This window comes from Tympanuchus pallidicinctus, unplaced genomic scaffold (assembly GCF_026119805.1).
Source record: "Tympanuchus pallidicinctus isolate F22 unplaced genomic scaffold, pur_lepc_1.0 scaffold3, whole genome shotgun sequence".
In the NCBI taxonomy this organism is placed as follows: Eukaryota; Metazoa; Chordata; class Aves; order Galliformes; family Phasianidae; genus Tympanuchus; species Tympanuchus pallidicinctus.
Window position 1 is genome coordinate 77,505,627 of NW_026294747.1, and position 213,313 is coordinate 77,718,939.

At 34.6% G+C, this 213,313-nt stretch overlaps 1 protein-coding gene across 3 annotated transcripts; it reads right to left on the reverse strand.

Annotated features, from left to right (window-relative positions):
• Window positions 1–220: 220 nt before the first annotated feature.
• MALRD1 (MAM and LDL receptor class A domain containing 1) lies at window positions 221–208,244 on the reverse strand. 3 transcript variants are annotated; one of them, XM_052693982.1, is made up of 40 exons: window positions 207,923–208,244; window positions 205,335–205,472; window positions 201,732–201,826; window positions 201,493–201,651; window positions 198,925–199,018; window positions 194,757–194,900; window positions 191,086–191,243; window positions 186,002–186,094; window positions 184,444–184,651; window positions 181,393–181,539; window positions 177,454–177,563; window positions 172,760–172,930; window positions 170,768–170,888; window positions 163,559–163,711; window positions 163,303–163,408; window positions 162,102–162,469; window positions 160,067–160,479; window positions 152,180–152,267; window positions 149,815–150,012; window positions 147,426–147,597; window positions 132,603–132,759; window positions 129,116–129,226; window positions 128,307–128,520; window positions 124,709–124,956; window positions 122,672–122,969; window positions 108,134–108,379; window positions 106,189–106,346; window positions 83,153–83,333; window positions 73,036–73,164; window positions 67,899–68,060; window positions 65,235–65,392; window positions 59,172–59,373; window positions 47,232–47,507; window positions 42,380–42,505; window positions 40,096–40,162; window positions 13,610–13,689; window positions 13,426–13,516; window positions 4,694–4,769; window positions 2,997–3,053; window positions 221–2,688 (listed from the first exon to the last, which is right to left on the reverse strand). In XM_052693982.1, the coding sequence occupies exons 1-40, from the start codon at window positions 208,083–208,085 to the stop codon at window positions 2,572–2,574; spliced, it is 6,453 nt and encodes a 2,150-aa protein (XP_052549942.1). In that variant the 5' UTR covers window positions 208,086–208,244; the 3' UTR covers window positions 221–2,571. The 3 variants fall into 3 exon arrangements, with proteins under 3 accessions (XP_052549942.1, XP_052549943.1, XP_052549944.1); XM_052693983.1 differs by having other exon boundaries at window positions 222–2,688; window positions 149,815–149,991; XM_052693984.1 differs by lacking the exons at window positions 221–2,688; window positions 2,997–3,053; window positions 4,694–4,769; window positions 13,426–13,516; window positions 13,610–13,689 and adding an exon at window positions 36,278–36,411.
• Between the last annotated feature and the right edge of the window lie 5,069 nt (window positions 208,245–213,313).

The window sequence follows — 213,313 nt, forward strand, 5'->3', positions numbered from 1 at the left end:
CAGCTGCTGATGAGGAACATAATATTCTTTGCATTATTTCATAAGCTCTTTATCATATACTTCTATATACAACATTAAAATACGAGTACAATTAGTAATATATATATTTTGTTTCATAAAGTATAATGTGACAAATTCTGGCAGTACTGATTTTTTCTTTGTTATTAATTTATTTTTATTTTTATTTTTATTTTATTTTTATTTTTTACAGAAAGGCATAAAAGGACACAATGCTTGGAGATTTAAGGACAATGGTATAAGCAGCATTTCAGTGTTTAATGAAAGCACTGTCTGTCTATTGCAGAATAAATGGAAATTTGACTGCATGGGCTTGATCTTGTAGGAATGTTCAATGCCTGTTTATGATGCTGAAAACAATCATTTCACACAGATTTAATCAAAATACCAGAGAGTTCAGGAGCTGGAGGCACCTGGCACTTTGCTGTATTATGTATTTTCTCTGTAGAGCAACTTAACAAGTATAGTGAGCAAGTTCCATATTTCTGTCTTATTAATCATGTTGCAAAAGGAAAACAGCATGAGTGATCATCTTACTGTGGTTCCTTATTAAAAAACTCCATGAGTACCTTTTGGTCTTTAGTCTACCTTTTACTTCCAACTAAATTCGGCATTAAGGCAGGTGTGTGACTGGAAGGTGTGATGCTCTGAGACTGTCTCCATTAAAATCAGTAGAGGGGCAGAAAATAGGAGTCCAAGCAGTGTGCTGCCAGCTGGCCAACCAAAAAAATGTGCAGCAGCTGATGAGCACTCATGCTGCTCTGAGCCAGGCATAGTGGCTAATGCTTGCTTTTTTGGCTGTTAGGACACTTAAGGGGAACAAGCTCAAGACATAGTTTTAAGGTAGGCTATAGAGCTTGGGGAAGAAGTGAGAAGTTTATAGAAGAGAGAGGAAAGTGAAATGTGGTTTTACAATGCAGCACAAAGTCGTCATTGATCACTTATCAGTAATAGGACCTGAGGGAATCACATGGACTTCCATCAGGGGATGGTCAGGTTGAGTGTTAGGAAAAGGTTCTTCATAAGTGGGTGGTTAGATCCTGGAAAGGCTCCGCAGGGGAGAGGTCATAGCACAAAGCCGCTGATGTTCAAGAAGCATTTGAATAATGCTCTCAGACATAGGGTCTGAATTTTGTATGGTCCTTTTGTGGAGCCAGGGGCTGGACTAGGTGACCCTTGTGAGTCCCTTCCAACTTGGGATATTCTGTGATTCTAAGCATATTGTCAGAATGGTGTGAAGAGGATGATGGAGAGATGTCAATAAGACTCATGCTTTGTTACTTCTGCTACCCAGGAAACATCATGTCATGTAGGTAAGAAAACCAAAATTGAAAAGTATTTCTGTGGTCCCAGGTATGGAGCTCTGAGGTTTCACTGTATTATTATGAAAAGGTGAAAGACGAACTAGACAACAACAACACACCCAAAACTAAGAAGTCCCATGCATGATGGAATGAAGCCAGCCTTCTGCGTGCTCTTCTGTGGGGAGACTGAAAAGTCTAATAAATATCAAGCATTTCAATATTACCTGAACTATCAGAGATAATGTCTGTATCCAAAAAGCTTATTTTTTGAAATCTGAAGTAGTTTTGCATCTTTTAAACTTTCCACTAGGTTTAAAATTAAGTCGACTATTAAAATATAGTCAGGTAGGCACTGCAGAAACATTTAAGCCATCAAACTGAAAATGACCAGTAGATAATTCAAGTGGGCATTATGGAAGATGACATATATTCAAGTTATTTAAAGTGTAAGCTATATCTTATACTGCAGAGGATGATATTCAAATTCAGGAGATGAACTAGAATTCCCTTCATGTAGTCTTGTGAGGACGTAAGTTGCAGCTATGTGGGAGGTCAGTTTACTTGGCAGAAATAAGCTACCTGAATATGCTAGTTGCTATCTTCTGTCAACCACTAAGCTACGTACATCAGTAGCATTGTGGTAACCACTGGAGATCTGACCAGAGGGAATTTGGTCAGATGTGGCTTTCAAGATTAATAATAAATCTACTTTTAAAAAATAAGGGTATATACCATTGTATCACATTGCTGAATTACATACTGAGCAGATACTCAAATTTGTGACCATTTTGATTTATCTCAATATGTTTCTAATTACACAAAGACTTTTCTTTTGCTTCCAAGTGCCCCTTGGAACACTAAAACAGCTATTTAAAATCCATTTCTTATGTAAAATTGCAGAAATATTTAAGTCATCATTTCCCAAATAATAGATGTAAAATTATGATTATTAGACTTCAGGAGTCTGGATTTGATTAAACATTTTATTAACATAGTGGCATTTGAATTTTCCAGATGTAAAATGAATTCATAGTTGTAATTACTAATCAATGAAAAATTTGGCTTTCTATATTTTTATATATGTGCTTATTGATTCAATTTTTAATATAATATTACTTTCTGAACATAATTATTCTAATAAAAGATTTATTCTATGGAGTTTTATTCATATTGCAAATGCTGCAGGATCATAGCATACTTTCAGATTTTAAAACAAAACTTCAGATAAAGTCATACATCGTACACAATATTAATCCCGTTTTCTGTCTGTTTTCAAGGAACTGCATAATTTCTTCATGTTTCCTGATGGCTCACCGTAGAGAGGATTTGAAAAAGAGGTAGCATTCTCACCTTCCTTAAATGGATACTATAAATAAAAAAGAACAAAATTTAAAAAACAAATAATTAATTAGTTAGAATGCATCTGTCTTACTGGAATTTTTTTGAATTATTGTATGATATAACAAATAGCTACAGTAAACAGCATTAATGAAATTACTATTATGAGGATCTTGGCAGCCAATCTAGCCCTATTATCTTCCTAAGACACTAGCACCTTCCAGAACTGCTAGTATTTTTAACAGCACTGTAAGTGACTGTTTTCTCTTTCCCCTGCTACAGCGTTTTATTTAAAAGGCCACACACACCCTACTTTAGAAATGTATTACTACATACCTCATGCCATGGAGAAACACTGACTTGAACAGCAGGTGAAGCAGTGTATCCAGGAAACTGTAAAGAGACACAACAGCTTCAGAATAATTTTTTTTTTGAGCTGCAAATGATATTCAGAAAATATCCTTCAATGTGGCTGTCAGACTAACACACTCTGTGAATGCTGATAGACAAGTGTAAGACAATGCGAGGCTTGCATAGTTTCAGTGTTCAGAAAAGTTTAGAAAGATCTGTTCTTTCTTTATGAAACTGAGATGCCCGCAAGTGCACCACTTATGTGTACTCAGCTGGAGATAAGAGATGTTGTTCAGTTTTTATAGTATGTTTTGATTTGTGATATACCATTCAGATTTAAGGTTCATCAGACACAAACAAAACTCACAACTTTTGTTTTTCATTTTAGAGGAAGAATTAATAAACACATAACTTCACAATCTTAAAGAGAAGAGAGGAAAATTTGGTACAACACTGTGCTTCAATCGCAGTGCCTGTAGCTGCCCTCACTGAAAATCTCTCCCCTGGCACTGTGCTTCTGTTTTTCAACTTGCTATTAAAACAAGACTGTCAGGAGTATATTTTAAATGCAATACAAATATCCTGATAAATTGTATGTTATTGAGATGGGAATGTTTCCTACTTGGAGCTCTCATAAACTCAAGCCTGTAAATGAATTATTTGGTCTAATGTCTCTAAAATCACCTGTAAGGAATCTTTAAGAGATTGTACACGACGTGTCACAATCTTGTTTAAAACTGTGGCAAAATATTATATTACTGACTGTGGAAGGGACAAGGAAATTCCATCTTTCTTTTTCTATCCTAGCTTAATTGTTTCAGTTCTGATAAGGGTAATATCAAAATGAGGATAGAAAGGATGTTTTAAATTTCATTTGGCTCCCTCTAAATTCAAGGTGATTCAAATTTATTATTTCCAGTGATAAATAACACAGAAAGCTGCATTTAAAGTCAAGTACATTTCTCTTGTGAAATTTAAAATATAAATTATAGCTACCACTCTGTTGTTATAGCTAAATCTTGACTTGAATTCTTTTACTATGTTATGTTCACATTTAGATATACACTTTATTCACAGACGTCTTCTTTACCCTAGGAGTCTCTCAATTATGATCAACAAATAGCATTAGGGAAAAACGTGACCAAGGAGCAGACAATGTATCGACTTATTAGATTACTTTCAAAATGAATCTTACAGTGATGGAAATAATAATGCACATTTTCTTTAACTGAAAGCGTGAAGACAACTTGAGCACCTCTGTGTGTGATGCTTTATTGCTGTTGTTTTTTATTTTTTTCCCTGAAGTAAAAGGAGACAAATCCCAATAATAATTCTCTTTGATATATCTGGCTAAACACTTCATCTAAAATTATTTAGGGATTTTTTAATTTTTTTATTTTTTATTTTTATTTTTATTTTTTTTTTCTCTCTCAGATTCAGCAGCCCACAGACAGTACTAGTTATAAACCAGTATTAGTTATAAACATCAAGATGTTCTCAGAATTGGGCTAATTTCAAATCTGCTATACACTGGAACTGATCTGATGCAGCAGTTTTTAAGTCTTTAATTTTATTAAATAAGAATCACTGGTGGGTTATGCTATTTGTCTTAGTGGGAAAGCTATTTGAGGGCTACAAACTTGCACAGTTTTGAATACATAGAACCAGCCATTGCTGCTTACCTTTGCTTTTCCAGATGAACTAAGATCTTCATACAATGGATTGGCAAATGAAGTATTTATGGTTTCCTCTACTTTCCTTGAAAAGTCAAACAAAAAACAATAAAACTCTCCAAAACCACACAGGTTCTCAAAGAATCAGATAATTTCAGGATGAAAAAGACTTTCTAAAAAGTGAGAAAAAATTAAATGGCTAAATATATTCTCAATTCAACTCTACTAGAATGAATGAAAACAAATATTTCTTCCATATAAGTGTGATATTAAAAAAATTATTTTTCATTTGTTTCTGTTAAAAAATATATGTGCTTGGATATGCATAGAGCTATTAAGTATTCATAAAATGCAGGCATTGTGCTATACATTAGATTAAACAAGATATTAGCTAAAAAGTTGCATTGCTTTAATGTGCCCGGACTTTTAAAATTAATGCAGGGAAAGCATTTTAGGCTATTTATATAATCAGAAATAGCTTTACTATTGTAAGTATTCTTCATACTTTTTTGCTGGAAAATCAAGAATATTTAAAAAATCCCTGAAGACACCAGATTGTAAAAGTTTCGTGAATGGATGTAATGCCTTAAGCAATTTAAAATGGACAAATAGGAGAAATTGTGGGTCTTCTGTTCATTACCTCACCTCGAAAGTTAAACATATGCTTTCCCAACAGAGGCCTTCACACATTTCACTTTTTTTTCTACCTGTATCTGAAGGTTTTTTTTTATGTATAGATGACTTCTGAAAAGATGCATTTAGCTTTTTTTTTTTTTTTTTTTTTTCTCTCCCCACTGGTGCTTTTAAGAATAAAAATTTCTCCCCCATTGAACTTCATCAATTTGTGCAAGGCATATACATTACATACATGTCTTCATGCATACAAAAAACAGTGTTTGTACAATATACTAAAATAAAAAGTTCTCTGAATACGAATACTCAATTACAAATCCAGACATGGATTTTCTTCTATTAAAAAAGTAGTGCTATTCCAAAGCTTCTCCTACAGGTGCTTTAAGTGCTCTTTCCTTATTAACTTCTATCCAGCCTCTGTGTAACAGCACTGAAGGAACAAGAGAAACCACCATGGAGAAGCCATGAAGACACAGATGATGGAGTGGTTAGGAAGGGAAGTTGATTCTCAGTGAGAGCCAGGGGCAAAATACACTGCATGATTTCTTTAGCGAAGAACTAAAATCAGAATAGATCCTCAGGAAAACTATGCAGGTAGTCTACAGAAATATATCCCCTTATGAGTTAAATCTGTGCAAGAAAGGTTGTAAACTAAAACAGATATGTATCCTTAAAATCTTTCACAAGACTGTCAGAAAGCAATTCCTTCCAGTGTCAACATCATAATTCCTTTTGATTTCCTGTCACGGCAATGTGGAGAGCTGAATACTTGAACCTGTTGGTTTGTTCATGTGCCCTCTATCATACAGTTAATTATTCTTGGCATTTTGATGCTGTTAGTTTGGTGAAGCTATAATATACTAGGTTATTTATACGCATCTGAGTGCATATTTGCATACTAATTCTCCCAAATAAAGTCCATAAAACTTACAGAGAATTGACTTTTTTACTCTAAAATTACCCTTTAGTTCACAAAATCTGAGACTAGAAGAAAACTCAAACAAGAAGTTTTCAAGAAACTTGGCTGTGCTTGTAAATTTGTGCCTGAAGATTTGCATGCCTTTATTTTGGTACTTCATTCAGACAACACAAACCATATGTACGGGCTAAGATCATGATATGGAAGTAAGGTCCTGCTTGAGTTAATGAAGGCACTTACAAAGGGCAAATTACACAGTTTACAAAGGGAACAACTCGATGTGCCAATAGGAGATGATAAGGATAGGGATGGTTCTGATTTGTTTTTGTTCCCCAAAGAAGTTAAGACATTTTTACATATTTGAGCAAGAGCATTCCAAGTTCCTAGCTGTATCCTGAAGGTAGAAAGGAAACTGAACACAGATCTCTAGCTCCCTCTGCAAGTCCACTAACCAGCAGGCTGCCATGCAAAACTGAAGGCATAAAAATGCGTTGGCTGTGTTCTTCAACATCTCTCTGTATTTTGTGCTGAAATTGGTCCAGCTTATGTGTGTAAGGTTTTCTTAAGCATAGTAATTCAGACTTCCTCAGGTTATCCAGCATATTTCAGATGTCTTTACAGTTTAGGCCTGAATCATGAAAGAGTTTATGCAGCCAGGCATTTAATAGGAATTTAAGGGCAAAATAAAGGCACCAGTTGTTTTTATGCAATATAAATTGATTTTATGATGCGAAGAATAGGCTTTACAAACTGATCTCTTGCTTTCAAGGAACTTAACGACAAAGTAGTGCTTTGGATTTCATATTAACTTGCATAACATAAGTCACATATATATTACCACTGTACAAGAAGGGCAAGGGTAACCCACGGCTCACAAAAATTATGGTTCAGAATAACTAATAAATTTGAAATGTAGAAAAAGTAGAAAACCATAAGTGCCAAGTCCAGGAGAATGTACCAAGCAGGGAATAAGAATAATTAGAGTTAAAAAAGCCAAGCATATGATATTTCAGAAAAGGAGAACAGCAACAAGAAAAATGATTCAAACATGGGTAAAGCATAGAATCATAGAATCATAGAATCACCAAGGTTGGAAAAGACCTAAAAGATCATCCAGTCCAACCGTTCACCTATTCCCAGCAGTTCAGAGACAACTGTGTTTTCTAACATAACCATATATACCACAATAGGAAAGTAATAATCATCGTGGGATGTAGACCAGGTCACATGGATAATGGTTTTGTTAAACACATCTGCATCTCCTAGTAAAAAAACTGCTGCCTTCTCTTAGGTTTTTCCATGTAACTTCTGCCATATGGGAGAAGGTTATCTACTCCACAAAATGTCTGCCTGTGTAGAAAGGGACTGCTCAGTAACATCATGTTTTCTAGCGGAGAAGTATAGAATATGGATTTCATTGGTTTGGAGATAAAACTGAGAATTCTCCACTTTTTAATATACTTCTCAATTAAAAATTAAATATTTCTGTTGTCAGTGCACAACTTTGTAGGAAATACAGTACAGAATGTTTATCATCAGGTTCACATAAGAATAAATTCCTAATGGACCAAAGAGTCAATTAAAATTAAGATGATCATTAAAATAACTCCTTAAAATAATTCTTTATAGAGGTTTCAAAGCTTCTGCTCTAAATACTAACTGCAACTCAAGATCTCAGTTTCCAAATCATCCTTGAAATCTTTTAAGCTAAACTTATGTTTGCAAAAATACAATATATTTTGTGTATCCCACAGAAGAAATGGAGGACAGGATGCAAGGAAGGCAGCCACTTTAAAAGTTCAATTTAGAATCACTTTAAAAGTTGCTTTGATGCTTGATTAGCTTGTTAATATGCTGCCTGGGCTTTCTAGGTCCACACTTTATATACTGAGTCATTTAGGAAAGTTTATATATGTACAAATATATTTGGTCAGTTCTTTGCATCTTGATACTGAAGCCTCCAGAACAAGAGATTTCCTCTGTTCTTTCAACATGTCACTTGCAGTTTCTTTGCTTGCTTTTCTAAGTGTGCTAGCCATGAGATATACATATCCAAAAACCTCTTAGTAATAGTAGAAATAGATGAATATTTCTTATAATAGCAATAGTTTCAATGCTTCAGAAAAAAAATATTCTACAGAAGAAGGAATGGATTAGGATAGCAAATTAGACTAATAAAACAGCTCCCAAAGAACAAATATGGTTGCTGCTTCACAACTTTTTTTCTTTTTCTCCAAAACTATATCATTTTCTCTCCTTCTACAAGAAGAGTATATTTTTCTCCTCTAGTTCACAAGCCAAAAAGAGCTGAAAGAATGTAATTATATTGTCATTTTGTTAATCACTTTGGGATATAGAAACAGAAGCACAGCCACCTCAGGCAGTTCTTCAAATGCTCTTGGAGAACCTTCTCTGGAATAAACTATTCATTTATCCACACCAAACTTTCAGAAGGATGTGGTCTAATTGGAGAGGGTCTTGGGGACAGCAACTAGGAATGATCGTTTTTGTAAGTAACCTTTAACCACCACCATAAAGAGAGGCTGAAAACTCTGAACTTATTTAGCTTACAGAAAGCTAAACACTGTAGGGAGGTACAAAAAAGTTCAAGTGTATATAACAAGTTTTTTGCAGGGAGGAGGGGAATGTTTATCTATGTATCTCCATGATGACTAGGACAAGAACTAATGACCTTAAATTGCAGAAAAACATCTTGAGAGTTAGGAAAAGACCCGTCTTTCTTCTTGCAGTACCAAAATTGTCCTAAGAGACAATCAAATCCATGTTACCTGAGTTCCTTAAGTGCAAATGTAGAAGAGTCATATTTGAATCTTTCCTGTGGCAGGATGAAGAATTACATTTATTGGCCCTGGTTTCCCATGACTTCCTATCATTCTAAAATATTTTGTCTGAGTTCTTCAGTTTTTCAGTCTCTTGTCTACACAGAAAGATATATTATTTATATGCTTTTCAAATTTTGCATTTTGTAATCATTTTAACTGATAGGACTGATAACCACTTTGGTGCATTAGCATTGCAGCTGATGGCATAGACCAAGATTGGGAAAAAAATAAGATGAAAGGATCTAGAGACATCAACTGCATTGGAGGCAATAGCTATGTTTCTACATAGCTTAGCTAGATGGAAAGTATTTAATTTTCACTTTTTGTCTTTTGTTCTTGAAAACAAAATGAAGCATGAGAGGGCAGATGTATTAAATGGAAGTCAAAATGCAGTTTTGCTTCTATTCAGTCAATAGGGACAGATGCACTGGAGAAGTGAAGCAACTGGCAGCCTTCTCTTCTGAACCAGAACATGTCATCTCTGGAACATGAACAAGAATATGAGAAACATACATGCTTCCTCCAATTTGAGAATTCTCTACAAAAATTTCACATATATCCACCTGGGAGCAGGGAAGTTGCTTGCCTATCTGAATGCCATAGATTTTACTTCATTCTACTAATGAAGTCAACTGCTGCCAAGTTCTGTGGCAGGCTGCTTTTGTCCATTAGTAAATAAATACAATGACTTCCAGTAACTCCCACTTAGACTCTGATGAGTTTCAAGCTTGAAAATCAGAGATGAAATTATTGTTAAGGAAGGAGGGGTGAACAAAGTGAGAGAAGAGCATGTTGACTGGATTGGAGTGAAAGCTTATACCACTATCAGTCTTTCCAGAGAAGAAAAAGAGGGACGATATGAAACTCCCAGGTGCTCACTGCTTAATTACAACAACTTCCAAGAGCAACATTTTGTGTTTAAGGACTCACCAGTGTACTCCTATTGCCTCCTAGCTGGCTTGTTACTGAGAATGTTATTTCTGTGGAATCTGAAAATTTAGATTTTGTGCACATTCTTGTGCTATTCCATTTGAGGCAAAGGTGGATCTGCATTAAATTTAAAAATGCTCTGAGAGCTAACAAATTCTGTTAGTGTGCTTCTTTGAGGAGCAGCTACAAATTGTTTTTTTGTTTTGCATTTGTTGTTTTATAGCAGGACAGAAAAAAGGAGATCCTTAGAAAAATTATTAAAAATAGTTAAACAGCAAAACATTTTTTTCAGAAGGCAGTAAGTTTGGGCTTAAGTGTGCAAAATCTTCCTTGTGAAAGAGAGCAGACACTTTAAAGTATGGAGTTCCTCTAATGCCTAGTGCCCTTAAGAAAACAACAAAACCCTGAAAGTCTAAAAGAAGATACAAACCTCTGAAATGAAAATGGAAAGTATCATGTGCACAATTATTGCTTTTAGTTCATCAAATTCCATTACAAAAAGAAAAAAAAAAAAAAAAAAGTAATCAGGAGAGTTAAATCTCATGCCTCTATGTGGTGCTGTCACATTGTACATTTTACAGACTTATGCAAACACTTGTCACTTCTTTTTCTCAAGCTTTATCTCACATATCCAAAATACAGTATTATAACATTGTTTAACTTTGGACTAGTCATTGCTGATTACTCATTAAGTAGTTAAGAAATAAATTGCATCAATTTACTGCTATGCTTCCAGCCAAGATTTTTATAAACCAACCCGTGCTGGTTACCAAGTATGTAAAGACAAAGAGAAAAACTTGAATTTCTGTTGTCAAAGTTTCAGATTTCAATGTTTTCACAAGTTCAAAATTTCAATGAAACTGACACTCAGTAGTTAGATTATTCCTTGACGATGCCTGCAAAATGCATGCAAACTAACATGTTAAGTCAACTATGATTTAAAACAATGTAAATACAAATGTATATTCTGTGCCATGGGTTAAGAAATTTGATAGCATTAGTCAATTCCTAATAGAAAAACCTCAGAGCCACAAAAATCTCCAGCATTATCCTTCTGGTAGCTCCAGTGAAAACAAATCAAAACCAGAATGAATAAACTATCTAAAGTAACTATCCAATCTGTTACGAGATATGGTTTAGTAGCTTAGTGGGCAGTAATGGTGACAGGAGGATTGTTGGACTAGATGATCTTGTAGACCCTTTCCAACCCTGTGATTCTATGATTCTATTATTCTCCTCCTGTGTTGTTGTTTTTTTTTGTTTTTTTTTCCACAGCTCTGACTCTCTTAATTTCAGAGGTGTCATACTAAGAAGATTCTCATTCAGCCCTATTTTTCTTCATAACTAACAGGATGCTTAAGTGTTTGGCATATTGCAACATGATAACTGTTCATGGATCAATATAAAAAAAAATCTCTAATTTATTTTAGCATATATACCTACAAGAAAGGAAAAAATATTCTTCAAATACAGATATGACAGGGGAAGAGAAGTGGAAGGCAGTGCAGCAGCCCTTAAGCAAATATTTGTGAAAGAAAAAGGAAGTGTTTAGAACGCAAGAGAAAGTAGCTTAAGAAAAACAATTTCATTTAAACACCGTCAAACATATTTTATTTGAAAAATATTAATTGAAATTACAAACAAATTTACACAGCTCTTGAGATACAACTTATCTTGCACTTCTGAGGTGCCTTTCTATGTATTACTTCACCAAGTTGCATAAATGGAAATGAATTAAGCTTAAAGCTTCTGTGAAGTAAGATAAAGCAATGCTATTATTCCCACTTTACAGAAGGTGAAGCAGACATAAAGAAAGTAGGTGATGCTATGCACTCAATTAAGAGTAGCACAACCACTAAATGTTCTTGCTTCAATGTTTTGCTTCTGTGTCCATAGACAACCCTATCTGCCAGGGGTGGTAAGCAGAGTTAGGAAAGGTGTCAGCAGCAATAATATCAGGGCAGATTGCGCAGTTCAGTAGATAGTTTTGGAGATAGCAATATCCCCAAAGTATGAAAGGTCTATAGCAAAACAGAGGTTGAAAGGAAAAGAGACATCTCTGAATATGAGTTTTAGAGAAGAAAATGAATAGTGAAGGAAATCGAACAACATGAGAGTGAAGAAGGGAGTTCACTATTGGAATTCCTGAAAGGGAGGAAGTGATACTTGTTGCTGGTGGAGAAGGATTGAGCAGAATAAGCAAAGAGATAGGCAGAGATGAAAATATAGATGCTATAGGAAAATAAAAAAACAGCAAAAAAATCTTAGGCAGAAGAGAACAAGTAGAAATTATCAGAGCAATAAGATAAGAGATCTGCGAAATAATGCATGTCAACCTGGGATAGGTCTTATAAAAATGAAATCAAATAATTGGATAAAGAAAGACCTTTAGTACTACTAGCAATGTTAACCAAAGCACTTGAAATATATTTTTAAATAGAATAGCACCAATTCTTCTGATTTCTTTCAATCAGTGAAGATGATCTATATATAGGAGGGTGCTAGAAGACAATGTCCTTTCTGTTTGCACAGTACTGATAGCAAGTTGGAAGAAAGACACATTTGGGGAAAAAAAGCCACCATCCAGAGCACTCATTCGTCACATGCAAGACCAGTACTTAGACCACAAGCTGAGAGTCTGTACTGGAGTGATCCTAGTGGAAGCCACTATAGAATCAGACAATGGGTGTGAGACGAAGAGGCAGAGTGAAGAGGTGAAAGGAATAGACATGGTGTCAAAATAAACACTGATTAAGAGGACTAATACAAAATCAAACAGGAAGCCAGATTATCAGTGTGTCCAGGTACCAAAGAAGAGGAGACAAACAGCATGATTTGTGGAAATCTTCATGTGATGCTGCAGTTTTACAGCTTGATTTTTTTTTTTCTGATGTATTAAAGATTTTTTTAATGAAAAACACTGATCTTTCAAAGTGGAAAAAGAGCCTGGTCTTATGCCACCCAGGTATCACAGGTAAGAATAAGTTCTCAGATGTGTGTAAATATTGAAATAATTTAAGGCAAAAATGTTCTCAAGGGAAACGTGTCCTTGGTAGCTTCAGAAAAAGCTGTCAACCTGCCTTTAATAAACTAATTTGGCCTCAGAGATAAAGAAACCACAGATACATCATGTTTTTCACATTTAACCATCTTGAACAAAAACAGAGATACTGCTATTAAGCTGGATGAACTTTAGTACTACTATAAAGTTAATCATATGAAGTTGAATCAGAATGTTCTGAAAGTCACGCCATCACTCATTTTTAGTGGACTTGGGTCCACTAAGATTAGAACTAGAATGTTGAAAAGCTAGACTGAAGGGGGATTTAAACGTTGAAACCAAGGAGACTGGGCAGTAAGCCATTGCTTTGTGCCACACTTGTGCCTGCCTTATACAGAATAAAAGTTTCACTTACATTTTGTGCTCTTTCTTCTTTGACAGGAAACATAAGGCACCAACTGCAATTTCAATCAGCAAAAAACTGATCCCCAACCCAATCCAAATATCTGCAAAATCAGAGCAGTCAGACTGTTATAAGAAAAAAGAAAATACTGAAAGGATGAATAGAAAGATATTTCTTTTTTCCAGACCCAACCCACCATTTTGAAGATTTGAAATGGGAGATTGAAGAGGCTTAGCACTTATTTGACAACGGTTTCCTTTCCATTCTTTTCCACATCTGTGAATAAAAAAAAATAAATCTGAAAAGATGAGAAGCAAAGATCATAAACTGTGGCAAGCACACAAGTATTTTTGCCTCTGATCAAGGCTCAACTAGGAATTTAGGTTAGAAATACATAAAATAAATAACCCCCCCTTCTAATAAAACAAAACAGAACAAAACAAAAACAAGAAAAACAACTGCAGAAACCTATAAAAATTCAAAGATTAGATTTGGCTTCCTATTCAAAGATGAGATTTGGCTTCCTTGTCCATCTTAGCATAGTATTGTTATCTTCATGGCAAAAGATAGGTGGCTCACTTCCCTGCTCATTTACCTTTTATCACTCTATCCCCCACATGCATTCTAAATAAATTTCTGAGCTGGGTATCCGGTATGCTGGTATAGACAAAGATACACAATTAGGAATGAGATAGAAATCACTTCTCATCTACCTTTTTTTTATTGTTTATCAATTTCATTACAAAAATGATACCCTTTAAAAAATATTTATTCAAAACCAAGGTACTTCATTCTAAATTTGCAGTTCACTCCAAGAACAATCTTGACTTGAAGGAACCAAAATTCAAATAATCTAATAGAAACTTTACAGTTATTGTTTAATAGTTGATCACAGTGCCCATATGTGTAACATTTGTTGATTTGTTTGTTTAAACTTCTGGTTACTAGCTTTTGTTGCAGTCTTCACTATCAGAGAGAAGAGATCTTGGAGACCAGATCTTGGTTGCCTATGGGAAAATTTGTGATCATTTGGAGTGCTCACACCATCCATCTGGGTACTCCAGGGAGTCACAAGTGGCAGTAGACACTTATACAGCCCAAATCAAATAGTGTAAAAGGAAATTTACTCTGTAAAGATAGAAGTACTTCACACACTAGATGACAACTAAATGCAAGGCTCCTCATTTGATAAGCTGAACTCCACTGTGAGTGTCTCACTGGAATGACTTCTACCAGCTTTTAAATTACCTGAGTAACTAGTGTTATTTTTTTTAAAAAAAGAGCATCAGAAGGTAGTGATGGCAGCAATCCCATTCCAGTCCTACTACTGTTGCATGAATAAAAATTAATTTCAATTCTTATAACTTTTTACGCATTCACAAACAATTAATTCTGGAGAATCTTACATTAAACTGCTTTCTTAATGTTTTTGTAGTCATCAACTTTTGTGATGCAACTTCTACTTTGTAATTGTGAGTTCATCTCATGCTCTCCCGTATAATACAAAATCTTACATACACAGAATTTAATCTTTCCATTAAAGTTGTTTTATCTGAATACGTGACAGAATGCCAAGCTATTTGTAACAGGATAGCACAAGGTGCTGCCTATGTGTCATATGCCAGCAGTGAGTTAAATTAGGCACTCTGGAGAGAGGGGAGTATTTCACTTTCCTGCATATGTTCAGATAAGTGTAGAGAGAGGCCAATTAGGATGATAGAAGCAGTAAGCATCTGTTTGCAGTCTCAGTAATATTTCAGAGTAATCAGAGTTTGTCAGAAAACAAATCTGTATCCTAATCTCATGAATGACTGGAGGAAGATTACTTCACCAACGACCAAAAGAAACTGATGTGGGATTTGTTGCAACTCAGGGGGGCCTTGAAAAATGGTGGGTGGAGAACATGCTATGTGGAAAGAACCAGCACTACTTGGACAGAGCGAGCAAAGAGATTGATTTAATCCACCTCATGCCACAGACTTGAATTTTCTCTGGTTAAGAAGTTACTTTTTTCAAGGTTAATATATGGTATACTAATGAAACTAAGCTTAGAGACTGGAGTAGTATCTTCTGACGTGCTCATTTTAAAGAAAAAATGGCACAATTTCAGCTGACAGCTCATGATGAGCTGCAGACCCATTGTATTCAGTGACTGAAAATACCCAGTTCCCTTAGTCTTCCTTTTTCTTCAGAATATTACAAAAATCATGTAATCCATAAGCTGTTCTTTTACGTGGACTGATGATTTTATACAAATGTGAAATTGCTCTTGGGCTCATAACAAGCCCTGTGGATCCATGTAGAAACACTGCAATCTGATGGTAATCACCCATCGAAATCATTTTCTGATTGCTCTCAATTATATAATTTCTTTTCTCCCCATTTGCCAGATTTTTTGTTGAGCTAGATATGCTTTTAACCCAAATTGCTCTTTCTTGACTGTCACTGCAGAACTTATTGACTGTAAAAGGAAGAAAGAGAAAACAGATTTGCAGCTGTGCATAAACACTACTCAGACATGGTAAAAGAAGTGCCATCTGCTGCTCCACAACCAGTGGGGCATGACACACCTCAGAGCTGCTTATTTCTTACAAAGCAGGTGGGTGTACCGGTTAGAGAATGGGAAAATCCTACCACCTAGTAATAACTACTTTCATATGTTGTAATGTTTACATTTAATGATGAAATACCTCCATGCATTCATGCTATCTGCATTTGAATTATGGATGAATATTATGTACATTTAGTCTGTTAGGAAATGAGTTCATCTTCCTATATATTCAACTACCAACTAACTTAGATTGGTCACATATTCTCCCAATCTTTGAATCCTATCTGAACGGTTTTATGTTTCATGACACACACTAATTAGGAAACTGATGTCAGATATCAGTGGGTAATTTTGGTCACTGAAATGGTTTTTCACTATGATATACCAGATCATTACTGCAAACGTTCCCTAATAATATCTCTATTACTTATCAAAAAGGGGGGCAAAAAAAATGATTAATGTGAGGGAAAGATAAGATTTTCAAAAAACTTGGTGATTTAGACAAGTTCAAAACCAAATAAGGGGGGAAAACTACTGAAGGACATGAAGTATGAGAAGTTTTTATAGAAGGAATTAGGAGGCTAGGAAAAAAAGATGACAGTAGTAAAGACAACACAGCTAATCCTCAAAGACAAGGATAGAAAAGGAATGCTAAAGATCAAAAAAAATCTGAAAAGTGAAGATATTGCTTGGTTAAGATCTCCTACTTGTATATTACTGTATACAGATAGTTTTATTTGCTTATTTTTATCTCTGGAATAGAAACTCAGCCATTACTCCTAACAGCGAGGTAAAATATAAAGTTATCAGAAAAACCCTGATTCTAATTTGGAGAACCATGCAAGTCTTTCTAAAATTTGGCCCTTCCTTGCCTACTAAATGCCATTTTCTCAAAAAAAAAAAAAAAAAAAAAAAAAAAAAAAGAGTTACAGCTTGCTGAGAAGCATTTAACTTCCAGTAAAGCTACAAAAAAACAAAATGCAAAAATTGATTGCTCATTAACAAGTTGATATAAGTACTACCTCTGGCTTCTTCTGAAGCCAAGTGTTTCCATGCACTGAATAGAAGATAAATTTGTCTTAAATATCCAAAACAAGATTGTTTTCTAGATGTTTTACGATATTTTTATCATTTTATAGTATCTTACACTGTACAAAATCTACTTTACTGCTGTAATATCTGTGGTGGAGCTAATGAGGGGAGAAAATAGAACAAGATATTTAATGGTATTAGAATCTGCCAATAACTCAGATTAGAGAAGACAACTATTCTGTAGTCTGAATTTAAAACAAAATTTAAATAATTCTAAATAAACTACTCCAATTATTCTGCTGCAGAGAGTCAAAATGAATAAATACTATGAGTGTTGCCTTATATGGGATAATAGATTTAGGTAAGAAATCCAGACGACTACTTTACATGTCATCAAATAATACATATATCATTTTATCATTTGTCTATCACCTCTGTTATGCAATGGTTAGATAACAATAGCATTTGCTGGCTGAGCTGAATCTGAGACAGGGAGAACAGAAGAGAGAAAATATTTGATGAACTTCTCTACAACGTTGGCTTCTGACTGTCAAAAGACAGTGCAGGGCGATGTTAATCTTCATTTCACACAGCCACTGAACTCTCAAAACCACTGCAGGCAATAATACTAGTGCTAATATTAGCAGTAATACTTTTTTTTTTTTTTTTTTTTAAATATTGTAGTGATGAAAATGCAGCATCGGTGAAGCTCAAACTTGTACATAAAGATGGAAGAGCCCTTTCTTTAGCCAAGCTCACACACTCTGAGGCCTTAGAGAGTTCCACAAGGGTGACATGAATTTAAGAATACATTCTCAAAACAAAACCCAGAAGTAAGAAAAAAAAATAAAACAGCCATGAAAAAAAAAGATGAGAAATGTAAATTTCAAAATGAACATGATATTAGTTCATAGTATTTTTGAGGGAATAGAAGAGATTCTTTTAGCTGTTTTTACTTAGGGCAGAGGATACTTTTTTGTGCTTTTGTGGTCAGATTAGTACAGTCTCAACACCCAGATTTAGGCCTCTGGCTGGTACTGTAAAACAGTGAATAACAGAAATAATACTATACAGTTATATGTGAAGTCTAACTTCAACTTTGTACTGTTCAGTCCTTGGCATATGCAATCCTGAAGTGAACTTTAATTACTCTAACAGCTCCAGGTAGGTCAAAGCAGCCTGTGGCTCAAATCCAAGAGATGGCTCACTTGAAGTCTAGTTAATGAAGGAGAACATTTAATTACCTACCCACTACTGTGCATGGACTGTATTTACAGCGCTTTACATTCAGTTGGGAGGCAAATAAGTTTCTTCCTCAAAGTAACTATTATCTTCCTTTCTGGTGGGAGCAGCTAGGGATACATGGGTGTTGATGGTGGTGGAAGGACCTTACAGAGCATAGATCAACCATGTCTTCTGGGCAACGTGCTAAATCTTCATTAGCAGGTTAATGCCAGTTTTGAAGTAGTTCCTTAATAATCCTTTTCTGGTATTTTACTTTTAAGACAGACAATTCAGAAAAGGCTTTGAATTTATCTCTTGAGCCATGAACCTTAAATTCCACATTATTTATGTAAAATTAATTTCACTGGACTAATTAGATCTTGACTAATTAGCAGCAGCACATTTTACATGGGTCTTAAGCTCATATGAAGCACTGACATAGCCATTGCAATCCGTTCAGACAGGAAGTTCCCTTGTAGTTGAAGCAGGAGGAGCAAAAGAGACAGACGAAATAGCACTTGAATCCTTTCACCCCAGTGCACATCCTAATCTATCCTGCCTGACAAAACGTCTTCTCTTATTAGTGAGTTCCTACAGGAAAGTCACCCTGCACGGAGAATGGTAAACTTACAAATTTTCTTCTAGGAATTCCAACCCATTATTTCTTAATACGCATATTGGGAATACAGATGGGTGAACATTGCTTGTGTTGCTGAGCTTTGTGCCTCAGGTTACAGACCATTTCACTCAAAAACAACAGATAAAAACAAACAAGTTTTTTGTTCTTTTTGATGTTCATTCAAGGCAGGTTTAATTTACAATAACATGTCTGGTTGATACACTGCTGCATTTCAGAAAATCAAACTTTATGCTGTATTAATGATAGCATATGCAAGCCTCCAAATAAATACAGATGTTTTCTTGATTGCTCATTTTCGTCTTATGCTTTGCTTGTGCAATTATTTCCTTTAGTCTGTAATAGATAAAAGCTCTATCATTCTAGCCAATCAGTATTACATATGGCTCTTGGATAGGAATTGATTTCATGACCGCCTAGAGCAAGTATGAACATAGCTCCTTGTTAACTTGGAAAGAAAGAATTCCAAAAGCTGCATTTTCAAAGAAGATTTTATGTGTATGAAAAATTAAATTGTGAAAACTTTTTTTCTTTTGTTGTTGTAGTTTGCTTTTTTTCCCCAACAGTAGTAATTATTAACATTTCATAATGACTAAGGTTGTTCAGTAAATTCAGAATGATTAACATCCTCTCATCTAATCACTTAATGCCTTAAATTAAGGCAGTAAAATATGGATTAATACAGCCATATTGCTCTCTACAATAAAAATAAGTAGTATGATTCCTTATTTTAGGAGTTTTCTCCAGATATTGTGCTTACTCACAAATCCGTCACAAAATGCATCTTCTGAGTGAGCCCAGATTTGCCACTGTTAATGTCTATAGCACACTACGTAGGAATCATTACACATATGAGTGCTGTCATTATTTAGGATCTATGTCATACCTGTTGGAGTGCAATCTGCTCCAGGAAAGGGAGCAGAACATAACGGAAAAAAAAAAAGAAAAAACCCTTAGTTCTTTGCAGAAAATAGACTTGCCCTCTGTTCTATTGGTGTAAAAGAACCTTTTCATTTCTCTGCCTTTTCAGTCCACATTTTGCAATATAATATTCACTAGATGTTTGTAAGTATGATGAAAACAGCAACTCATCAGTCCATTATAAAATAAATGGAAATAAAAAACCAATCATATTATCTCATTAATCTTTAATGCTGAACATAATATTTCAATACTGAATGTTTTGAGAATGGCCTCAGAAGATATCATATTTATGATGAATGTAACCTTTTGCCTGCTGTCTATAGCTGGAATTGTTCCCTCTGTGGTTGAATTCACAGGGGGTGTGGGAAAAGCAGAAATTTCTGCTTTTCAGAAAAAAACATCTGAAGAGGATGTAACTTTGAATGTCAAGAAGTTCAGATCAAGCATTCAAATACCACAGCTAGCAAGGAGTCCACAGAATCACAGAACCACAGAATGGCCAGGGTTGGAAGGGACCTCAAGGATCTTGAATCTTCAAACCCCCTGCCACATTCAGGGCCACCAACCTCCCCATTTAATACTAGACCAGAGTCCAAAGAATAACAAACTCAGGAATGAAAAAATATGTCTCTGTACAAACTTTGCTACTTCTTAAGTGGTGGAGATGGCAGAGGAAGTAAACATTAAGATGACTATGAGTTATCAACACTATGTAACCTTGGGGCGAGGAGTACATCAGTACATCAGGAGGCAGACCTAAGCAGTACAAGCTGTAGTGTGTAGGTAAAGGCACATTAACCCACAGGGAGGGAACTGGACATTCTCTGAAATACTGTGTGCAGTTCTGCTCACTTCTCTTCAAAAAGATGAATGCCAAGAACAGAGCAGAAAAACAGAAAGTCTTGCAAGAGAATTCTGAAAGATTTTAGCTTGTTTAGTCTACTGAAAGAATAGCCAAAAGACATACAGCTTTTCTCTAGAAACAATTAGGATGGACAAACAACAGAGCAATTGAGGGGCTATTCAGGTTATTGAAGGATACTTGCACACACACAGATGTTTATAAGCTGGCTATGAAAAAAATATATGGATAAATTATATCAACACAAAGAAGAAAGGCCTTATCCATCTCAGAAGAGCCATCCATTAAACTGATTTCCTCTGTACTTGGTGCCATGTACCCACAAGATCATCAGGTGCTGAAAACTCACAATAATACAGAATGGCAGAGAGGAACATGCGAGCCAAGAATTTTTCGTAATTAGTCATAAAATGAAGCTAATTGAACTTATTAACTGCACTATATTATGTAGCTGCACGTGGTCACAAGGGCCTGGATTTGCTGACCTATATATACAGTTCTATCATGAAAATTGTTAAATTCATAGTTGATAAATACAGAAGAATTTACATAGAGCAAAATAATGTGAGGTATAAACAGATTCTAAATAAAATATAAGTAGTCTGAGAAAAAAACTGGGAATTACTGTAGGTTATTCAGTGAAAGTAAGCGTTCAATTTGTAGTATAAAGCATACACTGTGCATAAAGAGTAAGATAGGAGTTATTAGAGATAATAGTAATTAAAATCATGTGACAGAGACTGAAAAGATCAATTTTAATTTATACAGAAGATGAGTGGGAGCAGATATACTAGTGTAAACAAAATGATATATGGTAGATGGAGGAAAAATTGCATGTTGCTGTCTATCTTTTAGAACATTCAATCAAAGTGAAAGGAAATAAATCTTAAACTAATAATAAGGAAGCTATTTGCCACATAGTGCTTAGCTGACCTGGCAGAGTCCTTGACACATAAGTCTTAGAAGCCAAGAACATAATGATATGTACTAGAGACAACTTCTTAAAACAGAGAACGAAAACCTTTAGAGATTACGAAACTTTAAGTTCTTACTGATAGTAATTTAGAAGGAAATTATTATACTGGCATCATCATTTTCTACATGCATCTTCTTGCTTTCTCACTCCTAGGGTGTGCTGTCAGCTACTCCCAGGTCTGCAGTGTGATACACTGCAGTTGCACATTGCTCTTACAGCCACAATGAGAGGCTTTAATTACAGCCTATGTTGAATTAGAAAAGGTACCTGTTAGAAGGAAGGACTTGGCAGCTGTATCTAATTACTTTTTATACAGATATACAATGAAACTATTGTGAGCAATTTTAAACGTTTCCAGAGGGATCTAATTTTTCTAACATTAGTCTCCTGAAAAAGGAGGAATCCAGATACAGTCTAGATAAGAAAAACTTTGTAATGAAGAGACATTTAGCTACAAAATTGTCAAGACAAGTAGCTGAGATTAGATAGGTGCATTTGGCTGTTACATAGCTGGGCAAGAACAGGACCTTCACACTTGCTGTTAAATGCTTAAATAAAAAACAAACAAACAAGGTCTGAAATAAAATACGAGCACGAGGGTGAGCTTTGTGTCACAGACAATTACCTCCTGCTACGTCCAAGCAAACAAATTATCAAAGATGGAAGGATAAATACTTCCTCTAGCTTCAGTCATTTTAAATAAAGGTGACTGGAATAATTTGGAGAAAATATTTCTTCACCAAAATTTCTAGTCACATCAAAAACCTGATGTATCGCAGAGTTCGAATTTAATTTTTAAAGAAATTCTTCCAGTGTCTGAAACCTGCAGGATTTCTTATTAGTTTCCTTTTTTGATTTCTACCTAAAAACTTCGGAACAAGCCCTTATTTTGCAATTATTCAACTAATAACTAGATTGATTTAAAATACAAATCACTTTATGGTGGTCTTGTAAAAGAAACAATTTTTCAGAATATTTTATCTTATCATATGGAAATACAGCCCTATCTACTATTTCCTGTTTCATTTCCTTCTGCAGCTTTACTCTTCAATAAAACAGTCCTCAGAATTCATTGAGGAGTGGTATGTGGCACACGCACTTAATGGTACAGATTCATTCAGCTACAACAAAGAAATATGTACTCACAGCAGATGGCAAGACCTTAAATTCACTATTTCAAACATTTATACTCACTTTAATGCTACCTTTTCCAACTTAATGAGATGCTAGCTTTATGGTCACAGATTTTCTAAACAACACTGAAGCCCAGTAAGAAAAGAAATAAAGTATTGAAGAAAGTATTTGGTGCTAGATTCAAAAGAGAAATCATTGTCCACTTAGCTAGACATTAAAAAAAAAAAAAAAAAAAAAAAAACACCAAAATTCTTCAAATTTCTTCAACAAATTCACTAACACCAACTAACCCCCCCCGCCAAAAAAAAAAAAAAAAACAAACAAAAAAAAACCAACCAAACCAATAACTTTTTTTAAAAAATAGATGATTGCTTTTAAGTGATTTTTCAATTGCACTTTATCTAGGACAAGAGCAATATTTCAAGCCAGATCTACTTTAAGGACAAACCATCAGAAAGCAATTTATTGAATTTCGATGCTGACAGGAGATATTGACACAACAGGAAAGAAATATCTTGAACAAATTCTGTAGGTACATTGAGCATGTGAGATCAGAGTTCTAACAATGACAGTCTTAAATGAGTGTCAGTCCACTGCATTTAAATCTGCAGCTGCATTTGAAAAAAAAAAAAAAAAAGGCTAACAGAATATTGCTTATAAAAACAAAACAAAACCAAAAACCCCCCAAAAACTTGTCATTTTTAGAAAGGATGAAAAAAAAAAAAAAGCCGTAGTCATTTTCTGAACTAGAATTGAAAGATAAGATACTAAGAATGCAGAGCTGGCACCTTTCTGAACAAGGAAACTTTAGTATAGGTACGCCAAATGGTATGCCTAACACAGAGACATTTCATCAATAGAAAGGCATTTATTACCATTTACAGTATGAAATGAATCTACTCAAGAAGTCTTTGTCAGTACCGAGGTATCTGAAATGTTGCAGCAATGTAAAAAAGCTCAATGAATAGCCTTAGCTTAAATTAGTTTACAGCAAAACAGAAGTCCTTTATACAGTCAGGCTGTCCTTGACTTCAACTCTTGCTTCACAGTTCTTTTTCCTTCCCCTTCTTTTATTTAGAGGTGGGAGGGGATGGGAGGAGGGGGAAGGAGGGGAGGGGGGGGGGGCAAAGGGGGAGGGGAGGTTTCCAATTTTACTCACTTTTTCTTTGTTGGTCCTCTTGCATTTTTCTGTTTCTCTTCTATTCTTTTGTTTTATCCCTTTTCCTACTCCTAAAACATACACTAGGATGTTAGATTTCCTCTTGAAGTACTCTCAAAAGAGGGAAAGAGGATGAGAGAGAAAAAAGGGAAAGGACAGAGAGACAAAGAAACAGAAATGTCAGAACTGAATCCCACCACTCTTTACATACTTTTCTATCAAACATAATCTACAGTTTCTAGAGGATTAAATAAATACGAAGAAATGACTTAACAGGAAGCTCAATTTATCTCTATTTGCAGCAGGTTGCAAAATTCATTTGCTTTCAGAAATAGCACTGATTTCATATTTAGGTAAAAGCAGAAAAACTGTAAAAGAAATAATGCAATAAAATATGACAAATATAATGAATTTTTAAATTGACCTGCTAGTATCACAGTGAAAAACTTTTTGCTTAAATGCTCCATTGATGGATATCACAAGAAAACATTATAAAAATCTGAATATATTTAGGTAGCTTTTTTCTTCACATACCTTTCTTTTCCTGCTTTGTTTTCACTACTTTTTTTTTTTTTTTTTTTTTTTTTTGTAACTTCTTATTCTCTTCTATTGAACTCTGACAACAATAAGTAGAGACTACTTTTTTTACCAACACTATATCTACAGAGGTCTTTCTGAAAGTAATACATCCCATTTACTTCCACGGAAATGACAGCCAATACAAAGAGCACAATAACACTACTGGATATAGAAAATTGTCAGCTACAAAACACTATTTTTCAACAAAGTCACCACCATTAGGTGTGCATTTTTACCAGCTATGAACAAGAATCTGTATGTAATACTTGTAAAAATCTGCACCAACAGAAGTGATCCACTGCTGCCACTGCTGAAATGCACCACCCACTGTGCTCACATCCACTGTTTGGCCTCCATAAATGTTCTGCAAGCCTCGATTAATGTCAACATATGCAATTATTTTCTGAATGGAGGAATTCAATTCCACACCTTTGCTCCATCCGCGTTCCCATGTCTGACTCCATTCTGCCATGCTGCCCTTCTGCTGCCATCTGTCACATGGCAACAACAGGTAATTGGGTTTTTGTGGGAGGGTTCCAACTCTACTAACTGCTATACCACCAAAACACACTTCTCATTTTGTTGGCCAAAGTAATAAAATAGGAAACATTGATTTTGGAGAGGCCCAAGTAGTTATGAAAGAAATACTAGGTATTTATTATAAAGTCAATTCACATATCTTTTTTACTGTTGTTTACTTTTTACACAGCTTTCATATACATGAATTTCCAATTTCTTTGTTAAATCATTATTTAAATAAAAAGGGCAAGCAGTGAATTTTTTTTGTCATTATTAAGCCACATAGCGCAGTTAACAATAAGAAGAAGATAATTTTGGATCCTTTCGATCTCCCCCCATTATCATCTTTCCTGTACTGGTGTGTTCTTTTTATCAGCTGAAATGGTCTGTTTTAACCAGTCTGCCAACTCAGGCTATTGCTCCTAGAAGGTGGATTGTAGTATATTAGAGATTATAAATCATTTTGTCATTCTCAGACAGTCATAAATTTAACTGCTTACATAGGAGACATCAGTACACAGTAACATCTAAAGCTGCTTCTCATCGTTGTATAAGTATAGTGCACAAGTACAGACAAAGATTGTGTCAAACCTACAGCTACATTCTTTAAAAAAATTATTTTGAATTTTAAATGCATAGTGATAAGAGACCTAATTCAAAAAGCCACAGAAGTTCTGTTTTGCTTACCCTCTGCCTAATATAGATAGTGGTTTACACTCTGATTTGAATAATTCCTCAAAAAAGGCTTAAATTCAGTAATAAGTTCAATGTGCAAATGTGATCCAAGCAAAAAAAATAATGGTGGGACTCATAATAAAAATGAATTCCCCAGAAGCATGCAGAATTCACTCTCTAGCTTCATTCTAACAAGTTAAAATTATGAAATCTTCAGAGAAATGACCTTTAAACAATTTATGAGAACCTAAGACACTTTAGATGCAATAAAAATAATTTCCTCATAACCTTTCTCCCACCACCACATTCCCTTTGTGTTGTTATGGTTACAGAGTCAAGACTTCAGAATTTAGCAGAGGCTAGAATTAAGGATTCCCGTGCTTTTTCAATTCAAACCCTCGTGCATACACGTTCAGATACAGTATCTAATTGGAAGATCACAGACTCCTCCAGATCTTCCTTTGAAATAAAAAACTTTAAGTCTGGTATTCAGTGCTTGCAATGAGATTATCATCACGGCATATAGCAGAGGCAATTTACCATGCCTAACAGAAGGAAAAAATATTGACGTTACGAGTAGCTGAATCTTCTCTATTGTTATCAGTGCTCAAATCTTCAAACTGAACTGAATACTAGTCTGTCTGTTGACATTAAGAGAAATTTGAACTCCTGGCACATTCTTGAAACTTTCAGTGAGGAAAATAGATAGTTCAAAATCTGACTCATTTATTTGAATTCAATAAAGGACTGAATGGGTTATTTCAACTCATGTATTTGGCACTCTGATAAAACAAAAGTCTTCCAGTGGTCTTTAGTAGATATTATTTTTAATAGTATATGTTGAGCAGCAGTTAATCATAGAACTTCTAACAACATTCTGCTTATTCATTCCATAAACTCTTGTTTACAGCTAAGAAATACGCTATAGAGATGAAGGATGGAGTTAGTGCTGCTGTGCAATGAATCATTGTGCCTATACAACAGAGAGCATCCTTTATACTCCTTTAACATGTATCACTAGGCAGAATGAAAACCTAGTTAACCTGCACTGCTGGTAAACAGCCTGAACAGATGGAGGTAGAATCCAAAAATTTGAGAAGTCAACAAATTCTTTCTGTGTTCTGTTTTTCTACAGATTGTCTTACGTCAGATGTTGAGAAAATGTGGAAGTGAGCCATGACAAACATTCCATATTAATAAGGGATTTACATTTTGTGAAGGCATGGCGTCAGTGCAGTAAGGCTCAGGATGAAATCTTTTAAATAAGCTCAACAACTGAGTTCATTAATCCACTTTTTTTTTTTTTCTCTGACTGCAAGGATATTGCAATTTTTAAAATCTATTTGAAATAAAAAGTGCAAATTATTCTCTATAGTTCTAGCAGATTACTTTTTTTTCCTACTCTGTATCAAACATGATCTTAATATCAATAACTGAAAATTTAAAAAATGATATCTTAATTTCACAAAAATATCAGTTAGAAAGTGTCTCATTAATGCACAATTACTTTTTTTGACATTTATTGTAAATTAATTCATATTATATTATATCCAAAGATTATATGTTTGAAAATGTATCCTTAAATATGACCTGAGTAAGTCACCTTAGATATTGTGTGTAAAAGGAGACTGGATTTATTTGAACATGACAGTTCTCCATCCTTTAAAAGAGATTAAACATTAGATTTTTTTTTTTTTTTTTTTTGTAGATTTTCTTACTAGAAAGATTTTCTGATAGCAGTTTTTCTGAATGTTATGTCATTCTTCTTTTTCATTATCTACTTGATGATCCGTTTTACACAGCAGACCTGACCACTTTTTACATCCTTTCTCTTCATACTCCTGACTTTAGAGATCAGAAGTCTATGGTATCTCTTTTCACCCTCTAGGTTTCTTAGCCATATTGAGGTCTCAAGTAAAACTTCAGAACTAATGGTGATGAAGTTACATCAAGAAAGATCTAGACTACTAAATCCCAGAAGATGTGGTGTGAACACTAACCAAGTATATCTACAAAACTGTGAATATAGAGATAGGCTAACACAAGGTTGGCATGTTGACAATTCGTTTGATTTTATCGCAGGGTCTGTGATACTCGACTTTCATACTGAGTACTTGAGAATCTTAGCCTGTTTCTTTCCAAATGTAAATATGCAGATAGATTCTTTTTATTTTTATCTTAAATTCCTTAAATCAGCCTGATTAAGTTTAGTTGAGACATCTGAAGGAGTCAATAAGTTGTTCTTTTCCTGGGAAAGACTGGATAGGGAATAACTGCACAAAGCTGCCATCCTGCAGTTCGTGCAGAAACTACTACAACAGTAGAATAGAAACCTGAAATAGAGAGATGAGGCCTCAGAGCTGACGAATTACTTCTCTGGGACCAGAGGAGAAGAAATAGAGCTTCTGATCATACATAAAGAGTCAAGGTTAACTGCAACAGAGATAAAAGGTCACATATGTGAGGACAAATTGGTAAGGGGACAGAAGGAATTAAAACCTTTTTATCTCTACCCTGTAAACACTAGCTACACTGCATTCTCCCTATTTAAATATGAGGGCTGCTTTACAAGTAATGCCTCCTAATTCATTGTGTTGTCCCTTGACATCAGAGGTGGATATTCGTGGTATGGCAGTAGAGATGGAACCCATCAATATTCTGTTACATGTTGTTGCTGTGTGACAGGTGGCAGCATCCATTACATTGTATATAGCGCTGATTATGAGAACATTTGATAAAGAGACAGATCTAATAACACCTGATTTCCTATGAGTTTGTACCAATTCAGACAATAATATCACTTTCCTCACCACATCTTCATGCTTTCCTTCATCTTCACCCTATTTCTTCTCTACAGCTCCCTTATAAAAGCTTGTAGCGCTGGACAAGTTAGTGTGTTGCCCCAAAGTAAATGAGTGTTATTTTCGCAAAAACTGTGGGGATATTACATTTTTGACATCTCTGCTTTCTCCATCAAGATTGGTCAAAACTGGCTTACAGATTCATTTGGGTGCAAATAATTGTGCACAAAGAGAATAGCAGGGTGGTCATATTAACCTTGTTTTCTTAGGGTATCAGGATGAAAAAATTTTAAAGAAAGGATTTCTCTATTCTGTCTGTAGTGTCCAATGTCCCTTAAGACTTGCATGTCCCAGTAACAGTCTTAATAGACATTAAATAGACATTATTTTTTACACAAGTCATTGTGTCCGACAAGAATAAAGGATGGTTCACAGGTTATGTATTATAAGCCACAGACAGCAGCCTTGTGCTATAGCTGAATCTTCTCATAGGCAGAATTTTCTGCTATGTGCAAACATAGTTTTAACTCAGGAAGCTATCAGTGTACATGGTGGCACGGTGAGCCAGTTCCCAGGGCTTTGGTGATTACCCTTCTTCCTCCCTTCTCCTTTCCTTCCTTCCCTCCCATCATCTCACTCTTACTGTGAATTAGTAATGTTAAAAATCTTGTAGTCAGACTCATCCCAGAAGTGGATAGGAAAAACAATGCCTTTGTTGTTTTTTCTTTTTTTTTTTTTTTTTTTTTTTAAACTTATCTCTTACATGGTAAGAAAGCAAAGTATCATCAGTATTTACACCTCTCTGCTCATTGTCAATAATGCGCTACTTTCAATTTAATTTTCAGTTCATCAGACTGTACCTCCACCTTTATCATCTACGCTTTATTTCAGTTATTAACAAAATATATTCCTCTTTTACTTAAAGGTCTTACAAATGTTTTTAGATCACTAGGAGTTCTGCCAGTTTAGAAACACTCCTACATATCCCCACAAGACAGATTTCACTCCTACACTTCCTGACCCTGAATCTTCTTCCAAATTCCTCATCCTACCTTAGCTTAAGTGAGAAAGATGGGTATGGAGGACTAAGCTCTCAACTCAAGCCAATCTGATGAAAAGTTAAGTTAACTGACTTGTAGGACAGTTAATTATTTCCATTTGAATTCAAAAGTTATTTGGAATAGGTCAGAGCAGATTTTGACCCAGACTTACATGTGATTAGTCTCTCTACACCTTTTATTTAACTCTAAAATATCTTGACTGTATAGAAAGCTAAAAATTGAACTCTAACTTTGATTAAAATCTAAACAGATTAGCTATTTTTTTCTTGATGGTTTATAATAAATAAGAATTTTAAGGGAAGAATATTATTTTGGAATTCTATGCAGCAATTTTCAATGTTTGATTCATAAATATATTTGTAATACTTTATGGACATACAAGTTTTCTCCTTTAAACTGCTAAAGCTCTGCCAGACTTCCATTACAAGGAATTAAATTCAGGATCTTTTGCACAAATATCCAGGAGAGAAAGGAATGCTGATAATCCACTTTTATGTTCAAAGACTTTAAAGGTCAGCAGTTAGATGGGGATATAATCGCAAACAGTGGAGCAGATAGGATTTCTGAAGTTGGAAGAGTTACAGTGCTATCAACTCATAACAAACTACAGGTTATAGTATTTCCTAAGCTTCTCTACTTGATTTGGTTTGAAATTTCAATGAAAAATCATCTTTCCCATTATTTTGGACAGGCAGTAAATATCACAAAACTAGTTTGCACAGTAGTTCTACAAGGCATTTTACCAAGTGAGAATACAAAGCAAAGTTACAAAAAAACAATAACAACAAAAAATCCAAATTATCAAGCTGTTCTAAATACAAATGAAAAGTAATGCTTGCATCACCAGTTTCACAGAAGAGATACTTGACATATTACTTGAGAATAAAAAAAATTGGACCTGAGGAAACCTCAATATCAATATATAAAGACAGCAATAAAGAATAAAACCAAGTCAGTTTTGTTTAGAGTCTTGAAGAACATTAATTTTTAAAATTGGGAGACACTTTCAGAAGGATTATAAAAATTATTCATTGAATATTCTAAAATGAGAAATGTTGATTAAACACATAAAGCGAAAATGAAGGAGTGGGCTTTGTCATAGACTTCAAATCAAGAAGAAAAACCCACAAATCTGTAGTCAAATATTATCTTTAAGTAGCTTGAACAGTTCAATACTGTGATGCAATAGTTTTGCTGTTCAGAACACCAGCACCTAAAAGTTTAAATCTGAATCTTAAATAAGAACCGTTTAGCAATAAATTCAACATTAAAGAAAAAATGATGCCCAGAATTTCTTTAAAGCAATATCTACAAGTATTGTTAAATAATTTATAAACAGGTTTGAAAGACCTTTTGGTAAGACAAGTACAAAATCCTTCCTAACTTACAGAATTTTGGTATAAGTTTGGCTTTTTTATTTGTTTGTTTGTTTTTTAGTTTTGTCTTTCTCTCCACTTCAAGATGGGAACAAGAATATTTTACATCAGCTGAAGAATGTATCCAATTATTACTGTGGAGTTTCCTGTAACTATAATCCTCTCTTAGGTTCCAGAATGAAGCTAGACATATAAAGCCTCTGCAATCTATGTCCTAACAAGTGTAGAAACAAAATTTGTCATAGATATATAAAAATTGTATAATTCACAGAGTGATGCCTGAAGGATCTACTTAATTTAGTAAACTAAGGCTGTGTTTTATTTGGTTTTGACTTCACCATTGAAATGTTGCCATTATCTCGGATTGTTCAGACTTTTATCAAGAGGTTAACATGAGATCAACAGTGTTCATATAAAAAGTGTTTGTATGTATAAACCTTTAAATGACTTTATTAATCTTTGAGGTCAATTATTTGTTTTTCCTGAGAGCTTACTCTTCTTTTGTACTACTGTTCCAACACATTTATTATTTTTTTTTCCTTTCTCGAGAAATAAACCTTGAGATCTTACTTTCCATGAGAATTCAATAAAAACAGCCTTCCTGTTGCTCTGGTCACCCACCCAGCAAAAAGGAAGTTAAACTGTTTGCTGACATTTCTCTTATGGTTTGGGTTTGAGCTTTTGCCCTTGAGCCTGCTGCCAGAATTTTGACTTGCACAGACAATACTTTGTGGGTGGTGACTTCATTGGTAACTGAGAGCTAAGAGCTGGAGAAATATCCTGTGTGTCATATCTGTGGTGATTAGGAAAGCATTACTGGATCCACACTATTAAAGTTACAACAGATGTGCTTATTTTGTGGTAACCATTCAGTGGAAGAAAGCTTTTCTCCGGCCCCTAAACCCCAGCTTAGTTAATCAAAAGGAAGTTAAGCGAATGCAGCATTTTTCTCATGACTCTTCATAAACACAGGGTTTCAAAATGAACGTGGATGGAAATGCCAATAATTCCTCCATCCTATGTTATCTGCATATAATTGTGGTTTGCCTGAACTTGATGAAAGCTCAGGATAATTGTCTGGAAATATCGGAATTGTTTAGAGAGCTAACATATCTTTATCAGTTCTGTCTTAGCCATGGATTTCTTGAGAAAATACAATGGAATGTTGATACACACACTGCTAGCAAGTATGTAAGGTCCATGTGCTATCCTACATCCAGTTGTGGAACTTCTATTAATATCACTGATATTTCTCTACACGGTATTTAAGTCCCAGTCTTAAAAAAGCAGAAATGGACACATTAATCAACATTTACATACAGCAAGTGAGAAGCAATTAAAGATGCAGTGATGCTGGTTGCTATCTAGCCTAAAGATATCTAATTTAATCATGTATATGTTCTGTGATTCTATAAGCATGAAAAAAACCTTTACTGAATATTCTTAACTCTAGTACTTCATTGCTTAGATCTAGCAGAGTTTATTCATATGCTGTGTATCTGACATGGCCTCTTTCCAACACTAGTCTTCCAGAAGCTTCAGTAATATTAAAACATAAATAGCAAAAATGTGCAATTTATTCATTCCATTTTCAACTCTTAATATTGTAATAAAAAAAAAATATAAATGCTCTGCAAGAACTTGTATCACAGTCCTATATTTTAAAACGTTTTTTTTTTTTTTTTTTTTTTTTCATGAAAGTGATTATCTCAGGATATTCTGAAGTATCAAACAGCCTGTGGGACCTTAATGCTTGTTTCTGCATTTAAAAAATACTATTGTAGGTTCTATGTTTGTTACTGTATCTGGCCCCTTTTTCATCAAGGCAAACAAAACTCCACAGAGTCTCTTTCTTGAAGAGCTTGAAACAAACAGGACAAAAAAAGCTGAAAGAACACTTATAATCACACTATTGATGAAAAAGGAAGTCGAAGAGAGAAAATGAATGAATTACAATAGCGCGTAAGTAGTTTTGTGTCAAAAGCCTCTGAAGCAAGTAAGATAAGGACTTTAAAATTGTGTGCTTTGGAGGAGCTCATAGCAGGAGTGCTGCACACTCTGGACTTCGAATTCCTCATTTCCAGACCTGTACTTTAATATCAAGACTACTTTTTGTAATTTCATAGTGAAAGGATGTGCTCAAGCATTTTGTCTGTGGCCTTAGATTTTTTGTGTACATTTTTTTAAAAAGGTCCAGACACCCTTCATTCCAGATTTCATGAATCTGTGCCCAAAACTGTTCTTCAACTGCCCTAAAAATAACAATAGAGAAAAAAAAAACGTTTCCATGTGGGTTCCTTGTTGCAGAAGAGTCAAAGTAGTCATAAGGAATGCATATACTGGCACAACTCTGAATACTTAGCTCCAATAATATTTGTAACCACAAAAAAAAAAAAGCCTTTTACAATTTCTCTGTGTGTCACCAGAATGTAAGCCACAGATGAAAGAATTTTCTGGCAACTGCTGTATTCTGGTAACATTAGAAGGGAGGCAGTTTTGGTACACTGGGTGGAAATACTTTTAAATAAAGGCACAGCTTATTTACATGATGAAAAATTAATTCTTGAATGTTCAAAAATTATAACTCTCATGTGAACGTATTCCCTTCATTGTATAATATAAATATATTTCTGGTGTGCTTGCAGAGTGATAATCCAAACATGTCCTGAGGTCAGGGAAATTTGAGTGGAATTTCCTTAAAATTAAAACAAACAAGAATTCCAAAACTCCAAAACTCAAAAAAGTACTATCTGTGAATGAAAATAAATATTCTTTCTTTCTAAATATTGCATAGATTTTCAATAGAATAAATGGGATATTTTATTTCAAAATTACTTTGTAAGACATTTTTGGCTAGACAGATTTTTGCAGAATGTTTTGTTGAAATTTCAGTTTTTGTGAAAACACTTTAAAGTATTAGTTATTATAGTGAAGAAAAAAAAGATTCTCTCTTGAGAATCTGTGCGAGAGTATTCTCATTTTCATTACATGTTCAGAGGGAAGGCTGAAAGGAGTAAAAGGCAACAATCCTCCAGGTAAGTATAATTCCCATGTATAAGCAAAATCAAAGCAACTTATAATTTACAGAATAAGGGTTATATCTGCCTACCTAAGAAACATTATTACATTGTTAATATCCTACACAGTGAATGCAAATTGTTTTTCTCCCAACTCCAATTTGAAAGTAAAGTTGCAAACAAGAGTATTTAGCGCATGACATTATCAAAGACTTCTTCTTCTAGAGGCCCGATGAACTATAAATTACTTTCTTGAGCCAACATAAGGAAGCAGAGCTTTCCTTCTGATTACTATCTCAAAAGTCATCAGCTGAGCTTTGCATGTTGCAGACTGGCCTGCCTTTACAAAGGATTTTATGATTCTCTGCTGCAATTTTTATTTTTAATTATTTGTTGTACATTCTTCACAGTTAGAAGACAAAATATTCAAATAAAGATTATCTAGAACATTTACCATATTATTTGCTCTAGCTTTTGCGTGCCAATACTAGCTGTGAAGACTTTATGCTACCGGAACAGAATAGATTATTAAAAAATAAAAGGCAAGAGATTGAAGATGAAAAAGTTGTAAAAGAAGCTCATATGTGGGAGGCAAGATTGTCATACCAAGCTTTGATTCTCTGGGTTTATAGGTAAATCATCTATCTAACTCCTTCCTGTGCTAGTCCTTCTATCATGTAGATTTGTAATGAAGCTATTTTGAAAGACATATCTCCTTTCTGTAAGTGTAAAAGATTATGCCAAGTTGTGATCTAAACATTTACTAGAGTGCAGAGATCCTTTAACATGTAGAAAATTTGCTATTTTTGTGCTCAGAACAGGCTCTGCTGTCCATATTACTGGATTAGCATCTAGTGTTTAAAGTGTGTTTAAATCATATTTGTTAAATGAGAAACAATAGATGGAGTTGGAAAAAATATGAAGGCTTTGAAAACAGGATAGTAATTTACATTTGATGCAAAAGGGGGAACAATGAGTTGCAAAAGGAAAGAAATGATCAGAGCAACAGTCAGAAAAATCCTGCTTGCAGCTGCTTTGAGGAACATCAGGTTGACAACTCTGCAACATCCAGGCAAGGAGGGACACTGCTGAGGCATGTGATAAAGACAGCTTGTGCAAGAATGTTTGTTAAGTATGACATATTTGTAAGAACACATTCTAAAATGATAAATAGTCAAGGAATCTGTGAGGTTCAGACACAACTTGCCTGCAGTTCAGAGACTGTAAAGTAGCTTGCTTGGTTAAATTAAAGAGGTTTTCTTGAGGACTTTTTCAAGACTACAACCTTAGTAACATTGATCTGGTACTGTGTATAGACTGTGTATAAAATGGTGACTCAGATCTTCATAATCTTTATTTTTTTATATAATACAAATATAATAGTCAATGTGCCGCCTCAAAATATATTATGCCAAACAACCTTACTTCCAATTCTGGAAAAAAAGTGATGGGAAAACAATTTCAGTGCATTTCTATGACTATGTCAACACAACATTTTTCATATACTAAAATATTAAACAAGTTTTAGGAGATAGGATTCTTATTCCATATTCCTAATACCATATTGATAAGGTATTAATTTACAAAATGGATTAAAAAAAAAAAAAGAAAAACACTAAATAGAAACTTTTTTTTTCCACCTTCGTAAAACTTTTTAAGAATGGATGCTTAAAAAACTTCCACTGGCACTTTATTTTTCTTATAGACTACAATAAAAATAGAAACAGCCACTTCAATTGAGCTGGTAATATGAGTATCATAAATTTGAAAATGCAACCACCAGAGTAGAAATAATCATTTAAAAATTAGAATTTGCTCCGTACAAAACAAACAGTAGCATATTCAACTCTAGGTAGCAAAGCTTAAACAACATTTCATTCAACTACTACTCATGAAAAGTTGCATCAGTGTAACTCAGACAAGCCAAACCTGCACGCTACATGCTCCATTTAGATGTTAGTAGTCATCTTTTTGTTAGCTTCATTTTAAAACATGAGTCAATTTTTAAAACTATTTGAACAGCAATTAAAAAATATTGCACAGCTTTCCTCAACAAGCTCAATGGAGTAGCAGAAAATAAAATAGTTAAGAAGGAAGACTGATGAAAGGATTAAAATACAAAATGGAAATGTTCTAAATGAAAGTAAAATAACTCACATAAAAGCAAAAATACTTTTTAACATATTAAGTTAATGACCCAGAGTTTAAATTTATTTCGTGTTAGAATTTAGGCAATCTTTAATCTTATCTAGCAATTAAACTAAAGAAGCCATCATTACCTATGGTTGGCTCCAGTGTTTTCCAACAGACACTTCACAAGGATTAGTTTATGTGCAATGCATGGGTTGATACACAGTTGATACCTGAAATCCACCCAAGGAATTTTTACAGCTTCCAAGCTACTCCATCACAGAAAAATGGAGAAACCAATTTGGGCTATTTCAGGGACAACCTGTCTGACTTCCATGTGCCTGCACAGAAGACAGTTAAGGCATAGCTTGCTTGAGAGTGGCTTGGTAGATATTCCATGACTTTCCACACATTTGGCATATGATTTGTGTTATCTGTTATTTAATCAGTAGATGCAAATCACACATATTCCAACAATAAAAGAGTATGTGTTCTGGACAATTCATTTTCCGTCCACAAAGAGATACTATATTTAAATCCAAATCACATCCACCATTTAAAAACAATCAAAAAGTCAACCTGCCACAATGTACTGAATACTAAAGCCTATCTGGATGACTGAAGTTTATTTCTGGATTTTTTTTCCCATTTATTCTCTGCTGAGATCAATACTACAGTTATCCCATTAACCATATTAACATTGCACTCTTGAAAAAATATTTCAAAATTCACCTGCATCTTACAAATCAAAACATATGTTTGAAAGAAGAATATTTCTGTACATTGAAAACAAGACTTGTGGACTAGAAGTAAGTGAAATTATTTTGGCTTTGATAAATACATACTCCTTCCCTGCAGGATATAAATGTCTGTGTGGGAATAGCACATAGTTACTCATTCCCTCTTAGAGATGCAGCCTAGTAGCTGATTAGGGCAGCAGCGAACATGAAAAGATCCTTCCAAGCAATGAGAAAAATCCTCTATGTTGGTATGTACTTAAAATTAAAATGCATGGAGCTTTCCAGATTAGTCAACACTGCAAAAGCTGGCAAGAGAAGTTCAAAAGTTCTTAATTTAGTAGAATTTGCTGCTTTTAGGCAATCTCTTAGCCACCTAGCAACAGCACAAAGAGTGTAATTCTTGGAGACTTAAATTCACCCTGTTTGAATTAGAGGGAAAATTGCAAACCTGAAAGATAGCTTGAGGGCATTGTAAGATCAGGGAGTTTTGCGTGTTAGATTGGGTAAGAAGCATACCACGATGCAGCTGGCACAGAATAGATGGTATCTGCTTTTCCTACCCAATTTATGGAATAATAGATTATCAAATACAGTTCTCCACCATCCCCATCATTCCTGCCATCCTCAGCACAGACCTATAAGCACCTACCACAGTACTGTGGGAAAGTTCAAAACTCTTGTCAACATTTTCCAGAAGTCCCTACATCACGTACAACTTTAATGAAACCTTGTGCATTGCATCAGGTATACCCAACCTGTAGACTCAAGGTACCTCATAGAGAGATCCCTGGTGGTGAGCTGATCCTTGAAATGAAGTTTAGATAGGTAATCTTAGTGTATGAGAATACTGAGTTTCAGATCACATAATGTCTCCTATTCTGTATTTAAATTTAGTAGGACTGAGTGTGAAAGGTAAGAAAGAATATCCTTCCTATCCTAAAGAGAATTTCCATCCTCTGGTACAAATAGTATTTGACTGGAAAAGGCACTGAATTGTGCCTTTTGAAGTGTGACATCACTTAAAGTTGCATACACCATGCAGCATTTGTTCTTAATAATATATTTTGCATAACAGAAGTTAATACATTTAAGACAAAATCAGATTCTGAAAAAAAGTCTCAACTACAGAAAAGCTATGCTTTTTATTGTAATTATTTGTTGTAAAATGCTGTAATTATGCTACTGAGAATAAAGTAATTTACTTGCCCTTTAAAAATAACCAGTTGTGATTACTATAAAGGGTTCATTTAAAGAATGAGAAATAAAAACTAGGGGACAACATTGCCTCTAGCTTTTCTAAGAAGATTAAGCAATATCTGATTCAATTATAAGCTGGTAAAATCATTTTTTCCCCTAAATTTTAAAAGGGAAAGGCAACACTTTCACTTTTATCACACAAGCAAACAAAATAATTAATTTTCTGTATTTCAGGTCATTTATAAATACAACTACAAAGCTAACTGCAAATCTATGTATAATGACTCCTTGAAATTCTAGTTTCCACAGCTAAGTTAGCCAAATGGTATATATTCAGTGCAATTTAAAAACTGTTAATAAAGATGTATTTTTAAGTTATATCTAGATTGTCTAATTACAGGGCAAGGAATGCAATTACATTTTCTGCGTAAAGATTAAAGCCTTCTTACAATTCAGGCATTAACAAAACTATTATTTCACTTTTGTATTAGTGTAACTACTCTAAATTTGGCGTATTACACAGAAAGTGTTTCTATAAAAAGAAAGGAATGGCAAGCAATATAATGAGTTTACTGTATGTCAGTTCTAGTATATTTTATACATGAATACAACTCATTAATTTTGTTCAGATGGTATGAGTTAAAATTATGCAGTCAGGTAAGAAACATCTTTATTCTGTTCTCCAATCACGTACCCCAAAAGCAGAGTTTTCAGAAAACTTTCCACCATTGCAATATGCAGTATTTTTCAAGCATTCTTGAATAAAGATTATCTATTCCTTCAACACAAGCACGTACAGCTCTTGGCACTACATGCGCTCATCACTTAAATCATTGCCATTTCTGTGCCTTCAGTCCAATTACCCATATATTGGATCAGGGTTTAATATTGTGTTCCCTATTTACTATCTACTATTTCAACTATTTTTTTATTTCTCTGGACAAAGAACCATCTGTTAATTTGGTTTATTTTCATTTACAAGACTTAACATAAATTCAATTTTTATAATTCTCTTCTATCCCCAGAATTTTGAGTACTCCCCTAGTGCCTTGTTCCTAAAAGCAATTTTCTCATTGATCAATAATTTAATCTTTTTAACTCTATAGCCATTCTCAATCCCTTTATTTTTTGCTGCCTACCCTTTGCATTTTACCTGCAGTCTCCTTCATGTTTTTATCCCCCATTCTCTCTATTTCCCAGGAAATTTTGAAAGAGCCACCTTGATGAAACTCCAAGCTTAAGGCAGAGGTCATTCTCTATTCAATACTGTCAGAGATTCTTTGGGAAATCTGCATGCAACAACATTTTCTGAGAGCTAAGTGGAAAGTATTCATATATGAATGTCCCTGCCTGAATCGTGTATGAAAGTGCCTGTATTTGCTGCAGCTGTTATTTATAACATTTCTTCATCCAATAATGGATATATATCTCTTGAAAGACTGAAATTTTGCTTATTAATGAGTTACCTAGAGACTAAGAGACAAACTTGTCATGTTCTGACTAAGATAGATACCCTCACTTAGATACAGTCACTTCTTTAGTAATTTGGCAAATTCTTTGGCAAGATTCACTGAAGTACATGAAGGACAAAACTGTGATAAAGAACACTGTTTACTTTGCACTTTAAAAGTACCCTGTAATTTCCCACTGGGGAAAGAGTGTTTTCCTGTGAAAATGAAAACTGTCAGATATCTTGAGACACTTTCTAAAGATTCTTATATTCCACAGCAGGATTGTATTCATTTTTTTTAGCAAGTATAAATCTTTGTCAATGATATGCAAATATATGCAAAAAAAAACCTTTATACAAGAATACATCACAAATTCGGGCAAGATGAGAATATGTTCTCCTCATGTGAGGCATGCAATCTTTACAGAAGCATGTTAAGTGCTGTTAAATGTTGATGTGAAACATGAGACAAAATGTAAGGTATCAGGCAAACAGGCTGTGTCATATATAGATGAAAGTAACAGAAAATTCTCTCTAGTAAATATTATTCTTTTCAATGTTGTATTACTCAGCAAATGTAAGAAATAGTATAGACAAAGACTTGTCTTTCAACAGTTCCATTCCCCAATGAAACTTACAGACATAAAGGAACATCATTTTTGATGATGCAGGTTCCTCCATTTTTGCAGTATTCTTCAGGACAAACTACAAACAAAAAAGTAGAAATTATAATTCAAAATCCACCCTCTCCATACCTTCAAAATTATTATATTTGTCACTGTCTGATTTTCAGAATGGCAGAATATTCACATTTAACATTTTGGGTGCTAAGTATTTCTGAAAACTTTTCCTTTAATCTTGACAATAAAAGTATAAAATACAAATACACTGAAATCAATGGAATCTCTAGCACTTCAAGAGAAATTGAACAGGCTTCTAATTAGTCTCGGATTGAGAGTTACATTTGATTCCAGAAAGGAAACTTCTGTCAATTACTGGATATTTTAACAAAACTATTAATATAGAGAGAGACAAGAACTTTGAACTTATATTTTCATAGTATTTATGTCTACTTTATTATTGGCATTATGATTATTTTCTTGTTAGCTTAAATGCAGTGGTGACAAAAGAACAAATGCTTTATCATGTATCAACTTTCTAATTCATGATGCCTAGAATTGTAACACATAGAATCACAGACTCATAGAATTTACTGGATGTGGATTTAACTTTCTTCATAGCCACCCTTATGGTGCCATGCTTCGAAGTTGTGATCAAATCCACTTTGATAACATACTGAAATTTTAAATGATGCTGAACAATGTTTACACAACATCAAGGTTTCTGTTTCATCCTCTGCCCCTCCAGGTGAGGAGCATGGGAGCAGGCAAGAAGCTAGGAAGGAAAGCAATTAAGATCTAACTGACCTGTATTAACCAGAGAGATGTTCCATACCCTGTAAATGTCATGTTCAGTAATAAAACTGGGGGGCTGTTTTCAGGGGTTGCTGTTTCTCAGGAATTGGATGAGCATCAGTCAGCTGATGGTTGATGATTCCTTTTGCAACTCTTGCTTTTATTTCACTTGCAGCCTGGTCTAGTATTAGGAATGGAGGTTGGTGGCTCTGCTGGTGGCAGGGGGACTGGAACTTGATGATCCTTTAGGTCCCTTCCAATTCAAGTCATTCTATGATTCTATGATATATTTAGCTGTCCATTTATTTATTTACTGTTGTTAATTTTTTTCTTAACCCATGAACTTCCTCAGTTTTGTCTGCCCTATTCTTTTCCCAGTCCTGTGGTGGGAGATGAGTGGGCAGCTGTGTGAAGCTGAGCTGCCTACTGAGATTAACTAACAACACTGGTTTTGCAAAGAGTAAAGTGTTTAAATACAGGGATACATCAGTCATACATTGTTTCATTGCTTTTGACACGCCTTCTCATGGATTTCCAATTTAAGAAATTTAATTTTACTTAAGATTAGTTTTACTCCACCAGTGTGAGAAAAACTAAAAATCAGAAATGAATCTCTTATATTTTAAGTAATAACTAGTAAGATGCAAATACCTTTTCTTATTTGATGCATGACTGTCAAGTTTTATTTTCACTTGTTATTCTCACATACTATAACAATGTGTAATCGTAACTCAGCTGTGAATATTCTTCTATGTTTTCATATGATATTTATGCTTTAAAAAAAACAAAGATAATAAAGTAAACTAGGTGTAGTTCTTTAACTTTTGGAGTATGCCACATAAAATCATTTGCGGACATAAAGAAATATAGTGCTATTCAATGTAGACACTTGCAGTTTTAAGAAGAGTGGAAAGACAATCGCTTAAAGGATCTGCTCTCTGAAAAAAATAGTGGAGGATTTACATAGAAATAAATTATTTCTAGTTTGGGTTCTATATTTTTCTACATTGCTATAATTTCTCAATATATAAGTTTTAATAGAAAATATTCTTCATTGAAGATGTATTCTCAATCAAATTTATCAGGTATATATTTTATCCGCATTGTGAAATTGTTAATTTTTAATGTTAGCAAAGACAAAATGAACACAGTATTTCCAAACAAGTTTTGTTCCAGAAACTCAGAACTGCTGATCTTTCTATTCAAATGGCTAAAATCAAGTGTCCCAGAAGCATATTACAGAGGAATAAAATAAAAACAAAAAAACAACAAATATAATTTCATACCTACGTGAAAGTCCCTTGTGTACATGTTAACTAAGCACGTTATTTTCCATCTTTTCCCTCCCTATTTTTCTGAGTGACAAATTTTAATAATGCAAATTCACACCCAATATAATCTGATTAACAGAGTGAATTCAGTCTAGTATGTGGGCTGACTCTAGTTTCATTAATAAACCACTGTATTTTAGTGTTGCAAAATGTCACTTTAATAGAAAACCAAGTACCGGAACAGCTGGACTCATCAAGGCTGAAGTCAGTGCAGTCTGCAATGCCATTACAACGCTGGGAGACTGTTATGCATTGATTTGTTGACATACATAGCAAAGAACCATGGAAACACTCTGTAGGGGCTGAAAGGAAAAGTAACATGACAATTATTGTCAGCTGTATTTCCTTTTATCACTATTTAAAAAAAAAAAAAAATACACCAAACAACAACAACAACAACAACAAAACTAGCAGAAAACTTTATTTGTATTTTAGTTTATAAACTTGGATCCACGTGACCTTTACAAGCTTTCGTCTTCAAAGTCACAAAACTTTGCTATTTAGTGGACAAATAGGTAAACAAACACATTACACAGATGTTACAGAAGCTAGATTTTCCCATGTTATATTTCTGAAGTAATCATGGGCATATTTGCTTAAACCATTATCAGAATAAGTTGAAAAAGCAATGAAAACCCGTAAGAAACTACCACACAACACATTCAAATCCCAGGCATAACCTAGGAAAAAAAAAAAAAATTAAACAAAAAATAAGTTGACATAGTATAGCTTCCTTTTATTGTGAGGAACCAAATACTAACAGACATTTAGTGAAGAAAAAGTAGAGGAAAGCTGTACTGAAATACCTGAACTTTCACACCTTTTTAATTCCTGGGCATTTCATTGTCTTTTCTAAGTTTGTCCAGAAGAATTATGAGGGAAGAATCTTGATGGAATCACGTAAGCCATAAGGTTCTGAGTACAGGATTATTACTGCATCACTCATATACATGAAATATGCAGTGGTCCTACATCCTCCTATAGAAGAAAGCATCATTTTATCTAACACAGTGCTCTCTTACACTGCTTTCAACTATTATATTTAAAGGTTTTTGTTTAGCTAGTATGAGCTGAACTCTCTCAATCTTAATGCAATCAGAGGAAATTCTGATTCCATTGAAGTTAGATGTATTCATAATAAACTGGAGTAGAACCAGAGAAAGAATCTAGAAAAATTTAAAATATCCCAGTGCCACATCTATATTTCATACTTCTTTCCTGCTCATGGGTTCAAGAGCCAATGCACACAGCAGTGAACATCCCAGGTACGATAGCCAAGCTGCTAAAAGCTATATCAGTCCCACTCCTAGATAAAATGTAAATCTCCAGCTTATGTATATCACAAAAATATGCGCACTTAAAATGGTGCAGCTCAATTTTATACAGCAGCGATTGGGTCAAATCCTTCCAGCTCTTGCCATTTTTGACACTCATAAATAACTATGAAATTGCTCATGTAAGTAAAGGTTTGTGGGATCAAACATTCTAGTTACATGCACTAACATATGTTAAATTCTGAAGAAAAATCTGGAGAAGAACGTTACTTTTCTTCAAAATTTAATTAATCTTTTTGAGACATTTTAAGTTCTGACTGATTTTAAACGATCACAGTACTCTTCTATGACTGGAGAAGTCACTACAGAGAAGAGCAAGATAAAAGCAAGAACAACAACAATCTCTTCTTGCCGCATTGGACCAAATTGAAGCTCTCACTTGCACAACAGCAAATACTTCATTCTTAATAAATAGAATTCATACTTTGTCACTCAGTCATAGACATACTTCCTCCTGTTATGCAAAGAATCTAGATTCTGTTCTATAACAATGCCTTTGCTCTATATGCTCTCATTCCCTTTACCACTCAGTCCGGCCAAATAGGTCTTGGCAAGTATGAAAAATAACAGATTACAGCATCACTCCACTCCTGTGGTGCTTCTCATGACCCACACTTGTAGCATAACCTACCATCTATCTCAGGATTTTGTAAGCTAGCCAGAAAATAACTGACAGTCCCATGCCCTCTTGTTGCACTTTCATAACCAAATAACAATCTCATACTTATTTTGTGTGTAACAGATCCATATCCTGGACGTTTGCAATTTGGGGCATGATGTTCCAATGGTAATTGGACTAGTTTGGTAAGTGCTCATTTGTACTCAGATATCCAGCCCATAAAAATAATTGTTTGTTCAGATGAGAACTTCAAGAGAAACAAAGTTGTAAATTTGATATAAAACATATTTTTAAACTTAGTAACTCTTCATATGTTCTTTAGACCTTGTACGCCTGTACTCAAGAGACATCTCAAATGTGGATATAAAGTACTGTTTATGGTTTGTCAAATATACTACAACTAAAACAGATTCAGTTCCTGAATTTTAACTCACAGTGAGGGTTGTGATAAGAAAGTATGCATCTTATTTTTGACATTTTGTTATTATTTCCCCTAGTTCTGGACTCGCTGCTGGACTTAGGCTTGAAGACAAGATAGAAAAATGTTAATTATTTTTAGTTCATTTATAACTTTTGTGGTTTTGAAGTGTTCCTTTACTCTGAGCAAATTTATTGCACTGAGATTTTTATGTACTGACGGAGGGAACCTTCATAGCAATTAATTTGACTGTTAAATACTTTGCACAGATCTGGCATCTAATATTGCTTACTGTTAAGATAGTTGAAAATAACCTCAAGCTTCCCACACCAGTTAGTCTTTAACTTTGTAAGGGGTCTTCAAGTGTCTTTGGGATAAAAATATTGAAGACAGACAGTAATAACAGCAAAGATATTAAAGTCAAAACATCAGTTTTTCACCTATATTTCATTCTCTATGTTCAAATTAAAATTCTTGTAAGAATAAAAGTATCACAGCCCACTTGAAGTTATATAATTTAATATCTACAAGGTAATTAAAATTTACTATAACTACAGCAGATATATAACTACATAGGACCATTACAGAGAACTGGAAAATAATTGTTCCTTGCTATTAGCACTTGGGTCAAATGCTGCTGCATCTAGTAAAAAAAAACAAAAAAACAAACACCATTGATGTTAATATGTTTATTTTATACCCTTACCACTATGATAAACTAACTTAAAAAATAGATTAAGTAGTTGAGCTAAAGTACTATTCATCACAACAGTGAGAAGAGGGATGCCCAAGTAGAACATAACTGGAAAACAATTCCAGGAATATTTTAATTAAAATTAATTAGCAACAAAATCCACCAGAATAGTACATATAATATACATTAAAAAAAATACCATACAACTTAACTGCTGAATGAACTCCATGGGAAATTCTGCCTGCACAAACTATGCAGCAAAGCAGTTCTGTGGTAGAGATAGTGGTAGTAGAGAACTGACTAATGCATTTTTTGTTTGCTTTTCTTTGCCCTGGTCTTCTTTGGGACTTTATACGTAATTTCTGCAGCATGTAGAGATAAATTTATCTGATGCATTCCTGAATTCACTTGCCAGAATATTTTTGGCCATTTATTTTTACACTTACATGAATGAAATTGCTAAAGGACATGGCACATACACAGTGGAAGGTGCCAGTAATTGCTAAATGCATATTTTTAAAAATTAGCAAGAACACTAAGACAACAAAAACTCACAGACTGCTGATTAAAATACTATTCTCTGTTCAGAACTGCTTAGAAAAAAATAAAAGAATTTCAGGCTTCTCAAAAATCTGCAGAAAATCTCCCAATCTGTTATTATAACATTGGACATAGGCTGAAGTTAATAGCAAAGGAATCATTGATTTTACAGATTATGCAAATATTTCAATAAACTAAACAAAAACTATTAGATATTTCCTTTTCCACTCTCATTTTTCCCCACTGACAAACATGCATGGCATTTCACAAGTTAAAAGTAGACAGCTAGAGATGAAATGCTGTGCTCTCATAATGTACAAATTTTGGTGGGAAGACTGAGCGAGTGACAGTAATCATCTTTTCACTGCTTTCCTTCCAAACCACCACTAACCACTTACATTCTGCTTTGCCCTGCAAACAGTACCTTCATAGGAAAAAAATATGAAATATTTTGCTGCTTTTGCATTCTCATCTCATATTGTCAAAACTTACATGTTTGTACAACCAAAACTGAATTTTGGAGTACCAGTATGATTACAGATATGAATGAGTTCCCACCTCACTCACAATTCCTCAGTATGCCATAGCTATGGAAAATGTTTGTTCTTTGAGAAGACCAGGACTTAATTTCCCCTCATTCTCTGCGCTTTGCTTAGAAGTCAAAGCAATGAAATGATATCTCAGTTGTTTAGAAGCACTCATTAGCTACTGTGGTCTGGCACTGGGACGTACATGTACTGTGATACAACAGAGCTCTCCAGTTGAGGAAGGACTGAAGAGGCAGGACTGAATGAAGATTAATGAAGTGAGGTGTTTTTGATCTTGGAGAAAATAGAATTTTCACATGTTTTGGAGGCAAGCAAACTTTAAGGCCTCTCACAAAACTGTATCTTCCACCAACAGAACCTCATGTACAGATAGGCTGCAAAGTCTGTGCCAGTTTATATAAAAACATCTTTTTAAAGAAATTTCCTGTGTGCTGGCCTACTTGTACATTCCCTAGTTTTGATCCAAATGATTGAAGAACTATAATTTCTAGCCTACTGGAAACTGATATATTTTTTTCTGATCAGGATGCAAAATAAAATGTTAAAAACTTTTGCAGAATGAAAAGTTTAGGGAAAAATTGTCACTATCATCTATGGAAATAAAAGCAGAAATTCTTCTAATTATTAACAGAAATACAAAGCAAAAATTTTCAAGCATTTGTCAGTCAATAACCAGGGAACAGAAAAGAATAAACAAAATTACTTGCAAATGTAGAGTGTCTCTCCAAGTAACACATTACAGGCAGTACAATGTCTTGACTTGACTAGAGAATGCTGAATTCTTTGCTACTATTCATTATGTTACTCTTTTTCATGTCACTGTTTTGGGAAAGAAAGTTAGCTTGTCTTTAACGAGTGCAATGAAATTAACTTACGGCACCCAACTTCATCTTCATTAAGCAGGCAGTCAGGTACACCATCACATTTTAGGAGAGCTGGGATGCAGCCTTTGGAAGGACACAGGAATTCTGTTGGTTTGCAGGAGTTTGAAGGCATAGTGCTAGGGGTCACTGTGGGACAATTAATTTCATCACTTCCATCCAAGCAGTCTTCAGCCCCATCACATTTTGCATTGAGAGGCAAACACTGCTGCACATATGCGCATGGGAACTGGTCACTACTGCAAGTTGGAGGCCGTGGTGAAGCTGGTCCTACAAGAAAAAAGTGAAGATCAGAAAGAAATATACATATATTTTTTCCAGTAACCATCTATACTACATCTGAGAGGAACACAGGTGCTACTGGGCAAGACATTGATTTTTAATATAATATGTGTTTTTTTAAAGTAAAATAATAAGTATAAAAGCACAGCTCGAAAGTAGAATACATACGTAAAAAACACTTTGCTATACCATATTAACTGCTGTATATTCTTGCTGTTCTTTCTAAAGCTCAAATCCAGTATTTGTTTTCATCCTGTTATTGTCTATGTTATGTCCATATAGAAAGGTTAATACCAAAGTGTTAGGGAAACTTATCTTTTACTCACACAAAGGGTGGTGATGCACTGGACCAGGTTGCCCAGGGAGGTTGTGGATGCCCCATCCCTGGATGCATTCAAAGCCAGGCTGGATGTGGCTCTGGGCAGCCTGGTCTGGTGGTTGGTGACCCCGCACACAGCAGGGGGGTTGAAACTAGATCATTGCGGTTCTTTCCAACCCAGGCCATTCCGTGATTCTATGATTCTATATCAGAAAACATTTTGAAATATCTTGACAGCCTTCAAGGTCTTTACTTGTATACTGAATAGACAAAAAACTTCAAAGACTACATAAGTGTAGATCAACAAGAAACATATTTTCCACAAAGCTATTGTCTACAGTAAGGTCTGAACCCTCATAAAACAATAAAAGTTTTTCACGGATATAGTTTATTATCATTCTGATCCTGTAGCTTATTTTGACTTATTAGATAGTTAAATAATAATAAAAAATAGATTCAATTTTCCAGAGTACATCTAAAAAGAAGACAACAGTAACAACAACAACAATAATAATGACACTTGACTAAAGAAGAAATATTCCCTCCCTGCCTCCCTTCCTTTTGTTTTTCTGGAAAATATACTGGAAAAGAACTCTGTGGTCATTTAAACAAATTAATTGGAGACATTTAAGCTTCCATTTATTCCTATCAAAACTACTGCAACTGAATTTTACTATCAGAAACATCAGAACTACTTATGAAAGCTGAATTTTAAGAAGCTGGTTGCGCTAATACAATGTTCTTCACACCACCAGTGTCCCCCAGGGGAGCAAAGTTAAGGAGTCTTGCAAATTGATGTGCAGAGAAAAGAAAAATCTATGTGATTTCACTTCTGCATTTAATCATTTTCTAGGTCCATTTACATCAGACAGATAAAGAAAATAATTAATATTGTGATTGTTGCAGACAGGAAGGACCATCTAGTGTTACCACATCTGCAAAAGGTGGTAGTTTTCCTATTGGCAGCCTGAAGCAGAGCAGATCAAGTGAAACAGTTCATGGTGGGTTTTAGAATGCCTTCAGAGAAAGTGCAAGCTTTACTCCCTAACTTCAGAAGTCAAATGTTAAATCTTCATGAAGGCATGGCACACTGTAAGGGAATACATGGATTTTTGCATTACTTTGCTATTTTCAATGCACTGGGCATCAGAGTCTAATTGTGGCTGTTTTTATAATACCTATATCACAAATATCAATAGCATTTGGTTCAAAGAAAAACTGCTACTACGTTCAGACAAAATGTATACATAATATTAGTTTATGATCTGGTCACTTGCAAAACAGTTATAAGGAAGAAGAGCTCAAACCCTGTCTATCCTTGACCCTTACTACCTTAGCAATCTTTGACCTTCATGTTGACTGACATCAAATCAGATAATCATAAGTGTAAGCCTCATGCAAAACAATATTCCTGACATCATTTATATTATTAGTGATGTTAAATATTTTCATGCTGTCAAAAAAAGATGTATTCCATATATTGTTTATAATCTCCACAAAAAACAGTAATGGATTTCGACACAGTAAAAATAATAACCTAGTATATACTTTTTTTTTTTTTTTTTTGGCTTGTCAGTATTCAGAATTAAATCACAAATCTACTAAAAACATATACTTTTAAAAGGGATTGAAAGGATTTCTTTTGCGTGATATATTGCTATAAATGTGTTATTCTCACTTTCACTTATTCTACTTCAAAATTTGTATATAAGGCCATGACTCTGCCATATCAGGAAAACATACGGAAAGTCACTGGGAGAAGGTATTTATTTCTGTATTGACGAAAACTTGCAGTATTAAATATAGAGCCAATCTTTATTAAAAATGAATCCTTTTATGATTTTATTTTGCTCTTGAAAAAAAATAAGTTATTAAATTAGATAACATTATTTTCCTTCTGTTATTATGACCCCTTTTCCTTGTAAATCTTACAATGTACTTAAGTTGTGAAAATGACTTATCCTGCAGTCAGTTCCACTAAGGGATGCACTTCTGCAGTTGTACAGCATAGTTTCGATTTGTCTATGTTCTTGTACAGTGGAAATTAACCACACATTATTTCTTAGGAAATTGCAATTAAAATTGCAACTACACTGTTACTACATTTGTCTTTCCTATAGTCACTTGATGTGGGAAAAATAGCATTTGTAGCATATTTGTGAAGATTTTTATCTCACTTTCATTCCCCTCGCCCCCTGTATCTAATGTATTAATGATACATTTGCTAGTAAATAGTTGCCTGATTTTGTTCTGCAATAAAATTTGAAATCTATTTTTAATTCAATAATACATAAACGCACTGCTATGAGTCTTGCATGCTAAATTGTCTTCAGGCTTTGTAGCACTGATTGTTTTAGCCTTATGGTTCCAATCTCAGAAAGTGCTTATGCATGCACACGATCTTATTTTAAATTCAGTAATTAAGCAAATACTTGGGCGCTTTAATAAATCAGGGATTATTTTTTTTCTACAATGATTTTCAATTGTTGTTAGAAAATAATGCATAGAAACAAGTTCTTCCTGACTTGCATACAAATTATTTTAGAGTGTATGGAATTCACCAAGAGCAGTGAAGACGTCTCCAATTTGTGACAGAGATTAATTGAAGAGGAAGGCTAACTGAAGGTCTTGTTAACTCTGTTTTATGTTTTCAGTACATTAAGAAAAACCCAAAGCAAAACCCTGAATTTAGATCAGGACGATAAATAATTTGGAAACATATGTCAAAGGCCTTAAGAATATCATCTTGCATAATAACTCACATTTAAGTATTTAAATTCAATATCTGCTTGGTTTCAGATGCAATACAAAGACTATACACTGGATGACATTTCTTAAATGATTGTAATTTCCATGATCTGCAAAATCTACTCCTCATTTCAATCTAGTTTCTTTACATAAAGCAGGATATAATTTTTCTTCTTAATTATAAATTAACCGTTTGCTAAAAAAAAGTTTGAAAATTTATAAAACATTGATTTATATACATCCGTTAAAACTGACTAACTGGAATATGCAAATCTAAAAAAATCATTAATAACAAACTGAAAAGAAATCACAAGCAACATATCATTAATGCAAAACTAATTAGTTACATTTAAAGCTGCTATGTAACTATTTATATTAGGCTCATCATTGCATATATACTGCTGGCATATTTCATTCTTAACAGTGGCAGTATTTATTCTGTTTCCTTGTTCACTAGGGAGAACTAAACTAAAACGTTACAATGTTGACATTGTAGTGTGGTTGCAAGGAAAAATGAGCTGATGGTAATGTAAGAAATATCTTCCATGGTCATGAGCTGCACAGGGTGTACTCACCTTTCTCAGCCTTAAAATCTAACTTTAAACTTCTGTACGTGTTTAAATAGTATACTCACTCTACAGATATATATGATGAGGTTTGTGTAAACAGTAGACAAAGAGATACCACTCTACCAGCATCCTTGCACTTTGAAGAGAAAATGGGTAGCTGTGCATGGTGGTTTCTTACTGATAACTAACTCAAATCCAACACAGCATTCTCTCACTCCCCTTCCTCAAAGAAACTGAGGAAGACAATACAATGTAAAAGGGCTCACAGGTTGAGATAATGACAGAAAGATCACGCACCAATTGCTGTCATGGGCAAAACAGATTCAGGGAGACTAATATAATTTATTGTCTGACACCAAGAGAACAGAGCACTGAGAAAAATATAAGCAAACTAACACTAACACCTTTCTCTTATCCACTGTCTTCTACCTTCTCACTACAAGGGGCAGAAGAAATATGGAATGGGGCTGCGACCAGTCCATAACACTTTGTCTCTGCTACTCTGTTGTGAACTCTCTGCCCCTGCTCCTTGTGGGGTCCCTCCTATGCAATCCTGTCTTTCCTGTACCGATCCTGTGTGGGCTTCCCATAGGCTGCATCTCTTCAGGCACTACTCCAGCACTGCGCCACAGGCAGACACTCCCCCAACCCTCCTGCAACACTGTCAGCTGCTCCCCACAGGCTGCAGCTCCAGCCTGAGGCTGCTCCTACAGAGGCTGTCCTGAACCTCCTTCAGACACATCCTCTGCTGCTCTGTGGGCTCCTCCATGGCTGCACTTGGAGATCTGCTTCTTGTGGTGCCTGCTCCTCCATGGGCATCTCCCAGGCTTTAGGGAACTTCTGCACTGCACCTGGAGCAGCTCCTACACTCTTTCTGCACTGACCTTGGTAACTGCAAGGATGTTCTCAGTTATTCAATCCTCTCTCCAGCTTCTTTGTGCAGCAGTTTTTCCCTTTGTTACATCTGCACTCCTAGAGGCACAAACAGCATTGCTCTTGGCTTAGATCTGGCAGTAGTTAGACACTTTTGGAGCTCTGGCTCTTATCTGACACAGGGCAGCTTTTGGGCTCTGCTTACAAAGACAACCCCTGCTGCTCCCTTCTAATGAAACCTTGCCATGCAAACCCAGTACACTGAGATGGATATAAAAACTAAAAATCTCATACCAAATTTTGTATGTACTGCTTCATGAAGTGCACTAACTACAGCTGCATATTCCTGTCTTTCATTGTTATCAGATAAAATGGGTGATTTTACAGATGTTTTTATTTCAATGTGTTAAACACCAAAACATCTGTTATACTACATAGAGTTCAGGAACTAACGATTTAGAAATAAGGAGCCTATATCGTGTGAGAAGTCTTTAATGAGTGAAGTGCTCATGGTCTGCAACACAGTTATATATTTGTGGAATTGGGATTTATTAAAAACAATGAAATGTTTTACCAACTTTCTGTATGCAGATGAAGATTTTCTGTGCGCAGATGCTCTGTTACACAGTTCTTTTTGTGGTCCATGTTGTGTGACTGGGCACACAGCATTGAGCCTGTTTCCTGACAGCGTGCCAGGTTTTACCACATGCCATATGAGTCCAGCCACTGGAGATAGTGTAGCCTCTAGTACCCAAAGGATAATATAATACAAATATTTGTATATCATAGTTATTAGTACAGTCAGAGACAAACAAGAATGCTTATCTTACATGAAACAAGATCTCCACGCCATGCATTTCTTTTCTGCCTGCCTTGTTCAGATGCCAAGATCTCTAGTGCAGGTAGGTCTCTGTAAATATTTATGCACCATCTATGACAGTGAATTCTGATTAAGACTAGTAGCCAATGGCATTAAAATCAACACCAGAAAGCATGAAATAATGTTACCACATGCTATTATGCAGCATTAGTTCCGTTGTATCAGACTTTGCTTTAAAGGCCATTTAGGTAAATTGAAAGACTTACTGATTTTAATGGGCCTGCATCAGACCCTTGAGAACTAACAACCTGTCTGATACATTTGCATAAGTAATTTACCTACTAAATCTAAAAAAAAACTGGGGACATATTAACCATAGCTAGAAGAGTCAAAAATAAACTCCTCCAATAGTTTCCATTAGATGAGAGTATAAATTAATTGCAGGTCCAATCCAGTGCATTAATGAAGTAGAAATCAGTGGTAATCTTTGCTTTCACTTCAGCGCACATTGGATCAGAGCATAAAATCAGCCCATTCAGGGTCTACAGGGAAATAACCTCGTTTAAAAAATTCATTGCACTGAACTTACTCAAATACTACTACAGGTTATCTGTGAGTGTTTATTTGTGCCAGTAAAGCTTCTGCTAGAAAATAAAATGTAACATCAAAGCTTGTATAAAGACAAAAAGAAAAGGTAAAAGATTTAGTGCAGAGAAAAGAGAATCAGGAATCAGGACAGATTCAGAATCATAGATGGGTTGATAACACAATGCCATGCTAACTCTTTTATTTCTCAGCTTAACTTATAATGAAAGGTAATTTGTACAGGTCCAAATTTAGCATCAACTGAGAGGAGCATCCTGGTAAGCTCTGCCTAATTTGATAAATCTCAGCTTGTGGTTAAATCTTGTTGAAGAGAAAGCTAAGTCTTACCTAATAAAGAATCTGAGAGTTTTCTTCTCTCCAATGCAGTGCAATGATTATTTTTTCCCCCAAATTATTTCTCTATCCCACTTAGAAAATACGTTGAGTTTTATGAACAAAGTAAGCAAGGTAAAATGTCACCTCTGTGATTAAAGCCCTTTTTTTGTTGTTGTTGTTTGGTGTAAACAGATGGGTTTGGGAGACTCATAATTAATGAGACAATTCTCATACACTATTAATAAATCCAAAGACTTATTTCCCAAAAGGCACCTAGTTTGAATCAGAAGATTTCAATATTCTGAAACACTGAAAGGCAGAGAGAAATAAAAAGTTTTAAGCCAATATATTATATTTATTTATGCACAGTATAACTCCATTCAACATTTGACGCTAATTGTGCTAGTTTATGCACTCTATCTCATATTAGAAGTATTCCCTGTTTCCCTTCCTGTGAAATCAGCAAAACTTGTGGCTTCACTGCCAGATAAGTGCACTGAAAGATACTGAATCAGGCTGAAGAATCTCCCTGAGGTGTTAAACTCTTGAGTCATAATTTCTTTTCTTTATAAATACAGAAATGTCCTATCTCTGCCAAGCAAAGGGGATATATAAGACATTCTGATTTGTTTCAGGGAGAGACTAACTAGACTAACTATTCACAAATACCCCCAAGCCCTCTATCACTTCCTTGCTTCCCTCTTCCCCTTCTTTGTTTATAGAGGCAGACTTCCCCTGAGTCATATCTCACCCTTGAGGAGGGAGAATCCCTGAGCTCTCAATCTGCTTAACTACAAGCATGAGCAGACAAGCTAACAATGATTCTCTTGGCTCTGCAACTTAGAGAATTCAGTTAAATGTCCTCTACAGAGCTTTTCCCCATGATCTGTTGTCGTACTATGTGCAGTTCAAGCACTTAACCATTCCAGAATGTCCCATGTTCACACTTGGGGATGTTCAATTTCAGAGACAGATCATAAAATCCCTTTAAGCCTTTGGCAGAATCTATCACGTCACACACAACGCACACATGTAGAACCTTCAGCAAAACTTTTTGGGCTGTTAGATAAAGGTATGAATTATGGGCCTTTCTTATAAGACCCAGTGAAATGAGATCTACGTAAAGTGCCACAGTGCTTTACTACGTTTAATGAAGAACTCTTAGGAGCAATCTACATTCTGCTGTGTTTTTGTTATGAACATTCATCTGAGATGGTTTCTGTTAAAAAGATGTCTGTGGTAAAGTCCATTTCCTTTCAGCTTCAAATTAAAAAACACTCTGCTGTTCTTGCCCTTTGGGATCCTCTCCTCTTTACTCTTTTGGGTAAACACAGATATTAGGCAATGCCTAATTCTGCTTTTCTTAGGAGGTCAGTGGAAATTATTTTTGTTCTGAAGGAACTTCAGGACTAGGTCTGTCAGACACACATCTTCTGTGACACCTGAAACTACAATATAGATAAGTCTTGTAGAAATTCTAAGAGACAGAAGAGTGAATCATCAATACTTAAATACTGCTTTTATAGTTTTCAAGGCCTATAAGAGAAAACACTGAACAGCTATTCTGCTTGTGAAGATAAACTTAGATTCACACAAGCATCGGAATATATTTTGTTTGTACTAAAAAATTTGCTGGTATTAAGATGGGAAATTCAATTTTCAAAGGTAAAAAAAGCAGTGAATCACTATGCTGAACCTACAGGTGGCTTGGGAAAACAGTCAGAAATGGCTGGCAGTGGGGAACGCATCATGGGAATGAATGCTCACTGCTCTCCCAGGCATCCACAAATGGGCACTACTGGAGGCACGTTATACAAGATGGATCTTTTTCTTGCCATGGTTAATCTGAAATTCTAAGTGTAACTGTACTAAATGTTGTGATTTTTGTCACTTTATCATGGAACTTCTTTGCAATATTAGCTCCTCTGGAAAGTAGGAAAGATCATCTGCAGGAAGTAGATCAACTGTAGAGAAACAACACAGAGTTTTGTGCAATTCTGCCATGACGACACAGACGACACAGAGGCAATGTATCCTATTTGTGTTTGCTTACTTCAAGCAGTACTATTTAGAAGTGAAAGTTCACAGAGAGATGTTAAGGAGGGGCTAACAGGGTTAGTGGAGAACTTCACCACATGACAGGTTGCAGCAGAAGTCAGTGATGATCACCATGAGGCATACCTTCTACCAATATACAATCTCCATAAGAAAAAATAATTTTTGCTTGGATGATCTCTGGAGTAGAGTACTGTTGGGAAATATAAAAAACTTCAAACACTATATCAGAAAAAAAGAGTGGTCTTTGAAACGTGGTAAGACTACCTTTCATTTAGCAGTTAATTCTGAACCAAGTTAGATTTTGTGCTACTGGCAGCTGGCACTGCAGCTTCCTCCATGCATGAGCATCAGCTAGAAGTTACTTCTGTAGTAAGCCAGGGACTAGTTTGATCACTCTTTGTTCAAACATTCAGAAATATTCTTGAATGTGAAGAAACTGTCCTGTCTAATGAGGGTTGACTACTTAAAAACAAATAAAAATCTCAGCTGAATTAGAGCTGCTGGTAATGCTTTATTGCTTAGAGCTCCCAACCAGATAAATTGTGATTGCTTCTGTTTAGAACATGTTGCCTCAGGAAACCCAAAGTAATTAAAGAACAGCTGAAAAATAATAATGCAGTGAGAGGAAAAAATATTCAGGAGCAAAGTTACCTCCTGAAAGAAAGAACATTACAGAAAAACTGTACTGCAGATATACACACTTTTCTCTGAACTAAGTCTCTGAATAAACATGAGGAACAAAAATCAAAGCAGATCTGGCAGTGTAGTAGATAAACGTACCCATCAATTCTGTTAAAGCAAAATATTCTTGCTCAAATATCTGCAAGAACGGTATACTGAACTTTCTCTTTACACAGCACTGATTTCATACTATTTGTAGGTAATATTTTCAAATTTCACTGTCTCAATTTTTAAGTTATCAGTGAAAAATAGCATTTTGTCCAGAGCAGCTACATTTTGTTAGGCACTTGATTAAAGTGTCAGAGTTCAGCTCTTCTTCCTAAGTAACTAAGGTTTATTTAATTATGCAGTTTTTCTAAAGTTCCTTTGCCTCTTTGCAAGCACAGACTGGGTGCACCCACCCTAGGGTACAGACTAGGATAGGACTTTTCATAAAGCAATACGAAACTGCTAGAGAAACAAAAAGTCAAAACACAAGTAAGTAATATCTAGATATCATTTCTGATCTGTGGAGGAGACGATACATCAAGTCACAAACTCATCAGGAGATTGCCTTTGATTTTCTTAGAAATGTAGAAATACACAGCTGGTGCAACAGAAAAAGTGACTGACACTGGAGGAGGCTGGACAAATGGATAGTAGGAGGAACTGGCAGAATTGTCAGGGTGCATGCATAGCTGTGGACTGGTTGGCAGAGGTAGAGAACGTGTGAGGAACGTGGAATTAGGATGTCTGAAAGTCAGCCTGTCAGCAAGACAGGCTGAGTGAGGAGCTGAATTAATAGAATTTGGAATTGTGGAAGCATTAGGAGAATGTATGGGATATGTAATGTAAGCTACAGGTTACTTACAGAGGTATAGAGAAAATGATGTAAGTATAGAAGGCTTTGAACTGAAAGGAGTGGAAGATGATTTTCAGCATAGTATGCAAAAGAGATGTAATGTGATAAGAACAAAAAACCATGACAAAATCATTCTTCAATCAATGTTTTGCAAATTATATTTTTCTAGTTATCATTAAATGCTTATTCCTTTATCTGAATCATAGAATCACAGAATTACTGAGGTTGGAAAAGATCCATAAGATCATCTGGTCCAACCATCCACCTATCACCAATAGTTCTCACTAAACCATGTGCCTCAAACACAATGTCCAAACGTTCCTCGAACAACTCCAGTGTTGGTAACTCCACCAGCTCCCTGGGCAGCCCATTCCAGCACTTGACCACTCTTTCTGAAAAGTATTATCTCCCAACATCCAGTCTGAATCTCCTCTGGCACAGCTTGAGACCACTCCCTCTAGTCCTATCACTAGGGATGCGAGAGAAGCCGAATCCCAGCTCACTACAACCTCCCTTCAGGTAGTTACAGAGAACAATAAGGTCTCCCCTGAACCTCCTCCTCTCCAGCTCCCTCAGCTGCTCTCACAAGGCTCTCATAAGTGCTCCAGACCCCTCACCAGCTTTGTTGCCCTTCTCTGGATATGCTCCAGGGCCCTGATGTCATGCTTGCAAGTGAGAGGCCCAAAACTGAACACAGTACTTGAGGTGCAGCCTCACCAGTGCTGATTACAGAAGTAGAATTACTTCCCTGCTCCTGCTAGCAACACCATTTTGGATACAAGCCAGGATGCTATTGGCTTTCTTGTCCACCTGGGCACACCATCAACTGATTTTCAGCTGAGCCTGAGGTCTGTTTCCTCTACACAGTCTTCCAGCCACTCTACCCCAGTCTTGTAATGTTGCCTGGGGTAGGAATACATACTTGTTCATAATAAATTAGCAAAGATACATAAAAAATAGAAATTTGATTTATATACACTGTTGAAATAGAAGCCAAGGGCTTGTTAATCCCAAGTACTCAAAATATATTATTTCAAAATTTCTACTTTGCTATATTACACATGTAAATGACCTAAGGTACAATTTGAAAAGGGTATTAACATGACAAGCACTTGTTTATGTACATGGTTGCAGTTCATTATAATACATTCCAAAACAGTATTTTCCTTAGCTAGCCTACTGGTTGGAAAATCAAATTTTTTTTTCAGATTGAAATCTAAGTAAATGCCACCTACTTGAATATATATTTCACTTCTTGTTTTAATCTCTGTGGGGTTAGTTCTTCAAGGAGCTGCTTAATCATCAAAATTAACAAAGCAGTGCACTGAATAGATTCACAACAAACTCAATACACAGTCTGAACAATAAGAGCAGTATAGATTTCTAGCTATTCAAGAATATTTTTATAACGTCTGCATTGGAATTTGTTTAGCCACAATCTTTTGTGGCCTTATCCTTATGAATCCTTATGAATAAAGATTTATAGAGAAATCTTAGATTAGGAATGGTTTACATTCTTATTAGAATCCCTATTTGCACATAAATTTTAATATTTTAATATTATTAATTATTAATAAATTTTAATAATTTATCATATGTAGCATTTAATTTGCTAAGGAAATAATTGACTTTCTTACAGAATACATATGGCTTCATAAGGTATTAGAATTCAACTAATTTTCTTTACAGAATTTGATTCAGTTAGTTTGTGTGGCAGAAGCCAGATCATACTATTTGAGATGTTCAATGCAATATGCAATAACAGTTTTCCTCTTCAGCCTAAAAATATAACAGTATTGTAAATATTTCTGTAATAACATACCTCCATCCACACACTCTAGGGTGAAAGAAATGTCATCAAGAGCAAATTCTGTGGGTTCACTCTGCCCCACCTCAAATTCAAAGGCAACTCTGAAAGGAGCATTACTGGAAAGGACCACATTTGCATACATCCATTTGTTTTCTTCATTTTTGCTAGAAGACCACATAAGAATATCCATTCCATGTTCTTCAACTGAGTATACCTGTTGACCAAGAAGTCCAAGAGATGTAATTGATTCAGTGCTGAAGAAGAGACAGAGGAATATGTCTAGCCAGAGTAATATAGCTTTCTTGGTGAGATACAAAAATTATGAAATACTTTTGTTCATTCTAACTCAGCTGCAAGTAAAAAGCTACTCTGAAAAAAAAAAAAAAAAAAAAAAAAAGAATTGCTAAGAGAATCGCTACTTGGAAACCCTACAGACTGTCTCATCATATAGAAGCTAAGGACTAAAGACCTAAACCAAATTTCATCCAAACACTGAAAAAAAGACTAAGAATGTTCAAGAGCTACCCTTTCATTTCTAAAATATGCACTTCTTAAAATTGATAGACTAGGTGAAGATTTTGGAGACATAGATGATCGGCTCAGTATTCAGCTTTAAAGCCTCTAGTTTGGTACAATTAATCTATACTATGTTTCATGGTAAGTTAACCTAAACATATTTAGCAACAACAAATATAAAATAAAGAAAATTACTGAAAGAAATAGGAATGACAAGTGAATTCACAGGTAAACACTTGGTGGATTAATGTCATGCACAGGCTTCTGGAAATTGTGTAGATCGCATTTCTCATTCAGGTGTTCAAAATCCTCAAACAATTTAAACCAGGGTCAGATATAATGAAAAAGAGTTGGAGCAATGAAAGTCAGCATATTCCAACCATTCCAGCTGATAATTATTTCTTTAAGAGACAGAACATTTTAATTATTATCCTCTCCTCTTCACACTTTGAACACTATAATTCTCTCAAGTTTATAATCTAATTATTCATTAGTTGACCTGGTGGTTCATGTTTCTGCTTTAGCATCCCACTTAAACAATGGAACATGAAAAGAATCCCACAAAATCTGAGACTGAAGAAAGTTATAAACCTAAATCCATATCAATTATATGTGTAATTAAATATCTTTGAGTTTCCCAGCCAGCTTAGTGAGACAAACAAGATAAAAACCCAAACCACATACTTTACAGAAGTTACTGCATTGACCAAAATATTTGTAATGACCAATAATTGTACATTGTTTCTGTTTTGGAAGAAAGGAGAAGCAAGAGGACTATCATACAATAATCCAAATTAGTACCTAACATAGCCAAGTTTGATGTTGTATTGTAGGACTGTGTAACAGCACTATCCAGCAACAGCCTTCCAAAAAGCTAAAAAGCATGCTGATTTTTGAGAAAAAATAGCTGAATTAAGCCACTAAAAAAATGAAAAAAAACCTATTTGCGTTCACAATATCAAGTCATAAGTCCTTAATAAGCTGAATCTCCCAATTAGACTAATTGTAGGCAAAGTCAAGACTATGTTACAACAACTGTATGTATATCGCAGGGACCATTCACTGTTTCACCAATCATGAAATATCACAGTCTCATTACTCTAAATCTTTACAACACACAACAGTATTAGTTGGTTTTAGCTATTACTGTGTCATGCAGTGACATTTTCCATTTTTTGAAGGCTAATACTGAGATAATAATATTGCATTTGGTACACCTAATAGAAAAGTTTCACAGATGAACAAACAACTGTTGTGGGAAGAACCAAACACTTTTGAAGACAATACTAGAATCTCTTTATTTGAAGGCTGTCTCACAGTTTAAAATCAGATGTTTCTATGTCTGCTTTATCATCAAGTTGGTAGGAGAGGTTTTTCAAAGCATACTACCTGCTTGAGCAGGTCTTTGTATGTACTGAGAAGTACATCATGTCTACATGGAGACTGATCTCAAATGGAATACCGACTGCTGTGTACACACAAGCCAGCCTAGAAATTTCTGCCGAGTATGAGAAATAAACTTTCTGCTGCAGTGCTCCTGAATGCATTTACTTCCTCAAGTCTTTATCCACTACTTAATCAAGAAAGTGGTTATTTTTCTGTATGCCTCTTAAAAACTGAAGCTGAAATTTCTGAAAAAATATGTAATTTAAAATATATGGTAAATCAGATGAGATTATAACTGAGTTCAGAAAAATGATGTCTGTTTCTTTTGCTTGGAATATAGATCTCTCAGATTATGCCCACAGAAAGTAAAAGATGTCATGGTGTATCCTTCACAAAGGTTACTTTTGTCTCTGAAGTTTGAAGCATTTTTTGAGTTTATTAAGTGTACAGAAGACTTTTGCTTTTTCATAAGGATACACATAGCATAATTGCTGAGTAGGGCTGACATAGAATGAAATGAGAATAATCCTCAGTTTCTGCTTCGCAGTGCTGAGTTAGTACATCTGTAAACACATGCACAGCACATGAATGGTAGAAAAGCTCTCCAATGCCCTCGAAAGTTAGAGTGCTGTAATGCTTAGTGCCTTCAGAGATTTTCCAACACCTCCCCACAAAGCAACATACAAATTGCACACTAGCTAGCCTGGTGGAAACAATTTAAGGCTTGAAACAGGAAAAAGCTAATAAAATGAATCCCACCCAACCAAACAGTAACAGTAAATCTAAGTCTGCACCTTCAGTGAAAATCCTGTTGAATAACTATCTACCAGGCTGTGGAGAGCATGCTCAAACTAATTGTAAGGTAAATACTATCATTTTAATTTCAGTGTAAGCATATATTGCACTAACTAGTCAGTTTGTACTGACACACTTTCTGGAGTTCATACACAGTCTAAATCACAAAGAACAGGAATCAGCAAAAATAGAACTATCACTTCATTTACTGTGGAGTTAAAAGCTGAAGACTGAAAATATCCCAATACACACTTCATGGAGATTCTAAGAAGAATTTAGCATGATAATCTTCAAGAGGCAAATGCATGAGAGAAGCTATTATAGTTGCCACTTGGTCTTTCTCCAAGGTGCCTCTACCAGCTGGTTCATTTGTGGTCCATATGTGAATGGCATTCTTTCACAAATCCCATTCCCCTGCTTAAAATCATGACTCAGTTTTAATTCTCCACAGCATGTTCTCTGTGTTAGAGAGTCCTTAATTCATCTTCTTCAGTTTCTTTCTCATTTTGAGGGTAAGGAAAGTGTATGCTTTTGAAGGTCACAAAATATAAACTGTGATTTTCTACTTAGTCATCAGCAGTAGAACTCATGTGGCTGTCTCATATCCTCACATTGACTCTTCAAGAATCTTCCCGATTTTCTCTGACTCTAGCAGTTGTTATACAGGAAGGTACTATGTTCCATCTGGAAGGTTAATTAATTGGCTAATAACCAAGAAGTCAAAGTAACTCTGAAGAGTGTGTTCTCCCCGTGTTCCTACCATGCTTTCTTAAATCACCAGCCTAGGAAGCAGGAGAATCTTGGGAAAGACAACATATACTAGGCAACAGAGACGTGTCAGTTAAAAAAATGACTCCAGTGAATAAAGCTGCTAAGTTTTCTACTCCATATCCTTAAGATCACGTCTTCCAACTACTTTCGTTCCTTGGCAGTCATCTTTGTACACTTACTTGGATCTATAGGAAATACAGGAACAATGAAATTGTTTCTCTAAAGCCCATGAGCAGATTAGCAAAATAGAATCACCATTTATTATTATTCTGGAGAAACACTTGAAGTGGTGCCTCTTTTCTTTTTCTTGGCTTAAACATGAGTTTGAAGCAACGAAAACGTAGCCATTTTCAGTAAAATTGAGCCATCCTATTCAAAAATTTATTGCACCTCATTTCCTTTAGTATCAACAAATATCAAGGCAGAAGACTAATATATTAGAATTATACTATCACTTCGGGAATTAACATTGGCTTTAATTCTCAACTGTATGACAAACTCACAAACTCCTGGAATAAACTAATAGAAAAAGCATGCCACAGTTTAATGAAAGCAGAATGCTTTCTGTCTCTCTGACACATGAAAAATAGGATTGTCACTGGAACGCAATAGATGTTAAAATAACCTTGATTTCATGCTGCAATGTCTCTACTGTTTCATTAAAAACAACTAAACAGTTACCAAACGTGAAGAAAAATGTATGTTTTTAAATTCACATTTGCAGGATTTACACAATAAAAATCACATGTATTTAGAATTATTTCCTTTTAAGAGTATATTAATTAATATATCAGACTAGTCCTGTTTTTAATGCTGAATAAATCAACTCTCAAAGGCTGTTGCCAATTACTTCTAAGAAAATCTTATGCTTTGTAGTAAATCATTATGAAATTATTTTCTTATCTTGTTGGCTACTAGTTGACTGATATCCCAAAGCATTGGTACTCAGATCTTTTAAAAATAACATTCATTCTATCTTAATGCAAGAGGAGTTTTTGTGAATATTGTAACCTTTTTAAAGTTAATAACAATAATACCCTATGCTTTTGCTTCCCTGTAAAAAATTACAAAGTTTATGGTAATAGAAATCTGTCACTGAAATATGTATTTTGAATAAAGAAGAGAAAGTACTTTTAATTCTTCTTTCTCTAATCTCAATGAATGTTCCCTTTGTTGTGTTAAAATAGAATTATTTCCATAACATTTTTTCTTGCTTTACATTATCTTGAGAAGCACTACTACATCTACTTACATTGAGACATCATTCATTTTTATATTTCTTTCTACAGATTTAGTCATTTTAAACATTCATCTCTGCATATATTCTCTCTCCGCAGTCTTTTCTTTTAATACAGATCTGACAAGAATGTTGCAGAAAGCTGTATATCAGATAATGCCAGTAATATCAGCTGTAGTAGTGACATTATTATATTCCAGCACAATATTCAGATTTCCTACTACAATTTGACTTTTTTCACCTCCATTGCCTGAGCAAAAATCTTCACTGGGCTGTTGCCTTTTTGGCTTTTCTTTTTGTTTTTCCTCTTTTTTTTTTTTTTTTTTTTAGTATAATCTTTTGGACCTTTTTTTATTATTTAACTGATTGCAGTTCCTTTTTATTCTTGATATTTTAATGTTTTACACCAAAAAAAAAAAAAAAAAAAAAAAAAAGCAATGCTGCTGATAGGAAAACTTATGTGCTGGATTAAGAAAATTCTTCATGGATCTCTTTTCTGAAATCAAAGCTAATCAAAGTTAACTAGTTTGTTTGAAAGGGGTGTAAGAAAAAAAAAAAAAAAGGAAAAAAGTAAAGCAGACTTTGGCTGGCACCTAAACACATACAGAACTCTACTTATTTACTAATTCTAAGTGTTCTGCAATGACTGAAAAAACTCCAGTTTACAAACTCCTTAAATAAAAAAATCTTGTCTACATTCTTGCATACTGAACTTAAAACAAATATTACATGGATAATTACCAACAGATCCAAAAGATAATCACTGTGTGCTTTTTACTTCAATTTAATCTGTAACTGCTCTTGACCTTTACCTGCTGTTCTATTTTCTTAATCTGAATGTGCAGAGTTTGAATATGTGGAGGGATAAGTAATGTAAACTGAGAAGAATAATGGGTTTGAAGGCATAACGTAGTATTTTAAAAGCTGTGTTCAAATAATAAATTTACAAGCTTGTTGTATGAAAACTGCTTAAAAAAAATTATGATGAACTATCACAGAATCAGATTCACAAAATCGTAGGGGTTGGAAGAGACATTTGGAGACCATTTAGTCCAGCCACCTGCTAAAGTAGGTTCCCTAGAGTAGGAAGAGTATACAGGAAAGAAGGTTTTGATAGTTTTTGATAGTGAGACAGGCAATGTTAATTCCTGTATAGATAGTAAAAGGACTTGAAGTGAAAATAAGACTAGAACAAAATCATTATTGTTAAAGTTGACAGAATTTTTTCGTGTACTGGTGTGATGAAAGTGAAGCTGAGGTGAAGTACAGCTAACAGTCTCTGAGATTGAGATCACTTCAGATGCTGAAATTCAAATACTATTAATGAAGTATTACTATGGCATGATTTAGTGGAAGTGATTTTCTCTTACCTTTAAGACTCCTGTTTGCCTAGAAGCAAACATCCAGAACCAGAATCGAACTCTGCAGACCCCAAGGCTGGCTGGGAAAAATTTGGTAGTGATTATCCTGGCTCTACTTCCTTCTTCCTGCGCAGTTGAGTTTACATACAAGAAGTGCTGTCCTTTACCTTAGTAAAAAAAAAAGGTTAAAAACACTTAAAGTTTTTCAGTGCTACTTTATGCTTTAGAGGATAATCTTTTTTACCACCTCAGGTGCTGTTATCTTTTACCACATGCATGTATACCCAGCCTCAATTAGAGATGTTAAACCTTTGCCTGTTTGTGTTTACTACATTCAATATTAATATAACATTTTGCAGACTTCACTTTGTCTTTTCATCCTTGCTTAGATACTTGATTCATATCACAGTAATAAATTTAAATCATGTTGCAAACACTGACATTCATTCACAGATCCTGAAAAAGTCAGTAAGGAGGAGGTCCTGTTTATGAACTCCAAACGTTACTGTTCCAAACTATCTAGCTCTTCTTTAATAGCATTCAGAGAGTCAGCCAATTCTTTCTGTTCCTCAACTGCATAAACATATGAAATACTGGAATGCGCTGGTACACAGAACTGGTAAGTCTACTTACAAAAGCTTACAGGCCTTAGAGAGCATTAGTTCAGAGAGATAAATATTGATTTTGGATACCAGTCAAATGAAACCCAGAATTTGGATAATTTGCAATAAGTAGTATCTATCAAAGAAATAATCTATTTCTATTGTTGCCCTTGAAGCAATAATTTTTGAAATGATTTTTCAGATAGGTTTATCTAGGTGCCATGTCAAGATTCAAACTTTTTCAGAAAACAAATTTTCTCAGTTGCGAAAAAAATATTTGCAAAACTGTAATTACATGATATACCATATTATTCATAAATATAATGATTCCAAAAATTTGCATACTAAGGAATGAACTGTGAAAACAGGGTGTCTGCCTCCTTGATAAATAATATATGATATATGGCAAAATTATATACATAATAGGCAATGAAAAATAAATCTGCTTTTCCAGGTGTTGAAGTCTGTGAGGTTGAAATGTTCTGCACTTGAACAGCTACATCCTTTGAGAGTTTAAATACCTCACAGATACTGTGGTAGAAGGTTGAAAGTGCCTTGCTTTTGAACAAGAGAAAAAATTACGATATGGAAATTTATGGAAATGAAAGTTTTTACAAGTGAGACCTGAATAAGCTGCACTGTGGCCAGATTGCATAATGTTACACAGTTGAAACACAGCTGTTATTTATCGCTAAAGGTTTCGTATTTAAATCACAGGGTTTATCTTCTCCTAGAGACTGTACTAATGCAGTAAGTTGATCTGTTAAAATGATGTAAAATTTTCAGAAATTAACATTCTGAATGGATTGACAGATATTTCTGTACATAACAGGGAGTCAGTATCTAGTCTGCTCGCAATTCCGACAAGCGATTCCTTTTCATTATAGCCAATGTGTAAATTTCTTGCTCACTTCATATACAAGTAAATTACAAAAACAGGCAATTTTGTGAAAACATTTGCTGAAATTCCATTTTTCTTTATCTCCTCTTTTTATTAACTTTATTTTTCTTATGATTGCTAGGTAATTTCAAAGATGAAAAGATAAATCAATTGAATTTAAGGAACTGAAATGGAAAAATACACTTTATCTTACTGAAGAGCTGAGGGCTACTGTTTCGTTTATTATTACACTGTATCAAAGGAAGAGCAAGAAAGCAAATCAGACTGCTGATTTGCAAGGAACAGCTTGCCTGGAATAGGTGCATTAGTTTCTATCTCTCTCTGTTCCATCCCTTTTCAAGAGGACTGAATTTCCACATTTACAGCCAATGGCAACACAGACTAGCATAGATATCTGCTTCTTCTAAAGTGACAAACTGTGATTGGTGGCAGTTAAACATTTTCCTCATGATTTGGCTAGCAGCTCCTGCAGCAGGTGTAGGATCTGGTAAATGAAAAGGAAAGATTAATGTGTAGGACAGAAATGGCTGCAGCCGCCTGCTGATGTCTTTGTTTAGTTTGGAATGTGAAACACCAAAAAAACTTAAAACATGGAGCTCATACTGATTAACAGTTCAAAAGAAAAACTGTAGATATTGTGACACTTCTATGTTGAATATAAAAAATTCTTTGCTCATACGAAAACCTACAATAGGATTCCTAACCATTAAAATTTCTACAATACAACGAAGCAATTCTGAAATAAAGATTGGGATATTTATGAGAAATTAAATTTTTCTCAAGCCAAAATCAAGGAGAAAATTTAAGACCCTACTTATGAATCTTAAGCATTTCACATGCATCCGCACAGACTCCTCAGCTGCTCTTTAAGGATCAGTGAATAAACAGCATGTTTTCCAGGAATTCATTAATCATCATCACTGTACAATACTCTAGGAGAAGTAGATTATTTGAAACATTGACAATATTAATATCAATAATATAGTAACTTATTATTACTGAAAAATATATCCCCTTTTATTTTGTATTAAAATATTAGTATCTGTATCTTTCAATAGTTTTCAAATAAACTCTTAATAAATTTTTTCATTGATGACTTCTAAAAATATAGTAGTTTTATAGAAGTATGTTGCATAGTTTTAAGAGTTCTGCTGTATCCCAGATGAATACCTGGTGTATGGTCTGTACCAGGACTCATTTTTCCAGTGATACCAGCACTGCTAACATTCCAGTCAAAGTCATCTCCAGAGTCTTGTGTTAATCCACATACAGTTGTCCATTCTTGCTCTTGTGTTTCAAAGTTACAACTTCCAGGAATGCTTGTGTAGTAACCTGAAAATATAGAAAGCCTCACCTCAGTTCTACAAGAATGTAATGGACATACTGAACATGGTAAAGGAGAGGATTCTATTTTGCTAATATCATGATTCCCTGTTTTCCCATAAGTGGACATAAATAATATGTTAATGATGAGAACCAACCAAACAAACAAAACAAACAAGAACAACAAAACACAAAACCCACCATCCATTTCTTCCTGGGCAAGTAGAAGCAGTTGTTGAAGACATGTGTCCAGGTAAATCTTGTGGACAAATTGATAACTTCCCTAATTTTAGCTATTATTCGAGATGAATAAACAGAATGATGTGCAGCAAAATCTGAAGTAAAACTGAACACTAGCCCAGTGGTGGTTTTCATGAACATACATTGGATCACTCTTGTTATTGTTACGTGTGAAGGCAGCTTTATGATGAGACAGAAGTTCTAGCTATTAGGAGACTGGACTAAATTAAAAAGATCACTGTTAAACTTCCTGTTTCTGGATCTGTCACTTATTTTTCAAGTGACTTTTGAAGAACAGTTAGTCAACGAAATTGTACAAATGCTGTGGAAGAGATTATTCAAACGCTATCAGAAATTCTACTTTTGCTTCCAAAAATCTTTTCCTTAGTTACAACTGTTCTTTGATTACCATACCCAAGAGCTGAATTTTCCAAGAGCAAATTTTTCAGTTTTTTCAGGTTAGAATTTGAGCAGGGTCAGCTACCTGACTGCAAATTGAGAGCACATTTTGCCTGTAAAAGACTCTGGGGAAAGGTTCCAAATTATTAGCCTTCATAACCAGTCGTGCATTTCAGAGGCAGGTCTGCCTGTAAATATTTCAGAACTCCAAACAGATGTAAAGACTTAGAGTGCATTTCTTGATGTAGAGCTATATTATAACATTAAAATACAATTATTTATGTACCATTGTATAGATATAACAGATGTAGATAGAAAAAAAAATTACATATAAGAGTAAGTTTAATTTTTAGTCATCTGATAGGCTTTTTTCCTATTTCCTGCTTTGATGCTACAAGAAAAAAAATGTTGCCATTTTTCTTTGCAAACATAACACTGTCAAAAATCTGTTTTGCCTGACCAAGATCTGCACACATGCTCACCGTAACCCCTTTTGTCTCTTCAGCAAAAAAATGTTTAGGATGAAGAAAAGAATAAGTTTGATCAAACCTTTATCTCACTGGATGCTAGGAGAAGATTCTGTACTGTTCAGTAGTCCACTGTACTCTTACTAAGCATCTGCATGAAGAAAGGCTGAGAGAGCTGGGACTTCTCAGCCCAAAGTATAGCAGCACAGTAGGTGTCAGTGCATATAAAAACTTGCTGTGCAAGTGTAAAGAAAATAAACCAGCTTCTTCTCAGTGGTGCCCCATGTTAGGACAAGGTACAACAAGAACAAGTTAGAAAAGCAGGAAATTTTGTTTAAAGACCAAAAAACATACTTCTTAATTTTTTATATTTTACTGTTGGACTTGTCAAGTACTGGTTCGAATTGCTCACAGAAGTTGTGTAGTCTCCCCTTTTGAAGATATAATTTCTAAAATATGTCTTCACCTATTCTAAATACCACTTTCACAGCCCTGGATGAATTCCTCCAGTGTACATTTTTTTGAGCAGGATGTTGGACTGGATCTGCAGAAGTGCTTTCCAACCCCGATCATTCTGTTAGAGTTTTTTGCAGATTGGCCTTTGGGAATTGCAAAAGGATTACACAAATACACTGAGCAACAACACTGACACTGCATTACAAACTTAATGGAAACTCAGTAAAGCATAGCTTTACCACTAAATAGCCTTTCATGCAGCTAGGGCAAAGGAGAGAACCTATTAATCTCAACAGCAAGTACAATTTTCTCATACAGTTCTAACAAGATCAAAGTACAAATGTATTTAGAATTTATACTGTTCATAGTAGATTGCCTGGCTCCAGGAATTTTACCCTAATATCTTTAACAGTACATTCTGAATGCAATTATTAATAAATATTTATGAACAATATTTACAGCCTTGATGGAGTCTCCTGATACATATTTTTTATTTTAGGGGTAAACAGAACCTTCTTAGAAGCCATCAGATGATTGTTCCATTTATCTGAAAAACTGCCTTCATTTCAATAATTTAAGCACTTCACTAGTTGGTTCATCAATGCTGAATTTTGCTATTAATCAAACCCAGGTACATAATTGAATGCAGTTCGTGAAAATTGAAACTGCTTTCATGTGTGCTTTCTTCACCTCAGTACTTCCAAAGGGTTATCGAAAGAGAATGAAAATTTTGCTAGATTGCCTGACTGAATGGAACAAGGCATAGAGAAAGTAATTTTTGTGAGTTTATGTTTTGTTTTTTTTTTTAAAGGCTCTACTAGGCTACATGGATACAATTCATTCTACTCAGATTCTGTTGTAAATCCTGCACAGAGGAATTGCTCTTGAGTAGATTGTGGCCCATTGGCTTATTTGGAGTTATACCGGTATAAAACTATAGCAGAATGTGAAATGAGTTTGGATCTTGAAGTTTAACCACTATGCTATACCAACAATATCCTCCTCTGACATCATGGGCCAACGTAATAAAATAGGAGCCATTTCTTTCAGAGAAGCCCTTGTACATTCTGCTTAAGTGAATCAACTTCATAATCATAAATGCACTGTGGATAATGTTTTCAAAGCAGATATCATGTAGCTAGTGGCTAAAAAAAAAAAAAATTCAGTACCATTTTCTGAGGGATTGAAGATTAAAAAAAATAAAATATTTATCTATTGCCCATTAATTATGTTTATTCCATTCTATAAAATATATGCTTAGGGAAAGGTGTGTTTATACAAATGTCAGACCTCATCTGTAAGAACTAAGAAATATCAGGCAAGGCAAGACTATACCTGAAGCTTATCTAAGTATACCAGATTACAGTATTTCTGTTCTTCAGCAACAGCAAGACCTAAGAGTAAAAACAGTTTTTTGAGACCACATCTTTTCCATCTACTATTGTCTTGATTTCAAACTATAAAAGGATATTTCAAATTATTTATTTAAAGTGAATATCTGTTTGCTTTTCTCTCTCTCTCTTTTTTTTTTTTTTTAATTGCATTGGAGGTCTTCTGAGGTATTGCAAAGACTATGTTGCTTTACTGTGATTCAGTATCAGGTACATCCTGAAATTCTACCACCTATATGGTGACAAAGAATCATAGAATCATAGTATCCATATCCTAAATTGGGAGGGCCCCACAACGATCATCAAGTCCAACTCCTGGACAGGACCTACACAGGACTACCCAAAATAACCAAACCCTAAGTCTGAGAGTGGTGTCTCAACTCCTTGAATGCCAGGAGGTGTACTGAGGTGCCCAAAATTGCACACACAACTCAAGATGAGGCCACATTTAGAAAAAAAAGAAGAGGAAGCTGATGCTATTACAGCACCTCCAAAAATAGAGGAAATCACCCTCTAAGAAAACTACTATGTCCTCCAAAAATATTTACTGAATAAATCAAGTTCCTCAATAGTTTTCTGAGTATCATTAGAATGCTGTTTATTTTGGAGAGCAGTTCAACCTTAACTGGGTATCTGTTGGGTCTGTAAAATGTTGGAAGATTGAGTTAATTGTGTATTTGTACTGTATTTACTTTGTATAATAACTGAAAATAATATGAATACTGTATACAAGAAATACGTTTTGTCCTGCTTTTTTTTTTTAAAAAAAAAAAAAACAAAGTTGAAAATTATGGCCTTTTAAAGCTAATTTTTCTTATCCATTAATATTGTTCACAGAAGATCACTGATGCACAAAACATTGTAGGAAGTAGCAACTGGAAAGAGAGAAGTTCCAAGTTACACTCCTGCAGTGACAACTTCATGTAGGGTTGTAAATCTCTCTGGCTAAAACTGTAATTTACACAATTGGATAAAGGATTCTTTTTTCTGTACCCTGTCCAGTCAAAGCATTTAGCAGCTACATGAGAGAAAACACCTTTGATTTTCAAGAGAGCACCCAGTGTTGCTGGACTTGAGCTTGGACTTGAACACAGTATAAAAAATGAATCTATGTATGTGATGCATTTACTTTTGCTACCTATCAAGATTGCTTTTGACCATATGTGCAGTATGGTAGAATTTGGTACTGCAGCTTAAAGATTAAGAATTAGATTTATTACTGAATTGCATGGGCTGTTTAAGCTTCCTGCTCCAAATGTCTAGTTTGGAGAGTCACAGTCAATAAACAAAGAACTGAAGGAAGAAAAAGGATGCAAAGATTTACTGCTTTCGAATTTCAAACATAAATTGAAAATGCTGTTAAATTGATCCGGAGTTTCAAAATATTGTTGTGTCCTTCTGTCTCAAATAGTGTTAGCAAGCAAGTTTTGCCTCAGTCTTCATAGGGATTCAAAAAATATAGACTGGGTTTTCTCCAACTGCTCTATAATAATGTAAAGGAAGAAAAGGCTATCATATCTCTGTAGTCAAATCAAGAACAAAGAACAATGAATACATGGTAGCAACATAAATTAAATTGCAAACATAGGATTAATCTGAAAGATAGGCTTTTACAGCAGTTTTTACATAACTGCTTTTTATAACAGAATCTGTTATTGTACATTAATTCGTTTATTTGTATTTTTTTTATTCAATATTGACAGGTCAAAATATTTTAAGCTCAATAAATTATTTTGTGTTCAGTGTGAATTTAAATTGTAATCCACTGATTTTATTCCTTAAATTTAACTGTTCATTTATTTTTCTAGATAAACTTTGTAATGAGCAGGTTATACTTTTGTGCCTAAACCACACTTCTTGTGCAGTAAACGTCTAGGAGGATCTGAAAATGTCAGACCTTCTGTGCTGGAGGAGTAGGCAACTTGCTTGTAATTATCTTCTGAACAGTTGAATGAATCTACTTGAGTATGCTAGAAATTAAAAGTTATAATTTTAACTGGAGGTAGCATTAACACACAGTGAGATACTTACTGCAGTCAGCCTCATCTGATAGGTCTTCACAGTCTGGTTTATAGTCACAAACAAGCTGAGATTCTATGCAATCCTCATTCGAACACACAAAATCTGTAAAGGCAGGGCATTCTCTGGGATTCTCTCCAGCTGAAACCAACAGGACATTTATATGAGTGTTATAATTAAATCATGTATGCTGTGTATTAAATCAAGTATGCTCTTTTTTGTTTATCTATGACACATCGTGACTTTAGTGTTTTACTGCTTCCAACAGATGTCATTTGGTCCCACTCTTTTAATGGTGCATCATGCACGCCCAGACTACTGTCTTGGCCTGTCCCAAAGCTTACAGGAAGAATGTTTTGCCTGGAAAGAAATTCACATCAGTGTTAGCATGACTGTTTCTCTGCATGTTTGTTGTGTATTTCCTTAAAATAGAATCCACGAAATGTTAAAAAAGCAGGTAAATTATTTATTAACGATTTAATATAACTTCTAGAAAATCACAAAAACACTAAATAGTTGAGACTGACAGAGACCACTTCAACTATCTAGGTCATACCCCTGCTTGAGTAAATGTAACTAGAGTAGGTTGTAGAGTAGGTTCAATTGGCTTTTGAATATCTCTATAGATGGATAGTCCACAACCTCTCTAGGCAAACTGTGCCTGTGTTTGACTATCCTCATAGTAAAAAAGTATTTTCTTGTATTCAGATGGAATTTCTGGGTTTTTAATCCATACCCGTTGCCTCATGCCCTGTCATTGGGAGCTGCTGAAAAAAATTCAGCTCCCTTTCTTCCATTCTTTCCCATGCACTGGAAATAACAGACCAGAAAAACAATTTACTTCCTCAAGTCACTGTGACTTAAATTGCTTAACAACATAAGTTTTGTAAAGATAGAACCACTGGGACACAATATTTTTTCACGTTTTGTTTCACTGCATATGACATAAGTACATTATCATCGTGTAGAAAAGATATTGAAAATCCATGGCGTCTGACTGACTGCATTCTTTACCTTACCTCCTTTATTCCTTTTACAAGCAGCAAGACAATGTAGTGTTGCTCTTTCATTTACTTTTAGAACATATTAGTGCAGGTTTTTTTTACAATGAACTTTACAGGCCTTCAAGCATATCAGAATCTAGCATTTAGAACTATTCATTTCTTAGCTTATCCTAAGATAAAACATGTAATCCATATATAGTCCTAATAAAACTTGTATCCCTACCAATGAAAATGACAAAGTCCAAACACAGAGTCACATGTCTGTTACTTTGATTTTTCTTTAGTAAGACCTTATTCCTATATCATTTTTAGGGATAGCATGATAGATACTCTATCAGAGACTTTGACAGAGATAAAAATAATTAAAATTAAAAATAAAAATATGAATTAACGTACAAGCATCTGCACAACATCTTCATACTAAATAAATAATCTAACTCCTGTTTGACAATTCCTGCTGTGGTATTAAAAGTCATCTTTGCAGAGACGTAATCATTCTGTCGTAAATTCTTACACAGGATAAAAAACTAAATTAAAACAATAAATACTGCCTTTTGAACAACAAAAAAACTTCAACATCAAGAAGTAACCAAACAGAAGTTCATAAAAAAAAAAAAAAAAAAAAAAAAAAAAAGCCTCATACAACAAATAATTTGAAATTACTCATAAATATATATATATTATTGTGGCATAGGAAAACAGTAATAACTTATCATTTCTGTTTATTTCATGTCCTATTGAAACTGCAACATTTACTGAGAACTTGAATATCACAAGAAACTACCACTGGACAAATTTTAGATAAGTAGGAACTATTAACTGCATGTTATGCTAATCCCTAAGCCAAATGAAATGGAAGTACTTGAAAAACAAAATACATACACAACAGAGTATTGTTTTTCAATGTGGTAGAATGTGGAATGATGCAGAAAAAGAACCATATAGTCTTCTAAGTAGCTTTTAAAAGACTAATGGATTTGGCTTGTCTCATGGATCACTAAATCCTACAAAAGAAGCATGTTAACAATGGCTGCTATAAGAAAATGCATTTATTCAGTCATATTTTTTCCAAAATATTTTGTTTTGTATAGCCAAATTCTCAATGTACCAGCAAAGACAAAAGTGTCCTTCCTAATATGTGTGTTTGTATATATAGAGAGGAAAAAGCAACATGGACATGAACAAACACATGCATACCACATTTTAACTCTTATCTGGATTCATGACAAGGTTTTACATATCTCCATTTCCTATCTCTAAATTATCTATGAAAGACTAGCTCATGTATTACTCTGGAAGTGTGCAGGCATGACAAGATTCATTTGAAGATAGTTGATGAATAGATCAATATGAACTCAGAAACTTTGTTTCCATTACCAGGAAGATTACATACTAAAGAACACTTGAAAATGTACTTCTTTTCTTTATATTTGCTAATAGAGGATAAAGAATACAACACTCTTCTTTTACAAAGTTGTGTCAGATTTGAAACATCTCTCTTCCTTCTTTCATAGTATCTGAAAAAAGTGTTGTTGAAAGTATTACTCCGTGACCATTACTCTCCAAGTTTCACCCTTCACTTAAATTAAAATGTATGAATTATAAGCTCCTAGAAGGATTAATCAGACCAGCAACTCAACTATACTCAGTACTGTGAAGTTCAGCATTTATGATACACAATTTTCATCATGCTTGTCATTTGCTTAACCCAACTGTTCAATACCCTTTTTACATGACTTTTTATATAACATTAAAGGTCCATTAGCATACTCATCAATAATGCTTCTGACTATGAGTGACCTTGACGATCTTCTGCAGGGAAAACTAGAAGAAAAGTTCCTACTGATGCAAGCTAAATATAATTTCAAACAAGGTTCTATTGGAATCAATAAAAAAAACACTGGGAATTCTACTCAACGTATTTTTCATTGAAAAAGCCTGATTTCATTTGAAGATACGCATTGTTTCCGACATAAACAGCTGATATAATATATTATATTAACTCCAGAGAGAGAATTTTGCCTTCAAATACAAAATTCTGTCAGTCGTTTTCCTAAAGAAACTCAAGGTTAGTAGGAGTTGGTGACTAAGGCCACCAATGACTGGAAGAATGAAAATTCATCTACAATTCTGGAAATATAGAACTGACTTTGGCTTAAGCAATATAAAAGATTAAAGTAATAAATAAATATTTTCAATTTCTAATACTGACATAGCAGAGCATAAGAACACATACCAAACAAGACAAGAATTCTGTAGTACTACATCCAGATGAGTCCTCAATACAGGATATACGTGTACCTTTTGGAGGCTTCCAGAGGAGGGCCACAGAAATGATCCCAGGGATGGAACACCTCCACTACGAGGATAGGCTGAGAGAGCTGGGGCTGTGCAACCTGGAGAAGAGAAGGATCTGGGGAGACCTAAAAGTGGCCTTTCAGTATCTACAGAGGGGCTGTAAGAAAGAAGGGATGGATTTTTAGCAGGGTCTGTTGTGATTGGACAGAAGGAAACCTTTTCAAACTAAAAGAGGGGAGATTCACACAGGATTTAAGAAAAAAGTATGGGTTGTGTGTCACTGGAACACATTGCCCAGAAAAGTGATGGATACCCTGCTTTGGAGGTATTCAAGGTCCAGACAGGGCTCTGAGCACATGTATGTGTCCCTGTTCATTGCAGGAGAGTTGGACCTTTAAGTGTCCCTTCCAAAAGATTCTATGATTTTATATTTGTTTAAAAGTGAAATATAGGCTTTTCTGCACGCTATATCAGAAAGATAAGGAGCTCATTCACACTGTGTACTGACGTAAAAAGCTGACATATTTTGCTTAATTCTAAAGAAGACATTAAAGAGCAGCACTCAGAATTGAGGAACTGAGAATTTATTTATTCCAGGTTTTATCCTTTAGTAGCCTGCTGATTTTACTTTGGAGCAGACAGGGCAAAAAAATCAAGTGATCCTTTTGCAAAAAATTCAGCTTCACAATAATTATGAACATGTTCAATCACAGGATAAGAAGTCCTGAAACTGTTCAGCAATGTGGTTTATCCCTCTTGGTCCTTTCTCTCCTCCCTGTATCACCCTGTCTGATTCCAGTGCAGAGAACACTCAAAAAGTTCCTTTCAATGTTACATATGAAAAAGTTCATCTAAAAAAAATCCAGCTGTCACTAACATGTATATTTTTCTAGTCTTTTAAAGCTTTCTCTTTTGGCCCAATAGTAGAGATGTTTTGATTTCCAACCTGGTGCAATATTTCTTTTCTCTCCTTTAATCTGTTCAAATAAGGCCCTAAATTCATTTTCTGAATCCAGGTTTATGATATTTGAATGACTTTATGTTTGTTTATATGCATATTTCTAGAAAATCTTCATATGCAACACCACTTAGGTGAATGCCTTTAGCATCATATGACATTGAATAAATTCTGAGAAACATCCATGTTGTTTCATAATTGTTTTACTGGGTACCGTACACAGTTGTTACACTATTGCTCAGAGGCAAATGAAAGGAATGGTCTCTCAAGAAAACGTCCCTTCTTTTTTTTTTTCCATTATACCAATTTAGTAGATGTTTTCCTTGAAGAACAGGGGTCTGAGAAGTTGCACACCACTAAATTCACGTGTTGGAAAGAGATATTGAGAAGGCTTCCTCACTCTCCTCATTATGGGCTGCTCCCCTGTGTATCTCTGACAGCCCTGGTAACCTGGGCTTGGGCAGCCCATATTTCTTCCACATCTCTCCTAACATGGAGTTCTTTCTGGAAAATAAGAATTTTACCATAATTATCATCAGGTTTACCAAGAAGTTTTAGCCAGATGATACAACTTCTGTATTCCACATCTGAATATCTTGACGATTAATGTTTTATCAAAAAAATGTGAAAAATGTCATAAAGCACAAAAACAGTCTCAGTAGAGAAAAAAACATTGATCAAAACTGGACATACATTCTGACTGAATACGAATACGTATCTTGAGAGAATGAGTTGGCTCCAGCTGCTTTCCCTATCAGAATTCCCTTCATTCTTACTTCAGGGCAGTTTGAACTGAATATTTCTGTTACAGAAGCTTGAACTTCTCACAAGTGTTTGAGCAGAAGAAACTAAATGCTTCACTAAATGTAAATCTTTACATCATACATACTTGAGAATTCAAAGAAAACACTGGCTTACATTAAAAGTAAAAAAGTTGGCCTATGCACCCAAATTCTGGGATGTTTCAGTCGTTTTCTCTCTGATCTGCAAAGCAAGGATGGAATCTTAATGAGAAAGGATTTCTCCACTGAGACTTTCAAAGCTTCTTGTTTATGGGAGTACGAAAGTCAAGTTGTTCAAAGGATTGTTGTAACTTCACCTATGGTCTCTGCGATAAGCAGGAGCTGAGGAGGAATACAAATATACAAGAGGAAAGGGAAAGACAAGTTTACCATCAGGCAAAGTATGCTTTGTTACATTTTAAAGAAAATTCCCATTCTGCTCAACTTGTTAAATCTATTTCTTATTAATAAGAAAGCCACGGCATTTTGATTTTGTTTTCTTAAAAAAAAAAAAAAAAAAAGTATTTTTAATACTAATTACAATTTAATAACTGCCTTATTTTGCTTTTAACAAGGAGAGAAAAGCCTGTAAAGTGTGATTCCAATCAGGCAGCTCACTGAGATCAGTGAAGACATTTTTGTTTCTTCTGAATTTAGAGTTATTTCTACACTAATTTTACTTATTTTTCCTTCTTTGTTTTTCAACTTGTGCCCTGTAATACTAAAATAACTAGATGTGGAATGGATGAGTAAGGTATATATCAATTCTTATACGTCTTATATGTGTTGTGTATCTGAAGTAGATTTTTTAAAACAATAATGTATATATAAAATACAGGCTAAGAGCAACAGCATGTCTTATGAGTTGAATGCTTGATTTCCTGTTTTATAATAGTAAGTCATCAGTGGGAAGAGCAAACCAATAATGTTTGAATTGCTCTTCAAGGTAACCAGGAAGATCGCAGCTTATTTCCGACATAAGTTTTAAAAGTTGTCACAGGTATCAGAAGATTCAAAACCAAAATTATCAGTGAAGGCTTATTCTGTAGTTCTGCAGAACACTCAGAACACTAAGAGGTAATTTATTAAATAACTAAGATTAAAATATATGTGTGTTTTGGGTTTTTTTTGTTTTGTTTTTGTTTTTGTTTTTGCAAGTTCTGGGACAGTAATTCCTTTTACATCTTTAAAGCTCAGTGTCATAATGTCATGTTTTTTAATAATTGACTGACCACGACTGGTTATTTGCAGACTAAGAAAGCAGTAATTTTTTCATTTGTAAAAAAAAAACTGCCAAATAAAAAGATATCAGATCTGGAACTTAAATTATTTTTGTTATCAAAACATAGCTTACTCTTTCATAGTCAACTGATAAGACTCTTTTATGCAATGTTTCAGTCTCAGGACAATATTTCCAAGACATGTCACATTTCCAGCAAATCTAGTTACTTCTTGACCTTATTTTCTACAGAAATCAGAGAGAACTAAGAGAAATACACCTTCCTGGATAGGGTCCCTGCAGCTCAGATCATAAGAAAGTTATCTGTATTGTCTGCTAGTAAAGAAGCATTTAACTAATTAACTTTAGAAGGCAAATAAAATGGAAAGTTTCTCCCTTATCAGTTGAAAATGCTCACGTATCATAATATACCATACTGTACACTTATGTAAGTAAAATGCAAAGAAGTCTGCAGAGCTAACCCACCTCCTTGCAGATTCCTTTGAGATGTACAGCTTTCTATAACACACTGTATGAAAGCAAGCTGAAGGCAAACATGCACAGCAAATTGAGCCTTTAGATTTATTAAACACTGCTGTAACTATTACAAAGTATTACCATACTCCGTAAAGCAGGTCTTGAGTTCACACAGCCTTTTCCACTAAAGTACTTTATTTCTGCAAGGAGGCAGTTATTTTTTTGTGTTGACTGTAAAATGTGAACCAGGAATACACTTTCACAGCCTGCAAAAAGTAAAATGCTATCCCCAAAACATTCAGAGCTCCAGAACTGTTCTGAAAGTATTCCCCACCACAAGCTGCATTCTGGGAAGCAGATAAACACTCATCTTTCTTTTCCCATGCACTTCAGGCTTTCTCATTTTCATTTCTTGCTATTTTATTTTATTTTTTTCAAATCTATTATCCATGCTTTTTTAAAAAATTATATATTTTTTCTTCTCTTCATGGTCTACTCCTCTGTTTATGTAATTACTGTGGCTAGGATATCTATAACAATGTAGGAGATTTTTGCTTGACCTAAAAAGTTTCAGTGGAAAATACAGATGTGGCCCTGCCCATTGCTGGGTCAGAAATGCTGAGCTACAAACATGATACATGAACAAGCACTGAAAATCAAGTTCTTCAGTTGAGAATAAGCCCGTTTTTTATGTCACTCTTCTCTCTTAGGTTTTTGCCATAGATTATGCTTGCTATCTTTTACCATTGTTACAACCATTGCAATAAAAAAAAAAGTAAACTCTCTTCTGAAAAAACCCCAACAATTTAGACATGACATGTATACCCCCAGGCTTGGGTCCCATGGGAAATTTTCAAGAAAATGGCAACGTATACATAGTATGTTCTACAGAGATAAAGAATCAGTAACAGTAACATGAAAAAGGTTGAGTCAGGCTCCTGAATCTGATCATGCCAAGAGGAAAGTCAGCGTGCCAAAAGTCTTGAGGAAAATTAAGCAAAAGGTTCTCATCTTGTGGAGTGAAAGCCAAAAAAACACCCCAAACCCTACATGAGCCTGATGTGAAAGGCACTAAAAACAATGCAATGATTCCCTCTTGACTTTGATTTGAACCTTAATTACACTGCAGATACTGTAGAGACAAGAAATTCGTAGGGGGTGGGTTTCTTTGCTTGCTTGTTTTGTTTTCAGACGCATGCACATACGCAAGAACATGGAGTTCAAAAGCAAATATCTGACAGAGTTCTGATTCTGCTGAAGAGCAAAAACATAAGCATAAAAATAATCCAATAGGAATGCACCTAAACTTTAATGAAAACCATACATTATGTGGCATATGCTACTGAAGTTAAGTGAGCTCATCATATAAAGATTGTGTTTTATTGCAATATAAAAACATATACCGTGCAAGCGACAAATCTGTCTATGAAGGATTGCTGTCCTTGGATTCTGACTTTACTAAACCAATTTTTAGAAAAATGTTTTTGTATTGCGATTTGAATTCCAACTGTGCATTTTAAACTCATATGAGAAAGGCTTCTTCTGAATCATCCACCTTCATAATCATTAATTTTCTGCAAAATACATGTTACTATTACTAACCAAAAGCTATAAGTATGTAAAAATAATCATAGCACAAAGTGCAACTGCTTTTTTAACAGCTTCTTGCTGAAAAAATGCTATAAAACAAACCATTACATATTGTAAAAAACTGAAGTTACTTTCTCAACTCGTTCTCTGTCAGGGTATATTAATGCAGCACTGGTTATAATACATGATTAATATTCAGACTTATAGTGCCGCAGATTAAAGCCAACGTAAATTTCAGCAGTCTTAACTGTTTGAGAGCATTAAGATCCTTCATATGACACAGTTCCAGTTCCCTGTTCAAACCATTTTCTTCAACTCAATGACAATTTTGTGGAATATTTCCAGTAACACTCATGTAACAACTACTTTCACGTTATCATAAAATATATGTAATTAAGATGAAGCAGAAGTATTTTTATGTTTTACAAAAGAATATGAACTTCAAAGGAGACAATTTATGAATCTAATGGGAATTTTTCTTCTTCCTTCAAAAAATAAACCCTGCTATGTTTACTTGTTGAATATATTCACAAAAATGACTGAAATGTCTAAGTTGTTATATCCCCTAAATGGGATAGAATCCCTGGAATGGAATTTAACTAGATCCTACCTTATGAAATAATATATCTGAGCACAGCTTGTCAACAAACTTCAGTGGAGAACAACATCTTCTCATCATTCATGAGTTACAGACAAATGTTGATCTCCCATCTTCTGCTAGGGCAGGCTTAACCATTTCTTATGTCCTTTGGAGAATGATTACATGCCCACCAGTGGAGGCAACGTGACATTTTGAAAAAGCACAACAGAATCACAACATTCATAGGCATAAACGTGCTTTTAAGGCTAAGTCGGTCTTAGAATTTTCAGTTCAGTTTTGTAGCAGAACCAAAGTTATTTCCAGTTTCCATGTTTTGGTTTACAGTGCACAACAGTTTCCAAATGGATAGATTGCATATATTTTTCAGATAAAATTAGATAGAAATATGGTCTTTAGAATTGTACTTTTCCAACCAAAGTATTATTATCCAGACCATGGCAGAAAATTCAGTTAGCCTAAATAACATCCCCCAAACTCATACACTATTGATACGTGATCTTAGCAATTATTTTCTTACTCAACCAATCCACTTTTATTGTCACACTTTTTTCTACCAGAGACAGAGAATACATTCTTCCTTAATGAAAGCCACAATCCAAACAACTTTTATTTTTTTCTTATTTATTTATTAACATGTTAAATTCAAACTCTGACTCTACTTTAGACTACGTGCACAAGGAGATGAATTAACTAGGATGAATAGCTTGTGAGTTACAGGTTTTGTTTATTTTGATGGCTCTAACATTTGAACTTCAGTAAGAAAAGGAATACTGACGGTAGCTTATTTACAGTTTCAACTTATTTTTATGTAACAAGATTTTGCAAGAAAACACGGAGATCACAAGTCTCAATGTAATCTGATGTTTCTATGACACTACTATGTACAAAAACAGAGACTCAACAGCTTAGCAATCAAATACACTGAACAAAAGTACTTAAAACCAAATAAGGAAACATAAATTCAGACATTTCTTGGATTTATCTGCAAAAACTCAGTGGGAGAATTTTGTACTAATGCAAGACTTTCTATATTAATAGAATATTATTAAAGTTATATAAGAGAAAGCAATGTATTCCTGACAGATTTATTTAAAAAGGCACTACAAGAAAATCAGTAAAACCATTAGATATTTAAAAACAAGAAAGAACATTTTACACCTACTTTTAGCATTCCTCTAGAAGTTTCCATCTTGAACTTACCTATAGAGCAATTGTTGAACTCTATGTCATCTAGTGCTGCTCCTCCTCCTAGGTCTCTGGTACGAATACCTTCAAAGATAACTTCAAAATTTCTCAGCTTCCCCAACTGTAACTCAACTTTTCTCCATTCATCACTAAGACTTCCTGAATCACTCCATATTTTGACAATTCCATCATCAGTCTGAAGTTTGAATAAACAGAAAGATAAATATGGATTATCAAATACCAATTTTTATACAAAAATAGAGAAAAGACTGGAATATGCATTTTCAGTTTTGCCAAGAAATGGTAAGTACACTTTGCTGGGATAGTTGGAAGAAAATAAATAAAAATCAGATGATTACTGCAATAACCAGATAAACATCAATAAGAGATCAAGTCTCAGTACAGAAATGTGCATGATTGAATTCCAAAACAGTTCATTTTTGGCATGGTTGCATTTAGTGAGATTCTTTGTGTTTGGAATACATTACTGGATGTAAGGTTACTTTTTATTTATTATTAGGGTATCAGATAAGAAGAAGAGTTTACTGATTGAGATAATGTTTGTTCAAGGATGGAAGCAAATATAAAATGTTCACTTTAGTTTATCTGAAGTTAAGTAAGAAGCATTTTGACTTTCAAGTATGTTAATATATTTAAGAGCTGTGTCTTAAATATTCAATCATACTACCTAATGGGCAAGTCAGCAGCAAGTAACATGGTAATGAAGACTCTAAGAAAGCAGTACATGAGCAAGCAACATCTAAGAAAAGCAGTTAAAATAGTTGAAATAACCAGAGAAGCAAAACCTTATATTTCTTTATACTTAGTGAAATTGTTTGATTAAATTTATGTTAATAAGACTGTTTTATACATCTTCATGATGAGAAAATGAAGTTGGTTATTTCTATCACTGCATGTTGAATAAGAAAGTGCAGTCACACATGCACAAAAATACTATACTAGCTGTTTCTGAATCAGAGAATTCACGCAATTGCTGATATATTTTGAAGTCTTCACATCTACCATGAAACAGTTACTGAGGTATGGTTTAACAATGTTGTTTTGGAAAATTTTCATTAATAAATGTATCTATTCATTTAAGAAAAATGTATTTTTTTATTGTTCATTATATAGCTAACTTAAAAAAACATGAGTTTCCATAACTGCGTGAAGTCCTCAGATACTTAGCTGATCAGATCCACTGGTGTTGTACTAGCAGCAATAGTAAGTATCTCTCTGTAACTCACAAGGAGAGTTTGCACAAGCAAGTAAGCAGCAATTTTAGGTATTGCTCCTTCAGTGATTTCTCATTGGTTTAAAGTCAATGACACATTCAAATAAAGAGAAAATAACATAATAGGCGCTTTGTGCCACTTATTCCACAGATGGCTGATGACAATTGGTTGCAATTTTCACAGCACATTTCTCACAGTGAGACACCTGAATTTCATGTGCTATCACATCTGAGATCCATTTATTCAATACAGTATGCCAGCTCCCTTTCAGGCCAATAATCAATAAAACTTAGGGGAACTGAAACCAGAATGAAAATAAAAACCTTTCTAAATATACACTTAAATTTCAACTCTAAAACAGAGTGCAGAGGAATCTATAATAACACAGAGCTCAAAAAGAGTAAATACTATCATTGAAGTTGATTTTAGTAGTGGAAAACTGTCTTTTTTTTTTCAAATCTGACTACTTTTACTATTCCTATTCATCAAATCTGTGTTAATAATTTAATTATTAACTTCTAAATATCTGTTGTTTATAGCCTTTTTAAATTATCTCCATAAGAGTGCTACATATTCTTACGATAATTTGTTCAGTCTGGAAATATTTCTGTCTACTCATGACATGAATAAAGTGCATAGTTATGATGAGATACATTTGGCTTTAAGGTTTCCAATATGGAGAATAAAACAAGACTTAAAAGAGAAGCACTTTTTAACATTAAATTAATTTGTTTCTGGAACCTCTTCTGTCTGTCCTTGAGAATTTTTTGGAATGGAAAAAATTCCTAGACATTATCTATAGGACATAACTCATTAATTTTACAAAAGTAGCCCAGTACTGTTTATTAGTAGTGAACTTAGAAGACTTAATAAGGCAATTTCTGTCAATTTATGTATTTAAATAAGCTAGAAGCATTTAAAACTTGCATATGCCACAAGAATAATACCCAAATATTTTAAAAACACCTGCAGTTCATTTCAGCTTATGGAAATCAGTGGAACATCTTATAATATACATGGGTAAATATTTGTATAAAACCTGAAAATGTTAAAGGTAGCACAGTTAGCTGTAATCTGATCCTCACAGTTGTATTGTTAGCAATGATGTCATAACCATGAATTATGAAGTCTTTCTGCAGTTACAAGAATGAGAGCATTACTTCTTCCCAATCCCCCATCCAAGAGACACTGAGATATGTAGAAAATTGTTTGCTAGAAAGAAATTTAAATTTAAATTTAATTATTACTGTTTTTTTTTTTACAGTGATCATCTCTCATCTCACAAAGTCTTTAATATAGGAATGATAACAAGATATAGAATAAAAAGCTATTTCATTTTTTGACTGAGTTCATCTGCAGCAGTCCCTATACAACAGAAGCATTACAGACAGTAATACTGGGTGACTTTTCACTTGTTCAGATACAGGTATACATAGCAAAATGCAAAGAAACCCTATCTCCTGTATAATTGCATGAAGGCTGTTCTAATCTGGACTGCAGATTACATTTGCTTTATATACATATTTATATTTTTATATTTAAATGTGTATTTTCTTATTGAGAAACATACTTCAGAAATATTTGGATGGTGGAGTAAGAACAGAAGTCAGACTGTCAGTACCTCAACATTTCTGTTTCCAACCAAGGAAAAAAAAAGAAAATAATTGGTCTCTTTCAATAGTACAAGTACTTTGTCTGTATGAAACAGCCAAGAAGAGGTATGAAAGGCAGACAAACAGGACACTTGACCCTCTCCTCCCCAGGCCAGGCAGTGGAACTGGCTTGGCCAAAGGATGCGAGCTGTATACGCTTTTCCGGATGTACACTTTGGTATGAGAGGATCATAGCTTATAAGCTTTGCAGATTCCACTTCACGAATTATTGTGGTTTTTTTTTTTTCCGCATTCATTTAATCTGTCTGGTGCTTAGGCATTTCTTTCATATCTTTGGAATGCGTTTGCTTCAAAAACACTTATATGGCCTGGAGGTGGGGGGAAATGACTGTACTTTGACCTTCCCATTGCATCCAGAAAACCTGTGACCTTTTCTCATTCCAATATATGTGCATTCATATAAAAGAGATATTTGACAATAAGAAGTGTGTTTCAGCACAGAGCAGACTGGAGGCCACAGAGCCACTTTTCCTTGAGTTTTGATGAGGCTGTTCTACTAACTCACATGCTTACTGAGTGTCCTGAGCTTCTAGATAGGTTTTCTTCCAGGGTTATCAGCTCTAACTGTGCTGCACTAGGCTAATAAAAGATGATTAAAATTTTGGGGTTGGACCACATGTGTGGAGGTTGATTGTGTTGGCTATTAGTCAGGGTAAAAATCCTATTTTCCAATTTACCCTGGAGTAGTCTAACTGCATGTGTTTCTAAACAAACAAGCAAACAAATTAGTGGAAACCATAAAACCCAAATACTATGATCTATCTTGCAGCCACCCATCCACATCTCTGGTATTAAGCATCATGTTTGGCATCACATTACCAGCTCCTCACAACACCACATGACATTCTCCTTGGACTCCCAGTTCAGTTTTGTTCACTTCACACTCCAACTTCTATTAACTTCTCTCTTTCATTTCTAAAACCTAGTCAACATCTACTTTCCAATTTGCATACTCTTGTCGGCATTTCCACTTCAGTTAGGCATGGTAAAGAGATTCTTGTATGATGACCATCCTACCATTCTCAGTTAAAAACAGCATTTCAAAGGAATATAAAAAACCACATCCATAAGCCAGTAAAAATAAGAGGAAAAACATCTGTCTTCTCAAACAGAAAGCTAAATTGATTTCTGAACCATGGGACCAAATTACGTTTTTGACTATTACATACATAAAACTATTCCAAGGAGGAAAACAGAGGTGTTTAGAGCTCACTAACATAAAACGCACAAGCAAAATGTATTTTCCCTAAAAACTTGTGAAAAGTCCACTTTTTAGCAAGATATCTCAATTGACAGCAAAACCCTAACAATATCACGTCACCAGTAACACATAACAACAACTAGATTTTTTTTCTGATGATAGTAAACTGTTCCTTTGATATTTTTCTTTAGCAAAACTCACACTGAGATTACTAAAACTATATGTGAAGAGGATGTCTTGGTTTCACTCTCTGAAAAGCTGTTTTATTAATTGCATGTCACTGCCCTCTATGGGTCAAACACAGTGTAAGGTCAAGTGAGGTGATAAGTCACCCTTAGTCAAAGCATAACATTTACAAGATCTTTTTCTACTTGCAGCAGTGAGTCTGTGTCTTCCACTGGCCAATCATGTTGAATGACAAAAAGCTCTCAGAGAGTGGGAGAGTTATGGTCTAAGACGATCATAAACTGTCTAGATTTGTACAATTTCATGGCTTGCCATATTGTCTAATTCCTATTCACATGCAGAAGATTTTTTTACTCGCCTTCTGATAGTCTGAGAGTAATTGTTTCTTTACAATTTCATTACCTTTGAAATCAAGATTTTTCTCCATGCTTGTCTTTGAAGAACAATCTAAGTGCTTATAACCTCTCTTCTGAGCACTTCAAGGGGAGAGTATCTTAGTGGGTTCAATATCCTTCTGAACTCACCTGGGGATATTAAGAATGGAGAAGGAAGGATTTCTTTGTCTTAGAAATCCTTTTATTTTGTGTCTGGCTTTTATATTTCCCTTATGCATCAGAGACCATAATTATTTTTAAGACTCCATTTATAACACAGTCAGAACAATATTAGAAGCTGAATTGTGAGTCTGCAATAGAAGCATGTATTTCTCCCTTACAAGATATTGCAGAGAAAGCTCCTATGAACACACTCTCCATCAGAGGAATACAATAAGAATTCCAGCATGAATACCAAGGTTCTGCTATATTTACTTCTGCAGTGAAACAGCAACAAAAAATATGTTTTGATTCTGAGCTGCACCTCGCCTATTCACATTACAAGCTGAGAGGAGTTAAAAATCTTTCCCTCTCACATTTGCATTTGATATGTATTTCAACAGAGCCACAGGAAATGAATCCAAGCTTACCAAATGGATGGAGGCAATAAAAACATTTGCTAAATATTTCTGGACTCCCCAAACCAAATATACTTGAGGGCTTTTTAATCAGAGAGAGAATATTTTCAAATTATTCATAAAAAAACTGTAAATGTATTATTATTAATAGCACATGAATAAATTCAAGATTGATGGTATCAAAAGGCTTTGTGATATCTTTCTGTAGCATCATTTAGACTGTCAAGAATTTTTTCAGATTATTTTAAACATTTAGGAGAAAACTCTCCTCTTCTTTCCTATCCCTTTGAAAATAGCATCTTCCTGACTAACTGTTGCCATCCAGATTTTTTTAAAATAGAATATTTTAAAAGTGTTATAAAAAGCAATAGAACATATTACAGAAATAATTATATAAATTTTACAGCCATTGTTCATTCATCAGCTTTTATGAGCATCTTGATCCCCCTGTTTCACAACTAGTTCAGAAAGGGAATTTATTTTGCAGACCATGTCTTATTCTTTCACAATCCACTCTATTTTCATGATGTGCAAATAAAGTTAACTAATATGCACACTGTCAATGTAGCTATATTTTTTCTTTGTGTAATGGCATCGTTAAATCATTTCAATGGCTGACCAAGCAGTTTAAAGGCAGAGTGTCCCACAATGAAATATGCCATTTCTCTCCTTCCTCATTTAACTCAATAAGGAACGGAGAACTGTCCTTTACTTTTATGTTTAAATCCAAAGTGCATCAATGAGCATGAGAGAGAAACAAGAAAAATCACAACTCTTCCTCATTTGTTCATATTTTAAAGGCCTTTTCTATGAAGTTGTAGCTCTCTAAATAACAGAATAATTAATATACTTGCTTATGTTTTTACAAACATCTACTTATTTAGTTTTAATAGCTCAAGAGTGAGGTCTATACTGAGATTTTCAGCTTATTCGTAGTAGATCTGGGCAGCAAATACCTTGTACATATTTTGAAAAGAAATTTTAAAAAAACATGCTAAATTATAATAAAACAGAATGATAGTTTCTAGCTGAATCTCTTACCTTAAAAAAAAAAAAAAAAAAAGTGAATTGTATATATCACCTACAGTCATTTTCAAAGCAATTAGCATATTCTCTCTTCTTTTTTAATTTCTCATTCATTTTCTCTTAAAATTCAAGTTCCTAAAAGAATAATGCTTAGATTATTTTAAAAAACAACAACAACAACAACAAAAAAACCAACAACCTTTACCTCATATTTTGTTCAAGAACTACATCAGATTGATCAATTCACTTACACTATCAACTTCTTAAAATTATTTAAATGAATCAAAGAGTGAACTGAAATCAAATTCATCCAAAATTTGAATTTTAAATACACTTTTTTTTTTTTTTTTTTTTTTCTTTCTCCATTAGAATAACAAGAAAGGCTTATCTTTTGATTTATATATATTTCCCTGGTTTGTGTGGTGCCTCTGAGTCACAGAAAGAAGTCTGTTTCCTGTCTGACTCGGTGGCAGTAGAAGTCTGACAGAACTATCTAATATCTGGACTTTTCAGTTTTGGAAATGATGGACAAAGCTTGAGAATGACTAAAAGAAAATACTATGTATTCAGAACACTCCTGCTGGGGTCATGATCAGATGGCCTGGGGGAGCTTCCTGCTGGTTTATTACACTATTTGAAAAGCCTGAGAAACCCAATCTGAAATAATAATTAATAATAATAATAATAATTTTGTACGAAAAACTGATCAAGGTAAGAAAATAAAAAGATTTTTCAAGAAGCTATTGACATGAAGAAAGCTGAGAGCAGAAAACAAGGCAATGTAGATGTGAGTTATGAATGAGCACGTCTTCCAGCTCACTGTCCATCACTTTGCTGATAACAAACAGTTCAGTGGCACTTCACAACATCACTAGATACAATGTCATCTCAGCTTTAACAAACTACGTTTTTGTGCAAACAAAGCAAGTAAAACATCTGAACATGTAAAAAAAAATGGTTACATATAATATTCTTCCTTTAGCTACTGCTTTGAAAGTTTGTTTCTCTCATTAAATAAACATGCAGAGACTTTGGTTAAGATTTCAGCCAACAGGTATAGCTCACAAAAATTTATATAAAAGAAGAAACAACAACAAAAACCAGCACACCAACAGGTAATAGAACTTAACCATTTACAGAGTAATGCCTCAAAAACAGGAAATTTGAAATAATGAAATAGACTAAGTTTTACTCTAGGAACATGCAGCTGAAAGTGATGAGATTACTCAAGTCCCAGTAACTTCAATGGAGATTTATAATTCTTAGCACTGAAAAGAACTCACTAGAACTGTTTTTTCTCCAGTTTTTCCGAGTTATGTTTTGACAAGAACAAGAAATGCTATTTAGTATGTCTGTGCACGCTGTAAAAACTGTTGAAAAAGAAACATTAAACTGATCAAATAGTATCTTTAAGACATTATTTGATCCAGGCAAAATTTATACTGCGTTAATACATTACCATGCATGAAAAATTAGCTTCAGTTTTATGGATAACTTACAAAATCATATAATTGCATTACCACAGTGTATTGTAGAAAGAAAGAAAACAGTAAGATGAAACATTGATATTTCAGCCTTCAAGCCTTTTATCAGGCAGTCTGCATGTATTAGTGTGATCAGGTTTCCATAATAAGAGTTAATGACAAAGTCTATCCATCCATCCCTTTCATTTTCTTCATTGTGCAAGACATTAAGATAATTTTCACTCTCTCAAATATCTTCTTCTCCACAATTTTCATTTCCAAAATTAACACTACGATAGTAAGTGAATATGCATTCTAATGAACTATTTTGATAGAACATATACGAATGATGAAATTTACTTATCTTTAATGCACGAGTTTAAGAATTCAGGAATCTCACAGTGAATTTCTTTGGAGTATCAGAAGGCATTATCAACTCCTCCTGCTGTGAGTGTTCATACTCATAGCACTTCCAGGAGGTAAGTGGCAAGATCCTTGGTACGTAATTACTGTACGTGCTGAGTTGAGAAAAGTGAGTTTCAAAAACAATTATAGAAAGTGACTGGTAATTCATCTGAAGACAGGATTTTATTTCAAGTAAGTAAGCCTTACAAGGACTAACAAGTTGCTCATTAGCAAAGATGAAGCTCTAGCTATAAACTTCATAATGAGGTTTTGGAATTCTAAGGGAATGCAAGAATAATGTACTGATGATTGTCTTTGAAATTTTCCATCAGTATTCGTCTTTTTACGAGTTTGATTCATCCTGTCACAGCTATTAAATCTACTAGATTTTATTATAGCAAGCCTTCATTTATAACCAACAAACTATCTTGTGTTTTAATTGTTGTTTGCATCTCTCTAGATGCCCCTCATACAGTTGTCATCAAATATATCTGTGTGCTTGGGCTGTTAAAATACATCTTCATTTTGTGTGATATCTTTATCAATTCAGAGTAATAAAATGGCTCCTGTCTTATCCCAGCCCTTCTTTATCTTTATGTGCAAAATATCCTTTATTCCCCCATTTAATCTAATTATGCGAGAATTTTTTTTTTAGGTAACTTAGAGGATATGCTTGAGTTGTACTTTTTTTTCCCCCCCTCAGTCTTACTCTGCAAAGACTGAGTAACAGTAAGCATTAAAGACCTTTTATAAGACCATCAGCATTTTGAGAAACTTATTTTTGTTTTGTCACAAATGTTACCATTCCTTTGTTTTAACCATGTTTTACAGGTTTTCTGACTTTGTTCCCATCTTAGCATTGAGGCAGCTTTATTTCTCCGGAAATACAAAGCTCATATGGAAAACAACTTTACAAAAACTCCAGGATTGCTTCAGGCAATGTCTACAACAAACTATAGCGTCAATGTAAGGATGATCAACACAGTGCAGGCCTGGTACCTGCACTTAAGGCGACTATCTAAAATGCAGAATATATGCAGTAACAGATAAATAAATCAAAGTCATAAAAAGAAATTCCAATGTGAGATAACCTGAAATCTGTCATATTTTTCCCACTAAAGAACATACATTCAACATATTTGAAGATGAGAGAGTCAAAATCACATAGCTGATTAACATTTGGTGGTGATGGTTGTGTTGGCAGTTTCTTTTTTATGGTGTTTGTTTTTTGTTTTTGTTTTTGTTTTTTTAAGCAACACCACATCTTGAATGTAAAAGCAAGCATCTTCAAAATAGTTTTGATAATTCTTAAAAGGAGTTGTTTGTTAAGAACTATATTTTAGATTCTCCTTTTCTCTCAGAAGGTGATGCATTAATATCCTCTTTTATAGTTTTGGAATGAAAGAAAAGCCACAAATTTGCTTTCCAAATATATGCCTTCAATAGCTTTGGAAGCAGTGGTAACACTCAGAGTTCCTGCTGACCTCAGTGCAGAGCTGAGTAGGCATGCCCAGGGCCAGGGTGATGCTAAGACCTGCCTGGAAGAGGAATACCTCTGTACAGCCAGCCATAAGCCTCAAGCTACTGCATGTTTGCAGGGAGCAGGCAGAAGTTTTGCTAACAGGGCTGCATTTGTTCTCTCAATCTTTGACAGCGAGTGCTGAAAGAACCTTATTTTTCCCTTGAAGGACTAGGCAGCTTTTATAATAATTACAATTACTTCTGTAGAAATGATTTGATTGTATTTTAAGAGTAAGAGCTTAAAGCAATAGATCTCCAAAGGTTAGATACATACTGTGATAACTGTGCTTTCGTGGGAAGCATGTAACACAAACAAAAGTTTCCTGCTGTAACAGGGATTCAGATTAGATGTCACAGAAGCTATTCTTAAGCCCTACATTCCTCCATCATGTCTAATATTCATTACTGTTCTGACTGCCCTCAGAAGTGGGTTTCCTGGCTGTCATCACGCTCTGTAGTTATTGCAATGTAAAGATTAAGTTGACTGTCCACCTTCACAAGTTCATAACCTGTGGATGACCTAAAACTCTTTGCTTAAGAACATTCCTGTGCCATGACAGGAAGGTCAGAAGGATTTTTCTGTTGTCAGTGTTGCACTGTTTACAAAATCAATCCTTCTAGGTGGAAATCATGGAGTTGCTCAGTACAAAACTCCACTCCACACTTCAGAATGCAAAGATTTAATTATGAAGAGATTTAGTACCATCATTAAAGTTGGCCTGAAAAATGGAAGTCCCAATGCAAAGCCAATTCAGCTAAACACCAAAGCTTTCAGGGATTTTGTTTCTTTTGATCAATATTTCAATTTAACAATTCACTTCAAACGCGATTTTGATTCTGCATACAAAAATAATTTTAGAAAAAAAAATCTTTACATGAATTCTGTTGAGAAAAAGGCTATAGATTTGGGAAGAAAATCCATAGCAACAACAACAACAATCTAAGCCTTTTTTTGGGGGGGCAGGGGAGGGTGGGAGGTGGAGAGGTGAGAGGGAAATAATAATTAAAAAAGAATATTCAGAGGCAGTAAAAAAAAAAAAAGCATAAGATGAGAGACAATACTTCTTAAGTCCAGCAGTGGTCTTCTGAATTTCTGTACAATTACATAAAAACATTAGATTTTACTAAATATCTCTCTTGTCAATAACTTCAAATGGCAAGATTTCAGGACAAGGATTGACATGAATACTCCCTACTAATCATCAACAAGGATCTTAGTATACATTTTCAGAAACTTGAGAATGATTACTGCCAGTCAGATGTCACCCCTACTTTGATATAACTGCGTTTTTCTTCATGACATTTACTGACTGTTCCTGTTCCTATTAGAATGTTTTTTTCCATTTGATTGTAGCTTTGGGGCTTGTAGAAATATAGAACAAATCTACTAGGATATTAGATGACTGGACAGGCTCAGGGGAATCAAAACAGAAAGGCTGAGAAAAATAGCAAGTTCTTTATATAGAAAAGGCTAGATTAAAAATCTGATCCTGAGCAAAGAGACATCTTAAAGAAGAATGCTAAAATCCCATCTCTGAAATATCTAGTGGATAAAATTAGTTCTTTACCAATGAATCAGAGATCAGATTTAAAATTGTAATCTGCGGTTATGAAATTTATTCTCAACAAATTAAAGTCTCTCATAACTGACATTTCCTATTATATTGAAGCATGTCAGCATGATTCCACCTCTTTCCCTACTTCTCTCCCCAGTGACAGCCACCTTATATGTTTGAGATGATAAAAAGTTATGTTGTACATATGATGTGAGGGACATATAAAAGTTCTCAAGATTCCTAGTGTTCACAATGCCAGCATAATTATGAAATATCCAAAATATTTACTGATATATCCACAATTCATGTATTTCTCCAATAAAATTCCTGAATATAACTAGTATTGCTTATTGAAAGGTGTATATTACTGTCTAGTAAGGTATAAAATATACAGTCACATGTCTATAGGAAGTATATGGAAAGCCATAGTTACTTTACTTAGACATAGTAAAATTCCAACAACAACAGAAAGAGATCACAACAGCCATCAAAGTGGTTGCATGGTATGCATTTATGACTTTTAGCACAGGAATCCAATAGCAGGTCTTGCAATCTTAATGCATTTCTTACAAAATTTATCCACTTGTTGGATAAAGCACAGAAATCTCTAAGATTCCTTTCCTGTTGCAACGTAGAAATAATTGGTTGCATGACACAGAGACAAGACGATAGCTCTGAAAACAAGCATCAGACAGAATTCAAATATATGAAAGAGAATTTATAATATCTTTCAGCCTGTCAAAAAAAAAAAAAAAAAATAGCAGGAAATTCAGTGCATTTTTTCCCTCCTTAGGATCAAAAAAGGTGCAGCTCCTCCCACTAATGTTTTGGCCTTCAATGAAAAAAAGCAAACGAACCATACTGATTTCCCTCAGATATTTCTTCTCATGTAACTGTTACATAATTCATTTCTATTTTACAGGTTCAGTGGCTGTGATAATACTCATTCCCCATTTCCAATTTTTCACTGTTTCTCTAGATGTTGCAGACAATGCAGAAGTTCTGTATGCGTTTTCTAAGCACATTTGTTCCCTCCTGCAAATACACACAGAACTAATTATCGGAAGATTATAAAATTCCTTGTGTGAACTAGAGAAGCACTGCAACAAATAAAACATACCAAAGGAAAACTATAACCAGTGAGGGATCAAACAACTGAAAATGAGATAACTCCAATGGATTTGTGGAAGAACACACATTTCTCACACCTCTTATAGCAGAAATTCTGTCTGATCATATCTCTATGGGAAGGGTTATATTAAAATTAAGTGATTAAGAACTTTCTAAGTCAATGGGATACTAGATGATTCATCAAATTGGCATATTTGAAAAGGTAAACTGGACAGTATGCTTTAACTTTTTAAAATACTGTTTAATATGTGGTTTTGTTTCACCACATGGTCTCCTGCACTTTTTTTTTCCTCATATGACCACATCTTCTCTGGATATTATTTGTAAGGCAATTTAGGTTTGTTAGCTACACACAGTAAAATTTTTCCTTTTCAGGATGAAGAGACTGACTCTGAATTATGTCCCATCATGAATGCTGACTCTCTTGGAATGATCTGACTGCATCACTATTGGGAAGAGATGTAAAATCCTACCCGAACTTAATTTCTCTGTGCAACAAATCTTCTTACAACTTAGGAGACAGCAATTTGTACATAGATTAACTTCAAGACGTATTGACTTATACACACTGCACTATTGAAAAAGGGAAAGTCAAAGGTAAAAAAGCAAAGAAAACTACAAAAAAAAAAGTGCATTTTGTGAGTCAAGTGAGAATTATTAGCTATTAATTCCTTACTATAAATCATGTAATCATAAAGCAGATGGACTGAAAAAAACCCAGAATTATCATTCTTTTAGTAGCACTGGAAGTACACATCTGGTGTATAGTGTTAAAGAATTGGAAATCCACCTAAATCATTTTGTGACTGCTAAAAAACTTTTTGATAACATATTCCCTCTGAACTCCCATGGAACACAATTATAAACTGAATCACGCTGTCAGAGTTCTTAGAGTAATGTTGTGCACAGCAGAATACTTCAAATCTAACGAGTGTTTCCATGTCATAAATAAGAAGAAACTTCTTCTGTTCGCTGATCAATGAAATGAAGTAGATGGTTCATGTAACAAAATTTAAATACCACCTCTTCTGGTTCACATCAAAAACTCTTCTTCAAAGAATCTTATCTTTCATACAGATCAAACCTCATTAAGTTAGAAAATAGTAAGGGACTGGTTCTGCTAGTCTGTGGAAGGCAGCAGTGAGCATTTGAGGTGAAATCCATGTAACAACCTTTTTAATTTGTGATTTTAGTAGTATGACAGTATCATCATTCATTACTCATTGACTTATGCAGAAAATCACATTACTATGGTTTCTTCTGTTAAAAAGCATTTGGTCTTAAGAGTAATACTAAAATTATATGAGCTCCTCAGTTTTTTAGTTTGGCACATATAGCCTGTTAAAACATACAGTAAAAAGGTACAAAAGAGTAAGGCAAGGTGGGAAGCATTGAGGTCAGCTGGACCACGTGCAGTGTGTGGCCGAACTACAGAAAGAACTTCAACCTGAAAAGTTAGAGAAGAAATCTAACTGCTCAGAGAGGTTACAATGGAATTAAAAACAAAATGCAACATGGAGCAATTCTGATTATATTCACCAGCTTGCATTCTATGCCTTTATCTTTTTTTACACTGTATTTCTACGTCTCTCAACAGTTTCAGATAGCCACTATCATATTGGATGATGAACTGTTGTGGAAAGAAGAAAGCCAGCATCTTTTAATGTAATACTGATGAGCAGATCATTCACTCCTATCACAACTTAAATTCAAGATCCTCATTTGGGAACTATTTTCTTATCACATAGGCTGTTTACAACTCCTCTGATTTTCATCATCATTTATTTTCCTGTTTACATGTCACCAGAACTCATGTGTCAAGAAGCATCAAATTGGGACACATAACAGCCTAGGGGGGGACAGCCAATCTTTAAAGTCATAAAAAATAACAACACAAAAAAAACCCGATGCATTGTTGCTTGATTCTTAAACAACTGAAAGAAATAGAATAATAAATTTGAATATCCCTAATTTGCATTATCACAGTTGTATTCTTTTCACAGCAAAGCAAAAAGACAACTGTAATTTTATTTTATTTTTTTTTACTTTTCTGTTTATTTTTCTTTTTTGTCCCCGTAAGTTTAAAATATTGTTAAAAGACTGATTTACTCTAAAGACTACATATTTCTCAATGTAGATCATTCTACAAATCATTGGATGCACCTTGTACAGACACTGTCCCTAACAGTTATTTCTTAATTGGATTTGATCCCTATCAGATTTAGACTTTCTCCATAAAATCTTATAAGGTTACCAAGCATGGAAGAATTTAGCTACAACAGTTTGACAGTAGAAACTACCAACTAAAGGATCTTATCACTACATACATAAGACAAACTGAAATATAGTCATTGCCACCTAGTCTTTCCAAAATAATTTAAGAGAAATTTATGAGAAACAGATTGTTGTAGGATTACAGTCTGCTATAACTACAGTTAATATCCAGTGTGAAATACAAATCTTGAGCCACAGGGTGGAAAATATTCATAATGTCTTATAACAGTTATTTTAAAAATATAGATTATTTAGGAAACTCATTTAATTAACTGGTAATTTTAGAGAAGAGTGTTATTTTAAAGTTATAGTTTAGTGACATTAATTTTTGATTGATTAAAGCTTACAAGCCTGAACTTCTAAATCATTGTATAGTTTCTATTAAATGAAAAGTACCATCCTTACACATGTTGAGATATGAAAATAACACCTACACTAATTAACAAGAAACTGTTATTTGCAAATAACTCTTAACAAAGAGTTAGGACTGCATTTCACAGCTAGTAAATAAAACCTTAGTCCAGATACTCATGAAAAGTGAAAAGGGCCCCATAAGTGAAAGTAAAAAAGGCAAGAAGGGTTCACAGTGACTGAGAATAAGGAAGGTAAAGGGGGTAGTTAGAGATAGTTTATGGAAGTAAGAATGTAGAGCTTGTTAGAAAAATAAGGGACGGCAGACACTGGGTCTGGGATAGTGAGGAAGATGAACGCCATGCCAATAAGGTTTGAGGACATCCCAAAGACATCTGGCAGGGATGTGATTAGATTTCCACAGGGCTAGAAGAAACCAGTTTGGAGGGATGCCCCACTGAGAGGTCAGAAGTTTACAGCAAGAAAGGTCAGAAACCTTTGCGAGGAAGATGACAAATCTGTATCCCATGATCCACTATGCACGTGCAAGAGGGGAGGGTCTGCATGCTAATGAACTCTCAGGGGTGTAGTGAATATGTATCCGAATTCCGGGAAAACTATTGATTATGTATTAGTTTTGCCTATATCTGTAACACAGTTCTTCCAGACTGTGCAAGTTAGGTGGATCTATCCCCTTTGCACCCAGCATACACGCACTGCAGAATAAACCACACCTGCTTTGTAATCTTACTTGGGTCACAGAGTTTGATTCTGCACATCACTTAGTTCTAGTGTATATGGCAGCAGAAGATGATCCTTAAGTTCTACCTGGAAGGCTATTTTCTCTTTTAAAAGTGAGATTTTGTATAGTTCTTTGCATCTTTACTTTAGTGGACAAATTGAATCTGAAATTGTTTTATCAATACTTTGACTGCTAAGGTGTTTATAAAAAGTTCTAATAAAAGCTGAGTCAAAGGTTCATAGGCTGAGTCCAAATTTAGGGACAGGAATACTAAATGATACCTGTGGCATTTCTGTGAAAAGAGTGCACGTCCTGTGGCTTCATCCTCTGAGAAAGGTGCACTGATCCTGTCACATTTCTAAGATTTCAGTTATCCCTATTGTATCTGCCATGGTTTGGTCTGGTTTCCATGACACCAGAGTCCACTTCAGCAGTTAAGGGACACTCAGATACACACACAAAAAAAAGAAGCATATCTCTACAGGGAGCCAGGACATTGGGGCTCTCAGAAATTGCTCTAGGGGCACAGCGTGAACAATCCCCACATTATAACATAGACTTAGGGGCTGAATCTAATAAACTTGACAGGGAACACATGTACATTTAGTAGTATTTTTGCAGCTCCATTGTTAAATTCTTCTCTTACATTTATTTTTCTTATACTCTCTATATATTACGAATTACCAACAAGTTTATACAATTAACAATATGCCATATTTTTTGTCAAATTATGTTCCTGAGTGAAGAACAGTAAACATTAAATTTTAAAACTTCTACGGCAGTAGAATCAAGAAAATATAGCATAGAAATGTTAGTTGAAAAAACAAAGGATAACAAAGAAAATACAGCTTGCCTGGATAGCATTCAGAATTCAACAGCTTTAAAAAAATAGAGAAGAAAGCAAACAATGAGTGTTTATATGTCAGCTAAGGAGTCATGCAAAACATTTGGTGGTTCCTGAGTTTGATTTTTTCTAATAAGAGAACAAGAAAAGGACACTATGTCAGATTTGGCATTAGAGACTAATTTTACTAGCCAAGGAATTAGTGTGTAAGAAGGATTCTCAATAAACAATGAAATTTTATGATATATCCTATTTCTTTCTTTTTTTGTGTGTTCTGTTTTAAATATATTCTTTCAATCTTAAGTTTTATCTCTCAAAGATGGCATCTTATCCTTCTAATGGTGTGAATCCACCATTATGAAATGGCCTAAGCAACTCCTATGAACAGACTATGGAGTTTCCATGAGACTGCAAAAAATTAGTCTCTGAGCTTCAATGATTGTCTCATAGGCAGGTAATAAAAATGTACGAAGTCATGGATCAGTGTGTCTGCACTGCTTTCAAAATGTTTGGAAGAAAGTGCGACTATAGTGGGCACACAAAGCTCCTGTTACACTGATTGCTGTGAATGATCTCTATCATTATCATAAAATGTCAGTGCAATCTATGAACAAATACCTGTATATGTTATTAACAGCATAACAGGTACTAAAAACTGCTTATTCTGATCCTCGCATGAAAAAAATTGGAATCAGATACCTCTATGTTTGTGAAATAAATTAAATCAAAAACAGAAACTCAATTGCTTTTTCTCCTCCATTCTCCTTACTTTCCTGAAAACATTGTGAATCTTAAGCTGAAGGCCAGAAACAGAAAATATTTCTCTAAGCATAAAATTTCCACTTTTCATGCTAAAACTCTTCCTTTATTGATTCATCAAAGTAATTTTAACACAGTGTAGCTTGATACTGAAAGCCTAGGAAAGATCAAAGGCTACCAGAAACTAGAACAACTCCAAGACACTAACACCAAACTTTGAATTAAAAATAAAAGTTGTATTAAGGGAAGATAAAACTGAAAACAAATTAAAGCTCTACAATGGGCTCCAATGCTGCATCACTACTTGCTGAAGCTTTGCTAATATAACAACTGTTAATTTAGTCTGTGTTTGACAGACGGAATACTTTCATTGCTGGAAGATCAATAGGTCTTGTGGCATGAATGAGAAAAGAAAAAGGAAGAAAATAAGGTCTTCCACCTTCTCTGATGTTCAGCAGATCTCTTTTGTTTTGTTTTCTATGTAAAACTCTTCATCAGAAAAGTCAGATACTGTCTTGGGATTTCAGGTCTGATCAACACTGAGCACTCCCTAAAAGGTATTAGCAGTTATCACGTTAAATGAAAATATATGCTAATTCAATCTGTAAATTTAACTATTTAGAAGAGATATTAAAAAACAACAGAAATCTCAGAGCTCAAAGTTGTACCTCATAAAGTCCATTCATCTTCATAAAAATGTGCCTGTTTCACAGATGCTGTATAAAGAAGAGTTAATTTTGCTATCTTTTCTTCAGTAAGACTCATTCAATAGCAGCTTTATGATCCTTAAAAGATTCTATCTGAGATATACTTAAATCATGACTATCACAAGTGAATGTCTGCTCTGGAATGTGTTAGAAAAAGAAAAAAAAAATCTGATTTGCAAAGGTACACAAGATGCTTCAAAGCCTCATATATTAATAAAGCAGCACTACTCTGTAAGATTACAAACCCACAAATCAATAAGGAAAATCACTGGTAGAGATCTCCAATTCAAGGAATTAGTTCAATGAAACAATTCTGGAGAACTGAGGAGTGTGGAAGAAACCGAAAATGCGTTTTTCATCTTGGTCATATTGTGCCAAGCTGCAATAGAAAAATACGTAGTGATTTTTGTCCCTGACAGGCAGGGCTTATTATTCCAAGTGAAATATTACAGGATATTGATATATTACTTCAGTGATTTTGTCTACATTATGTTGTTTAAATCTGACAGAATGTTGTTTTCTAATGTGATGCTTCCCTGAATTAAAAAGAAAATTAAAAGAATTTAAAAACTACTTAACACATTACATACAAACAATTTCTTGTATATGTCTTTCTAGAAACTCAATGATTTTAAATTATGAATGCTCTGATGTACCTTTTGTATTTGTAAGTGAGATTCTAAAATTAATGAGCAGTTCTTTGATCCTTTGGAATATGTATTTATTTATATGTTTGTACAGGGTATGTATGTATTTATAGGTATTTTCTAGTTCAGACTTGTGCAACTGTACTGTTCCAATTCATCAAGCTCTTTGGAATGAATGCTTACGTTTGGTTGCAGAAATAGAATAAAGTGAATTATGTGCTTCTAATAATTTACAGGTAAGAAGATTGAAATAACTTTGTAATAACCTAACATTATAAATTGCACTTAGTGGTTCCTGCCCTATCTACAATGGTACATATGTATTTGGTCATTCTAAAAAGCTTTTTTTGAGAAATGAAACTTTTCTTGAAAATCAACTTATTTCTGTTTAATCTTTGTTTGAATCTGTGTTTTCTTGGATACATTCTTACCTCATGGGTTCAATCCAATAATAACTATTTGAAACAAAGCCTAAACAAGTGGAAAGAGCTCTTAGATTCTGTAATTTCACAGTTGGAAGCGAATCTGCCATAAAAATTAATCTTTCTTTCTTTCTTGACAAAAAATGCTGTGCTTCACAGTAGCCCCACTGATTTCCTTTGAAGTTTCTTCAATTAATTTAGTACTCCCATATTACCACTTACTATGCCTTCCTCAGAGCACAGATTTCATCAACTCATATAAATTTTTTAATAACAGTTCACAGGCCAACAGTGGGAGTAATGAATGCAAAATCTTGCACCTTTTGGAAACTGTATAGATACAATTAAATAAAGGTCCGTATCCCCATGATGTTATGCCAAGCCAAATTCTTCTGAATATCATTTTTCCTGGATTTAATAAAGGAAAACAATTTGAAAAACAAAACAAAAGACCAGGAACACAAAGATACGTGTAAGCTACTAAAAAAAAAAAAAAAAAAAAAAAAAAAAAAAAAAAAAAAAAAGAGAAACAAAACCACCACCAACAAAAAAACAACTGTGTATTCCAAAACTTCAAATTTTTGGATAAGTTGAAAGGAATTCCTTAATAAAGTTTATTGGGTCTAGTGAGGGAAGTGAAAAACCTCTAGTTTCTACATTGTCTGGACCATGCTTTGGATTTCAGCAGTCCCTGCAGCAAAACCTTCAAGCAAATCTTTGAAGATGGAAAGTTTCTTCCCCTAACCAAATGGAAGTCAGATAATCTGCTTTGAAGGCTATGCTAACACAGTGAAATCTATAATTGCTACATCAGTGTGAGGAGTTGATTGTTTTTCACGCTGCCAGTGAGAAGAATCAGTGTGGAGAAAGTCTATTTTGAGGTGTGAGGCAGAGTAAGTTGTTTCCTCGGACTTTATTGTTGAGAGACTTCCCAAAGAAGTAAGTAAGGTCGATGATATTGATTTGTGAAAAAATTCATTTTAAACTACTCTATCCTAAAAATACAAATGTACAGAAGAAATCAGTGGGCAACAACAGCATCTCTACTTCAGTTTCTCCTGTTGACGACACAGGACAGTACGTTACTTCACTAAAAAGTAACAGGAATTGCAAAAACCGTCACAAATCACCTGCATCTGAACTTCTAGCTACTCTCCTTTCTACATCTCTCTCTCTTATTCTCCATAGGCAAACTAAACACAATTATAATACTGAAGGAACAACTGTGGCAGTTTTCAGCTTCGTCTGAGAAGCTGCAGCAGCCAGGTGATGGGGTCTGTGCTCTATCAGCCTGAAAGCAGCTGGAGGGCATGGTCTGCTTGCTGGCTCCAGTTCCCTGGTACAGCAGCCAGGTTGGGCTGTCGCTTCAGCAGTGCTGGTGCAGCACTGCTTCACTTGCTATGAGCTGGCAAAGCCTTCTTATCCTGAATACCATTATGTCTTCTCACATTTGTAGAAGGATGAAACTAATTCACTATGACAAATACCTCAGAGAAGTCTGCTGATGTTTCCTAAAGAGATCCCGTATACATTGGCCTCATCACATTCAGTGAAGGTAGTTGCTAATAGCTAGTTTAATCTTTTTTAGACATCTGTGTATTTTTTTTCAGAGGCTTCTATAAAGTATTTGAAGCCTCTCTAACTGTATTAAACCTTAAATTGCATTGTTGCTGTTGTTTTAATAACAATGTTTATACAGAGGATGAATTATCACCTTTATTTTTCTTTTCTTTTCATAACAAAAATAACCTAATCAGCACTAGAAAACATATCTTCTAATCAGCAGAGGAATAAAATGTGTTGTCCTTCCTTATACCTAAGAATTTGTGCTCAACTCTTTAGAAACACATTTCAAAGTAAGAGTTTCCTCTGACTGTGTGAGCCAGTAAGAGATCAGGAACCTCACTATGACCACTAAAGCAGGCATAATTAATATGAACTTTTTCCTACTGTACTTTAGCTTAAAAATCTCTAACAGCATTTTGTATTCTCTTGCAACTGTCACAGAGAAATAATTAAAAATCTTGCTTTCAGTAGTAAAGTTTTGACTAACAATATACAGATCTGTACTGGTAATATTTTGACTGCCTACTGATCTTTTGCACATCTGTAAAACACTTTGTAATTTCAGTTTAGATCAATGGTGAGACGGATATTGCAGTCTCTGGATTTCACTGTCTCCACTGATAGCTATAATGTCAACATCTTCCATTTGTATAAATGGTGATGGTTTTGAAGTATACTGTATTTTTTACAATCAGCTCAAGTGTCCATCATTTTGATTGGACTACTATTCCATGTACAGAGAGGTCTGTATTAATATACAGTATAATATGAGGGGAAAAGTGTATTAATGATAGAGAAATTCCCTAGGTAATTGAGTTTTTCTCTCACTGCATGGCTCAACAGAAAAGTTCATACTCATATAATCCTCTTTATGATCCTACAGGTTTCATTGTTTACATCACAGTCTGAGATGTTTCTTTAGTATGACAGATAATACTCAAGCATCTTGAAAGTGGTCAAGCAATGTTAATATTAAGAGAAGTCTCTAGGGATGGGGTATCCATAACCTATCTGGGTAGCCTGTTCCAGCACCACACGACTTTCTCAGTAAAAAAAAAAAAACATAACAAAAAAAAAAAAAAAAAGAAACCACCACAAACAAACAAACAAAAAACAACAAACCTCTCCAGTGATATCTAACCTAAATTTCCATTCTTTTAATTTAAAATAGACATTCCTCCTGGTTCTATCACAATCTACCTGCGTAAAAAGTTGATTTCCTTCATGTTTATACTCAAACAAGATGGACTTATATGAGTATGGTAGCTTGAACTACAAGGTAAACCTTTAGTACTACTTCTCATGACTACAAAGCGTTTAATCAGACCTTACTCCTAAAGACACCGTTAAATAGAAACTCTGATTAGATTTTGATGTGCAAATATTTATTAACAACAGAACGGGTAAACTACACTGATCTGTGAAACTGTTTATGATGCACTACAAATGAGAAGAATGTCTTCTATCTTCCTCTAAGATTCTTGCCTGCATTAAACAAAGTTGAATAAGAATAATAAGCCCTTTTTCAGATGCCATCCACTTAACTTTAAATTTTCTTTAAGCTTACTGGAGGCAGTGATAATTTCAAATAAAATAAAATAATGTCTGACAAGTTTATTAAGAAAATAATACTAGGGGAAAATAAGAGAGGGGCAATATCTCATTGTAATAAGGATAAAAGAAACAGAAAACAAAATTATTTCCCAATCTAAAAGAGAAAGGAAATATTACAGATTGTGATCTAGGAATAGCATATATAATAAGTTGAAATTTACATTTGCTACACTGATAATTGTTTTCTGTAATTTTAGATAGTTTTACCTTATTTTCATACATTTTACGTCATTGCACATTTAGTGAAGAAAATGACATTTCTGAGGGAATGTCAAAAAAGAAATTTTTAAGGAAAATTGATTATATATCCTCTACATGTCACACAGAATGAAAACAGTATTGTCCTTGCTTTGTGTTAGTTGTTAAGTATTTTGGTGAGTGTCATTCTATCAGAATTACAGAGTTACACACATAGTTACCAATATATATGGAAGCAAAATAATAAAATTGCTCTGCTGTGGAGTGTCAAAGAGAAAGGAAATGCATTTAAAAAGAGAAAATGGAAAAAAAGTTTTAAAACTTTCCAGCAGAGTTTCAGAAAAAAATAAATAAATAAATAAATAAATAATTAAAAAAGTGTTTTGGAAACAAAAGGGCAAAAGTATTTTTAAGAGACCAGAATAATAAAAATAGTGCTGGACCAAGAGAAGCCTAAAGACAAAAGCAGTGGGACTCTTCCAGTATAGAAGCCACTATAACAGACCCAAACCAATCTGCTGAAGCGCTTACACTTTAACAGGCATCAGATATTGAAAAGTAAGTAATTTTTTAGTTACCTTTATGAGAACCTGAATACATCCTGTGGCTTTTAATGATTTGAAGTACCAGAAGCTCAACATACAACTCCTGCTTGACTCTTTCCATCTGGAACTCCTCAGGTGGGCTTTTTGATTTTTCAGCCCTATTGCAGTGGCTTCAAGATATAGGAATTGTCCTGAAATGAAATTATGTATTCCTGAAAAATTGTTTTTCACTTTCAGATTAGATTCCACGACCGAAACTTAGAAATACTCAGAAAGATATAAAGTACGCTTCCCAAATATCTACTATGCTAGCAAACATTTACTACCAGATAATACTTGTTATGATAAGAATAAACTGGTAACAGCTTAATGTTTAGACAGACATGTGTGAAATACAATGAATATTCCAATTTTCCCAGCTACCTTGATCACTGCTCCTTGTCCAAGAGCATTACTGTTTTGACAGTACACCAATGACCACATGGTGATAAATTTTGAGATTAAGTTTTCTGAAAGATAACCTTCGCGATAACAAAATTTCTTCCTCCCTGGGCCAATCACACACACAATAAGTGCAGTGACATTTTTGTGAGAAGTATTTTTAAATAAACTTAGAAAAAAACAAATGAAAGCTTATTTTTCCACATCTGCTATTACTTGCGCTAAAGACAGCCACATAAGTAAACACTGTGGGAGATTAAAAGCATGCCTTATCATGGCATTGTTGTTTGCAGGGAGGATGTGGCTATTTTGAGTGCTTGGCATGTTGATGTTTATGCTAACACCTGTTTAGAGTGAGACACAAAACAACAACTTCCACAGTCCTCTTTCAAAGGAAACTTGTCTGAGGGACAGACTTAACTCACAGAAGCAAGGGCTAAAATTCTTTTTATTTGTACAAGGACCACAAAGACAAATAAATACTGCAGTCTCTATTCCATGTGAGAATATTTTAACAACTGAGCTGAACGATCTGTTATTTCTGTCATGATAAACTCCACAGAGGTGCAGAAACCTGTCTTGTAACACACCTGGATATTGTAAAAGGCAAAAAACAGTATCCTTCCATATTTCTAGTTTTATTACTACTTTATTATTATTATTATTTTATCCTTCAGCAGTACATGTAAATACTCATGAACTTCTAAATACATTTCCAAATATCTGTTCAATTTTACTGTGGCACATTTCAATTTAAGATCAGGCCTGAGCTCAGTTGCAGTAACACCTTTGCCTGGACTATAAGAACTTCACAGGGAGAGGATGAAGGCGTGGAGCCTGTAAGCAAGGAAAAGAAGAATTCATTTGGTAGTTTTCCAGAAGAAACCATGTGGCTACTCTGTCACTGACAAGGGAGGTCTATTTATATATTTTTATTTACTAAAAATTACTCAAAATAGAACTTTCAACAGTTGCTATTGGTAGCTTCATTATTTTGAGTGAGTTTCTTAACTCCTAAACAGCCATTTTCCATCTCTCATTATGGCCTACTTTCAATATGATTAAGGAGTATAAAGAAGGTGAAAAGCATTCATCATATTCAACCAGTTATCAGAAAGAAATTATACCCCGTGAAAAAATTCTTTATTATTTTATAATTATTAACAACACTGTGTGTTGTTCTAACATGAACTGAGGCTTCCAGGAAATGTGCTCAGACTGGAGGATAGGACTCGGTGGATCTAGTGCTGAGCTCTCTCACCCTTGCTGGCAAAGCCAGAATATATGTCTCTCTTCAACAAGTAACAAATTGACTTGCTTTACTCGTACAGCAGTACCCCAAGGAGAAACAACTGAGAATCAATTTACCCTAACCTAAAGTAATTTTACAGCAGTAATTAATATCTGCATATTACATTATGCATTCAAGTTATTTAAAATGACACCCTAATAAGACATGTAGAATCCCCCCACTGCCTCTGAATGGAGATAAGAAAAACTCCATGAAGACAATTACATTGCATTTGTGACAACATACCAGTTCTGTTTCCAAGCGTGTGGTCCCTGGGAGGTCTCAGACTTTGTGACGAGCCAGCTCCCAGCACCCAGTCAAAACTGTCCGCCAAGGAATTTTGCCAGCCACATCTGCCATTCTCAAAGGTGCAGGAAGTGCCACATTCACTCTCGTCTGTATTATCCCCACAGTTGTCTTCAAAATCACAGCTTTGTTCTGGTCTGTAACACTTGCCATTTTGACACTGCCAATAGCCATGTGAGCAGGAGCCTGAAAAGAGAAGAATAGGGGTGTCTTGGTGAATCATACTGCCCAGTAAGGTTTCTGGAAGGTTATATTGCAGAGAGTTTGGTATTTAGAAGGATGGTGGTCCAGAGAAGTTTTATTAAAATCCTTTGGTTCCCCAGAAGTGCCAATTCATTATCAGTTTATTTCTTTTGTATTTTGTCAAGAGATTGCCTAAATAAATGGCTGTTTTTCCTTGTAAAGCCTTTGAGGGCAAGTTCCAGCCAGGCATTCTTTCACTAACAAAGCTTTCTAGTCTGACTTAATTGGTGACATTCTCCTTTCATGTGGTGTAGGATTAAGCCATTCCATTTTAGCTGCAAAGATGAGCTTAATTCATCAGCCCCAATTTGGAAGAAAAAGCTTTTATGCTTTAACTACCGAGGTTTGCCTTTTAATGGATTTTTCTTTCGTAAAAGAGTTCAGTGGGTGATGTTGTCGTTTTTGTGCAGTAGTCCCAGCATTACTGAAGGATAATTCTGCTATTGTACAGCCTAAACATTGAAGGACTCATTTCACAGCATCCATTTCCAAGCTTCATGTTTTCATTTCAGATCAGTTTCTGCAGGGCTATGTATAAAAAGTAGTCCCTACAGTATGCTATCTAATCACAAAAGAAGGCAAACACAGAATTCCAAAAAAGGAATCCCCATTCCCGTATTCCATTCTACTCTGTCAGAAATAAATGCACAAGCAGAGTTCTATTTACAAGTAGGACTGTTAGTCCATAACCACATGTATATAACATGCACACGTATAAAAGCTGTGTAGGTATAGGAAGAGTTAGTTACTTGATAATAAAAATCACGCAGAACTAAAAATTTACTTCCTCTACCACTGACTTCATTTAAAGAAGTATCTGATGGTGATCCAAAGCTGAGTTTTATCATGGGAACAAAAAAACAGGTATATTGCAAAATGAAAAAAAAAAAAATCAGTTGGAGTATTAGCAGCATTTCTCAGAGTCTGCTTGAACTAGAATGCAAATTGCAAATACCCCAAATAAAGGAGAAGAGAGTTATCATACCTCTTCCCTGTAGGCTTTGAATAAAGCAAAAATAAATCTTGAATCACTAAATGTGAAAGCAAAGGTTAGTCCCTCTTTTTTATATTAAAAAATCTCCTAATACACATGCTTTAAGAAACAAAAAATTTAAAGCATCCTGAAATATTAGAATGCCATAGAAACGCCTAATATCCATTCTAGGGAAACAATTTTCATTTCTGGGTATTTTAAAAGGTGAAAGTATTGACCATATTTGATCTAGAAGACTGTAAATGACACAGCTTTTAACTTAGAGAAGGAAGAAAAAAAATCCTGAACAGATGGGTGCAAACCAGAATAAGACTGATGAGAGCTTAGAAGAATGAAGAACATCAGGCAAAGGTCTCCACAGCTGGAGACTAAGTAGATTCTGCCTAGAAAAGGATCCAGAAATATCAATATGGATTTTATTAGCACAAAATCTGTGAAAATGATCCTGTCCAAAATAATACATTAATCACATCAATGCATAAGTTGGAATCTAATTACTGCAACTTGCGAAACATTTGGAGTCCATCAGAAACTTATCCTCTCTATCAATCATTAGTAGTAAATACAAACTATAGAGAAAAGTTGTGAGAAGAGATATCTGGCAATCACACCTCAGTTCAGCTGACATCCTACTGGCAAGCAGGCTCTGTGTATATAAAAACATTTAGACGGAAGCAGTCTTTATAATTTCAATTATCTGTGCTCCCCAGAAACAGAAAATTGTTATTAAATCTCAGCCTAACTTAGATGGCACCATTTTTAGGAGCTGTTTATCATAACCCTTTCATTCACTTTAGGAGACTATGCCATGAATTTAAGCATAAAATTATTTTTTCTTCAAACTAGGTATTTAAATTTTAAGATGCTGTCCATGCTTGTAAATTATTTTCCTTGCCATTCATCGTGATCAATAATTGTGATACCTATTGCATTCTGAAGTCTCTTTAGAGCACTGCTTCCAATTTAACGTTGAAAAAAGTGGAGTTGAAAAGTGGAACTCTTTGTTATCTGAAGCAAAAGAAAAATCCATCTTAAACCCTGGCATGAATGAATCTATTCAAGCATGTGTAATGAATGATATTACACTGTCTACCCGAGGCTGTAACGTGACTTGATTCTGGATGTGCTTCCATAGTTTGTATATTTTCTGTTTAATTGCCGTATTTGTAAAGATTCATAACTGGAAGGAGAAATAATCCTATAAGAAAAGTTTTTTGCAGCTCCTTGCCTTTTCCTTTCTACTTTTCTTCCTTAATCCTTGGAATGCAAACAATTCATTATATAGATGTCCATGGGCACAATAAGAATATTTATTTGAGGGGAACTTCTGCTTAGTAAGGTTCAGTAACTTCATTCTTTGAATTGGGTTTCTTAAAGATTATTAGTGTAGACGTTTTGCCCTAAAGCAAATTTAAAATGTATATGTGTGTGTCTGTGTGTGTGTGTATAAAACTCACGTATATATGGATATATAAGAATATTTGGATATTATGTATTATATATATGTATATAAGAATAAAATGGAAATATAAACATCTGATTAAAGAAGTAATAAAATTAATAATGAAATTGGTGTTCAGTTGATGGACAGCTAAGAGTGTTTAGCACTTTCCTGAATACGTTTCTAAAAACAAATGAACTCCATTAATGCATAAGTATCATTTATGTTTCTTTGTTTTTTTTTCCTTTGGAGGACTGAGACTTTGGACTGCACTTGTTTTCTTTCACTCTCCTTTAAAAGATTGTAAAAGATTGATGATCATCCTGCATTTCAGCCTAGAAAAGTCTTACCAGCAAAGATATATTTTTATTATTTAATCACCAAATTTCCAGCAATTATTTATTTCTTCTACAGGATTTGTATCATCTTTTGTTTCACTTTTTTTTTTTTTTTTTTTTTAAATAGGCATCAGCTTTTAAAATTTTTCATTCAAATAGCATTTATAGCCTTCGAATAAAACTCATGTATCTAATTTCTCATTAAAAAAAAAAGTATAATTTCATTTTCACTCAGTGATGAAGTCAAGTTGTCATATTTGTTTGGAATGCTCATAGATGGTTTTAAAGGCTTTGTCTGACTACACACTTATATTGACTGATCAAATTGAGATTAATTAATGTAATTTATTAGGACAAGCTGAAGAAATACCTCATGTTTTGTAATTACCTATCAGTAGGCAAACATTCTGAAAGGAGAAAGTGTTATTGTAATAGAAAAGAAAATAAGAAAAATTTAGTTGGAAAAGACAGAGAAACTCAAGCTAAAATTAAACAATGAAATTAACAATTGAATAGATAACGAAGGACTGTGATAAATTCTCAATCATTTAAGGTCTTGATTAAAAGACTGGTAATTTTTCCAAGAAACATGCTTTAGTTCAACTACAAATTACTAAGATTTTAAAATAATAGTAATGCTTTAAAAATCAAAATGCAGTTGCATATCTTATCTTGCCTTCATAATTAAAAGAATGTATAAAATAACTAAATGTTTATCATTGCTTATAGCATGTAAAAGTAGAGATGAAAATCTCACATTTCTCCTTTAAGTTACAATTTTCTTGGAGTTGGTCTTCTACATACCTTTGCTAACTAGAAACAAATTTAGCATCATAATTTAACTGGTGAAGACATACAAGATCAAAATGCCTAGAACACAGAATTGATTCTATTTGTGAGTGCATTAGTTATGTCTCTTGTCATAATCATTTTATACGTAATTTCTGTAATATTAATGTGATTTTTTTCCAATTCTTTCTGTATTTCAGCTTTATGTTAAAATCACCTGCAAGCTAGATCATGTCTTAGATAGGAATAGACTGATGATAAGAACATTCCAAAATACATTCGTACTTTTTAAACTTCATGCATTCAATGCTATTATCTCCCATACTAAAATCTTATTCAATGACATCACTTCTCAGAATAATATCTTATTAGACTTGAAAAGCTAGGTATATTTCAAGATATCTTCAAAAGATTTTACTTGCTTTTGTGTGGCTAGAAGTGTACCAGTTAGACTTCCTGTAAAACCATAATCTGGTATGGAGGCCAGAATAATTAATCAGCAGACTAAGAGTCTGACATCCCAGGGATAATGGCTCTCTAAATAATTTAGATCTCTGATTATTTTCCCACAACAAGTGGTATACTGTCACTCTTCTTCAAGCTGACATTGTGGTATGGCTGAATTGTAAGTATTTTTTTTAAAAAAAACAAGGTAACAGGAACATTTCTCAAATATGTCATCAGTATTACTGAAATACACAGTAAAATGCTTTCACCACACCTGCTGATGTATAGTAGTAATGACTTCTCAGCACAGGAATGTGAAAAAAACATTTCATGTCAAAGGGGAGCTTTGGAAGTTATAATTATTAAAGACTTTCACAAGTTGAAGATCTGAAAACAGAAAGACTTTAAACCTACTACATTATTTTCAGTTCTTTCTTTGAATATAATGTTTTTAATAGCATTAGGTTTAAACATTTGAATTTAAGATTTTTTTTAATAGGTTTTGGTCACTTCCATGCTTAAACACAAGAGAATTCCTTTCCAACTATCAGATCTAGCAATACTCCTTGTCAGAAGCAGAAACTGTCAAAGAAATTCCATCAAGGTTGCCCATTACTGTTCCACCTCAACCCCTCTATTCATGACAGAGTACTTTGTTATGTTTGCTAGTACTTAAGTACTACTCATTAGGAAAGGACTGTTATTTAGCATCCATTCAACACGCTAAGATGTAACTATTCTGTGACACAGTCAGTACTTCGTAGTATTTAAAATGAACAGAAATCCTCTAGGGTAAGAGGAGCTGCATGCAAGATGGACATCACAGTCCCCTTATCTTGAATTTACTGGGTGTACTATGGGCAGGACAGGAGAACTCTAAAAGCAATACTATGAAGAATAAAGGCGTCAGTCTCAAGTGCTTAGGTGCACATGAATATGCATTTACTGACAATAAAATAGTTTTTGATTAGTGGAGATTGTACTGGTTCTTTCTGTCACCCCACTAACACTGTCAATAGTAGAAATAATGCATGCTTTACCATATTTCTTGTGTAAATCTACAAGTATTTGGTCCATAAAACATACCATAGCAAGTCAGTTCAAAAGGAAATTCTTAGTGAATCTCTTCAGATGAAATTCCTCTTGGCAGAAAATGGAAACAGGATACTATACATATCATAAAGACTATCCCAGTGATAACAAGATAGTTTAAGACTACAATCTATGTAAAAAGTAAGGAAAACGTAGGAAATCTTTTGCCACTGGATACAATGGAAACAGGGATGCAACAGTTCTTCTAAACAATCCTCTCCTTCAAAATCCAGGTAAAAACTTAGAAACACATCCTTTTGAAAAAAGACAGAGACATTGAAAGAAAGGGACATGTAGTTTTTACACAAACTTTTTCCAGAAAAAATGGCATTCATTGTGTGCTTTCACTACCTTGAGAAAAAATAAATATTAATGTGAAAAGCTTAACACAATCAACTGAGATTACTCCTAGTAAATAAAATGAAATTAGATCACATGAAATTAATGTTTACAATAAATTATACCTAAATATTCACCCTGCCTGAACTCATTAGCAAGGACAGGAGAAAAAATGTTACTTAGGAGTTAAATCTACAATTTTTAAAATATGTCAAACACTTAAAAATCTTGGAGACTTTTTTTTTTTTTTTTTTACTTTATAAATATAAATGTAAATATAAGTATAAATGTAGCAAATGCATTTGAGATTTAAATGTTTAAACTCAGTCTTGCACCTCCAGTTCCCTCCACCATCTAAGACAGACATACACTCTGTGCCAATTTGTGTGAGGATACTGCGGTTCAGCAGCCCTGGGATGAAGACAGTTAAGCTGCCTTCTGAAGGCCTCCAGTTTCAACTCCAGCTTCAAGCATGACCTTTAGAAGTGTACCTTAAAAAGTTCACCTAAATTGCATACAATAAAATCTTTCCTGAGCAGCTGTTATAGTGTTAGAAATAAAGCTAGTAGTGATGCATAGTTGATGACATTTCTGCCGTCAAGTCCAGTGTGGTTTAGTTATTATCTTTGTTTAAATGATACTACCGCTATTTGCTTGATAGAAGGGTGGAAGAAGGTATGGATTTCTATTTTCTAGTGCCTAGTACTGTAAAACGGAGTGCAAACATTCTCAACAGCTGTGTTAGGTCGGAAGAGAGTTTTTACAAAACCAGAGTAAAGCTGAGCACTCTGTGATATAAATGCATTTGGTTATGTTATTGTAAGACATTTTTCTCTTACATTGTCTCAAAGCTTGCTGTGGAGACAGATGGACAAGTGCAAGCAAGTCCTGGACAAGGGTTGAGAAATCCTTTGTCTGGAGAACACTGATGGACAAGTCCCGGGCAAGGGTTGTGAAATCCTTTGACGGACACAGATGGACAAGGCCAGGGGCAACAAGAGAGAGAGATGAGCTGTAGCTTAATGGCCGTGAAGCGGTCTTCTGTGTGGGCATATCGCAAGGAAGATGGCCATCTCAGGAGGGGCTGCACATGACTCTTACCCAAGTGCCCAGGAATGCCACGTTGGCAGAAGAAGGTTAAAAAGGGGACCTACAATCATGAGGTGGATGCTTTCTGGCAACAGATTCTTCATGAAGAAGTTTTTGACATGAGAAGCCTCACGACCTCCCTCTCTCCCTCCTGAACTTGCTTTGCACTCTACCACAATTGCCAAAGAAGAACAAAGGTGTCTGCCATCAGATTCCTCACTACGGAATTCCTACATGCTGATGGACTCTCCTGGGCCTGCTGTCTGAGTCCTGCTTCTTCCTCCCGAATTGGCTCTGCGACTTCTTTCTGCTACCTGCTTGCTTCCCAAGGCCACGCTGCTGCTCTCCCCCCCTGCTGCTTTTGTCTCGGACATTCAAATGTTGTGCAACCGGACTGCTGCTGCATCCTGGTGGTGACTATGCCCACTTTACACGATTCTTGCTTCTTTTCTATCTTTTCTATCGCCCTCCTTCCCTTCCTGATTAGGTTTTATAATAAACTGGTTGGACCAATATTTGAACCGTTGTTTCTTAATCTCATGTCAGGTATACATATATTGAAAGAACCCCATCTCTCTTCTATGAATTGGAGTGAGACAGTTATAACTGAAGAGAACAGAGAGATCTTCATTAGCTGCACTGGAATCTATTATTGCTTCACATTTTCCACTATGCTGTGGGTTGTTGTCCAAAGCATATGGTGTATGGGGACCTGCAGTGCATCGATGTACAATTTGCTACAGCTGCTAAACTAAGTGAAAAATGTGACGGTGGAAAATGCTTCCCTCAAATCTCTCTCAAAGCTTCTCCTACTAGCCCTCACTTGCAGTCATATTTCGGGCCCTAAGATCAGAGAACACTCCCCTAGTTAGGTCAGACTTTGATGAGAATTGATGGACATAAAGCCCTAGGATCTGAGCATTTACTTCTTTGCTAATGACAGTATGAAAAAGGATATAACTTAAGCAGCAAAAGTACAGAATAGTCACTGATTGAAACTGTATTAAGTTCCCCTAAGAATACAATAAACAGTCAGAAATCTCTACAAGGAATTTGCGTTTTCTTGGACAAGTTAGACATTGCAAGGTGGCCCAAGAATATCTTCAGATTTGTATAAAGATTGTTCCCTGTTCGAAGAGGAAGATAAATAATGTAAACTCATTATTACTTGGGGATCACCACCAATTATGAATATCAATCAATTTAACCTGTGTTGGTATTCTAGCAAGCAAAAAACAAAGGAAAACACACTGGAATATTCTCAGCTACGTACACATACAATGAAAATATGAAAAGAACTGCAGTAAGTAGATTTTTGAGAATAATTTCCTTAAACAATTACAGAATTTAAAAACAGCACTATTTAAACTCATCAGCAATACTTCAGTAAGAGCCGGGTGTAGGATATGAATCCTTCATCTCCGGTTTCGTAAGGAAGAAATTCCAGGATTACTGCATTCAACATGCTATATTACAGAACTTTCTACCTGTATCAAACACAATGCTATAGTGAGTTGAACAAAATATGATGATTAAAATATTTTTTGCGTCCACATGAAAGCTCAATAAGAACAACTTGGCGAAAGTGAAAGCTACCAAGAAACTGTTATTGCTCAGTATCTTAAAATTTTCCAACATGGTCAGTTTTTCCTTTTCCTCTGTGTAAAATTCATGTTTGTTCCTAAATAACAAAAGCAGAGAGGGCAAAAAGTGTAAATATAAAGTCAGCATAAGTTGCTTTAGGTGAGATTCTGCACTATCATGGTTCGGCCATATACAGTGACTAATGTGATTAAGTAGTTGTGTTCCTTATACTTCTGTGACAAGGAATACATTACTGTTAAAAATGTTAATACAAAAGCAAATTTTATTGATCGTCCTCATTTACTATTAGTCCAATCCAACACAACATTTATTTCCCAAAGCAACTATAGCTTTATTAACTATACCTCAACTCAGTATATATTTATTTTTAGCTGCATTTTTTGAACACAAGTTAGTTGTTGGAAAGGGAGATCTGATGAAATGGTTTTATCCCACTTCACAGGAACCTGTGTTTTAAAACCAATTACTCAAATGACAAAATCCAGTTCAGTGTTATGAAAGGTAATAACCTCAAGCAATTCCTCTACCTTCTATAAAATCAGTAACCTTCTCAACTGCTACCAGAATACTATCTTTTGGTCTTCAGTTAAAAGTCCCTCTTCACATTTTCCTAAAATTTTCATGATTTTCTCAAATTGACAAGTCAGTAGATCATGCTTTATACTCACCATATACAGCTAGAACACTGAATCACAGAATCATTAAGGTTGGAAAAGATCTCCAAGATGATCTAGTCCAACCATTCACCTACCACCAATATTGCCCACTAAACTATGGTCTTAAGTACTATATCTACCCTTTCTTTAAACACCTCCAGGGACAGTGATTCCACTACTTCCCTTGACAGCCTGCTCCAAAGCCTAACTGGTCTTTCCAAGAAGAAACTCTTCCTAATATCCAAACTGAACCTACTTTGAAGTAACTTGAGACCATTCCCTCTCTTCCTATTGCTAGTTACCTGGGAGAAAGACTGAACTCCACCTTACCACAACCTCCTTTCAGGCTGTCATAGAGAGTGGTAAATTGTTCCTGAAGCCTCCTCTTCTCCAGACTGAATCATCCAAGTTCCCTTAACCACTGCACATAAGACTTGTGCTCCAGACCCTTCACCAGTTTCATTGCCTTTCTGTGGGCAGGCTCCAGGGCCTCAATGTCTTCTTTGTAGCGAGGGGCCCAAAACTGAACGCAGTATTCAAGATGCAGTTTCAGATACAGATTCGAATAACCAAGCTCTCAGACTAGCATTTTTATTAGGTTTTTATTCTTAGAATTCTTTATCTCCATGAAGAGGCCAACTTTCTCTCAAAACTCATGAGCTCAGTCCAAGGCAATTTCTTCAGAAAGGAAGCAAAGTATTATGCCTACCCTCTGTTATAGTAGCCTTAGTACTTTAGCTTCATGGCTGGCATAACTTTTTGACCAAAGTATATCATCTACCTGGAAGTCATTCTTTAGTGAATGACTCCTAAAATTCCCTACACAGAATCACATAATGATGCTTCAATGAAATTGATTCCAAAGGGAGCAATTGTATGATGTGTATGAATCCATCTCTGGCCCCAGCAGCTACAGAACAGCAATATCCATGGTACTGAGGGGATTATTCCCTCATTGTGAGAAGAGAGACAGAAGTTTCACTTAAGATAGTATAGCTAGGATTATTCTCATGAAAAATACTATATTTACATTTTGGGTCTTAATCACTGAAACTCATATACCTCTTTTTTCCTTGATGAACACTTTGTCTTACCATATCATCCACAAGGCTATCACGTTTGTTTTTCTAGAAAAGCACTTCTGAAGTAGGCTTTTATGATTCTAACAAAAGAAGTTGTGATACCATATCTTTAAAAGTCTGCTCATTCCCTATCTGGTTTCATAAATTGCTCTGCATGATACTCAACAAATATGGGCTTGAAAACTATATTGTTCAACAAGTACACAAACAACCAATGGAAAAGTCTGGAATGAAAAGCAATGAGAAAAAGTAGAATTTAAACAGCTGCATTAACTATTGACTTATTGGAAGGCAACAAGCTTTTCTTACAGTTCCACATAATCAGAAACGCCTCCTTAAAAGACAAAACACAAATAGAGAACTGGTAAATACTGCATTCATACTCAATTAAAAAGATAGCTATTAGAAGACAACAAAGTAATAGTGTAATGTGCAATACATTATGCTGCAAATATATGCAATAGTAAGCATCTGCACAAAAAAAAAAAGTTGAAAACCACATAGAATATTAAATTGTACCATTATCTTAATTGCAGTAAAGTCCTTAAAAGAAATAGAAAGTTCTTTAAAGTAAACACAGACTAAATAATAAAAAAACTTTTCATCTGGTATTAGCCATCATCCTTAACTTCTGCCATGAGTTCTGTTGGATGTGAGCATTATACCTCTGCAGCTGTTATCTGAGTAATAGCGGATTCATGCAGCTGAAGAAAATTTGCCTGGAGCTTTCCTTCCCTGAATTTACTTTCTATGTCCTCAGGTAACCTGCACGGAAATGCAGGTGATGTTTTCCCATAGTATTATCTACCAGAGTCAATTCAGTTTGAGTTTAATATCTTGAATCGAAAATAGTGTCTCTTTAATGTCTTTGTCCTGAATAAACGCAGCATAAAGGTGCAGGACAGTGTTACTGCAGTTCTATATTCAAAAATTGCTTTGGCCTGGTCAGAGCAGGGAAAACAAGTGAAAGACTGTGGGCCCAAAGTGATGATCTCTAGAAAGAGATTAAATAAACAAGTATATTTAAAAATGAGATATTTTGAATAAAATAATATAATGAAAATGAATTATTTATAAAAAATAAATAAACTGAAAAGGGGTAAAAAGGGAAAAGGGGTAAACAAAAAGAAAATAAAGACAGAGGGCGGTGATTAATGATTCTGTGTTCAGTGGAAGCTGGTAACTAGCGGCGTCCCCCAGGGGTCTGTCTTGGGACTGGTGCTCTTCAACATCTTTATCAATGACATAAATGACGGAATTGAGTGCATCCTCAGCAAGTTTGCTGATGACACCAAGCTGAGTGGTGTGGTTGACACAGTGGAAGGAAAGGATGCCATTCAGAGGAACTTCAACAGGCTTGAAAGGTGGGCCTGGGTGAACCTGATGAGGTTCAACATGGCAAAGTGCAGAGTTTTGCACTTGGGCCAGAGGAATCCAAGGTATTTATAGAGACGGGAAGAAGGGGTGCTTGAGAGTGGCCCTACAGAAAAGGATGTGTGGGTCCTATGGATGAAAAACTTAACACGAGCCAACAGTGTGCCCTCGCAGCTCAGAAAGCAAATGGTATTCTGGGCTCCATCAGAAAAGGGGTCGCCAGCAGGGACAGGGAGATGACTACGTCTCTCAACTCTGCTCTTGTGAGGCCGCATCTGGAGTACTGCATTCAGGTCTGCAGCCTCCAGTACAAGAAAGACAGAGAGCTGTTGAGAGGGTCCAGATGAGTGCTACAAAGGAAACTGGGTCCTGGAGCACCTCCCATATGAAGATAGGCTGAGGGAGATGGATTTGTTCAGCCTGGAGAAAAGAAGGCTGCGGGGTCACCTCATTGCAGACTTTCAGTACCTAAAGGGAGCCTATAAACACGATGGGAGTCAACTCTTTGAAAGGGTTGATAACTGCAGGACAAGGAGAAATGGTTTTAAGATGAGGGAGGGAAGATATAGGTTGGATGTCAGGGGGAAGTTATTTTCTATGAAGTTGTGAGGTGCTGGAAAAGGCTGCCAAGAGTGGTTGTGGATGCCCAGTCCCTGGAGAGGTTCAAGACCAGGTTGGATGGGGCCCCGAGCAGCCTGGTCTAATATTAAATGGGGAGGTGATGGCCTTGTCTGTGGCAAGGAATTGGAGATTCGTGATCCCTGAGTCCCTTCCAACCTGGGCCAATTTTGTGATTCTCTGACTGGCAGTGAAATTCATTGTTAAGTGACAGAGAATACCACAATCCAACTTCACTGAGGTGAAAATCCTGCATCTACCACTACTAAGAAGTGACCACAAAGGATGTATATTTGCAAAACAGTCTTCTAAACAGGAAATATTAGAAACATTAGGAGGATGCATCATGTGCCTCTTTTGGATCTTCCTCCACATCTCATTGACAGTGTTGAAGACAGGATACAAGTCAAAGTTGAACTTAATTATTATCCACAATGTCTATTCCTATGTTCTTGAAGATAATGTAGTTAATCTTTTATTAAGTTGTTGAAAACAAGTCTCTATAAAAATTAAGCAATTGCTAGTTCTCCCTGTTCATTGCAGAGTAGTCGGACTAGATGACCTTTTAAAGGTCCTTCCAACTCAAATGACTCTAAGAAATTTTAGCCATGGATACAAGCATTTCAAATGTGCTAAAATCCTTGTCTCTGCATACAAGCAGAGAAGTCTAGAAGTCCAAATTTTTGCACTGATCAACACAGTAATTTGAACTGACTTATTTACATAGTTAGACCACAGAGCACTTTACACAGCCCTTATTTGGCCACTCAGAACATTTCTGTTCTGGAGGGAGTACATTTCATATTTTGATTTCTAAGTCCACATTTCAAGCAATGATCCAAACAGATAATACTGTTAAATAGTGCCTGTAAGTTGGAAACTTCAGGAAAGAATGCAGGTTTTTTTGGTCCAGGACAAGCAAAAATTGCTGATATAGAAAAGATGGGGTACTACAAGGATGAATTTAGACCATTATCTTAAACTGGTGAATCTACAAAGTTCACAAAATATATTTGAGTTACAAGAAGAAATTGTCTCTGATGTCTTTTCTTTTTTTCCTGAGATTTTAGTAGCTTTTTTTTATTATATACATCATAAATGGGTTTTGGAACATACTTGACAATCAAAACCAGAACTTTTAGAGTTTCCAATGTTGCCACAGGGAGTTGCATCTACCATTAAGTAGATAGAGTCTGAAAACATAAAAAAAATAAGGAATAGGAAATCTCAGATAGTGTTCCTCGTGGGGTAATCTTTATATAAAGCTGAACTTTAAAATACAAATCTCATTTGCAATAAATATCTATGACTGTTTTGGATAGAAGTAGGGAGCCAATAGCATGCACTGTAAAGACTTGGACATTTCTCAGGGTATATCTGGAAACCATTACCCATGTTTTTCCAGCTCATCTTACAGACAGTGCACAGTGCAGTGTTTTGGGGTTTTTTTAGGTTTTATATAGTCTCACCAGTGTTATATCCCAGTGCTGGAGCAGTGCTTAATGATACCCTAAAGGGGAAGGCTGCTCATTAGTGGCAGTAACAAAGTAAAGCAGCTCACATAAATTAACAATCCATTCTCTCAGTATTCCTTGACTTCAGGAAATATTAATTTTGTTTTATTCATCAGACAGAAGAGATATAAAATTACTTGCCATGGCCATTCAAGGAGTAGGCCCAGGAACAAAATCCATCTCCTAAATTCTTTCTTGGGAGTTTAAATTTCAGCAGCTTTGGTGATAGTGTGAATGAACAGGATCAGTGTTTTTAAAAGCAGTGCTTACCTTGGAGACAGAGTAATCCTTCCCCATCAGAACACTATAATTTTGGCAGCATTTTTTCCTAAGTCTTATTTCCTATATGCAATAAGTGAGGATGATGTTAATAATGGTATCAATGTTCATATCATAACACAAGGGAACAAGATAAGTATGGTGCCTAAACAGTAGCTCTCACAGTAGGGATTCCCATTAGTTAAAAAACATTAGAGCCATCCCTGTGTACTTCTTGTTTACCTTAACACAGTGTATTTGTGCTGGGCTCTGTCCTACTCTCAATTTTTTTATAATAACTATCTTTTACAAGTAAATATTGATAAAGAAGTCCCACTGAATTGAACAGAATATTGTCTAAACATACATGGCAGAACATAGGCCTTATAGATTCACAAGTATTAACTTATTGCTTCAAAAGTCATATTATAAAAATAATTTTATCAACATTTCAAAACGCCGCTTAAAAACATGCTGAATTTTAACACATTAGTAAAATATCCATTCTGTTTCTATTTTGAAGGAGAGACAGAAATGAAAACACCACTGCCACATATTCTTTCAGGACTTCGACAGTTTTATCTTTACCAAGAACATACCTGTTGGAGGCAGTGTTGTGGATTCTGCTGGTAAAAACACCTGGGATGGTAAACACTCCTGAGATAATGTGATGTCATCAAGTGCTATGCCACCTTTGAGATCTGTTCCAATTATCCCTTCAAATATGACTTGGAAATCTTCTTTTCCATCTCCAACCAAGTCCAGTGCCTTGCTCTGCCAGAAATTTCCCTGGTTTCCAGTAAGAATAAGGAGGATTTTTTCATATTTTGACATAGTCATCTGGTAGACGATCAATGATCCAACTTGAGCTCCATACATATGGTAATAGAAAAATATCTGTAAGTAAGAGCAGTAGACTCTAGTATGCAGTAGGTGAGTTCAGAGATATTCTGCTACTGTATTTATCCTAATTTTTAAATGGAGTCATGTTAGCAGCACTTTGATTTAATTTTTCAAACAGAATTTAATATATGCACACAAAAATGACTTTTTGAACTATTCCATAAACCAAAATTGGAAGCCAGCATTACAATACTGTGACAGTTAAGACTGCATCTCTTTTAAAATCTTGCATGTGAATGTAAAGGAAAGAGAATACTCGGTATAAAAAAAGAAAAAGAAAAGAAGAAGAAGAAGAAAGAAAAGCATAGAAGACAGGAGTATTTTTTAAAACAGGAAGAAGAAACTTTTTCTGAGAAGTTTTCTATTGTTAAAAGTTTTTGTGATAGACTATAGCTTATAACTAGAATATTATATAATTACTATGGAAGAAAAAAGGGCGGCAGAAATACAAAACACTAGCAAAAATAAAAATAAGGGGTCATTGGATGAGAAAACAGTAAGATTTGAGTAAAAATGGGGAAAGAAATTACAAAATTCTAAGGTAAGAAAGAAACATAACATGAAAAATAAAACCACTGAAAAAATAAGCACCAATAACTATTCTCTGTTATTTTCAATTCAAGAGCAAAGGATTGCTTGTATTTCATTGGATTAAAACGTCATCTAATTCAATATTGCTTCTGACAAACATAGAATATTTGCAGGAATTATGTATGACCATGAAAGAAGACAATTCATGTTATATTATGCAAGAACTTACCTACAAATTTCTTCCTAGTCTAATGCATAACACAAGCCAGAAAGAGTCAAAAATCTATCCTTACAAAAAATAATAGCAAATATTCTGATACCTCCGCAAATATTGTCGGATTATTTTGCCTTTATGTGTGAAGAGCAAAATAATTAACAAAATAGTAGCATAAATGTTGCTTTTAACTACAGTAGTTTCAAAATTCTTTGCCCTAGATTCTAGTGTGACACAACACGTGGATCACTGTTTCCATTTACTTTCAACTATAATAATTGACAGAAAGGAGTAAAACAGATTAAAACAGAGAAAGAAAACCAATTCAAAGCATGTACAAAATTGTACTTTCTGCAAAATTCACTATATTTTCAACATATAACATCTTCTAAGAGATGCGTTTTGCTAGCTGTCTTATAAAACAGAGAGATAATTTTAGCAAAGACTATAAACTAGAAAAACTTTTAATCCTGGTTTGCTAAGAAATTATCAAGCTCAAATCACAACAACATGCTCTAGTGCTTTGTAAAATAAAAGCTTTTTTTCTTTTTCTTTTTTTCCAAAAAAGAAAATCATCTGTCAGACAATATATTTTTTTGTAGCTATATTTATTTTTGTAAGCAAGTTGTTATTGTATTTATACATATTTTCCTAATGAAAGCACAATCATTTATATAGTTGTAGGATACACAGGGCTGGTGCTGCATAATGCATATTATAAATTACATATTTCTTTCATTGTTTACTTTATTTAAGTCTCCTGCAGACTACTTACCTACAAAAATCATTCTTCTCCCAAAACTAGCAAAAAGATTCACATGTTCCTATGATTTCAAAGTGGAAATAAGATCAGGTTCTGATTCTTTCACAACATGCTTGTTTTTAATCAGAAGTATCTCAGTAATTCTGTTTACCTTAGGAGTACTATATATATATGTAACCTAGAAATCAAATTCTGCGCTCCTGCCAGTATTACATCCCCACATACCTTGCATTTTTTATTCATCCTGCTTAACACAGGGCTAGAAATCCTAGCTTTGTGTCCTGGCAGCTGAAGTAAAGAATTCTTTATAAAAACGTAGTGGCCAGACACTTCTTGCAGTGTATGATCAGCAGCTGGTCCAGTACCCAGTTTAGTAGTACTGCTAGTTCTGAGGTGCCAGTCAAAATCATCATTTTCTTCTTGCTTCCAATCACAAAAATCAAACTCAAAATGACAGCGCCCAATAGTAGCACCTGAAAGATATTTGCAAACACATGAACTTTTTTTTTCAGAAAGTTAATACACTGCTATACACAATTATCTGCCAAGAAAAAAAAAAAAAAAAAAAAATCAATAGAAAGAAAGGAAAAAGCATTCATGAATCTTACTAAACAGAGCATTTTTTAGTGTTCTAGGATTTAATTATGGTATAGGATAAAACAGAATATATGTGAAATAAATGACCATGCTCTTACTAGTATAATCAACAGTGTTATAGGTATAAAAACAACTAAATACAGCAATCTAAGTCTAGAAGTTCACACGCAGGGATCAGTTGGATACTCCATAGAAAATCCAAGACATCTGCAAAAAACTATCCTTTTTTTGGAGGAACGCTTTAAAAAAGAAAAAAGATACGAAATTCCTATATTTGCAGAAAAGAATCTCATCCAATTAAAAGAGCAGAGCACTATAGAGACACATCCTCCATAGAGGTAAAATGTAATTGTAGGAATGTTAGTTTTGAGCTGAAACAAACCTCTAACTAGTTTATCATGTTTCCAGAATAATTCACACATTTTATTGGCCAATATGCAGATTATCTTCATTTCTCCTTTAACTGTATTTAGTCTATGAAAAAAAAGTCATAATTTTGATTGATTTTTATATGATACATGCAGTCTCTTTACTAGTTTTCCAGTTTTTAATCTCAAAACAGACAGTATGGTCAGTCAGTTGCCCACACAAATTAAGGTTAAGTCAATACACTACTTCGAAAGTCTTATCTGCCTATAAGTTTGCCTCTATATCTGTAGCTTTATTATAATGGTTACACCAATCAAACCTAAACTTGCTGAAATAAGCTGGGATTTTGCCAGAACTTTCAAAAGACTTTGACTGTGCCCTGAATATTGTTACTATTATTTCTGGAAAGGAAAGAGCTTTGAAGATAAATTGAGGAACTGAATGGATCATCTGATCTGAGTGTAAGGAATGACAAAAGGTTTCTCTTAAAATGTAAACAAAACCTGAACTTCTTCTAAAGTTCAGCCACATTAAAGTAGCTTTTTTTTTTTTTAAACTGGAATCTTGTCAGAAGTCTCAGTAATGAAGCTGATAAGTTAACATTCATTAAGTCTATACATGTATCTAAACAGCTCTCTTAAAGCTGAATTCAGGTGGAAGATTTTCTTTGTAGAGGCCATGTGCATGAATGAGAACTCAAATATTTTCTTAGAACTATGAACTATTAAGCAAAAAAGTAACTTTTTATATTGTTTTATAATAGCGTTACTTTTCATCATCTTTTTCTACAAGTAAAACTCATTCTTAAATGGCAATGCTAATACAAAAACCTCTTATGAGTTAAATACAATTACAATTTATGAAGAAATTGGTCATCATTTAAATGGAACTGCCCTTATCTTTGGCCATATGACCGTATTGCTTTGTAATATTTCAGGATCTTAGCTAAAGAAATTCCTTTAATTAGTTGCATAAGTTATGACTGTCTGCGCGCATAACAAACATCTGCAGTAGTGATCCATGGAGGCTACTGCTGAAATTTACATACTCTGGATAAGTCTAGAAGGCGCATAGTTGGTCATGTTTTGTAAATGCAATTGACAGTCATAGCTATATACTGTTTCCTCCACATTCACTTGCTATTCTTTGCCCAACTGATGACTTTACCAGTCTTCTTAGTTTGAAGTTTTCAAGCTGTTGTTCAACAATAACACAGCTCTTCTTTGATGTTTGCAAGGAATGAAAAAATATCACAAAGAACAGAAATCTGTGCTTCCTATCATTATATTCTCTTCAGAGGCAGTCTCTATCGTGAAATAAACTGTGAAAAAATAACTAGATTTTTTTTTTAGTGTTAATTAAGGCACTAATCCATCAACCTCCAAAGTCACTTGAGCCAACAATCATTCAGTTTTCATGCACATGAAGTGACATTGTCAACAACAGAACTAGAAAATTTAGTTTAATGTTGCAAAACTCATACAAGAATTTGCTGTCTTATGTTCTGCAAAAATTTAAATAATGATTGGAAAGGAAAAGGTTTTTATGGTCACATTTATTTATTACTTTCTTTACCACTTGGACAAAAATGCTGAATTCATTCTTAACTGGGGTTGCATAATGAGCAATCATATGACTTTAATACTCACATGGGGCTGTCTTTGGAGAACACATCACGGAAAATTGATAGGATAGTAATGCTCAAATCAAACCTTAAAAATCTCCTTTTTCACTACCAAACTAACATTCTGCACTTATGAAATTTACTTTGTCTTAAAATAAATAAATAAATATGGTTACATTATAACCAAAGAAATGGGTGTCTTGGTGTACTACACTTGCGCATAAGCTCTTTCACCAAATTCAGCAAAGAGAATAAGTCTCAGTGAAATAATTTAAGATCAGACAAAGAGTTGTTCGTAATGATCTTTTCACCACATTTTCAAATACAAAAAATAACCAATAAATAAATAATTGAAATTGGAGAAAGTAAAAACTTAAGGTCTAATTGCTATCATTGTTACTGAAAATTCTAACAAAAAGCTTAGAGATAAGACATCCCTGTTCTGGAAATCAATGAGAAGTCTATTAGTATGAAAAGCACCTAAAAATACAGCCCATTTGCCATCTCCCTTCACTTTACAGTATATCACTGTTACTTTGTTCATATAATTGTATTCCCTGAGAAACTGATAAATTGTAAACATAACCTCAATAAGAATGAGGCAACTTCTAATAGCATAGCAAACAATGAAGATTTGTTTTTTGAGCATTTTGCAAAATCTTAGAGGAAAAAAAATAAAAGCATTAGTACTACATAAACAGCATATTGTTACCCATTTCTCCAGAGAAAAAAAATTTGCTATTAAACACTATCTTTCTTCCCATTACTACAAATGCTGTTTCTCGATATCTCTTGTAAAACTAAAATTTTACAACATTCAAACTGAAATAACTAAGAAACCTCACAATTCTCGAAATATGAAAGGAACCAGGTCCCCATTTCCCAAAGGTATTATGTTTGATATTTTTTTTTCCACTCTTAATGCATTCTTTTCATATGGAAAGCAGATTTTTATTGTGCATTAAAGACCACTGCTTTCTGAATTATACTGAGAAATTCACTAACAGCATTTTTATTTTTCATCATATTGTTTCAAACTAAACAATAGTAGTTTAAAATCCTTAAAAACCAAGGAATATAATTAAATTATTGCATACGTGTTTGTTGTTCTAAGTGATAGGCTGCCAGTTGTACTGAAGCATTCAAAATTCCCAACAGGCACATTTGTGATAACTATATATTAAAAAATAAATAAAAATAAAAAATAATTTTTAAAAAGCCCATCATACTTACTGCAAATCGCAGGATTCTCATCTGAGTTATCTGCACAGTCATTTACAAAATCACACAGTTGATCCTTCGGAATACAGTACTTGTTGGCACATGTGAATTCCTCTAATGTGCAAGGTCTGCCTGAGATGAGCAAAGGGGAACAATCTTCAAAGGAGATATCATCCACTGCCACGTCTCCCATGTAACTGACACCACGTTTTGCCCTGAAAATAACCTAATAAAAATTACAAAAATATTAGAATAAAACACAATTAGATATACTTGAAACATAAATAGAACAGAAATGGTCTTTGTAGATCTTGGAATATGAAGTGTTATGTTCTTACTCTCATAGTGCAGTAAGCTTGTGCTTACTTGTAGAAGTTACTCACTACAGTTATTGAAGTTATCTAATATCAACCATGCACCAAAAAACAAACAAAAAAAAAAACAACCAAAAAAAACCAAAGAAAATGAATAAGTTAAACAGTTACCAGTCCCTGCTCTTCCTGCATTAACAGCGAAGAGTTCCACTCCTGTAAACTAAGCCTGAAAAATATTAGTTTGTCACTAGTAATTCCCATGAATGTTAAAAGAAATCTGAAATTCAATTAAAGGCCATCCAAGACAGAAGTAGTGGGCAACGTAACATTTTTAAATGTAGCATAGAATCATAGAATCATTTGAGTTGGAAAGGACCTTTAAAGGTCATCTAGTCTAGGTTAAGTAGAATATGTTTATGTGGAAAAAAGGGAAACAATAGGGAAATGCAGAAGATAAAAGTATCTAAAGCCAGTTTTCTGGAGAGCATGTGAAATACAAATACACACCTGAAAATCTGAACGAATTCCCAAGAACACTTCGGCTCTATTCCATTTTGGACCTTGGCTGCCACTTTGAGTCCATAATGTAGAAGTCTTATTACCAGTTTTACAGAGTAGCTAAAAGGAAATTCAGGTCACAAAAAAGTTTTTCCGTTACAAACTCACTCCATGTTTCTCAACGTTGTCCAAAGTATCTTCTATAATTTAATTATATATCACCATTAAATATGAAGTGCAAAGGGACTGGTTGATATAAACCACAGTTTGATTAAAATGATGCTTTAGAACTTTCTCATCTACTCACAAACACTTTCTGCTCAGGTATTTAAGTGGACTAAGTTACCATTTAACTTCGCTGGAATGTCTACTCACAAATAAAAAATGTTCAGCAAAAGGTCAAGATTCATTTGTAAAACATGAAAAACAAAATTAATTAACAAGAAAAATGTAATAGTTTGTGCATCCATTAGACTGCATTCAATTGCTCCATCTAAGTTCCAAGAAAAATGTTATGCCTTGATTCTGTATCAAACTTTTTTTTCTCTTCTACAGAAAAAAAAAAAAAACAAAAAAAACTTATTCTTTCCTACTAACATCCACAGTTTATCTTTATGAACAACAGAAGACTATTTTAAAAACCTTTTGAACTAGAGAAAGCTAACACTTCAACATTAGCGCAAAATCCTCAGTGTTCTTTGCTACAACATCTTGAACGTCCAGATTCAACTGAGCTAAAAATAACAGCAAGATGGGAGTGTGATGAAGTGCGTTAAGTCTTGTTTCCAGGCAACATTCACAGAGATAGACATCAGTTCACCAGTTGCCTGCACCAGTTCTGCTTTCAAGGATTTATTGCTACTCTGCATAATCTTCTTAGGGCAGCCCCAACATTCTTTATCTTAATGAAAAAAAGAACTTTGAAAATTTTCGCAGTCCCAAGCGTTTGTATCATACTCCATAACAGGTAAGCTTTGGCAAGCAAATAGCAGATACTGGAAGCTGAAGAGCTTCCAGTCCAGAGGAAAAAAGAAACAGGTGTAATATTTTGAATAGAATAGAAAAACAAAGTGACATCTGGCTTTATAGACATGAAAAACTGCTACAAAAAAGATGAATTTTAAGGAATAAAGATCAAAGTAGAGAAAAACGGGTTTCATGTATTATTTAAGATGACTATGGAGTGCTGAATAATAGATTTTTCTTACTCTTATGTAGATACTGTATAGGTATATCTATACAGACACATGAGATTATATATAGAGCAATACATACAATTTTGCACATACTTTAAATTATTTACAAAATTATAAATCCAATTCCTTTATCAGAAGTTTGTGTGTTCTCTGATATCATGCTGAATGTTGTAATTTTATGGTGAAACGTGGCCATAAATTTAAGTCCCATCAAAATTTAAGCCTTCTCTTACACCCTAATCTAACCAAAAGCCCTGTGCATTTAAATTACTTAGCAAGTTACTGAAAACTGACTGCTAATTCTTTGTTAAAGTTATCCACGCCAAGTCAGAGACCAGAAAGTGAAGAAAAATAGTTCCAGCTAATATTCAAGTGTAGGTTGCACAATAATGCGACAACTTATATGTGTTTAACTTATAGAACCACGAAAAGACATTCATGCATTTGAATAGCAGGAGTCTTCAATATATCCTAGACAACATTTCATGCCACGGATATAAACTAACATGCAAAAATCTAAACTTACGAATTAAATAAAAAGAGGTAGGCATGGGAGAGAAGACTAATAAAAGTAGTAACAAATCTGCAATGTTCAACCACAGAAGATTCACATTCATATAAGACTTATAAAACTTAAAAGAAAATAAATTATCTAAATAATTTTATATTCCACATTATTTCTACATTTATAGTTAATTGAATAATTAAGCAATTGAAGTAAGACAACAATTAACAATGTTTAAAATACAGTGACTTTGTGATTTGGCTTTGGTATATCTTAAAAATTGATTAAGCTGTAGATGGAAAAAAAATCATTTAAGTAATAGAGTGAAATTGTGGTCTCCTACTAGAAACTATAGAATCACAGAACAAAAAGAGTTGGAAAATACCATTAAGCTCATTCAGTGTGACCATCAGCCCATCCTCATCATACCCACAGACCTACATCCCCCAGTGCAACGTCTCCATGTTTCTTGAACAACTCCAGGGACTGTGACTCCACCACCTCCCCGGCAGCCTGTGACAGTTCCCTGCCACTCTTTCTGAAAAGAAATTTTTCTAATACTCAACTTGAATCTCCCCGGCACAACTTACAGTCATTATCTACATTGTTACCTGGCTATGGAACTGAGAAAAAAAAAAAAAAAAATTTCTTTCACGGTGCCACCTTGCTACTGTGATTAACTAGGCTGTTTATTTATTTGTGTAAAACTATCTGTGGACATGCTTCTAAGTAGCGTGGCTTCCCACACTCTAAAGAAAATCTGGGACCTTACAGCAAATGCAAAGAGGCCACAATTCACTGATCTGTTCCAAATCTTTAAGCTAAGGGTGAGCCATCTTTATGTCCTCTTCTCCAACTAATTCTGATAAACTAAAATCTGAGCACTTGTTTGATGTCCTAGCAAGATCTCTATTTTCTCATGGGATAAAAAAATAAATTAATTGTTTAATACTAGGTTAAGAATATATAAGGTGTGCTTCCTCCGAGCAACTAGCTAATCAGATACACAGGCTGGAGAACACCATATCTTAGTTTTTTAGTATCATACATTTTAGTTTAATTGGCCACATTATTTTGAGTACTTCAAAAATCCATCTCTGATGCTGTAAATTACTGTATAACACTCATGGGAACTTGCATGATTGTTACTCTGATGAGTGGAGAACAATATTCTTGCTTTATTCAGTCACTTTGCAGTGACATTTTTTATCTATAAGCTGCTGAACAAAACAGATATCCTATTTGATTTTGATTTTAACTGGAGTGAAGAATTTGATTTTAACTGGAGTGAAGAAAAGGGTGTAATTAAAAAAGTTTGTTATTGTTAAGTCATAGAAATAGAAGTATGATTAATCTTTGAGAAATAAATGTTACACTTTCAAATGAATAACATAGCAATAAGAAGTTTCTAAAAAATGTCAAAATGAATTTTCATACAATTACTTTTTTTCAAACTCCTACATTTATCCAAAAACCTAAATTTCCAAATATCTATTGCTGTTTTTCAGTGTCAAGAGTTATTATGCATTTCAAGGCTTTTTTCTTGTACCGAAGTTCCAGACTTGGCACATGCTTAAAGATCATCATTTCAGTTTGTTGTAAAATGTTTTTCACAGCATACTCAAGGTAATGCTTCCCTCCAATCAAAACATATTGAGAGCAGTAAAGCATTAGCAATTGCTCATTTTCATTAACTGACAGCCTGGACTCTAATGAAACTAAATGACAAGGCATTAATTTCCTCCCATAAATTTCAGACAGTAAGAATGAAGGAAAACAAAGTACACCTCCATACCTCCAGAGAGCCTATTGTTGAACCATTCATATGGTTCCAAAATGTAATTTTGCATTTGGGTCCTGTAAAGGAAATGACTGGTGTAACAATATCAGCAGTGCGACCATATTCTCCATTTGAGCTGTCAGTAAACAGATACATGCCTTCTTCAGTATTCCTGTCCAGAGAGAAAAGGTTTTCTTTATTAAAAAAAGAAAAAATAAAATTAAGTTCCAGTTGCATTGAAGTGGTAATATTTCCTTTACACATATTACATTTACTATCTGGGTACCTAGATGCCTTTTAATTCATCAATGTATTGCCAGAATGGCACAGAATCCCTTGAAAAGGCATTTGGTACTTTTGTATCATATCTGAACAAAGAAAATCACAGAGCTAAGTCTTCCTTTACACAGGGTCAGATATCTGAGCCTGGAGGGACTTTTAGTCCCTTACATCAGCGAAATCAGCGACCTACTCAAAGCTGGTGTACATATGGACATCCTCCTGGCTTGGAGGTAAAATATTTCAAGACACTGGATGAAATTCTCTATGCTAAGAAAGATGACACTGCCTTTGTGATGTGTATCAGACTTTGAGTGTATACTGAGAGACAGTTTTAGGGTTTCAGGTTGCTGAGATTAAGTTCCTAAAAAAGTTGCCTTTCAAAGACAACGCAGCTGTTGACCAAATAAAAGATTCTGTTCTCTTCTACAGAGTTGCACAGAGATATTGCACAATCAGTGCTTCATTAAGCTATGAATGTTTCCAACAGGACCTTACAAACTTGATGATGGAACCTACATTTAAAAAATTTCCTTACCTGAAATATCTTCATTAGAGTTTCCTGTATTTTCTGTTTGCCTATTGGTGTATTTTTTTTTTTAATCTAGTAAAGTGCCTGTGAAATCTTGTTGCCAAATCTTTAAAAATCTTAAATAAATATATTTTTTAATTTCTTCATTGCTTATCTGAAAATGACTCCTCTCATATTGGAATACCTACACTGAACTCATGACTGATTATTTGAATGATTAAAAAAACCCCGAAGTTGGTGTATACAGGTTTATTACTGTAAACTTACAAAAATGGCAAATTAAATGTATTATGATAATTTGCATGTAGAAATAATTTTAAGAGTCAACTTACATTAATTATAGCCCATCACGCAACATGGAGACTGATGAATTCTATCATTCAGTCACTTTAGGAGTAGAACATTCTAAACACATGACAGAATAAAATAGGGTAGAAACAAGCAAAATTATACTTACACAGCAATTTTCTCTAAGGATTTGAAATCCTTTAATAAATTCATTAATCCTTAGAATCACAGGTGGAAGAACTTTTGACAGATTGACAGACTGCAAACAGCCTGATCTTCCTAGATATCTGAGGGTAAAATTTCACCAATATCTCCTTATCTTTTCTATAACCTTTGGCTGATCTTAAGCATGTATTTAAATGAAAATCTTTTTCCATCTCTTCCTCTTTCTTGACAATTGGATGTAAAAATTTTGCTTCATAGGAAAATTAAGATCTAGTAATAGCAGTTGATAAAGAAAAAAAAAAAACAAATAACAAAAAAACAAAACAAAACAAAACAAAACAGCTTTTGTCAAATAATTGCAAAGCAACATCTAGGTCATTGTTACACAGAATACTGCTTCCATCTTCCCTGGTCTAGCATTTGAAAAATTAACAGGAGATCTGCTATAGTCTTGGAAAACTAGAAAAAATATACTGAAAGGTGAAAATATTAGACAATATTGATAGCAAAAGTCGTTTTGGTACAGAAATCCCAGGTTATTTCCTTCAGCAAGGTAACATAATTATTAGAACTTCCATTGGTCAGAATAACGGGAGCACTTTTAATTACCTGTAATACAAACTTTTACTCATTATGCACTTCCGGGAGGCTTCCCAAAACCTTATTTAACATGCAAGACTGAGAGAATCATTCTATTTGCAGTTATTAGGAAGGATGTGTGTAAAATAGTTTCAAAGGTAAAAATGAGTAGAAATGGATTATTGCCATAACATATCCATAGCATGGAAAGATGACTCACAGCTGTAAACTGCTGATATAATTGCTGTACTTAAATAGAGAGGGGAGTACTACTAAAATATCTCATAAAATGAAGGAATTTATGCAGGGAAAGATTACATTGTTTTGCAGACAGTTTCTTACATGTTAACACCAAATGGATAAAATAAAGCACATTTTTTAAAATAGAAATGAAATACAAGCAAGAAGTCATGACCAACAGTTTCACTACCACTTATAGAATAGAATTAACTACTCTGCAGGATTGTAATGTCATTTCTTATAAAAGAAATGCCCAAAATTTTTGAGAAAAAAGTAACAAGTCTTTTTTCTAAGCCATGTAGAAGATGATACTTCGAAGGAGTAAAAATTTTATAAATACTTCTTGAAGTGTGAGGCAAAACTGCACTTTGCAAAGATCAAACATTTTAATGGGCTGGGAATCACTGATAAAGACAAGAGCTGCCAGGAAGAAGAGTAATGATCTGGAATTCTGAATCCTCTCCACAATTTTATTTTTGTTTTCAGAAGCAAAAGACAGAAGTGGCCCTGAAGCTTTTCTTTTATTGCTGTATCATGGCAATGTAGACATCTTTATAATTACTGCATGAATTTACATAAGTAGCATAAGTATTTGCATATGAACTACTGCAAAAAATATGCTCAAAATATAGAAAAACATATACTTACCAAATTACCCGAAGGCTTGTATGACTTGAAAATAAAATAATTAAAATAACTTTCCTAACAAGCTGCAGTGACAGCTGAAAACTTTGACACATATACAGTTACAAATATTTCCAAATAATCTGCATTTGGTATATTTATTTTTTTTCTTTCTTTCTTTTCTTTCCTCTGAAGAAATCTATTTCTTCCAGGTAGGAATACTGAATTTCTTTTATTTTTATCTCATTTCTGATTTTTCTACCAGTCTTGTCTGGCGGTATAAGAATACTGAATTCTCTTCAGGTCTACAAAAATATTTTAAAATTCAGAATTTAATTGTCATCCGGGAATTCATGTCCTCAGTAGCCCAAGAATGCCCAAATTTCCCCAAAAAAGAACAAAATTTAAAACCAATATGAGAAGCAAAATCAGGGATTCCTGCACTGTGGCCTAAGAATGTTGTACAGTACTGAGAACAACATTCAAGAGGGCTGAGTTGAAAATAGAATGAAAAAGAGATCTGAAAACACACTCAATATTCTGGCTGTAAAAACTGTGGCAAGTTCAGAACAGTCAGTGAGATCTGTTTGAATGAGCAACAGATTACAATCAACAGTATGATGAAAATTCAGACATCCATCTCTTACTTGCTGTCTTTGACTGGATCTGAAATTGGACCAAAATCACATCTCTATCTAGATAATTAAAGAACCTTGGGTAATACAGTTCACTGGGTGATGCCTGTTGAGCAAAGGAGTGTGCGCAGTTGAAAAAAATGTTAAGGATATATGGGAAAGTAACGAGAAAGAGAAAGATCAGAAGAGGCTGGATAAATACGTTTCTGCTCTGCTTCTTCACTCCTCTGACTTACCTATGCTGTTATTTAAGTTCACACTTTCCTCATACTTCTAGTAATAGCTACTTGATGCATTGCCCATCATGCACATTGTTTCTGCCAGAAGGCAGCACTTGATGTGGAAAAGAGAGAGTTTGAGGCCAGTGGCCAAGGTTTTATTCAAGATGTATAATGCTTGTGAATCTGAAGAAAATCTGGAAGATCATGCTTCTGTAGTAGAGATGAAGAGAAAGGAGAATAAGAGAACATCACATTGTTTCTGTAGTATCTGTATTTGCTATGCATTCACTATCTGCACCAGAAAAAGTTTGATTACTTATCTTTCAGTAGATTATATAGGATAGCCTATTACAAATCATAACATACAAACAGAACTTTTACAGCCTCTGTCTTAAAGTGACTTACGTGTAACATAGTCATTGGTTTCAAAAGGGCCCTTTCCTGAGTGAAGGAAGAAGAGGAGGCTCAGGGTAGACCTCATTGCTCTCTATAACTTCCTGAAGGGAGGTTGTAGTGAGCTGGGGGTCGGCCTCTTCTCTCGTGTCATTAGTGATAGGACCAGGGGGAATGGTTTCAAGCTACGGCAGGGGAGATTCAGGCTGGACATGAGGAAGTATTACTTTTCAGAAAGGGTGGTCAGGCACTGGAATGGACTGCCCAGGGAGGTGGTGGAATCACCGACCCTGGGGGTGTTCAAGGAAAGACTGGATGTTGTGTTGAGGGACATTAGTAGGAGCTATTGGGAATAGGTGAACAGTTGGACTGGGTGATCTTTTAGGTCTTTTCCAACCTTGGTGATTCTATGATTCTATGATTCTATGAAGGATTGCAGCTATGAAAATATTATTGCAGAAAAAGAATCAATATCACAACAGCTTAAGTTGGAAAGGACCCTTCAGATCATCTAGTTGAAACCCTCTCCTGCAATAGGCAGGGACATCACCCACTAGACTGAACAAGTAAAATGGGTAAGTTCCATGAAACTTACAGGATAATGAGAGCTCCAATAACCTAATGGATTCCACTGCATAGAAGAGGAAGATTTTCCTCATGAAACACTTCCAACCTCTGAAATTCTAATAGGCTTTAAATAGACAATAACTCAAATCAATACTGAACAACTAGAAAGAATACATATATTTCAGGATTTTCAATGAAATTTAAACATTTCTGTAAACTTTTCTTATAATAAAACTGAAAGGAATCAGAAGTCAGGAATGCAAATCCTTACTAATAGAATTTTGTGATAAATTTAATTTCAAATACTGGCAATTTCCAAAAGAAATAACATTTTGTTGTAATTTTAAAAATACTTTCTATCTAGTCACCTCCCATTTCATTAGCATTTAGCATTCATAAGTAATTTAGAACAAGAATAAGTAACTTAGAACAAAAAGTAGTACTGCCATGCCAACTGCCATGTCATAATGTAGACATACTCTTGGAAAATGATGTTCCAAGAGCTTCTGTTACAGAAGATATCATTTAGCTATGTTTACAGAAAGTTGCCTATACATTTCTGACTTCCACAAATCTACTTCTTCTGAGTCATTTTGGATTAGTTCAATATTTCTTTTTTTTTTTTTTTCCTTATGCCTTGCATGTGAAATTACTATAAACCGAACAAGCTCTTTTACTTTATTAATATTATAAGAGTCTCCTGCACCTCAAATATCTTCTTTTCTCCTTGGACCAATGTTAATTTAGATATTTGCATCTGCAGATGTTCACTCTTTTTTTTAAACCTAGTTACTAAACTAGATTTCTGCACTAATGGGGACATAAAATCAGTGTTCTTTAAAACAGTCATATAACTATGGTACATGAATTTACCAATTTACCTCTCTACTATATTTTACATTATTTGCTTATTATACTGTATGGCAAAGCTCTGGTACAGAAAATTTTGCAGGTGTTACTGTGAAAGCCTTATTGATCAGGAATTTCTTTGTCTCCCATGGGAAGAGTTTTTTTATCCCATGATTTTCTAATCAAACTCTCAAAGTCATCACTGCATCCCAAGCACATTTTAAAACTGGATCAGGTGCATGGATTGAGCAAAGCTTAGAATTGCCTTTTTAGCACTTATCAAATTCAATATTTTTCTCTAAAAAACATTTCCATATTTGCTTTGGATTCATTAAACACACACACAAAAACTGCTTTTAAATATGTAAATAAATTTACTGTTTTCCATCAGTTTCTCATCAACAAATGGCTTCCGTGTCTTAACTGAATTACTTTGATAGCTGTGTATAATTTTAGATTATTTTACCAGAAACATTTATCTGAAATTTGCTACTAATGATCTCAGACTTCTTTACTGAGGATGGCTTATTTCTCTGAAATGCTCTACAGTCACCCAAAATTCAAAGTTGAGCTTCTTGTTCTACAGAGGAACAAGGGGAGACTGGAGACATTTTCAGTGCAATGTTACGTTGATGGTTTGTTTTTTTTTTCAGAGTGCACTACAACTGCATGTCATCCTCATATCGTTAAAGAGCTGTAACCAGATGAAATATTATGTATTCTCAGATAGTACTTTAGAAACAGAGAGAAGAGGCAGGAGAGTAGAGAACTGGTGAAAGAATGGAAATCAGTAATACTATAAACATTTTAAAATACATTTCTTTTTGTTGTCTCATTACCTTTTTCCCCAAGTCTCTATTCTGATGTAACATTTACACATTCAACTCAAGAATCACAAGAACTGTACATACATAAGTACAATACACATGGGAGACAGTGGTAAACACATTCACTGTAGCACATACAGTAAGCTACGCTTAGCATGGCTGAAATACTCCTTTCCTTTTATTTTCCATATTCTAGGTGGTACAATAACCACATTCTCAAAATAAGCTGTTGAGCCTGTAAAATTAATTTTGCATTTTTCACTTCACTACAAATAGGGTTCTCAACTGAGATAGATAGATATGCGCACACAGTTATCTAAATGATACTACTGAGAACAGCTCTATGGAGCATAAAAACATTACATAAAGCTCATACCTCTCTTTCACTTATACCTAAGTGTAAGTACCTCTAGTGCTCTCAGATATCATTAATCCTCTCAGAGTTTTAAAGATTTGTTTTAATGTATTGTAATTAATTTCTGCACTGCCAAGAAATTCCTGCTTGAAAAAATAACAGTCAGCACAGCCTAAACAGAAGGAGACAGGAAGTTTAACATAAATAAATCATAATGAAACACATCAAACTCTTCAGACACTCATCAATACAAAATGACAAACACAGAATTGGTGTAGTAAAAACTTCCTGTGGCATATTGCTATGAGGTATGATTTTGTATTCAGGATGTCATTTCTTTTGGCGAGGAAGATTTTTTTTGGTGCTTCTGGTTGAAATGTAGACAATTTGCCCATCAGCCATTTCAAATTTGTCCTATACATTTTAAACGCATTGAAGCTGTTTGGGGGACTGTCTCTGTAAAATAGGGATTCTGATTCAAGGATGCAAATTCGGAAAGTTTTCTTTTTCTTTTTCTTTTTTTAAAGTAAATTAATGAGAAAAAAAGCTGTAATTTCATTGCTGTTAGCACACTGTTAAGAAGTGTATTGCTTGTTAAAATAGTAAGAGAAGCAGAAGTCTCCTCTAGAAGACTTCTAATTAAAAAGAAAAACAAAAAAAACCAACAACACAAAAAACACAAAAAGCACACCCATGCTGTCCAGAGCGTATCACGAACAAAGCTGTAGAGAAAAAACTGCAATTCTACAAAGGAATCATAATTACTTTTTGTAGATTAATCTGTCACTATTAATCAGATAAGAATAAAAGAATACAAAGGGCCATGCAGATTTGGCTGGAGAACAGACTGGAAATTTATGTGTTTTTTATAGTAATAGAATGTAATCACAGCAGAAGAGAGACGATTGGAGGTAGTAAGTCAGCCCTGGGACAATTTTGTGTTTCATGCTAAGGGCCACACTCCCATAGTACAGCAATAGGAACCAGCATTAGCTAAAATTAGACTGGAGCTAATCAGTACTGATATACCATTTATAGTCAGCAGCACTGACATACCATTTATAGTCAGAGAAGAGAGCACTCAATGCTGAATAAACTTCCAATCTGATGCGCTTCAGATTTCATTCTGTTTCACTAGCTGAGCAGGACCTCATGGAAGTAGCAGCCACCGTTTCAAAAACATTAGATCTCTTGCTCAGGCAAATCATAATTGCTGCATATTCCTGTACAGCTGTGCTTTTTGTAAGGATTGTTCATTTGCAAATTTTGAAAATCTCTATACTGAACTTATATATGTTTTTTCAAATATCACAACTACTCTTTGAAATTTCATAATATGTTGGGTGCATTAAGAGCAGAAATTGTATCACTGAATTAAGGTTTCCCTAAAATACCAGAAGGCTAAAATAACAGATCTTGTAACATCCAGGAACTCAAGCCTAATTAATTTAGCAGAAAATTAGCATGCCTTTATAATTGAACATTAGAGCTAAGATGCTTTTAACTAGCCCAATCCCCTTTTCTACTTTTTGCTTTCTTCAGTCAGCGTCATTGTTCCCAGAAAATATCTGTTCAAACTCTCTCAAGATTTATCAACAGCACTTAAAACTACTGCAGCATTACCAACTCACACAGCAAATGGCCTCAGAGATGAAAGACCTTGTGTTTTGATCATAACATACAAGTCACTGACTGTTAGTTGGATTTTCTCCATTGGAGATTTTAGCCTCATGGCTTCTGACTGACACAGAGCTAAGATTAATTCACGGTGTTTCCATGGCTCATCTGAACCTGCCACAACTCGTTAGCATTCTGTCATATCTCCATAAATCCTGTGAGGTTGAAAGCAAAGGGAAACAATGAGAATGAATTTTCTTCTCAAATAACTAAGCTTAGGGTGAAAAAGTCAATCTAATTTCTAATTACTTTAGGCATTAGCTTTAATTAGCAATTTCATACATTTCAGCATAGTAAGGAATTGTACTTTGCTGTAAAAACTGCTTAACAAATATATTTTTATTTAGCATCAAATGTCTAATACCTATGGTCTTTTTAATTGCCCTACTGTCACCTCAGATATTTACCAGCATGCACAGTAAAGCAGCATTTATGATACTTTGCCAGTACTTTAATGAAGTAACACAAAGTAGTCCTTATTTCACAGCCACTTTGAGAACAAACATACCTTATGCTGCACCTTGCTCAAAAAACACTGCAGAAGTAAACCTATTTTCTGTACCTTGATTATCTGAATGAATTGTCACAAACTTTTTTCCTGATCAATGATCTAATCAAGATTTCTAGAAAGGCTATAATTACTGTACAGTACTATCAATAAAATAATAAACACAACAGTGATAATACGTTACATTGATCTTTTTGGATAGATAGGAAGACTAAATTTGTTTTTTAAAAAAATGGATGAATCACCTATATGAGAGAATATGTCTCTAAGTGCTTATAAGGCTAACAGAATTCATCTTCCCGTGACACCTACATAGCAAGTCACTCTAGGGAAAACATGAGAATATATGTACTTTTGAGAAATGAAACTGAAATCTTCTATGCTTTTAATGAGAGATCTGCACATAAGAACATGAATGTCTGAGGGTCAGCATCTAAACTTCACACAGACAGAACTATTGTTATGTCAATCTAAGATTCAGGTGAAATGACAAGTATTACAGTAGTAAAAAAGCCAGTTTAAGATAAATGAAAGAATATTAATTATCCTGGAGAAGACTTCATCAGGACATATGGAAGCCCAATCCCAGTATCACAAAAGGATTTAAAAACTTTTATATTTTGGGCTTAAAGTTCCATGAACGATGAAGATGTCTGGAAAGAAAACAAAGCACTAGTATGAAGTTAGTTGGAGGACAAGACAACTTGGAAAAAAACTCTCCTACAATGGTCAAGGAATTATTTGTCTTTGCTGAGAGTGTTGAGAGAACAGAGATCACCAGCTACCTTTCTGGCAACGCAGAAACTGGAGGAGAGGTGGCCTTTGTTCCCTCCTCTTTCTCCAGTTTAGAACTTCTTTTTTTTTTTTGCCTCTGATTTCCAGATTTGCACATCCTTCCATCCAGGCACTAGCAGGCTGATGCAGCAGTGATTTTCTACTTTTTGTTCTTATGAATTATTCTCATGTCCTTAGACCTGCGAATACTGTGACAGCGATGTATCTATTAAATCAGGTTTCCTACGGGGTAAGGATTACTATTTAAGAAACAGGAGTTAAGATGTTATTTTCTTTCATGTCTCATTTTATACCTTTCAGTTCCCTTTGAAAGGGGAAGAAAAAGAAAAGAAAAAATAGATGTAAAAGGAAAAAAAAGACAAGAATAAAATTATAGATATCAGTGGACTTTCCCAATAACTACCCAGTAATATTCACACCCAAAGTCACCATCTAATCAGCATTCAACATTTGCTGTAGATCATCACAGTGTGCTTCAATAGCCATAAAAGCATTTTAAGCAGAGAAAAACAAAGAAACAAAATATAACAGTAGGGAGATCCTGATGAAATATAGCTAGCTCTTAGCTTCTGTTACAAGAGTTTTACAGGGGAAAATATGCTGTAACAGAGAGTTCTAAGTTGGGAGATTGTTGACTGAGCTGGCCATTTTTCCTTCTAATCCCTTGTTTTGTTCTTATTGCTATTGGCTCGGTTCTTAAATAAAAAGAAAGCCTCACTTTTAGTGTCAGCACATCCCATCAAATATGAACGGTCCAAAAAAATCTTTCTGCATGTAAGCCTGTCTCATGAACACTGATTCCTTGCACAGTGATTTTCAGGTCAAAGTTAATCAGGTCTCCGTCCCCTTCACACCAAATATTTCTTAACTGTACTGAAGAACAGTTTTGGAGACTACCTATGATTTGCCATGCACCAAAAATGTATTCAGTGTAATTTCAATGTTTCTTTTCTTATAACATCTCTGTCAGGGCTAATGACACAGAACAAAGGAGATCTGTGCATTTAATAAAAGGATGGGTTTTGTTGTATTAATTGAAACAGTGTAAAAAAAAAAAAAAAAAAAAAAAGTGCTTTTAAGTAGTTAAATTCAGTTTTCTTCCCTTTTTTTTTTTTTTTTTTTTTTGAAGAATTAGTGCCCTCTGGGACTACAATTTTTTCATCTACAGTGAAGTTCTTCGACTCAGCTCTCTTTTCAGCTGTCAAAAACTGTTTTAAAGTATATTACCTTGAAGATTTTAAATTTTCCTAAGGTAAATTCTGATAGATTGTCTGAAAAGCAAGGCAGATGCGTTAAAAACAGTTATCAGGGGAGTTAGAGAGTAATAATTATTATGTGAGCATAGAATTTTTGTTCTATGTACTTCTTGGTTTTGCTTCATTAGATTTGATGACTTTTTAGGTATGAATTATCATATCAATTAAGTGCCTACAATGTTTTCAATTAACAGTTGTACCCAAATATCACTACTAATGTTAAAGATTTTGCTATTCCATTACCTAGATTTTCTCAAATGAAAATAACTATTTTCAGTTATCTTTATGCTTTATGTCCATATTTAACCATATAGAGGTTAATATCTTCATTATTATGGCATTTAAACCCAACTGTGATAAGGAATTCCCATTTTCTAAGTGTTGAAACATGCCATAAGATTTCTATATTAATACACACCATACTGGTCATTTCAGTATACAGTGAATGTCACCTAATTCTTTGCAAAATATTTATCAACATTTCTAAAGCCCAAGCCCATGACTGTTGGGCAACCACAGCAGAATTCCATAACAGCTTCTGTTCCTCTAGGCATTGGGGTTATATACAAGATGCCCAAGTCGATTTCTCAAATCGTTAACGTAATTCACTTAATGTAATTACAGGTTTAAATGTACATACCTCCCCCTTAAAATTCATCAGCCTATGTCTGAGTGGCCCAGATGTATAATCTATGAGAAACTGACAGTTTGAGTCTCCAGCTATTCACAGAAATTCTGCTGAAAGATCACTGTAAATTCATAGAATCATAGAATGGCTTGGATTGCAAGGGACCTCAAGGATCATCACATTCCAACCTTGTTGCCACAGTCAATGTTGCCAGCTGCTAGAACAATTACTAGACCAGGGCCCCATCCAACCTGGCCTTAAAGACCTCCAGGGGCATATTCGTAATGTCTTTTGCAGCTTGTGCCAGCATCTCACCAGTATCTCAGTAAAAAGCCTTCCTCCTGAAATCTAATCTAAATCTCCCTTCCTTTAGTTTAAAACCACTCCCCCTTGCCCTATCACTATATACCCCCATAAAAAGCTGATTTCCCTCATGTTTATAAACTCCCTTTAAATATTAGAAAGGCACAGTGAGGTGTCCCTACAACCTCCGCATTTCTATCTTCACAGGAGAGATGTTTCAGCTCTTTGATCATCTTCGTGACCCTCATCTGGACCCTCTCCAAAAGTTCCACATCTTTCCTGTGCTAGGGGCCCTAGGCTTGTATGCAATACTCCAGCTGTGGCCATGTGAAGGCACAGTAGAGGGGAACAATCACTTCCCTTGGCCTGCTGGCTACAACACTGTACTGCAATCCACTCTTGTATCAGAATGAATCTAATAATTTCTATCCAAAACTACTGTGATTTAATAAGAAAATACATAATGTTACAGCTCATTTCTCATCTAAACCCATGTAAATTTGGGGGAAAAAAATGAGAAAAAAATATTTTAGTGTTTTAATTCAACAAAGCATTGTTCCATATTTCCTGCTGTAATCTGGAATCCTCGTGATTCCATTCTCATCTATAAATAAAGAATGGGTAAACTGCAGACCAAATTACATCAGTTACATCCAGTGTAAAAGATCTCAACCATAATACATCACTGTTGCCTCAAAACTACAACTTACTTCCAATTTTATCAATTCTTTACAATATATAGTTAGTTTCATTAAACCTGGAAAATTGAGTGAAGAAAGAGTGATATTTCCAGCACAAATCTGCAGTGAAAATTCTATGAGATGACTTATTCAGCATATGTATAGTGCTTCTATTAGCTAATATATAACACTTAAACAGCAGCCAGTGAAACATTTGGCAGCCAATTTGTCTTAAATACTTGCACTTCTTATGGAACACACTTCCTTCATGTATATAATCTAGAGACTTGGAAACAATTGCATAATATTGTAATTGTGGGGGATTTTTTTGTGTTTGTTTTTTTTTTTAATTTTGGTTTTGTTGTTAGTGATGTATTAGGAATTTTTGTCTTTATGGTGTTTTTTATTTTAATGAAGTACACAATTATCATAATGAGATGTTTCCTTTACAGTTAGAGAAATAATCTCAGGCTATGGAAATGCAATATAAATCTCTTTTTAACCTAGCTGATAAATAACAATGCTTTTTTCTTTTTTGGTGTGATTTTAACTTGAAGTCTATTTTTGCACTTTGAGGACTAGTATAGCAGAAAGCAAATGCACTTATTGCTACAAAAAGGGAAATATTTTTCTGTTTGGGTTATTGAGCATCAGTGGCACTGTAAGGAAAGTTCCCAATTAGATTAAGTGAACTTGCACGAAATTGAAAGTTTCTTACAGTTAATACATGTGCTACTCAAACTCAGGAATTTTGTTTTAATATTTTTTATTTCTTGCTGTATTAATGCATCTTTTAATTTTTTTTTTAAATTAGTTTATATTTCAAAGAAAAAAAACTAATTCCTCCTCCTTGAATGAAGCCAGAAGTACGTCTTTAAAGGGAATAAATGATCAGCACAAACAATGTCTAGAATCCAAAACAGATTTAGAAAGCTTCTCTGGGAGAGCAGAATGCTACATGTTCCTCCTGTATCATTAACATCTAAAGAACACTTTTAGATAGTTTATTGGTATTAGGTAAAATTCTAACCTCCCAAAACCATTACTTCCATTTTTGAAAATACAGTAATGAGCAGCATGTGTACAGACTGCTGTTTTCTACAGAGTAAGCCTGTTGACTCAAATAGTCAAGCTTTCAAACTCCTTCCCAAACAGTCTGCTTCTCAGACAGACTGTAGAATTTTGAACTTAATTTACACTTTCTGCCTGTTTTCTTTAAAGGGGAAGCCATTTTTAAACTTTCTTTGCAGTAAATGACAACTCAGGTTCTGAAATATTTCCACTGTGAAAAATTTCTTCATTAGCATGCCTCTGCTTTCCAGGCACTTTAGAATATGATTCTTTAAGCATGAAATAACAGTTTTCTTCAGTAATCTTAGAAACAGTATTTTGTCAAGGAAAAACAATTAATTACATCTTGTTTGAAAACAGAATACTACAGATGGAAAATAAATGACTTGGCAGAGTAGTAATATTATCCATTTTTCTATTAAGTAACAACATTTATCAAATAAAATATATATATACACACACATATAAACTAAACTGAACTACAATTCAGTTTAACTACGGTTGTTTCAAACTGCACTACTTAATTCCCAAATGACAGCTGAATTCACAAGACCCATTGTTGGGATAACTAGTGCTGCACACTCCTGCCAAAATTGCACAGATAACAATAGCTAGTAACAGATTAAAGCAAATACGTTTGCCACTTGAGAAGGCATTCTCCCAAAACTGATCAAGATGATGAATACCATCAAGTAAATTAAACAGTAACAAAAAATTGTGTAAACCTTTTTTAAAGTCTTTCGAGTCAGCTTGCAAAGTATTAGCAGGAAAATTTTATAATAGTGAGGAGAAACTACAGAATGGTAACAGCAGCAGCCAAAAACTGATGCTGATATTTCAAAAGTTGCTTTGCTAGTACAACAGCCTCCTCATAGATCAGAGCATCCTCCCCAGTTGGATGGTACAAGAAGTCTCAGCTGACAGTACAAGGTGCTACAAGGAGTGCCGATGTCTCATGGCTTATGTATTAGTGGTATATAGACAGGGGCATGGATATGTATAAAGCCAAAGCAGCCATGTCTCCTCCAAACAAGAAGTGTGTAAAACTTGTTTTCCCAACTTGCTTACATTCCATATGTCATCTAGCAGAAAAGGTGCATATTTATTATTCTGTATAGGGAGAATTTGGGGGGATTACTTATACAAGAGCATTTATAAATTTGGACCTGTTTATTAAAATCGTGTTACTAGATTTATCTATTATACTGACAACATTGATTCTGTTAATTTTCACTTAGTTACATGTGTCAGTAATAAATCAATTAACTGCTTCAATACTTTGAACTGAGCAGTTTTCCCTGTGGCAATACATACGTAGCTAAACTCGGTTCAAAAAGCAGTGGACTATCTGTAAAACTTTACTCACATAGTATGATCAGTTGATGGGCAATGCTCTTCTTCTCCAGGATATAGTTTTGCTCCACTTCCATGTTCCCACTTAAATATTTTTGTGATGGAATCAGTTTCCGATATCTCTTGCAAGGCTGGTTGATACCATCCACACAGGGTATAATCTTCAAAATTGCAGATTTCCTTAGCTGTAGAGATGAGCAGCAAATATTTCATGCTTATATAAAAATAGGGGATCATTAATTTATACTCTTATAAAATAAATAGAAAAAAGGGATTCAATTTGTAGAATCCAATTAATACTTACACACTTCTAAATTTTATATTTTTTCCTCTTCGGATAAAATATCTATTATATTTTCTATGTTCTTTCCTATGAGGCAGATGCTTTTCAGAAATAAAGCAATTCCTTTACCCCCTTGGTAATTATTACTGAATGTATTCTGATCAGCTTTCAGGTCATTCAAATAATCTAGCATGTGATACACACTGGAATGCATGTAAAATGCATCTGATGTTATCGCATGTTACTCCCACTTCACTCTAACATGCTGATGATATTACAAACTCATTGCAAATTTATTAAAAAAATCCTACACAGAAACTCTGAAAAAGCAGTTCATTATTTCAAGCAGTCCTTGATATTCCTGAAAACTACATAATAATCCTAATATTTGACGTTAGTGTAAAGTACTGAATTTATCTTACTAAATAAATATACAGCTGCTTGTGTCTCAGTTTTTGATATCCTGAGGAACTGGACAAGAAATCCCATCCCTCACTCATAATGCATCTCCCTAAAGAATATTTGAGTCTTGAATTGGAGCTAACTGTTTTTTCATTTATGCTACTTAGTCTGCAGAATTTTGACTACAAATGATAGACTAAGGAGGAAGTGAGTTATGAATTATAGCTTCATATCTCCATTGAGGAAAAAAAGTATAGCCAGAGTAGTCTGTCTAGTTCACTATCCATATGAGGATTTGTGATGCTTCCTGAGACTACAGAGTAGCATGGTGTTATGGTATTCTACCCTGATTAAATAAAAAAACACGTTTTAAAAAAATTCCTTCAGATGCCTCTGAGAAAGATAACATTTCCCTGAGAAAATATTTCTGCCTTCATACAAGACATGCTTAATTTCTTCTATTCCAGCATTGTCATTTGAGTGATAAATTGCCAACAATGCTAGCAACAATTGGAGGCTGCAGAAAAAGCAAATGTATGAAAGTATATTCTGCCCAGTACTTATCTGTCTCAGAAGGAAAAGATTGTAAGACATCATAAATTTCTGAGGAAAAAAGTGTCTATCCAGAGGTCTCTTGGCATATTTTTTAGTGTAGTTTTACAAAGGTTAGTGCTTTATACACATTATAGGAAATAACCACACTCACATTTATACATTAGATTAAGTCACCCAAGAAACAAACAGGAGGAAGTCAAACGTTACTTTTATTAGCTAAGTCCTCAGTCCTGAGAGAAGTGATTGGAGTTCCCTACATCATGGGTAACAAATGAAGAGATTTGATCATCAGGGAGATGTCTGTATTTCTCATTAATTAGCTTTTGAACAGAAGCATTTTCAACAACTGTGTTTTAAGGCAGAAAGTCTTTGACAGTGTCTCCTGTAATGCTACGGTGTGAACTGGTGCAACTCCGAAGTAATAAACAAATGTCTCAGAAATCTATGGACATTGTCTGGTAGCACTGTCCATTGTCCCAGCTCCATGGTTCTCATCAAGTCTTTGGGAATTTACAGATTGGGATTCACTGACTTTTGTGTGGAGCGCACCACACTGCATATTCTAGCCATAGGAAAACATCTGGGACCAATAACAGGATTAAATTTATTTTCCCACTCTAACTTAGGAGGCCTAACACTAAGTTACTCTGTCAATTCAGAATTTACAGCTCATTTGGCAAAATCAAACTTACCAAGTGAACAAAGTAATGGCAAAAACATCATTATTTTCATAACTGAACTTCAGCAGCCAGCTGCTGAAAATACTGAATAGTCACAGAAGTAGGTAAGAAATGAACCCAAGTATCCCAGATGCATGCCCCAAACATGAGACTAGATATTCTCTCTTCCAATCTGAATTGTTCAACATTTGAAAAACTTAACGTTAATTAATTTGAGAAAAGGGAATTTCTTTTTCCTATTTTGCTAGTAAGTTGAATTGGAATATAAAACATCAGTCTAACTGTCCCATTAAAGGCAGAAAGCACCTCAGCTTTACACATTTTGAGCAAAATTTTATTCTTTTTCTAGAGAAAATCTTTTTTTAAAAAAAATTATTCTTAAACAATATTAAAAGACAAATGTAAATAAACAGTAGTTAAAGCAATAGATTGAATAAGCAGAAACTAATAAAATAGTAAAGTACAGAATTTAGTACACTCACCACAATCTGATTCATCAGACTTATCAGAGCAGTCAGATCTAAAATCACATTTCTGGATCATGTGGATGCAATGGCCAGAGACTCTACAGACAAATTCATTCTCTGTGCAGTTGTTCAAGGGGAGTGTGATAGGACTTGAAGTTCCTGACAGAGTTGTAGAGATTGTTGGCAAGCTTCCTTTAAAAGACAAGGAAAATTCTGAGAAACAGAACAAAGGCACTCATATTTTCAAATTATTTCTTCCCTTGCCACTCACATCATTTCTCAAAGTTATAGCTTTACTGGAAAAAATTCTGGGTGGCCAGGCTGAGTTTTTTTTAAATGCTACCCAGCAGACAGTCAATTGAACATGCGATTGCTAGGTTTCCTTGGTGGAAAGCCCTAAGTTGGTCATGTCAGCAAACCACCAGTTACACAGCCCTTAACATCTATAGGAACTTAAGCCTCTTACCTGGCTTTCAAATTTAAACAAAACTTCAAAAACTAATAACAGGGAGACCTTCAGAACAGTTAAAAAAAAACTCAATTTCCTTGAGAAGAAAAGCTAACAGATTGTTAGATAACAGTAGCCTTTTTACAACATATTGATTACTATAATTAACTGTACAAATTGCCAGATAACCTTTTAACCTTTCAATTTCATCAATAACGAAATATTTTTTTCCCTCTAGAAAAATTAATGTGATATCATTAACTTGTCCCACCACTGCTTTTCAATCCATTCTTCTTGTGTTCTTCCTTCTGTTCTTTACTATGCACCTTTCTTCAGGCTTACTCTCACTTCTTAAAAACCTCTGCTATCATTGTCCAGAAAAAGGATTTTCATTATACAATTCCTTCTTTGAATTTAATCACTAATGAAATCTTTAGGTGTAGTGCACAACGCACTACAGTAATAGTAATACAATAAGGTAATACACCTAGGTTAATTAAAAACTACATGTGAAGACTTGATATGAAAAATGTCTGGAACAGCAATTTTTTTCCTCCTTAAGGCACAGTACTATCCAGACATAATAAATTCCCTACAAGAAAGAGCTATCTCTTTTGTAAGGTAACAACCACCTCTATGACATCAAATGAATTATGCACTAATACTATCTTTAGATTTAAACAAAAAATGAAAGAGGAGAAACCTTTTGAATGGTTATTCATCATAGTTTTATATATATGCATAAAACATATATATATAACATATATATGTATTAGTTTCATACATATAAAAAACTATGATGAATAACATATTTTATATAATAGTTATATTATGTATACTCTATAATTATATATAATATGATTATAATATTATATATATACTTTATATAACTATATAACTTATAGATATTAGTTATATAGTTACATAAAGTATATGATATAATAAATGTATCTACAACTCCTAATAGCATCAAGAACCTTATTGACCAGAAATTTTTGAACAGAGATGCCCCATTCAAGACTCTGCTCCAACTCGCTCTGGAAGATGAGAAAACTTTTTCAAACACAATAACCTTTAGGACAGATCAACTCCTTTCCCTTATTATTTGAAATAATCCATTTTCTATAATTTGTGAAACACCATTTGGTCTAGGAGCAAACATCACTGAAATGCCAATAGTTTAAAGCATTCAAATTGTGCATCAAAACTGTATGCTCAAATTCCTACATCTTTGATATTACATATGTGAGTTTACCATGAAGTTAATTAGCCCATCTCTCTTTGTTTGAACTTCTTAAGTGGCATCTGGGAGCTGGAGTAGGTTTCCCAAAGAAGTTATGGATGCCCGGAGAGGTGTTCAGGCTGAATGGAGCCCTAGGTAGCCTGATGTAGTAAGTAGCAAACCTGCTCGTGGCAGGAGGGTTAGAACTAGATGATACTTCAGGTCGTTTCCAAGGCAAGCCATTCTATGATGATCCATCAGGCTATATATAAAGATGCAGCTAATAGTAGTCCCCTTAAAATCCCCTTAAAATAAGGCAGACTGCCTTATTATCTGAACTGCTTGCACACTGTAAAGTGAGTGCCCATGTAACAACTTTAAATATTATTCAGGAGTGGAGGAAGGTTGTATTAAACAGATTTCACTGAATGAAAATTCAGTTTTCTTACACTTACACTACTAGAAGAAAAATTAATCTAGCAAACGAACTTCCAGAGAATATGGAAGCTCCCTATTTGTTAAGAACTTGTTAAAAATTATCTCTTTAGGTCCCTAAGTGCACTACTATTTCCTGTCTGAATTTCCTTGTTAGACTGACTTAGTTTGATCCAGTTGTGTTTTTCCAGAAGAAAACTTTATGTTACTTACAAATAACAGAAAACAATCAGTGCATGGAAAAGGGATTTATATAGCTTCAAATCTGTCCTTACCATTGTAAACAGCACAGTCTAGAAATGACATGTCATCAAGTCCAATGTCTCCAGTGAAACCATCTCCTACTGTACCTTGCACCAAGATCTGGGGAAACAGTAATTAAAAAATCATTTTTCAGTGTACAGTAGAATTCCACTTCTTATTAAATATTTCATATTGATTGATAGAAAAGTCACTTTCCATGTTTCACACTTAAAATAAGATTAAATTTGTTCTAGGGGATATATTCTATTTAGAGACAGTTTACAGAAGGGGCTAGTTATTATCAGCTTGCATTGGTGGTCACATTAATCATAGTGAACCATAATACAATGGTTAGCTTTACAATCATGTAAATCCACTGAAACATCATTGTGATATAAAATGATAGCAAGACATTATCATAAGTGGCACGTTATGATTAGCTCCTTTGATACTTACTGTAACAGAATTACTAATGGTCAATTATAATAACATTTATGTGAATAAATTATATAGCCTCAAACCTCTGTATGATGAAAACAGTTAAATAGGTTATAGGTATGTTCTAGAGTCCTTTGAGGAAAAATATTCTAAATATTCTACAAATTCATTAGAATTGTCAATGTTAAAGTTGCTTACTTTCTCATTATTATCTAATACCAAGGAATAGCAGATATTAATATAGGTGAAATAATCTGTGGATGACTGAATAAGCCTATTTGTTTTGAGTTAGTACTGAACTGTAAAAACCTGAGTGAGTGATTAGGGAAAGATTTAATGAGAATTTCCTTGATGTAACTATTTTATAAGTCACTATTCACAAATGAAGAGGTAGGGAGAAAGAGAGAGAGAAAGAAAACAAAGCCTTCTAAAACCATAACATACACACACACAAAAGCAGACATATACTTTTTTTTTTTTCAAAATAAACAAAATAAAAATGCTTAGAAACAGGACAAATTAATATGCCTAGTATTTGGAAATGTCGTACGTGAACATGTATTATTTCAAAGTGACAAAATCTCATAGATTTTTGTCTATGAGTGACAAAAGTGACAAAATTAGTATAAATAAGCTAAAATTCAGACAGTGGCAGAGAGTTTGTTAAGCTAATTTATATAGTTATTAACAAGACAAAACCAAGCTCTATAAACTACTCTGTTTTTCAGTCGGATTGTGTTCAACTGACTGATGTGAACTGGTAGGTTGAGAGGCTTCTCTCCCCACAACTCCCTGTGACCATCTAGCCAGCTGCAACACTGTGAAGATGTGCTTATTTATCACCTCCTACCAACCTTCCCCTGAAGGAAATAAAACTCCTATCTCTCCTTAAGTAGTAATACCTTTATTAAGGGTATTGCAATTCCAGTGACAGAGCTACCATCACACTGTAGGAGTAAGGCAAACTGGAAAATCTTTCTATTGAAACAATGGTAATAATAATATCAATAAATTAATACCTCCCCTTCTTCCCCTTTTTATATTAATATTATGTATTTTTATTTACTTGGGGAGTGGCATATAGCAAGGATTCAGTCAGTAAGACAGAAGAAAACCACATAGGTGCATGCTAAAATAAACATCTCTTAATGGACTTTGTGCACATTCAAGTATTAGAGGTATTGTTCCTACCGATAAGGAGGCATAATTTATTGGTTTCTTTTCAGTTGTGGTTTCTTTAAAGATTTTAGAAATGAGGACCATACTGTCTTGCTTTTGGTAGTTTAAAATTTAAAATAAAATTTATTAATAAGCTAGTTCTGCAGTATAAAACTTCTGCCTGCCACTACAGTTAAACATTGACCACTTAAATAATTTGCCTGCAAAATTCTGCAAACTTCATAAGCTATTATTAAACTATCTCCAGGGAATTCATCTACCATGAAATTCATTTCACATCTCATTTATTATTTGAATGAGGATGAATAGTTCCCAAGTTTTCCAGCTTCAGGACTTCAAGATCGAGTCTGAATGAAGACTACAGAGGTGGCAAGAGATATACTACATAAAGTATGCTTCTTATGGAGTAAGAAGCAAAACATATTAGAACGACACCTTATAGGCAAATATTATTGATCTCTTTATATTTTGAACCAAGTGGATTTTTGGAAGGGTGAAGGAACACTATAACAAATGTTTATATGATAATTACAATGTATAGCATTGTTCTGTACACGTTCTATTTTTATACTAATCCATAGTTCTATCACTACTCAATTCCCTCAGAAGGTTAGCAAAAATTAAATCTTAATTTCCATGTGTGAGAATCCTTCTTTTTTTTTTTTTTTTTTTGGCCCAAAGCTTGCTTCCTGAGGTTTTTCTTTTGATAAGACTCTGAGTGACTCATCAATGAGGCAAGTGATGGGTGCTAACTGTGTGACAATGGATATCGCTTTGGGAACATTTGAAAGCCCCTTCCCCCAGAGCTGCTTGCTCTGTAGAAGAGTGGAAGAGAGTGCTCAGCAGTGTTCACTGGTGGAATATCCGGCCTGTGACTAAATAACTCCTGTTTGCTATGGAAGGCTGGGGGATGATACCATTGTATCCTGCGAAGGCAAGATACAAGTTGGTGCCTCCCTGCTTCCTCTTATCTGCTGGCAAGGCCAGAAAGATAAGAACTAAGGAGGTTCCTGCTGAGATCCCAGAGCCAGAAGCTGCCACCGCAAGGAGAACTGACTCAACCACCTTGGGTTTGAGTTGTCACTCAAAGGAGAGCTGACTCAACCACTTTGGATTTGAGCTGTCACTCAAAAGACAGTTGACTCGACCATTTTGAAGCATTGAAAAGGGGCCATCATCGCCATGGTCATCTTGTCATCAATAGAACAACTCTGCCCAACGACCCACCACTACTGAGGATCAAAGACACAACTACGAACCTCACTGGATCCATGATGGTGACTATCTCCCTCTTGCTTCCTATAAAGACTCCTTGCTTCTTCTCTTCTATCTTTTCTATCGCCCTCCTTCCTTTCCCCATTACCCTAATTCATAATAGTGTCCGTCCTCCCCTTACTCATTTCCTTGATTAAGATTTGTAATAAACTGGTCAGACCAACATTTGAACCGTTGCTTCTTAGTCTCACGCCAGGTATATAGGTAATAAAAGAACCTCCTCTCCCTCCTATAAATTGGAGCGAGACACCGTGTAAACATAATTTTAGCTAGGATGAAATTCACTGAGGAATGGAAAACTCTAAAGATACCTGCAAAGGAAATAGAGATTGAAGTCCTGATGTACATAGCTAGTCACATGGACAAACAACATATTGGGTCTGTCACAGGAAGTATCAACAGTATTGCATAGTGATTTTATTAGAAGATAGAACTTGCTAATTTTGATTAGGGTTATTACAGTTGTCTCTGGTGAGAGACCAGGTGGTTTGGTTGGAAGGGGATAGAAACATACAAGTGTATAATAGTACAAACAAATTAAAGACTATTTTGTCATAAGTTTCTGAAAGCAAACGTGGGATAGAAATGCACTTCATTGCGTACCTCTGAAATATACTAATCTATATTTTAGAAGTGCTACATATACACAAAGAAAAAGTGTCAGGAAAAGTAAACAGTTTCTTATACACAAATTCTACTGTCTCATGTTCTTGGACAAACTATAGAGCCAAACATTGCATTAAATGTATACCAAAATTTCTTTCTTGTTATAAAGATATCTTCATCCAGTGAAGTCACAGTAAGTCTTCACTCTGACCATTTTTTCAAGAACATATCAAGATATTCCCATCTAAAGACTTATACAACAAAGGAAAACTACTTAACAAGCAAAGATAAATTCTAAGAAAAAATGTGACTAAAGAAATACTGCCATACTAAAAGATGTTGATACTTCCAACAGTACAGACATGAAGTTTTCTATAGAATTTGGCCTGGCACAGCTCCTAACCACCATAATATCATAATCATTTCTACAAGTCACTGCCTGCCAGGACATACTTTAACAAGATGAGAGTTGAATAGCAATTGTACAGCGTAAATCTGATAAACGTCTATAAATATCCAAGGTGTGGGAGACAAAAGGATGAGGCTAGCCTCTTTTCAGTGATGTGTGGCGATAGGACATGGGGAAATGGCCACTGAAGCATGGGAAGTTCTGCACAAATGTGCTTAAGAACTTCACAGTGAGAGTCATGGAGCACTTGAACAGGCTGCCTGTTCTTCTCTGGAGATGGTCAAGACCTGTCTAGACTCCTACCTGTGCAACCTGATCTAGGGAGCCTGCTTCAGCAGGGGGGCTGGACTCAATGATCTCTAGGGGTCTGTTCCAGCCCCTACAATCCTGTGATTCTGTGATATCTGAAAACCAAAGGTTAGAGTATAACAAGTTAACAGGTATCAGAGATGAAAGAAGCCAACACAGAGGACAAAGATGAAGAAACACAGGTAATGCCTGGAGAGGGAATTACCAAGCTGCAAAAAACACAGAAGAATAACAATATATATGAAGCATAATTGCAGAAATGAAAAGCCACAGAAAGTAATAGCAACATTTAATAGACAAAAAAAAACAACAAAAAAAAACATGAATCTCAGCAGATAATTGGGAAAAGCACAAAGAATAGTAGGGAAAGAAAGATAAATTGAAAGCTGAAAATGAAGTTGTTGCTAGAGTAGAAATGCCTTATGACAAAATACTTGAGAGAAAATTACTACCAGTGAATGACCAAGAATTATAATGGAAAAATGAACACAAGTAGGTATTAGAAGTCTAATAAAGTCCTTGATGAATTTAGAGCGTCTCAACACTGGATTTTGGTGAAAAATATAAATTTGACCAACAAAATTTAATGAACTCCAACTCATATGTCAGCATAATTTAGGCCTGGTACAAGGAAACAAACAATCAAATCAAGCCAGAAGCATCCTATAGGATGGTTCTCACAGCTTTTTGTTGTTGTATGTCTTAAAACTCTGAAGGGTTCCTATGTGCCTTTCCTCTGCTCCAGGATCTGATTTTGTGCCCATCAACTGCTGAATTTAGAGGCACTTCCTATTGCAGTCACTGAGCCTTAGCACATATACGAGGAAGTTAACATCAAGGTCTTTTAGGATTCTCCTGGACTTGTTTATATCAGCTGTGTGGTGTTCCCAGTTAACATCTGACAAGTTGAAGTCTCCATAAGCACCTAGATGTCTGTCTTAGTTCCTTAAAGAAAAATTATCTTTTTCTTTTATTTATCACACAATGACATCCCCTTTATTTGCTTATCCCTTAATCCTTATACAGAAGCTCTCAACCATGTTGTCACAAACTAACAGCTCCATACAGTCCAGCCAGTCCCTTCATTACATATAGCATCACACTGTTACTTCTCCTGCCCTGATCGTCTCTCTGCAGAGCCCACAGCTGTCCATCACAGCACAGCAAAGTTGTTTTCTGATGTCTCATGTAGAAATGATACTCAGTGACTGCAATGAGGAGTGTTTCCCAGTTCAGCAGTTGATGGACACATCAGAATCTGGCACAGGGAAACTCTTCAGGGTTCTGACAGGACATAAAACAACAAAAACTGTAACTACAGTCCTATAGAACTTTTCTGTCTTGGAGGTGCTGCAAGGGACAACTCACATTGTATTATATGACATCAGAGGGGTTATAATAACATTGTTTGCAATAGAATAAAGGTCCGTTAATTATGACAAAAAGATGACCACAATGCTCAGGGGGATTGATTTGCTATTTTCACATAACACAATAATTTCCCTTTTCTGTATTCCTTTTTCTGAAATTTGAATGAATAGAGCAAACTGAAACAGCTACATTTATCTAGAGATGTAAAAATAGAATCTTTGCACTTTATTTTGAAACTACGTCAGGTTTTATGATTATTCAGTGAGGATGAAAGCAAACACCATTCACCATTGATAAAAGTTAGGCAACAATGGACAGATTGTTACTTTGCTGTCTTTTCAAATGCACTTATAAGGAAAAAGCATGTAAGTAGACATCTCGGGGATATGAAAATAAATTTGATGTAAAGATGTAAGTACACTCAACAGACTGTTTTATTTTCCATGTTGAATCAAGTGCACTGTAAAAAGTAACATCTTTGACAAGGAATATATTTCCACTTGCAGTTTTCAGCAAAAGTAAATTAATGCAACTTCCTGCTCCATTTTCAAAATCGCACGGGCTGATTATTTCTGTAATGCATCTAGGAAGTTATATATGCAGAATGGTTACTGAAATATTGCAGATAAATACTGTACTCCTTTGCTTACAGGGGGAATCACAAGTTCTCATACAATCAGAGAGTCTTTTGAGTTGAAAGGGGCCTCTAAAAGTCATCTAGTTCAACTTCCCTGCAATGAACATGGACATTTAGACTTGAATCAGATGCTCAGAGCCCCATTCAACCTGACCTTGATTGGATCTAACAGTGGGACTTCCACTGTATCTCTTGGCAATCTGTTCCAGTGCCTCACCGTCCTTATCGGAGAAAACTACTTCCTTATATCCAATTTAAATTTCCATTCTTTTGATTTAAAACCATTTTCCCTTGTTCTATCATAACAGACTCTGTGAAAGAATCCTCTTTCTTACAGTCCCCCTTTAGATTCTGAAAGACTGCTTCCAAGTCTCCCCAGAAACTTCTCTTCCCCAAACTGGATAACCTCGTCTCTCTCAGCCTGTCCTCATACAGGAGGTGCTCCATTCCCTGGATCATTTTAGTGGCCTGCCTCTTGAGACACTCAACTCCTCCCAAGAAAGTGAGAATTGCAGCTCTCCATTCAAGTTCAAGTACTTCCCAGAAAGTCCCGAATATATTCAGTAAATACTCATATTAGAATACCAGATTATTAAGTTCCTTTCAAAGTTCTCTGTCATAACATTTTCTGAATTCAAAAGGAAAATAGGATCAGGTACAGGTACAAAGTATGTGTAGCCAATAGGGCTAGCTTTATTAGTAGTTAATTTTAGCATCAGAAATACACTTAATCTTGGCTCAGAGACAATCTTTTTCATTTAAAAAATTTACCTCTGAATTTCCTGATTCACTCATCTGATCAATTCTGCTCACTGATATCTTATTTAACACTGATAAAAAATATCTAATGGAACAGTAACAAACTTCAGCCACAGTTTGATAGCATTTAGAACAGAGGTTTCCTGTGAAATTTAAAGTTCTGAAAAAAAGGTTGAGAAGAGGCTGACATGGTCAATGGAAACTGACAACATGACAACTGTTTAGTCTACTATAATTGCCTTTACCTGTATGGAAACATTCTCAAAAATGTCAACATGTAAGGCATACTACTGATAAACAATGATCTTTTTCATGGAATGTGACAAACAAATGACAGACTTGCATAATGAGGGAAGAGGAATATGTGGTATCAGTTACCTTATTTGGATGCTTATCTTTTAAATTTCCAAGAGAAAAAGTAAAGGTATAAGTTTAAAAAAAATCTAGACCATCTTCAGTGTCTACAGTTTATTTACACCCTAGGTATCTCAAAAAACAAAACAAAAAAAAAAACAACACCATCCTGCTTTATAGTATCAAGTGAATCTAAACATTTCCTTTTCAATCTGAATATCACCTATGAGATATTAAGCACTTCAAACACTGGGGAAACAGTCCAGAAATGTAAGCAACCTGTTTTGTAGCAGATCTACAAAGAATTCAGTGTAAACAATGCTCAAAAGAAAATCTCCTACTTTAAATATCATTTGTTCATACTCAAAAGATTACCACCTTTTTAGGGATGGGAGAAAATAAATTCCACCAAAAAAAAATAAATTCAGAAGTACTTCCTCAAAGAAAATCAACCTACAAACATATTGCAAAGTCAATGTGATCAGATGTTTACTAAGACCTTTTAGATTGCATTGTCATTTATAAACTTTCAGAGTTTTACTTTGCATCAAGGAAACATATCACAACCTAGAGAGAACATACCTGAAATGGCTTAGAGCTGCTGATGTACAGCGTCTGTCTTATCCAACTTTCTCCTTGATTTCCATATTTGTACCACAGCAGTATTCCCTTGGTATTACTCATAGTTCTCTGGAAGACTGACAAAGTATAAACTTGCTTTCCAGACATATGATAATGGAAGCGAAAAATGCAGGTTCGATTGTAAGTAGGGTTGAAGAGAGGACTAAGCAAAACTGCTTTATCTTCGAATTCTTGTGGCTCTGAAGACTCCATGTACAGGTAATGTCCCACACTAGTGCCTGTTGTGTGATCCTTTAATGGTCCTGTATTAACTGTAGGGGTTGGTCCTTGTATCCTGATCCAGTCAAAGTCATCCTCAGTGTCCTGTGCCCAATTGCATAGCCCATTTTCGAAGTCACACTGTAGGTCAGGGTCTGAAATGTGTGCAGAACAAAATGTCAGGTGTAAAGTAAGCAGAATGCTATCAGAAAGAGGTATTGCTTTAATATACTCTTTATTCACTGTCTTTCTGAGAAAAAAAAAATAATTTGTTTCCTTTTTCCTTTTCAAATACATGTAATATAGACCCACTTGGTTTTCGAAATAATCCTCCCCCCCCCCAGAAAAAAACAAATTTACCCCTGTATAGGCAAAAATAAAACAAAACAAAAGAAAAGCCTTTAGTTAACTTCTTTCTCTCTCATTACATCTGGTAATCAATACTTCATTCATTCAATAAATACTGTGAAGAACTATTTAATAGCATGAAGAGTAAAATGATTAATGCATTTTTTATAATTAAAGTATGAAAAAAACTCTGAAGGTTAGTTTTTTTTGGTTGTTTGTTTTTGTTTTTTGTTTTTTTGTTTTTTTTTTTTTGTTTTTTTTTAACTGATGAACTGGATGAAATAAATCACAGACCTTAACTTTGTAGTTAGATGCAATAAGTGACTTAATATGTTTTCATATGACAGACGCTAAACTCAAAAGGCATTTATAACACATTATTTAACATCAAGACAAAATATATTGATTAGAACTTCTAATGCTGAGTATTAGAAATGGTTAACTTGTATTCTTGTTTTTCATCTACCTTTCATAAACAGTAAATTATGATTAATATGTAATTATTAATCCCATAACATTTTATGTAAGCTTTTGTTACAATGTTTAAAACTTCAAAATCAGTCATTCAGTATTTCCTTACTGTAGACTTCAACATGTGTAAAGGAAGATAAGCATTTTACAGGTGGGAAAACTGAGATAGTCTGGAAACCGTGTACTGTCTTTGAAATTCAGATCATACAAAGCAGATATCAGTGCAGTCTGGTGTCTCCTCAAGCATGTAGATTGTCCACTGTTTCTCAAGCTCACTCTGATTTGCATAATTTGATTACAATAGGATATGGTAAAGCATCTGCTAGTTAATTTTAATATTAATGTTTTTGAGTTCTTAAAATTGATGAAAGCATGCTTGGGTGAGAAAATGAATCTCTGCCCTTTAGCACTGCAACTGAATGCCAAAAACATGAATGATCAACAGTTCTCAATTCCTACAAGTCATTTCTCTGAAAGAGAAAGAGATGCACAAAATAACTAGTAACTTCTAATAATACAGATAGTTTAATATTTTCTAGCTAGACAGATCTATATAGAGATAGGACGTACACTTCTTTCAGTCTATGTATATTATTTTATTTTTATCAGCGTAGCCCAAACCACCACATTAACTGAGATCAACTGGAAGAATGAATTCTTTCCACTAAAATAAATTTGTAATGCATGTGTGTATTTTACAGAAGAATTAAAGAAATATGACTCATTAGAATAAAAGAGCTTGATTTACAATTACATTTACCCTCAAATGTTACTCATCATACACATTTAGGCTAATAATTTTCAGAGAATTCTATCAGTAACTATGTTGGGTTGCATCACCACCGGCTATGACACTGATATGCTGTACTTGTACTCTGCACTTTTTATTTTTATTTTTTAAATGCAGAGATTAATTGGCAGTTTGTTTTGCTATAAAGTAATAATGGAAAGTACTCACTGCACTTGTCTTCATCTGATCCATCCCCGCAGTCATCCACAAGATCACATATCAATAAACGGCTAATACACGCTTTTGTGTCTCTGCACCAAAACCAATTAGGACCTTCACAGCTTAATGCTGGAGGTGGAAGAGCACAATTTTCAAATGTAATATCATCAATTGCTGAGACACCGTCATAAAATCCCAAACTGATTTTATTGAGCGAAATTTGGAAGGAATGTGAAAGACGTCCAAGCTGAATGACTGAGTTCAACCACTGATTTCCCTGGTTGTAATAGACCCTCCAAAGAACAGTAGGCTTATCTAGCCCATCCACAAGCAGTTGCATCTCTGCTGCTCCGACTGAATGTCCATAATTGTAATACCTAAAATAATAAAAACAAAGCTTTATTACCTTTTTTTTTAAAATAGTATCTTAAAACATCATTTTAAAGTCATTAATATATAATTGAGTGAACATATAGCTAAACTGTTTTTGTTCCTCATTCTGTTTCCAGAAGTGTGGTATTTCCAGACCTACACATCAACTCTTTGATAAACATCTTTCTACAGTAAATATATTTGACATTACTGAGCAACACACAGAATAATGCTAAAATCATGCAAAGATTTATTTAAGCCATATAAATTTGACATTAATATACAAATAATTACAGTTCATTTTTTATTTTGCTCTTTGAAGAGATTCTACAAAGACTGTGGTGAGAAAATAGCTGAAATAATTTTTTCCCCTATGAATATTGGAAAAGGATTGAAATTGGATTTCCAATTCTTGCACTGGAGTTATCTTTCAAAGAAGGTACAATTCAATTTTGGATACTCTATTGATAACTCAAACGATGACTCAGTGAGGTACTAAACTTTTGGATGATTTCTAAGTCTTGAGAGAACATTTTCAATTTGATTTTAATCCAAAATATTATCAAAATACTAGAGATATTTTCCTGTGTATATGCAGACATTGTCCTTTAACATAACTTTGCTGAAAGCCTTACAACAAATAAATCCTAGGTTTCAGTTCTGTTCTACAGATTATATCTACATATTGGTCATAATGAAGACTGTCTGATTAAGGAACAGACAAAGATATTAAATACTGTAGAGGAGGCTGTGTACTACTGTAAATTATAGCCACGATTTCAATCCAAGAGAAACAATGAGAGATGATCCAGAATCTTTTTAAAAAAATTTCCCATACCAAAAGGACATTGTGCAATTTGATCCTGTTTGTCTGAACTCTGGGCTTCGTAGCTGAGCAACTTGTGAAATCCTGCTGCTGTTTTTCAAAATGAACATAAAATGACCTAACAAAAGAAAACATAAAACAACTTTTCAGGCTGAAGTAAGACATTGTTTCTACATGTTTGGAAATAGTTTACAATCACCACTTTAAAACTGATTAAAGAGCAGTGTATCTACATCAGCCCTTTGTGTCTAGGCCTGGATTGATTTACCTTCAGACTTGTTATAGGTGTGATCTTGAGGAGGAGCTTGCTGCTTTAAAGCAGGTTCAAGAGAACTGCTGGAACTTCTTATCCAGTCGAATCCATCTGCATTTGCAGTTTCAAACCAACCACAGTTATCTCTTTCAAAGTCACACACAGAAGCTGAAATAAGGTAAGAAACATTTCTTTTTGTCTCTGTGCAAGACATGACTAAGAAAGCTTTACAACGCGAAAAGGAAATAAAACATTTCCAATATGTCACCACCATCCTAGAAAAAAAAAGTATTAGAGCATTGTGGGGAAAAGATGCTGTATTTGTTTTATAAAAATGGAGTAAGATAACAGTCCCACAGGAACATCCAAGCTAAATCTATACACAATGGATACATAAAGTGAAGACTTTTCTCTAAAAGCAATGCAGACAAAGCACACAATGTGGGTGAGGAGCTGCTGAAAACAGACCTCGCAATCTCATGCTGCAAAGCAGAAAAACAGAGCACAAACAAAGCAATAACAAGATTTCTGCCAGATCTTTTAGGGAATAAATGCTAGTGTCAGAATAAATTCTTTACTTCCCGAATTTCAGCAAATATGCTAAAGATAACAAAAACATTCTTCTAGTTGTAAAAGAAATCAAGCTAAATACCAGGTATTAAAGAAATGCCACAATATTGGTAAAAGGACAACTCTGAAACACAAAATACTGTATTAACAAAGGTTTGAAAAATATATTCATCTGCATTATTCTTCAGTACTTCATTTAACACAGCAATAATACATTACAAAATATATAAAATGCAAAATAAATGGATTGAAAGATGAATGAAAAACATACATTAATATTTACAATATTAAACAGAAGCAGCATCATATTTTCTACACTTAAAAAATTCCTCTCTAATCACAAAACAATACTTTTGCTTACTGTCATTAGAACAAGCATTCAATGGAAAACATTAGGAAAACTATTCCAAGAACTTTTACCCAGTACTTCATTAAATGTGTAAGCCACAAAATATTCACAGACATGACTACCATTTCTACCATCATTTTATAAAGATTTATCACAATTTGTTGTGGCCATTTCAGATGACATCTCATGGAAAAGAGAATTATATTCCATTGATGGAAAATATGAGGAGAGTTGGTTTCTTTTGTGTTTGTTTAACCAGTATATGATTCTTGGTCTGTTTAACCAGTATATGATTATTAGTGGTTTTCTAAAAAAGGCTGGATTTAGTGTGTTATTAACCAAAACACATAAAAACACAAATGAAAACAATAAAATTTAAGAGATTAAAGGAAATATAATTTTTCTATATATAGGGTGTATGTCAATCAAGCATGAAGTATGATTCTTTTTTTTTCTTTAGGAATATTGCTTTGCTAGAATAACAACAATTATTAACAGATGCACAAGGACCTAGGCAAATGGAAATGACTGATAATCTACTGGTGGAACAAAATAATGGGAAGATGAAGTGAGCTATTTATGATCTACCTTTTCTTTGCTTGAAAAGAAGAACGAGAAACTATCTCAAATACCTAGGACAGCTACAAAAAACATGAAAAACTTTGTATACAGGCAACATTCAAAAATGAAAGATGTAACATTTAAGTTTCCAAGCCCAGACTTCCTATAACTGTAACTTGTAACAAGACAAAGTGTGCCCTTATCTTAAGCATGGATGAGCACTTTGAGATAAAATAACTCTCAAACCTTCAACAAATTTTTAAACCTAGTGTTTTTAAAATCTGGGGAAGATAAAAGTATAGAGCAAGCTGGTAGAGCCTGGGTGAAATTCATTTGCTTCTAAGTGTTTTGTAATGCTTCAATCTTACTTCCTCATTATCACTTTGATCATCTCAGAGGTGAAAGTCAGTCAGGTTGGGTTCCTCCGCAGTTCCCCTCATAGTGAACAGACACTAATTAATCTACATTCTCTTCTAATATATTACTTTCTGCCTTTCTTCTGTTCTTTGTTGAGTCCTACAGACTCTGCTGGGCTTTTTGCTCCTTGTATATGAGGAAATTATTGCTAGTATTGACGTTTGGAGGAAATTGCCTTTACAGTGTCAGTGGATTTAGTCTTCTCTGAGCTGACTTGTTATCACAACTTGAGATTTCTTGCTGATTCTGGATTGTTACAAATTGATTTTACATATTTAAATATTTTTTTTTTTTTTTTTTTTTTTTAGAAACTCAAAAACACTCAAAAACATCCCCAAATCATATGCACAGCTTCTCTGTGTAAGCTGAATGAATGCCTAACAAGAATTTAAGAAACACTCATACTGAAAACAGTTGTTAAAATTGAATGATTATTATGTAAGGATTTCTGCAAGACTGACGGTTCACAAATCTCAACAACCACTCCCCTCAGATCTTTCTCAGTCTGGCAGCAAATGTGTATTTACACATAATGCAGCATTCTGAGGAAAGCCTGGCATGAAAAAATCCAGGTGAGAAGTTATAATCCGTCATTACTGGCTTACAATTTTCACTTAAATTTAAGAGGTGTTTAAAAAGACCCTCATATGTCAAGACATTCATATCCTTTTTTAATCACCCATTTCAAGATAGATTTAAAGACTTATAGTTAGCTGTCACTTTACTGACATCTTAATATCTAGGATCCAAAACACTTTACAGATATACGGATCCTATTACATTATTTTTAAACACTTTCAAGTGTAAACACACTGAAAAAAATGAAATTTAAAAATGCAAAAGGTCATCAATAGTAAAGAAGACTATTTGAAAAAACAGACAAAAAAAATCTCATCTATTTGAATGTTGACAAGTTCTTTTCAAAATTTCTGTGGGAGTGCCCACCTCCTTTGCTTTCCATCCCCAAATATTATTCTCTAAAGCTCTAAAAATAATTTGAAACTATTACATAAAAGTTCAAAACTGAATGTTAAGTTGATTTGCATTATGATACTAATATATATAGAACTGTAGTTGAACAATCACGTAGGGCAGACAGGTACAGCATTCTCTTGTATGGCTACAAAAAAACAAAACTCTTGAGAACATTTCCTTCCGCTATTAATTTCTTGTGATTACAGTCACATGAACTTTTTTAGTAATATGGCTTATAGATAATAGGTATATATCTCCTATGTAATAAGGAAAAGTAGGGCATATACAATGGACAAAATATACTGAGGGGGAAGAAAATGCTGTAAAAACAGCCTAAGTGATTTCACCACGGACCTGTATTTTTAACAAGGTAAACTCAGTGCACATCTCCTAACAACCTTTAGCTTAACTGTAGGTCTCAAAAAAATTCAGATTTTTACACAGGTAATTCACTATTCTCTGGGTGCACATTCATGCTAATCAATCCCAAATATGGCCCATGAAAATAACTGTGCTGTCACATACATTTGATACAATTTCATTTTCTAATTAATTCTAATTAATGACATGAAAAAAATCATATTCACTGTACAACTGTTTTTGATAGCAAGTCCTTTCTGTGCAGTGAGGCAAACATCCAATCATCTAACTAAAGGCAGCTTCACAACAACATTTTTAAGAAAAATAGTGTCCAAACATGCTGGTTTATTAGATCCAATTTTACTGGAAAACTCTCTGTTCTTGTGATATTGTCATTTGCAAATCCTGAATGTGAATGACTAGTGTACTGATATAGGAAATATAGGAAAGTCACAAAGTAATAAGAGAGCTTCCCAAATAATTAACTGACGCTTTTGTTGGAAATTTAGCAAGTCAGGTCTAAATCTCTCCTCCAATCTAAAATATTAGTGTAGTCTGCTCCCATATGGGCAAGTTCAAGCAATGGAGCTGTCAATGCAATTCCAGTCTCAGGTCCCTTCTGTTTACAAGCTGGCAACCTTTTCAATTCTTTAACTTCAGCCTATCCTTCTGAGCTTGTTGTTAATCCCAGCCTCACCTTTAAAAGTTACTCATCTGCCTGAAACAAAGGAGTAGGCTGAAACAAAGCATAGGAGACAAGTGTTTGGAAGGTGTTTTGTCAGTGGAAGGGTTTGCTTTATAACCAGAGAAGTTTTGTGCTTTGGTAAGATTAGAATCTATCCATATTATGAAAAATTCTTATAATACTTAAGGAAATTTTTATTTTACAAAGGTGGTTCTTAGAAACCCAATAGTGTTTACACCACAAACACAGTTATTAATAAATGATACATGCATCATTCTCTTCATTTGCCTTCTCAGTGAAACTAAACACTTCATACATAGAGAGTGAGATTATGAGCAGCTTATGACTTAGGAAGTAGCTTATGAGCAGCAACTACTTCCTTTAAGGCTGATCTGAGTATGCTTATGCTCAACTGGATAGTACATTGTAGAGATAATGATGATTAAATGTGATTTAATGTGATTAATTTTATTTAGCTACAATAAGATGTTTAGATATAGCTCAAAATCCAATAATCCACATAAGCGAACAAGAAAAATGAGTAAATTAAAAGAGAAAGAGAGAAAAAATATATAGAACAATTTGCAAAAATCGGAGACAATGCCAAAAATATCTTTATGTTATCAGATCACTTTCAAATTTTATATTTCCTACACCATGTAATTCTTAGGTTGCAAAAGTGAAAATTTGAACTCCACCAAAAGCATAGGCTGCAGACCTTAGAAATTATATCAAACATTCATCTTCCAGAACGTGAGCACACAACATGACAGGTATGTTAGGTCACTGTTGTAAATCTGCAATTTGAAAAAGACAGCCACTTTTCTCTTCTGCTTTAATGCGTGGAAGTCATGTGTAATAGCTTTATAGCCACAGTAAATTCTTCAACTGTAGAAGTTGTGAACTAATAGTCAGGAGTAGCAGCACTTGAAAAAGAGAACATTTCATAGCTTATATTTTATGATGTTTTTACTTTTCTCTACTAGGTAGAATAAATCTGTAGGACTTTTTTAGTCTGGGACATGTATTTTTGTACAATGAAACTAGGAATCTGGAATAAGTGTCTAAATTTTACTGTAATAATAAAAATAATATATATTAGAGTCACATAATTGCAACAAAACCAGATGAGATAAACTAATTTTTTGACCGTGAGCTACATAAAAACAGAATAATTTCAACGTATTATAAGGTTTGTACCAATGGTACTTTTCCTATATGTGTCATAAAATTCTCACCACACTCTGATTCTAAAGATGGAACACAGCCAAATTTAAAACATCTCAGAGATTAGATCAAAGTGAGGAGCAACAAAGAATTTCATTTGACCATAGTTAAAACAGACTATACAATGAGTTAACACGCAATCATCTAGTCTCATGATTTTAAGAAAAATAAATTCTCATTATATGTCTGAGAGTTTTCGTAAGTACAAACAAGAAAATTGTTACTGATTGAAACACATAGATGAAGCACATGCAAATGAAGTTCCAGACAAACAGAAATTGGATAACTGAAAAGCACCTCTGAAGAAGCATGAGATGTTTTAGGAACTTTTTTTCCATAAAGTGAGATTAAGCTCTACAACCAGTGCTTGCCTGATAACAGATAAATAAGTAATTAAAGGGAATCTGAGTGGATTGGAAAAAGCAGCAGTTTCCTTACCACCGCTGGTGACAGTGACTAGCTAGTCCTCAGGTGGGAATGCCATATGCCAGAATTAATTCACTCACATGGGAGTAAGGGCAGATTTCTCACCTGGACTAGTCCCCACAGATATGTAGGTTGTTCCAAAAGTAATGCCTCCTATTTATTCCCATGGAAACTACAACAAATACAAAGACCACAATAACACTATTTGATAGAGTAAATTCTCAGCTCCAAAATTTTTCAACAGTCACCCCCATAAGCTATGCACTTCTACCAGCCACGAACAAGAGCTTGCATGCTGTGCTTATTAAAATTTGCATGTTCATGCAGAACATTCCCTTGTACTAACATTTTCTATTTGGTTTCTACAAATATTCAGCAGGTGTCAGTGCATGCCAACAGGTGCCATTTTTTTTCTGCAAGGAGAAATTCAGTTCCACACCTATGCTTCATACTCTTTTCATACAATTTTTCAGATGTGTCTCTGCTGTTACCTGTCACACAGCAAAAAAACATGACAGGATACTGGTGATGTGATTCCACATCTACTGCCATACCACCAACACCCACCTCTGTTATCATGAGGCAACATAAGACAGGAGGCATTACATTAAGAGCACCCCTCATACTTTGCAGAAATTGGTTCACAGTGAAAATTCCAGGAAAAGAAAACGTTTGCATTACAGCACTAATAATGAGCTTTCAAAATATGTATCAGAAAACGATCCAAATTTCAATGAATGGGGAAGAGGAAGGTTAAAAAATAGCAAAAGACTACTGACTATATTTTAGCAGGTTTCTGAAAGAGAATGAGAGGAATGGCATGAAGCTTTTCATCTTTAAGTCATTGTGTTTAGATAATCATATTGCTGCTATGCCTTTGTGATTGATGCATAGAGTGGGTAGGTGTAGGAAAATAAAAATAAAATTATAATAAAAGAATCTTTCATCAATTATATAGTTACTTTTAACTAGACTATCAGACTGTATAAATATAGAGATATATAGACAGATATAGATATCAAGGAAATCTTAAAAAATTCAACACTGAAATTTTCCAACTCGCCTTTAAAATTTTCAACAAAGATGATATTCATCTTTCTGTTGGGTATAACTTAGCAGCATTACCACTGACTACATTTAGGTTCATGTCATTTTAGAACATAGCATTAATAGTAGGGATCTGAAAAAGCAACAGTCTGACAGAAGGTCATAGCTATGTTTCCATCTGTTCGCGTCTCAAGATTAGAGAGTGTGGGCACACAGACAAGTTTGGTGGAGCTTGCTTTGAGTTATGTATTTGACAGTGATGATGGGAGCACCCTCTTGCCTTAAAGACAGTGCTCATCAGTGAAAGATGTAAGATGCTTTGCTTCTGTCCATGCATTAAAGCATAAATGTGGGCAGGTTCTACACAGTAAGTGGTATCTGGACATTTGCTTTATAGCTTACTTCACAGAGCTACTCCAAACTACTTAAAGCACATACTATATAACATCGTGTGAAAGGTTTTATTACATACAGTTCATTAATGAAGCTGGACTTTTTTCCTCAGATTATGTCCTACTTTGTTACAGATGTCTTGAAGATGTCAGTGGGATCCCAATTACTTATAGTAAGCATCAGAAAAAAACACATTGAGAACTGCAAAACTTGCCTTTGTTTTCTGGCTTGATAGCTGATAGTGATATGTTCACAACTTCACATTCCTTTGTTATACTGATGTTATCTATAGCAACAGTAGCATTTGCTGCTCTAATGGTAGCTTGGAAAATGATCTGCAAAGATAAAGGAAGCAAGTTCATTAGCAGCAACATGATAAAAAGGCACATACATATTTCTTTACTATTTACTCTCTCTGCAGGACATAAATACCACCTACAGCCAACTTGGATTACCAGCCTGCAACAGCTAGACTGAGATTTGATCAGTCAGAAAGTTATTCCTCATCTGTCAAAGCCACAGCCGCATTTACTTACAGAAAGTTTTGTAACCCAGGCAACCTTGCCTCAATCTCAAGTGATAATAGCCATCGCTGCTTGAATGAGCTGTCTTCCTGCTGAAACTGTTAAAAACTATACAACTTTTTAAAAAAAGACTGGATGTTGTGTGGAGGGACATGGTTTAGTGGGAGCTATTGGTAATAGGTGAACGGTTGGACTGGATGATCTTTTAGGTCTTTTCCAACCTTGGTGATTCTATGATTATGTGAACTTTTAAAATGAGCATTCAGGACAAACAAACATGGCAATTTATAACTTAGTCTAAGTTCTACACCACGCCTGCTTTACTGAATAACTAACTCTATAATGTGTGATGATGTAAGATATTATTCCTTTACATCATTGTCTTAAAGCTTGTTGGGGACACAGATGAGCAAGCCCAAGCAAGTCCTAGGCACGGGTTGTGAAATCCTTTGTCTGGGGGACACAGATGGACAAGGCCAGGGGCAACAAGAGAGAGAGATGAGCTGTAGCTTAATGGCCGTGAAGCGGTCTTCTGTGTGGGCTTGTCTCAGGAGGGGCTGCACATGACTCTTACCCAAGTGCCCAGGAATGCCGCATTGGCAGAAGGTTAAAAAGGGGACCTACAATCATGAGGTGGATGCTTTCTGGCAACAGATTCTTCATGAAGAAGTTTTTGACATGAGAAGCCTCACGACCTCCCTCTCTCCCTCCTGAACTTGCTTTGCATTCTACCACAATTGCCAAAGAAGAACAAAGGTGTCTGCCATCAGATTCCTCATTACAGAATTCCTACAAGCTGATGGACTCTCCTGGGCCTGCTGTCTGAGTCCTGCTTCTTCCTCCCGGATTGGCTCTGCGACTTCTTTCTGCTACCTGCTTGCTGCCCAAGGCCACGCTGCTGCTCTCCCCCCCTGCTGCTTTTGGCTTGGACATTCAAATGTCATGCAACCAGACCGCTGCTGCATCCTGGTGGTGACTATCCCCGCTTTACACAATTCTTGCTTCTTTCCTATCTTTTTTATCGCCCTCCTTCCCTTCCTCGTCTCCCTGATTAGGTTTTATAATAAATTGGTTGGACCAACATTTGAACTGTTGTTTCTTAATCTCACACTGGGTATACAGATATTAAAAGAACCTCATCTCCCTCCTATAAATTGGAGCGAGACAGATGAGCATAAGATATGTAAAGTATAACTTAACTACAACAAAATCAATGTTTCTGATTTTCTTTAAGCTAATAATTTCAATAATGATTCTCCTCATTTCTAGTTTTCTGCTTGTAAATTGAGTATAATATATAAAAAAGAAAGTATTAGTCTTACATATGTTACTGTGAGTGTAAGGATTATAAGAATGCATTTAGAAATACAAGAAAATATTCAGGAGACTACAAATGAAAGTAGAGTTCATTTAAACTCAAGGTTCTGCACTTCTGTCTTCAGCCAACATAATTAAGCCCTCATTGATTAGAATTTTTTAAAGTTCTTTTTTTAAAAAACACTTCACTAGTCATGTACTGAAATCTGAGGTAAGGAAACGATGCTGCTCTTGAATACCTACACCTATTGATAGAGCTGAACTCTTTTTCAAAGGATAGAAATTCTCTTTTTACCTTCTATTATGAAAGTAATTTAATTCTAAAGGCCAAATTGGAGCTAACATTTGACATAATTTCCACTTACCTGAGAAGATAAGTTCCCAGCTGCACTGTCTACTACTGGTATACTTGCTTTTGTCCACTCCATCTCAGGCAATCCTAAAATATCGCACATTTTCTCCAAACTTCCATTCAAGGCAGTCCTCCTAAAAACTGAAAGCTGGGAGTCCTGAGATAGCCAATACCAAAATCTTACCTGTTGAAAGAGATCGTAATGAAACACTTTAAAAATGGTATAATCAATCTAAAATAAATTCAACACCAACTCATATAAGAGCATGGCTCCAAAATGAATGCCTCCCACTTTACTATGTTGGCTCACAATGTCAGAGACGGATGTTGGTGATATGGCAGGTTGAACCTTCCACCAATATTCCATTACATTTTGTTGCCACGTAATAGATGGCAGCAGAGAAAGTCTGATAGAAAGGCATCTGACATGGAAGAATATTTGAAACAAAGGTGTGGAATTGAATTCCTGCATCCAGAGAAAATGGTACTCATTGACATTAGTAGATTGCTGATGAACGTCTATGAAGACCAAAAAGTGGATAGAGCACACTGAAGGTGCGGGTGGTGCATTTTGACAACAGTCACATGAAAGACAAGCCACATTCCAGATGTTCATGCACAATTTTCACACTGTGAGCATCTCAATCAGCTCATCTGCATGAATCAGACGATTATGACCAGGAAACCATACAGAGATGAATATCAGTTTCAGTGTGTTGGAAACAGTGCTGACAACCTTGGAATTCTGCAGTCTGTGCCAGTGAATGCTCACACTGGAACAGAATGAACATCATTTGTCAGGATCTACTGAGCCAATACAAAGCTGAAGGTGACAGTCTCCTGAATCACACCATTATCGATAATGAGACATGGTGTCACCTGGACAAACCATCAGCTCTAATCACTACATTTGATACTGACTAAGCTGAAAGCTCAGATTTTCAGAGCCACACCAGAGAAGACAAAATTGATCCTGCAACAAGTGAACAGGGCCCATACCATGTTGAAGACCATGAAGTACATTGCCAGTCTTAGTTTTTGCACCTTCTGACTTCCATCTGTTTGGACTGATGAAAACTTTACTGTATTAGCAACACTTACCTAGCAATTAAGCTGTCACAGCAGGTGTGAAACAGTGGGTTCACTCTACTGGGCAAAATTTTTTATGAACAATGCATACAGACTCCTTTTCATCATGGAAAAAATGCACAAATGATAGTGGCAGCCATACTGAAAAATAGTGTTTGGTAACTGAGAAGATAATTTTCTATATCAAATAGTGTTATTTTGCTCTTTGTAGCTCTTTCACGTTCCACAGAAATAAATAGGAGGCATTGCTTTTGGAGCAAAACTTGTACATGCACTGTAGCCCAAAACAACAAGCAGGAATATACATTACTGTGACATAGAAGAAAGTTAGGAATGGCATGCTGAGGAGCAGTAGTATGTCCAAAAGTAAAACCACAATATAAAGGAAAACTTATTATAAAAAAAAAAAATTTAACTTGCATCTATCAAGGGATATACACCAATTGATATCATCTCCAGTAATTTCTCTTCAGTTTAGTACGAACTTAGAAGGTATTTAAAGATTATTTTGCTCAGAAAATGTAAAAAATGGAATAGCTTAATGATTATGTTAATCTCTGAAGACTTAGTCAGGATTCTTATATGTAGGGAGCCTTATTTCCACAGTCAACATCAATGACAATTATTTGAAGTCAATCATCTATTGAGCAATAACATGTCGATAGCTTGAAACAAGTGGATTGACTGCTACATAGGAAAAATAAAAACCAATTTCTGCAGCAATTAGGCTTGAAAAAAATGCTGCTTGTCCAACAGGCAAGAACAAAGAGAAGCTCATCACACTATGCTTGCCCTGAAATACGGAACAAAGCAGATTTAACTATTTAATTCTAACCAGACAAAAATTAAGCAGAGAACTGCAATGAAAAGATAAGATTTTTAAAAACTAGTTTTTTAGTGTGAGCTCTTCCAGCTTGTTCACATTGTGAAAGACAAAATCTTTTTTTTTTTTTTTTTTTTTCTCTTACATTTGCAGACTTTATTTTCCTGCAAAAGCCTTGATAATGCTTGAAATGTTGTGAAGGTAAAAAATGAGCTGCTGCACAGTTCTCTGCCCATTTTCATATGATCTCACACAGAACACCTTGGATTCTCACATTACTGAGAGTAAATTTCCTTTTTCTTCTTCCTCCCTCCAGTTTGTTATCAAAAATTAATGAGTTAAGAAATTCAGACCATGTTAGGCTAATGGCCAAATGTAACTGTCTTCTGCCCCAGAACAAGCACAGATGAATGTGTTAGCTTTCAATCACACACACGAAAAAAAAATAAAGGTCTTTTGTTTGAGCAGGACAGTTGACACAATATAATGATTTTCAAGAACTTTTTGGACAAATAACTGGCAAAACAGTGTGCTGTGTGTGCATGTAACTTTTGCTGAATTTACTGTGAATGCAAACTTCTTATCATTGATTATGTTATTGAGAGAATAAACAAATACTTGAGCAAACACCTTTCTACCCCCCTTTCTAAATACAAAGAGTATGTTTATCAAATATATTTCAAAAAAATCTCCTGACTTTTCCTTACATAAGAAATAAAATTATTAATAATAAAAACTACCCTTGCTTGCTACATCTACATATTCCATTGTAGACTTACTTTTCTGTCAATAAAAAGTACTTAAGCAGAGAGCTGGGATTGAAATTTGCTTCTACAATTCTAAAACCTTAAGCTAAATGAAGATATTTCTTAGCTGACAACTACTGAATGACTGCTACAAGAAGCTGCACAAAGAATTTACTTCTAAGCTTCAATTAGCCATTGAGGCATAATGCAAAACTGTTATCCCTCAACTCCATTTTTTTTTATTTTTTTATTTTTTTTAAATTTGACCACTGGAGCCAAAGAACTTGTAAAGCTATTAATAAACATAGATTCTTTATGTAGATCCCTTTATCCTCTCAGTGGGACATCCAACATAGGACAACATCTTACATCTAAATACAGAGAACATAACACATCAATACACATCCTAATGAGCAACTGCTATTCCTTGCTGTTTCCCAGAAATAAAAGCCTAAAGGGAAAATGTGGCAGAAAGCCAAGCTTCCAGTTTTCAGAAACACTCTTTTTTCAGACATATATAGCAGGATGAGAACTTTCACTGTTTTGGGGGGGGGGTTTTGCTGAATCTTGGGTCTTTAAGTATACACAATATGTGCATGCTCAAAAATACCCTTAATTTCTGACTACACTGAAGAAGTGCATGTGCATCTCTACTGAATTTATGTTTATTTGGAATACATACCAAACACTGCAAGAGGTCTTAATTGGAACTACTCATTGACTTACAAATTAGTTCTGCCCAGGTAACCTTAAAAGATTCTAAGATGAATTTATCTGAACTTGAAAAGTACATATCTATTTGCTATCAAACTCTACAAAAGAGATTTGAAACTGCCTGGATGAACGCACTGTATGCACAAAGGTTGTTGGTACTCCAAGTCTAGTGGGACAGGACTCTGATGGGATTATGAGAGGCTTTCGGTATTCCTTGCAGCAGTGTTGTGCTCGATTTCATTCTGCATCTATTTTATTTGTGATTCTTTACAACAATATGATGACACGTGAAGATCAGGGAGGGGCAGATTGTGTAAAATGATAGAAAAGTATTCTTAAGCTGTTTACAATGCTTCCACTCAGCTGCAAGATGCAACTATTTAGCTGAGATCTGGTAACTCACCGATGTGCGTAGGCTGTCAGCTACAGCATCAAATACAACAGATTTATTTAAACAAACACTTGTTTCAGATCCCTCAGCCTATGAGGCCCTCATGCTGCTAAGAATAAATTTCTGCTATTTTTCTGCGCTATTTCCTCAATTTCAACTTTAAAATAATTTTCTTGAAAATGGCAACATTCTAATCAGAAAATGCTGTTCTCATGTTTAACTCTCAGACTTGCTCTCTTTTATTCCTTTCTTAATAGCACTCCTGATCCTCCTTTTTCCAGTTATCTTTCTATTTTCTCAGGTCAAGTGCCATTCTCACTTTTGCATTTCTCTAAAGAACTATAAGATATTTGATAAACAACAACAAAACCGAACTACAGGTTAAATGGTTAGTGACTGCACAGTTCAGTTTAATAAGCAGTCTCCTCAATTAATAAAACTTAGTACATGTCTGAAGCATGATAGCCAATTCTCTCCAATTATTCTATCACATTCAATCCATGTAGAAAATTCGAACCACAAATCCGTAAAGGAAAGCTGGAAATAGGAATGTCCAGCTAACAGAGGTAACAGATAACAGCATGAGGATTCTTTGCCAGCTTTGGCTCAAAAGGCAGGCTTGATTTGACTATGCGGTGATATGGCCCTTGTAATATTGTTCAGCTAAGTTTTTCACAGCATAAAAAACCTCTAAAGAATATCCTTAAATCTGAGCCTACTCATAGAAGCTCTAGAAAGAATAATAATCAGATACAAAGGCAGCAAAGCAGCCAAAAAAAAAGTACCTCGCTGCTCCTAAAATATTACTCTCTTTCTCATTCTGCAGTAATTCAAATGGAGCTAGTTTTTCTGCAGCAATGCTAGAAACAAGAAAAATAGCATTTCAACACATCAGGTGACTGATAGCTTACAAAGGTTGGAGCAGATTAACGTCCAAAACTTACCTGACAGCAGGAATAACCAGGGGACAGCTTGACAAGGAAGGGACTCCCCAGATCAGACATGGCTATCTCTGTGTGCATCTGATACGATCCACTGAAGTAGATGAATGTTTCTGTAAACAAAATTCAAAGAAATACAAGAAATATGTCATGTTCCAATGGCAAATAATTACCTCAGAAAGGTAACTATGTGCTCAGTGAGGCACAGGAAAATTACTCATAAATGTAAATAAATGGAATAGCATTACCTTCAGCTCTACCCCTATGATTAAAGAGGAGAGAGCTGTACCAGCCTGTGACAACCAATATCTGCATAAACAAAGAAAAAACAATTGCTGAATGCTCCTGTGCTCCCGGCTCTTTCCTCAGCAATAAAGTCCAAAGATTAGGAAAGAGGATGAATTTGAAAAGGTGTTTCTGCAGCCATTGCTAAAATCATAGAATTGCTCAGGTTGGAAAAGACCTTCAAGATCACCAAGTCCATCATCAAGTTAACCATAGTACCCTAACTCTAACAATCCACCATATCCTGAACACCACATGCAAATGGTTTTTAAACACATTCAGAGATAATGACTCAACTACCTCCCTGGGGAGCCTATTCCAGCGCTTAACAACCCTTTCAGTAAAGACATTTTTCCTGGTATCCAACCTATGCTTCCCCTGATGCAACTTGAGGCCATTTCCCCTTGTCCTGTCACCTGTCACCAGTGAGTAGAGACCAATCCAACTCTCTCTGCAATCACCTTTCAGGTATTTGTAGAGAGCAATAAGGTCTCCCTTCAGCCTCTTCTTCCCCAGACTAAAAAGCCCCAGTTTCTTCAGCCACTCCTCATAGAGCATATTCTCCAAGCCCTTCACAAGTCTTGTCTTTCTTTGGACCTGCTCCAGCACCTCAATGTCCTTTCTGTATTGAGGTGCCCAAAACTAAACAGAGTACTCGAGGTGGGGTCTCACCAGTGCCAAGTACAGTCCTGCTCCATTCCTGATACAAGCCAAAATGACACCAGCCTTCTTGGCCACCTGGGCACACTGCTGGCTCATATTCAGCCAAGAGTCCATCAGTACACCAAGGTCCCTATCAGGCAGCTTTCCAGCCACTCATCCCCAAGCTTGTAGAATTGCCTGGGGTTGTTCTGACCCAAATGTAGGACGTGACACTTGACCTTACTGAAACTCATACAGCTTTCTTTGGCCCATTGATCCAGTCTACCCAGGTCCCTCTGTAGTGCCCTTAATGCCCTCCAGCAGATCAACACTCCCTCCCAGTTTGGTGCCATCCATGAATTTACCGAGAGTGCATTCAATTCCCTCGTTAAGACCACTGATAAAGATGTTAAATAGGAGTGGTCCCAGTACCAAGCCCTGGGGTACTGGCTCATGAGCCACTCATGACTGGTTGCCAGCTAGATTTAACTCTAAGACTATCTTGTTATGGTGTCTTCAAGGTCTTGAAATTCAGGAAATAAAGTTTTGCAAAGAGGTGTTCACTTGCAGTTCCCCTGATTTTACTATGCAGACAGTACTGAATGCATCATCCTCTGCCCTGTTCAGGCAAAATTCTTCAGACCTTTATCCTCCAATGAATGTCATCACCTTGTTTACACCAATTCCCTCAGGCTTTATCACAGTGTGGGGAGAGCAAAGGGACTGCTGGAGAACAGTACCCTGGAGACCGAACCATTTAGACCACAGCTTAACCCTAAAGGACACATTTAAATTGGTTTTAATAATGTTACAAACTGAATTTAGAATAAAAATTGATTTCCTTTAGGATACAGTACTCACTCTCCTCACAGCCCAGTTTTAAGCACGCTAACAATGTTGCAGGCCATGGGAGCCAATGGAATAAGCTATATTTTCTCATGGGGTCTACAGACTTGACATTGTTGTCTGTGCTAGTGGGGATGAAAGCTTAATTAAAGATCTAATCTGAACCCTGGCAAACAAACTGCCTTTGGATTTGAACTACAGCAGATGTGCTTCAAACAAAGGTAGGAAAGGATAAACATCTTCAAGGGGCCCTAAAGCAGCATATTTTGAATGCCGTCAGTGCTGCCTTCACTGAATACTGAGACTTTTTCACGAAAGTCTATGCAAAGCAACACTAAAGGCTGTCTTGTTTGTACATTGATATTACACACATATTGCCTTACATCTTGGAAAATCAGCTATTGTGCTGCCTCAGTCACACTCCATAGCCATTTATTTCCCATGGATACATAATGAAGCAGAGGGTTAGGTCCAACCCCATGTGAATAGTCACAGATCTTTAGCTAGACTGGCACAAAGAGGTAACCATTCCAGCTCTGTGTACAAGCAGGCATGCTGCACTCCACGGCATGAGGGAAACTCCCCTCATTGCAATGCAAAGACACATCAAAGGATCCTCTTTTAATTTGCAGCTGAGGCTCTACAGTAGTCTCCTTAAGATTTTCATTAATCAAAATTTGATGCTGCCCTCCCCAGGAAAGAAGAAAGATGAACACTCTGCAATATCACAGATAACTATTTAAACCCGAAAGTTCTGATTTAACATTGACAAAAAACTTGCTCAAATTCTGAAAGCATTATTACAGATCTGTGATGTGGCTAAAACAGGTACAGTAATAGACTGTTACAAAACCACACCAGAACAACCTTTGCATTGACTTACACGGGGAATGCATCATTACTGGGTTTGAGAGTTACTGTGTGGTAACCTCAAGGTCTGCTTGAGATAGAGGCTTCAACCTGCAGCCTGTAACTCTGTAAAGACACAAACCTACTATGAAATAATTCAGATATCAAAGCAGCTTAAGACCTATTTAACATGCTTGTTACACTGCAGAGAAGTTTCTTCAGGCCGCCTTCATTACAACTACATCTCAACAGTGCCTAGAATAACCCACGTGGGAAACCTGCAGTTACATCGGGTGCTCCAGCTTTTCTGGAGCTGTGAGCAATGGGAAGCTGAGAAAAAGCAACATTTGCAGATAACACACTAATGAAGACTTTTGACCTTCTACTAGTGTGACAATAAAATACCCAACTGCTACACAAAAAGCAAACAGCAACCATTTGTTGCACTTCACCACTCAGGGACCAGCAGCATATGAACATGCAATAGGAGTTATTAGATAACATGCATACACATAATCACAGCCCACTAGAATTTACCCAGAAAACAAATTTGAAATTCTTTTGCCATTGAATATTTAAGGTAGAGTAATTAAAGTTTCACTTTCCTCTAATGTGAACATGTGAGAGAAGCATGGAGGTCTGAATGTAGTATAATATACACCATTGCAAAAATTAATTTAAAAGGATATAGTCTATAGCAGTCCAGTCTCCATTGGAAGCACCATAATAGTTACATTTTAATACAAGAAATGTCACAGAATATTTGCAAGTGTTATTTGATAATAAGCATATTAGGCTGGTTTAAACAGTACATTAATAACACTTCAATTTCAGAATAAAATTAATAAACTAACTCTCTTTTGGAATCAACTTTTTCCAAATGAGTGCATTTTATAGCAACTAAGGGTAGAGAAAGAGATATTGGTTTATCGTGGAGAAAAATCAATTTACCTGTACTCTATAAAAAAACTACAGTGGTTTTTTCTCTAAATATTTTTTGAAAAAGCCCTTGTGAATGTTGGAACCAAAAGTGATCATCAAATCTGTGAACAAGGTTAGCTATATCTGGTCAAAAGGTATGATCTCAAAAAATTCAATGTTGCATCCAGTCTCATTTTTCTTCACTTGTCCAGCAAACAAAAGTAAGGTTATAAAGACACAGCAACCATATAATATCTAAGAAAAAACGTCCTTGAAAAACAGGTTCTCTGTAATGTTAGCTACATTATATACATGTACTATGTAGCATACATTTAAAATTCAGTTTCATCAGATAAGCATCATTGAGAATGTTTTATGTATATGTATATAATCTCTCACCATGTCCAGATATAGTTGCTTGATCTCTGTCAGGGAGTCTGCTGTCAAAGGGAGCCCCTTCTTTCATTATGTTCCACTTAGTATCACTCGTGCTCAGTGTTTTCCATCCACAGAAGTCAGAATCAAAATTACATACAGTGTAATTAGCTGTTGTACATAGAACAAGATATAAATAAGTTGAAGTGGATGTATGGTTTATTAGCTTGTGGTAGCAATGGTAATGGGAGGGCGGTTGAACAAGATGATCCTGAAGGTTGTTCTCAATTTTGTAATTCTATGATTTCTATACAAACATTGAAGAGTAGACAATTTCCAGAAAGACTACTGTTTCAAAGAGAAAATAGGAAGTGCTCCGAGAACTTCTTGCCAAGCACAACTTGCAGTGTTTACTAAGTATGTATGTTACAAATTTAAAAATATATAACAGTAACCATACTGCTTCCAATGCTTGATACTAGGCATAGTAATGCAAAACTTCATTAGATTAGATGACAAATAAAGAAACGGGCATCAGCATGGGAGGATTCTGATATCAGCATGAAAGTGGTCTTTTTAATCTTTCACATGATTTAAGAACTCTTTCTCACTTTCCATGTTTCTATTAACTAGGATTTGTTCATTCATTTTTCCACTATGATAAGAGATCTAGAAGTGATCTCTATTTAATACTACAAGCATTTAATATTTTTTTCACTTCATTAATTTCATTGATTTCAAAGACTGTTACATAGCACAAAATTGAACAAAATTTCTTCCTACAGAAGTTCAGATTTTTCAAGTTTTCAATCATATTTATATAAATAGACAGAAATTATGAAATACAATAAAACATAAGTGCATATAAGTTCTTACAATAAACTACATTTTCACATCCATTCATGTCAAGTTAACTTGAGCAAGAAGAAACATTGGTTTTCCTTCCCTACTGCAATGAAGCAAAGAAAAACCTTAAAGTTAAGAATCCTTCACATTGCTAAGAAGCAGCTGTTTGCCTTTGTTTTTATTCAGTATAGAGGTCTGACAGCTCTGCATCATGAGAGCACTCCATCAAAGAAAACTACTGAGGATATGTTCAAGGATAAATGCTAGAATACCTAAAAGAATAGAGGCTAAAATATACCCTATTGTACCAGATAGAAATTTGTATTGGAATTTAATGTGAATAGATATAGTTCACTCAAAATATCACAGAGGACAATGTCAAGACGACGTGGAAAATGTACACAATGGGAAGAAAGGAACAAAAGAAAAATATAGGACAGATTTTGCTTTAGGTCTCTTTTGTTCAAGACTGCAGAAAGTGCCAGAAAGACAATTTTTCTAAGCTGATCAAACTGCTGAAGAAACAAGTTTCACCTTCAGAGTTCTATTTCCTGAAAAGGGGTGTACATATGAAGTATTCAAGTATTAGCCATTAAAATAGACAACCTTAAAAAGAGTCTTTTTTATTTTAAAGTTTTTCTGTCTTCTTTCTTCTCAGTTATTAGACCAAAGAATCAAACACCTGCTATGACTCACTCATATTTTAGAAAATCACTTTTTCCTCACGTTTTATTTTTGAGAGGGTGAGCATACTTTTGTGCACTGATCAAACAAGATGAGAGCTTTAACCTGAAAGTGCTTAAACACAAACTGAAGCATATAATCTCAATATCTCAGGTTAAACTGAGAAACTGTTAAACTTAATTTCTTTAAATTAAAACATACTAGAAGTGAACTGATAATCAGTGCCACGTGGTAAACCCACTGAAACTGCAGAGGCAACAGCAGATAACAGAATACTAGGCACAGTTCTGGAAAAGGATTGCGCATTCCCTGGGTCAAGACCTTAATTCCAAAGGTGCCACAAAGGACAGCATTGACTCCCTAATCTTTTCTTTCTGTGCACTCTCCAGTTTTTCTTACCCAACTATGATAAAAGCAATATTACCTGGTGACTCCCACTGACTTTTCGTGTACACTATAATTACACACTGACTATACTCAGGCTACTGTTTTTCAATTACACAGTGCCAAATCTCACTGTGCAGCCACAGGGTTTAAGATTAAAATGTGTAATAGATTGTGGGCATAGAGTAGTATAAACCTTCATATCTAAAATGGCATTTCAACGTTCACACATATAACTTGTTTCATAGATAGTTACTGCATGGCTCTTAAAGTGTTTGAAAGGAACAAAAGGTTAAAACTGTGAAATAAAGAGAACTCAGTCAAAAACTGCTCCTGAATCTTCTCAGTGAATTTGAAAATAAAACATTAATAGTGTCCTCCATCTTGCTTCTCTGAGTGACCTACAACGGTTTAATCTGCTATCCCAAAAATAATTTATATCATTACTAATATCTAAAATATGCATGCAGTTTTCATCTGCAACACACATTTACATGTTGCTGTCAATAGAAATAGATTGTCACTTTTTGTCCCTAGAAAACAAGTGCATTCATCACAAAAGTTATTTTAAAAGCTGCAGTCTCTAAAAATACTTTTAAACTGAGGTCTAAATCATTTAACAATTCTCAAACATTTTCCCTAATTTTCTTTCCTGTTTTTTCTTTTGACACTGCAGTGAAAACTGTCTTCTAAGCAAAGTTACCTTCAACTGAAAATAGGATTTAGATAAACCTGAAATATAGCTCATGTCACTCAATATATTTTCTCCCCAAAACTCTGACAGGCTAAGTTAAAGAATAGTTCTAAATGAAGTTCTATGGCAGATTTCAGTTCCTTTCAAATTAAAGAATTATGGATCGTAAACACTGAAGACAAGGGATATATTTAGAAAAAATGCACAAAATTTTGTGGTCCTACTCACCTTTCTAAATCAAAAACATATTGCTAAGATCAGGTAAAGAAACACAAAGCAGAAAAAAAGAAGCAATACACTGTGAACATGGTCATAAATTCCTATAACAGGAAATACACTAGAAAAAAAAACCAAACACATAAGTAGTAGAAGTAAGTTTTCTTATTTTTTTTCTTGCCATTCCTTGGATAGATCTATTTAGGTTTCACTATTCTCTTCAGCACTTTATCCTTCTAAAATTCACTTACAGCAAGCTCCTGGATCCTCATCAGTGTTGTCAGAGCAATCTGGGTAAAAGACACAGGACGATCCAGGCTCAGTAGATTTCCCATTAGTGAAGGCGAATTCTTCTACAGAGCTGAAAGTTGAAGGCTCTGAGCGTGCAATGTCCAAAAACTGGATGTTATTTAAACAGATGAAGCCTGTCTTGCTCTGGATTGTTCCCTTAAGTGTCAGCTGTGCATTGTTAAAGTTAAAATATTTGCATTAACAGACATAGAAACTTTTTTTTCCTACTGTGAAACAGTAATGCCCTATTTGAAAAAAGCACTGGAAGCCTTCCATTAGAAAAAGATGTCAAATTTCCAACTGTCTCACTGGCCCATCTGACCAGTTTATTACAAATCCTAATCAATCAGAGAGATGGGGAATGGGAGGCTGGCAACTATTACAAATTAGGATGATGGGCTAAGGAAAGCAGGTGATAGGAAAGAAGCAGGAATTATGTAAAGTGGGGATAGTCACCACCAAGATCCAGCAGCGCCCCAGTGTAGTCATGCGCAGGGGGCAGAAAGCACAAGGGAAGAAAAGGGGCAAGGATTTCAGATAGAACAGAGAGAAACTATAGAAAACACACTTTGAGACATAAGCAGATAACTTCCTCTAACTTCCTGTGCCCTTTACTTTGAAATCTAAAGAAGCATTTTCCATTGAAGTCAATACCCAATATTACAAAATCTTCTACCATTGTCAGCTCTCTAGTTGTTCAAATGGAAAAAAAAACCAATAACACTAAAAATATTACATGGTTATGTAATTACAGTACCTTTGCTTTCCCTAAGCACAAGTGATCGTGATGTTTCTATATAACAGAGAAACATTTTGACTGCATAAAACATCTTCAGAATTTTGTTTTTGGATACTACAGATGATCTTATACACATCTGGTTCTTTATATATACTTTTTCTTACAGGCAAAGGAGATGCAAGTGACAACAATAATTTGTAATACAGCACCTTGCTGAAATGCATTCATTTGATACACATCAAAGTGTCAGTGCTCGCAGTAGGCTTGGTCTTTGCCTTTTCACAGAGATTCAGCAGATTGTTGAAACAGTCAGTTATAAAAGTAATTCACATTATAATGGAAAAAAAAAATGTTGACAAAATTATTTAAAATAGAAGCCTTTAATTCTTTTCTGTAAATTAAAAAGAAAAAATCAAGGGGGAGATACTCTCCCAATTATTCATTCATGCTATTCCACTGAAATCACACAATCATTCACATCATCCCACAGTGGCATTTGTATTTAAACGAACTGTTAATAACTAAGATGGACTCAGTTGCTCTGCTAAACTATGCTGACATATGTATGCATTTTCTTGCATGTCACTAAGGCCAATATTTTCATGCTGTACACTTATTACTGACCTGTGATCAGAGCTTTACTCAACCGAAGTAATGAGGAACAGAGCCCTTCAGGATATATATACAAACTTAACAAATTCCTACGTATCCTAAAACATTTACAGACAGCAAGGTAAAGCATTTTCAAAAGACAAAGCACTTGCCTTTTTCACTCATACCTTTAATTTTTCTAGCCCTGTTGGTATCCGTATATACACTTTGGCCCATTCTTTGTTAGTCGTGATGTTGCTTTCCCACAAGACATACTCCTCCTATGGAATGTAAATATAACGTTAAAAGTTATCTTTTGACCTTCTTTTGACCAGTCACTTACAGTAATTGTTGTTTTTTTTTTTTAATACCCTAGACAGATCGTCACCGTATATGTAGTTGTAAGGAAATACAACATCAGAAATTAATTTGCAATCTTTGCATCAGTCTCTGTGAAGTGAGGCAAACAAATATTTACAGTGATTAAATGAGTTATTATTAATTATTAGAAGCTAATGTGATATTTAATTAGCATGAATGATACGTAAATTAAACCATACTATTGCCGGCTTTAACTATATATTTCCATGGCATTCTCAACACCAGCTCCTCTTTTAGAAATAATTATTCCTCATAAGTTGTGTTACTATGAGATTTAGTTTTCTTTCTCAGAAAGCAACTTTGAGGTCTGTCAAAATTACCCAATAAACTGTAAAGAAAACATATTTTTTTAATCTGTAATTTTTTCAGTTACTTCAATTCCCATTTTTACTTTACCTCCTGGAAATGATAGCTACATGCTAAGGTTCCCTTTACGCAAGTATTCAAAGCCCCATTAATGTAACAATCTGACAAAAAAAACCCTCATTTTTGTTCTGCTTCTTGTTGTGATCCCAACTGGAAAACAATGGGACCAATGTAAAGAAAAGGAGCATAGTAATGCGAACTTCCAAGCCCTGAATAAAATCTCAAGAATCTGCACCAAAAAGAGCAAAAGAAGAAAGTTGAAGGGACAGGGAAGGGGAAGAGTAGGAAAATTTAATATAGGATATAAATAAACAGACAATTACACAAATAAACTGTGAGGTGAGACCCCTATTGTGATACTACGCAAAGAATTTGTCATATCTTTTCCACAAAGGATATTACAAAATTAGAAGCAGTTCAAAACCAACCAAGCAAAAAAGATATGAAGCAGGATAAGAGAAACAGAAAGTATGTTGTACAGAGAAAATTTGAAAGAATATTAAGTGTACTTATGTAAGATGAATAAATGGAAATATCATAAGTTAAGAAATCCCATCAATTTCATAGACAAGGAGAGTTATCTTTTTTCTGCCTTGCAATATACAAGTACTTATCCTCTTTTCCTACAAAGGATTCCACTATTGTGACACTTTAAAAAAGTTGAAAGACCATTACTCCATTGAGTAAGCATTCAAAAATTAGTTTTGGAAAATTGTAGGACAGGGCTAAGTCAATATCCTAGTTCCAAACATAAAATGATATAAGAGAACAAATTTGGACAAGCCATATGACATAGAAGCCACATAAAAGTCAGTTTTGAGATTTCACATTAGTATAAGATGTGGGTATTTTTCTACTAGTTCACTTGTTATGTACTCATAGTTGCTTATCAAAAGACTTTCAATACTGAGGACAATTCAAGCTGTGCAAATCATGCTGCTTTTTGCTAATTCAAGCTGTGCAAATCATGCTTCTTTTTGCTAAATAATTCAGTTTCCAGAAGAAGTCTGCAACATCCAGATATAAGACACAGACAAGGATGGTTTACTAGAAAGCGCACTTCATGACAAGTTAAAAGTATAGCCTGATTTTAACCATAGTTTAAATGATTTCTTTTAGTAATATATGAGTGACAGTATCTGGGTATGCATCCCTACACACATACACACCAGTAAACAATAAATGCAGAGGATTCCTACAAGGTACACATATTTGAAAGAAGCCTGCATGTATCTGCTAACTACAATTTTTTTCACACTTGATTAACCACGTAGGTACCCATTCTCATAGCTACCTTTCTTCCCAATTTATTTGAATAAAGATAGCTTGTGGAAGTAGACTATCAATTTTTCTGTTGCAGCATCCAGACTTGCCAGGGCTGTTTTCATACTGACATCAGGGGCAACAACTTTCCAAGTCAGTTATTGTATTATGGACATTATATTACCCTCTGATTTTGTACAGCTCTAATAAGCCAATAACACGCGATATTTTCCATTTTCACAATGTTTCTCTGTAGCGTTACTTTCAATACTTCCACAAATGGATTAGACTCTCTAGCACATTCCTTGCTTCTCTTGCTGTCTTTTAGAAGGTTCAATGTATCAGTTTTAATGTACTTTCTCCTGAGATTTATGTTAGTGATTCAGCGAAGTTGTTCAAAATACCTTCTGTCTATTCCCTTTACATTGATATAACACTATCTGCAAACAAGTTTTGTAAGACTAAAATGTACAAGAATTATAGGATTTGTTTCTTCTTATCATTTTTTTTTCCTAAGATAATGCTACTGAGATTTGAGGAATGAAAGAGATTATCATGACTTTTTCTTATCAACTCATTTTCTAAACTACAGCATTTTTTATTTTTGACATCTCACTACAGATACTTTCACATACTGCTGTGCAACTGCTCTCATCATTTTGTTCCAGCTTTTTTCATCTCAGTATAATTTAGAACAAAGTCTTATTTGTTCCTTCAAAATGATTAATGCACGATCTTTTACTTCTGCAGATGAGTGTAGTGGCATGGGTTTTGCCAGCACTGCTGAACACTTGCTGAAATTTTAATGTCTTAGTGTAAAAACATGCCTGCACATATAAACAGAAGTTGTGGGCTATTTTATTTTTAATGTATATCCATCTTTTTTGTAGGCCATACAAGACACAAAGATTAAGAAGTTAAAAGACAGAAATATAAGCTTATTACTTCCTTGGAAACATAAGTAATAGAGAGAACACGATAGCCTGAAGTCAACAGTATCTTACTTGAAAACTGAAAGTAAAAAAAAAAAAAAAGTGCTCAATTTATTGAATGATGAAGATTAACACTGCCAAATGCGAATGCAGTCATTGGCTGAGATAGAATATTAAATATACATAAGCCTAAAGTACTGAAACTGAGAAGGAAAGAAGTACTAAAATAAAGAATACATAGTGAATGAAATATCTTACTGCAAACAAACAACTGAAAAATTGTGAAGAAATTACAGATCCTTTGTTCTCCCAGTTCTCTGTTATAGGTAAGGGGAAAATATACAATATACAAAATACACAATTGCAGCGCAGCTAGCTGACAGTTGACCACTTCTAGGGCACTGGAACAAATTGCTAACAATAGTAGCCAGAGAATCAAAAATGAGAGACCTACATTAGTTGTTTCTGTTGATGGTAAAGTCACATTCAGCCAGTATAATCTGTTTTTTCTTGACATTATAAACAACATTGAAAAAAAATGGAAATGTCTTGACTTTATTAAGGCTTTTAAAAACCTCACAGGATATTCTTCAAGCAAATTGAGATTTGGTACAAATAACAAACAAACAAAAGCCCATTAATTTTCTCTACACTCCATATCAAAGAACAATTCAAATTCCCTGTCATCCATCTAATGTCGTAATGTCCATTTTAGAAAATATTCTTACTCATCTCTGATCTCTCTTTTAAAAGGGGTGAGGAAGTCTAGGAATACACTGGTAGCATCTGCAGTGCAGAACTGAACTGAGAGGTGTACATTAAATACAATCTAGTTGCTGTGTGAGGCTTATCTGTACAGAGCCATAGTATGAGTTAATCCAAGGCTGGAGGTTTTAACCACTAAATATAGCAAAAGTGAGAAAACTGCACGCTACTAGATCATACAACTGAGAGGTTATTTTGAATGACAAGCTCCAAGATAGATTCTATTTTCCGTAATCAGAATCAACACTGGATTCTCACTTCTGCTCAATATTTGTCTCCTTTTGAAAATGCATTGTTTTTTCATAAACAATTAAGCAGCAAAATATACAAAAGTTACTCTTTCCATTCATTTAAGTCTTCCAGATGAGTCTGTATTCAAATACAAGTTCTCTCATGGTGTGGTTTTGTTGGTTTTTGTTTTTGGTTTTTGGTTTTTTGTTTGTTTGTTTGTTTTAGTTTTTGTGTTTACATATTTTTTTGTTTGTTTGTTTTTCCCCAGGAAAGGAAACTTAAATAGAATCCATTGTTTTTGCCTATGCAAACCATAGACATCACTATTCTCAGTGTCTTTCAACGTTGCAAATATCAGTGTATTCTGACCAGAATACATTATAATTCCCTGGTATGGTAGTAGGTTACAGAAGAAAAAAAAAAAAAAAAAAAAAAAAAAAAAAAAAAAAAAAAAAATTCTCCTTATAGATGGAAGAAAAAAAAAAAAAAAAGAAAAGAAAAAGAAAAAGAAAGAAAAAAGAGCCAAAGAGCCTGCAGTCTTTTATAAATGCTTGAAGATATAATGGAAGAGAAATAAAGAAATAAGATGTTTGTTATATGTTCCTATATTTAGACCCCTTGATAAGTGTTATACTTCAGGTCTTTGCATTCTAGCTTTGCGAACTAAGCATTAATTAGATCAGTTTTTCTAAATGCTTGTGCTGTGGGACAAAAATAACTTAAATCCAACATCAAGATATGAGACACATCAGCAAGATCGCCTGACCATTCGCAGAAAGATTCCACAGGGCAAGGGAGCTAAGAAAGAAATAACTGTTACTATCCAGTTGTCATTTGTGTTTCAGCTTGACATGGTTACTGTATCTACTAGTGGTAGAAGAAAATTACTGCACTGAAACAGTTCACAAAATGAATCAGGTGGCTAAGCAAGAGCTTTCCAGGCATACTAAGTCAGTAACTTCATCCTGTGACTTCACTGAGAACAAGCATAGCTTCAGAACTCCTGATGCTGTTTTTCTCATTTCCAGTGCAGAGGGGACACTAGAAATTCTGCTACTATAGATTTTCCCCTAAAATTCCCAAATCATTTCAGTCAGTAATAGTTAGGGCTTCCCCTTGAAGTCTTATTGCAGAACATTCACCACCACACTAATTTATAGGAGACAGGCAAATATCCAGTTTTTACAACTGCATTCAACAGTGGAACAATGCAAAGTGACTGTTCACACAAACTGAGAGGTAAGCATGTGGTATTGTTTGTTTCCTTGCAGTTTGGCTGGAAAGAGTTGGGCTGCTGGATCTGGAATGTTTGAAAAGTAATTCATGCTTCTTACCTGATTGGTATACAGCACTGCCTTGAGAACGCTGTTATCTGCCATGGAGTACTGAAATTGAAAATGGCAGCTCTTGCTGGAGCAATGACACATGGAGCTGTTTAGATAAGCACTTCTGTATAATGCACTGTCATTAGCTTCTAGACACACTAAATGGCCTAAAAAATTAAAAAAAAAAAAAAAAAAAAAAAAAAAAAAAAAAAAAAAGAGCTCTTTCACAAAACAAATATTGTATGTCTCAGCCTTTGAAAATAAGAATTGCTTTGCTACAGTTAAACCATGGCCCCATTCCTCTTACAGTGGAATCTGACTGTCATGCTGATTATGTGACTTGGATGTTACCTAAGCATTTCCTATTAACAAGATAGATATCTATCTGCATTTTCCCCAGAAACCAGGAACGACAACAGTTGACAGTATCTTGAACTTGTCACTTGCTGCATTGAAAGCTGTAAGCAGCTACACTTTGATACCTACACTCAAATGTATTTGGAAACTTGGTTTTCTTCCTTTCTATTACATTTTCCAGAAAGCATCTTTTATAGTAATACTTCTGTGGAATTATCAAAATAAGGGGAAAAGCATTCTTCTTCCTTACTGCTACAGGAGGCAATAGCATCTCCACCATACGTAATTAAGGTCTTTAGTTCTAAGCCAGAATTTCTGCAACAAAGTATTGAGAGCATATTGTCTTTCCACGTGAAGCGGAAAAGCAATTTGTGCTCTTCTTGACCTATTGCCCTTTATAAAAGCATTCCTACAGAGATTTAAAAGAGTACCCCATCCCTTCAATGTCTTTTATCTGTCAGAAATAAAAAGGCTAAATGCTTTATCAAACATAGCAAATCTATTTCCTCCTCTCTCATGAGTCACTGACTATTTTGCTATCTTCTGAAGCAGGTGTTATAATAAACTCTGATTAAAGGTCTTGAATTTGAAATTTCTATATTCACGTGCCTGAATGCAAGTTATTTCAGATGCAGATGTTACCGAAGTTATTTCAAGGTGAAGGGAGAAACTCTCATTTCGCAAGGAAAAACTCTGATTTTTATAAGGGACCACATTCTTTCCATTTGTTGTCCGCTTGCACTTCATGATATGCAACCTTTCATACCAAAATACATGCTTGCAATTTCTTTGGATAATTCCTTACTATTTCCTTACTTTTTCATAATTCACAGCCACAGCAGTTAGACATGATAGAAAGAAAATATTACAGATGTAACCCATTCTATTTGAAAGAGATCAATAAATGCAAAGAGCTTCTAGCTGTTTGGCTAGATTTTCTTGACTTTTAATCTATGCTATTAATTTCTAGAGTAACAACTGAGCCTTCAGATAAAACCAAGTCAAAGAATGTCAGCTCTTTCTTTCTAGCAAGTTCTCTTCCATAGCAGGACAGCTCTCCCTGAACAACTCCCTTGTAAATTTCCCACTGAACTCTTCCCGGGAAGAAGATTCAAATCTGATCTGCCACTGTTTCTACTATTTGGAGATAAATTTTGAAGAACTCCCAAGTCAGGAGCAAGAATCTTAAAAAGAGTAACAGAAGAAGAAAAGAAGCTAATGCAACAAAATAGATCACTTTTTCATGTTTAAAATATTTACCTATGAAATACCAATTTTAAAAGACATGAAGCTGTCTTTTATTATTTTTCTTCAATCTCATAATTACTGCTCTTGTTACACAAAGAATTGGTTCCATTAGTTTCTTATTAAATCAATAAATGTTATCCCAGATGCAGGAAACTAGATTAATCCAATATAAGAATAAATTATGGAAGTGATATAGTATGCAGGAAACAACGCTAAAGAAAGAAGTATTTTATGAACATATTAAAGGAGAATATAAAACCTCTGTAAGAACTTTTGACCCTAGAGAAATTAATAGAAAAATTATAGAGAAGTACAATACAACGCTACAGAAAAGAAGCAATAAAAGTACAAAGAAAGAAGTCAGCCAAGGACGAAACATTTTATTAAATTTAAGAATGCCAAGAAAGGAAGATTATTCAAAACCTATAAACAATCCTTTCTCTATAAATATAATTGCCTAGATCACAGCTTCATAATTCATTTTCTTACCTCTCTTCTGTTTATAGTAGTAAAAGCCTTGATCAAAATCATAAACTAAAGCTTAGTCAAGCTCTATTTGCATTGCAAGTTTGAGCCATCAAGCATATTTTTGCTGTTTGCATACCATTTCTCTAGCTTTCTGAATTTTATTTAATATCTAGCCTTTCAATTTACTCATCTAAAAATCTGCATGAGTTGAAATGATTACTATATTGAACGAGAAGCTGTCATAGTTCAGATTTTTCAATACCTTCCAATGTTAAGTTAACTGCTGTGTGTTGTTTTGACACTTATTTGTTCTCACATTTTTTTTCCTTTATGATAGATATCAAAGGACAGAGAGCTTCTCCAGCCTGTTCTTTGTGTTATGTGTGAGCCTTCTCAGTACAATATTTATACAATAATGCTCAAGCACCTATACAATAGACATTTCAGAATGTGTTCTGCTTCTACAGAGGTTTCTTATACTTTACTCCTGCAAAAACTACTTATATAATTTCAGTGTCATTTCTGTTAACAAAATATTGCCATAAAAGAGACACCCATACCAATTATTAGCTCATACCAATACCAATTACTTATTGTTGTTAGATGTCCATGTGAAAATTTAAAAGGTACTCTGATTTTTTTCTTTTCAAAATAAAATGTTTTACTAATCTGTATGCTCTCTGTTGTACATAAATGTTATCTTTCAGAAATTTATTTTAATAGAGCTTATACACTTTTTGATTAACTTTTTATTGACACAAATGCTGAAAATTTCTTTAAAAACGTGTCTCAAGTCAGTACAGTACCTAATCATTCATTCTTCTGCTTTCAGTGAGATGGAGCACACTTCTGTGGGCACAGAGATCAAACAAAGCCATGTGCTATCAGTTCCTCAAAACTGCATCACAAATTACACCATTACAAACAATTGTTACTTAGCCCTTCTGAAGACAATCTCTATTGAAAAACCAAACACTTGGTTGGCATGGCAATTCCATTTCATGTTACAACACACATCTGTATCCATTAACCTTTCAAAAGACTTCTTACATAAATCTGTAGATAAGCACTGCAAAAACAAGTTTTGAAAACAAGCTTCCTTATTTCTGAAAATTGTATTATTTCTGTTGTCTATAAAATTGTAAACGTTTTTAAATTAATCTTTTCTCTATTATTCACTTGTAAAGGTTTAAAATTGAGCGTGTGATCAGGAAGTTAGAGTCATACTACACAAGTAAGACAGCCAGGAATCAAAACAAAACAACAAACAATAGAAAAATACACAAAACAGAGGAACAATGCCAGAACTTCAGTGGATTTAAATTAACTGAAGACCTGTTGTACAGATCTCATACTAAGAATTAAGTATAGAATAAACTGATTATTAGTTTATATTGGAATTCTTTCATTAAAATCTTCTACATCTTACTAGCACACATGTTCACAGCATCCTAACTGAATAGTTAAAGCAAAATCTAAATTAAGTATAAATTCATATAATTACTGTCATTGTCATGCTCTATTTCCACACTGGGTCACCACTTTTTCCCCAAAAGCACCAAATTATCCATGACAGCTAGGAACTACATATTAACTTTAGTTCTCACCTTTAGTGTCATTGCTGTGAACTTTCACAGAGGAACAGGAAGGAATCTGGTGCCCAGATTGCAGCTGTGCCCACAAAGCAGGCACAACTGGCTGATTGGAATTCCACTCGCACATGCCAAGCTCAAAGTTGGAAGTCTGTAGTGCTAAGAGACAAAGGAAAGCAATCACTTAACTTATTAGTTATCAGACTATTTCTCATTGAATATATTTGCTTGTTAAACTGGCAATTTTTCTGCCTCTGGTTTCCTCAAGTGTTCAGGCTATTGATGAGAGCTATTTAATATTTCAAGCTGCTGTCTTGAGTAATACTATTTAAAAAAAAACATTCCTTAAAGATAAATGATTTTGTCAGAGCAGTGGGCTGGTATTTGTGTTAGCTGATCACTGCAACCTTGGTAAATTCATTCCCACAAAAAGCATTGCCAGGAAAAATCAAAATTGACATGTCATGAAGAAAAATATTTATATTCTTTCCTACATGATGCCACCATAAAATCACTTCAAATTTCAGTTTAACAATATTTCCATATTCCTTGCAACAAAAGACTTCATTTTAAAACCAAAAGATTCTGAACACAACACCACATTAAGAATTTTTAAATTCTTGAAGCTTGAGATGTCACATGGTAGATGTAAAATGTTGTGTAATTAACTATGGCTAGAGGAAGAAAGTAAAGATTTTAGGCATGATTTTAAATACAAAAAATGTCTACTTTTCAACATTTCAGTGTAAAAGCAATCTTCTATTTAAGATGAACTTTTAAATTGATGTCAAAATATCTCAGAGAGAACACAAAGATTCCTAATGATTTGGAGAAAGAAATTTATGTTGGTATACATACACATTACTATCTATTGCATTTCAAAGTCATTGTGATATTCACAATATTGATGTCTCAGTAATACATCCTGTCCAACTGATGCCATAAACCTGTCATTTCCTCCATTTATTCCAATGTTGCATAAGAACGTTCCCTTTTCTTCAGCTAAGTGCATCAACTTTGATGAGCTTGCTGACAACTTATTTCCCATGGAAAATGCAAAATCCTAGATTGATTCATAAAAAATTGATTTTGGCAAATTCCAACACTTGAAGAGAGTTGCAATAAACTCAAAGAGAGAGTGGAGTTCATTGTTAAACACTAATTATTGGAAATACTTCAATTAATTCTGCATTTTTAATTCATTTATAAATATTTGAGGAATTTTCCTTTGCAAATAATCTGTCTCGAAACAAAACACCCATTTTCTAACATCTAATAACAGTAATATAAACATTTTGGTTTGGTTGTTTTGGTTTTTGTTTTTGTTTTGTTTTGTTTTTTTTTACTTGCATCCCCACAATAATTCATTCTAATGACCTCATGCCAAGTAGTGCATTTTGTATATTAAAGTTTGTATCCTTGCATGAACAGAATTAACTAACGATTTATGTTTAGCTGGGATGATGCCAGTTGTAAAATTTCATGCTGGATTTTTTTTTTTTTTTAATCAAGTTTAGAAGTGGTATGTACAAAATACTGCAGTTTAAAAACTGAGTTACTGAGTTAAAAAGGAAAAAGAAAAAAAAAAATCACACTAATATTGTAGACAATCTAGATAGCTTTTGCATTGCAAGCAGCATCAGAAGGACAACACAAATACCTCATTCTCCCTCAGTGTTTCATGCCTTCAGTATCTTTGTTCTCATGCCTACGGCAAAATCAGTCCTAATAAAGGAGTTCTTTGTATATGCTTTGTCAGTATTCAAGAGGGATGTCTTAAGGGCAATTGTAGATACATGGATAAGAATATAAAGCCTTTGAATGATATGTCTACTAAAGTTATAATTATAGGAGATCGTCTTACATCTGTTCTAGAATGTAATTTTACTATTTTCTGTTTGATAGCTAAAATAGTTATTTTGTATGATAATTGAAGCAATTTGACAACTGTTTGGAAGAAAATAAAACTAGGATATTTTAAATTGCTATGCTCAAAATTGTTTGTATGTACAAAAATCTTTTTCAAAAGTGAACATGAGAATGCGAGAGTGCATTTTGGGGATAGAGGGATAGAAAAAGACTTCAAATCTTCATGAAATTACATTTGTTTTTATCCATTAAAGTTTGGATCAGGAAACTCCTAAAAACACAAATGCATAAGCTACTTTATTCATGACCCTAACAACACTCTCATACTAATGAATACATCTGCACAATTCAGTTCACATGTTTACACTGGCATTGAAAATTTGAAAGATTTCATGGATTTTTTCTACAAATTTAAAAGAAGACCAATTGCATAAAAGCTTAACAAGATATTCCTTAAGAAGTACAGAAAAAGTTACTTATAATTCAAGCTACCATTAACCTGACCTTTTACTTTAATCACTAGAAGATGTTCAACAGTAAAATTACTCTTGCAGGGAGAAGACTAAAATTTTTGACCTGTTCATTAGCTGCTGTGAGCAACTGCTACTTAGATTTCTCCTAATGAAGTTCATTTCTAATGTTGACAAAGGATAAGAATGGGCTTTTACTGGACTATGTCTGAGTGCTGTAGCTCAATATGTGTACCTCACTACATATTTCAATTGTTGTCATCTTAGCTAATTTTAGCACATAGATTTAACAGTACTGTTGATTACGTTTGTTTCTATTTTTAATGTTTTTCTCTCTTTGAAACAGTATTTCATCTCTGTGACTGATACGCTTTTTGTTTATGTTTGCTTTAGAAGCACTCTGTTTATGGAAAAAAAAAAAAACAAAAAAAAGGAATCAGTATATTTGTATGGAAAGACTTATATCCACCCACTCAAGTAATCGTGTACATTGTTAGATTCTGGCAATGTTTTTTTTGTTTGTTTGGGCTTTTTTTTTTTTTAAATATATATTTGAGCCTGTCCTTTTATCTCCAGAAATCCTCCAAGCAACAGAACAAAGCCAGGAGAATCCTACATGTTTCATCTTCCCTTTTTTCATTGGCAGTTTCAAACTCAACTTCATCTGAGTTCACAGACAAGGATACACATAGTTTTAAATTAGCATCCTTTAAGTAGCTCATTTAAGTAGCACTGCTAGGAAACCTCTACAAAACAGAAAAGCAAGATCAGCAACAACACAAAAACATTTATATGAATTTAGCTTCTGCAGCTGTTCACTTTAAAAAAAAGTCAAAACATGGAAAGCCTTATATAACTGAGTCTAGTAAGCTCAAACTTTATTTTTCTACAATAGAGATCTCCTTTGCATGCCTGAATCTTTAAGATTTGTGTCTTGTTCTTACTACAATCTGCTTATGATTGCTCAGCACTTCTAAAATGTTAACCACATCCTTCTATTTTCCCAATGGGACCTCTGGAGAACTTTGTTTTATACTATAGTACAAAAATATTAAAAAACTTGTTTCTGATATGCATCCAACATGGCATCCATACCTCACATCAAATTTAAAGACCAGACCCTCACGATCTGTGCCATGTCTCAGAGTCCGGAAGCAAAAGGGATGCTTTGAACCAGAACTGTACTGAGCTGATGCTGTAACCTGAGTACAACACTGCAATCCTCTTCTGTAATATAGAGCAGCAAGTAATATAATTTTTGCTAGGATGAGTTGTATCTTTTTCCCATGAAACTGTGTTGGGTTAAAAAGCGAAATACAATGTTTTGCAGCAGAATCTCAATACACATAGATGGTTCAGCTGCAGACACACATAGATAATTCAGCTGCAGAGCTGACAGCCTGACTCTGCAGCTCTTGGATGTAGCAGAGCAGAACAAAATAATCCCCCCTACAGCTGAGGAGCAGGACCTTTCACATTTTTAAAAATAAACACAAGAGCTTTGGGAATTTCCCTAAACTCAGATCCGAGGCTTTCCCTGAGTTTATGAAAATATCAGTTCTTTGGTTTGATTTTGGGCAGAAAGAATCTTTGGCCAATGAAACCTTAGTGTTCTCCTATGCAGGTATAGCGTAACATACTAGATTTCTTGAGGTATTTATTGTCATTCTTTGTAACTACATTTAGATGTAATTTGACAGATGATGGTTTAGAGGAATGAAAAAACATGTAAAAACATGGAGTTAAGAACGTCTTTAAGTACCATATGGCTCTCTGTGTTTCTCTTCTAATCAAAGCAAAAAGCAAAGACAATGAACAATTTCCTGAAAAATAAGTATTCTTACCAGATGCTAGAGAACATCCTTCACTGAAAGAAACATCATCAATAGCAACTGTTACATTTTGTCTCTGGTTCTCCACCATCCCATGGAAGATAACCTGCAGAGTTTAACATGAAATCAATAAGAAATGACATTCACCAGTGCAACAAATGAAGGAGCAAAATCAAACTAATTTTACTAGAAAAGATCTGGGAACCACAGCAAAATATATTAAAATCTAAGCAGGGAGCATAACATTTAGGAAACAGATAAACATACATTTTACCAAACCATTCTTCCCTCAGAGAGTAGAAATATTTATGTTTTCTGGCTGTTTTTAAAATTTACCAGTGACCTGGAACAAAGTCAGGGCAACAAACAAGTTTTCAGTTTAGAAGCCTCCCATCAACAAGTTTTCAGCCAAAACAAATCTTGAAGAGTATTCAGAATGAAAAGCAAAACTCAACATTTATTCTGTTCTAACATTACAATAGTTATGCTTTTCCTAAAAACATCCTCTATATTTAGATAAAGCTACAAACATTATACATGTCTGTCTTATAGGCAGATGTTAACTTACTGCAGTGAAGTAGGAGGGAACTGATCAACCACACTTCTTGGAAAGCAGCAAAGATTCATAGTACTAAATTTTAGGGGTAAGGAAATAACTGCAAAAACAGAAGTGAAACCCTAAGTCCTGAACCTCTTCCCTTAATGAAATTTGTGAAAAAGAAATTTGGTTTGAATGGAAGGGAGAAAAGAAGTAGTTCAGGAGAGGTAACCAGAATATAGTTTGCCACAAAGGAGCCAAACCAGACCAGCTGAGATTGTAGTGTGTTGGGCAATTCAAGTGGTAATATTCTTCATGTTTCAGGATTTCAAAACTTTAGAAAGCCAAATCCCTAAACTGTAGTCTATAATATATGCTTTTAAAGGAGTGTATTTACTTATTTAAGTAGAAGGAGAAGAAAAAAGTATTAGTTAACATCACTGATTGGCAAAGAAAATAAGCAGCTGAGGCTGATTTTAATTAATATCTCACCAGTTATTCTCGAAAAATTGATGCAAAATACTAAAGCAATATTTCAAAAAAAATTACTACTCTGGGAAAAAAAATATATTCATTTCCTATTCAATTTTTTCCACAGAAAATTTAATCGTTAAAAAGAAACACTATAACTAAGAAATCTGAAATTATAATCAAAATACTCAAATACAACAATGAAATTCCTATTCATTATAAGGTTAAAGATTTTGATTATTTTGTCAGATAGGAACAAGACAATTATATTTCTAATACTTTCATTGCAATGGGAATTTTTCACGTTGATGCAAAGAACAAGTATGATTACTAGTCATTTGATAACAGCTTTTACTTATTTGTGCATAGCTTGAAACATTTTCTTGAAGACTGACACAGCCCCGTAGGGCTAAAGATCTCATAGAAGGGAAAGTTCAGAAGCACAAGTAAACTGTACGACCAGCGTCCTGCAAACTAACTGGAGAGAAACGTTACAACCAAAGGAAGTCTCAGCCTTGTTCTACAGGTTTGGTGATATATCCAGCTACATTCCTGTAGTCAATTGAAACAATTTCTGCACAAAGTTTGACATCTGTCTCTTTAAAGCTGGATGTGCCAGCTCTCCTTACAGAAGCCAAAACATAACAAAGTTCACAATCTGCAATCTAGTTAGGATTTGATCCAGAAATTTAGAGGCAGGAAGATGGCATAATTTATTGAACATTCCCAAAGCCAGATAATTTTCTAAACCATGTAAAGAGTGAAAAAGTAAATATAGAAAGAATACCTTCCAGTACAATCTTGCATTGCTAAACAATTGCTCACATCAGATGAAGCTAAATTTTTAACAGATAACAACACTAATACTAGAGTTGGGTGCATGTATTTTATAACATACGTCCTCAGCCAGAGTTGTGCAGACAAATATTGTTTCAAAACTCCTGATCTTGGAATTTTACCTCTGCAAGTCAAGTAATTCTGTTACACTTACATTTCAAGGAAACAAGGTTGCTCCCTTACACCTTCAGGTTTGTACACTAAGCAACTGCTCACAGCTTTAAGCAATAAGATTATACAAATGCATTCAATGATAAAGGCTCAAAGACCATAAAAAACATAACTACAGCAAATGGTTCAGTGTTTGTCACCTGATGCATCTCTAGAGAGCGGAAGCTATCAGTACAGAGCAGAATTTCACAGACTATATATTTATAAATTAAATCTCAATTTAACAATACAGTTAAACTGAGCCTAAAAGCATATTTTACTGAACGTTAAGTTCCCAAGATATCATTTGTATCAGCAGACATATAGTTTACAATGCAATAAGATACTCTTATTTAAGACACATGTGCATTTTAAGTGAAGTATATCATCACTTTTAACACCAGAAAAATGAGAACAAGCAGCATTTATTACTGATAGTCTTGAACTTCCAAATAGCTGATCTTTTTAATATCTTGTAATAATGCTTCCCATTTACAGGAAATTTATACTTGTCTTACTAGAAGAAAGGAATGTAGAAACCTTCTGCCTTAATGTTCAATTTACAGACAACTCACGATACCAACCTCAAAATTTTCAGTGCTGTTGACTGTGATGCTTTTTTCTTTCCACTGGTTTTGCAGCTCTCCTGAATCATCCCAGATGTTCTCAATAGCATCTTCAGAGTGCTTTTGAAGCCCCACCATCAATACTCCACTCTGACTGATCCAATACCGAAACGTAATCTAGCACAAAAAAAGTTATAATTCTTAAGAGTGAAGTGCTATGACAAAAAGCCAAAATAAAGGACTATGCATCAAAATACCTGGCAAGCGTGTTCTTCATCAGTTGGAAGCAAAACTTTGGACCTTAACATTGCAGAAGACAATCTCATCTCGGAGGATAACGAAAGGAAATAAGCTATTAAAATAAATATAAAAACAAATTTGGAGAAATATAACAGTAAAACAAGAAAAGATGCATTCAAGTATGAATTAGTAACTAAATTGCAAAATAGAACTTCTTCCATGGAAAAGATTCATGGCATACTCATAGCCATTTTATGCCAAGCTTTATCTCATTATGACATATTGCATTTCCGTGATCAGGCTAAATTTCAGGTAGGCTTCCAACAGTTTTTCACTTCAGCTTCTTGCTCGAGTTCCCAATAAGGTGCAATATTTTGGAACAAAGCTGGTCTAGTAAAATGATCAAAGAACTTAAACAATTGAATATTTTGCATATTTCATGCCTAAACAAAAAAATTGTGACCTACAACAGCTCAAGTCTTTACGGAGGTAGAGAAAGACATGAGAGGATGTTACATTGTTCCACTTTTCCAGAGGATGCTTCTGGCTGCTTAGGAAACTTCCTCACAGCAGAGAAGAGGTCCTGGTATCCCCATGCTTGGATCCCAAATGAAAGAAGAATCATTCTCAGAATTCACTATAATCCTTGTGTTACAAAATATGTCCAAATTAAATCTTTGCCTTACTTTAAATTATAGCAGCTCAACCAGAGTAAGGAAAATGTGCTTGTAACTATGGCTCTTCCTGGCATGATTGCTTCAAATCTCCAGAATCAGATCTCCATCTGTTTTAGAACATCAGATACCACTAGTCTAAATTTTGCTCTTCCATAACATTAAGTTCTCAGATATATTGAATTTTATAGTTAAAGGATGCAAGGCGCAATGAAGGGAGAGAAAGAGGTAAACCACTGACAAAATGCTACAAGTTCAGCTTCAGATTTTAGAAAACCCATTGCTACGCCATCAGTACTTTTGGAGCCTGTCAGCCACAAGGACACTCCTCCTACCTACAATAATTGGTGGATTGGTGGCTTAGTGGCTTAGTAAGGCCCTCTCACTGACTACAAAGTTTCATCAGGTTTTCCACTTGGGACTTCTTATTTTTCTTCCCTAAATAAATAAATAAATGAATAAATAAATATATATATATATATATATATATATATATATATATATAAACTGGAAATAAATAAATCAGATTCCGCCTACCACAGATTTTGTCACAGATAGAGAAGAAATTCTTTGAACAGCAATTCAAAATATTCAAAGTGCATGGATATACATGGATAAGAGTTTTCAATTCATAAAGTTTTGTTGGTTTTGATTTTTGAAGTGTCTTTCACTATATTTTTCAACTACATTATCAATGAAATAAAAGAACCATGTGAACAGACAAAGATAAAGAGAGCCCACTGAGTACTAGTAAATGGTTAAATCGTTTAACAGGTGATTTTGCTTCTAATTTGTGTGCAATTACTTATTGTGACAGCAGGAACTCCTCCCTCCTGTGCACTGTCGCAGGACTTCAATCGTAAATGTACAATATATTTTCCAATCTTTAAGCAGGAACAAACATAAAACAGATTACAGAGTCTGCTAATTTTTTAGAAGATAAAAGGTAAACTTTTACTGGACATATGCAGGAATTGCTTCCAGGTCTTTGCTGCCTTCTGGTGCAACATATTACCAAGCATGCACAGACTCTAGAAATTTCAGCTTAAGTAATATTTCTGCCTGGTTTATTTTGATACAACCAAGATTTTATTAGATTTTTGTTACATGAGCACATCTTGTATTTGTTTCTTGATTACAAGCTCTGTCATTATGTTGCAAATCACTTGATTTTTAACTCATGCACTTAAAATGAATTTTATTTTACTTTATGAAAAAGTTTTGGTGTTAACCCAGATTTTTCTGTTCACATCACTTTAACCCAACATTTATTTGAAAAGAGTTTAATTTTTAAAATACATTGTTAAAGATGTGCTTGTTTGCTTTATAAGCAAAAAGTTACTAAAAGCATACCACAGAATCACAAAATCATGGGGGTTGTAATGAACCTTTTGGGAACAGATAGTTGAAGCCCCTTGCTAAAGTAGGTCCCCTACAATAGGGTACACGGGATAGCATCCAGGCAGGTCTTGAATATCTCTAGAGACTCCATAACATCTCCAGGCAGCTTTTTCAGTGCTCTGTCATCCTCACAGTAAACCAGCTCTTCCTCATGTTTTTATGGATCTACTTTTGTGCCAGTCTGTGCCTGTTGCCCTTTGTCCTGTTGCTGCACACCACTGAAAAGAGCCTATTCATTTGGTTCCAGTACATTAAATATTAATAAAGTAACAACAACTTTTCCAGGCATTTACCTCTATGTCTACAATTCACATTAATTGTTAAATGGAACTGTTACCTGTTTGGTATCTTAAGCAGTACATAGGATGTAGCACTTGCTTGAGAACAGTACAAATTTCCACACCCCCAGATCATAATAGTTCAAGAGTGAGGACAAGAGCTTCTATAGGCTCGTCAATCTTTTAGTGATAATTTAGTCTTCTGTAAGTTATATTCTTATATACTCTCTAATGTTTTATTGCCTGCCACCCTGTGCATGTTCTGAGGACTCAAAATTACTACTGTGTTTGTGAGAAGTGAGTGGGAGTGGACGGATAAGGAGAAAGAGACAAAAAAAAAAAAAAGCACAGAGAAGATAATTAAGCAGTTTGGATAATAAGCCCACATATTTTCTTTGATAATAGAGTGCTCTATCAAATTGTTAACCTCTTTCTTTGCTTTTTTACAAAGACGACTTCTAACAGCTCGGGAAAGCAGGAATAAATGCATTGAAACTAAAAATTTGGCTCAAGTCAATTTAAATTATGAAGAAATTTAAGTACTCCAAAAGAAAGAAGCCTAGTTTTGGAAAGTAAGGTTAACTTGGCAAAAGAACAAGCATAAGGGATATATATCTCAGGAGACAGGGTCAATTATTTACTCTGTTGAGGGACAATATTTAAACAAAGTGAAAATATAATAAGTTTTAGAGAAGCTGGCTCAGATAGGCTATGAAATCTCTTCCTATTCTCAGCTCTAAAATCACCCTCTCTCAAAATATTTGAAACAGTAAGTTACAAATGACATATACACATGCTTTAGTGTTCAAAAATCAAATATAAATACATCTCAAGGCAAGGGATTCAATTATAATTTCTAAAATTTGTAAGTGTAATGAGTGACATTACAACATGATATCTCTGTAAAAGGTAGGGATCACTCAGGCAGATAAATGTGACTCTCGATGATTGATTACTTATTCCTCCACAAGAGCAGGAAACCTGTTTCTTTCCACCCTCCTCCCTTCAACCACTCCTTCACCTTTCCCGTCCCCCACAGAATTCTAGACTACTCTGATATAAGCACCTAGAAAGCTCTAATGTCCAGATTTTTATCTTAGAAAACAGTGTGTCAGAACCCAATAATTCTATCAAGAAAATAGTATAGTAATAAGTATAATAGTATAGTAGAATAGAAAATAGTATAGTAATAGTAATAAGCAAATAATAGAGAAGTAAATAACTTGTAAAAGCCCATAATTCCTTCAGTGAAGGCAAGGATTCTTACTACTGTCATTCCCATTGTGGTCAGTATATGGTGGTCCCACACCGGAGTTGCCATTTCTTCTAATCCATCCAGGATAGAAACTCGCTTCATAAAGAGGCTTGCAGAGGTCAGTTTCAAAATCACATTTTTCAGAGGAACCTAAATTGAAAGAAATTCAGAAGGAGAGATATGTGGGAGTGCATCCAGATTTCATACACCATGTGGAAAATATTTGTCAGCTTTTTCTCACATGCAGCAAAGAAGGGCAAGGTAAGGCTTTGCCTTTTAAGAGGGATTCTTTAGATACTAGGACTATCCTCATGCTGCCTTGCAAATTAGTGGCTCGCACCAGGTCCTCGACATTTGGTCTGGAAAGAAGGAGTTGGATTTGTTGTAACTTCTAATTTTAATTAAAAGTTTAAGTTCTTCTTCTTGCCATGCAAAGAAAGCCACTATGTTAGCTGGATTTGGGGAATTTAATTTTAAAATAAGGTAAACTTGTGCACACATGTTAACTGGAATATGTAAATGATAAGAGCATTAATCTGATATCTGGGAGAAAGAGCAGTAAATCAAATCCAGATTCGTTAGTTCTGTGTGCCCAGATGCCTTGAACTTTTCTCTGACAATGTGCTTCTCATTTATCAAAATATAATCCTGACATATGCTTGGCACAGAAGTCCAGAATCAGTTCTGGGATACTTGTTCTTATTCCTCTGCAATTAGAACAACAGTTAACACTGTATTGTGTACCTTCAAATTCTGCAACTTCATTGTGCTGCACTAAAACATTCTAAATGCCATTGGCTGGAAACAATGCCTGTTGAATTCCCCAGTGATAGACATATCTCAGGTTAAGCATACCATTTCTATTTCCACAAGAGATGAATATTTTATATTTTCACTACATAAACTTGAAACCTTCACTGTGCTTGATTTTGGTTTCTCTAGAAAAAAAGCACTTCCTCCAGGCCACATCTATTATTATGCTTATAGAATATGCAGCAAGATATGCATAGGCTAATTTTTATGCAGGCTTTTTAACCATGTTTCAGTGAATACCACCACAGATAAACACTTAAAATGCAACTAGGGAAGGTTGCTCCAAAGATGAGTAAAAACAGAATAGCATCCTACGGGCTGTCTGCAAGAAATAAGTGCCAAAACACATTCCATTTAAAACAGGGAGATGAGGAAGTGCTGTGAAACTCTGAGTGACAGGCTGTGGACTCTGTGGCTGCTCAGATAATGGTCTGGTTGTGCTGGGGCAGAAGTTTGCTGTCAAACATGGGGAGAGATCAAGGTGTCAATTTGTATGTTTGCCCATCTGCCGCACACTGTTCTGATCTGGGAATAATGCAAAGTTATTTTTCTACTTAAACTTCTGCACTGCAATCATATCTTCAAGATAGATCCCTACTGTTCTGTCTATACCCTGCACAGATTTCAGGATGTTTCTGCTCTTAAAATTACAAAGATGGAATATTAGGTGATTCATTTTTATAGTTATTTAGGTCTTCAGATGTGGTTTGTGTTTTGTCACAGCGTTGGAAAATAAGTGGAATAAGTCCTACAGTCCGTTTTACTCATTCATTTAAACTTCTAAAATTTTACTGAAAAATATTCACTATAAACAGTCTTAAAATATTTTGCTCTTAGAATATCTGCAAATGAAGTTTTATAAGTAGATGTATAGGAAACAAAACCTTGAAAAATAATTCGTTTCTGCCAGACTTGGATTTTTTTTAATATATTTTTTTTAATGTTTATTTGCAGATAATTCTGAGAAAAAAAGTACACCTTCTAATCTTTTGACCTTTTTTTGGCATATGTCTTTCAGAAAATATTTTCATGTTAGATCTTCTGTGAAAGCAAACATTCCCTTAAAAAACAATCATGAACAATCAAGGATTTTCTTATTGAAAAAAACATTGCTCTCACTGTTTTGTGCATCTTGATGTTTTCTGTCTATTTGAAAATTTCTAAGAAAATCCTGAACATTATTTTGTGCACTTCATGTAATGTGAAACAGATATGCTTCAACCACATTTATGTTTTTGATGAATCACTGAAATGCTTCCGCCACTTCAAGAGCTGAAGTTTAAAAGCATCAATAAAATGTTGGTTGATGAATCAGCTAGTATGCACCTTAACTTGACTGTAGAATGCTTCTGTGAATTGTATCTTTCTTCCTCTCTATAATTAACTGTTGCCATAACTTGATGTGAATATGAAAGTTATGAAGTTGGACGTCATAGCGTGACTTTAAAAGATGAAGTTGCAATGTGATTTATAATGATTAGTGAACTCTGATAATAATATAAAATAGACCAAAAGTAAAATATCCTTTGGATCGTAAACTGATGGGGAAACGCTCACTTTGCTATGTAACATCAGGATAAAGATTTACAAATAAGTCACAGCATATAAGATAAAATTGAATCATCAAAAAATAAATCAAGGAAAAAATTGAGACAGAAGAAAAAGGAAAAGGAGAAAGAATAATTCTCAAATTCTTTCTTATATGAAGAATCCCCCCCAATTCCCACCGCTGCTACATTATGTTATCAAATTGTATCATGCTTACAATTAAGCCCACTGAGAATTACCTTGTCTCTCATCACTGCTGCTTTCACACTGGTTGGTGAAAACACACAACTCTCCAGCTGGAGCAGAGGAGCCATCACCACACTGCCATTTCCTTTCTGTAGGTGAACAAATATCTGCCAGAGTAGCACAGTAAAGCACACAAAAGCATATGGATTTGTTCATGGGCTATGCTACTATCCAAACTCTCACTGTAAAAAGAATTACTTTTTACTGTCTAGTATTTGTTGAGAAGTATCTCTGAAAAAAGTCAGTGTTTGCACACATCTCTCAAAGACTTCTTCAGAATGTCAGAACTTTGCAAACCCACAGCTTAATGAAACATGACTTCCGTGAAGCAGCGACTTTCAACCCGGCATATCTTTGAATAATATTTAACTTAACTCAACATTGTTTTATGACTAAAAAATTTTGGTGCATGCTGTGCAAGTCTACTGTGTATCATTAACTTATTGACAGAATTTATTGCCTGATAGCTTGCAAACATGAGATAAGAAAGTAACATGATCACACAGGAGAATTACTAAGTAACCAGAATTTATAAAGAACTCTTTCCTCATAGGGTTTTGGTAGATGCTCACAAAATTAATTTATAAGGAACTCATGCATCAGATGTAGAAACACTGTTAAAAATGCAATGCTGATTTTGCATCACATACATTGCAAGTGAATGATATAGGAACAGAAAAATTTTCAAGGCCTGTTAACAAATGATGCCAGCAGTTTGAAGAGGCATCTATTTATTACTTACTTGAACTACAGCTATAGAGACTGTATTCAAGGTATCTGATTTCCAGTAGTAAAACACAATTTGCATAAATGAACTAGCTCTGATTTCAAGATGACTAAATTCCTGTATTCTCTGGGAGAAGTTCTGTAACTAGAAATAGAAGAAAAAAATGTATAGTTAGACTGACACAGGAGTTCTTTTTTACCCGGTCAAGAAATCGATTTGCATTGTTTAAGCAGATTTGCAGTTCATTGTATGGTAAGCCCATCAGGGCTGACCCAGCAATAAAGGGCATTACAAAAGCATCCTTGCATAGAATGTACACCTCCACCAGTATAAGAAACAAAAAGAAGTCTATACACTGACTGAAGATATCAGTTGAAGGTTACAGGAAGAGCCTGAACATCAATTTAGTAGACACAACACCGAGAAAGCAGACAGTAGTGAAGAAATCACTGGTTTTCTTTTGGAGGAAGATAAACCAATGTATTAGACTTCTCTAAGGACTGCCATCCAACTGTGGAGAACTGCATGGATTACCTTGCATAGATTATGTAATATTGACTATAGAAATTGAAAGAAAAAAAAAACAGCTCTCTCCTCCACTCAAGCTTATTCAATCTCTGTACTTAAAATAAGGATTGTTTCTCAATTTTGCTTCTGAATTTGTTACTGAATGAAGTAAGTGATTTTGGAAGCTTTGCTTACAAATAAACTAATTTAACTGCCTTTAAAGTTGTATAAATGCTAACAGTGGTTTTGGGAAAAACCCAAATATTCCATTTCATCATGACCTTTAATCATGGGAAAGCATTCATATGCGCTGTTGTCACGTATAAAAAGTCACTCCTTCAAGTGTTGCTCAGTTAAAATAAGGTGGCAAATAATTCAAGATAGTGGTATGGGAAAGGATTCCTCTGCTCATCATCATAATCAAAACTTTATTGGTGCTCAGATACCAGAAAGCAAAGGGCTGGAACTGAGCTCTCTCTGAGACTTAATCAGCTGATCTTCATGCAAGAGCCACACAGAGCTGATTGCTCAAAGAAACAGAAACCGTAACTCCCTGTGCACATGTGGTACACTTTGAAACAAGAGTTCCCTGGCATTTTTTTCTGATGCTGAGATTCTATGTCAAACAAGCCATTCATCCATATCAGTTCAACCCCATTTAAGCAGTGATTTTTTAACATTAACTTCTGACTGACGTTGCTGCTAATGAGAATTCTGAGTTTTCCACTCCCATCATTTAACTTCTGTGGTTGCCAGAGAAAACCATGAATTGAAATGGAGTAATCAGGCAAAGTCAAAGACAGAATAATCTAAACAGCATTTTGAATAACAATCAATAAAAAGCATGATCCTCCAGTCATATAGTGCATGTAAACCTTAGACATGTTACACGCACTATTATGTTCCACAGCTAGCCATCTTTAACAACTGTTTAAACCAGAAAATAAAGCTATAGGAAAGGTACATGTACCTTCTGGATTTGCTTGCTCAGCTGTTTTGAACTGGATCTAACAATAAGGAGAACTGCAAACGTGGCCTTAGGGATTACCTGCAGTGTTCAGCATGCCACATCTTGGTAATCTTTCCGCTATTACATACGCCTTGAAAAATGCGGTTCAATTTATCAGTGATGTTCTTAACCATTATTTAAAGACAATAATGTTGGTCAGATCTTAGCATCTAACAAGTTTACGCAATTTTATGAGAAGTGCAGTGAGCTTATTTGCCCTTTTAACTAATCCTTGTTGCCAAGCTGTGAGTTGTGCTGTCCTGCTGTTCAACAAATGAGTAATTACTTACTAACAAATTACATATAAATTTAAAAAGTGGCTTATATTAATTAACAAAGCAGGCTTTTATTAAATATTTTAGATTTATATTTTTGAGATTTTCTGTGCAGCCAAGAGATGGGGGGAGGAATGGCTTCCTGATGTTGAATGGAAATTAATAGGAAGACCCAGATTAAACTAGTCCAATCTCTTTTGAGCAAGAGTAGACACAACCATACCTAACGAACATCACAGCACATTCGCTGATACCTAACCTTTCCACAAGATTCTGCAGTGATTCAAACTAGTTGGTGCTCATCAGAATTTGGTACATATGTTAATGTCTCATTTGTTAATCTCACTTTCTGTAACAAAATCGACTGGAAGTTATCAAATCTCAAAAGCAGAAGAAAAATCAATTACACAAATTGTTTTCTTCCTGATATCCAATACTGTATTCCATGAAGAAAAATCAAAATGCTTGCAACCTATTTGGTTTGAAAAACACTTCTTCATCAACCAGGAGATAGACTGAAATCCCAAGCAATTAATGAAATTAAAAAGCAAATTGTTGGTTAACTAAAGGTCAAGGAAAAAAACTGTAAAGAACTAGAATTGTACCTAGAGAACAACACAAGTAGTATATTATACTAATGCAAAATTTTATTTCAACAAGAGCAACAATGCTGCTATCCATTTAATAGTTGTGAAGTTGAGACTGCTAAATTCACAAATCTCCAGGTATCACAGTCAAAATAAGTCAATTATTATAAGATTATATGTAATAGCTATTTTAGTTTCTACATAACCAAGAAATGTATCTAATACTTTAACTGATATGTATCAATATTTTCTGAAATTGAATCTTTGAAATTATTCAAATTTTGTTAGCTTAATTATCTCATGCTGTAGGAAGCTTGCTTCGTGTGAGCTTTTATTAAGCTTGATGTAATAAGTAGTTTAACAACTTGAAGTGTCTATTTGTGAATGTTTTCATTTTGAAAATATTTGAATAGCATTTATTTGTTGAATCCATAATTTACTAGTAAAACACACTTGTTTTGACAAAGCTTTTACATGTGAATCCAAGATTCAAACTGAGGTTTAAAAAAGTATAGGAATAAAAACTGATACTCAGGTAGTCCATAAACTAATCCTGGGAGAGAAGACTGAATCAACTCAGTGTGTTCAGAGCAGGAAAATGGTACTAATCAAATGCCTTAGATGCCCAAACACAAGGGAAGTAGAAATAAGAGGAAAAGAAGATTATTGCAAAAGTTAACAGACAGTGTTAGCTCAAAGCAAAAGACTGTGAAAACTAGAAAACCATTAGTTCTGTTTCCAGTGGAAGTATATGTTATGTTTTTTTGTTTTGTTCTTAAAGTCCAATTTTTAGAGCTCATTAAGGATATTATCCTAGTATTTTTAGTAAATAAAAAGCAGTGTTACAACGAAGATTTAACAAAAAGTGAGGCTTTTTTGCCTTTTTTGTTTTTTTTAAACAAGCATGTGGCTAAGTATAGATATGCAGGCCCTCTTGAAAATACAAGAAGTCAGCCTTCTTGTTGATTAACAGTAAGAACACAGTTTACCTAGGCATGTGAAAGAGGTGAAAAGACAACTCTGGAGCAAGACTTCTGAGGAAGACAAAAGCACAGACACTGTGATGTGATACTGAACTGCAACAAGCCTGAAAGCAAAAAGAAGAATTGAGGTCTAGAAAGAGGAGGAGAGAAGACAAAGAATACATAAACCAGTGAAAATAGAGATGGTGTCAGAAAAACAGAAGGATGGGCTTTACTTCTTAAAGCAGTAGGGAAATTCTGCAGAGAAACTTAAGAGTAGAATGAGAACAAACAAAACAGAACCAGGCACTAAGATTGGTTTTCAAAGTTACTTCAATAAATAAGCAGTTCTTAAAAAATTATAAAGAAAACTTGCATCAAAATGAACTTACCTTGTTAAGCCTAATTTATTTAAGTCAAAATATATATAATCTAAGTGAAATTAAGATTTCTCAATCAGCCTTTCCACTCAAGTAAATTTGATGAAAATTTTCTTAATATTTTGCCTAAAACTAGAAACCCAAGCAGATTTTCAAACAAGGACAAGAAGTTTTACATTTATGCCTTTCTCATATGAACAGAAATCTGCTTAAGCAGAAGAAAATAAAAAGTAGTAGTTCTTCCTTCAGTTTTTGTAGAGGCAGTTATTATCAACATGTGAAACAACTGAAAGAATTGAAAAAATACTCATCTTACTATCAAAAACCATTAAATTGAATATTAAAATTAATTTTAACAGCAATATTATAACATTTTATATGCTAACAGAATAGCATTCATTAAAACAGCAGTATACCATACACTTAGCGTCTCATTTTTCTCCTAAGGTACAGCTTTTTGGAAACATTAAGTTTTTACAAAACTTACTCTCTTTTTTAAAAAACTGGGAAAAAGTTATCATGAAAACCACCTAGCTCGCATTTCTGAGGGAATTCACAACTAGTTAATCAAGAATCCATTTTGAATGCATCTTCACAAAAGCTTGTCATTAATAATAACTTATGACCTCTCTAGATTTTAATTACCAAATTGGAATGCAACTGCTTCTACTAAATAGAACAATGTCAAACAATCACAATAACTACAAATTGATCCATTTTTAACAAGTATTGACAGGATTCTTGGCTTTGAGGTGGAAGGTAATTACATACCATCTCCTTCCAATTAAGTGGAAAGTGGAACTAATTCAATACTTAACTTGAAAGAGGACTGAGATATAAATGCACTATGTTAAAAAGGATTATGGGTAAGTTTCCTTACCACTCATCCTCTCTTAGTAAAATAAATCAGTAGAATCAATTGAGAGGTTAAAACCAA

Bases quoted from the DNA above. Each gene is read 5' to 3' on its own strand.
- MALRD1 (XM_052693982.1), bottom strand. From the start codon at position 208,085: ATGAACAAATCCATATGCTTTTGTGTGCTTTACTGTGCTACTCTGGCA. The intron at 177,564-181,392 runs GTGAGAGATTAT...TTTTGTTTACAG, and splicing joins AGCAACTATATCTGGACATG to AAACATTCATCTACTTCAGT. The intron at 83,334-106,188 runs GTAACTAAAAAA...TTCAAACTTCAG, and splicing joins GTATTCAGGTTCTCATAAAG to ACTGATGATGGAATTGTCAA.